At 31.2% G+C, this 251,839-nt stretch overlaps 9 protein-coding genes and 1 long non-coding RNA gene across 13 annotated transcripts; 5 read left to right on the top strand and 5 right to left on the bottom strand.

Annotated features, from left to right (window-relative positions):
* Positions 1–7,136: 7,136 nt before the first annotated feature.
* On the bottom strand, positions 7,137–8,189 carry LOC136978319 (uncharacterized). The gene has a single exon (XM_067274030.1). It carries the CDS (start codon positions 8,187–8,189, stop codon positions 7,137–7,139), a length of 1,053 nt encoding a protein of 350 aa, XP_067130131.1.
* Positions 8,190–8,614: 425 nt separating this feature from the next.
* Positions 8,615–9,667, top strand: LOC136978310 (uncharacterized). The gene has a single exon (XM_067274020.1). The coding sequence runs from the start codon at positions 8,615–8,617 to the stop codon at positions 9,665–9,667; it is 1,053 nt and encodes a 350-aa protein (XP_067130121.1).
* Positions 9,668–19,888: 10,221 nt separating this feature from the next.
* On the top strand, positions 19,889–25,392 carry LOC136978276 (uncharacterized). Its single transcript, XM_067273965.1, has 6 exons — positions 19,889–20,332; positions 21,697–21,743; positions 23,442–23,718; positions 24,502–24,529; positions 24,843–24,894; positions 24,963–25,392. Exons 2-6 carry the CDS (start codon positions 21,701–21,703, stop codon positions 25,178–25,180), a joined length of 618 nt encoding a protein of 205 aa, XP_067130066.1. The 5' UTR covers positions 19,889–20,332; positions 21,697–21,700; the 3' UTR covers positions 25,181–25,392.
* A 10,439-nt stretch (positions 25,393–35,831) lies between these two features.
* Positions 35,832–37,763, top strand: LOC136978287 (zinc finger MYM-type protein 1-like). Its single transcript, XM_067273991.1, has 3 exons — positions 35,832–35,951; positions 36,266–37,247; positions 37,579–37,763. The coding sequence occupies exons 1-3, from the start codon at positions 35,832–35,834 to the stop codon at positions 37,761–37,763; spliced, it is 1,287 nt and encodes a 428-aa protein (XP_067130092.1).
* Positions 37,764–56,318: 18,555 nt separating this feature from the next.
* LOC136978359 (two pore calcium channel protein 1-like) lies at positions 56,319–96,510 on the bottom strand. 2 transcript variants are annotated; one of them, XM_067274063.1, is made up of 19 exons: positions 96,367–96,510; positions 92,113–92,487; positions 89,078–89,160; positions 88,830–88,950; positions 88,464–88,715; positions 86,293–86,411; positions 84,737–84,838; positions 84,003–84,129; positions 81,943–82,144; positions 80,570–80,714; positions 74,633–74,797; positions 74,483–74,550; positions 72,086–72,167; positions 70,978–71,047; positions 70,680–70,899; positions 66,938–67,028; positions 61,438–61,551; positions 60,304–60,485; positions 56,319–57,219 (listed from the first exon to the last, which is right to left on the bottom strand). In XM_067274063.1, the coding sequence occupies exons 2-19, from the start codon at positions 92,404–92,406 to the stop codon at positions 57,098–57,100; spliced, it is 2,559 nt and encodes an 852-aa protein (XP_067130164.1). In that variant the 5' UTR covers positions 92,407–92,487; positions 96,367–96,510; the 3' UTR covers positions 56,319–57,097. The 2 variants fall into 2 exon arrangements, with proteins under 2 accessions (XP_067130164.1, XP_067130166.1); XM_067274065.1 differs by lacking the exon at positions 96,367–96,510 and adding an exon at positions 95,809–96,000.
* A 1,686-nt stretch (positions 96,511–98,196) lies between these two features.
* Positions 98,197–160,218, top strand: LOC136978336 (arginase-1-like). 2 transcript variants are annotated; one of them, XM_067274053.1, is made up of 11 exons: positions 98,197–98,318; positions 110,248–110,472; positions 115,673–115,745; positions 115,812–115,921; positions 120,802–120,976; positions 123,919–124,009; positions 127,328–127,384; positions 145,866–145,970; positions 152,198–152,274; positions 157,424–157,483; positions 158,847–158,956. In XM_067274053.1, the coding sequence occupies exons 2-11, from the start codon at positions 110,260–110,262 to the stop codon at positions 158,924–158,926; spliced, it is 1,041 nt and encodes a 346-aa protein (XP_067130154.1). In that variant the 5' UTR covers positions 98,197–98,318; positions 110,248–110,259; the 3' UTR covers positions 158,927–158,956. The 2 variants fall into 2 exon arrangements, with proteins under 2 accessions (XP_067130154.1, XP_067130147.1); XM_067274046.1 differs by lacking the exon at positions 158,847–158,956 and adding an exon at positions 159,755–160,218 and having other exon boundaries at positions 98,202–98,318.
* Positions 160,219–169,750: 9,532 nt separating this feature from the next.
* LOC136978392 (uncharacterized protein C14orf119) lies at positions 169,751–170,080 on the bottom strand. The gene has a single exon (XM_067274095.1). The coding sequence runs from the start codon at positions 170,078–170,080 to the stop codon at positions 169,751–169,753; it is 330 nt and encodes a 109-aa protein (XP_067130196.1).
* A 140-nt stretch (positions 170,081–170,220) lies between these two features.
* LOC136978352 (uncharacterized) lies at positions 170,221–176,083 on the bottom strand. Its single transcript, XR_010881207.1, has 2 exons — positions 176,025–176,083; positions 170,221–170,485 (listed from the first exon to the last, which is right to left on the bottom strand). It is a non-coding gene; the product is annotated as an uncharacterized lncRNA (long non-coding RNA).
* Positions 176,084–177,912: 1,829 nt separating this feature from the next.
* On the top strand, positions 177,913–218,254 carry PNPase (polyribonucleotide nucleotidyltransferase 1). 2 transcript variants are annotated; one of them, XM_067274082.1, is made up of 23 exons: positions 177,913–178,132; positions 181,406–181,544; positions 184,216–184,321; positions 186,519–186,568; positions 188,703–188,766; positions 188,949–189,110; positions 190,206–190,392; positions 197,113–197,164; positions 197,238–197,295; positions 200,985–201,081; positions 201,238–201,340; positions 204,001–204,071; positions 204,970–205,006; positions 205,542–205,698; positions 209,769–209,932; positions 210,003–210,074; positions 213,384–213,447; positions 213,809–213,892; positions 216,953–217,036; positions 217,096–217,202; positions 217,270–217,325; positions 217,394–217,472; positions 217,550–218,254. In XM_067274082.1, exons 1-23 carry the CDS (start codon positions 177,945–177,947, stop codon positions 217,742–217,744), a joined length of 2,376 nt encoding a protein of 791 aa, XP_067130183.1. In that variant the 5' UTR covers positions 177,913–177,944; the 3' UTR covers positions 217,745–218,254. The 2 variants fall into 2 exon arrangements, with proteins under 2 accessions (XP_067130183.1, XP_067130176.1); XM_067274075.1 differs by having other exon boundaries at positions 188,703–188,778.
* On the bottom strand, positions 217,835–249,040 carry mIF2 (mitochondrial translation initiation factor 2). The gene is made up of 17 exons (XM_067274091.1): positions 248,975–249,040; positions 245,476–245,665; positions 245,267–245,363; positions 245,055–245,117; positions 241,663–241,783; positions 241,424–241,584; positions 240,136–240,312; positions 237,908–237,957; positions 230,313–230,402; positions 230,100–230,224; positions 222,002–222,080; positions 220,507–220,632; positions 220,205–220,433; positions 219,980–220,120; positions 219,706–219,870; positions 218,097–218,240; positions 217,835–218,030 (listed from the first exon to the last, which is right to left on the bottom strand). The coding sequence occupies exons 1-17, from the start codon at positions 249,001–249,003 to the stop codon at positions 217,858–217,860; spliced, it is 2,160 nt and encodes a 719-aa protein (XP_067130192.1). The 5' UTR covers positions 249,004–249,040; the 3' UTR covers positions 217,835–217,857.
* Between the last annotated feature and the right edge of the window lie 2,799 nt (positions 249,041–251,839).

Here is a 251,839-nt window from a genome sequence, read left to right as displayed (position 1 = left end):
TGGCCGTCGGCCATGTTATTCGCGTATTTTATATGTTTTTAATATGTAATATAACTAGTGTTAGAAATTCCTTTGTTTCTTTTGTATTATCTATCCTCCTTCACTTTCCCCACCACTCCTTTTTACCCTTCGGGTGGGATTATCGTTTCCAAGAAAGAGTCAACGTAGAGAACAATAGAAGGGACGGCGCCGTGGGTCTCGAGGAACGAAAGGTGAATCATTTTTGGACTGGACTGTGGAGAGTGAAGAGGTGAAAAGGAAGCTCTCGACCGAGGCGGATAAGTGAGCAGCAAAGACAAAGGGAAGGATACGACGGGGGAGTGAGAGATTCACCGAGAACACGGGAAGATAAAAATAATCAAACAGGACTCAAGAGTGGTATCCCACCAAGTATTTCAATATTCAACTATTTTTTATCTACATGTATATATTGTTCCTCCCTGTAGTTATAAGTAGGATAAGTTTAGTTTAAGATCTGCACGCGTATAATTTTGTCGGGTTCCGCTTCGAGCGCGGTGTTTAGACTGTGAGAAAAAAAAAGGGCCTTTTTTTGTAAAGTTGGGATTCATAAAGAACCGGCTTCTGTTCTTTCTGACGAGAATAAAATCGGACATTCGTTAGAAGTAACGTGTGTCAATTATTATTTTGTGTCGGTCTGTTCGCGGAAACCGTTACACCTCGTCACGAAACATCACAATGGCGTCCGCGACAGGATCCCAACTGTAACAAAGGCATCTTATTATTGTTTCAAGTATCCACGTGACGTTTTATTGTTAATTTGTGTATAGCAAAATTGCAAATTGTATTGTAATGGCCACGAGTTGCCAAGTCGAGAGTTCTAATACCAATGATGGGGTTGGTTTCAGTCCGCCGTTAGTAGTTACGGGTTTTCTGGGCATGATCCCCATGTTCTCAGGATCACCGAATGATACCGTAAACGTAAAACAGTTTTTTCAAACTGTCGAAAATATAGCGCGCCTAGCCAGCTGGAATGACGAGGTAAAGGTAGCGGTGCTACAATCCAGGCTGAAAGGTGAGCCGCTGACCACTTTTATGTGCCTGTTGGAACAATACCCCGGTTCTTATAAGGATATAAAGCGCGATCTAATCAAGTGCTTTAGTAAAAGAGAGGCTGGCGACAGGGACATCGTCGACCAGCTCTTGAATCTTAGGCAAGGAAGTAGCGAATCTGTGACGGACTTCTCAGTACGAACAAGGACCTTGCTAGCAAGGGCGGTAAAGGATAATGAGAAGCTAAGTATGTTGCGCGATGATGTGATATTAGAGCGTTTTATCAAGGGTTTAAGGGGAGGCCTTAAAAGCAATGTGCTACGGAGAGCCCCGAAAACATTAGATGAGGCGTTTGAAATTGCCGAGACCGAGGAGTCAATAGAGGTCGAATGTAACGGTCGTTTCGACCGAAGGGGAGTTAGCATAGTGACGGAAGAGAGATCTGACACAGTGGTTGGGGGGTGCGATAGCATGGAATCACGAAAGGACAAAGGTGATAAGAGAATTATAGAATTGGAAAAGAAAGTCGATACGCTAGTCGAGGCAGTAAGCAGATTGTTAGATGAAAGAAAAAGGGAGAGTAGGGATACTTCTAATAAACGATGTTACGCATGCGATAATGTAGGGCATTTCGCCCGGGACTGCCCAAGCCGCAAGAACCCCCATTTAAACTGGTAAAGGAGCGTCAGAAAGGTCAGCATAACGTTCCTTACATAAAACTCAGTCTGACCAATAAGATAGTCAAGTCGCGGAATGGCCTTCCCATCGCTGAGGGGAAAATCGGGAATACTAAGCTATATTTCCTGGTCGATACCGGCGCGGAGAGATCAATAATAAGTTCGGCTGTGATAGAGGGCTTGTCGCGGAAGGACGTAAGGGGCGCAACAATAGAGGGCGAGAATGTAGGAATCAGGGGGATAAACGGCGCTGTTACCGAATCCGAGAAAGTCCTAAGGGTTAAGATAAGTTACAGCGACCAAGAATGTAATGCGACGGTAGCGTGCATGCACTTGCCCGACCATATTGATTACGACGGCATTTTAGGAATGGACGCTGTCAACAACGCATACAAGATCATTGATGGTGTGAGGATGGCTGTGAAAGGGATTGCCCCTAACCATAGCATAGATAAGGGGGAGTATAATGAATGCCTTAATGTCACTCCTGTAACAATTAAGGGTCTGGAGGGTTTGTGCCAAGAGGAGAAAAAATGGGTTTACGAAATATTTGAGAGACACCCGGGATGTTTCGCCGAGTCTATTGAGGAGCTAACGGGTATGATTGGGGTATCACACAAGCCAGAAATTGACCAAAGTAAACCGGTGAGTACACGCCAATACCGGATTCCGGAGTGTTATTTACCGAAATTAAAAGCATTAACGGAGTCTTATTTAAAAGCAGGGATCATCGAGGAGAGTTCGTCTGCGTGGAACTCGCCCATTCACATTGTAGAGAAAGATAATGGGGAAATCCGGATGACCCTGGATCTCCGACGGGTCAATGACCTCACTGAGACGCAAGAGTTCCCCATCGCTCGCGTAGATGAAATCCTGAGCAAATTTCACGGCAGTAAATTTTTCTCAGTATTAGATCTGAAATCCGGCTATTTCCAAATAAGCTTGGATGCATCTGTTAGGCATGTTTATGCTTTCTCCACTCCGTGGGGCAAATTCCAGATGTGCCGCCTCCCACAGGGAGCGAAAAATAGTGGCCGGTTCTTCCAAGCCGTGATGTCCAAGGTGTTGGCCCGTTTTGTAGGGATAAATTGTTATATTTTCCAGGATGATGTTGTACTATTTTCCAAGTCCCTCGATGACCATATAACTCTATTGGGTGAGGTCATAAGCACACTCGATAGGAGCAACCTAAAGTTGCATCCATCAAAAAGCCGCTTTATCGTAAGCGAGGTTAAGTATCTGGGGCATATTATAAGCCAGAGTGGGATACTCCCGGACGAGGACAATGTCAAGGCAATACGTGATGTGAAAGCCCCCCGTAATATAAAAGGCGTCCGGAGTTTCCTAGGTATGGTCGGTTTTTTTAGGTGCTTCATACCACGTTTCTCCGATTTGGCATTACCTTTAACCAATTTGACTAAAAAGAATAGGAAATTTTTATGGGATAAGAAGTGTCAGGAAAGTTTTGATGAATTTAAAACCATGTTATCAAAGCCCCCCCTCTTAAGACACCCCAACTTTGACGCCCCATTTCACCTATATACCGATGCATCGGATAAGTGTGTTGGTGCGGTACTGGGGCAAATGGAAAGCAGTGATTTCTACCCGGTGGGATACTTTAGCCGGAAGTTCAATGATACCGAAGAGAAGTACTCCACGATCGAGAAGGAGTGTTTGGCGATGGTTTTGTCCCTGCGCCACTTTAAACCTGTTGTGTTAGGATATCCGATTGTAATACACACTGATCATAAGCCACTTGTGTTTATGAGCAATATGAGAAATCATAATAGGAGATTAATGAGATGGTCGATGGAACTGGCAGATTACGATGTAAAGATCAATCACATAAAAGGAAAGCATAATGGGATAGCCGACGCGCTGTCGCGGCCAAGCTCAGGGATGGGAGAGGTGAGAAATGAAGTGTGTAATAGCGTCGTAGAAAATCAAGAACTTTGGCAGAAAGTGGTTGAATCTCAAGGGGAAGATGAATTCTTAAAAAAAATACGGGAAGGCCACAAACATCAAGGGAAAGGCGGATGGGTGCCTAGTGGAAGAGATGGATCTGAATTCCAGTTAGATGGTGATGTGGTCGTACACGTAAAGCCCGGAAAAATGGGGCTCAGGAGGTGGACTCGCATATGCGTAGGGAAGGACATGACCGACCAGGTGATATGGCTATTCCATAGTTCGCCGCTGTCTGGTCACCTAGGTGTGAAAAAAACGTGTGATCTTATTGACAGGTATTACTACATCAAAGACCTGAAAAGCCGCGTTAAGCGTATAATAAAAGGGTGCAAGACCTGCCAAAGGTACAATCTACACGGGGGTCGAGCGCCGTTTCAGGAAACGGAAACTGCAGAGTTTCCCTTCCAGAAGGTGGCTACTGACATAATTGGTCCTCTCCAAACATCTTACGGGGGGAATAAGTACATCCTTACGGTCGTCGATTTATATACTCGGTACGGGGAAGCAATGCCTGTCCCCAATCAATCAGCCCAGGTTGTTGCTGAGGCGATCTTTAATAACATCATTTGTAGGTATGGGTGCCCTGAGGTGATCGTCTCTGACAGGGGAGCGAACTTCACCTCCAGCACGTTCCAAAAGGTGTGCGACGAGCTCACGATTAAACATAATGTGACAACCGCATATAGACCGTGTTCCAATTCGGTGTGCGAACGATTTAACAAAACCATCTGTGGTATAATTGCAAAAATATCAGGAGGTAACAACCGTGATTGGGACAGATTCATCAACACGGGTCTATTTGCATATAATAATTCAACCCATTCCGCTACGGATGAGTCTCCTGCTTATCTATTATATGGTTTCGATCCTCGGTTCCCAAGTGCTTTTCCTGAAGAAAACCTAGAAAATCAACAAGGCCGAGAGCACGGCCCGAGGTTTATTGATAAGTTAAATGCAATAAGAGAAGCGGCATATGAACTGGGAAGGAATCGAAACTCGAGAAATAGGGGGCGGATAAATGAGGGGAGGAAACAAAGCGTGTGGAAGGAGGGTCAAAGAGTGTGGTTGATGCGTAAAGGAAAAAGGAAAGGCTTGGGGAAGTTTTCCCCCAAGTACCTGGGACCGTATAGGATCTCACGCGTCTTAGGACCCGTCACGGTGGAGTTGAGGAGCAACCGGCGGAAAGGGAAGTGGGTGGTGCACACCGATCGGATTAAGCCATGCTACTCCCCAATATATAGGGAGAGCAGAAAAGTATCCTCGCACCATCGCAAAGATGAGGAAGTACGGGAAGAAGCCGATGACTTAGAAAGCGGTGAACCGGAGGAATACATAAGGACTTGGATTCCCCGACGGAATATAGGGCCAGATCCGACTTCACTTCAATCGAGAAACGAGGAGAGGGAGGACACGGAAAGCGACCCCACTACCGTGAGAGACGCGGAACCTCAACACCGTTATAATTTAAGGAGAAATAAAGTAAACTACCGTAGGTTGCACTACGGGGTTTGATTCTTCGGGGGGGCGTATGTGGCCGTCGGCCATGTTATTCGCGTATTTTATATGTTTTTAATATGTAATATAACTAGTGTTAGAAATTCCTTTGTTTCTTTTGTATTATCTATCCTCCTTCACTTTCCCCACCACTCCTTTTTACCCTTCGGGTGGGATTATCGTTTCCAAGAAAGAGTCAACGTAGAGAACAATAGAAGGGACGGCGCCGTGGGTCTCGAGGAACGAAAGGTGAATCATTTTTTGGACTGGACTGTGGAGAGTGAAGAGGTGAAAAGGAAGCTCTCGACCGAGGCGGATAAGTGAGCAGCAAAGACAAAGGGAAGGATACGACGGGGGAGTGAGAGATTCACCGAGAACACGGGAAGATATAAAATAATCAAACAGGACTCAAGAGTGGTATCCCACCAAGTATTTCAATATTCAACTATTTTTTATCTACATGTATATATTGTTCCTCCCTGTAGTTATAAGTAGGATAAGTTTAGTTTTAAGATCTGCACGCGTATAATTTTGTCGGGTTCCGCTTCGAGCGCGGTTTTTTAGACTGAGAGAAAAAAAAAGGCCTTTTTTGTAAAGTTGGGATTCATAAAGAACCGGCTTCTGTTCTTTCTGACGAGAATAAAAACGTACATTCGTTAGAAGTAACGTGTATCAATTATTATTTTGTGTCGGTCTGTTCGCGGAAACTGTTACACCTCGTCACGAAACATCACAGTTCTATTTCTGTGGAAGCAAAAACTTAGATTTTTTAGGTTTAATTTGTTTCTTTAATGTAGTATTTTACAACCCTTGTGTTGCAAGAGTGTCTCGTGTGTTGCAAAAATATTAAATATTTTTTAGAATTTTGAGCTCTTTTTTTTTAAAATTTCATTGATCTTTTATCTTTTTACTGCCTGTCAGCTAAAGGGAGGAGGAGATATTCACTAAATTGTCGGTTGTTGCAAAATTTGCAGCATCAGCATACCCTACTCAAAAGTTTCATGCAGCTATGTGTATGCCAGCATACCAATTCTACAGTGTAAATGTTGTGGCTTATCAGCTTAAAGACTGATACTAGCTCTTTATACATTGATTCAAATAATCTTTTTATTTTTTTAGTATATTTGTGAAATTATGATTTTTTTTTTGTTTCATTTTTGTTGTCATAAGTTTAACTTCTGTATTTCAAAATTTTTAAAAATCAACTGCAATTTATTTTGGTTTGTCGCAGAATCGTATTAAATTCAAAGTGTATTGCTAACCTGAATAAGTTGGGAAACACTGCTTTAATGTAATATTCATCTCATTATTATTATAATGATTAGAGTTACCAACTTCTGAAGGGTTGATTGAGACATGACCATTCCTTGAGTAGAAATTCCAGAAAATAATCTTAAAAGCAAAACCAACACACAATATAACTATGAAATGTATATTCCTTATTAATGAAAAAGTACAAATTGACAATTTAATCTTCATTTAACTATAAACACTGGCTTAACCTATAAATATATATCCTTGAATGATTTAACATGATTTTCCTAACAAATGTAGAGAATAATTTTATAAACAAAAACATTTTATTATTTTACTTTAATATTAAACGATAGATTGCATTTATGAAACTAATAAATTCTCTGTTTCTTGATTTAATGGATCTATCTTTTGACACATACTAAATATAAAAACAAACACAAAATAAACTTCACTCGTGACTACTGGTACATATAAAGTCTAATCCAGCAACTTCAACCTTTAAATTTCCGGTACAAACGACGAAAATTAACAGAAAAAACTAACGTTTTCGAATCTCCATCGAGATCTTCTTCAGGTTCGTTAATGGAATGTCATGAGAATAGAACTCTTTTGAAGTTCAAAAATCGAACATCTCCAGCGTGCGATGACGATGCAAAACATAAGATTGATATAATAGACCTGAGTCTACTAACGTAACGTCGCAAAATATCAATGCAGGAAATAAAACCATGTCTACCATCGTGGATTGACCTCCGAGATGTATCGCCACGCGTACGATAAAACGTTGCTGTCTTTGTAATTAATGCATTTCCCCGATTTGGTAGCTCTGTAAATCTCCAGGGTCTCCAATGCCCTAATGTGGTCCGTTTTGAACGACTTCTTAATGAGGGTGGCGTTATCGAAGTCCGCTTTTACATCGGGGTCCGTGGCATACGTCGACAGGGCGGTGGTGTGCCTTTTTTTGGCAACGTCATTCTTATGTTCAGAAACCCTTTTTTGGAGGGATCTCTTGGTAGAACCAATATATACTAGGTCCCTTTGGAATCTGTGGTCTCTTAACGGGATACTATAAACGCCCGGTGCCCTTAAAATGCTCGGTTTGTCTTTGGCGTTTCTGAGAAGCGAATAGATAGATGGCGTTCTCGTGTACGCTAACTTGGGGCCCTTCCTTAGCGCTATTTCCCTGTACAAGGAATGGAGGTCTTTGTTGTATAGTACAACCGTGTGCTGGTCGGGGCTCGAGTTAGGATCACTTCGCCCTGCGGAGGTGTGATGCGCTGTGTTTATATTACAACACTTACGAGCTAAATTGCGGATAAGGCTACTTTTGTATCCATGGCTAGTGGCAATGTCTTCAATGTGTTTTAGCTCTGCGATCGTGTCTTCCCTTTTAGTATTATGGGTGAATGCCCTATTTACTAACGCCCTGAACGCCGCAATTTTATAAGGGTACGGATCCTCCGACCTAGCGGGTATGTACATAGGTAGGTAGCCGGGTTTGTAGTACACCCGCGTTTCAATATTGTTTATATCGAGCTGAATGGAGACGTCTAAAAAATGCACTCTGGTGTCCGATATTTGATCAAGCTTGAGCGTTAGACCAAACAGGTTGTTATTTACGATGTGCAAAAAATCATCGACCTTCGGCTCGCCCTTCCATATGATAATCACGTCATCCACGTACCTACGGTACAAAATAATGTCAGGTGTAAACATGGGAACGACATCCCTCTCTAATTGCCGTATAACCAACTCACATAGGTCGCCCGAAATTGGGCTCCCCATGGGTACCCCCCTTTTTTGTAGATATGTGGTATTGCTTTTGCGAAAACGCACAAGCCTACGCCGGCCCTCAGACCAATACTGGATAAAGCTAGAGCCCCCACTAGAATTCTAGAGAACAAATTACACCGCATATTGGCTGGACATCTAGAACAGTATGCTTTAACGGTGAAGAACTCCAGAGAGCTGGTCGACGCGTTGAAACATACACAGCTAACAGAGAGCGCTCACCTCACGGTGCTTGATTTTCAGGCTCTGTATCCATCCATCAAACTCCAGCCTTGCTTTTGCGCCCTCAGGGACGTCTTGCTGGCCAAATATAGTCTTCCGGCACACCGCAAGCATGTACTGGAACTCACACACCTAATGTGCTACAATTCGCTGTTTAGGTTCGGCAATACCACATATCTACAAAAAAGGGGGTACCCATGGGAAGCCCAATTTCGGGCGACCTATGTGAGTTGGTTATACGGCAATTAGAGAGGGATGTCGTTCCCGTGTTTACACCTGACATTATTTTGTACCGTAGGTACGTGGATGACGTGATTATCATATGGAAGGGCGAGCCGAAGGTCGATGATTTTTTGCACATCGTAAATAACAACCTGTTTGGTCTAACGCTCAAGCTTGATCAAATATCGGACACCAGAGTGCATTTTTTAGACGTCTCCATTCAGCTCGATATAAACAATATTGAAACGCGGGTGTACTACAAACCCGGCTACCTACCTATGTACATACCCGCTAGGTCGGAGGATCCGTACCCTTATAAAATTGCGGCGTTCAGGGCGTTAGTAAATAGGGCATTCACCCATAATACTAAAAGGGAAGACACGATCGCAGAGCTAAAACACATTGAAGACATTGCCACTAGCCATGGATACAAAAGTAGCCTTATCCGCAATTTAGCTCGTAAGTGTTGTAATATAAACACAGCGCATCACACCTCCGCAGGGCGAAGTGATCCTAACTCGAGCCCCGACCAGCACACGGTTGTACTATACAACAAAGACCTCCATTCCTTGTACAGGGAAATAGCGCTAAGGAAGGGCCCCAAGTTAGCATACACGAGAACGCCATCTATCTATTCGCTTCTCAGAAACGCCAAAGACAAACCGAGCATTTTAAGGGCACCGGGCGTTTATAGTATCCCGTTAAGAGACCACAGATTCCAAAGGGACCTAGTATATATTGGTTCTACCAAGAGATCCCTCCAAAAAAGGGTTTCTGAACATAAGAATGACGTTGCCAAAAAAAGGCACACCACCGCCCTGTCGACGTATGCCACGGACCCCGATGTAAAAGCGGACTTCGATAACGCCACCCTCATTAAGAAGTCGTTCAAAACGGACCACATTAGGGCATTGGAGACCCTGGAGATTTACAGAGCTACCAAATCGGGGAAATGCATTAATTACAAAGACAGCAACGTTTTATCGTACGCGTGGCGATACATCTCGGAGGTCAATCCACGATGGTAGACATGGTTTTATTTCCTGCATTGATATTTTGCGACGTTACGTTAGTAGACTCAGGTCTATTATATCAATCTTATGTTTTGCATCGTCATCGCACGCTGGAGATGTTCGATTTTTGAACTTCAAAAGAGTTCTATTCTCATGACATTCCATTAACGAACCTGAAGAAGATTTCGATGGAGATTCGAAAACGTTAGTTTTTTTCTGTTAATTTTCGTCGTTTGTACCGGAAATTTAAAGGTTGAAGTTGCTGGATTAAACACAAAATTTAGTGTCCGGTAATATATACTATATACATGAATATGAATAAATATGTAAATAAAAAATTATGCAACAATTCTTTATTTAAATCATAATACTCTATAGGGAACAAATTTTTAAACACAGAAGATAATTGACACTCAGCAGAGAAACCAACATTGTGTAATTTCAGTTGAAATAAAATTGATTTCTATTAGATCTACAAGGTCAATAACTATATTTTTAGATTAACTATAGATGAGACAATAATTTCTTATTAAGTTAAAAAAAAAAAATTTGACTAAATGAATTTAAAAATTTTAAATCACAAAAGACTTCAATAGTGACTAAATTATTTTTAAACTTAAATGTAATGATAATTGTCAAATAAAAAGAGTATTCAAAAGACAAATATTGAGAACTTTTTAACAGAATGCCTTGTATAGACTTTATTATTATAATGGCGTACATAATAGCATAAGTCTTAGTTTTAAAATTAATCTAATATTTAAAAATTTTAAATTTGAATAAAATAATTGAATTTAAACAAAATTGAGTTTCTTACTTTAAACATTTTCCTATAAAATTGAAAATTAATAATTTATTTAATATATTCCTCTTCTCCCCTTTAAATAATGCAATTATATGAAATACTTGATTTAAAGTTCAGATATTTTTTCTCTTCTCATTTCCTTAATAATTAAAGTATGTACTCTAAAATTATTATTTTTTTATTTTTAGAAATTAATTTTTGATTAATTGCATAAATAATTGTTGAAGTTAAATATATTTTTACATCTATAATTTATTTCATAAATCAATTAGGTAAATGAAACAAATAAACCTTAAGCTCGTATCGTATAAAATGAATTGATACTAATATATCTACAGTATGTATAAATTATCTTTAGGATCAATTCATTTCAACTTGTGTTAGGAAAATGAATTAATGCTTGAGCTACGAGACAATCTGAAAATTGGTTAGTGATTGGCCTTGCTTTTTATGTTTGCATCTGTAGTAAAAGAGGAGCTAAAGTAGTGATTATATTTAATTCTAGAGCAAAAAATTATTATTTATGTTTGTTCATTTATATATTATAATGATGTTTTTTTCTAAATTTCCATAAAAGACAGATAAAATCCTTATTATATAAAATAATTTGAGGAAAAACAAAATAAAGCCAAATCTCTCTTGAAAAATAAACTCAATAATACAGTTAGTTGTGTGATTATGATGATGTGATTGTGTAAGTATGTGTGAACCAGTATACATGTATATCTGCTGCTCTTTTAATGAATGTTTTTATTTGTTGATATTTAAAAACTTTAAAAACTGACTTTATTCAAGAAAATTGCTGTCTGAATTGGGAAATTAATAATGAAAATGTTGTATAGTTTGCTTTAATATTTACAGTTGATAAAAAGGAATTTTTGCATAATTGTAATATTATTGTACTTGATAATAATTAAATTTAATTTTAATTACAATAATAAAGATTTAGGGATTAACACTGATGTATTTATAAGATTTTAATTCTATAGAGTAGACTTTTTACCAAGGACCATTTATTTTCCAAATTTTCTATAATTAAATAATTTAAAATTGATAATTTTGTTAATATTTAATTTGTTAATCTTACATATAGTTCCAAATTCAAATAATTGCTATTTATTTATTTTTCAAATTATTCTGAAACTTGTAATTAATATAATTTGATAATATTGTGCTTCATTTAACTAATAATTTTATATATTTAATATTTACTTACATAATAGTTACAATAAATACTTCAATATGAGTAGAACTTATATATGAACATATACATATTTAACATTCTTGCATTCATTTCACTGATGGTTATTTATAACTGTAACATCATTTTACTTATTATTTTTGGTTTTGCATAGTTTTTATAGATTATGTGTAGTTAAATTAAATAGGGACATCAAATAGGTTGATCTCAGAAATTGTACAATATTTCAGAAACTGACATGTTATGTACTTTATTACAAAAAAAAATATATTGAAAATTGTGCTCTCTTTTGTAAAAGTCAATAAAAGCAAAGTTATTGACCTTATAGAACTGGTGTATAAAACCTGAAAAATATTTTCTGCTGTGTTTATCGAAATTTTCTATTCAAAAACTATTTACATTGTTGAGATAATTTACAAGTGAAATGTCTTTTTTTTTTCTTAATAAAATTATAATAATTGAGAACAAAAATACATTTTCACTAAATGGATTATCATCATTCAACAAGATGTAGAAGCTTGTTTTGATACATAGTTTATTTAAATGTATTAAAGTAATTGGGCTGCAATTTGAAAAAATTGTAGAACTATAAATTCCCACTGTTGTCCGTCTGTCTGTCCTTCCTTAATCTTGAGAATGGAGTTAGCTAGATGAAAGTCGAGACCAGATATTGAAAGATTAAGGGCAGGAAGCCCCAATTAATCACATACAAACTTCCGGTGCAAACCAGAAGTCGTGTTATTTTGATTCAAAAACTTTCTCCCAAAAGGAGTTAGATAGATGACCACCACGACTCTATTGCTAGCAGGAAAGGTATGATGTACAGGGGCCATGACACTACTAATTTGAAATGGAGAGCATATATTTTAAATTAAAAAATTATTTAAAATATCATTAAAAATTGCAGCCTGGCATTGTGACCATGTCACAATAAATAATTGCTTGTTCTTTGTATGATAAAATTATTTCAAATGAAGAAAATTTTGATACTGGTATATTTAAATTTTTAAAATTATTTTGAAACAAATTAGTGAAATTCTTAGAATCTATATTAAGTTAGAGTGAAATAATTTCAAATTATTCGAAATATTAAAAAAAAAAATTCTAAAAAGTATATAAAGTTTCAGTTGATAAATTTCATATATATGAAATTTTCCTCTAGTTCATTACACAATTTCAACATATTCAGTTCATGTATATATATATATATATATATATAATTAACTAAGAATAGTCTATAAGTTAATTAAGTAAATTGTTTATGATTTTCTTTTCATTATATCTCTAGAAATTAAAATGCAATTTTTTAAAATTATTAATTAAATTTTAATTTTAGCAAGTAGAATAATGTATTATTCAGAATCTAACAAGCTTGCATTAAGATAGCCATGTTTTTAAGTTACTGTATTTTGTTATAATAATAAAGTTTGAAATTGAGAATATATATATAAATTTTTAAGTTAAAAAAAAAACTGTTAAAAATATAAATGTTATGATAAAATAGTGTGTTAGCTATAAATTTAAAGAGGATTGCAATTAAATAATGAACCCCTGTCAAATTTAACACAGCAAGTCAGCAGTTGGTTACATTGTAATTTAGTAGAAGAATAAAATATATCTGTGCTTAAAACAGTTTTCAAAATGTCAGGATGATAAAATCAACCCAACAGTATTGAAAGTTAATCCATAATTCATGTAATATACTTTTCTAAATTGGGAATTACTAATATTCACTTCATTATGTGACTGTTACGTCAGTCTATTGATTGAAAAAGTAATCTGTTGGCAAATGATTCACCAGTTGAAATATGATTGTTTAGAAAGAAAATGGAAATATTCAATTTCATATTTTTAATTAAAATATTTTGATTAAAATACTTTAATAAGAAAACAGTTTATATAAATTTTTTTTTGGAAATTTTCTATAAAATTGATGTTTTAAAATAGCATATTAAATTGGTAATTTTATTTAAATGTATACAATTTTAACATTTTAATACAGTTTTTAAAAGCTAATTTTTATTAATTATAATTAATTAACTATTGCTTATATTCATTAAAAATGTGTGTAATTTTTTCTAATTTGTTTTATGTCTCAGATATCAGCAGTGCATAATTAATAATAATTAGCTAATATAGTAACATAATAATGAGTTAAATAGCTAATAAAGGTGCTAATAATTAGCATCTTTATATTTAGTTTCTCTCATATTGTAATCAAAGGTCTGTTGCTAATTTTAACTTAAAAAAGAAAAGACAAAAATTGCATTACAATAAATTAAAATATTTATGCTTATTAATAATAATAATAATTTCTTTAGTTGAATTTTTCTAAAATTTTTCAAAATTTTAAATGTAATAAGTTTATTAAATTCTGTACATTATTAAGTAATATACTCCATAATATATACAGTAAAACCTATCCAAAACGGAAACCTACCAAACCGAAAAAAAAAAATACTCAGTACACAGATTTTACTGTATATCTTTATGAACAGCTCAATATAAATTTATTCATACTTGTAACCAAGTATGTATTTTATTGCCGATTAAGACTCGAGCAAAATTGCTTAGGAATTATTTTGAAGAGTTGATCGATAAAGAAGCCGTCAAGGTTGACAAAACACACCGACTTACATTCATTCGATCTATATTGATTATTGATAATGAACTTGCCTTCTGTATTTACAAAATTCATCACCTTTTCTCTCTTTTATCTGCATAGATAACAGGAGAATAAATGAACGAACGCAATGCACACGATACAGTAAAACCCGCATAAACCGGAATCGTACCGAACCGAATATTTTTCCGGTTTGGCAGGTTTTCGTTATAAGCGGGTTTTTTAAAACAGATAATCGCTCCGTTCCAAAGGGATTTTTTCCGTTAGACAAGTTTTATTGTACTGTACATGAAAATCGTTGTTCATTTAATTTATAATTTCTCCTGTAGCATTTTTTACTTCATTGTTATAGGGTTAAGACCGAATATAATAGAAGGCAAACTTATTGAAATTATTGTAAAGATAACTAAGTTTCGCATGCATCATCATCATCATCATCATCATCATCATCATCATCACGTAGATTTATCGCAACAGAAGACGATCCGAAATACTTTATATTCAAATCGATCAACTTCACTCTCATCGCAAAGCAGTAAATGTCACATTAATTATTTAAAAGAAAATTTAAAAGAAAAAGCTTTTTTAAAATATTTATAACTAAAGACGTCTCACTTTTTAATTCGAAAAGATTTAATAAATAAATGTTAGAAAACTGAAAGATGTGTACAGTTAGGAAGCGACGAAAAACCTTTTAAGAAAAAAATTAAATTATATCTACCTGATTTATTTCATTAGTGTTTGTTCTTTTGTGAAAAGCTATTAGTAACATTTTTAAAAAAAAGAAAAATTCCTCCTTACAAAATTGAATTTTGTAAGGAGGAATTTTTTTTTTTTTTTTTTTCCTTAAATGAAGATATACAATGAAACCTGTGTAGACCGGACTCGCGCCATACCGAATATTTTTTATGATTTGGCAGGTTTACATTTTGAATAGATATGTTTGTAAACACACAATTTGCTGTGTTCTGAACAATTTTTCCCGTTTAGGCAGGTTTCCGTTTTGGACAGGTTTTACTGTACTATTAATAGTACAGTAAAACCTGTCCAAAACGGAAACCTGCCTAAACGAGAAAAATTCTTCGGAACGGAGCGATTTTCTATATTAAAAAAAAAAAACTGTTTAAAACGGAAACCTGCCAATCCAGAAAAATATTCGGTACCGTGCAGTTCCGGCTTGCGTAGGGTTACTGTATATCATTCTTATCAATTAACTAATTTAAACATAAACTGAGTTTTGTTGTTAAGACATAATATCAGAGTAGTCAATTTCGAATAATTTTAAATTATCAATTTAAAATACGTCATACTATTCAAACCAATCAGTTGTTAGTTAGGGTATATTATTTATATCGACCAATCAGAAATAAATAAAATTATTATTATTTTTTAAATTAATGAATTTTATATGAAACGGCAATTATTTGTAGTGAAATGGTCACAGTGTCGGGTTGCAGTTTTTAATCATATTTTAATTTATTTAATTTAAAATATATGCATTCCACTTCAAATTAGTAGTGGCTTGCCCCCGTACATCATACTTTTCCTTTGACAATAGAGTCGTGCCGGTCATCTATCTAACACCTTTAGGGGAAAATTTTCAAATTGAAATAACATGACTTCCGATTTGTATCGGAAGTTTGTGTATAGTTATAAATCGGGGCCTTTTGCCACTCAGGTTTACATATCTGGTCTCAGATTTCATCTCTCTAACTCCATTCTCGAGATTAAGGACAGACAGACGGACGAACGACAGTTGGAATTTATAGGTGTACAAATTTTTTCAATTATTAGGCATTAATTTATATTTAAAAAAATATATTGGCAAGTTTTAATAGTCTATATACAGCATATCGTTATTTCTCGATCTTAAATGGCTTTGGAATTTTTCCGAAAATATTGTCAAGTGTTTTTTTTTTTTAAATCGACGAGAGAGAGAGAAGATTGGTAAGGGGTTGTAAATGGAAGGCGTTTTAAGAGTGTTGTCTTTTCTGTTTTCTACTTTACTCGGGCCAGATGGACTGTTAGAGTATCTCTTCTCACGGGAGGATAGTTGTCGGCTTGACAAATGGAATACGACAAAAGGGGTACACGTCGAAGATGCATTCCGCTGGGGAGGAGATTAAAGCGACACACAAACATAAAAAAAAATATTATATACAGATAAAAGGAATGCTTTCATTTCAATCTCTCTAATCCCGATTCATTCCTTGAATAATTCAAACGAAATCGATTCAGTAGATTCACATTTATGATTTTATTTCTTTATTTTTATCTTAATTAAATCGACATTAAATATGTAATTTTTATAATTACAGAAAACCTGCACAAACTAGACGGTGCTAAATATATTTTCTGGTTTTGCAGGTTTCCGTTTTGAACAGGTTTTTTTTAAACATAGAAAATCGATCCGTTTCGAAGAAATTTTCCCGTTTAGATAGGTTTCTGTTGTATTCGGGTTCCGTTTTGAACAGGTTTTACTGTAATTTATCTAGCTTTTTTCTAGTACAGGTCCCGAACCGAAAGTTTCTACGATGAATATATTGAATCTATTTTTACATTTCATATGACTCAATACAGCTCCGAGGAAAAAGAAATTGAATATATATATATATAAATATATAAAATTGAAAACTCTCGCTTCTTGCAGCGAGAAACCGATTTTTGTAGAAGTAAAAATATCAAAATTCCTGTTTCAAAATAGAGTAAAGTATCGTTTACATCAAGTAATAGGACTTTGCCAATTCAGATAATCGATTTTCGATTTGAAAAGTTAAAAAAATAAATAAATGTTCTCAGGTTTTTAGATATAATGTACTGGTACTTAATCCATTTTATTTTATTTTCTAATTTATATATTTTGTTTTTAGCATATTAGGTTATATATTCAGTATAATTCCTGCGCAAGCCGGAATCGCATGATACAGAATAATTCCGGTTTGGCAGGTTTCCGTTTTGAACAGGTTTTACTGTTTTATGTTTTTACTAAATTGCAATTTAACTTAATTTTGTAGAAAAACTTTTACGTCTATTTAAAAAATTTCTTTCTATAAAAATCTAAAAATTTATCATTTCAATTAACTAAATCTGTAAGTAGATACGTGCCAAATATTAACTATTTCCCTATTTGTTATGTTTGTAACACGGTATTGAAAGTATTGGACTCGTGTCAAACTTGACCCTCCGGTTTTTGCAGATCATCTCGTTTTGAAATCTCCCGAACCCAAAAAGTCATAAAAGGGGGAGAAAACTTTCGTGTACATTGTGTGTATGTGTGTTAGCGTCTATATTGTTGAATATCTCAGGATGGAATAATGATTAAGAAACGAAATTTAGCATGGTAACTTGTATATAAGGGGCATTGTTGCTATTAAATTTTGGTGGTTAAAGGTCGAGTTGGTCGGACTTAATGAAGATTTTACTCGTTATTAGCATTTAATTTTTTTATATAAAACTCATTTCTACCCTCAAAATTAAGCTTTTTGACATTTTACAATAATTAATAATGTAAAAGTTATTTTTTAAAACAAAATGTCGTAACAGATGGCTCCAAGCACAATGTTAGTTTTCGTGATGATATATCTTAGTGTTTTTGCAACTCTGCTGGATTTTTTAATTTTAAATGTAAAAAAACAAAAAAATTAGAAGGTTATTATGATAAATAATATGTTTAAATGTATGAAACTGCTATCTTGTAATCTTCTGCAAATTGTTCTGTAAACTTCTTTGTTTAACGAACCAATAAATCGTAAGGTGTCTTGTTAGATGACCTTTCCTGTAATGAAGACGGATTATCAATACAAAATTTACTTTACAGAGTCAAAAATATAATTATGATAGAATTTGTTTACAATAGAAAAAAAAAATCTTATCCTTCAACATTTTTCTTTCGTAGTGAACTTTTCTTTTTAGCGACATCAATAAATTTTAACGCTTCTTGTTAAATGACCAGGTTGACCTTTTCACTAGATGCTTGATTGTGACGATGGGTTTTAATCTTAGTAACTAATGGGTCAAAAATGTAATATTTAAATGGATATTTTCATAAAAAACATGATTCGTTCAGGGAAAACCTATTTATAGAATAATGGAGATAAAGTTTGTTAATTTATTACATATACAGTAAAACCTGCTCAAAACGGAACCTAAATAAAAGAGAAACCTGCCTAAACGGGAAAAACTCTTCTGAACGGAGCGATTTTCTGTGTTAAAAAAAACCCAGTTTAGACGGAAAACTGCCAAACCCGAAAAATTATTCATCAGTACCGTGCGATTCCGGCTTGAGCAGGTTTTACTGTATAATTAATTATGTATTAATTTTATTAAAAATTAATATAATTAAAATCTTTTAGAGATTGCTTTATAATTTAATTCATTAATATATTTTTTTAGTATATCAGTATCTATAATTATCATACCAAAATTATGAGGTGTATATTTGTAAGAGAAGAATATGTATAAAAAATTTTTTGTTTAAACAGAGTAACTGACAATCACTTCGAAAATTGTGATGTAACAGTACTTTATGTAATAATCATTCACTCTTCAGAACAAAAGATTGGATTTGGCCAATTTCCAAATATTTTTCTGTCTTTTTTCCTTTTTTTTTTCTTTCACTTTTCCGGCTGTTATATATAACAGAAGGAAAGTCTGTCGATTGGTAAAAAAAAATGACCCCCAAGATTTTTACATTTTTGGACTCGGAGAAATGCAAAAAGAAAAAAGGGGGAGTTTCTCTGTGTGATGGATGCTAGTGGTTTGTTTGTTTGTGTGTAATAACCCCTGGTGTCTTTGTCGAAAATTTCTGAAATTTTGCAGTGAGGTTTTTGTGTATTAGGGGAATTGATGGTATTAAATTTTAGTGGTTAAAGGCCAGGGAATGTGGAGGTAGATGGGAATCGTATGTCATATCTCGAGTAATCTGGACATAATGAAGATATTATTCATTATTGGCATTTAAAGCTTTTTTTAAAAAATAAAGCTCATCTCTACCCTCAAAATTAAGCTTACTGTCATTTTATAAGAATTAATAATATAAAGTTTTTAAATAAAATCATCTTAACAGATGTGCCACACGCAATTTTAACTTTATTGCCGGAAAAGTTACGTAACTCAGCTGGGTATTTTTTTTCGTTTAACACGACCTCATACGTCTCATTTAAAAATTTTGTAGTATTTGTAAATTTTTATTGCTCCTCATATAAAATTTCAATAAAAGTATATATTTAATTAATATTTTTATTGTTGCATGCTTCTAAGTGAGCAAACCAATGGTATAATTCGTTTCGTACGAAACGAACTGTACCATTGGTTTGTTGTTAACTTAGAAACACCAATTATTAGATATGCCATAATTCAAACGAGAGAAATAAAAATTTATATTTTTATACACGAATAATATATTTTTAATATAAAAAAATTAAAAATAAAGGGGAAAAAGGATAGTTTTTAGACGACGAAATAAACTCTAAAATGGCGGTATTTATTTCATTGTTTTTATGGTTCAACGTACCCATCCGAGACGGAATAGTTCATTTGAACAAAACTCTTATTAAAGGAGAGGAAAAATATAAAATTAAGTGCCTTTTTAAATAAATAAAATACACTTTTTTTTTTGTTTTTAAATTTTCGAGCCTCTCGTTCTTAAAAAATCCTGCATTAAAGAGATTAAAATGTATAAGAAACGATCGATAGTACTTGAAAATTTTATTTACTTCGAGCCAAAAAAGATTGGAGGAGAAGAGAAGGGGAAAAGAAAGAAAAAACGAACGGCATTTGTGCCCTTCTCTCTAGAAATGCTCTTCCAATTTCTATCGCCAGAGTGAGCTGCGCAATGAGATCCTATGCCGAGTTGAGATGAGCGCTTTCCAAGCGGTTGTGTGCGAATGGACGTTCCTTCACATAACTTGAAACACTCTTAAGAGAATATTGCAACGAAACGTCCATTCGCACTCCAATTGTTAATGTCAAAATAATTTTCATTTATTTAAAAACAAAAAAAAAACAAAAAAATTCATCTCAAATTTTGATTGTACACATCGATATTTTAAGGTAAGTTATCTTTAAAGTAAGTAATTTATAATTGATTATATTTTACTTAATCTTTATTTATTTTTTATTTATTAATACTCTAGTTGAACCTAATTCGGTGACGAAACGTTGATTTGTTTTTTGGGGGAAGCACCACGCGTAAAATCATTAAAAGAGAAATTATTATTTACAATTATTTAATAAATGCTTACTTTTTAAAACAATTTTCTTTATTTTAAAAATTATTTTTTTTTTACTACAGAAAAAATAATTTAGTTCTTAATCACGCGACATGTTTTAAAATTCGATCTTTCTTGTCCGTGGTTAAAGAGAACGAAAAGAAGGGAGGAACATAAAACTTGCCTATCACAAGATGAATAATTTAAAAGGGATAGATTAAACTTAGATCCTTAACTCTAACGAGGTTTTCAAGTAAATTTTATAACTAGAAAAATTATTTCCTTTCTTTTCTTTCTCTCGCTCGCTACTTGCCGCTTTCGTTTTCATTAAAGATAATCATGGGCTGTCATCTGTCAAAGAGATTTGACAGATTGAAAATATTATATTCGAAAGAAGAAATATAGCTTCCAGTAATGAGAAAAGAGGGGAAAATGACATTAATGCCGAACTTCAATAAGAAAAAAAAAAATCTCTCCCGGCATTGTGTTTAATATCGACTTCATAATTAATAACTATCGATCGCCATCGACGTATTTTTCAACATTGTTATCGCTGAAAATGTTTTTGAGAAATTGCTTTTGTTAGTTAAATTTTAAAAAATACATAAAATTAGATGTATAATTTTTTAATGGAATCGATCCTCGTAATATATTTTAGTTAGATCGATTTTTATAAATTCCCTTGCCATTTTTCACTAATTAGTACAAAGCGTTACAAGCATTCCCTGATAGTTTAATCAATTGATTCGTTCCATTTTGGAAACATAATTAAGTTACTCATTGTGAAATATTACAGTAATTATAAAAATTTCGAATTGCCATGCAATTAATTCGAAAATAGTGAATTTAATGCTACTTGTAGTGATTTCCCCAACTTATGAGTCGCGACTCACTCGCGATCTTCGGGATTTTTATAATGATGCATTGACCTAGAATGCAAATAACTCGATAATGCAATTTAAAAAAAAAAAAGCAATTAATCATTTTCAAAACTTAAGAGGAATTTTAATAAAGAACCGCTTTTAAAACTTTGCTAATTTAGTTTTCGATTAGGGGGAGAAGTATTTAATTAACTTTATAGAAACTATAAAGTTAATTTGGTTAATTTCGTTGGTGTATCTGAAAATATTATTTTAAAAATTTATCAAATTTTTCTATTACAATAAAATTTACAATTTATCTAATAGAGAATTTCTTATTGCGTAGAGTAATGCCCATGCAAATGAAGAGTGGACCCATGCTTCATTATAAAAGTAAGTTATCTTCAGTGCATTAATCGATAGGACGAATAAACCGGTAAGAGAATAATGGAACCTTTTCTTGTTTCAATAACTTTCATGTAATAGAATTTTTTAAAGTAACGATTGTCTTCGTTCCATTGCAGACAGATTTCTTTACATAGGCATTATTTGAATTTGGTAGCCAAGGAGACAATGTTATTCACTTATTTGTTCTTTCCCATACAATATGATAATCACACGGGAATACACTAGAATGGAGATGGGTACATATTGACCATTATCATATCTTTTCAATATTATACACAGAACCTATTCAAAGTTCATTGAATATAATTCACGCGTTAGGAAATTTTAATTGATTTTTTAGATAAATCTTCCTAGATATTATTCAAAATACTTCATTTATCATTAAAAATTTACTTGTTTATTATTATTTATACGCACATTTTAATGTCGATTACATAAATCTGGATATATTCGAGGGGTTCCTTAGTTACTTTTAAAGTTTTTTTGAATCATATGAAGTACAATGGATTAATTTAATGGCTCTAAAATTAGAATTTTATCATTATAAGTCCAAAATATGATTTAAATTAAATAAGTGCTAACGAATATTTATAAAAATGTTCGTAGTGTTGTCCCAGCAGTAATTTGTTTTATTCAAAAATTGATTTCTGATGAAATAAAACAAAAAAAAATTTGTTTTCAATTTAAAAAGATACTTTATATATAATATAATAAATATATTAAATAGAAAAACCATCGAATAACAATAAAATAAAATGCAAAAAAGAAAAACTAATGGAATTGAATGCTACAAAGTAATTAAAAACTATATTTTTATTTTGAGAGAGATTTTTTTCAATAGAAGTCTCAACTTTGGAAACGAATTTCTAAATCATTTTAAATAAAGAAATGTAATTATTTTATTTTATTAAAATCTCTTGGCATTAGAGAAAAATGTAATTATATTGTTTGCAGTTTTTTGAATTTTTATAAGTAATTTCAAAAATTAGATTTTTTAAAATTATTTTAACAAAAGCATTAATGAATTTAATTTTTAAATTTTACAAAAGTACTGTTTTTTAAAAACATATAAAAAATAAATGAATAATATAAATGTTTACACTTTAGTTCAAAATATCAAAAATGAAATGCAGTATATAAATTCAAAAGTATTATTTATATGACAATTTATATGATTTACTATGTTTAGCAAAAAACATAATTCATGAAATAATCAAATTCATCTTAAAATAATAATAATTTACTCTCTTTTATGAACAGCGTTTAAATTTTATGTAAACATTTAAGTTTTGGTTAATTAAATTACAGATATATAATTTTCATAAAGTAAAATACAGGATTAGAGATAAATTCAGGAAACTTTAGAATTAAATTGATTTGTTTCTAGTATGTAAATATTTCAATAAACGTGTATCTTCGGCATACATTCTACTTTGATGGCAAGTTTTTTCTTGTGAAAAGAATCATCTTAAAGCTTATATAAGTTCTCCTTTGAGAGTTAAAAGAACAAACTTGAGCAGCTTACGTCCTACAAGATAATCCTCAGTCTATCGATCGAACGAAGACAATAACCCAAGTTGTTCATTGTGTTAGCGAGAGAATCGTCTTATTATCGTTCTCTGACTCTAAATAAGTTTTTTTTTGTGATTTGCTGTACTAAAACATAATCTTCTCTGTTGACAGAACGTATTTTTAAGAAAGATTGGAGGAGAGAATATGTCGTACTTTACGACAATAGCGCTCTCGTGTGGCTGAAAATTGAGAAAGATAAACTAGAACCCGAAGGATCTCTTATGCTGAAAGATGCTCCAGAACTCGTGGCTTGTGGTCCCTTTACTATCCAAGTCCCAAACAGACCAGAAATTCCCGAAGGTTATAAAGTATCCCAGTTGTTAGCTTTCGGATCTAGAAAGGACGAATCTGTACATTGGTTTCTTTGTAAAAATTCCGAAGACGTCCTGTAAGTAGTATTCAACTTTTAAATTATTCAACATATAATATCTCAATGGTTAGTTCGAATTGAAATCTTTATTCGACTCTTATCAAAATTGCTGAAATCAAAGTTACATAAAGAGAGACGATATCATTTATATCAAATACTCGATGTCTTTCAGATAATATATCAGTCTTATTCGTGTTTTACTTTATTAAAAATGAAAACTTACGTTTCAAAGGAGAAAAAACGATAGCAACATCATGTAATATTTAAAATGAATTTTAAAATTTCCTTGCTAGTAGCTTAAATGCATAATTAAAAATCGTTTTCTTTATATGTTCAAACAGTATAAGATGTGTATAAAATTTCATTTTTGCAACACAAATTATGCATGAAATTTATAAATCGTGTAACGTATTAGTTTGCGAATATAACGCGAAAAATTTCTTTTATTTAAGATAAGCGCTATTGCTTTTTATAATCAAAACAAGTTCAGAATTATGCAGAATTAAACAGCACCACAAAAGAGAAGAAATTTTATTTAAAGAGTGTATAGATTTTAGCGTAAAGTTTTCTCTTAAATAAATATTTATACGATCGATGAACTCGAGTAAACAATTCTCGATTCTCGCCTTTTGAATATCTCCAGTCAAAACTGTTTGAATAATTTCGAATAATTAAATCGACCGATCCTTTAGCCCGGATTTTAACGATTTATTCGAAAATATTCGTCGGATAATGTTTCTTTCTTCAAATATTCACGTCTTTATCCCGTATTCGTATTATGATAATTCCTTTTCTTTTCAGAGCGTGGATAACTGCCATCAATAACACAGTAAGTCGATTTATGGCAATTTGTTTTTCTATATTTAAGTCTGAATTTTATAATTGTCATCTTACATCCATTACTTATAAAAGTTTATAGTTAGGTATAAATTTTAAATTAAATATACACTGGTATCTCGTACTTCGAACGGATTCCCGAAACGAATTAAATTCGAAGTACGTGGCACCACTTTGAGTTACGCTGGTTAAAATATACGTGTATATTGAAGGAAAGTTTAAATTATAATTACTATTTATTAAAAAATCTGCAATACCAGATGGGTGGTTAATATAATTTTTCATTTAATTTCTCTTATTTTCAGCTTCCACCACCGCCTCCGCCTCTTATCGACGAAAAGAATAAAACTATTTCGCGTAAGTAATTAAAATTATATATATTATTCCTTTATATATAATATAAAATTCATTGGTTTTACACGCAGAAAGCGAGAAGTATAACGAAGAGGATGCATTTACTTGCGGCATGTTAACAGCAACAATATTAGGAACCGGTTGGGGATCGGGATGGGGTTGGGACGATCACGTGTCCGCATCGGATCACGTGTCCAGCATCTCGGATGGAATGCAAAGTGATGGATACGATGCGAATATATTCGATGGAGACGGATGCGATTTTGATGTTTGCGCTTTTGCTTTTTAAAGAAAAACAAAGTAGTTTGAGAGAATATTAATAGGTTTTTAGTCAATAAACTATTTGTATAGGAAAAAAACAGGGGGAAAATGTTTGGTAACGTCGTTCTTTTTGTAAAACAGATTTATGTTAGTTTTAGGAAAAACAAGAAACGTTGTTTTGTATCCGTTTTAGAAATTTGGAGAAAATTATACAATAAATTATTGAAATATATAAATATATACATATATAAAACTGTACGAGATGAGTATTTTAATTTTAAGAATTTATTATTAATATAAGGCGAATTTAATTATCTAAAATTGCCAGCGGGAAAAAAGTAATTTTGCAAATAAAAAGAAGAAAAAAGCAAACCATGCAAATAAATTTTTATCGATAAGAAGATGAATGTCAGCAAGATAGTTGTCAATATATTTCCACCAGTAAGGAAAAACATTTATATAAAAAACTTGTGACAAAATAATTTTAAAAACATTAAAACCATTCAGACATTTTTAAAATAACCGTTATTATTATTTCTGTTGTAGAATAAAACTAATTATAATTCACCGAAAAATTAAATTATTATATTTTTTTAAAAGTAAATATTTTAAATATATTTATGAAAAATTGTCTCTATATATGTAAAAGAAACTTTTATTTTTTTCATTCTTTCTTTAATTAACTTAAGAGTTTTAAAAAAATTAAGAAATGTGAAAAACCTTTTTATAAATACTGTATACAAAAATTATTTTTAATTAAATAATAGTTTTCAGCACAGATAATACACATCAAAATATTCAATATATTGAAACTGGATTAAAGAATTAAATTTGTAGTTCCGATTGATTCTGCTTTAAATCCAGTTCGTTTCATTAAATTTCCAACAACAAAACTTGATGAAACTTTATTGAATTATAATATAATCTTAAATTAAATCTATTAAATAACTTTTAGAACCGTCTTCTTTTAATTAACTCTAAGTCCGTTTCGAATTAATCCTTCATATAAGCTTATTTATGTAATTAACAAGAGATTAGCGAAATTAAAAATGATTTCGGTTTGAAAAGTTACAATAAAATCAATAACAATACAATTAATTTCAATGAAAGAACTCGTTTAAAAACATATCATTAGAATAGTTTTGAGTAAAATTTAAATTTAAGTTATTTTTGGCTAGTTAATCCCAAATAAGAATCGAATTAATCTGTAAGATGTTTAGTTTCACAACATGTAACTTAAGTGAACCTGCGGAGCCATTTCCTGGAGCATCTATCGATCGATGAAAGTCTCCACAGTTAACGCTTTTATCTTCTGAGATTTTCAATTATTCTCTTCACGAATATCGAATTTAGAAATTTAATTTTATTTGTTGTAAAATTCATCATTATTAATATTATTTGATCTATCCTTCGCCAAATGCTCATTATCTTAAGGATTCTCGCTAACTTTTCGAAGAAATGCTTAGGTTAATGAGCATTTGGCCCATAGAAAACATTATGAATGGGCACATTATTATCATAGAAAATGCTATGATGATAGTATTATATATGTTTTTTTTTTTTTTTTAATTTTCTTTCTTTACCTTGTTAAACTAGAACGTGAAATTTGTAATGTTTAGCAGTCTTCAGACATATCAGATTATAATTTGTTCAACAGTTATGAAACACGTGGTTAATAAAATAATCACTATCGATTTTTAGAGTGTAGATATTAAATTTTAATTTTCAATAAATAAAATTCATATTCCGAGCTTTATGAGGTAGGTCACGAACCTTATTAACAGAATCAATGATTTCTGATTTGACGATTACATTTGTTTGATTCACGCAAAAAGTAAATAAATTATTACAAAACAGTAAAAATGATTTACAACTACATTATATACAATTAAAATCGATTACTATTTTCAGCAGATGAATTAAAATTAAAGATGATGATGATGATGATAGAATTTATATTTTCTGTCGTTACTAAGGACATCTCGTGTTAAATCGATGAAAATAATGTTAAAGTACAAAATTATCAATTTGTTTACATGTAAATAAAATTTTCATCGAATTTATTATTAATTTTTTATAATATATTTATGAAAACAACAGACTAAATTTAATTCTGTACATGTTGAAGAACTTCAATTTTATGCGAGTAAAACAGTCCCTTTGGCTTTATTCATCTTGATTTGATCTAACATAAGAAATAGAAAAATTATTTCTAATTTTTTAGTCTATTTTGTTTCTAAAAACCAATCTTCCTAATTAAAATAATATATAATTTAAAGGAGTACGTGTGTAACTAATAAAAAAAAAATAATAACACTTTTCCTCATTATTATCCAGGTTAATGGAGTCTCTATTGTATATAAAGTTCTTACAGACGTGTTGAAACAAGACCCAACAAACATGTCGGAAACGATCGACTAATCAAATAGCTTCACGTTGTTTTAAGTTCATTTCGTCATTTGCATTAAAGATTTTTATGTAAATCATTGTTATTGCTTACAAGTATAACTACGAAGAAAAACTAATGTTTATTTAGGTTTACCAAATAAAAAATTACTAATGGAGGACAGACAAACTGTTCTGAAAAAGGAGGCCATTATGGGTATATCCGAATACAGGGAAGTCTTTTTTTTTCTAGAGTCAGTGGAGAAAATGTCTTCTATTTGGTATTCAAACGGAGGACACTGTTCAAATGAAGAAAAAATATATTTCTCTTTCAGACAATACATTACAAAATGTGTCTTTTTATCCATAAGTCCTTTCTCACGCACCTTTATTTTTAAAAATTGTAAATTATTTTTTAAATTGTGCTGCCACCGCTAGAGGGAAATATTGGACTATTTTACATTGTGAGGCGGACGAGAAGCCTCAAATAAAAGGTCGACTCCGCCGTGGAATTGTCTTATCCCTCAACTGCGTGAGAAAGGACTTATGGATAAAAAGACACATTTTGTAACGTATTGTCTGAAAGAGAAATATATTTTTTCTTCATTTGTACGTAATCGTCCTGGCTTATTTTTTTTAAAAAAAAGGAGGACACTGTTGTTTCGAGAATGTATGGAAACATTACCGTATATTGACGATAAGGAATTTTATTCGTCAGACCAGATAATAAATAACGAGTTCGATATAGAAGTTTTGAGTCGTTTGATATAAATAATTTCTCATATGCATCAGCATCAATCGGTCGGCATTTTTAAATGAAACATTTTACTCTTCTGGCTGTTATAAATACACGGGAAAGTATTGTAATCGTTTTAAATTTTTACTTTCCCTGCTGTTATAACATAATACAATAATGTCTCGTACTTCTAATTTAATTCATTCCAGGAAGCCGTTCGAAGTCCGATGCAATTTTTCTCATTAGAAATAATGGAAAACGAATTAACCCATTCCCGGACACTAAGCAATACCTACTTCGATAAAATTAAAACAGCAAATATACATAGTTTAAGGTAAAAATAAAACAGGTAAATGCCCTAATAATAAATTAAAACACGAAAACAATAAAAATTGCATAAACCTATATATATATATATATATATATATGAGAATGTTTGTTCGTTCCCTATACACTCCTAGGCCGTTCGATCATTTGTTACGAAACTCGGCAGTTACGTTCAAATACCTCTAACTTAGACAATGTTTTACATCCTACCCCCAAATTATCAATTGGATTTCTATATGTCGATTAATTTCTGTCTACATGCGATTGCTGGCTTTATACGTAGCGCCATCTATTGGAAAAATTTAAAATAATTAACTAAATATAATCCTTACAAAATAGGATATAATTTTTAAAAATATATTACGTGCCATTGCTACGACAGGTAGCACGTAGCACTGGCCTGCGTGTAGTAGTGTTTTGCCCCAGTATATCATACTTCTGTTAGCAGTCGTGCTGATTACGTATATAACTCTGTTCCGGGGAAAATCTTTGAATTGAAATAACATGACTTGCGGTTAAAATTGGAAATTTTTATATATATAGTTAATCTGGTCCTCCTGCTCTTAAGCTTTCCATATCTGGTCTCGACTTTCATCTATCAAACTCCGTTCTTGAGATTATCGAAGGGCAGACAACCAGATAAATGACAGTGGGAACTTATAGGTCTACAATTTTTTCAAATTGCAGCCCACTAAGTAACCCAGTGGATAAAACCGAGGTCAGTCCGTTCGCCCATGGTCAACGGACTGATCACGTGCATTTTCCGGGTTTTCTTCGCGTTAGTAATACACTGGCGGAAATTGAAAGTGTTACACCCACCCAGTAATGTCGAAGACATATGAAATTGGGGCAAAAGAATCTCTTTTTAAAGGCTATTGAATGATCAAAAATTAAATGAAGTACATACAGTGGTATGGAAATTATGGAGACATTTGTTGTGCAAAATTGCTATAGTGTTTAATTTATAAGTTGTGAACTGTGTTATGGAACATGACTTTTTTTGGTCCACAGGGTGTTGGTGACCAGTTATGCCATATCGACGAGTGAGAACTCCGTACACCCAAATGTCTGACTTTGAAAGAGGTCGGATAATCGGCATGTCGGAAATGGGGGCATCATATCGTGAAATCGCCCGAAGGACTGGCCGCAGTGCAATGTCAGTACAAAGAGTGGTCACAAGGTGGATGCAGGAAGAGTCCAGTACTCGTAGATCTGGCACAGGTCCACGCAGAAGGAGTCATGAAGGACGACGTTACGTGAAGACCGCCATATTGTGCGGATGGCAGTTGCTGACAGATGGGTGACGGCAGCACAGATCCGAGCAGTAGTTACTGCCAGAGTCACCCCACGGACAATTGTAAACCGATTGCTTAATGCTGGGCTGAGATCTTGGACCCCCATGCAATGTGTTCCCTTAACCAGATTTCATCGCCAACAACGGCTGACGTAGTGTACTGCTAGAAGTAATTGGACACATGAATGGCGTACAGTTGTGTTTAGTGATGAATCCCGATTCTGTTTAGGCCAATGTGATAGTCGGCGACATGTCCGCCGGCGTGCTGGAGAAAGAGCCCACCCTGCTGTGATTTCAGAGTGCCACTCAGGTCTAGCTCCTGGTGTCATAGTTTGGGGGGGGCAATCAGTTACGACAGCAAGACCGAGTTGGTGGTTGTTGAAGGCACAATGACCGCCCGCCAGTATGTGGACAGGGTGATCCATCTAGTAGTCATACCTTTCATGAACACCATCCAAAACGGTATCTTCCAACAAGATACCGTCCTCATGCTGCTGCCATCACAAGACAGGCCTTGCAAAGTGTCACAATCATGGATTGGCCAGCCCGGTCTCAAGACTTATCCTCTATAGAGCATGTATGGGATGCCATGGGTAGATGGATTACATCTCATAGCCATCCAGCGCGCACTGTACAACAACTGACTGCACAAGTTGTACAGGCATGGAGAGATATACCCCAACAAGACATTCAAGCACTTATTGATTCAATGCCTGCAAGGATCCAAGAGTGTATCCATGCTCAAGGTGGGCATACCACTTACTGAAACATGTAACAAACAGCAATAAAACTTTGCGTAATTCATTTCATTTTGTGTTCATTTCTTCTGGGTATGCCCCTGTACATGTTTACCAAGTTTCGCGAATTTCCACCAATTCCATCTGGGTGTAACACTTTCAATTTCCACCAATGTACTTAAATTGGGGCCAGCTTTACATAAATGTCTTTCCGGGATGCATCCCCCTCGGCAGATCGCTCACGTGTCGCGTTGCCGTAACCAAATAAACTAAACCAATTCTAATAATTATTCTATAAACGCTATATTTACGAGGAAGTATTTACAGTACTGTACGTAACTACGAGGAAACTTGGACATCCCGCCCCTCCCGATTTCATCTCCCGGTATTAACTCATAAACCCATTAGTCATTGACCATCCTTTCTTCCAAGAGAGTTCAACTACTACTTTTGGTCGAATTAACTTCAACCTCCTCCTTCCTATCGGACCCAGCAGTTTAGTGGCATTTGAATAGGAAAATTACATAATACATAATAAAGGTTACCAATCTGAAGAAAATATGATTTAAGTGCTTTCGAGGGTGCCGAGTTTAAATATTTAGTTGTGGGGAAGTACTCGATCTTTAGAGTATTCCCCGTACAGGAACAAAACAAAAAGAAACTTCAAAGAAATAAATCACACACTCTATGACTCCAACACAAGGAACTTAAAGTTTATTTTAGTCCTTCCAATCACTACTCTGTCCTTCCATTATAACAGACGCAAAAACAAAGGAAACAACACACACACAAAAAAAACAATCTCGCGACTCTATCCTCTACACGTCCTCACTCCCTTTCTTTCTTCCGAAAAAGTCCTTCTTCCCTTGAGCATGCGCGATCTCCCTCTCTTCCTCCTTGATCCGGGTTTTTCGGTTGTCATCGAGAATGCATATCCCTTCTTTTCCCTGTAGCCCACCCAAGGAGTTGGTTATGCAATAGAACACGTGATCTTCAGACCACAAATCTCTCCTTCGCCCATTAACTTTTACAACAACAAACGGGAAGCTTTTACACTATGAGGGCCCATTCCCTCCTTTACTACGTGAACCACTCAAGGGGCTGGTTACGAGCCGGTTACACAACAGAACACGTGGTCTTCAGACCACATATCTCCCCTCATCCCATTAACTTCTACAACAACAAACAGAAAACTTTTACATTATGAGGGGGAAATGTTGAGTTTACCAATATGCTACATTTTGTATCTTTACAAAGTTTAATATCTAGTTTTAGTCCCCACGACTCAATGCACGGAAGTCGATTTGGTGCCTTCTCAAGTTATACCCGTTACTCAAACTATCCTCAGTTTGAGGTATCCTGTCAACTTGATCCTTATGATTCTCACCATTTTCTGGTAGAACAGTTTCCCTTTGTCTATATATCCTGCGTTCGATTTTTCCTCCTCTTCGTTATCTTGTATCTCGTCAGCTGTGGCTGGCAATTTTCGGGGCGTACGGCCTCTCTTTTATCTAAGGTTAGCCAATTTACTCTCGGGACAAACATACCTCTTGAGCCGGTCAATGTGGACTGTTTGGTCATCTCCATGCTTACATCCCCTTATTCTTAAGTTCACTTCGTTTATCCTATCAACTATGCGAAAAGGCCCCAAATACTTTGCAGAGAATTTTCGTTTGGTAGGATCATGAAGAGGTCGTGCCAGCCATACTAATTCTCCTACTTCAAATTTTCGGAGAGAGCGGTGTCTATTCCAATATTCCCCTGTTCTATTGCGTGCAATATTCACGTGTTCTATTGCGTAACCAACTCCTTGGGTGGGCTACAGGGAAAAGAAGGGATACGTATTCTCGATGACAACCGAAAAACCCGGATCAAGGAGGAAGAGAGGGAGATCACGCATGCTCAAGGGAAGAAGAAGGACTTTTTCGGAAGAAAGAAAGGGAGTGAGGACGTGTAGAGGATAGAGTCGCGAGATTGTTTTTTTTTGGTGGGTGTTTGTGGTGTGTTGTTTCCTTTGTTTTTGCGTCTGTTATAATGGAAGGACAGAGTAGTGATTGGAAGGACTAAAATAAACTTTAAGTTCCTTGTGTTGGAGTCATAGAGTGTGTGATTTATTTCTTCGAAGTTTCTTTTTGTTTTGTTCCTGTACGGGGAATACTCTAAAGATCGAGTACTTCCCCACATAATTGGGTCCCACCTGTGGCTGAATTTACAGCGTTTCTATACGCGAACATGGCTGCTGGAAGGTGGGTATCCCAATTACGATTATCCCCATCTGATATGCGGGCGATAATTTCAACGATTGTTTTATTAAACCGTTCGATGAGGCCATTAGATGTGGAACGGTATGCGGTCGTCACTCTTCGTTTGACCTCTAATATTCGGCACACTTCCTCCATCGTACTAGATATCAAATTCGGTCCTCGATCCGATATTAGTACGGTCGGGCACCCGAATCGGCAGACGAAATTGCAAAAGAATGCCTCGGCGATTGTGTTTGCATCTTGGGAGGGGATGGCCACGGCTTCAGCATATCTTGAGAATAAATCAATGAATACAAGTATATAGCGATTTGATCGTTCCGTTACTGGGAGTGGTCCTATAAGATCAGCAGAGACTTCGACCATGGGGCGCGACGCTGTTTTGAAATCCTGGACGGAGGCTTTTCCTTTGTGACGATTATAACGCTGGCACATCTAGCACACACTAACGAATTCCTCTATCCTTTTCCACATCTTTGGAAAGTAGAAATAGCGTTTAACTGCAGCAAATGTTTTGGCGATTCCCATGTGACCGGCAAGGGGGTGACAATGATGTGTCGAAATAATTTGATTGACTGCACTTTCACCAACACATCTTCTAATCATTCGACAGTCATCATCTACTTGGTTAATTGTCACAAGTTCACTGTCGATAATATCGAAATTCTCTATAGGCATATCTACCGTGTCGTTTGGTCTCTCTATCCCAAGAATTTTACGTTTAATTGGGCCGAAAATTTTATCGGTGTCCTGAGACTCTATTATAAGTTTGTCAATCTCTTCCATAGGTCTAGACTGATTCGATGTCACATTATTTGTAATCACATCACTGTGTATCTTGAGAGAAAATCCGCAACCACGTTCTCTTTTCCTTTTACATGAGCCAAAGTTAGATCATATTCGCTCAACTCCATGGCCCATCGCATTAGGCGTCGGTTGTGATTCTGCATATGTTGTAGAAATACTAATGGCTTATGATCGGAATAAACAATCACCGGGCGTCCGAGTACAAGATATTGGGTTGTTCGGAAAGTAATTTCGTTTTTTCCATAGAAAAATAAACTCAATATTCTTATAATAAATAAATATTTTATTGAATTATATATTGACCATTTTGGTCAAATACCTGTTGTCATTGTTTCTGGTAGTAGCATGATTTCACATTCATAAAAGTTTTGATCGTTGTTTACAAAAAACTGATCCAAGAGATTTTTGACATTGTCATTTCAAGTAAATGTCTTACAGTTAAAAAAAATTTGTATAGACCGGAACAAGTAATAATCTGAGTGTGCCCGATCTGGCGAATATGGTTGGTGTGAAAACACATCCCATCTAAGCTATAACAGTTTCTGACGTGTTACCAAACTTGTGTGAAATTTGGCATTATCATGGTAAAACACTACACTTTGTTTGTTGATCAATTCTGGCCTTTTCTGTTTGACGATATTACTCAATTTTTACTCGATGGCAGTACACTTTCGAATCAATTGTTAAATTGTCTGATAAAAGCTCAAAAACAAATTTCTGTAAAATCCCACCATAGAGAGCATCTCCCGTTAATAACATGTGGAACCCATATATCGAGCTTTGAAACGCAACCAATTCGTTTTAAGTAATAATAAACGGTTCAATTTAACATATTTAATCTTAGTGATTTCACGTGTTGTTATACGGCAGATTGCTTCAATTGGTGTCTTTATTTTGTTTTCATTGGCTTCAAATGGCCATCCAGAAAGTGGTGTATCTTCGATATTAAAATTGCCAGAACGCAATTTTCTAAACCAGTTTTGGCACTGTCTTTCTCTCAACACATCTTCTCCAAACATGTTCCACAAGTTTTTTCTTGTTTGAACAACATTTTTGTTTTTTAGTTATAAAAAAGCAAAATATGCCGAAAATGATGCTTTCGCTTTTCCATATTTGATGGGTCACCGAAAAAAAAACAATTGTACAGAATCAAACAAAATTTTTTTACAAATAAGCCTTAAAATGTCAGCCGTCGAAGTATATAATGAAAATGTGTTTTAAAATAAAATTGGCTGGTAAAAATACATCGAATTCCTCTAGTAATAAAAAAACGAAATTATTTCCGAACAACCCAATATCTAAAATGACGTAATGCTAGGACGATGGCCAGACATTCTTTTTCCACAGTCGAATACATCTTCTCGTTTCCTTGCAGCTTCTTACTATAAAATCCTATTGGGCTGACATGTTCACTCTTCCCCACCCTCTGGTTCAACACTGCCCCTACGCATCCCTCGCTGGCATCGGTACTTAAAAGGAATTCGCTCTCAAAATCAGGATGTCCCAACGTCTGGGTGTTATCGCTTTGACGTTCTCGGGGTCAGGTTTGATTCCCTTTCCGTTTATGATGTGGCCTAAGTATCTTATCTCAGGAACACAAAATTTACACTTCTCTGGATTCAATTTTAGTTCTGCCTTATCTACGCCCTCCACAACTTTATGGATGAGTGATATGTTCGTCTAAGTCGCTAGAGAATAGGACAACGTCGTCTTGGAATACAAAGCACGAATGTCCTATGAAACGAGCCAAGACGCAATTCATCACACACTGGAAGTAACGACCACTGTCCGCCTGGGGCATTCGACACAGTTGATACTTCTCCCAGGGCGTGGAGAAAGCAAAACCCTCCCTTTTCTCCTTCTTGATGGGGATCTGAAAGTACCCCGAGCTCAAATCAAGGACTGAAAACACCTTACTTCCTCTGAATTGTGTCAGAATATCATCAAACCTCATCATAGGAAAGTCCTGACTAATGGTTACGTCATTTATCCGTCGTAGGTCCAACGTAAATCTAATGTCTCCATCGTCTTTGTTTACAATGTGTATGGGCCAGTTCCAAGGAGAATTACTCCCTTTTATGATTCCAGCCTCCAGGTAGGAGTTTATTTTCTCTTTCAACTTGGGAAGCATAATGTGGGATATCCTATATTGCCGGGTGTGTATCGGTCTAGACTCAGATAGCTCGATATCATGGCAAAATTTTGATGTTCCTGTTAAGTTTTCAAGCTTTGAGGAGAAGCAAGAAGAGAAGGTATGTATCAAGTTAAACATTTTACTTTGGTGGGGAGGAGGGATATGATCCACCTTTATTCCCTTTGGAACTGTACTTGTGGCCAAGGGCGTCGCCAGAGGGAGGGGGGCAGAGGGGCAGTTGCCCCTCCCTAGACATGCGAAAAAAATTATTTAAATGCTAAGTCATTTATTGCCCGATTTATAATTCCCGCGCGATGCGACCTGAAACGCACACCTATGCGTGTTTATGTTGAATGTAAAAACGATGCCATGCATTTGTAATAAATATAATTTTTTTAAATCATAAAGTGACATATCTTTTCTATAATAAAGTTATCTATTGGACTGCGTTATTTTCATGAGAAAAACAACAAAGTCCAAGAAGTGTTTGTTGGATTTGTTGAGCTAAAAGGTCTGGATGCGAAATCTATCGCACAAACCATTGATGAATTTTTGACAAAAGAAGAACTTATTCCAGTAAAATGCGTTGGATTAGGATTTGATGGTTGTTCGACAATGTCCGGAAAAGAAAGTGGTGTACAAGCAATCTTACGCAAAAAATACACTAAAGCTTTGTTCTTTCATTGTTCTTCGCACAAACTAAATCTAGTAATCAATGATCTCAATGCTCTGCCTGAAATTCGGAACACCATAGGAACCACGAAAGACATTATTTCATTTTTTCGGGAATCAATTTTGAGGAGGAAGTTAATACCTAATATTTCCACGCTCTGCGAAACAAGGTGGAGCGAGAAACATAAAACCATCAGAGTTTTTAAGGATAATTTTCATGTTATAATGGAGGCCTTAGAAACTTTATCGCGTGATGGAAACAGTGCGACTCGAAATCATGCATTCCAGCTCCGTGCCGCCGCTTCAAGAGTTTCGTTTATTCTGTGCCTTTTGTTGATAGCCAAATACTCGGTTTTGATGGAACCCGTGGTAAACGTACTCCAGTCTGTAACTTTGGACGCGATCAAGGCCTCGCAGCACATTAAGAACATTATGCAATTGCTTAAAAGACACCGCGATGATGCCGATAAAGTCACAGATGAAATTTTAAGGGATGCTTTTGTCATTGCAAAAACACTCGGACTGGAGGAGGACATGACATCAGTGCCGCGCATTTTTGGAAGACAAAGTTATCGAAGCAACCATCCAGCAAGAAGTCCTTCAGAATACTGGAAAAGGTCTTTAATAATACCATACCTGGACATTATTAATTCTCTTAAAGGACGATTTGTAAAAGAAAATACTCCATCATTCGCATTATCTAAATTACACCCGGCGCAAATGCAAACCATGTCCATGGAAAGTCTCACAAAACTTTCTCTCAATTTTACGATTTACCAAACATAAAATACGAAATTGAACTGTGGCAACAATTGTGGCAGGATAAACCCAATGTAACTGAGCTGGCCGTCGTGGATGTTCTAAAAGAAACGAAAACTTTCTTTCCCGAAACGAGTAAAGCGCTAAAAATTTTGATTACTCTACCCGTGCACAACGTGTACTGTAGTTTGCCCCGTCCCTCACCACCCGGTCGCCCCATTATGGGCCTGGCCGAACCCATAATGGGCCTACTAAAAGAGGCCCTCTTAATACCCACAGGGCGGAAAGAGTTTTAAAAAAAACGTGTACTGTAGAGCGATCCTTTAGCAGCCTGAGACGAATGAAAACCTGGCTAAGAAGTACCATGGTGGAAAGTCGCCTCAATGGTCTTGCAATGATGAGTGTCCATAGAAAGATCATCAATGAGAACATAAAGGATTTTAATAATAAAGTAGTAGAAAAATTCACAAAAAACCCAAGAAGATTATGTTTTAATTAAAATAATCTTCTTAAGCTTCTTAAAATTTATGAATCGTTTTTATTTTACCTACATACAATTCATATCCTCTATCAATTTATATCATCTTGCCCCCCTGGCCCATTGGCTGGCGACGCCCTTGCTTGTGGCATGACTCATCACTGTGAGCGTACACTCGGTACTTTTGTCTTCCTGCGCCCATGTGCTGATTTTATATAACAATTTGCATATCACTTCGCACTTTCGCAGGAAGTCGATTCCAAGAATGGCGTCATAATCAACAAACGTATTTGCTTTGACGCTCCCAAACTTCTGTTTTATGACCTTGTCACCACATGAGAGTTTCATACAAATTGCGAATTCACAAGTTACAGGCGGTCCACTTATCCCCTTCACCGATAGGGTTTCGTTGACTATCTCGCAATTATCTCCGTCTAGTAGCATCTTTACTGTGTCAAGATTTATTAACGACTTTTCCGACCCTGTATCGATGAGAAATCTGACCTTCGTTGTCCCAATTGCTCCTCCGCATACCGGTAAACCATTAGTGTTTTGTCTTATGCTCAGGGCCAGCTTACAAACATGGCTGAGCTTGCAAATCTGGCCGCTATTGTGTTATCGCTGCAATTCTGGCCGTCTGGGTGTTATCGCTTTGACGTTCTCAGGGTCAGGTTTGATTCCCTTTCCGTTTATGATGTGGCCTAAGTATCTTATCTCAGGGACATAAAATTTACACTTCTCTGGATTCAATTTTAGTTCTGCCTTATCTATGGCCTCCACAACTTTATGGATGAGTGATATGTTCGTAGAAGTTGCTAGAGAATAGGACAACGTCGTCTTGGAATACAAAGCCCTTGTTAGTTTAACTGTTGTTTTATTTTTGTCGGGCAGTTACGTGCAATATGCCCCGGGTAACCAGAAGCGTAACACACATATTCTGATGCTTCTCGGCTCTGTTCTTTTCTGTTAACGGTTGTCATTCGACTCATGTTCTCCGATAGTTCTTCCACCTGTCTTACAAGCTTCTGTACAGTTTCTCTCAAATTGCCTTCCTTGTGTTCACCTGCTCCCTTATTGCTAGTGACATCCTCCTCAATTTTTGCGGTGGTTTCTGCCATATTAACGTAACACGTGCTCTCTTTACGAAAAAACCTTTGCTCGACCTCATTAGCCTTCTCTGCCAGTTCGGCTGCTTCATCGAATGATACGGGTTGATGGTTCAGTACTTCACGACGTAAACGAATATCTAGGCCCCTAATAAATTGATCCAAAAGTAGTAGTCCTTTGTTAGGTTCAAGATGTGGATTAGCCTCGATCACTTGGTCAACCGCTTCGCATAGGCGAACACGGAACTCCCATAGATCTTCTTCTTTCCGTTGTCTAATACCTGTATACTGTCTTAAAGCCTCTCTGCCATTCTTCGCGCATTGTTGAAACTTTCTAATGATTCTTTCCTTATTTTATCATAGTCTTTTCCATACGTAGCCCGGGCCTCATTAAGAAAAGTTGGAGGTTTCCCTTTTAACCTAGCACTGGCTATTGTAAGGTAATCCGACTTTCTCCATGCGGCTAGCTTAGCAACGTTTTCAAATTGTAAGAAAAATTCTCTAATCGAAGTCATGTCTGATGGTGTCCCTGTGAATGTGGGGACCATTCCGAGGTATCCGGCAATTAATGGTGGACACATCGCCTACTGTTCTGCTGAACTAACCTGGGTTTCGGATTCTATTTTCGTTGATTGTGTTTTCACAACCTGAACTACTATAACTTGGTGTGAAAATGGAGTCTTGAGAGCAAATCCTATCGCGGACGCCAATTATGTGGGGAAGTACTCGATCCTTAGAGTATTCCCCGTACAGGAACAAAACAAAAAGAAACTTCAAATTAATAAATCACACACTCTATGACTCCAACGCAAGGAACTTAAAGTTTATTTTAGTCCTTCCAATCACTACTCTGTCCTTCCATTATAACAGACGCAAAAACAAAGGAAACAACACACACACACACACACACACACACAAAAAAAAAAACAATCTCGCGACTCTATCCTCTACACGTCCTCACTCCCTTTCTTTCTTCCGAAAAAGTCCTTCTTCTTCCCTTGAGCATGCGTGATCTCCCTCTCTTCCTCCTTGATCCGGGTTTTTCGGTTGTCATCAAGAATGCATATCCCTTCTTTTCCCCGTAGCCCACCCAAGGAGTTGGTTACGCAATAGAACACGTGATCCTCAGATCACATAGTCTATTTTTCGCGAAATTTGATTGGTTAGCAGATTATCGTTTGATATTCAGTTGTACAGTTTGTCAGTGCTAACATTAGAAAAAAATATATTTTAAATTTTTTGCGATATCGTATTTTCAATTGGTGTCTACTTGACCATTGAAATTGTGCCATTTCGAACCATCCAAGAAGTATCGCAATAAATATGACAATGGTAGGCTGAAATAACCAAACTTTTTATATGGTTTTCGTTTTAATGTTTGCTATATGAAGTTACATAAAATAACCTTAAGTATTTTATTTACATAAGGGTTTTATCGCACCGAGTGACCAATCTACGCGTTTTAAAAATGTGTCAGATTGGGCACTCGGTGCGATAAACCCTTACGTAAGATAACCTTTGTAGTTATATAAATCAGACACTATAATATAATACAACAGAAGGGTTAGAGGTTAATATGCACCTAGGTAGTCCAAGATGGCGGCGCTATGGCCGCGCTTCCGACTGTTCGTGCTCCCGACTGACCTCCCGGAGGGGAGCCGCCGGCAGGCCGCCGTGTGCTAAACGTCACTAGTTATTGATTCACGGTAGTTATTGAACAAAAGAAAAAAATGGAAACGTCTACTAAAAATATAGTTAATCTAACCTAACCTAACAGAAACGCCGCCATCTTGGACTACCTAGGTGCATATTAACCGGGTTAGAAGTTCGAAATAATCTTATTATTATGCTTGTGTCCACTTCGGACGTTCTTGTGAACTAGGACTTGTTATACTGAGGGAAGAGAAAAACACCATTTCCAATTAATATATATTTATTGTAACGTAATCTTGTTTACGTTACAATAAACTGAGGCAAGTTTGAAGACCAGGAGATCTATAGACTATGATGTAGTTAATGTGGATTGGGCAAAGTGTTTACTTTTATTTACAAAAAATGGGAATTCATCAAATTAATTTCATTTTAGAAATATTTTTGTATATTTACTTCCCATCCCCAAAATAGTACGTATTTCTAAAATATTCGTTATTCCTGGGGGTGAGTTAACCTCTCTTCATTGGGGATTCTTCTCTGTTTGCACTAAAAGAGGATCTTTTTTTCAGGCCCATTAAGAGTTTGGCCAGGCCCACAATGGGGTACTGGATAGCGAGGAATGAGGATCTGGGACAAATCATTCGTGAAAAATTCTTTGGGTTATCCACTAAGATTAGATCCTGGGTTTCCAGAACAGCAAAGCTGATGCCTTATAACTGCTTTATCCATCCAGCTGGCAAGTGAACCCCTCTGGAGCAGTGCTTCTCATAATATTGATATGCTGACCAATATTTTTTCCAATTTGCCAGGGACTTTGTTATTTTAATTCAGTGGCAAGGTGTCTGCATGTATCTTTATATTTTGATATGTATATACTGTAATGACAATGCAGTTATCAGTTATTATGTTTCTGTTCTTATTATGTTAAATTCCTAGAAATTCTGCAAATCAGCAGCAAATTGCTTGCAGATTGTGCTGGTCCATGGGCCACCACTTTTACCGCAACTTTCTAGAGCAGACAGTTCAAAACAGCAGAGTTGTATAGTCTGAGCTGCAGTTCAGACAATAAAACTGCTATCTTAATAAAGGGAAAATGATATATTATATCAATAATTCTTATCATGAAAAAGTTGGTCATGTGAGCTAAGAACTTACAGCATTAGCTATGATTTAGAATTTAGCTGTAATTAGGATGAGAAACTTTGATTTGTTTGGGTTTCTATTCAATAATAGTATTTTACTTATATCACAGAATGGAACAATTTGCTATTTTTTATTTTGTAGAGCAGTGATTCTCAAAGTTATCACTCTGCAGACTACCTGCAGCATGCTTGAAGACCACAGGTGGTCCATGAATCATAATTTGAGAACTACCATAGTAGAGGGTCCATTTTAGACAGGCTTTACCATACAAAGATTAATGTAAGTGATAACTAATCTCAATAATAGTCTAAGCTAGAACTTCTCCAGGATAAGATACTAGGCACATCTTATACACTTTTCCAGCACAGAAAATATAATAAAACAAACATTTTAAGCCTTTGTTAGGTTACAAAATGAAATTTAAATAGTGACAAAGACTGTTTTATAAACATTTTTGGTTTGCTTGATATTTAAAAAATAAATTTTCTGTGCTGGGAAAATGTATAAGGTGTACAGACCTAGTGTCTTCTGATAACTGATCTGTTAATCAATGCCCTGATTGAATAATATTTATAAAATTTTATTAATTTATTTACATTATACAATTAATTTAAAACTAAATTAAACTGAATCTGTATAAAAATTCAAATTTTTATCATTTTATTTATTGAAAATCAGAGTATTATACATTAAAATTCTTATCATTCACCAATAATGTTTAATAACAATACAATATAATTTAAAAATTCTGTACATAATTTTAAAATATTACACAGTGACATATTATTTAATATAAATATATTTAAACTTAAAAGTCATAAAACATTTTTCATAATTGCAATTTTTGGCATAAAGAGTATTTATAGCTGTTACTTTTACATAATTGAAATTTTTCAACATTCAATTATAACAAATTTTATATATAATGTATAATAATAATAGGATACATAATTTTTTAACAAAACCATTTCAGTTATAGTTAAATAAAATGAAGCTGAGAAAATAATTTCAAAATTATACATTAAATTTCTTACATGGAATGTATGAGTTGCATTAAATATATTGTATTGTAATATATAAATGGTACAAATAACTTTGGTAGTTAAATTCATATTATTTCACAAAAAGTGAGTCTGTATTAAAGCATATTATACAGCATTTCACTCGTAAGCAACAATTAGATATAGGCAAAAATCAATTCATTATTAAAAAGAATGGTAATATTAACAAACATTTTTAAGACTTATTGTAAAATTTCAATTGCTTTAATGTTAACAAAGGCATAAGGTAAGTTAGAGAAACAGTAAACAAAGCATTAGAAATGAAATTTGCCTTTTAAAAGAGTTTAAAAACAAAGTATTACTTTCAGAAGAAAATTCTCTTAGTGCCAAAAACATTAAAACAGTTGAATTTTTAGAAAATTTTAAAATAGGATAGTTTAGTTATAGTTAAATTACCTTTGATGTACATAAAATCAATTATTAAATTCTATATTTATGAGTTTTTCTCTGTAATATGTTACATTACAATTATAGATATTCAAAATTCAGAAAGAGAAAATTTGTTGTTTTTGCATTCAATAAAAGAAATCTCTTTCCTCTTAGTAATATCAGAAAATTTCAATAATTGTTTATATTTTAAACAATAACATAATTAATTTATTTATTTTATAAAAATTGTTTTATAAATTAAAATTCTCTATTATTTGTCATTTGAATTTTGTTAACTGAATATTTATCTTTTTTTGTTTGCAAACACTTCCTTCTATAATCTTGGATTTTTTGTATATTATATCTAAATTATAGAAACTTTGAATTATTATAGAATATATTTCCAATTAAACCAACTTAGCTTCACAATTTATTTCAAAAGCATTCACTAAATGCAAAATTTTTTGTATCTTTCATTATATAATGTTATAAATTAAACTGATTTTTTAATTATTATTGTCAATATTATCTTGGTGATAAAAAAATGTTTCATTTTTTGTAGTTATTAAAATTCAACAATTTTACATCATTGTAAATATAAACACATTTAGCAAAAATTCTCTGTTTTTGGTGTTACAGAGAACTTAGTCATTTATTATGACTGAATTCTCTCTAACTAATAAACCAAAGAGTATTTTTTACTTTATGTATGTGAAGAAAATCTGTTTTTTTTTACTCTGTGTCCTGAGAGCATTAAAAGGGCATTTTTCCCATACATGTGGCGGGTTTGATTAGGCCTACCATGGAACAGCCAGGTGGTGAAGGATGGGGCTTGACATATCTGGGATGGACTACGCATGGAAAATTCCAGGATTTCAGTCCCCCAAGCAGTAGGCTGATGCCTTAACTGCCTCAGCCGTCCAGATGAAGACCAATTCTATAGAACATAAATTAATGCTTTTGCAACTATTTGTACTTCTAAATATCAAATTCTTGGCAATCTAAAAGTGTATATAGTTTTAAAAATATCAATGTATGCACTATAGCAGGGGTGGCCAACAAGTCGATCGCGATCGACCGGTCGATCGCCATGCCAATTTTGGTCGATCGCTAGCGATGTCTTGACTTAATGTATTATATTTGTAACCGAACGCAACTGTATGCATGCAGTTATGACTCGACTCATAAGCAATGAGTGTACTTCGTACTGAAACAGTGTATAAACATAGTATGTATTTCACACTTTCCCCTCCCCACTTAGACTATGCCTATGACAACAAGTCGATCGCGACACATTTTTACGATAAAAAGTAGATCTTATGTGCACAAAAGTTGGCCACCCCTGCACTATAGTATTCACTTCAAAGTAATCATACACTTTGGCTTACAAATTACAGAGAATTATTTTAAGAATAAACAAAAAAAAACTTTTCTAGTATTTTATATCACTTTTTTTTCTGAAAATGTATTTATATTTTTAAAAGAAGAAATCTTATTGCAAAGTACATTGCATATGTACACTTTTTACCAAAGAATAACAGTCATAATCTTACAAAATTTTATTTTATTTTCCAATATTTTATGGATATAACCAATGTAACATTACGGTGCACTCTTGAAAATCTGAATTGATTATTATATAGGGTTGTTCATATAAACAGGTTTTATATGTAAAGAAAAGGAAGTAAAATAGGGCTACAGACAAATTTATTTATGGAAAATTAATGTTTATTGCACATTTTAACATGGATTATTTTTTAAAAACCATGGAAAAGGTTAAGATTTCTTTAAAAATAAAAAATAATAAAATTGGTTCAATTAGTTTGATTTGAATTGACAAGAGTGCATTGTATTATAACTTGGAATAATTAATTCAGATACAGGTTCACCTCAGATAATTGGGATTCTACTGTAAGTAAATACATTGGTTTTTTTTATTACTGTAATTCATAAAAGTTTAAGCGATAATATATATTACAATATGATTTCTATTGCCTTTCATCATTTAATCTCAATGCGAGATAAATCATTCATATTAAATTGTAACTACAATAATACACATTTGTATTCATAAAACTATTGTACTTATATTAGCTGTATAATAAATATTAAAATCATTGTTATATGTGATTAAATCCAAAATGCCCGTGGCTGTCTTATTTTATCAAAAATAGCATTGGTCCACATTAACTTGAATAGTTAGGATTCTACTGCAATAATAATCGCATATGAAATTTCTAGGTTATTGGAATTAATTTTCTCAGAATTAAATTGAAAATTTATTGACAATAAAGATATACCTATCTATATGTAAATTTGCAGATCATTAATTTAAAATATCCCAAATCTGTCTTGGAGATATTTGTTATTGTAGATATTGAGTTTAACTTTAAACTAATCCAAAAATATTTGTAAACAAAATTCTTTGCTTCTATATGAGAAGTTTATGAATGTTAAACATCACATTATTTATAATTTAAAATAATTCACTCTTATTTTTTAAAACTTTAAAAAATTTTATTACTGTTTTGAATTAGGATTTCATTTCACAAATCTAAAAATATTCTCTTCTCGATTTTATTTTTCTTTTCTATTGAAAATGTTATTAAATAAGTAATGAAAATATACAACATTTAAAACATTTTTAAACAACGGTCAGATAAAAATTTCTTTTATTTTGCAGCTAATAAATATTTTAAAGGCTTTTACTTCTCAATTCAACAAAATGTAGATTTTGATAATAAAGGTAAAAGCTTTGAAAATATTCTATATTTTAAAAATAAAGGAATGCAATTTGAATAATATTAGAAGTGATTCATGAGATAAAAACATGAAGTGTATTTATGCATCATAACATTTAAAAATACAGTTGAGTCCACTTAACAGAGCATCAGAAAATGGAGCAGTTTTCTTAAAGAGAGCACTCTTCCATGTTTCTGATTTTCTTTCCTACATTTTACATCAGTGAGACTCCTGTTCACAGAGCACTAGATAGCACTCACTTAAACAAATTACTGTAGTAAGTCTGAGCACTTTTAGAGCAGCAGTCTGCATAAGGGAGCACTATTCTAAAGAAATTTTATAAGCAGTTATCTAATTTTATAATACATTATCACCCAGAGTACATGATGACAGGACTCTCTACACTCATGGTCACCAATTATTTTTTATGCAGGTCCATTTCAAAAACTTGTCAAACCTCTAAGATCTGGAAAATTTTATCAGTGACTCAAGGTCTAAAATAAAAACAACCGCACACCGGAGTTTATGATATACAACGCTACTCAGAAAACCTATAATCGGTGCAAATTAAAATTTAACAGGAGGAAGGGCTCAGGAAGGGTCTGAATTTTAATTTGCACCAGTTGTAGGTTTTCTGAGTAGCATTGTATATCAAGGTCTAAAACTACACTAATTCAAAAGAGTGATTTTATTCTATTTTAGTACAGGAAATCCTCGTTAATTTGAACTCGGATAGTTCGAAATTTCATTAGTTCATAACCGTACTTTTTTCTCAGCCGGGGATATAGATATTTACATGTTAAGGAATTCAGTTAGTTTGAAATAGGGCTACTTCAAAATTAAAAGTGAAAATTCTGTCCAAACTGTGATATGCATATGTTAACTTGTTCATTTAGATTGAAGTGCCTCCATGCTATTAGAGAACAATAGACCAAGAACAACTCTAATCTGGTCAATATGGCTTTGCATTTACAGTAACACATTTTTGGGTGTCACCTTACTTATAGACTACCCTTTTTTCTCTTATTTCATAAAATATGGCTGGTATTCAGGATTGCAAGGTATTGCATATTAAAAAGATATAAAATGTATATGAACAAACAATACAGATTATATATACTGTACATTCTCATCTTTAGTAGTCAGGACAAGAAGTGATTAGAGACCAGATTTTGGAGGTCACACGACCTTACTTTAAGGTGGTAGTGTAGTTATTTGTTTTTATACTGCACATCCCATTAGAGAGCACTCAGAAATTTTGGAAGAAGGGCATTCCTATCTTTTCAGCTAGGCCACCTACTGGGAACACTTACTAGTAAGGTGACTAGTAAATATATTGTATTTACTGATTAGTCAATAGAACAATAAAATTGATGATATAAGAAAGAAAAGCCAATATGCAAGTACAGTAAAATTATATGATAATGAATTTTAATGTTTCAGAGTGTGATAAGTTACATAGAACTCCTAAGACATGAAAAAGTAAGGAGAATCAAAGACCATTAACAATCCTGGTTACTTTGGATAAGGGAGCATGACAGAGTGATTCCAAGGGTACTGCTCTCTTAAGTAGACTTGACTGTTTTTAACATTTAGTTTAAATAAATACACACATACATACGGGCTTATCACATGAGTGAAAGAGATTATAATCATTAAAGAATTTGTGAATTAATCTCTTTCATTCATGTGATGAACCTGTTTGTATGTGTGTCTATTTATTTAGACTAAGTGTTAAATAGTATTAAAGGCTAAAAGCAATTTATTATTCCATTGTATATAATAGTTAGGTTTGTTAATATTGTAATATGTAATATAATTTAAATAAAAACACATTCTCAGTTCTATAAATTGATATATTTTTAGACAATACAACTTATTCCTAAAATTAATTTGTGCACATTCATTCAAAAAAACAAAAAAAAAAAAAAAAGAAAATAATGATTCTTCAATTCATTAAAATATTTGACAAACTGAAATATAGAAGCTAATTTTAACTTCTCATTTAATGCATAATAGTTTCAAATTTTTTAATTGAATGAAAGATGAAGTAACAAATTTAAAAAAATTCCAATAAAATTTAAATTTGGCTTCTATATTTCTATCTGTCCAATTTAATATATATAAACAAACTTTTTTAACAGCTATCTATATTCATAATAGTCATTTACAAATAACATGTTACTAAATACATAAATGCAAACAATACAATTTAATAATGTAAATAAATATTAGATATTAAATAATAATAATAATAATTCAAGATTATATACAAATATATACTTCATTGAAATTATTACAATAAAATATTTTGCATAAAACTAAAATAAAGATTTTCCTTTTTGGTTTTTTTTTGTGATGATTATTGTAAGTACCCTTATTTTATGACAGAGAAGACTAGGATGCAAATTTCAATACATTCCTTTCATGCTAAATTTAAAAAAGTTATATTAATAATCATATTAACATTAATTCAATTTGTAATTGCTGATAAATTTTAAATAATCAACAAATGAATTTATCAGTAATTGTAATTTAATTAATAAAAAAAAATATTTCTTTGATTACTTTAATATAAATCAACAAATAAAAATTTAAATTTTAGATATTACATTAATGTTATGTATTTGTTATTGTAATCTAATTATTCTTATTAAAAAATTTTTTAAATGCACATTTAATATATTTAGGATCGTAGGCACAAAAAACCTTTCACACACTATTTCTAGCAGACAAATTAATGAGCACAAACGTTTATAGAGTGTGAAAGGTTTTTTGTGCCTACAATTTTAAATTAGTTCTAGCTTTGTGTGCAGAAATATATATTAGGATTTCTTGTTATTGTTCTAAGCCATTATCTTGCTAAATAATGGATGTAGGAAAAGTTTGAAAGTAATTTTACAAAAGAAATGGGAGATAAATTATTCTGGATATTTTACTTTTTAAAAATGTTATTCTTTAGTTCTCATTGAGGACCTAATGAATATGATATTACAATAATGCAGTGGTTCTCAACCTTTGAGGCTGCGGAACACTATTCATATACTTTTTATTATGCAGAACATAAGCATCAACGTATTCAGAAATTGTCAAGCAATTTCATATTTAATGTTCTCATGAAGCAATGAAGCCATAAACTAATAAACTTTATTGTATTGAATAAATAGTAAATTTCAGACTATCTATGAATAAAGTAATATGTTATAGTACATTAAAAGTTTTTATTGCAAATTTATTCCAAAAAAATTTTTTATGCAATGCAACACAACAGGCAAGTTTGCAAAACACAGATTGAGAACCAATGGAATAAAGCATTGAAAGCTGTAGAAAATCTCACAAGAAAATAATTGACATGAACAATAAACAATCTATGTGTGAAAATCTTATTACATCTTCACACAACTGAAAGTATGAAAGTATCCAGGCATGTTTTCAGCTGTATAGACCAATTTTGCTTAATTTCAGCTTTAAAAATTGTTATATATATATATATATATAACATGTGTGTGTGTGAAAGTCCACAGTTTAGGGTCAATAATTTATAGAATTAATTGTAAAATTTAGGTTTAAAATGAAAATAATATTCTGTTAAACTTCAACGAAATTTTATCAGAAGATGTGTCACCCGGAACTTCTTTTGAAGGGGAGATATAACAAACTTTCACTTCCCATATTTTATGTGTAAATTCTCTATAATTTGTAAAGAGAGATATAGAAACATAAAGCATTATGTTTAAAAGGTGTTGATACCAAATGGAAGGTAAAGTCAACCTGAAGACTTGTGAAGACTGTGAAGGGGGAAGAAATTCCGGTTCGACGGAAATCAACTTCCTTTTGTGGAGTCTTATCACAGACTCAACTGACAATTTTACCCTTCAAGATTGCCCCTGTGCTTCCTTTCACGTGAGAGAAATCCATCTGTTTGATTAGACATTGACAAAGAATATTAACGCAATTTGCGCCAAAATCTGCAAGTTTGCCAATTGCTTCCATCGAAGAGGAAGTAAACAAGGAGTTCTCCATAGGTTTTAGTTAGGAGTTTTGCCTATAGTTTGCGACGAGTTCACCTCTCAGAAGAAGAGAATATGTTAGAAGGCCACTGCATTGTTAGAAGAATTCAATAGAATCTGGAAGATATTCAAGGAATTGTATCCTACAAGTCAGCTCCCATATCAAGATGAATAATCAAGTCCACAACAAATTATAAACATTTAGAGCTCTATAATTAGAAGACATCGATACTCGAAGATTACAAGAATACTTCTGAGATATACTTTCAAGAATACTTCAATGTCTTGTTAGAAATTTGTAACTCTCTCTCCACTTGCGACTTAGATATAGTTGTAAGATAGAATTGACCTCCATATGCGAGTTAGGCATAACTGTAAGATAGATAGATTAGCCATTGATTTAGATGTAGTATATTTGATTGGGATTGTGTTATTTACATATACATCCTATTATAATAATCGTTTAATTTGTATAATTAGTATCTATCATATAATTAGATTTAAATAAATATATTCGTTTATTGTTAAATGCATGACTCATCCTTTCGATAGCACTCCCGTTCGATGTTCACTTGACACATTCAACTTTCCACGAATATTACGCATGGTGATCCACATAGAATAAAAGTGATCACCTGGTGTTAGGAATCCTGATGTTAGGAGACAAGATCTTGCAATCTTACATCTCCACTATTTTCATCACTTAATATAAGTCCCTCCAAAACACTCGTCATTCCAATTTGGAAGCCATACCTTAGATGACCGAAGACTTGTTTTACAACAAGTTAGCTGATTAAGTGGTAGAAAGTACTTTCCCAACTTCCTAAGCCTGGCTGACCTCACATATATATATATATATATTTCTGAAATAATGGAAATATTTATGCGTAGAGTAATAACAACAATAATGAAAAAATCAAATCAAATCTCAAAGCAAACAAATTTAAAAAATTAAGCTCCTTTTAAGAAGGCATTTCCTTTTTTGTAGAATAATTCTATTGTCTTAAAATTCACAAAAGTACTTAAATTATTTTGAAAATTAATTTTCTTTCTGTATATTGTTCCAAACTTTAAAATGTGTATATAATTTTTATAAAATCTATTATCTAGCAAAAATAAAATATAGAATGCATACATAATTTATTGTGTGTGGTTTTTATAAATAATTGTATATTGTAACTTTCAAATTCTTGTAAAAAAATCATTTTAAAAATTAAAAAATGTATTATTGTAATCCTTAAAATATTACTCTATTTTAAATCAAAGAAAAAAATTTCAATGCCAATGCTCTTAGAAAATATTACAAATCTTCATTTTTTAAAATTCTTTAAGTTTGTTATAATAAGAAATTAAAAAGAATTTTATTATTACAATAATTTTTAAAATGAAAGAAGAATATTAAATTAAAAATAAAAATACATAACTACAAAATTAATTTTAGTTAAAACTTTTATACTATAAAAAATGGAAACTTACTAATATCTAAATAAGTACTTTATAATTGTACATATAATTGTAGAATCGAATCAGAAAATAAATTTTGCAAGTTTACAGCTCTTTCAATAGCTTAATAAAGTGAATATAAATTTCTTTTCAGTTCTAATACTTTATCCAAATCATCAGTTAAAATTTTTAAATATTTTTTATTTATTAGGCTGCAATTTGAAAAAATTGTAGACCTATAAATTCCCACTGCCATATGTCTGTCTATCTTTCCTTAATCTCAAGAATGTAGTTAGATAGATGAAAGATGAGCCCAGATATGAAAACCCACAGGGCAGGGGGCCCTGATTAACTACATAAAAACTTCTGATGCAAACTGGAAGTCATGTCATTTCAATTCAAAAATTCCCCCCCTCCCGAAAGGTGTTAGATGACCGGCACAATTCTATTGTTAAAGGAAAAGTATGATGTTGGGGCAAGCCACTTCTAATTTGAGGTGGAGAGCATACATTTTAAATTAAATTAATTAAAAATTGCAGCCTGGCATTGTGACAATGTCACAATAAATAATTTCTTGTTAATATACAATAAATCAACTAACAATATAGATTCGTTACGAGTAATTTTTCTTCTAGATGATCATCATTAATTATTATTAGTTTTTAAAATTCAAAATGGATAAATAAACCGAATACTGAAAATAATTTTAAAATAATAAATTAAGAATTCAACGATTTTCGATGTTAGACCTTATTTTGAATGAACTGGTAATAAAATCAAGAAAGTTGACTATTTTAATAATATAATCTTAGAAAGGAAGAGATTACAATCAAACCATTTAATCCGCTTCTAAACACATTATATTTTTATAAATAATATATCAAGTTTTTAAAGTGAAACATTTGGTAAAATAATGAGTAAAACTTTCATTAAGTCTGACCCCACTCAAGATATGACATATTGACACTCCTCTATCTCCCCGCTTCTTGACCTTTAACTACCAAAATTTAATAGGATCAATGCCCTTATATAGAAATAAATGCAGTTTCAAAATTTTTGGTCCATCCAGTTCTGAGATATATTGCAGAATATATTTACATTTTAGATGTGTTTGAAATTATTATTATTATTATTTAGAGCAATTTTTCATCTTTTGATGTTATAATATTTACTTTGTAATATATATGAATTTTTTTTAAGTTCAAGTTTTTGTTATTAAAACATAATTTTATTTATAATGAGCCATACATTAATTACATGTACAATTTTTGAGCCACTTTTGACTTCCCTTCATTTTATATAATGATATATTTTTGGCAAACCTTCTTACTTTTAATCAGAGTCCTAGTTGTGGGGACTATGAGGTGGCTAAGCCTTCTAAACTTAGTCAGCAGTGCCTGTATGCAGTATGTAATATAATATACACTTTTGCTTTTATCATGTAAACTTAGGCTACTGTTACACTTAGACTATCTAACAGGCCAAGTGTTGGCTGGAAAAAAGGAAAAGTACCAGTCAGAATTTTTTCAGCTTGTCCCTGTAGCCCGCACGATTCATTCCTGGCTATGGGACTGCCTTTAATGATGTGTACAATAGTTCATGGATCCCTGACATTGAAGTGACTTTAAAAAATTCTGCAAATATTTTCTAACTGATAGTTTAGTCACATGACTATTGAGTAGGTTTTTAAAAACAAATTTGTATGCCACTAATACCACTAAAGTCTATGTAACAATACCTCAACCTCTTCCCTCCCCATACTCTACAATGATGTACAGTACTTTTTACAATTCCTCTCTCCATTAAACCGTACATGTAAGTAATGGACAGCTCCTAAAGTCTTATGGTAGCAAATTATAAATATACATACTCCTTTCAACTTATGTAATTTGAAGCAGCTTGCTATTTTACATAAATTATAATGCTGTCTTAAAGAAAAAGAAGTCAACAAAGACACACACATCTGAAACCAGAACAAATTACCTCAAAATAATTTGTTTTGTTACTTAAAATCTTAATGATAAAATCAGTAATGCAAAAATATACATACCTTAAAAATTTCAGTATACAAATGATGGTCTCATTGTCTTTTTTTTTTTTTTTTTCAACTATGCTTCATTAGAAAGGAGCTTTTGGATTACAAAAATGGCCAAATTAAAGCATTATAATTAACTGGAAATAATTACAAATTTAGAACAAAAGAATTAAACCACTTTGTTGGAGCAATTCAAAATTTTGTGACAAAACAATGTAACTATGTCTTAAAAAATGTGTAGGATGTCCTTGCAAGCTGTTGAAGAGACATGAATGATGGATCATTAGAACAGGATCAAATACAATGAAAACTGCAAATGAAGTGAAACAAGATCTTCAGCTGATCATGTTTAAACATACCTATCTATTAACTGTATATTCTTCCTAGATATGATTCCTTTTTATTAATTAAAAGAGAAGAACATAGTATATGCCAAAATTGACATCTGATGCCTAAATACAAGCCAGCTAGATTGAATTTCCACAAGAGAACACAAACAAAGACTGGAAAATGGTATCATTTAACTCCCTTCTTTCTTATGTTAAAGCTGTGGCATTAAAATAGTATAATTATAACAGATTTTTGTTTCAAGTAATATTCAGTGATGAGAAAAAGTTTAACTTGGATGAGGCTGATGGGTTTGCTAATTATTAGCACAACTTATGTAAAGAACCAGTGTTCTTTTCTAAATTAAATTTCTCTGAAGAAAGCCTGATGGTTTGGGGAGCATTCAGCTTTCAAGACAAGCTGAAATTGGTCTTTATATCATCCAAAATAGACAGTAATGAGTATCAACAAGTACTGCAAGACCATTTGATCCCATATTTGTGATATTTTAGAAAAAATAAGTTTACTTTTCAACATGACAATACGTCAATACAAGTTAGCACAAGCACATGTGTTTATATAATTGCTTACATAATTTATTTAGTAATTAGCCTTATACTAGCCCAATAGAATTTCGTCATTTGGTTAGTGTTTAGCCAAATGTGTTTAGTTAACTGAGAGATGCATTGAAGAAGATTAATTTAAGAAGTAGCCAGTTTGTTTTCCAGGTTGCAATCTTGAGGAAAATCTACAAGGAAATCTAATGAGAAAAGTCTACAAAATAACGGACAATATGATAGAGAAGAACTTCATAATGCAATAAAGCTAGCAATGGGCACATTCAGCAAACAAAAAAGTATGTACTGCTTTAGCTCAGCACTATAATGCAGCACTGTAAGGTTGGCTAGATGTATTTGGTTCTTTAACTGACAGATATCTTATTGATTCAGAAGCAAGATATTAAACATTTATATGTGGTATATGGTTGCATTTATAATTATCTTTTATTCTTCCATAATTATGGTTTATATTGAAGATTTGTTCATTAACTTTTAAATTTTCACTCATTTTTAAGCATGATAAAACTGAAAAATGTGCTGTTCTAAAGTACTCTAATGTAGCAGAATAAATATCCACTTGAACAATAGCAGACTGTTTCAAGATAGTGCTAACAGAGTGATGTCATTTAGACTAGTTCAGCCAGACCCTTCACTAAAGTGTTGCAGTGTTGTTGTTTGCACCCAATGGCACTTTGCAGAATCTTATAGAAAACATGTACAATCACATTTTTCAAATAATTAATCCAAATGGACTTTTTTGTAGTTATTAAATTTAATCAACATTTTGGTTTACAAAGAGAATTTTTATTTTGAGGCTATTTATGTTTTTGCATTAATTAGATTCTGGATTCACTTTTGTTCAAAATTAACCCTTTGTTACATTCTCTTTTACACTACACAATATTCAATAGTTATATATATTCATTTAGCAATAACAAATTGAATGCAGTATACATAAGTTCTTCAAATTTATGAAAATGGAGGGAAATGTATATTTATGTTTCATAGAGTAGTATTAGAGAAAATACTTTTAACTGAAATCATTTTGTAATTATGTGATTTAATCCATTATTCTTATAAATGATAATATATTCAGCATTTAATATTTTACATTTTCTCTTTAAACAATTACATTTATAAATATTTATTGTAGAATTTTGTTTATAACTATTTTAGATAAAATTATGTACCAGTTATCAAAAAATACCTTTTATTGAAAAAAGATTATGAAATAAAATTAATACTCTGATATAATTAAAATTTCATTTACTAAATCATATATTTGCATATTTTTCTTTCTGAGCATTATCAGTCAGAAAATTAGTTTTTGCTGTTATTCTTGCAAAACAAACTTAAATTCTATACATTAGGTAACTAAAATTTGACAATATAATTGTTAAATTGAAGAAACAGACCATATATCAATGTTCTCCCCAAACTAAATTTTAGCTGGTTGATCAACCAGTTAAATATCTCCTTTAAACCAATTAAAAATATAATAATTAGATTATAGATTAGTATACTAATGAGTGTTATAATTATGAGTATTTGTTTTATTGTCATTAACTGAGATTTGTAGGAAAATTTACAATAGCAGCCAGATAACACTGCAGGTCAGCCATCTAGATTTTTTCCTGAGAAGAACACCAATAGATTCTTTAACCAGACAAAATTATTTACAATTGTAAAATTCCTTGTAATTGATCTATGAATAAAACAGAAAAACTCTGAGAACTAATTTCAAATATATATATATATATATTTGAAATTAGTAAACATCTGATTTGCTAACAAATAAACACAAAGTATAAATTTTATGATCACCCATTAAAAGAAACCAAGACTCAAAAACACTGTTTAGTTTATGGTAAAACTAGTCGTTGATAAACTGAATGTAAGTGGATCGTCGATAACCGAAACACCGATTATAATAATAGGCATTTACTATGTTACTAATAGATATTTCACCTAAAAGGAAAAAATGTGTTGATTCCAATACAGAGCTAAACACATTTCTTTATCTGATTCTTGATTTCTTCACTTGGAAAGATATGTGGTTTAAGTTATATAATAAGATTTATACTTTATATGAATATTTTATGTAGAAAAGATAAACAATTCCAAAGCTACAGAATAAAACTATTTTACTGGAGTAAACAATATTACAGAACTAACACATCAACAGACATTTTTGAGTTCATAGCTCTGTAAGCTTATGGGACTACAACAGATCAAGCATTATCTAGCAAAAGCTTTGCTTTTGCAACATTCAAACTTTTCAAGTTGGTTCAGCCCGACGACAAGCTAGAGTTCAAAGTTCTTTCCGGCGTGTTAATTCTGTAATTTTTTTAATCCAATAAAGTACTTTTATTGTTTGTTATTCTCTAGAAAAGATATTTTTTTAAAATAATTATACAAATACAATCAAATGATAAATAATACTTCTGAATTCTTATTGGTTAAATTATGGCTAATTAATTAATTAATAACATATCAAATTATAAATCTGGCTATGTAGCCCAACAAGAATTCAGCTGTATTATTTGTTTATAATGTTTATCAGTTTGGTTTTATATGTAATTTTATACACAAGTATATTAACAAAAACAAATTTACTTTTGTTCGATGCTGTCTATCATTAGAAGTGTTATACATTTAGAAGTTAATAAAATCAAATGCATTTGATTTTCTTATATATCTGCAATGTATTGTAAAAACAAATGTTTATTCCACAAAATCAGTCATTTCAATTAGTTTATTAAAAAACAAAATTCAAAACATGAAGCAATTAATTTGCTCCAATTTATATACTTAATTATTAAAAAAAAAAAAACATTTGTAATGTAACAAACATTTAAAATATATTATATATTTATATGTGTATATATATATCTTTTATAATAAGACTAGAAAGTAATTTTTTGAACATCTGCAGAAATATCCATATCATCAATATCCTCTGGGCCAATGTCTTCAACATCTAATTCATTTTCAAACATTTTTTGTAACAAATTTTCAACATTTTTATCTGAAATATTAATAGATATTTATTTATATAATTCTTTCAACAATATGCTAAAATATTTCAATTTAAAAATTATACTCATTAAAATATTAATAAAAAATGAATTATTCAAAAACTTTGGTATAATTCATTTTTTATTAATATTTTAATGAGTATAATATAAGTTTGAGTTCAATTATAAAATTTTTACCCATATCTGAACAAGATATGTATACAAGTTTTTAACTGTATTATGATTATAAAACTATAGTATGAGGCAGTGCCATCTTTAGAACGTAACGGGCCCTGGGCCAGAAGAATGTTGGGGGGCCCCCCATGAAGAAACAGAATCAATACTAGATTACAGACCTAGGGATCGCTGGTGTAGCTAGCATGGGCGAGACTGGTTATGGATATCATGCTATCACCCTTTTAACCATATCCCAGAAGATCTGTTGACCTTTTTTTTCTTTCTTTTTCTTAGCCAGTGAGACTTTTCACCCTGTACTCAACACTTCACACTATGTGTTGGAGGAGTAATTTCAATCGTATTATTAATGGTTTCTTCATTTCAAGTAACCTATTTGTTTTCTTTGTAACTTTATTACTTTCGGATTCAGGGGCCCCGGGCTCCGTAGGCCTTCCCCTAAAGACGGCACTGGTATGAGGGAAACAAGGCATTAGAAATATAACAATCAGTTCATAATCAAATAAGTACAAACTTTATAAATTACTACTGTCTACATATGAACTATTATAATTTTAAATGGGAAAAATTAAACTTATTTCAAAAAATAACAGTCATTTAATGAAAATTCTAAAATTCATCAAAAAATAATCCATTTTTAATAAAATATGAGAGAGAATAGTTAATTTTGAAACAAAAAATTTGAATTGAAATAAAAATATTTTACATTTGTATGATACACTTATCTTCCAGTTCATGATTTTTCTTTAATGTACAATTTCTATTGCTAATAATTTATGCTATTTTTTTCATATTATGAATTACAGTATTTTTTCACAGATAAGATACTCTATAAAGTAATCAGATGATCACACAGTACATTATTCATTCTTTTAGTAGAAAATACAATGCTAAATAAGATATTCATTGTGTTGGTTTCCAGCTAGTTCATTTTCAAGTATTCTTAACATGCTTCTATTTCTTGGCTCATAGTATTGTGCAGCATTTGTATTTCATAATGGGATCAATAACAGTCCAAATCACTATATTGTTATATAGATCTTATCATTCAATGAGGGTCATTATTAGTGGTCCATGTATTAATATATTAATTTTTAAAGGTCTTTGAATGATATGTGTTAAATACTTGAACAACATATATTATTATTAATGACAAAAGATACACAGAACTTTATTGCTGCTGCAGTTATTTAAGCATTTGCTTGATTTTTGAGAATTTTTGAATAAAAATAATGTTTCTTGTATTTGCTTTGTCTGATTGTCATCTGCTAGTTTTTATTAATGGCCATCAACATGTTGTGATACCAGACTTATTAAACACAGAATAGGAAATATTGCCCAATTAGAAAATCAACATTTATTGATTTATATTATCTGGGGAATGCATTTCGGACCTTCTTGTCTCTTATCAGCCTCTATACAAGTTATACATTGTCAGTAATTGTACATCTTTTTACACAAATGAATAGATAAGAGGTGTTTAATAAATCTGGTTTCACAACAAATGTTGAGGGCCATTAATGAAACTAGCAAAAATAATGTTCTTTTGGGTCCAAGAATCAGAGTTTTTTCCTATTTGTAATAATGAAAAAGTTCTTTACACATTAAAACTTTTGTCTTAAAGACAACTTTCCTAAAAATAATCCATAAAGAGAAGGATGAGCACTACTTAACCTAGTTTTACAAAAAATGTAAAATTGTTTCATCCAAAACAATTTTACATTTTTACAGAAAAAAAATGCTAATTATTATAATAGCAGTTTATTTTCATTTAAACAAATTCTATTTTCATTTAAATTTCATTGATATTACATTTGCCTCTAGTAAAAATATCATTTAAAATCATGTGTTAATGGTATATGATTTCAAATGGTATGACATGATATGACTTTATTTCAGTCATCAGAACATTATATGACTTGATGTCAGTTAACACTATAATGTACAGTATACTTGACATCAAGTAACATAGCTTGTTCTCATCTGTTAAAACACTATGTTCATAATTTTTGAACTTTTGATATCATTTGATATCTGATATCACTTGACATTATATCCAGAGGCATTTCAAAATACATAAAAAATGTTTTATTGGACTGCAATTTTCAAAAACTGCAAACCTGTAAATTCCTACTGGAATTTAATTTATGGGTCTGCAATTTTTGTAAATTTGTCTGTCTGTCCTTCCTTAATCTTGAGAATGGAGTTAGATAGATGAATGTCAAGACCAGATAAGGGAAGCTTAGAAGCAGCAGGCACTGATTAACTATATACAAACTTCCTGTTTGGAATAGAAGTCATATTATTTCAATAAAAAATTTTCTCCTGAATGGAGTTAGCTACATGACTGGCATGACGCTATTGTTAACAGGAAAAGTATGATGTACAGGGGGCAAGACAGTATTAAAATTGAGAGCATTGTGATGAAAAATTGAGCCCAGCATTGCAAGAATGTCACAATAAATAACTGTTCATTGTTAATTAAAGATTTCCAATTTCAATAAAATTGTTCAACCTGTTTAATAATACACTTGGTGTCATTTGAAATCAATCAGAAACCATTTCATAAAAAGATAGTCATTTGAAACTGTCTAAAAATCATTTCAGACAGTTTCAAATGACACAAAATGGTATCACTTATAATTCAGGATCATTGAAATATAATTGTAAAAATATATTTCATAAAATTAATAGATTGATTTGTCACAAGCTAGATATGATATTATACTTTCATGCATTTATACTTAATTTAATAATCTAAAAACAAATTCAAACTTCTTCCACACCTTATATATATCTTTCTAATTTCAATTTTTAACCATTATTTCTAGGACTTCTTATAAAATTTATAAAAATATTTAACTTAAATATTCCATATTTATATTTAGAATTTTACTTACTTTTAGAAATTCGAAAACGTATCTCTGTTTCATGTGAAAGATCTGGTAGATTTGAAGGTGCTCTTTCTCTGGAATCCACTTCATCATCCTGATAATCATGATCACTATCTAACTGAAGATCTAAGTCAGCATTAGACACCAAAGTATCTTTATCAGTTTCATTTTGAACGTGAGTCTGCTTCCTGGAATATAATATTTTTAAAATTACAAATGTAAGGAAACTTGATATGTGCTTGAATTATTTCAAATAAATTGATGCAATTTTCATTATTTCTGTTTAATATTAAGACTTTCAAATAAAACCTATTATTATTATCTTTAAATGAATATTTAGAATATTAGTATAAATTCTAATGATGTTAATAATGATTACACAATTTTAAGCTCTGAAAAATTTTTCCAATGAGAAAATTATCTTTTATCATTTGTTGAGTATAAACAAAACCCGTATAGAGCAGAGACTTATCAAATGATCCTGCTGAGCTCTCTATCTAAGCTTTACGATACGATGCTAACAACAATAATACAATATCCAGACATATATATTAAGTTTTTGAGATCTTTTTTAAAGATTTTAGTAAACACCACCAGAAAACCTTCAAAATTAAACCAGCAAATATATTTTAATATAAATATGCTATGACAAGCGCTTTCAATCCTAATCGGGATCTGCTTCAGGTCAAAACGTTCGATAAAAAATTAGAATGCTAAAAGCTAAAGATTTTCTTGAATTGTCATATAACCAATATGGCTTCAGGAACTGGTTGAATGCTTTTACATGTTTTTATGCAAATATAATTATGGCACATCTTTTTTGAAAAATGCTGTAAAATTAACAATTATTTTTGAATAATTTCTTACTGTTTTTAATTATTTCAATTAATTTCAATTAAAAAAATAAAGAAAATTATTTTCTCACTTAAGTAAAATCCTTAAATAAATAATTTTAAAATAAAAAGAATATTTCAATAACTATAAATGTCACTAAATTTCATTTGATATTCTAAAAAGTTTATCCAAATAAAACATTAAATAAATTCTGAAAGAAAATCATAATATAAAATATATTTATAATAATTATTATGACAAGTTATCAGCTATATGTATTTTAATAATTTGATGTACTGTACATACCGGCCTAATCTTAATCCCATCTCTTCAATTTTCATTTCAATTGCACTTTCTAATTTACTTTTTGAAAATGAGTATTCCAATATGAAGGCTTCTAGCACAAAAGCTGTAAAAATGCTAAATAAAAAAGTAAGATTTATCTATCTAATAAAAATTTAACAATTAAACATAACAACAACCAACAACTGGACATATGTAAATTAAGCAAGAAAAAAAAATCCAGCAGGACAGTGTTAATGAACAACACTAGCAAATGTTTTCTCTTGTGTTAAAAGGTCATCATCAGGCTAATAAGGTAAGTACCAATCTTAAGAGGTTGGTGTTTGAACTATTTGTTTTATCAGGTTCATCCAAGTTTTTAAAGGTCATTAGCCTGATGATGATCACTTAACATGAGAGGAAATGTTTGCTAGTATTGTTTATTAACATTTTCCTGCTAAATTTTTAATTTTTTTTTTATGCTTAATTAAATATATTTTATAATGTTTATTTAGTTACAATTATGATTTACTTCTATCTTAATATCAATTACTGTATTTCCTTTGACTGCAAATTTTACCTAACACCCAGTTCAACATGATAAGTTCATTATTTATCATTTGTGGTGTACACATATCAATCCACATAAATTTCACATAATTTTGCTTACATTTAGTAGTATTTCTAAACTGTATTTCATTGTATTATTTATATTTTTATTCTAAATTTGATTAATAGAAAAGAAATACAAAAAAATTTATCAAAGTATACAGAAATTAATACTGATATGAAATAGTAATGATTGTGACAATGATTAATAAATATCCAGTATTATTGATATTACTAATATATATTTAGCTTAATAAATACACTCACTACCATAAAAATTAGCACACCAAGGAGTTGTCAGAATCAAACAAAACTGTACATGTGAGTGTAATGGTGATGTAATTAGGTGATTACAATCAAAATCCTTTTGATTGCGATGTAAAGGCATCTCTAGTGATACAGCATCCCTCTACAATAGATAAACTACAGATGGGATGCCTTTGCATACTTTTTTTTTTATAGGCCAAGGGGATACACTTGAACATCCTCTGCTGGCATTATGCAATGAGCCATCACACTATAACTCTAATCATTTCCATATTTGCTTGAGACTTATCTGCATGAACAAGTTTTGCAGCAATACAACAACTCCTTAGTGTGCTAATTTTAATGGCAATGAGTGTATTTAGTAAAAGGAAAAATCCATTTTTGTATAACATAAAGATGCTACAAATACATCAATAAATACAAAAGTAGTAAAATATCCTAAAGATAGTATGTAACAATTAGTGGCAGATCCAAGATTTTGAGTATATCAGTACTGTCAAAAGTAGATTCAGGGATATCAAAGCACGTGTTCCCTTGTCAAAGATTTTCAAAGAATGTTGCTCAATTACTTTAGAATTATCCTTACTTCTTTAATTTTTTTTACATAATTCTTTTTTTTATTAGCTTTTTAAAATTGTTAAATGGAAGATGGAAAATGGATAATTGATAAGATTGAATTAATATAATGATTATAAATTATGTAAATTACAGTTTGATTTATACTCACTTGTCAGTGTGATTCCAAAAGGCAGAATAGAAAAAGGTATGAAATCATTAATTTCTTATTTCCAATAAAAATTATCAAAATTACAGTTATTTTGAATTCACTGTAATTATCTTTAGTCTGTGCCCTACATTTTTCAACATATGTTTCTGAGAAATAGCAATTTAAAATTTGTTTTTTTTTTTCTGTTTGTATAAGACTACTTTCTGCCATTGAAATCACGTGATACACATTTATATTATTATATTTGTTTTTATTTTAAAGAAACAAAACTGATTGCTTTGATATAAAATGGGGGTGCTATACCCTGTAAGCATACCCTGATAACATTATATTATAAATGTAGAAACTTCTTCTGTTTTTCTGTTATGTTTTCAAAATATAATTTTCTATTTGTTATAATTTATTTAAAGATCCAATATTCCATTTGCATACACAATTATCTAGTCCTAAAATTTTAGTTTCTCCTAAAACCAAGAGACAAAGCAGGGGAAAAAAATAAAAAATTTTGGGATCTATATTTTCAAACAAAAAAAAGCATATGACTAATTACAAGAATATTTCAATAATATATTTCAATAAATGTATTGTAGAAAATTAAATTAATTTTGTCTTATAAACTTTTTACTTTATGTTGTTTTACTCTATATAAATGATTTAGCTAGCATATACAAGTAATGATGGTCTGGAACTGAATGAAGAATTTAATACATTTTAAGACTATACAATAATGAGTCTTTTGATGTCCTTTCTCATACCTCAGGAAAATAACAGTCTTACGGCAGAGTCAACCTTTTATTAGAGGATGCTCATCTGCCTCACTATGTAAAACATTACAGGACTTCCTTCCTGTGACAGCACAAATAAAAAATACAATAAAACATTTTGAGATTATACAATGAATCTTGTGATATCCTTTTGATTGTTATTTTCATGAGGTGCAAGAAAGGACATCAAAAGACTCATTATTATACAGGGTGTTTCAAAACTATATGACAGAAGTGTAAAGGCAGGTAGAGGGGACCTAAATAAGCAGATTTCGTAAATGAATGTGGGTGCGGAAATGCAGCAAGAGAATGTTGTCGAGTTCAGTGGATGAAAGCACTTCGCTGGCTTGAATCGTCATTCCCCACACAGATTTTGAGCAACATGCATCATTATACCAATACGGAGCTTGACGACATGCATTTCATGTATGGGACTGCACAAGGAAATGGAGCGGCTGCTCACTTCAGCAGGATCATCAGGAATCATCTGGATGCTGTCTACAGCAGCATTGGATAGGATGGGGTGGACCTGTTCCTTGGCCACCACACTCTCCAGATTGGATAGGATGGGGTGGACCTGTTCCAGACCACTGCACAGACCTATCTTGGATTTCTTCTTTTGGGGTCACATTAAGAGCATGATGTATGATAGTCCCATAACATCTGAAGAAGATCTGGTTGCCCGATTGTCTGTTGCTGCTGGAAATGTGCATGACATGCTTGACATTTTTACTAATGTACGCCAATCCATGCACTGCCACTGTGAATCTTGTATTGCTGTTGGTGGTCACTCTTTCGAGCAGTTATTGTAAACTTGTTGATAAATAAATTGTTGCTTTTCTTTGTCTTTACTTGTCTTTTCACTCACCTGTTGTTAATACTGCCTTACGTGCTAGCACTTCAATGCTGCATTTCCACACCCACATTCATTTACGAAATCTACTTATTTAGGTCCCCTCTACCTGCCTTTACATTTATGACATATAGTTTTGAAACACCCTGTATAGTCTTAAAATGTATTAATTTTACAATTATAGTCCTGAAAATTTTATCAAAAAATTTAATATTTTACATTATGCCTGAGATTCCCAACTTATTTTTATCACGAAACCTTTATCACTTTAATAAAAAAATGTTGGAACCCTGCAGATATCAATGAATTAAAGCATACTGGGTAGCCACTTTACACTGAAATCAAAAGTAAAACTATAAAACTACAATTAAAAATAAAATCAAAATTAATTAATAAAAATTGAAATCAAATTAATTGAAAATTAAGACATTTTTAAAAACCATTTAAAAGTTGTTTTGAAATTTTCAAACTGTAAATCAAATTTACATTATTTATGTACAGTACAATGGTGACAAAACATTTTGTTTTTTAATATATATGTGGTGTCTATAGATGGCTAGGCTGGGCATTAAGAAGCATATGCAGAATGCAGTTTAAGAAAGAATATGAAGAGCTTCTTATGACATATAATGATGTATATTTTAATACGATACAGAAAACATTACAAAACGAAGAACACTAAACAAATCATCTTGATACTAATTATTAAATGGATATTAATCATCTTGAAGCAGACACATTGTTCGTGCTACATCGTTGCTTCTTCTTTTTCTAACTCTAATGGTTCATCCTTTTTCCCGCTTGCACACGACATCGGACTCGACCAAGTCATATCAGTGTGGGGGATGGGCACCACATACATATACATATATATCCATATCAATATACATACAAACAATTGTATTTTTATTTATATGTTGAATCCTTTTTAAAGTTATGATTGTTTTTAATGATTTTATAGCTTTAGTTTGTCTTACTGTTTTTATGGTTTCTATTATCTTGTCAAACATTATATCATGATTTTGGTTTGTTCAGTTACCGATAAAATTGGTCCTCGCTGTTTATAAAATTATAAATAACCTTAGCCCGTGTATAGTCTCAGATCAATTCCTCATATCTTATCTTCATACAAGGACTTGATCTGAGACTAGAACAATTACACCTCACTTCCAAATCTGCATTGGCACATTCATACATCATTACACTCAATGGGTTTTATTGTGGAACCCCAAATTTTTATTGGCAAAACCTAAGATTCTGTAGAACACAAGTTGGGAACCCCTGCATTATGCTGATGGTATAGTCATTTTTTCCCTTCACTCCAATTGAAATACAGAGAATTTTAAATATTTTGTTACTATTGTTGGAATGATAATCTTAAAATTAACTCATCTAAAACTAAGGTGATGATTTTTAGGAATGGTTCAAAGTTAAAAAAGTCAGATAAATAGTATTGTAAGAACATTAAATTATCAATTGTAAACAACATAAAATATCTTGGTGTCTTCTTTAAGTATAATGGCTCATTTGAAAAATATTTAAGTTATTTGATGGAAAAGCAAATAGGTACATTTATAACCTTAAAGATGTTCTTATATATGAACATCATCTCAAAAACCCAATTCATTTGGCTATGTAATGTACTGTACATATGACTTTGTATATAATATCACTATAATTAATTAAATACTAAATAATACTCTATCTATCTCTTGACAAATTATTTAGTATTGAATTAATTACATAGCCATATTATAGCCTGATAATTTGGCAATTTATTTGGTTGTCCTTTCAAAATTAAAAAAAAATTATTTATATCAAATGTTTTCATTGTCTTAATCTTCATTATAGTAATCTGTCAATTCTTTTAAGTTCAGACTGAATACATGGTTTATAAAGTTTGGATCAAAAACACTAACATTAAATAAAGGATTGTTTTATTTTTGTAAAGAGAACATGTTCTTTCTATTTCATTTACTTGCTAAATATAAATAAATGAATTTAATAAAATGTTAATCAAAATTAATATGAGACATATATTATCAATCAGGATAACTTTTGCTTATTGATTCATAATTAGCTGGGAATATCTGTTCTCAAGATTTGTAAGTTCAGTGCAATGGTATCTCAAAAATTATCAGATTAATTCATGTAAAAAAAGACAGGAAAAACTTTTTGTTTTGCATGTGTAAAATATGGCTCCCTTGGTTTTGGAGAAACAACCCTTAAGACTAACAAACAAATAATAATTATATTTACTCTTAATAAGATAATAAAAGTGAAGAAACTAATTGCAATACTTACTTAAGTACAATTATGACACAAGTTAAATGGAATAAGAAGAAATATATTCGAGCAGCTTTACTGGTGACAATTACAAATCCACTCGTCAGAAGTTTATGAATTAAGGAATGATATGTTATGTTATTTAATTTCAAACTATATTTAATTATTTTATATTTGTATAAATTTATTTATATAATTCAATACTTTCACTTGATAAATTTTGTAAAATGGAATAGTTATTTAATATGAAAATTTGTTAAAAATTTATCAAAGAACTATTAAACAGAGAATTTCATTAAATTACATTGCTTTATGTAAAAACTGACTGTATATTTTCAAAAAATTAAAACATTAATTTTTTAGAAAATATTAGCTTGATTCATTGATTTAAATAAATATACTGTAGAGTATTTTAAATAAATAAATCAAGTTCATAAAATTACTATAACTACTATTATCAAAAAGTAATTTATCTCCTAATCACAAGGATATCATGGGATCAGTCAATGTATAAAAAATCATCAATTACACTATCCAACGTGATTTGTACCTCTGGAAAAATAAAGGTGGTTTCTTATCAATTCAAATACGTCTATTTCAAAAATCAGCAAGAAAATTTCACATTACATTACAGTTTTCAGATGTTGGAGCCACTATAATAGATAACTGTGCATTTACCAATGTAAAACCATGAATATTAGGAATTGATACCATAGGAAGCACTTCAATTAAGTAAAACAAGCAACTAAAACTTGTAACTGATACCCTGTGTTCCCTAAACCGAACATATTGTTTAAAGCGCTTTAAACTGGAACTGAGCTTTGTTGCTAGGTATTGGAACAGTTTGTTGAGATCCCTTCAACAGATATAACAAATCTTCATTTATACTACACTGCTATCAAATTATCAAAATGAAGGCAGCACACAACAAATATGAAATTTGCATGAAAGGTATAACATGTTGGGATATGCAAATGATTAGCATTTCAACACATGCTCGCAAAGCAGGTAGGAGTAAAGCCACCTACAATCTGTATAAAAGGAAAGATTGTAAAGCGAGTTTCTCATACTGAAATCTCATTCTCATGTTGGTTGCTTGTGTAAAGGTTTTGTTATGCCTTGTGTAAGGAGAAGGAATGCCTACCAGCACGTGTCAGAGTTTGATTGTGGTAAAATCATAGCCTACCAGGACTGCAGTTTATCATTCCATGCTATTGCTGCTTGTATTGGTCATAATCCGATGGACTGTCACAAAAATATGGAATCAATGGGTCCAGGAGGGGCATACAGAATGTCATGTGGGATCTCAGCAACCCCCTGTCACTAATTCCTGAGAGGACAAACATCTTGTCCACATGGCCTTGTGGGATCATACAGCCACGTCACATACTCTGAATCAAGAACTTAGGTTATTTTCAGAACAAGTGTCTGATGGACAATGTGACAACGTCTGCAGCTCAGCATGGCAACCATTGTTGCAGCTTCTCTTGATGCTGCAGCAGAGACAGGGGCACCTACAATGGTGTTTAGTTCACAGGGTGCCACCATGTGACCTTCATCCTCTGATCCCACTTTTGCTTTTGGACTCCAACAAGGAGAGTCATCTTTTTCCTCCATGCCAACCTTTTGGAGCTGACCACCTTAATGACTTTGAACTTGTACAACACCTCAATGTCCTTTGTAAATATTGCATAGTCAGTCAAAATAAATCAAATTATCGCCTAGATTAGTGCCTCACTTCATCTCGTTGACAGAACAAAGACACTGGATATCCTGACAAGATAGGGCAAATCCATGTCAATTTTGCCTTACGTCGACACATGCTGAGTACAGATATTAGTAACCCCACTAAAGGTGCATTCAACAACAAATATGGATGAGGGAGTGGGATCACATCATCTTTCCAGACAAAGTCAGTTCTGAGTATAGCAACATGATGGCCGTATCCATGTGTGGAGGCATTGAAGGGAATGATCATTGCTAGTTTGCATTTGTCATCATCATGTGGGTCCAGGACCTGGAGTGATGGTATGGGGTGCCATTGGATACACATCCCACTTACCTCTTGTTTGCATAATTGGTAATTTTGACAGCCACCATTACATTTCTGATGTGTTAAAGTCCATTGCCGTGTCCTATCTTCAAGGCCTCTGTCATGCTGCTTTTCAGCAGGACATGTTGCCCATGCTGTCCTGATGTTTCTGAATACAGAGGGTATTTGACTGTTGCCCTGGCCAGCACGTTCTCCAGATCTGTCACCAAATGAGAATGTCTAGTCAGTGGTTGCTGAGAAACTGGCAAGCCAACACTCACTAACCAGGACAATAGATGAACTCTGGCATAAAGTTGAAGCCACATGGACTGCTGTACCCATTCCTGCCATCCAAACTCTGTTCTACTTGATGCTCTGCCAGATTACAGCTGTTATTGCTGTGAGGGGCAGCTGCTCTGGATACTGATTTCTGCATGCTCTGTATCTCAAAATTACCTGTCAATTTAGTCATGTCTTCCTTCCATTATACTGTATGTGTAAAATAAATATGATTCTGCTATTTGCTTTCCTTCCTGATGTAGCATTTTTAATGACCAGCAGTATAGATAAATTAAATTTATCTCCATAATTTAATAATAATCTATAGTAATCCTAATCAGACTACAGTCATTTTTGCTATTTGAAATATCAGGTAAAGTCAGCCAAAATAAGAGTCTGCCTTCATTGATTTGTTAAATGATCAAAAAAATATTATATCTTATTTTATCCTATTTTCCTTTTACTATGTGTTATAAAACTTAGATATAAATAAATATTAATATGAATAAAAGTCACATATAGAAGAGCTGCTTTTGGTGCAAGGCTTTCGATATCCTGCAGGATAAAAATAGGGTCAGATTTCACATAAAAATATGGCTTTCATCCTGATATAGTTTCCAACATTCAAAATGGTGTAAGTAAAGAAACAAAACCACATTAGAATGATTTTCACAGGTTAATGTACCATATCAATATGCTATTCTTTGTGTGTATCATTATACAAAGATGCATCTATCTTCTGATCCTTGTGTGATAAGAAAATTTGAATATGATTTTTGAGATTGGGAGGTTTTTTCTATGGCAATCATCTATGTTAATGCCAGAAGTATAAAAAAAAATTTTGTTTAGTAGTGTTAGAATTGCAAGACTTATATTAAACTATAAAAGGGAACACTTTTAGTAAGTGTTCTTGAGTATGTCTATTTTTTTAATTTCATTATGCAAAATTCTGGACATAACAATGACAAAGGGTACAGAAAGTTGTCGTCATCCATCAGCCATTAATTGTTGATTACAGTATATAACTATGCAGTTCCTGTGTATGTGTTGTCTATTTTCAATACAGAAAGCTTATGCATCAATGAAGAATGCTTTTTTATACCTAACAATCAACGTAATATCTGGTCTGTTGTAATATTGTTTTATCAGTGAGAATTGTTATTGCAATATAGTTTGCTTGTATTTTTATTTTTTTTAATATATTTAGAATATATTTCTAGTACATGCTAGAAATTACCTGGAATAGAAACTCATATTTTATTGCTAATTATGTATACTAATTTTCAAAAATAATTCAATTTCTTTGTATTTTCTTACAATTTAATTTTACGTGTTATATTGTCTCACTTCGTTATTATTCTTAATTTCAAAAGATTGTATAAACTAAAATCTTTATAGAGTTAAATAATTTAATCAAATAACTTATAGTATTAAAGTTCAAAAGGATATTATGCCATTGATTAACAACCATAAGTTCAAATAAAATGACCATTGCATTAAAAATATTGTTGAAATTATTACTACAGTAACGACTATTATAAAATGCTGAACCATTGAGTTTTGGGTTTCCACAAAACATTTGGGACGGATCAGTTTCGTTATACCCATGATACGTAATTTTGTTCTGAAAAACTTCCATACCAATAATGGCAAAAGTATAAAACATCACCTAAAAAGTTTTAAATATAAGTTAATTTATATAATATAAATCTCAAAAACATTTTAAAAATAAATTTTAAAGACTTACACATAATACACCACCGTATGTCAAGATTGAAGGACCTAAGTTCATAATTGTTACTACAATGACTTGAAATCTGGCAAATACAATTTATGTTTGAATAATAAATAATAAAACAGCCTGCTTTTACAATTTAAAACTATATCTTTATTACTTTTATATTCATATTTATTAAATATTAATATCAACTTATTAACAATATTGAATATTTCATTTTTATGAACAAATTAGCAATAAGAGTTATTAACCTACTTCAGGGACTGGACAATGTGTAGATTATAAAAAAATGTTTTATTTAAAACAGTTTAGAATTAATAATAATTGTTAATTGTAATTTAAATAAATTTATTTCTTAACATATTAAATAAATATTAATGCATAAAGTTCAATTTTTACAACATTTATCTTTGAATTTTTTGAGGATATCAATAAAACAATTATACAATTTATATAATTCAGGTTTTTGAAGATTGTTTAAATTTTACTTAAAATCTTGAATACCTTGAACAATTTACATTTATCAGATTGTAAAGAACTAACTATCTTTTAATAGATGTAATATAGAAAAAAGTCTTTGAAATTACACTGACAATTATTAACTGAAAAATTAATATATATGTTTCTTATAAATGATGTACATTTATTTATTCTTAATTGAATTATTCTTTCAATATTAATCCTATTAATTCATGAAGATATTGAATATTATAAATTTGATATCAAAATGATTTAACACTACACTTTAAATAAAATATTAATTATTAGCTGCATTCAGATTACTTTTGGTCATAAATTTTGAATAGAAAATCAAACCATTAAAAAAGATTTTTTTTAAAAAAAAAAAAATCACTTATAACTACTTATTCACAACTTTCTAAAATACATTATTTAAATCAAATATCTAAATCTTATAAAAAGTGTATTAAAAAATTAGATAAAGATATTTAGTTTAAATTTTACTTAAAATACTTTTCCTCACATTTTATCCATATGGTCAGCTTTTAACACAAAATAAAATTAACATCACTACTATTGATAATTTATATAAATATTATAAATGGAATGAAAAACAGTATAAAATAACGATAATATATAATCTAAAATAAAAACACACCTGTTTATACCACCTATTATTTTAACAAGTCTGAGTACTCTTAAAACAAGAAGAATATCCAATGTTCTACTTTTATCATCACCTAAAAAAATATTCAACTTCAATCAATTTTTTATTATTTTTAAATAAAATTTGTTTAAATTCTAACTGTATTTTCATGTAATATAAACCATTTATCTCAATTAAGTTGATAAGTAAATAACAAAATAAATGTAGTTATTAATCTTTCTAATACTTTTGATATGTTCAAACATGTCAAATGTAATAGAGTGATTAAAAGTTGTTACTTTAGATCAGGCCTGGCCAACCCAAATTGTTTTACGGGCCACTTTGATCACGCGTAACATTACGGTGGGCCACAATTTAGGCAAACATGCTTTTAAAACAGTAAAACAAATACAAAATGAGCAAGATTTTATTGTTATACCAAGAGTTTGTACTCGCACTTGCGCATTATAACAATGACACAGGCAAATTTGCATTTATTTAATTGTTTTGGTATACACATAACGGCAAACAAAAGTTTTAATAAATATATAATATCACTTAGCGGGCCATACAATTTAACGTGACAGGCCACATGCGGCCTGAGGGCTGGCCAGGCCTGTTTTAGATGAATGAAATAAATACAAAACATTGCCTGTGGCAAAATTATATTTTTTATTTAATTAATAAGTTTGTTAATAAAATATTTTATTAACAAACTTATTAATTGAAAGAAATTTTTTCAGTCAAGATTTGACCATCTTCAGCTTAAAGTGGGAGCTCATCCCAGCTGTGCTTCACTGCTGATCTCAATTTCCTGCCATTTTCAGTGGACCTTAGCTACCCTGAACTACAAACAATTGTTGTGTATATTACATATTCTGGATTTTTGGATTCAAGACTCATCACAACCAAACCTTCCTTTCTTCAGGACATCCAAGTGATCATCGAACATCACAAATCCAAGTATTTATTGACCCATGTACGCAGTTGTAAACACTCTTTTTCATACAAATCACAATGGTGTGAAGTGAAGGAGAAATTACCATTAATTTTATCAGAAAAACTTTTGTGTTTCCCAGAGTCAACAGTCTGGTGTAGTTAATTAAACTACACCAGAAGTACTTCCTCCAGTAAGTAATCTTTAAACTATGAAACTGTCCTCTCTAAAAACTGATTAAATCATCCCTTTGAATTCCATTCTTGCAATACTGTTTGTCCATTCTTTTTGTTTTGGCTTACTGAAAACACTGGCTGATTTCTTTGTAAGTAAAAATGCCACACTTTACGCACCCATCAATACATTCAAGCAAGAGACTTTCCATTTTACTGTTTTATTTTTGCTAATAGATGCACAGAATAAATCAGCATGAAGCATAGAAGCTCATAGACAAAGTTCAAAGCTATGGTGGCTTGATGCAAAATGTGGTTCCCTGGGAAGGGAGCTTGGAGATGCCTCTTGCTGCTCAGGGATCATAATGCCTCTAAAATGGCTCTCTGCAAAACAAATGCTAAACAATATTTTTGTCTTATGCCTTTTTTCACAAAAGTGAAAATCCTATTTGGATTTCTTTTAGTTATTGATAACAGGTACTAATATACAAAGTGTATCTGAATGACATTTTAAAAATTTGGAGGATTGTAGAGGATGAAATTTTGAACGTTTTGATAAAAGGAACCCATAGCCGGAAATGTGATATAAAGTTTCTACCACGGTAGGAAGTGCTTGACCGCCCTTCACTTTGGTAGCTACCCTTCCGTCTATTGACGTCATGTTATTGTTCTTGATTCTTCCTCTGGGGTTATGTAAAGTCCCTTCTGTACGCAACACCTGTAGGAACAGTTCATTAGCTTATGGAGCACATCTTTACAGCATTTAATACCATCAGAGGGGAGCATGGCATCTTACAGAGAATCAGACAAAACATGGTTCGTCATTGCACATGATGTAACGAAGTTGGAGGTCGTCATATTGAACATTTACTCTAAAGTAGTGCAGCCACTGATTCGATGTACTGTACAGTTTGACTATACTCTACTGTTTTGTCAATAAAACTTGTCATAAATACTGTATTCTGCTGTTTCATTCAGCATACCGACCGCAAAGTGCAAAGTGCTGTAGAAACTTTATATCACATTTCCGGCTATTGGTTCCTTATATCAAAACGTTCAAAATTTCATCTTCTACAATCCCCCAAATTTTTAAAATGTCATTCTGATACACCCTGTAGATTTTTTTTATTTGAGTAAAATGGCATAAAGTGAACTACTGTAAAGCAGGGGATACTTTTATAGTTCTTATTGATTGTTACAAGCATCCTAAATGATGCAATTATACATTTAAAAGGTTAATTTAATCTTATCTAATTAAAAATAATAGTTATTGTGATATTAAATATATATAACACATACCAGTATCTCCTATAGCAGTTTCAACTGCAGTTGCAACAACTGCAGCACCAATTACAACAAAATCAAATCTAAAAATACAGTTTAATAAATTATTATTCATTGTAATATTTAATTAAGGAAATTAAAATGAAATAAGAAAAGAACTCTTACATATTCCATAATTTCCGAAAAAATTCTTTGACACCAAATGTGTATATTTTTGATATTATTTCAAACATAAAAAGAGCGAGAAAACACCATTCTGCTTCATTTATATCAGCAGCAATTAATCCAGCATTCAATAAAATAAAAATGTCAAATAAATATCTGAAATATCTGAAAAAATTTAAAATTACAATAATTAACTATCCTATCTAATATAGAAAAGCTAAATGTAACATTTACAATTAAAATATTAATGATGAAATTAGAATATTAATCAATAATAAATTTATTATTGTGTTTCATATATATTGGTAATTTGTTTATTTTTACAAATTTTCTCACTTCCAATTTCTGAGACAAAGAAAAATTATTTTCCTTTATTTCGTAAAAGCTTTCTTCCTGTTACCATATAGCTATCAACTAAAGTATTAAAAAATTTGCTTGTGAAAATCTTAAAACATTTAGAAAATAGAAAATCCTATTAACTAGAAATAAATAGATATAACTATATATATATACACACACATACATATATATATATATATATATATGTAACTTTAGTTAATATCTACATGGTAACAAGAAGGAAGCCTTTATGAAATGAAAGGAAAATAAAAGCATATATAGGAATAATATGATATATATTTTATATATGTATAAGCATTAAACATATACTAAATACTAAGTTATAAATATTCAGGAAACAACATATTAAAAATAATACAATAGAAAACAATTTTCTTTAAGATAAATTTCTTTCTGGATCATAGGTAATATATTAAACTAACAATGAAAACAAAGTAAAAATAACAATTTTTATGAATGAACAAAATATCTACTTTATTGAAGTACTAGAATTATATATAAATAATGTGCGATGCATTTTGAAACCCTAGTACTTTCAACTCATTTTCAGAACAGAAATATATTCTAAATATAAAGATTCAAACTTCAAAATATATTTTAATGAATAAAATTTTGAAGTTTGAATCATGGCTAGAGTTGCAAAGTGCATATTTATTTATTATAGAAGGTCCAATTAAAGGAAGTTTTATTCTTTCATAATACTAAATTAACTATATTCCCCACATAATCATTGATTTTATTGTATTTAGGTGTTTTATAAGACTAAGTAATTCAATAAATACCTTATAAATTGATGCTCAGTTTACGTTTTTAAAGATATATTAGTTTATAATCATCATCAAAGTTTATTCAAAAGTTTCATATTTAAAAATATAGCAATTATCATACTTCCTACATACAGTTCAGACTGCTTTATTCAGTGTTCTACTGATTTGAATATAATGCTGAAAGATTCATTTCTGTGTAAGTTTCAACTTTGAACAAAAAAATTCTCATACAAAAGTTTTACTACAGATGGAAAAATAATTTTCTGTGAGCCATGCTGAGAAAGTAAATGCATCAAACATACATACTTTTATTTATCTATCAATAGATGTTTAAAATTAAATTATTTAGTGGTATAAACCAGTAATCTGATGATTCGTTGCCTCATACAACTTTTATTAAAATCTTTTATGTATTTGCAGTAGATCCCCCTATAACACGGGTTCATATAATACGGATTCATATAACATGGCGAAAAATTTGCAATCGTGTTTGTATAACACGCTAAAAGAGACTCGTATAACACAGTAAAACGTCATCATCAACTTGTGTCACGACAGGATTGGTCGAATCTGGACCAATAACGGATATTGTACAAACTGTTGAGTTTAAACGAGCACTGGACCTACTAAAAACATTTATTATTCAACGGCCATAAAAATTATATTTATATTAATGATGTCTACAAAGTTCAGCGAATTTTTCACAGAAAAATAACTTATCAGAAAACATACGCCTGCCGTTCGATGAGCCACTCCGCGACAAAAACAAGCTTAGGCAATGGTGTCTTTGAACGATGTGCACTCGGTAAGTATTCCTACAATTTTTTGTTTATAGCATAGTTTATATGGATTATTCCCAAAAAAATTATACGTGATTTGGAAATGTTCGAGTCAAATTAGTCTAGAATCGATTAATTTTATGGAAGAAAACCTTTCAAACAGCCGTAGCCCCTAAACTGCACAAGTACCAGGCTGTGATTGGTTCATGTATTTAAGTGACTTGTACAACATGGATTCATATAACATGGAATTATCTACCGTGTTATAGGGGGGTCTACTGTATTTAAATTCTAACTTTGACTAAAAATATAGAATAGTGTGAGAACTTTCCAGAATTAGAAAATTTTGGCAGCATTTTTTTTACATGTATTATTTAATCTGTCAAAAGTTTTCAAGATTTTATACTAGATTTTACTATTTGTTTAAAATCAATCAGGTAAAATTCAAATTATACAGTCTCAAAATAATTATAAAATTGTTATTCTTATTAAAATTAGTGGGCTTACAGATACTTGGACTTACTTTAAATAAGTGTCAAACAACAACTAACAACACTAGTTATTCATTAATAATGTCTATTGTCTGAAATCCCTTATTATAATTCTCAAAAATACTAAAATCTTAAACTATCATCATCTAAAGCAGGGGTGTCCAACCTTTTTGTTTCTCTGGGCCACATTGGAAGAAGTCATGAAGTTTTGAGCCACAAATATATTATATATACTTGTGGCCCAATCCTTAAATATACAAGTATATTTAAGAAATGACATGTCTAGATTATAGTAATAAGTATTAAAACTTAATCACAAAAAAGGAAATTTTAAAAAATTACTTCTACAGACACTCAATTTTTACTTAGAAATAGATAAATTCATTTATTATAAAGGAGACAAACAAAAATTTATTTGAAAAACACAAATATTTGTTTTATTTGGGTCTCTAATTAATAAAAAATGACGAAACATCATTTTAAAATGCATTTTTATTCAAGTAATATATTTATAAATAATATGTAGCCCAAAGAGTATCCAATGCCCCAAATGATATTTTTTATGCCAAACTAAAAACAGGGTAGCCAAATCTTGCAACGCTGGAAGGAATATTAAATAAAGCTAGAGTTGGATTCAAAGAATTATTGAAAAGGATAGACCCAAATGTGGGGAAAGGAGAGAAAGGACAAAAGATAAAGAAGTGAGGAAGGTTGGAAAATTAAGGGTCAATATTCACATAACAGGTCTATCTAATCTTTCTCACTACTTTTTATCTTTTGTCCTTTCTCTCATTTCCCCACATTTGGGTCTATAATCCTTTGAGTCACAACTCCAGCTTTATTTAGAAATGTGTGAATGAGGAAGGAATACTAAGCATTTGAAAATATTTCCTTTCCACTGAAAAATAAAATAGGTATAAAGGTTTATGGTTTTGTGAAACTTCTTTTTTGAGTTTATGCAGTTGAAATAAATAAATAAAAGAATTAAAAAATTTGTCAGTTTTGTTTACATGTTTATTGGGCCAAATTGGCCTTGTGCTGCATGCGGTTCACAGGTTGGACACCCGATCTAAAAGAACATGGTAAAATGCATCTAAATAAAGTTTTTTTTTTTAAAAAGTATATCTTTGGAAGCAAACAAGCCCATTCATCAAACTAAAATAAAACTTCCCTTCATCCAACCAGAAAATTATTTTCTCTGTTTTTCATTATTATTAATTTAAATTATTTCCCCCCCCTTTTTTTGTTCCTTTTTCCTTTTTATTTGTTAATAAATATATTCCAGCAGTTAACTTTTCATATAAAACTTTCTCATAGGCAACATGTACCAGTACATTACATAATTATTCCAATTAAAGAAGCCCAGCAGAATAGTAGTTAATAAACAAAACCTAACTTGCCATTACAACCATCAAATTCTTGTGAATGTCAGTCTACTTAGATAATTTGGATTACAAATTGCTTTCATATCTAAATATGGGATAATGGAAATGCAAAGATTTATTTGTAGGAAATAGTAATAATCAAGTGTTTTCTTTTGAGAACATTTTTAAAAATAAGGAACAAAATAAACTATTTTTAAAGTTTTTTTAGATGTAATGGTTTGTGCTAGGGAACATGAGAATGAGAAATTAAATATGAAATATATGGCAAATCTACTCTGAGTATTTAAATTATTGCTGACTACAATTAAAAAAAAATTCTCTCTCTGGAACATACATTGCACTTTTTTCTATATATTTTAAAATTTTCACAATATATTTACATATAAATAAATATTTAATTTTTATATAATTGTTAAATTTATCAGGAGATAGGCATTAGGCACTATCTCTAGGAAAAAATTACTGAATATTTAATTATTAAAATAGTAGCCATATTATATCCCAATATAATCTGGCAGATCGTTTGACCTTAATCAAAAATCGAGTTAATAGATGTTTATATTTGTTTACATACATATTTCAAGGGTTTTTGTAACATATAAATTTGGGCTCTAATTATAATACTGTATTTATTAAATTTGGTGCTTCATTTTGAATATATTTTATTCTATATTAAAAATATTAAAAAAATAATTATAAAAATTTTATATCTCAATTATTTTTATCTTTTTTTTATATAATTTTTTATATAATAATTTTTATATAATATAATCCTTTTTATATTAAGTGGTTCTTAAAAATAAAGTCTTTATTTTTAAGAAGTAGAGTAAGGAGTTTGGTGACACTTCAAAGTCATACTTAATGCTTTTAGCTGGCCATGCTTGTTGCTATACAATCACAAGAAATATTTAATTCTTGAATATTGATTTACGGTGAATTCAAAAGATGACAGTTAAAACTGTGGTTACATAACGACAAAGAAAAAAACACCTTTATTGGCGCACTCTTAAATTGAATAAGTTATTTAATTTAAGGTGAGATCCAATAAAGTATTTTTTTGTTACTATTTAAAGAATTTGGAGTTGTTTTCATTACTAAATAAATAAATAAAAAGTTCATGTCCTTACTTTATAAGATTCATACAGTTATGATAAGAACAATAGAATAATTGAGTCTCTCTAAACAAAGATCTTGAAGATTTCATGAAACTTAATTTTTGGATATATTTAAGTGTACCCAAATATCTTGAACTCTTTCCTCAGATAATAACAACACTTTTTTGTTACACATAAATGTAATGGACCAAATGGACCACCATAAACTTAAAACATTTTGTAGGCATAGATGACTTGCATATTTTCCCATAAACTGTGGCCTTAAAGAAGAAAAGTTACAGAAAATTATAAAAGTTTTCACTATTAAAATTCTCTATTTCCTAGTGTAAGAAATTTCAGTTATTGCCAAATTTATTTTAAACAAACGCTATACTTGGCAATTGGTGATGCATGCTGTTAGTCAAACTAGTTCATGGTGTTGTCGAACTTCTTGCTCTACTTGTCATGAGTAAATATTTTATTAAAATTACCTGCATTTTGATAACCTTTTATACTTAATTTGATTTCTAAGAGGAAAAGAACTGAAACTTTTTATTTTCAATCATTAAAGTATATTCAAAGCTTGTCACTATCTTTACACATAACAAATCAAATCATTGCTTAATTTTTATTAAGCAGTGGTTTGTTTGTTTTATTTTTTGATTCATTTATTATTTATAGTACAAACCATTGTGTAATTCATTTATTTTATTTTCAATTATATTATACATTTTAAAATATATATTGCTGTCTAAATTAGATGATAAAATTCATACATTAAATTTCATAAAAAGTTAAATGTAATATGATAAAAGTATGAGCTGAATTTAATAATACATTATAATAAGATTTTTTGAAAAGTGCATTAAATTTTAAAATCTCTATGTTCATTATCTTATTTAGAGAACACATTGAAGAAACTAAACAAGTGTAAGATATAAAAATCTAATTTGTGGTGGTTTTGCTATTGAGATGTAAATTTAAATATTTTTACCTTATTTGAAAATCATATATCAAAATTACTTTAAAATTTTAATTATATTCAAATTTACAATACTTACTTATGAGAAACAGCAGTACGGAATAACTTTGAAGCTTTAGAGCGATAAAATTTTGGCATGACTTTATCAAATATTGTTTTTCTATCTTTAACTTCAGAAACAGCAACATTTAACAGATCAGCTAAGTGCAAAAAATCTGCTTTTCCTACAATTAAAAATATATGATATTTTATTGAAGTAAATTAAGCAAAAATTGAAGTTAAACATGTTATTAAATTTTAAAATGGTTGGACTAAATTTTAATACATCTTTAAAGGTTATAATAGATTAAAAAATTCTTTATAGAAATCATCTGATTAAATTTAATGTAAACTATCTTTAGACTAAAGACAATTTATTTTACATTTAATAATGTATCTTGAGATCTTATATCTTTTATTGTTTTATGTTTAAAATAATGTGAACCAAACTGAAAGGAATGTGTTATCACTGTTAGAAAGAGTAAGGCTATAGTTTTGTCATATAGTCTCTAACAGAAGTCAAATCAGAATTTATTATAAAAGCCAAAATAAATAAACAACAAAATTAAGTCAACAATTAAGTGCCCAATGCAGGATCAATTATTTCTGTTTATGCTAAATATCCAGTCATTAATGCTAATTATCTTAATTTTGATATTCATGTGCATTGGTATTAATTGATAGAGTAACTAGACAATCTAGAGGTATAATAAAATTTTATTGATTTTATGGTATTTTAAAAATTTGAAAAGGAAAGATGAATGCTGCAATGCAAAAATAAATTATTATTGAATAAGTCTTTTGATTTACAGTTGAATTAAAAATAGGGTTTGATCAACAATCAATCATTATGATTTTATGATTTAAAAATTAGAATAGGAAAAATCTTTTGAAACATGTAGATCGATATCTTTTAAAAGACCTGGTATGTTATAAATGTTTCCAGTTATAGAGTCTCTTTTGAAGAAGAAATAAAATACTTGTTTTGATTGAGAGAAAAACATAACAGTTTATTTTCTCTTTCAGTCAAATTTTTTAGATTTATTTACTATTAGAGGATTTGCTTCCAATCATTTTCAGAGATCCAACCATGATGCAACCATGGTGGCATAAAGGTAAAAAAATAAATCAGTAATTTTAAATTTCACTTAAGAAATGAGTAAAATGAACAAATGGAGACTGCTTACACCAACAATAAATTCTGCATTATATCATTATAAAAGAGAAATATGAATTTTCCACTAAAAAAGTTTGGACTTGTTTATTCTGTATCATATAACCAAAGACATACTCTATGTTACTAACACAATTATATTATTATCTGACATTAAAATAACAGGTTGGATATTTTGTATATTATAATTTTTTAATTATTTACAATATTAAAATGAAATTGAATTATTTTTTAAATACCTATTAGATTGTCATTATCACTGTCCAAAACAAACCAAAGAATGTTGACCAACATTGGACTTCGTTTTGGTGGAATTGTTTTTAATAATGCATTAAATCTTTTATAATCCAAAGCATATTTGTTTGCAATTTTTATCTTTAATATATCAAATGCTCTTGATAAACTCTGTCTTTTCATGTAGACAACTTTTTTAACTTCATTCTGAAAAATTACATAAATTACTAATAAATTATTACTTTTTTAAAATAATTGTGAGAAATATGTTATCGTAGTGTAATTATTAAATATATTTCAAGCTCAGTTGTAAAGGTTAGTTTCAACCTTTATATATATATATATATATATATATATATATATTATATAATTATTTTATAAATTTATTTATTTAATTTATTTATTTACTAGTCAATAGTTTAACTACTTGACTAGTAAATAAATAAATATTTATATTTACAGTTTAAATAAGTTAATAGTTTAATAATTAACAGAAGAATAAATTAGAATAAAAATAAATTTTTGAAAAATTTTAACATTATATTCTTTCACATTAAATTTTTTTGTTAATAAATTCTGAAAACAATGTGAACGTTACATATAAACATGAAAATATAACTTATTTTTCTAAAGAAATTTACAAGACAAAAATGTAAAAATGCTTTTTAAAATAATATTTCAAATAGACAAAATTGCTTAAATACTAAGATTTTTCAATAAATAATTTATATATTATAATTTATAGTATAAATGTTAACATATAATCCAAAGGAATACAGATTTGAATAAAAATGTTTGGTAATTATACAGGTTGTCCATAAAGTCCATGTACAATGTAAAAAATTTATAACTTTACTAGTATTTGTGATAGGAAAAAAATCTGTAAAAATATTAGAAAGTTTAATGTACAGTACCTAGTTTTAAGTAAAATTAGGATTGGAAGAGGTGGGCCATTTTTCTTGGCCTCCATGTTTAGCAGACTTGACTCCATTAGATTTTATTTTATGGAGATATGTGAAAATCTCATTATATGCAACCAAACCTTGATTGTTAGACAATTTGAAAGCTAAAATAACTAATGTGATTTCAGGCATTACTGTAAATCAATTGGCAAATGTTTTTAGAGAACTACAAAATCGTATTACCCTTTGTATTACTAATGATGGTGGACATGTGGAAACTTAATAAAATACAAGAAAACAATAAAAAGTACAGATTTTCTTATTTCCAATACATTCTACATAATTTCTCTATCACAAATACTAATAAAGTTCACACTGTAATATGGTTGCTGTCTATTGGTTCTTGTATTATAAATTTTTAAAATTGCACATGGACTTTATGGACACCCTGTATAGTTTCTTACCGTTATGTATTTTCTTTCTAATTTGTTTTTTAAACACACATATTTGATAGACATTTCCAAAACACATAGAATTATTTGATGATGACCCATATAAAAAGCACTATAAACAAAAACTGATAGGACTACTTATCAACTCTGCACCATTCAAGCTGCCATTTCTTAAGCTTGTTTTCATCATGGAGCAGCATCGTGGACAGAGGACGCATACAAAATGTGTCATGTGACTTGACTTTGATGTCAATTGGTCACATAATGTGACTACCTAGAAATGTCAGACACGTAACCTCTCTGACATATTTCCAGAGAATGTTTTAGATGTCAAAGAGTTCAAGAACTAGTTTGGTAGACGTTACATTTGTTACATTCTAGTAATACTGTAACATCCTGTAATAAAACTCGTTGACTTAAGATTTGATGATGATGATAATGATTTATTTTTCAGGTCTAACTTCATAGAAAACAAAGTAAATAAATTTTCAAATGTAGATTAGCAGTAAATCAAATGTAAATTAGCAGTAAATCAAAAAATTAATGCAAAACTTATTTATGTGTTTATAGATTATAAAAACATTAAAGAAAATAAATTCATACCATATAATTTATCATTTACTTAACAATGAATGTTTCAATATGTTATGCCATATGAAATTAAATATAATTATGTATAGTATCATTATGTAATTTTATGTAAAATTTTACCTTTAAATGTTTCCTATAATTATTATATACGACTGCCAGAAAGATATTCATAAATATGTATAAACAGATGACTAAATATGCAAGGAAGAAAAATGCAGAAAAATGATTCTCATCATAAGCTGGCATCCTGAAAATGAAAATTTAAAAATCAATTAGGCATAGCTACAAAATTTTTATAACGTGTTAATTCTTTAATTCATATTTTCTTATAATTCATTTATTTAAAAAGAATATAAATACATATTCACTTAAACTGAGTAAACAATGTTAAAATAAATACATAAAATCAGTGATATACTGTTATAGTGTGTCCCATTTATGGCACACTTATAGGATGGCCTGATTAAGATGATAAAACATTAGTGATGTAAATTGTTTAAGGGATATTTAAAGGGAAAAGTGTACGAGATCAATCCCAGAACTATACATAAACTGAAGGGAAGCTTTTGCAGAAGCACTGAAGCTATTGACATCAATATTTTCAGGTAGGTCAGTCTGAACATGATTGTGTGTATACAAAGGTACATAGATGCACAAAGACACCATTTTCAGCATCTTTATTTAAACTACAGAAGTTTACAAATGTTCAAATAAAATTTGTAATGAGTCCTTTGCCTAAATTCATTTGTATCATTTCCAATGAGTAGGGGCAATTTTATTTGGGACATTCTGTAGAATAAGCTATATTTAATTTTTTTTTTCAAATTATTATTCTTAACTTAAAATTTACTTACATTATATCTGGATTATTAGCAGTTGTTACGAGTACATATAGATCAAAAAATGTATCTAGATAATTCGTAAAATATGGACTTCCATCAGGAAATGTCAGATCTCTATCAAAAAGAAATTATTATTATTATTATTATTATTATTATTAACAATAACAATGTTAAATTAATTCTAATTAATGCTAAAAAAATACTATAATTGTCAGCAACTTAATGTAAAGATTATTAATTAATATTCATATTAATTACATACATAATAATATACATACCTAAACAAGATTATTAATTATTACACATATAATAATGTATCAAAAATATATATTTCAGAATTATCTTATAAACATAAAATATTTTTCCTATTCAATCAGATTCCTATCCTAATTTTAAAAATTTTTATATATTCAAAATAATGTTCTATTTTAGAACATTCAAGAACCTTCAAATGACTGCTAAATGCAATTGAAAAAGTATGTTTGTTATTAAATTTTTGTTAAATTTTGCTGGATTTTATTGATGTTGAATGTACTGCTTAACAAAAATATCCAGCAATGAGTTGCTTAACTTTCCCAGCAACATTTGGTATCACCATCTGTTATGATACTTTATTAAAAAACTTTTTATATTTTTAACTATTATAAAATGGCAAAAAGCTTAATTTTGAGGGGAGGTAGGGATGGGTTTTATAAAAAATTGGAAATGCTAATAATGAGTAAAATCCTCATTAAGTCTGACCCAACTGGAGATACACATGACCTCCACTATCTCCTCGCCCCTAGACCTTACATCACCAAAATTTAATAGCATCTATCCCCTAATAAACCTCCCTGCAAAATTCAGAAATTTTCAACAAAAAGAACAGGAGTTATTAAGCTTCAAAGAGGGCAAACAAAATTGTACCACAGGCGTACACACAAACATCCATGCACACAGAAAAATCCCCAAATTTTTTTGAATGTCTTGACATTTTAAGGTCCCAAGTCCAAAAATGGAAAAATCTTCGGGGGTCATTTCTTGACCATACTTTCCCTCTGTTATATATAACAGAACTGGGAAAGTAAAAGATAAATAACTGAAATGAAGTCAAGCATGACATTAGCTAATTAAACCCATTATTCAAATAAAAAAGGAGTCAATGAAGGAATAAGTATGTACTATTGCCCCTTATAAAATAACTAAAAAGTTTATTTCATTTCCAAAAAATCATTTGTCTTAAAATTTACAACAGTGTGCCTGCTGGAAGGTTAAAAAATGAATACATTTCTAATGATTATTATGAAAGGTTTATTAAACATAAATATTAGCATTAATAGTAACATTTAAAACATTCTTATAGTTCATAATTATAAAATATTTGAATTTTTCATTTTATAAAATAAACTTTGCATCTAATATAAAATTACTCTTCATTTATTACTAAATTTCAAATGTTATTGTTACTGTAATATAATCTCAATTTAAAATATCTGATTACATAAGTAAAACATTACATTCTACATTCCTAAAATTAAAGTATTATTCTAATAATAATAAAGCTTGATAAAATTCTTCATAATTATTACCTTTTTTTAAATAATTTCTGAGCCATAAGTGAAAATAATCCTATACTTAAAAAGAACAGGATCAAAACATTCAGAATATCGGGCAATGTCCTCCTAATATTCCGAAATGCTCTTCTCACCTAAAATAAATTTTAATAAAAATAAAATTTATTTGAAATCTTAATAAAATTTATTATCCTTATAATTTAACATAACTTTATGGATATTAAAAATATTAATTCTCTTTCTTAATTTGTTTAAAGATTTTCAAATTTACTCAGTAATTTCAACTTTCTTTTATTGAATATAAAATAATTTTAAAACTTCAATTTTTATTAAATTATCTATTACAGAGCTTTGCCATAAATGTAAATATTTAATGTAAATGGATTCAAAGCAGGCATAAATTAACAAATGAACACTTAAATTAAAAAGAAATTTCAAATCTATAATATCTAAATAGTATTTAATTAGCTAAAATGTAACTTGATAATAAATCCAGCTTCATTCTTTGATTAACTTATTTTTGCCTCACGCTTTAAATTTATTATTACAAATGAAAAATGATATATATATATATATACATATTTTTTTTTTTTTTTTAAATATTTTATAAGCATAAAATTGTGAGAAAATACTGAGCTAAATCAGTCATCAATTCATGTACAAGTAAAATAAAATGTAATAATTATTATTAGTTATTTAATAAAAACAATTATTAAATAGCTAAAAAAAATAAGAATTATCTCTTTTATTTAATTTAAGCAAATTAATTTTGATAATTCATAATTCATTTTGAACTTTTATGTTTACTTAAGAGAAATAAAGAATTGTTACTTATCAGTTCTTATCTTTACTTTTTTAATAATTGTTTATTATCTATTTACTTATCAGAAGCTAATATATATCTCTATAATAATCCAAATAATACTTGTCTGAATTTATCATTAATATTTGGGACTATTAATTTAACTAAAGCCAAAACGTCGCTGAACAAATCCAACAAGTAGATATTGGATTAAAATTGATAATTTGGGATTAATGATTACTTATATAAGCATCTGTAATTTTTTGTTAAGAGAAACACTGTATATAAAATAGCTTATTTTAAATTTCATTATAGCTTAAAACTATATCTAAATTATTATAGATACAGTACAAGACTATCTCACTTAGTGCAGGTCTCATCATCACTAACTGTTATTTTTGGTGCTGAACAAAGTTAGGACTCTTCGTGTGTATATTTTTAAAAGATCTTCTGGCATAATTTTTAACAATGATTCAAATGAAGAATACAACATTTACACAAAAGAACATTAGCAAACAATTCTATGCTAAGAGCTTCATGCAGCAAAGATGGAGAAGCAAATATTCTTTTCTTTTAACTAAAATTCTTTTTTAAGAGTAAAGCAGTAAATATTTAGATTTAATAGCATTTTCTTTTTCTAAAGTTCATATTTCCTGGGAGACTAAAACAATCTTTTTATTAGATAATCTTGTAATTTTTTTTTATGAACTTTACAACCAATTATTAAGTCATTTTTAATTATTTTCAGTGAGAAAATCATTTTTTAGCAAAGTATTATTTGTAATTGGCCCTGAATGATGCATTTTTTTTAAAAGTCTGGTGCTTTCTAATAATTTGCTTTATTGATTAAAAGATATAAAAATAATGTAAAAAACTTTTGATCCTTAAAAGTACTTAAATTAAATTTTAAGACTTCTAAAAAATATAAAAGTAAAATAAAAAGGCTTCATTTTTAAGAATATTAAGAATTGTAATACTGAGTTAGAAAAGCAGTTCATTAAAATGGTGTCTTCAATCACATTTTAATACAGAATAATACACTAGGTTACATAATAATGTTTTTTCTAAACTATGTATTAATTTGTATCTTAAGAAAATCATACAGCAGAATTCAACTATAAGAATTTTAATTTAGAAATTCCAAAATAATTCCAAAACTAAAGCATAAACCTTTAAAGTTTCATCAATTAATTCTTAACAAATTTTATTATAAAGCATAAGATTAAATATAATTTTTATATTCTAATAAAAAAAAAATTGGAGTCTGAATAAAAGATACTTAAATAAAGAAATTTATGCAATACAGATTTATTTTTTAAATATAAAATAAATCTTAGAAATATCTGATTTTTTAAATTCAACTAACTAAAATAAAAGACTTTACCTGTTTATTTTCACTGAAGTTAATTATAAAAATAGGACGAAGTGGTCTCGACCATCGAACCGAAATATCGGAATGTCCAGCATTCACTAGTACAGCATAACAGATCATATCTATACCTGTTAATAGTATTGCAGATAAAATAAGAAGATTCTTCTTATCACGCCAAAATTTCTCAAGAGGAAGAAATGAAGCTAAATGCAGAAGACGAAATACGTAAAATGAAAGACATGCTAACTCAAGTGCCATTGTAACCTGTAAATGGAAGAAAGAATTATTTTGTCATCTGTTGTTAAATAAACGTCAATATTTTTACTGCATTAATTTATAATTTCACAAATTTTTTTAAAAATTTAATGAGTTATCTACCCAATATGGAAGTTCCCAGCTTTTGAAAGCAGGTTTTTCAAATACAGCTACAAAATGATGTAATAAGATGAAAAAGTAAAGTAGGTATCTAAGACCACTATGATGATATATTATATACATTCTGAAAAATTTAGACAGATAAAAAAAAATACAGTAATTTAGAAATTGTTTTGTTTATAAAATTCTTATATAGATATGATTAATATTAAAATTTAAAAAATATTTTAAGTTTAAATAAAAGTATTTACCTCACACTTTTATCATTCATTTCAAAATCTGAATGACGACCATTTTTTGCATCAACAACTAAAGTTGAAGCTAGAATTAAATTCTAAAATAGAAAAAAAAAGTCTTTATTATTTGATCTAAAAAATTTTGTTAATGTTACCCTTGGTGCCAAGATGGCGGCTCGTCTCTGATTCCAGCAAGGAAACAGTGGGACGCATGTTCTAACCTAACCTAACCTATTCTAATAAATTACCATAATTATTAGCAACCAAATTATTAGAATAGGTTAGGTTAGGTTAGGTTAGAACGTGCGTCCCACTGTTTCCTTGCTGGAATCAGAGACAAGCCGCCATCTTGGCACCAAGGGTAACATTAACCAAAAATTCTTTATGAAAATATTCTAATTTAAACTACACTCAACTCTTATGAATTTATTTACAACAAAAATAAATAAATAAATAAATAAATATTTTTATCAAGTAAAGTTGTAATGTCTAATATGACTAATACTTCATTATATTCTTCTGCCACTTCCTAATCGAGACTATTGAAATACTGACGTATTAGTCATATTGAACATCACAACTTCATTTAATAAAAATTTGCTTAAGCCACCCCAAATATAAAGCAATTTTTATTCTTTTGTTTTATGATTTTTTTAAAATAAAAAATAGTTTTAAGAACCATCATTTTTCCAGAATAAGTGCATCTCAACTTGACGCAAACATGGTTTCTGTTACAGCTATTCTCTTAACATTTTACATATTTATCTAAAAAATGATTTTATTGAAGTAACAAAAATTTAATATATATGATTTTAATATTAATTTTAAAATTTCAAATTATAAAACATAACAAAATAACAAAACATAACAATAAACAAACATAATACACCTAATTTTTTAATGTTAAAATTTACATTAAAAAAAGCAATTCTGTAATTTTACTTTCAAATTATAAAAAAAAAAATATTACATTTCAAAATTCTCATTCAATAATTTATAAATCTTTAGAAACATAATTACTTTTTAAGCAATTATATTTCTAAAGTAAAGAATGTAAAGAGCAATTTCTGAGAATTACATTTGGAAATCAAAGGTTGAAAGTAGTAATAAAATTAATAGATTTATATTATTTTTCTTTTAGAAATACAAAGTTAGTAGTTATTTTAAAAATTAAATCATTTATTCAATGAAATCCAAACACCATAAAAAAAAACTTTACATGCAGTACAAAGTATTCAAAAATAAAACAGAGAAATATAACCAAGATTTAAACTTTTTATCAGTTATTAGAAAACTGGCCATTTGTTCACAACTAATACTGAAAATGTACTCTGTTATAAATTTGTGATTCAGAAATTCTCTAACTTTAAAAAATAGATTATCTGTAGATCTTATCATGTAAAAAAAGTACCGCATTTTACGGACTATAAGACGCTATGGACTATAAGACGCACCTTAATTTTTAAGCAATTTTTAAAAAAAATAGCTATAAGACGCACCTTAATTTTTAAGCAATTTTTTAAAAAAATACCTAAGATGCACCTTAATTTTGGAAGCAATTTTTCGAAGAAAAAAGTGCGTCTTACAGTCCATAAAATATGGTAATTATACTAAGTCTTTATTTAAGTGAGTTTATGATTATCTGCCATGAAAAATTCATTTAATAACATTTTTTAATATAAATAATTTTATTATTAAATTCAAACTGATTTTGTACCTGACCCATTTCATTTGCTAATTTTGTTTATTTTAATACTTTTCTATTATTATATAAACAAACAATATCTGTTTTGTAACATTGATTGAAAACAGATATAAACAAAGTAATGTTAACTCTATGTTGCAACCTAACACCTGAGAAAAATTTAAAACTAATGATTAGCATATTTACACAGACATCTGCAGAAAATTTCCCAGGAGAAGCAAAGCTTGGAGACAAATAATTACATAAATAAATTTTTATTTAATTATTTAGTTTTTTTGGGGGTTTTTTCCCACTAGTAGATATAGAATACAGTACTATATCAAAGTGTTCCATGGTTGAGGGTGTAAGGTTTCATAACTCAATCCTAAAAGGGATTGAGTTATAATTTCTGGAATATTTTACTCTATTCCCATGGTTCCCAATTAGTGGTACACGAAATTGCATAAAGGGGTACGCGTGGCAATCTAAAATTGGTTGATTTAAAATTTAAATGCATGAGATGAAACAATCAAAAAAATAATGGGTAGACCATCAAAAATTCGGCAATTTACAACATGATGTTGAATGCACAAATTCGTTTATTTATAACTAAAAATATTCTCGAAATTTCATCAAAAAAATGCATTTGTGACAATACCTAAATGAAATTCTTACACAAGAAACAAAAATTATACAATTAACACAATTTGTGTTCGCAAAATTAATTTTGAAAATTTTTGTCGCTGTTATTTCTCGCGTACAACAATGCAACTTCTCGCAGAGTATAATGAGACTTCACTGGGTTTAATAATCAGTTGCAACATCTCGCTTCTAAATCAGGCTAGAATCGATCTTTTTCTTGAAATAAAAAAAAAAATTATTGGGAGAAAAGAATTGATAGTGAAAAAGATGCTCACGATCAACAATAGCGATTATCGCAAGCGTGTTTTTTTCGCTGAATTTTTCCTACCCGAAAAGGGTACGCGAGTTTGAGCTCTTTCTTGAAGTGGTATGCAGGAAAAACTAATTGGAAACCACTGTTCTATTCCAAAGAGGGCAAGTATCATGTTTGTCGCCCTCTGTCTGTGGATGCCCAAGCATATTTAATTCCATAATAAAAAACACATATTTCAATGACATTTATTAATTTAAACTTAATTCAAATGTCAGTGAGTCTTTAATGAATTTAAAATTAAACTATATAGTGTTTCAAGTTAAATCAATATATGATATGAAAATTATGATAAGAAAATTTACTTTCAAAAATATTAGTCATATAAAAGTTAAAAGTTTATCTGATTTGTGAAGCACTTAATATGTAATATTTACAAATATATGATCATATTAAAGTTAATTTTATACTAACATTTTCTAAAATAGGTACATCTTCTGATTTATCATCAGCTTCTATTGATTTATCTCCAGTAAAGATGCAAACATTGTCTATGTTTTTTGAAAAAGACACTACCCGTTCCTTCACAATTTTTGGTAGATTATTCATATGATCAGATTTTTTGATAGTTGTAGGTATTTGATCTGAAACACCATCACCAGCTGGCAATGTTGAAGCTTCACTGCCAATTGAATGCAATTCAACACTTTCTTGCTCAACATGTGGTTTTTCATTAGATATTACTTCAGATGAAAATGCTTCTGCCATATTTTCACAAATTTTAATCCATACAAATCAGATAAATATACATTTCTTAAAATTACACATTTTTCATCTTCTTCATGATTCCTGAAATAATTTAAAAGTTGTTTTTAACATTTTATTTACATTATAAGAATTTTATATGTTATATTTATAACTTATTTACTTATCCATTTATTTTAGTTTACTTAAGCGCTATAGAACATACTTTTACAGTTATAATAACTTCCCAAACAGCAATTTCCATTAAAACACAACACAAATATCCATGTCTGAAATAGGATTTAAATCCTGATCTCACAAACAAGGATAACGTCTTAAACTGTGGAGCAAATATTTAAAAACTATAATTTGTAGGCTACTTTTAAATATACGAAAAATCCGATAAAACAACAACCTTTTTTTACATTCCAGCACTATTTTTAATTACATAATACTTCTGTCTTGCATTTCTGATAGCCTTATTAAGACAAAGACGTTTGAGTTTGGGTAACAACGCGTTACATCCTACAGGTAGCTTGATACGAAAAAGCAAAGAAATACAAGACGGAAGTTTAATTCGTTACTACACAGGCTTACACAACTAGAAGATGAACTCTATAAAGAAGACCAAATGCTCCTAAGAGAAGTCAATGCCAGGGTGGTTGCTCTATCGTACTCTGTTGAAAATAATTTAAAAAAAAAAGGTTGTTTTATCAGATAGAAATAATTCCAGTAAGCTTTTATTTGTTTATATACGAAAAATTACAGCTGTTAAATATACTTATTCAATTAGTAATTTAATAAAATATTTTTTACTAAATTTATCAAATATTTTGTGTAGATAAATTTTTTTATTAATTCAAATATTCAGATAATTTATGCATTCATAATTTTCCTATTGGTCAGTCAAAATTTCACTGTAAATAAATACACTAAAATTAAAACCTTGAGTTCATAGTCCAACAAATCATCAAACACAGTTTCAAAGAAGAGAAGAGATAAATACACTATAATTAATTTATCATGTTTAAATTATTTAAAGCTAAATATAACAAATTTGTCAAATTACTTTTACCTATGTCAGAAATTCTTCTGCTGTAGTGCAAATTTATTAAGTTAATTAACCATTTTAAAAACTGTTCAAAAGTTTTACTGAAACTAAATTAAATACAAAAATACTCATTTTTGAGAACATTAAAATTAATACTGGTACATTATCAATTTCAAAGATTTCCTGAAGATAAATGGATTAATTCAAAAATGTTTGAAGCATTTCTGGTAAAACATTCTGAATTCCAGAAGTTTTGAAAATGATTAATTTGTAGCAACAATTCAATAAATCATTCTTCTGTTCATTATAATGATTTAATTAATATGCTCTTGCACAAGGAATCAGTATAAGTTTATCATCAAAATTAAGTTTTAAAGTGTAATACAGTAGACCCCCGTATAACACGGTAGATACATTCCGTGTTGTACGAGTCACCAAGATTTTACAAATACATGAGCCGTTCACATTCCAAAGCAATTAACTTACTTCTTATATTTAAAATAACTTTCTTTAGTAATCAGGCTTAAGGCACTTCATGACAATTTTTATGGCCATTGAATAATAAATGTTTTTCTCCACAAGAAAACACAACTTTTCCACCTAAACTGAGCGTATATACGCATGCCGCTGGACAACAGTCATCCAATCAGTGTCAAGTAGGTCCGCTGCTCGTCCACTATTGGCCCAGATTCGACCAATCCTGTCAAGACACGAGTTGGCCATGACAATCTGTCTCATTCTTTTACCGTGTTATATGAACACAATCACAATTTTTCTGCAGTGTTATAGGGGGGTCTACTGTATTGTTATTTAATAACTGAAAATTAAATAGTATCATAATTACCATTATCAGCCTGCTAAATTACTTACTGATGAAACTTATGTTGTTTTATTTATTTATTTATTTATATACAAGTCTCCAGCTTTCAGAATTACCAGAAAACTGGCTATTTTTAATTTGAAAGGTTAGAGTAGAGCTATAGTTTGCCATGCAGTTGCTTTGTTTTGGTTTCTGTGATGTATGCACTGCATGATGCCAGTTCCAGTATGTCTGCTGGCATACAGTGTGCTAAATACAGTTTTGTTCTTTATTTTCCATTGTTTATTTTATATTTTAAAAATATATGTATATTTAGCCTGTTTCCACATAACTAGAAAATTCAGAAATCTGGACCACTTTCTGATACCAAGCTTGCTAGACATTTGGCCCGATACTGTATTTACCATATTAATTTTCTTGATGATTATCATAAAATGCAATAATTTAATAAAAAAATAAGAAAATGTATAAAAGTTTTCTTCTTAAAATGGATATAAGATACAATTACAAATATCTAAAAAAAAATTAAATTGTCCAATTTAATAATAAAAATTTGTATTAATTTATTTAATTATTAAAATTTATTTAAATTAGTTTAGCCCTCAATAATTTGTTTATATTTGTTAACTTAATAATTTATATTATTGAATGATATTAAAAATAATTAGACAATAAATATTTTTAATATAAATAACATACTTTTTAAGATTGGTTTATGGAGTAAAATAACTTAATAATTACAATGAAAAATTCTGCTATGTATTAAAATTATCAAATATTTTTCATTTTTAAACAGTCTTTTAAAAAACAATTAACTTATCAAAAAAATAGGGCAAATATTTAACATTTCAGGAGTATTTTGCACTTATCTATGTCAGGGTCAAATTCAAGATTTTATTAGTATAAAGTTTTATCATAAAGCATCATTAAATAAAAGATAAAGTAAATACTGTATACAAAATAAAAACTTAAATGTAAAAATTGTCACATGATAAATCATTTGTAAAATATCATTTACAAGAACTACTTTCGAATATTATGTTTATCGGTATAAAAAGAAATTTTTTTTATTACCAAAAAATATATCAAATATTAATACTGTATACAAATAAAAAATGTAACTAAATAATCTGCAATATTTACAAATTATTTATTAAAATTAAATGAATAAAATCTACAATCAAACTATATTCTTACTAAAGTTAATATTCTTTATTAATTATATGTTTAATACATATAAATTTACACATATTTACAGAATATATTAATTATTTACCATAGGCTCTCACTATACTACACTATAATAAAACCTATTGTAACTTAAATTTATTATAATAAATGATTTGTAACTTAATATATAATAACAATAACAATATTAGTAATTTAATAATAATAATAATCAGTTTTTAAGATACAAAACAAAGTGAATCAGAGATAATTTTTATCACTTTTCTATAGAGTTAGAATATAAACTAACACTATCATTTTTTATTTATTTTTTTTAATAAAAATCAATGCTGATATGATTGTTTCTAGCCTAAAATATTATCCTCACCTCTGAAACTTCCTCAAAGTACATTTTAAACTGAAGTAACTTAATATAAATATCCAAATTATTATAGCTGTCCGTGAATATTGATAAATAGAAAAATGTAAGTTTTATATTTAATTAATGAATACAAATATCAGATAACATTTCATTATCAACCGATACATCCTTTCAAGACATTTAATCAAACTACACAGAATTTTGATGCTAAAATGAATAAAAACCCGATTATAAAAAATTTCACGTCTTTTCACAGTTCAATTCATAATACAGGTAAGTGAACTTTTAGCCTTTAAAAAACGAAGCAAAGCTTTCTGAGTAATCTTATAAGCATTACAAATACTGTACATAAATATGCATATATTACAGAAACACGTGGTCAAAATGTCAAAATTAATCGATTTCAATAACGTAATAGACAACCACTTTTTGAATGTTTACTACTTCCTGACAGATTTAACAGAGCAATACAGTTCACATTAATCAATTATGTAGGAAAAGTCGATGCAAATAATTTCCGATCCATTAATCGCAGAGGAAGCGACGATATTGTAAATAACTTACCTTTATTATTAATCATAATTTAACGTTTTTACTGCGAATATATCAAAATGTTGTGACACCCGCCTCTCGATACCTGGTGGGAGGAGACTGCAAGAAACAAAAGCAACTCTGATTAGCGATTAAACTTGTGACGTGTATACCGACACGTCGTACGCTAAGGTTTTGGTTTCCTTACGCCAATTTTTTTCGTCGTATCGCATTTGTATACATACAAAATTTAACGTTTGTATAATCAATTGTGTGGCAAATATACGAATAAACTTTCAATTATTATAATTTCTATATTTTATTTTTTCAATTAATGCTTAGTAGTTCCTCCGTAACTCCTAGTGCTGTTGTAGTGTTTCTCGTGATCACCGTGCCTTATCGTGACGCGGAGTTCAATAACCTTTACGCCAACGCTCTTCGTAATTTTTTTCGAATAATTTTAATGATAATTGGAAGGATTAATTTCATTATAATATTTTAAATCGAATTAATTAAATGATGATAAATATTGTGCGCGCGCATTTTTTCTGAACGTTAGCGATTTTTTTAATTTTTTTATTATTATTACGATTTTCTTTTCAGTACTGTTATTTCCTGATTAGGCTTTTATTTATTAAATGTAACTGTTTATGAGCATTAATAGAATCTATATTGCACAATATCAGTAAGCCTATATTGTATGACAGCGTTAGCGAATTGGTTTTTTACATTATATTCTGTGTAAATCTTTGAAAAATGTACTTTGTGTAGTTAAAATATTTTAAGAATGTAAAGAAACGTGTTTTTCTTATCAAAATTAAATAATCTATATTAAAAACAATTCATTTTAATTTAAAAATAATAAATTTTTTCACGCGTAACAAAGGAATTTCAAGTTTTTTTTTTTTTTTTTCCTTTGCTATTTTAACGGCTCTATGACATCCGTTATACATCATAAATATTAAAATAAATTTACTGAATTTTTTCAAATACGAAATTTTAAATAAATTTAATTAACAATACTTTTTACGTTGCATTTCAGTTATTACATAATTAATTTCAAGGTAATTTTTTTATTTATCCAACCTACAGAACTAGTTTTTTTTTATAATTTCCAATTTATATAAGTTAAAGTCAATTAACATTGAAAAAATCAGTATTGATAATAAAATAAAACGAAATTAATATTTTATTATTGATAAATAGTATAAATGAAATTTTAAAAAAATGTTTTTACAATCGTCATCAATTTGAAAGAAAAGAATTTAAATTATTTATAATCTTAAGAGCTAAAATTCTACGGTAAATGTTTTAAATGTAGTAGTATTACACAGATCAATGCTACATTAAAAAAAAAAAAAAAATTAGTTGTAAGCCAAAAAGATGTAGTTATAAGCAAAATTTTGAATTTTTTTTCGGAAAAACATTCAAAAGTACAATTTTATTTATTGATATTGATCAGATTTTTATCAATTTTTGCACTTTAAAATGTATTAAATCTGTTTAAACCTCTGAACATTCTAAATTAACTTCAACAAGATGATAGTTTTACAATATATTTATAAGCTCATTATATAATTTATTCAAATTGTTGTCATTAAATAACGATGATATCATTAGAAATTCAATATAAAAAAAAATAATAAAATAAGGTTTTATATAAATAATTTTGTTTATAAACTTTACTAATACCACAGATTTTATAATAAAAATGTTTTGTGTTTATTTCGATACAGTTATTTATTTATTTAATATTTTTAAAATTAGATTTTACTAATTATCATTTTTACAAATATACATTGTATTTTAAAATATTTTATTATTATTATTATTATTATTATTAATTTATTTTTTTGTAGAAATATGTTTAACACTAGATGTCGTTTGAAATATCAAATTATGGATCGATTGTGTTTATCCCAATGGTTAAGAGGTGACCGGATCAGATGCGATCGAGTGATTTTCAAGAGCGAAGGGGATAAAAGGTAAACAATTATAAATGTCGGGATTTAAAATTTAAAAATTATTATCAAATCGATTATTATTTATATTAATTTACTTATAAAATTATAAAAATTTATTGAATTTATTTTTAGTACGATTATAAAGATATTTATGCAAATACCGCCTTTGATCGAACCACTGATCGATCGTTAATCAATCAATCGATTCTACAGATATATAGACTTACGGCAAAAAATTACGATTTAAAATTATTAAAATTGTTCATTTTAATTAAAAGAAAATTCTGGAATTTAAATGTTTATAGAAGTTCAAGGATGTTAGAAAAAAAATTTTTTTTAAGTCGTCGCTTTAAAAACTTGCTTTGCCGCTAAACTAATCACGTTGCTTTTTCATATGGTTAATACAATAACTTGTTCCTAAATTATTATTTTAATTATTAAATATTTTAAAATTTAATTTAAAAATAACTGGAAAAACTTAATATGGTTGGCAGATATTAAACAGCCATAAATTTTATTAATTTTGAAGTAAAATAATTTTTTTGATTAATGAACAGACTTATTTTCCATTTGTATAAATACCAAAATTCATGCAGAATCATGTAAACAAAATTCCTGGTAAAATCAGCAAATAAAAATGTGAATTAATACTACAATTAAACTTATATGTATTATTATATTCCCCTTCTATCAATGGTTTAATTCAATTAATTATAATGTTTAATGTATGTATATAATATACACACTTTAGAATTTTAAAAAAAATATTATTTTTAATCTTTTTATCATCAGCTTTTCAATTTTTATTTTAAATTTTAAAATATTTTGAAGTCTTTTTGACATTTTGAAATGTAATTGATACATTTAAAAAAATTATAAATTATAATGGCAAAGATTATTTTTTTGTATTTGGATAATTCCTGTTCAGGTCTTTGGATATCAATAATTTAATATCACAATAATTAGGTCAATTATATCTTTAAAATATAATTGAAAGATTTTTAAAAAAATTCAATAAAGTGATATTAATAATAGGATTTGATTTCAAAAGACTAACTTGTATTTCATTTTAAAAAATTGTTTAATATTGAATAATATAAATAAAATATTTTGATTAGTTTTTCACATGATTGATATTATTTAAAATGATAAAAAATTTCATACTATATATTGAAATCTATATTTTATTATTTGTAGAAGGTAAATTTTCATTGAAAAAATTTATGCTGGATAGTTCAATAATCAATAATTTGAGTTTAATTGTATATGAATGAAAAAAATATACTTTGTTTTCTTGGTTCTAATGCACTATCAATTCTAATGCTTATCCACTTTTTGAGATGTCAAAACTCCAAAAAAAGTTAGCTTGCAAATGTAATACATACCCTGTATCACTAAAAATGTTGGCAGCAGATCCTCAGAATCCTGTGGACAGTAATAAACTAATAAAGTAGTCCTAGAGAATATTTGACCACAAATATCCTTGGAGGCAATGATTGCACGCTTGAGGTTTAAAGTTCTTTGGTCACACCATTCGTGCTGACTCCCTGGAAAAACAGATCATGCTGGGAATGGTAGAGGAACGTAGGAAAAGGGGAAGGAGATGTACTAGGTGGATGGATAATAAATATCAAATGGATATCAAAGCAGATACCAGCCTGGAACTCAAATGCCTGAAAGATTGGGCACTACGCAGAACTTGCTGGAAGAAACTCATCTATGAAGTCACCAATAATCATACATGACTCAATGGTTAAAGAAGATCACTAAAAATGCATCTACAAAAAGTTAATGTATTTAAACAGTAAATAATAAATAAATAATAAATGTATTTTTGAAAAGTATTTTATTTTCATGATGTCCACATTTTCAAATGTATTCATTTTTGACTCCATTATCAGGTACAGAGGATCGTAGACCAATACAAAATTTCAGTCAAAATTATATATAATCAACATTTTGAGAATTCATATTGATATGCACAAGCATGAAATTTACCAGATACATAGTGTCATACTAAAATATCTGTATACATGTTCTTCAGCATAGTGGCTAACTCCCTGCTTAAACATTGCTTTATAGGCGATTTGTCTGTTCCGTATTGTTCACTCGGCTTGCTGTAGAATAATGATCACCAAACCATTCCAAAACCAAAGTTGAAGTAGTTGGAGAAATGTGTATTATGTCTACACTGATGATGTAATACATGCAAATTGCTGAATTGAGTGAGGAACAAATGATGCAAAGAAGGACGCATTAAGTTGTCTTTGTGCCCAATTCTAATGCACACCCCAATTTTCGAGACCAGAAAAATTCAAAAATGTTGTGCATTAGAATCAAGAAAATATGATGTTTGATATTTTATTAGTTTTTCAACTTTTATAAGAAAAATAAATTTTTAGAAAATCTGAATTGACAATTTTTCAATCTGGATTCTTCAATTATGAATTGCATTAGTTAAATAAGAAAATTTGAGAGAAAAGAATTAAAATTAGAGTTATATAAAATGCAACTGTGCAAACCTCGATGCTTCACCTCTTCTGGTTTTTATTCAAACTTCACAGTAAGATGAGTTAGTCTTTAACTAAGATCTGAAAAATATTAGATTTGAATGTTTTGTGGTTTCTGAGATAAAGAACAATGCAAATTCCTTGATATGATTACTCCATTCTTCTCCATTGCACAAATAGTCAACTTTGTCCTCCTATTACGCACCATTGAAACAACAGACATTTTCAAATTTGCTAATTTAGGACAACTTTTTGTTGTGGATTCAGCTGTTAGTCACATTTTCAGCCTAATGTAACTTTTCTGTAAGTTGGGAGTAAAAATCAGTTTTATATAACTGGATTCGTAGACGCATGTTAGTTTCATGGGGTCTAGGCAAATTTGAATTAGGGGTCTGTTGGCCGAGTATATGAAATAACAAGACCCTGAGAGTCGCTCGGCTTTGATAGAATTAAAAAAAAGAGGTTTATTAATTTCAGCGAACATAAATAATTTACAAAGAAACGATTACACACACTTACTAATTACTAATACAAATACATTTGGGACTGCGCGTAACAATGTCATCAATTAGTCCCCGCGTGCCGACAAGACAAAGAACTTATTCTAACTTATATCTAGCTTAACTAAGTACAGGGCCCTAGAGAAAGATAAGGTGGAAGAGAATTAAACAGAGATGATAAGACTGAAAATTGGTTCGAAGGGGTGACTGGCGGTAATAAATAAGAAAAAAAAAACCTCGGATCCGTTCCTTAATAACTTTCTTTGTTTCTGTTCGTCCCGTTTTTCTCTCTCTCCGAAAAATCTTCCTTCCTCTCGCTCCTGTCCTCCTATCTCCTCTGACGTAACCCCTCGACCCCTCGGTGTCACACCCTTTTTGTTTTTATTACCGTCCAGGCCACATGTGTCGACTAACTACCGCGTGGTTAAGTAAATAGAAAACGGAAGTAAAATTGTTACTACAGGAAGATAGTATAAGGAAAGTAAAGAAAAGAAAATAAATAAGGTTTAATAAAGCCACATACGTCCCCACCAAAAGACATATTAACAATTAACAGAAACATTAATATGGAGATACACAACCATTAATGGATGATGAACTACAGTTCATCTTCCAAAGTGAAGCCGGCGATAGTCCACTTTCTGCCCCCGTAAGTTATACGGGTGGGAGATATTACCCCTCTGTTCCAGCATGGTCTCATTACCCGAATCCTTGCGGTCTCCTTGATGCTGCTGGTTATGTTGATTATACCTATTGTAGCTCGCCCGTTGCGCAGTGGGTAGGTGAGGGATGTCTTCTTCCTCTTCAATCTCCTCGATCTCTCCGGATTGTGATCCTTCGTGTCCAATTGGGATGTTACGCTTCCGTCTAGGCTCACGGAAGTTTGAGAAGCACGGTTTTAGTCTGTCTATGTGTACAACAAGTTTTTCCTTTTTATTACAATTTTCGATTTCCGCGTTAACAGGCCCCAGGAGGCGAGAGACACGGAAAGGACCTAAATATTTTGGAGAAAACTTGCCTTGCTTCTTCCCTTTCCTTAACATCCAAACTTTCTGCCCTACCTCAAAGCTCCTCACCTTCCTCCCTGTGTTGATGCGGTTACGGTTAAGTTTGTTACGGTTGCGACTTAATTCGTATGCCGATTCACGGATGCATCGTAGCTTATCCATAAGGAAATCACGATACTCCCGAATACCCGGGTAGTCATTTGTCTGTTCAACAGGGAACGCATGAGGGAATTTAGGATCAAATCCGTAAAGAAGAAATGAAGGTGACTCACTAGTAGAGGAGTGTGTAGCATTATTATAAGCGAACACAGCAGTCTGTAAGAAGGTATCCCAATTGTTGTTGCTGCCGCCTGATATTCTGGCCAAAAGGTTACTGATGGATTTGTTCACACGTTCACAAACTGAGTTCGAACAAGGGCGATATGATGTCGTAACATTGTGCTTGACGGTAAGGATGTTGCACATTTCATTAAAGATGGAGGACGTAAAATTCGTGCCCCGGTCAGAGATGATGATCTCGGGACTGCCATATCTGCAGACTATCCTTTCGAAAAACACATTGGCTACAGAGGCCGCAGATTGGTCCCTTAAAGGGACGGCTTCTGTGTATCGAGTAAACATGTCAATTATGGTGAGAATATAACGATTACCCTTATGTGTTTGATTTAAAGGGCCAATTATGTCGATTGACACCTTTTGAAACGGATAATTAGCGACTTCCGTTTCTTGAAAGGGGGCTCTTCCTTGATGTAAGTTATGTTGTTGGCAAACTTTGCAGAACTTCACGAATCTATCGACGAGTTTTTTCATCTTCTTGAAGTAGTAGTAACGGTTGATCAGGTCACACGTTTTTTCTTTGCCGTAGTGTCCGGCTAATGGTGATTCATGGAATGCTTTAATTACGTCATTAATTGCTGTTTCCCCTACACAAACACGCCTCCATTGACGTATTCCAAACCGTCCCGGTCGTACGTGGACTAATACATCACCATCTACTTGATACTCAGGAAGTATGCCACTACTCGGGTAATCATTGTAAGAGGGTGGGAATTTAATTAAATGATTTCTCATTGGACCAAAAATTCTGTCCCCAATCTGGGACTTCTTTACCTTTTTCCACAACTCTTCACTGATGCAATTAATGACATCGCTGTTTGAGGGGGCTTCTTCTCTACTACCATGTGGTCGAGACAATAAATCAGCCACTGGGTTACTCTTCCCTTGAACATGCGTAATGACCAAATCAAAATTAGATAATTCTACGGCCCATCTCATGAGGCGGTTATTGTGATTTTTCATATTTTTCACAAAGGTTAAAGGTTTGTGGTCGGAAAGCACAGTGACCTTCTGACCAAGAATAAGATGTTTAAAGTGGCGGAGGGCTAAGATTATTGAGTAGCATTCCTTCTCGATAGTGGAATATTTTAGTTCGGGCCCACGGAACTTCCTACTAAAGTAGCCAATGGGAATGAGTTTCCCTTCGCTTTCCTGTTCTAAGACCGCACCAGCCCAGGTATCTGAAGCGTCCGAGTGCATGAAAAAAGGTATTTTAAAGTCGGGATGAGATAGCACAGGGGGTTTAGATAATAGTTCTTTAAATTTTTCGAAGCTTGATTGGCACTGGTCGTCCCATAAGAACTTTACATATTTTTTAGTCAGATATGTAAGAGGAAGAGCAATCTCGGCAAAGTTTGGGATAAAGTTGCGGAAGAATCCCACCATTCCGAGGAAACTCCTGACGTCTTTCACATTACGCGGGGGTTGGACTTCTTTAATCGCATCCACGTTGCAGGGATCAGGTCGTATCCCCTTACTATCGATGATGTGTCCCAGATACCGCACTTCTTTCACCATGAATTTCGATTTTTTTGGGTGCAATTTCAAGTTGGCTTTGTCTAATATAGAGATTACCTCCCTTAGGAGTTTCACGTGATCTTCAAAGGATTGGGAGAACAACACAATATCGTCTTGAAAGACGAAACAATTGATATCTATGAATCTCCCCAACAGCCTAGACATGGCGTATTGAAAATACCTCCCGCTATTCTTTCCACCTTGCGGGAGGCGGCACATCTGGAATTTTCCCCAAGGAGTAGAGAAAGCAAAGAAATGACGTGTTGATTCATGTATGGGTATCTGGAAATATCCAGACTTTAGGTCGATTACCGAGAAGAATTTGCTTCCCTGAAACTTCGTTAAGATCTCATCCACACGGGCTAGAGGGAACTCCTGGGACTGGGTTACTTCGTTAATTCTTCGTAGATCGAGAGTAACCCTTAACTCGCCGGACTCCTTCGGGACAATGTGAAGGGGGGAATTCCATTCAGAAGTACTCTCCTCGCAAATCCCCGCCTTCAGATATGAAACTATCATTTTCTTTAGTTCACTCAAATAACATTGCGGTATTCTATATTGTTTTGTATTAATTATTTGGTTACTTTTAATGATAGGTGTATGAAGAAATTCCTTAGTACCGGTCAAATCTTCTATTTTCCGTGCGAAACATCCGGGGTGTTCATTAAAGATACGCTCCACTTCCTTTTTTTCGTAGTCTTTCAAATGGGATAAATTAACCTCCATCGTATTATCGGATTCCTCCCTTCTGAATCCACAACACTGATAAAAGTCATCAATTTCGGTTCTATTCCAAGATGTTACATTCTCACCTGTTTCAATTAATACTTCCGGGAACCTGTTTAACACATCCATACCCAATACTCCTTCGTATTCGACTTCGGATGGCAAGTGCATGCAAGTCATTTGAACATTTTGAGTTCTCCCTCCTCTTTCGATCTTGATATTAGACTCCCATTCGCATTCGATAACCTCCCCACCGATTCCTCGTAGTCGTTTCCAACTCCTGTGAAGTGCACCGTTCGGTCCCCTACTCCATATCTCGCTCTGAGCGATCTTCAGGCTTAGCACGGACCTTTCCGCACCCGTATCGACCAGAAACTTGATACTGGTACCATAAGCATCACCAAGAATGAGGGGAAGGCCCTTTTTAGAGAAGAACACATTAGGGGCCAGGGTTAGCTCGATGCATGGGACGTGATACTGGCTATCATCACGCCCCGTAATTAGTTTAAATCATTTATATTCCGTTGAGGGCACTGGCGGGCCAGGTGGCGAGGATTCCCACAAATGTAACACCTTTTTAGGACAGATCGGTTCGGGCTATCCTTATTTTTATCTAGATTTCCACCCAGTCTTTCGACCAAACCATTAACAGTACTACATAACGACCCCACCATTTTTTCCAACCTTTCAAGTCTATCGTCTTCCTTTGTTTTCACAATATTCATCACACCATTCGGATCCTCATTAGCGGTTGGGTTCTTTATTTCAATGGTGTGTACAAATTTATTTTCTCTACTAACGTTACACTCGAGTTCGACCCGTTCTTCCCTCTCCGCTTCCTTAATTGCCTGATCTAAGGTCTGGGGTTCTCTCCTTAATACGTATCCCTTTAGCTGGGGCCTTAGGCCCTTTATAAATCTCTCTCTAATAATGTCATCCCTCAAGGCACCAATTTTTTCGTTATTGGAAGCGGCCTTCGACAACAGTGTATTCATGCGGATGACATAGTCACATACCGTCTCATCATGGTTCTGCTTAATACTTAAGAGTTGGTCGAGTGCATTCTTTTCCTTAAGTTCTCGCTTTTCGTAACATTGAATTAATTTTTGCCTAATTCCCTCAAAAGTACAAGGATCTTGGTCAGCCAAGCTGAAGAACGTCGATAATGGCCCCCCTTTTAACCGAGCTTGTAAGACAGCCAATTTCACTTCACTGTTCCACCCAGCCAGGCGAGATATATTATCTATGGTCTTGAAGAATTGGCGGACATTAACCAAATCACTGCCACTATTAGAAAAAATGGGAACCATTCCTAGAAACCCTGTGACTACAGGAGGGATCCCCTCACCCTCGCCTCCTGAGGATGTAGCAAGATTGTTCTGGTTACAATCATCCATAATTAATGATATAAAAATAATACAATTGATTACAAATTGTAGGGCCTTAAATCTACATGCACGATAATACAATGCTACGTTCTATACAATAAAAACCGTATCCCGTTACTAACAGAATCCTGTCGCGGACGCCATTGTTGGCCGAGTATATGAAATAACAAGACCCTGAGAGTCGCTCGGCTTTGATAGAATTAAAAAAAAGAGGTTTATTAATTTCAGCGAACATAAATAATTTACAAAGAAACGATTACACACACTTACTAATTACTAATACAAATACATTTGGGACTGCGCGTAACAATGTCATCAATTAGTCCCCGCGTGCCGACAAGACAAAGAACTTATTCTAACTTATATCTAGCTTAACTAAGTACAGGGCCCTAGAGAAAGATAAGGTGGAAGAGAATTAAACAGAGATGATAAGACTGAAAATTGGTTCGAAGGGGTGACTGGCGGTAATAAATAAGAAAAAAAAAACCTCGGATCCGTTCCTTAATAACTTTCTTTGTTTCTGTTCGTCCCGTTTTTCTTTCTCTCCGAAAAATCTTCCTTCCTCTCGCTCCTGTCCTCCTATCTCCTCTGACGTAACCCCTCGACCCCTCGGTGTCACACCCTTTTTGTTTTTATTACCGTCCAGGCCACATGTGTCGACTAACTACCGCGTGGTTCAGTAAATAGAAAACGGAAGTAAAATTGTTACTACAGGAAGATAGTATAAGGAAAGTAAAGAAAAGAAAATAAATAAGGTTTAATAAAGCCACAGGTCCCATGTAGTGTTGACTTCAGACATTTTTCTTTAGGAAATTTCTTATAAAAGATTGGTTTAGGGGCCCCTGTTGGTGGGGGCCCCCAGGCAATTGCCTTTTTGCCTTACAGATAATGCACAACTGACTTTGCCTGCATCTGATTATAGGCTAGTAAAGAACATGGAACACTTTTTTTCTGTGGATAGTGTTTACATTGTTATGATATATTTCTAAATAATATATTTATTTCTATGATTTAATTAATATTTATAAATCTGTGGACCTGCAGAATTTTGTATCCTTGATTGTTCCATGGATGTGTGGATTTTCAGGTTTTGCTAAGACCTAAAGCATGAAAACATCAGGTTTTTAAAACTGCAGAACTCAATGTAAAACATAAGTTTTACTCTCAATTTATGTTGTACACTTGTTCTCATGCTGTTGTAGTAAATGGCTACTTCATACAAAAGGAATGTGCAAAGAAAGCTGTATGGCTGTTAACATAATAGCTAAAGATCATTCAAAAGAGTTCCAAGACAAAGAAATGTATGAAAATGGAAGCTTCTTTTCTGCAAGTACTGTTGCAAAAGCACTAATTATATGAGATAGTGATCTTTTATTTTCTGTTTTCTATCTCAAATCCATGTGAAATCTATGTTTTATTGGAAATGAAAGAGTTAACTGGATATTCTGCAGAAAAGGTAAAGTAGGTAGGTATAATCTTTCCGACTTAGTGATGCTCAAGTAAAAATGCTTCAAAGGCTGATTTGTACCAATCTTGGGAGGCAAATATCTCAAAATTGGTCCATCTCAGATTTTATTCTTTTTGGGACAATTAAAAAGAGCATCTCTTCCTCTATCAGAATCCATTTCCAATCTTTGTCCCAGTCAGATGGTGTGGACCTGACATATCTGGGACAGATTGTCTATGAAAAATTCTTGGAGTTGCTTGCCAGATTTGATCTCAGAGCTGTGACATTTTAATTATTGCAACCATTTGATACTCAATCTTTAAGTTTTAAAGATAATTTCTTTATTTTTTATAAAATTATTTTTTGCAAAATGACACCCAAGCAGATGTTGATGCCCAAGCCAGTCCTGCTTACAGAAAAGAAATAATTAATAAACTGATCATCAAAAGCAAACTTATTGCACTGAAGAGGGTGTTAAAAGCTTTCAGTTTATTGGATTATATACCACACGCTATAATTTATATTAGGTTTGTACTTGTTATTTTCAATGCCTGCAAATTGAGCTGAATGAGATTTAAGCTTAAATTTAGAATTGATTTAGTGTGTTAAAAATAAAAGCAATGATATCTGATTTAATGGCTGATTTTGTAAACTCAACTCCAACCAACCTTGTTTCAGAATGATCAATTCAGTTCATATGTAATAGCTTTTGGGCTTGATGCTTATGAGTATATAAATGAATATAGAACTGTCAATATAAATAACTTCAACTAGATGTAAATACAATAAACCAGCAAAAATAAAAGAAATAAAACAAAAACAAACTTCCGTTTTTTTTTTAAAAAAAGGTTAAGTAATGATCATCCAGTTTGAAGCACAATGTTAAATATTATACATTAGACGTGCGTATTTTGCGACATATACAACTTTGCAGTTTTTTAAAAATAAAACAGAAATTTAATTCATTTATATCTATGTTGTTCTAACCTGAGGATGATCATTTAAAACAGAAATAAAACAAAAACAAACATTTTCTTATTTTATTTTTTCTGATTTATTGGTATTTATGTCTAGTTGAGGTTATTTATATTGATTTATACCAGTAGTTTCATAGAGATTATAGAACTGTTAAGCTGGAGCTTAAACTCGATTGTTACGTTAAATTGTTTAAAAGTCAAGGAATGTCAAGCAAAAATTGAATGATGTGTTTGTTTATGCTTGTGGACAGGACTGAACTGCATAAACTTTGTAAGCATCCAAAATCCCAGCTTAAGTCTATGGCAGAATTTACTCATGATATTCCTCATGGGTAGAATCTGATCAGGATTCAAAATAGCTTATGGCATTCACCAACCTGAACTTGATGTCCATACAAATTTGTCAAGATCGATTGAGCAGTTTTAGAGGAGTTTATTTAAATCCAATGACATTTGAATGAAAAGAAATTAGCATCACTTACTCAGCTTAATAAATGTAAGTTATTCCTGGTTAAAAATCAAAAGCTAGAACAATTGTTCTAGTTTAAAAATAATTATTCCACAAGTTCAAATTCAAAAATGATATGTTTTAAGTCAATATCTTTCCAAAAGTTAAAATCTCATAAACAAACGTAAACAGCCAACCCGAGATATTAAAGCAATAAACCAACCAAAGCCGAATTTTCGGGCTGGAATTGGCTATATACCAAAATATAATACCAAATTATCTCATAATCTATTATTAATAGAGCTGATTCCAGCCCGAAAATTCGGCTTTGGTTGGTTTGAGTTAAAATCTCATTTATGAAATTTAGAATATGATTGGACACTTCAAAATAGGAAAAATTTCAATATGTATGTACTTGTGTGTAGAAATAATAAAAAAATAAAAACAGAAAACTGTGATAATTGATACCATCAAATTGATATTATTTAAAAATTCAAAAATCACATTAACTGCCTTCTTAATTTGTTGGAAATATTTTATATTATTAATAGTTATTATAAAGTATATTTTTATATGCCAGAGGTGGGCAAGCAAGAGTTTGGTGGGAGCTGAAATGTAGGTTTTGCAAAATGCATGGGAGCTGTTGTGGTGGATAGTATGGTAAGGCAGGGAAGAATAGAGTGTCCGCATCCGGGTCGAGAACTTGTTTTAAAAAAATAGATTTGAAATGTCAATTTAATTTATTGCACCAACTAGGAAATATATATATGGAATATTTAGTAATTTAATTACATATTTTCACAAAATTGTGGAAATAAAATTGTAAAAATAATAATAAAATGCAGAAAATAACACTTCCAGCAAGAGCCGCACATAACTCAAAAAGAGCCACATTTGCCCATGTCTGTTATGTACTTTAAAAAATGTATGGTTATCAAATAAAGAACAAACAAATTTAGATCATTCTAAAAACATATATATATATTAATAAAATTATGATGATCAACATTATTTCACTTTCAGAAAAATTCTGCATATAACCTTTAAGTTTCATAATTCATAATTATTCATATTTCATGCTATATCTTTTCAGATTAATACAGAAATGGAAAAATGTTTTCTGAGAAAATATCCCAGTTCTATTATATATTCAATGTTTGCTCAAAGAAAATCAAATCAAATTTTATTCAAGAATTTTCAAAAAGTACAGAATTCATATAAAGTAAATTTCATCACATCAGACTGCAGGAGAGAAACTGGAAATGTAAAACATAAATTAAATATTGGAGTTATTGGAATGCCAATAGCAGAAGGGCAAGTAAGTTTTAAAAATAGGATTTAAAAATTTTTAAAAATAGTTTTTTAAAAATAGATTGGTGAGAGAATTTTAAAAATTTCAATAAGGAGACATCTTGATTGTTAAGTATTTCATACCATATAAAAGTTTTATGAAGACTAGAAATTATTTTTTAGTTTGGTTGCTAGTATTACACCATATTTTTTGAAACATTTTTATATTTTTCGTATATACCTTTTAATATAAGGGAATGACGTATATTTATTATCATCTTTTTTATTTTTAACTTTAAATCTGTTCTTTTTAAATTCCGTTATCCATTTTTTTAAATAATCTACTAGGATAATTGTTTAAATTGTTTATATTAAACAATTATCCCAGTAGATTATTAAAAATATGGATAACAGAATTTAAAAAGAACAGATTTAAAGTTAAAAATAAAAAAGATAATTGTGAGGAACCGGGGCTAATAGGCAAGTGAATTCCTATATACCGCTTAATTGGCAATGGATTGGCAAGATCTGCCTGCAGGGTCAGTGGATGGCGTGTTTCTTCTTTGTGTGTTTCCCTTGTTTTGGGATTGGCTTGTCAGGTCGAGTGGAGGGTGAGAGGGGTCGTCGAGAAATCGTGGACAATATTCGAGAAATAGACATCATTAACAACAAAAATTAAAATTTTAATGAGTAACTAAACGCTGACAAAAAGGTTACATGATTTTGGATACATATACAAATAATCAACGATGTATGTTGGACCAGGAGGGTATTTGGACTGCCCTCAATACTGATAACAGTTCACTGAATCCAAGAGAGAGTTTACAAAGTGTTGCAAAACATCCTACCTCTTTTCCCTTCTTCAGTGAGTTCAAGATCAAGCGGATACTGGAAATGTTGAGTTGAGAAAATGCACAAGATAAATTGGTTTCAGAGAGGCCCCAATTGCCTGGAAGTGGGGGTACGTTTGCCTTATATTCAGTTTGGGCCTGGGAAAATGATCGTGTAATCAAATGCTGTCAAAGACGAAGGTTTATTCTGCATGTGTTAGGTCAGAGGTGATCCAGGGAGACAAGGAGAAAGTGTTGAAACAAAACACAGAATGTAATCTTTGGTTCGTGCAATGTTAGATTCATCCTGTTTATGTGGGACCAAATGTTGACATTCTCATCCCTTTAACTGTTTTCATTACAATGTTTTCTTAATGATCGCGAGGGAGAATTAGGCTTAACATTTTCGTAAAATATAGCAAAATGAAACGATCTCACATAATAATAAATATACATCATTCCCTTATATTAAAAGTATATATGAAAAATATAAAAATGTTTTCAAAAAATATGGTGTAATACTAATTTAAATAATTTAGAACTGCTGGGGGAAAAAATGCTTTGGCATTTGGTTGGTGTCTAGTCTTATAATATATTGGGTTTAGCGATGTTGTTTATATGAAAAACTAGAAATTATTTATTCCAAAATAATTTTAAAAAATGATGGAATCAGACTTTTTTTCTATTCTTCTTACATAAATGTAAAATACATAAAAAAATTATATTTTTCTTTCACTTCTGACTTATGGATATTCTATAACTTCAAAAAGTTTTTAAAAACATTATATCAATAATGAATAAAAAAGATTAAAGTTAAAATGGAAAAAAAGAAATCAACTTTTAAAAACTTTTTGAAGTTATAGAATATCCATAAGTCAGAAGTGAAAGAAAAATATAATTTTTTCGTGTATTTTACATTTATGTAAGAAGAATAGTAGAAATTATTTAATGTATCAAATCTAAAAATATTTTTTTTAAATGAGAAAAGTAAAGGTTTATTTTTCTTATTAAGTAGTAAAACTATAGAAAAAGTAAACCAATGACCTTTTAGAAATTCCAGATTATTTTATGTTGTTTTTGCTTGTTTAATCATTTCTTCAAATAGCAATTACATAGAATATGTAAGTGTTTTAAATACGAGGTGCATACAAGTTCTAAGGTTTCCCATTTTTTTCTGACAAAATACTTATACAAACAAATTGAAACTTCTGTTACTTCTCAACATAATCTTCCTGCAGACATATACATTTTTCACAATGTTGACACCATGTCATTATGGCTGCTGTGAACCTTCTTTAAGGGTCTGTTTTGACCACTGGAAAATCATTGATGCTAGAGCAGCATGACTGGAAAATGTGTGACCACGAAAAGTGTCCTTCATTGTTTGGAAAAAGCCAAAAATCACTAGGAGCTTGAGAAACCACTTCAAAGTTGTTTTTATGAAGAAACTCCTGTGTTGACATTGCCAGATAAACTGGAGCATTGTCTTGATGGAAAAGCACAAGTGCTGCCTTTTCCGGCCGTTTTTCGTTCAATGCTGGAAGCAATTCATGATGACATCATAATTGTGCATGTGAAGCAACTTGCTCCACGCATGCAATCATGTTGCCAGACCATGGATATGGATGTTTCAGTTCATTGTCACACGATGTTTGCCCTTCTTTGAGCTGTCACATCTATAAACATATATTTTTCATATCCATGACACCATCACCGCATATGTCACTCAACTGGCAATAAATTTTGGTGGGTGTCACTCCACACAAGTGCAGAAAACAAATGATTACATGTTGTTCTTGTAATGAAAACATTGTCATTTTAAGTATCAAAAATGTCTTTCACTTGAACTGCGGCTGCTAGAGTTTCATGCACCGTGTGGTGCTACCCTCTCTGTTATGCGACCACAAACAGTGTTCGCTTCTTTTTAAAAAAAAAAAAAAAAACGCATGTTGCTACCTGTTCCCTTCCCCTAGAAAAAAATAGACCTTACAACTTGAATGCACCTCGTATTAAATACAAAATTCAATATTCTACAATTTTATAAACTTCTGTAAACCTGTTCTCAATGCTAATACACTTTTAAGTCAATTGTTGTCAGAATATATAATTTTTGTTTGATTAAATTTAAAAACTTCATTTCCTTTACACTTCAAAACTGTATTTTATAATTTCTTTGGCTCTCAAACACAAAAATGTGCTACTACTTAAACACTTGGCTTTTTCTCATCTTTATTCAGTTGATAAGAGTATTACTACACGTTTCGGGCTCACACTGCCCCTCATCAGCCAACTAAATATTAAAAAGGGTATACATAGAAACTTTTTAAATATAACAACATACAAAAAGGTTTTTTTTGAACAAAAATATATCTGAATATATAAATTCATTTGTGAGACATACTGTTAGATTTCCTACAGACTTGAAGATGTACATGTGTATAAAAGTAATGCAGTTTCTTATATCTGCCTAGATAAGTATTTACGCTCACTTTTACAAATTTATAATTTAACTTTATATTCCTTATATCTATAAGAAATTTATAGAATATAATATACAAACCTACCTTAAGTTTTACTATTACACTACTTTGATTAGTGAGATTCAGAATACACTACAAATGCACTTTACTTGACAATGAAATCAAAAGAGGCTTCACCAACCATATAAAATTTACGTACATCTGGTTTAGAGGCAGGTAATTAATACATAAGTACACAAACCATATACAAATATATCAAAAAGTACATTACCTGAGCAGTGGCGTAGCGAGGGGGGTGCAAGGGAGTGTATCATGCACCGGGTGCCACTCACGGTGTTCCCAAATGGTCTCCATGACAAACTATGTGTGTTTCTGGAGAGGGAGAGGGAGTGCCAATAAAGCGTCTGTCTCCGGGTGCCAGTTATGTTCGCTACACCACTGTACCTGAGAAGCAAGTTCTAAGTTACAATATATACAATTCCAATATTAAATCTTGCCTTTACATGGACATGATATATTTTACATATTTTTAAAAAGAACTTGTACAATAGAACTCAACTAAGGTCTGTTTGTCAAAATTACACATCAATACGTTACAGAAGTAAAATTTTTGTTACTGTTTTAACTACAGCGATGTGGTCTGACACAAATTTGCATATCTTTACGTTATGTGGTAGCCGATTAGACAATAACTAATTTTAATAACACGAACACAGTCAAACCAAATATAATTTATAGATTAATATTAAGATTGTTTTATAAAACATTTAACCAGTTTTCATTTATTTTTACACTCAAGTTTTTATTTCTACAGTTTTTGGTTTTCAAAATTTCAAAACTTTCTTTAAATTTTCTACTATGTGTTTTTTTCTTTATGTAAAATTACAGCATTGGTCTTATCTATATTACAATTATTCAATAAACAGTGATCATGAAATACGGAATTTAACCTGTGGTATTTTAAGTCTGCAATGTGTTCTTTCAACCTTATATTTAATTTATGCTTTGTTTCACCTATATAAATATTAGTATTACTGCAAGTACATGGAATTTAATAAACTATATCTCGCATTTCCTCCTTTGCTTGTTTAGTTTGTTTCATTACAACTTTTCTTCAATTAGAAATAAACATTTTATAAGGTTCTGTTTGACTAAGATTTGAGTTGATTAATTGCTTATCAAGGTAATTGTTAATATGTTAATAACTTTACTTATTAATTATTAAATGAAAAAAATTAATTTATAGAGATGTTTGTTATTTTTAGAAGGTAAGGTAGTTTATAAAGGAGTTTGAGTTTTGTAATATTAGCCAGTTATATTTTTGAAAGTCAAATATATTTATGAGGTTCAAAAATGTTTTAAGATGTAGTTCCAATCCTTTGAGTTCAATTTGAACTCAAAAGATATTTTTGTTGTCAATAATATCTGTTATTATTGACAACAAAAATATATTAGGGTGCTTCAAATGATAAGGAGAAAATGACTTACTGGCATATTGTAAAATAGTTTCTTTTTACACATTGCATACCATACTAGGATAATGATAAAATAAGACTCTCTACAACTAATAACCAGTGCAAAGTATGGCTAAGCAATAAAAAAAACAAACGTTTTCATAACCCCTTCTGGGTTCTTCCTCAGGTTTTCTTAATTCTAAATAAGCTGGATTTTTCAAATAGCAATAAGCCAAATAGCCATTTTCCTAAAGTAGCAATAGTTGGACTAAAGATTTTACTTTTTTGAGCTACTTTCAACAATGGAAAGATGGTAAAATAATATGCTTTTAAAGTTTCACTCCTTATAGAAAATTATTATTATATAATCTGAGCAACATTGATAAAGAATTAATTTTTTTTTTGTTTTATCACGTAATGAGATTAAAAAAAATCTAATTTATTTTTTCAATTTATTGATATAGAATAAAATGGGAGTGGAAGAAGGACCTACTGTTCTGAGAAAGTTTGGCTTAATTGATAAATTGAAATTGCTTGGTAAGCATATTTTTTAAATTATATAACAACATATAATGTATGTTTTGATTTCTGTCATTTTTTTAGGACATGATGTGAAAGACTATGGAAATGTTGAAGTAGACAGAAAAAATGTTGATGCTTTTATAAAAAATAAAACTGCAAATGCCGAATTTGTTGGCACTGCAAATAAAAGGGTATTGAATATTAATTTTATTAAATATTAAATAAAGTCTAACTGAGCAAATATTTTACAAAATAATAATGAAATTAAATATGACAGCTACAATTTGTGTTATATAGTTATGTTAAGAAACACATGGCAGTGAATAATTATTTCGTATCCATAAAGAATAAATTATAACATATTGATACGTCTTAATAAATTTTCTGTTGTATTCATTAATACCATGTCCTTCGATTTGTCTGCTCTTGTAAGCACTATATCATTTTCGTTCAGCCATTTTCTGTTTTCTCTTATATTTTTCCATATTTGGCTGCGAATTGCTCTTGCGTATTTGTTCTTTATTTTGAATGCTGTTTTCCATCTGAATTTCTTTCTTAAGTTCGCTTAGCCCTTCTATTGCTTGTTCTACATCAGGGATGATCTTTTCATAGGTGAGTTTAGGCTGTGGAATGTATTTTGGGCCAAATTTGCAGGTCTCATTGATGCACGAAGGTGGTGTAATGTTATCCCAGCATATTATTGAGGGAGTGGCCTTTGGTCTTATGCTGCTCTGTTGCTGCGTTTTATCCACTTCATTTTCTTCTTATAGTTTTTACGCATCCTTTCTGTCACTTCATTCGGTAAATTTATTACTCTGCTATTAACGTCTCCTGGTAAATTTGGATCTATTTCATATATCTCGTTTTCTAATTCTACTAGTTTTTTCAGCAAATAATATTTTCTGCGCCATGTAGTGCGAATAGCCTTTCTTAAGCATAATAATCTTAATATTGGGAGAAGCGAAGCGCATCCATATGGCAGGCATATTCTCCTAATGAATACAAATCTTCATAAGTCAATATGGCTTATGAAGATTTGTAAGAACAAAGCCAAATTGAACTTCTTAACAAAATGCAAAAATTGCAATGTAGTCCCTATTTCAATAGGGCGAATACACCTGCCATATGGATGCGCTTCGCTTCTCCCAATATTAAGATTATTATGCTTAAGAAAGGCTATTCGCACTACATGGCGCAGAAAATATTATTTGCTGAAAAAACTAGTAGAATTAGAAAACGAGATATATGAAATAGATCCAAATTTACCAGGAGACGTTAATAGCAGAGTAATAAATTTACCGAATGAAGTGACAGAAAGGATGCGTAAAAACTATAAGAAGAAAATGAAGTGGATAAAACGCAGCAACAGAGCAGCATAAGACCAAAGGCCACTCCCTCAATAATATGCTGGGATAACATTACACCACCTTCGTGCATCAATGAGACCTGCAAATTTGGCCCAAAATACATTCCACAGCCTAAACTCACCTATGAAAAGATCATCCCTGATGTAGAACAAGCAATAGAAGGGCTAAGCGAACTTAAGAAAGAAATTCAGATGGAAAACAGCATTCAAAATAAAGAACAAATACGCAAGAGCAATTCGCAGCCAAATATGGAAAAATATAAGAGAAAACAGAAAATGGCTGAACAAAAATGATATAGTGCTTACAAGAGCAGACAAATCGAAGGACATGGTATTAATGAAAAGAGCTACATATAATGAGCTATTAGTAAATTACATAAAGGAAACACAATGCAGGACTGCACAACAAAGAGCTCTAGAGTGGTTACAAGCAAGAGTCAAATGTTTTTCTAATATAACCCTAGCAAAAGAACTCGAAATGAAGAATATAGTGAATACACACACAACAGCTGTAAATGAACGGGTTAAATTTAGTAGTACCATCTCTTGCACAAACTAATAATAAACTGCGTCCCCAGTCAGCCCCATAATAGCCATCAATGGTTATGTCTTTGGCTTATATATACTGGAAGAGGAGATCGGAATGGAGGTCTGGGTAGCATAACTGGCAACACATCCGCACAATAAGCGGGAGTTGTGGGTTCGAATCCCACTTCAGCCGATTCTTTTCTTCCAGTTTATTCTAAATTAAAAATTTTATAATTATTAGTTTGTGCAAGAGATGGCGCTACTAAATTTAACTCGTTCATTTACGGCTGTTGTGTGTGTATTTACTTATATTATCAAGTTTCATTGATGTATATTTGAAGAATATAGTAGTTCCCTCCCCGTCAGTTCCATGACTATTTGAGTTTGCCAAGACACATAAACCGGAAAGAAGCATATGGCCAGTAGTTGATAAATGCTGCTCACCTATAATAATCCTAGAACGGATATTCAAAGGTTTCATTAACACACATATGCCTCCACATGAATACATTATTAAACAGTTGCTAGAATTGCTCCAGAAAATGAAAAATTTGAAATTGAAAGATAAAAGTTATATGACAGTACTAGATTTCAAAGCTTTATACCCCTCAATTAAACCTTAGCCACGTTTTTCCATCTGAGAGACGTTTTATTGAACAAAATCGGAAATATGACAAAGATAAGAAAGCAGATACTAGGCAGAACTGGCACATCTAGCTACATATTCATCAATATTCCATTTTAACGATATAACATACACTCAACATAAAGGAGTGGCAAGTCCTGTATCCTGGGCACTAAGTGAGATGGTACTAAGAACATTAGAGAATTTTCTATCTTAAAGAAATACGAAGTGCAGATGCTATTATATGCATGATATGTCGACGACGTCTTGATCATCTGGAAAGAAAAACCAGACATACAACAATTTCTCAGAGACATCAACAATAATAAGTATGGCCTAGAACTCAAGCTAGAACAACAGAACGATCAAAAGATACACTTCCTAGATATATTAATAGAAGTAGAGAAAGGAGGAGTAATCAATACTAAAGTTTACAGAAAGCTGACTTATATTCCATTGCTAATACCATGGACCTCCCATGACCTAGCAAGTTATAAACTGGCAGCTTTCAGGGCACTTATAAAAAAAAAAAAAAAAAGAGCGTACACACATTGCAGCAAAGTGCTGGACAGACATAAAGAATTAGAACACATCAAAAAGCTAGCATGGCATGTTGGAGTCAATCAAAATAAAATAAAGGCCTTAATCCAGTGGTTTCCGGAGGCGCGAGACTGTTGCAAGGGGGGCATGCAGCTGTTTCCAAAATACCATTTTCGAATACAAACCAAAAAAGTCGAATAGGTATCAAAAAAATGAATCAGCAAAATAGGTATACGTAATCCACAATCCTCGCCACGAATTTTTCGGGTACAAATGCTAAAACATCCATCCATACTCTTGTTGGAACGAGAACATCTTGCTTTTGCGTTTGGAGCCGAGCGCGCTTTGAGTATTTATGAAATTAGATTGTTAAAAAAAAAATTGTTGCGCCCCCCTTAATTTTTCTAAAGGGGGACGCAGGTACAAAAAGGTTGGAAACCACTGCCTTAATCAATAAAACGAGAAAAGATGATAATGAAGATAATGAAAGGGGAAGAGTAGAAGAATACACAGTAATGGAATACATGGCAGCACCTTTAACCAGCATTTACAAAGAAATAGGAGCAGCAACTAACAAAAAGATAGTCTTTAAAAGAAATCCAACAGTATACCAGATACTATGTACGGACAAGGAACCTATAGACCAGAGCCTTATTCCTGGAATTTACAGAATACCCATACAAGACGAGAGGCAGCAAAAAGAACTGTACTACATTGGAGCTATAAGGAGGTCATTAAAAGAAAGAATAAAAGAGCACAAAAGGAACATGCAGAACGAACAACCAGTCACTGCTTTAGCGACATATGTTATAGCAGACCCAACAGAGGTTTCAGTGAAATGGAAAAAAGCAGAAATAATACATAAGGTTCAGGACAGGAGACATATTAAATATACAAAAGCCTGGTATATTCACAACAGCAATCTAGCAGGACAGGCTATAAACTTCAGAGAATTATATAGAGTCTCCGCAGCATGGAGAGCAGATGCATTATGAACATATCAGCAAATGAAAAAACCATGGACAGATAAAAGATAGGCATTAGTCTATGCCTGTTATATCATCACTTATTTATTTATCTATTTCTTTATTATTATTAATTTTTTTATTTTTATTGTTGTGTGTATACCGTAGTTAATGTATGCATATACTTGTACATTATCAATATGTACTGTACATTCTATTTATCTATTTTTGGACTTGCGCAATAGGCATTGAGAAAACTTTTGAAATTAAAAATGTTCTATAATCGGTTTCATTCGTCATAAATCGAAAAACGGTTTGATCCTAATGAAGGTCAATTAATTGACCAAAAATGTTACATTACGTTAATAAAATAGACTTACCAACCTTTAATATGCAATGTAGTCATTGAATTAGTTTCAATTGAACAGTTGAAATTTTAATACTACACAAATATTTCCATAGCTATCTCCAGGTACTGTACATTACATTAAAACTACATTTTAACGTAATGTACAGTACATTAAAACGTAGTTTTAACATAATGTACAGTATATTTTACTTCATAACATATGTTACAAAGCAAAATTTTAGAATTTGACTAGATTCAAAATTATAAAATACAGAAAATTAACAAAAGTAATCCAAGCTCAATAAAATTAAAACAGTAAACAGTACAGTACATATAAAAAACAAGTTCTGGTATTAAATATAACCAATACATAAATTCAGAAATATATATTTAAATACATATTTGCCATGTGTTAAACTTAAGTATGTCTTTCTATAGTATATATAGTAAACATGTTTACTATATATGAGTCACGTATATATTTCAGTCATAAGATATTTCGAACCAGTGAATAGTGAAATCTGAATCAAATATGTTAAAACAGTTGTCATTAAATGTTCATTTATAAATTTCATGTAGGCATTTAATATTTTCATAATTATTTTAAAAAATCTTAAATATTCATGGGAGTTAATTACAGAAAATTAATTCTAAAAAATTTTTTAAAATTTTTGCTTATTATTTTTTAATATTTTTAGTTAGCTGAAAAAGTCAATAAAATTATACAGGATGGTAAGAAATGTCTTACTCTTGGAGGAGATCATAGCTTAGCTGTGGGAAGTATACTTGGACATCATCATTCCAAACCAAATATCAGTGTCTTATTTGTGGATGCACATGCAGATATAAATACACCAGAAACAAGTTATTCTGGTAAATTTTAAAAATTTAATTTTTATATCTATTTGTAATTTAATTTTGAAATGTTATTTAGTATGATTACACTTGTTTTTATAATTAAAATGAATATTTGAATATATTTTGAAATTATATTTTCAATTACACATAACCCTTTAATAGGCTTTGACAATCAATGGTCACCCCATAAACAAATAAGCATAACAGATATTCCTAAAATGTAAAAGATGAAAAACAATGACAATGACTATTTGCATGATGACAAAACACTTTTTTATGTAAATATTTTAAATTTAAACTTGAGAATTGAAGATAAGATTCTACATGTGTGGATTTAATGGCTCTATAAAAAAACAACTGCAGAGAAACACAATCTAAAATGTTGTAACAAAACAACAAGACTGATTTCTGGTAGGATAGAACAGTGTGGCTACAAGCCATATTGTATTATATATATATATATATATATAGTGGTCTGAAGATCACGTGTTCTATTGCGTAACCAACTCCTTGGGTGGGCTACAGGGTAAAGAAGGAATATGCATTCTCGATGACAACCGAAAAACCTGGATCAAGGAAGAAAGGCGGTGGATTGCGCATGCTCAAGGGAAGAAGAGAGACCTTTTTTTTCAGAAGAAAGAAAGAGGGTGAGGACGTGTAGACGACAGAGTTGCGAGATTGTTTTTTTTGTGTGTTATAGTGGAAAGACAGAGCAGTGATTGGAAGGACTAAAATAAACTTTAAGTTCCTTGCATTGGAGTCATAGAGTGTATGATTTATTTCTGTTTCTTTTTGCTTCGTTCCTGCACAGGGAATACTCGCAAGATAGAGTACTTCCTCACAATATTAATATAAGTTTAGTATAGTAGCCCTTTGTTCTCCTTCCTTCTAGAAGTTTCCTTCCTAACTCTTTTCCCTTGGGTGAGATGACCAGTTCCAGGTACTAATGTAAACAAAGGGGAGAGTAAGACCCTGAGGCAAAAAGGATGTGAGGCACGTCATTCTTTTTGGAGATCTGGAAGTGCACAGATGTTAATTTGAATACTCTTGAGTCGAGGTTAGCAATGACCGGAGATCATCTAATGTTAGTAGTCCGAGGAAGGAATCCTGTCCTATCATGGTGACAACAAGACAGTACAGAATTGAGGATTGTGAAGAGAAAGTAAGAAGAGAATTTGATATAGGAAAACCGAACTTATCAACCCTTGTGAAAAGTCTCAAGTGGCATCTCACCCACCAAATATACAAAACCAATCCTGGGTATTCTTATCTTAGCTAAAATTTACTCTTTACATCCTAATGACCTATCCTTTCTCTACTTTTAGTTGTAATTTAGTTTGTAGAATTAGTTTTAAGACTCATATATTACATGCGACAATGCCTTGGGTATGTCAGTTTAGAATGGTTAAGGTAGTGATCGTACTGTAACATTTGGTGCAGTTCTGTACAGCAATGCAACATTGGAATCCTTATTAAGAACTTGTATATGTACGTGAAATAAACTACTTGTCAAATTACCCGATTTTTCTTTGTCTGGTAATATGTTTTCTTTATTTGATCACGATTCCCGTGTACAAAATATCACAACAGTCTTTAATAAAGGAGAAAAAAGATAATTAAAGCAGTTAAAAAATAAAAGAATTTAATATTTTAATAGATTTTAATGTAAATCAGGAAATTTAAATCTGCCTTGAGTTGCTTCTGGTATGAAGGGAACTGATATAAGGTACAGAATTAGTTAAGTAAAAACTAAATTTGCATATATTCAATAGTGAGAATGCATCACTTCCTTAGGTTTATCTTAATTGACTAAAGAATTTACTTTAATCATTATTCTTTATCAGTTTAGAAGAATTTCTTGCAAAAATTATGTCAAAAACACCTCTACAGATGGAAAGTTTGGAAATAAAAAATCAATTTATTTAAAAGTAAGGTGTTTATTGAAGGTTATCCAAAGATCTGTTAAGAAGTCTACATAATTTATATAACTCTGTTAATATGCAAAGATGGGAGATCTGAATTCTTCAATAATAATCTGACAACAAATGTTTTTGTAATATTAATATTTGGATTAAGCTTCTTAATGTAACCTATCAATAGATATTTCTTTGTACTTTAAAATGATCTCTATACATGATTTTGAAGTATATTGTAATCTCTATTGGTTAACTAATAGTGATTACAATATACTAGCATACACTAAAGACACAGATGAAATACAAATCATGTCTTTCAGAATATAAGCTGTAATTAATAATAATACAGTTAGACAATACACTCTGAGTACTACATACAGATACAAAATATCTAATTTAATAAACATTGAATGAAGTAAGAAGGAATTATTTAGCCATTATATTATTTACAGATTAGTATCAAATTTGCCAGAGAGGATATTTAATAATGTATTAGGAATCATTAAATGAAAAGCCTGAAACAAATCCAAATAAACAATATAAGTATCTAATACCTCCAATTTCATGGTGCTAATAATGGAATAATTTGAAGTTAAAAGATCAATACTAGTAAAAAAAGTGTTAATGGTGTGAAGTTTCAAAGATATTGGATAGATTTGATTATAAAATCTTATTAGTTGTCTTTGTTTTTAAATTTTACATTTCAAATTTTAGGATTCTGTATTTGAATTCTTTTTTAAAAATGATTGTCTAAAGATTTTTATTTTTCATTTTTGATGCATATTATTTAACACTATCTTGCATTACACCAACTATTTTAGAATTCTATGTTTAATTAATTAAATTAACATTGAGCTAACAAAATATTCATATTTTTAAGATTATGATAAATGTATCAAGATTGTACCATAATCTTGATACATTTATTATAATCTACGGTTGTTGTGTCTTTTACACATATTAGAAGATAAGAATTTATTTTAAATGATATAGTTTTATAAGCAAAGCACTTATATTCTTACTTTTAATTTTAATTATTAGGTCATATTCATGGAATGCCTGTGGCATTTATCATCAAGGAAATGGAGAAATATATTGGCACATTCCCAGGATTTGATTGGATTAAATCTTGGTATCATTTTTAATGTTTTAAAAATTTTTTTTAAATATCTAAATACGTGACAAACAAATAACAAAAAATTTAAATCAATTTTATTTCAGTAATAAACCTAATCTCTTATAGCACATGTTAATAATAATTATTGTACAAAGCTATAAAAAAAATCAAATACTAGGGCCGAACAAAAACAAAATCCACTTGAGGATTCCTGTTCAATACAGGCAAAAATGTTAGCATTTCCCAATTCTTTTTGCTGGTTATTTGGTTTTATGTAGCTTTGTATTAAGTTTACCCAGTTTTTTTGAGTGGTTGTATAAATAATTATGTTTACTGTTTTTATCTGATATATAAACAATAGATTTTGAGATTTTATTTTTTTTGTCAGCTACTTCTAACAAAAGAATAATTTAAAATGTTAAAAACTTTTACCAGTTAGAAGTTTGAACTTCTTGTAGTGAAGTTCAAAACTCATATATATCCTATTTTATAATATATTCTACAATGTATTAAAAATAATTTATATATAACATGCATAAATTTATTGTGCCCAATTACAAATATCAATATCATTTTACATATTGAAATGACCCATAAAGACAAGAACAAATATGAAATGATATGAATAGAATTGCCAATAAAATATTTGAATCACGTTTAAAATATTTTTAAAATTTAACTGATTAATTTTCTATCATTCATATATTATTATTGTGTTGGGTTTAGTGGGAGTAATGTTCAAAATACCCCACTCAGTCGGTTTGACGAAAAACACAAATTTATATTTACAGTAAAATGTACAAAATAATCCAAATTAGAGTTACAATTAATTATGCACAAACACTAGTCTGAACAACAACAGATTATTCCCGTACAAATTCGTCGAAAGAACTCCTTACGAACAAACAGACTTGTAATTAACAAAACCTCCGAGTCAGGAACAAGTTCGTACACAAACACGTAACTTCCAACGAGAGAGTTAGTTAGCACTTCGATAACGACGATCTCCTTTTGATCCGATCCGATCCGATCACCCCGATACGATGCCAGCCGATCCCGATACGAACTTCGATCCGAGCTTAAATAGTCGACGGCGTTCGAACCCTGCTCCAATCAAATTTGAATGTTCCCGCAACGGCCGCCAACGGTCACTTCCCGCCGGCCAATCGTCCGATGGTCGACGATTTGAAACTTAACGGTTCTTCCCACGGAAGTTCCTAATGGTCGTTTCTACCGCCGATCCTAACGACTTTTCCGTTATGAAAGTTCGTTGTAACCAAACAGGTGGGAATCACGCGCCTTGGCGATTCCATACCTTACAGTGGGTTATACTCAGTTGTCACCGGTGGCTGTGTACTATGCTGGACCAGAGTCAAGGCATAGCAACCAAAACAAGACAAAAATTAAATAAGTGTGTGTTTGTATTCAGGAATTTCTTAACAATATGACGTGTATTCAGTATAGTGGCCTTCTGCAGTGTGATGTATGTGTTTCTATTCAATTGTAAATCATGTGATATGACAAAAATAAGCTCTATTAATGGCTCAAGCTATAAGTATGTGTTCTATCATGAATATGAACATGTATTTAATGGATTTTGGAATTATTGAAACAATAGATTTTTACTAAAAATGTCCAAAATAATTAAATGCCAAACAGATTTCTTCCATAAAAATAAAATAATTCTTTCTTCATTGGTACCACTGTGCAATGTTCAAATAACCTTGAATGGACATCCAGTAAATTGATACATAATTGGTGAAACTGATGCTACCACTTGGGCATAGAAGCTTTCTTATAAATACAAAGTGTGAATGAAGATTTTAAATTAAATGATACTTTTGTGGGTCACTGGACCAGATAATTATTTCAAATTTCATTCTACATGCATTTTGAATTATTTGAACTAAAATATATATGCATCATCCTATTCACTTGGTTGGAGACTAACATGACTTCAAATTATCCAATATTGAAATAACGAGGTTTTACTGTAACCAGATTCTGCTGTAATTATTTGGAGGTTGGCATATGAGAATCAGAATCAAGAAATGTATATGCTTTAATCATGTGAACTATAGACCAATTAAAACATGATGACGACTGTGGAGATCTGCGAAGATCCGTGGAGTTAAAAATTGCAGGTTGTGAGTGATTCGGATTACCACAAGGAGAGAGGAGCAAGACAGTCACTTAAAACTGATCTTTATGTACAAAATTATATATACAGATATACACATTATCCAATACACACTAGGATACACAGCACATGGCGGTTCACACAGAGTCCTTTGGCGAAGAGTAAATTAAAAAAAAAAATCCAAAATTCAACAAACGAAAAAATGTCTATTCAGTGATATTGCAAAGTGGGCAACTATCTCGCGTATACAAATTCTATCCTGTGTTTCACTATTTCTTTTACTGATGGAAACAGATTTCAAGATCACCAATCTCCGCCACAACAAACAAAGAAAAATTCACCAGTTACATATATAGCTCCCAAAGGATGACACACTCCTACCAGCTGAAAGTCTGGAACCAGAATGAATACATTGCCAGTCCTGCACACCATATACATCAACCCCACCACCAACACAGTGCTGCCATGCAAAAACTGCCCAAAAGTAAACAAAAATAAATTTTTTTTTACAATTATCAATTACAAATAAAATCACGCATGCATTAAAGGAGACGATAATTTACAATAATAACATTAAAGAAATCCAAAAGAAAACAATTTATTTTTATAAGACAACAATACAGGCCGACAATATATAAGGGATGACACACGACTCAATTTCACACTTTCCTATTCAAAGATTAATATGCATTTCAACCTATCCTTTTCAACTAAAAAGGACAATATGTCAAAATGTATCTGTACAAAATTATATGAATATTTGAATAAAAAAAAAGTGTGAAATTGGGTCATCCTTGTGTTTCAGCTGGTTTATGGTTTACTTGATTAAAGTGTATAGGCCTACATTTCTTGATTTTAATTGAAATTTATAATTTTGACATTGTTTCTCAGAATTAATTCACATGTTTTATTTACTAATATAATTTTTACTCAAAGATAAATGATGAATTTAACATTGTGAAATAATTCAAGACAAATGATTTTATATTAATATAAATTTTGATTCAAACACAGTAATTTTTTGTTAAAATTTAAGTTTTTAAAATATTAATTTTTTTTAAAAATATGTTACTTAAGAAATATTAGGTTTAATTTATAATTATTTATGAAGATTTTATTTAAAATTTATTAAGATTTCATTTAAATTATAAAAATTCAAATATTTATATCATCACAAACATCTTTATTTCTAGTATCAGCAAAAATAAATTTGTGTACATTGCATTAAGAGATGTAGATCCATTGGAAAGGTAAATATATATATATTTTTTTTTCCTACAAAAAATAGTGCTATATTATAGCATTAAAAAATATGTTATAAAAACATAAAGCAATTCAATAAAATAATAATGTTCATTATTACATCTAATTATTATTTATATTAATAATTAGATAATGATGAAGATAACTAAAATATTTTAGGTCCTGGCTATGTTGAAATACATAAGCCAACATGTACTTTATATGGGTTCCGAAGCTTATTATTTAACAATTTTATTCTGATATATATACCAGATAGATAAGAAGCTTATAATACTAGATACACACACTGTCAGACCACAATCTGTGTTAAAATTCTTTTTATAAAGCAAGTACTTTCAGTGATTCAAAATCGTCATCAGGTTAGCAAACATCTCAAATTTGGAACAGAAAGTCATCATATGCACTACAAAATTCTCAACATTTAAGGTTTACAACAGAATTCAAAGCTCACAATTACAAAAAAGAACAAAAATTTTAAACAAAAGGTGCAGTAGAACTCTCAAAACATTTTTATGGCCTGACTCCATAGTGTGTTATGACATGGGACAACTAGAATAGTGTGGCATCGGGTTGAAAAATTTTTAAAGTGCAATCCACAACTTAGGGAGCTCAAGTGTGGGTATATTGCACAGACACAAGTTAAAAGTGAGGTGTGCTTCCCAAATAAATAATACCCTATGATTGGCACAACACTTGAGGGTGGTTTGGGTTCACAAAGGGTTGAAATAGGATCTGACTTCTTTGGTCAGTGCTGTGGAACATCTATGTTTTGTGATATCCTTCTAGTGCTCTGCTAAATGACTCATCAGCATTCTGGCCATGGCACCAATTACCATATATTTTCCCTAGTTGTGGGTACAAAAGGGGTACAGCATAAACTCCAGATTTCTTGAGAAGGGAGAGAGATAAGAAACTTAAAGTGAGTTTGAATAAAAAAACTCTGGAACTATCAAGTCTTAGCCAGAAAGAAAAGCAGGCTTGGTGAAGGGTATTGCAGAGGTTTGTAAAGATATATGTAATTGATATATGAAAAACGTACTAATTATATCAATGACTTTCAGGCTTTACTTGACTGAGTCAGCTCACCTTAAAGCATTATATTTTCAAATTGGTAGAATTTAGAGGCGCTTATTTCAAAACCTGTTCGACTTATTGCATATTTTAGTTAAACAGCCCTATTTTCAGAACAGCTCCTGGTTTAAACTCCTGGCAGGGACTATTACAGATTATCATCTGACTAGTACAAAGATCAGAAGCCTATACTTCAGAGTCATATGACAGTCTTCAAGAATGTTTCTGCAATTCCCAACACCACCCTCTTGCTCATTTAAAGAAGGCCTGACTGATCATATAAGTCAGCAGTTGATGAATTACTACATTTTAGCAAAAAAAAGAACCTAATATTTATGTAAGCATAGTAAATAGCATTGCATAATGAATCAAAAAAAAACTAAGCTTGAAGTATATAAATTCTTCAAACCTGTTAACCGGAGTTGATCTATTTTAGAATTGCAAATGTTTTCACAGCCCCTCCTGGGCTCTTCTTCTAAGCCTGAAGGATAAGTCAGGAATTTATGAAATAGTTGTAATAGATCAAAAAACAAAATAATTACTTACTCTGCTAAAATCTGTTTAAGCAGTTTATAAAGATGATCTACAAAATTTATAGTAGGTAACTAATTAATAATAAGTCAGATATGACTTGGGATGACTACTACTCACAACAATGTAGTAGTAGTAGCAGTAGTTCCTCCAATGCTAGGTAGCTTACTGGGCAGCAATTATCTTCCACTGATTTCAATCATAGGCAAGGACTTCAGCTTCCTCCCAAGTCATATTGAGTATCTTCAAATTTTGAAGAAAACTTCTATGCCAAGTATTCCTGGGGCATCCTCATGGTCATTTGGCACCAGGGGAACTTATTTCATAGCTGTCTTAGGGATCCTATTGTTCTCCATATGAAAAATGTGGTCAGCCAGCGACCAGTTGGACTCTTCTACAGGTGACAATGTTATGAAGTTTGCACATCCCACTCCTTCGGAGAACCTCTTCATTGATGATATGATCTAAATATTGGATCTTTAGGATTCATCATAGGCATCTCTGTTGGAAAACAGCAAGCCTTCTATTGATGTTTCCCAATGTCTTTCAGGTCTGACTAGCATAAACAGCTATTGGAATCACAATGGAGGTGAACAGGCAGAAATTGATTTTCAGTGAGATGGATGGTGAGGACTAGATCTTGTTCATCTGCCAGAAGACTTATATTTCTTTTCGGAGATTAGTAAAAACTGGTTGGACTTGTGCAACTGGTTATGTAACAAAGAAACAAAGATTACACTGTCTTGACTCACAGAAGGTCAGTGCTGAAAAGGGGAGAGTGAAACGAGGTCACCATCTCTAACGGCTCCCTGAGGGTCAACAGCACCACCAACCTTTTATTATGTAATGGAAGAATGTTTAGAAAACATCACCGCAACACAACGCGTTGTACGTAACAATGTCGTATAGCATTTAACAATAATTTTGATCATTGATTCTAACAAAGACTGTCACTGCTTTTCTGATGTGGCACTTCACATCAATTTCTGCAGCACCATTTTGGGAAATAACACTACCTAAGTGAGTAAATCTCTCCACCTCTTCCAATTGTTGTGCTTTGACAATTACTCCCTATGTTTGGGCAGTGTTACATACATGCAAAATTTTCAAATTCATAACATTTATTCCGAGGTCAATTTTGTGTGCTTCCCGACCCAATGCAGCCATGACGTGCTGTAGTATTGTCTCACTTTCCTCTAATAGGATGACATCGTCAGCAAAAACCAAATCTCTAAGACGGTCCTAGTCAGACCAGTGGATGCCAGCCCCAATGCACGCACCAGACTCTTCTGCCTGCCACATGACATAATGAAGGGCAATGAGGAAGAGGAAAGGAGACTGGACACAACCCTGCTTGACTTCTGTTGTAATTTCAAATAAGTCTGTATGATCTTCTTTAGTCTTGACTCAACAACTCAAATGCAAGTATAAGGCCTCAAAAATGGTGACAAAGTTTGTCGGTATGCCATATAATTGCAAGATCCACCAGAGGGACTCGTGGTGAACACTGTCAAAAGCCTTCTTGAAATCAATGAAATTGATGGCCAATGGGTGTCAATACTCAATGCATTGTTCGATGATATTGTGATGGTAGAAGATCTACTTTCTGCACGATGTTCCGCAGTGAAACCCAGCTTGCTCCTCCCGCAAGCGCTGATTGACAACAATCCACAGGTGTCAAAGGAGGACCACATAAAATGCCTTTCCAGGCACAGAAAGGAGGATGATACCTCACCAGTTGGTACACTCGTAGATATCTCCTCTCTGGAATTTTGACTATAGCGCCCCTTCTTCAATCCTCTGGGACCACCCCACATAAAACTTTTAAAATAAATGGTTAAAATTTTAGGCTTCATTAGCTAATAACTGTTTGAGCCTGAATGCAAAAGAAGGATTTGGCGTCGGATTAGCAACCTGTCCCTGTAAAAATTATGAGTGCTATGGAAACAGCAAGAATAAACAGAAATTTTGATCAAATGAGTGGAACTTTGGCTCTGAGTAATATGACTGCATTAGAGGAAACTGAAAATGGTGTCTAATGTTGGAAACAATCTTTTCTGCCAAAAATATTACAAAAATTGGAACATGGAATGTGTGTACCCTATATCAGAGTGGAAGACTCGCTCAGCTGTTATGCACATTTGATGAAAACTGGTTGGACATCCTTGATGTCAGTGAGGTTAGATGGACGACAAACAGTCGAATCAGTAGTGATGCCAAGACCATTCTGTATCCAGGCCATGAAGAGAGGCACGAATGTGGAGTAGGTCTTATTCTGAGTAAACGAGCGATGAAAGTACTACTTGGATGGCCCTTCAGTGATTGGGTTATTACAGCTTGCTTTACCCATGGACATGCTAAAGCGACTGTGGTGCATGTTTATGCTCCAACTAACACAATAACATAAATAAATAAAAATTCCATTAAAACACAATAAAGGACAATAAAAAATTAAACATATATATGCACTCAAAATTAAGAAGTGTGAATAGTAAGATTAAAAGTGCAAAAAGCATAAAAGTTATGAAACTCATTGCTGAATTTTTTTTATAACTTTCCCAACCGTTATCAAATTTTATTTTAAAAGTAAGTTTTATATTATTAATTATAAAAAGGCAAAAGTCTTAATTTTGAGGGTTGTGATGAGTTTTATAAAGAATTATAAATGCTAATAACAAGTAAAATTTACATTAAGTCTGACCCCAATCAAGATATGGCACATGATCACCCTCTATCTATCCACTCCCTTGACCATAAACCACCAAAATTTAATAGCATCAATGCCTCTTGTATACAAGTTACTATGCCAAATTTTATTTCTTAATCTTTACCCCATCCTGAGATATTAAATGAAATAGATGCCAATATGCATATGCACACAGAATTTTTTACCTTTTTCTTTTATTTCTTTTTGGGTTTAGGGTCTTAAAATGTCAAGATATGCAGAAAAAAACTGAAGGGTCAAATTTGACATGATTCAAATAGTTTTTCATATTATTAAGGCATAACAGCTGGAAAAGTATAAATTAGAACTTTCAATTTAAACAATAAGCTAAATGATAATAGAGAGCTTTAATATGAGAGAAATCATAAAACAGGAGATCTGTGATTTGTCTGACTTTGGTGACTGTGCAGTAAAATAAGGACCTTTTGGAGATATCAAAGACAAAAATTACAAAGAGCAATGTGCATATTGTGAGTAACATGAATAGGAACTGTCAAGTTCAATTTGTCAGTATATAGGATGCCATGAAAATGTTTGGAGAATGATTAAATAAATATGATGAATATTTTGACTAAGCTAGGAGACCCAGTCTGGATCTGGCAGCCTCATTATCTATGATCCTTAAGTTAGAAAGTTTGTGTATACAAATTTAGAGCTTGTTGAGAGTATCTCTAACTTTTTGGTGAAAATATAGAACAGCAGTAGCCCAAACTGACAGGCATTAGACAACCAACTGAATTAATTTTTTGAAAAATAAAGCTCTAAAAAACAACAATCTGGTAAGTGGTGACAATGCCATAATAAACTTTGCTTGATTGCCAAACTTTCAACAATTTTTTTCTAGTATGTTTACTAAAAGTAAACAGTTAATCAAAATTAGTGCCTAAATCATTGATCTGATTAATGTAATTAATAGATTTGCCATTTAAATAAAAGGAAAAGGATACAAGGTTACAAAGAAGGAATAACATCATGACAGTGTTATCTAAGTTAATTCTTAAATTATAAGCTGTAAAAACACTACTAAGTAAGTTAATATTTATTTGTAAGATTGTGGGATTAAAGTTTTAAATCATTGGCATACAAAACTATAATAGTAGCCAAAATGAAACTGTGTAACAAATGAAAAAGTGACTACTCAGGACTAGACCTTGTGAAATTCCACACGAGGAGAAAAACTAAATGACTTTCAATTTTGTCCTAACAGTAAAGGACATAGTTATTCAGCTAATTAATAGTAAGAAGATGTATATCAAAGTAATCAGACAAGATATCAAGCAAATAAGAGGGTAGTTCAGAATCAAAAGTCTGTTGGAGGTCAAGATAAACAAGATAAGTGGATTTTTGTCTAGACAAAATAGCAAGGTTGAGGTCGAAGTTTCAATGCAAAAACGTGTAAGTCGGACATTTGGTGCTGCTTTCCTATAAGCCTAGAAGTTTGGCAATGGCATTGGAAAGTCAGTGGAATCATGCTTGACATTCCAAAGGCCATTGCCAAACTTCTAGGCTTACAGGAAAGCAGCACCAAATGTCCAACTTACACGTTTTCGCATTGAAAACTTAGGCCTCAACCTCACTAATGTCTAACATCAATTTTTATGAGAAAGTAGTAAAATCACAACACTGTTAGAGCATGCTCTAAATCAGCAGTTCATGGATTACTGATTGTCTGCAAGAAAATTTTGGTGGTCCATGGAGAAATTTGGACATTGTTCAACTCAAGGTTATGCAAAATGCTTGGTAACTTATTCTCATTTAGTGGGATTTTTTTATTTGAATCTATACCAAATATGAAATGACTGTTATCAATAAATAATAATGTCAATAGATCATTAAATAATTAACAATAAATAATGTTGTGAGTGCAACTGTTGTCCATCATAGAAAAAAGTCAAGAATCAAATATATCTTCCACAATCTTTAGGTTTCCAATACAAAATGAATATAGTCACTGAACTGACGTTTTCGATCTTTAACCAAGATGTTCATCAGGTTCTTTGTCATTTGCAAAAATGGAATGTTAAGAATATAGAACATTTTTTGAATACAAAAATTAATTTTCTCCAGTATGTAGTAACGATCAAAGATTTTGAAATAATTTACTAGACAAACCACATCATTATTATGAAAGACTTCTATCTTCCAAGGAATAATATATAACTACCAATGTGGATGCTCATCACAAGTGTAGCACCACACATAAGATATTATGTTACTATCTTTGAAATTAATACAATTCCCCAATTTGGTTGCTTTGTAAATCTCAAGGGTTTCCAAGGCCCTGATGTAGTCTATTTTGAATGATTTTTTTATGAGACTGGTGTTATTTAAGTTGGCTCTTACATTGGAGTCCATGGCATATGTTGACAGGGCGGTGGAAGATATATTTAATCTTATATGTAATGGTATTTATTAGTAAAAATTGAGTCAAGAATCCTTAAATTTATTTCAAACAAGCAGCGACAAATTTTACACTGATTTGTTATAATTAAACAAGTAAAGTTTGTATTAATAAAGTAAATGGAACTTCTATGATTATTATTCTATAGATGTTTTGTATTGTTTAAAAAAATTCATGATAGTGATCCATGGGATTCAGAATTGTGAATTTAGTGGTCCATGAGGTCAAAGGTTGGCAACTACTGCTCTAAATAATCAAACAAAAGTTAAATGAGACAAACTCAAACTGATACAATTAGACACTGAAGCGCTCAGAATATTAGATAAAATATATCAGGAAAGATTTACTCAACATCAAGGACATATAGATATTGATTGTTTATTAAATTAAAAGCACAAAAAGATCTGATTGGTCAGCACATCCATATGTGTATAAATATTCAAAAAATGAACAACTGGTTCAAAATAAATGGCAGAATATAATGTTTTTAAAGATTTAATTCTTGAAGGAGAAATTTTTGGAAAAAGTTTAACTGTTTCTGAATTTAATTCCTTATAATTGTAATTTTGAACATTCTGATGATAAGTATATCAAGCTCTCAAAAGTATTTAACATGAAACAACATAAGTTTAATTTTAATATTGTTAAAAGTGATTCTGTCAGGGAAGTTATTTTTATTGTAAATGGTCATTGCTACAATGAAGATTGTGTAGATGCTTAAAAACTGATAAGTTATTCAGTTAATAAATAGTAAGAGTATGTATATCAAAGTAAAATGCAGCTACAACTTGACAGAAGGAAATGTACTTGAACAATGAGAAGGTGATATGAAGTGGATGTGGGAGAAGTTAACATTGGTTATACTTCTAACTAATAAAATAATAAAATAAATTTTAAATATGACTGTAAAAAACTATGAAGACTATGCTACAATGATTAAATATATATAATGCAGTAGATCGTTAAGAATAAAAGTCAGAAGTAAATAGAACAGTAATGAAAATACATTGATAAACTAATATAAAATAAAGAAAAATAAAAATTACAGTACATAGACATAGTTTGTAATGAAAACTTTTTCCAAATGTGCTGCTGTAATTTTAGAAAAATCTGTTGTATTTATTTCATTTAAAATGTTGAATTTATATTTTTACTAGGTGACATGTTATTCCAAGTATTTTTCATTTCTGTAAAAATGATCACCTGCCATATACTTTTTATTTTACTATTATTTTTGTAACTTTAGATATGTCTTTAGTTTTCTTCCTTGTCATGACCTATCCCTTTGTCTTTGTGGTTGGCACTTGCGGGGAAATTTTGGCTCAAATTATACTCATCAACAGCAGAGAGAAGGAGAGAAAAGCCAGTGATTGGAGAAAAAACAGAGAAGGAGAAAGGAAATGGAAGGAGTGGAGAAAGAAGTGTAGAGAGAGATTTGGAATTATTCTTGAGGAATCTTAGGACTGTGTTAGAAAAGAAGTCAAGTAAGGGCAAAGGAAAGAGAAGGCTGTTTTGTCAATTTGAAAGAAATTAAGTAGCTTTAAATCTCTGTACAGGTAGCCCATCACTATTTGAAGAATATTTTTTCTTACTATTCTATTCTATCTACCGTTTTTTTTAATTTTTTCTTTTTTTTTTAAGCAAACATTAATTTTAAGAAGAAATTAACTCTCATCAGGTCATTAAGATTGTTGCATAACATTACTTGTCTGGTGTATTATTTGAGCAATTTTTGTCAAATATATTCTGTTATGATTATAAATGTATTCATTGGATTGTCTATTTCATATAAAATTGAGTAACATCTCACACACAATTACTAGTTTCAGAATATATTGATTCTAAGAGAGCATCAAAAAAAAAAGACAAATGCTAAACTGGTTAAAGGAATCAAAGCTTTTGTATTGGTTAAACATTTTTGAGGCTTCTCTGTCCCATCATACACCCTATAACATTCAAATAAGAACATTTGTAAATTTCCATTAAACATTTAAGAGGAAATTCAAATGTGCAAACAATTTTAAAAACAATGACATAATTTTTGTTTTGATTCAAAAACAGCCAAGTATAAAAACATCAGTTTTAAATGTAAAAGTCAACATTTATTAAAATAAAGAAAACAAGCATTAATACAATAATTATAATAGTAATAAAATAAAGAATAAAAATAAAGCAAAGCAAAATAAAATAACTACTGGGTTATTGTAAATAAAATGCACATAGTATTCTTAAAAATTAGACCCAAATTAAAAATCTGAAAAAGGGAAGAGCTGATAAAAGTAAGTATTTTCAAGGGAGAGTTAGGTAATGAGCAAAGTATATCAGGAAGAAATAGTCAACTTTAAGACTGTGATCAGAGATATGAAAGTAACCATACTCATGAATCCAATTCATTACTTTCTCTTCATTTGTTCAGCAGAGAAAGGACGGACATCGCTATAGTAAGTCTTTGCCTTATTGGACGTGAGATTACTCCCTATCAGAATGACCAATCTCCAGTTCTTGTCAACAGGGGGTTGCATGTAGGTTGGTTTAAAACTCTTTGGCCAGGACTGTTGATGCTTGTTCTTTCTTTAAATTCTTTTGCTCTCTTAATTTGGTTTGAAGAGTACAGCAAGTGCTATCCAGGTAAAAAATTATTATTATTCTTATTATTTGACTGGAATTTTGTATATTTCACTTCAACATTTTTTAAAAAAAGGCTCTATAATTTAAATGAAGTCATAAGTAATCATTGACACCTTTGTCTGTGAAATGCTTAAAGAGGATCCTAGTCCCATAGTATTGATATTAAAAGCTTGTGTCCTCAGGTGTGCTCTCTGTAATGTAGAAAATTTGATGCTTGATGATATTGAACAGGTTGTGGATAAGCTGGCAAGGAAGGCCAAAAGATTCTGCTATATCTATAATTCTTATACAACTGCTGACTTGCAAAACTGTATGAACACAGAAAAGCTCAATGCAAAAGAGAAAAAAAAGCTGCAATTTTGTACTTAAGTGTGTCATGAGAATGAAGGTGGGTGTAAGATTGTACAGCCGAAGGTTTTTTATACATGACAGTTCTGATGGAATCCTTTAATTCTTATGATAAAATCAAGATAATGCACTGAAGTTTCATGAACTGGTCAGTTTTCAGGGAGAGACCAATGTTCAGATTAATCTGTCAAACAAAATCTTTGTGCCTTATGGTCATTCCAAACTATAAGAAAGTCATCAATGTAACAAAATATTGCATTGATATATTTGCTAAAGACATTGACAGCCACAGCCTTGGCAAAAATCAAGCAGAGTTTAGCAAACTGTTCAGTAATGGGTGAACTGATAGACACTTCTTTCGATTGTGTATAAAAGTTAGTGCCGAACAGAGTATGAAGAATAAATGATGTATACATACTCCAAAGGTATTTGATTCCAGTCTTTCATCATCTCACTGTGAGAGTGTATAGATAATAACTTCCTGCTTTAAAGGAGGATACAGGTTTTTATAATCAAGCACTGTAAAAGATTACATCTCAATGCATCAATAGTTGCTGGTTCATATAATGTAGTTGCTGAACATGTTCAGCAACTACATTATATGAATCATCAATAACATAAGAGTTCCTTTGAAGTGAGACTTTTAACGAAAGATACCAATGTTTCTTTTATTTTTCAGTTAGTGAAAAGTGGTTTTTTTTTTTTTTTTTACAACTGACCTGATGCATATTTGGAAAGCCAAACAGTCATGGTAAACCTTATCTTGCCAGTATTCTGAAAAAGAGGCAAGATGGAAAGCCCGGAGAATTCTGAATGGCTTTAACTTTAGTCAACAGCATCAGGATAGGATTCTTAGAAAATTCTTTGCCTTCAATATCGTTTTAAATGATCAAAGCAGTAAAGAAGACATGTGTAGTGCTTCGCGACTATTTTTTTGTTGTTCCGGTTTTTCCCTTCACCCCCTCGTTTTTGCTCGTGGTGTCACCTTTCCTGTTTACCCCACGTTGGCAAGCCATATTGGCCAGTAGAGGTCGCGTGAGGAGGATATCCGGCCGGGACTGTATAAAAGGTCAGGATCCACGTGTAACAGTACTTTTTGGCTGTTGGTTGCGGTGTGTTAGCCACGTGTAGACAGAAGACCGAGGCGCCGAGTGAGAGAAGTAGGAGAGAGGAAAGAAGACGAGATCGAAAAGAAATCTGTTTGCATCCAACCGATTTCAACGTAACAGTGGAGAAGAAAGATAGCCAAGAGACCAACGACTGATAGAGGACTCATCCAAACAGATTAGTGTCTTTATTTGTTTCCTGTACGCGGTGTAAAATTGTCGCGAGTTATTTTAGTTTGTAAGTTCCCCTTGTCTCTTTGTTACGCGCTATCCGTTGCCCCATTTTTTGTTTCCTTTATTTTGTCGCGGACTTCCCCGATAATCCGAGAAAGGTGAGCGTATGTTATTATCAATATTGTATTAAAACAGTACTAAATTAAATGCCGAAAATTTGTTAAGCCGACTTGTTCATCGTTTTTTTTTTTTTTTTTTTGTCTATTCCTGCAGACATTACTCTACAGGGGGAATATAACATTGGCGTCCGCGACAGGATAGTTTGTGTAAAGTCGGCCCGGCTTGCTCACCCTTCCTCTATTCCGGGTGTAAGAAGAATTCACTCGTGCGGTGTAATTAAATTGTCGTTGGCCACCTCCCCTATTTGTGATGGAAACTAATGAGGTTAGTGGATCAACAGGAGAAATATGTAACGTCCCAATTGTTACCGGGTTCATGGGGATGATTCCGTGCTACTCCAACCTGCCCGGAGATATTTTGGATGTCCACAGGTTCTTCCAGACTGTGGAAAACGTGGCATCGTTAGCTAGTTGGGAGGAAACCGTCAAGGTGACAGTGGTCCAAGCTCGGCTTAAGGGGGAACCGCTATCGGTATTTTTCGATCTGAGGGACCAAGGGGTCACTCGTTATGAAGAAATTAAGGAGGGGCTCATAAAGTGCTTCGGCCGGAGGGATAGGGAGCAGGACCCCTTCGACCAAGTATTGAAAATGACGCAAAAAAGGGGAGAAAAGGTTTGCGAATACGGTATCCGCATCAAATCATTGTTTTCGCAAGCGGTAGCTCGAAATGGAAATTTTTCCACCCTGCGCGATAATGCGGTGAAAGATTGTTTCATGAAGGGACTAGCTTTCGACATTCGGAGACAAGTGATTCAGAGCCGGCCAGAAACATTGGACCAGGCCATTCAGAGAGCAGAAGAAGAGGAGGAAATTGAAGCAGCTTGCGGGAAGAGGGGGATCGCAAGCGAAGTGTGTACCAACTCAGAACAGGTACTCACTGACAGAGAGGATAAGGTTAATAGCCGAATAGCAAGCCTCGAAAATCAAGTTTGGGCGTTAAACGAGTCGGTCGCCTCTTTGGTCGAATGCGTTAAGGGAAGTGGGGAATTCGGGAGAAGAGAAAGACACGAGAGAAGGTGTTACTCGTGTGGTGAAAGGGGACACCTAGCAAGAAATTGTAAAAAGGACAAAAATTTAAACTGATGGTGGGCCATTTGGAGGGTCAGACAAATGGCCAGCACGTGAAGTTAGAGCTGACCTCAATTGTAAGGATATTGGAACGGGGCTTGCCTGTTGTTGAAGGGTCAATGTTGGGCTATAAAGTTGTATGCTTGGTCGACACGGGAGCAGAGAGGACGGTCATAAGGGATGATTTAGTTGACACAATTAAGAAGTCGAACGTAGGAGGGATCACGCAGAATGACTCACGCATCAAGGGAATGTCAGGGATCGTACTTAAGAGCGAGGAGGCAGTCGCCATCGAATGCAAGATGGGCAAGGAGTATGGGATGAGTGTGAAGGTTCCTAGCATAAGCTTCCCTATCGGAACGGAGTACGACTTGATTTTAGGTATGGATGTCATTAGAGAACACCCCGGGTTACTGTCTGCAATTATCTCGAGCATTAGGGCCGAGAGACTGAGGGGGGGAGACGATTTCTCTATCAACGTTAATAGGGAAGTGAGTTATAAAGTGGAGGCGTGGGGATTGGACCACTTAGATAATGGTGTTAGAGATAAAGTAGTAGGGATACTAAAGAAATACCCAGATGCCATTGCCGACGAGGTGGTCGAGCTATCCGGTACGAAGCGTTACGTGCATTCCATCGATCTAATCTCCGAACGTCCCATTAACGTTAGGCAGTATCGCATCCCGTACAACTATCTACCTGGCCTCAAGAAGCAGGTTGACGAATTTCTAAAGGCGGGGATATGCGAAGAGAGTTCGTCCGAGTGGAACTCCCCGATACACGTGGTCCCTAAGAATTCCGGGGAGATCCGGGTTACCCTAGACCTGAGGAAAGTGAACGAACTGACAAAAACACAAGTGTTTCCCATGGCCCGGATAGATGACATCTTGTCCCAGTTAAACGGTAATAAATATTTCTCGGTCCTTGACCTGAAAGCTGGTTACTTCCAGATCTCGTTAGACCCCAAGGTGAGGCATGTTTTTGCCTTTTCAACTCCTTGGGGAAAGTACCAGCTGTGTCGGATGCCACAAGGGGGGAAAAACAGTGGCAGGTACTTTCAGTATGTAATGACTAAGATTCTGGCAAGGTTCGTGGGAAACAGTTGTTTTGTATTCCAAGATGATATAGTTCTGTTTTCGGCTACCCTAGAAGACCACTTGGAATTAATAGATCGCATAATTAACACACTGCATAAAGAGGGGCTTAAGCTTAACCCAAGGAAGTGCCAGACACTAGCCGAGGAGGTGCGATACCTCGGCCACATAATTAATGTAGAGGGTGTACGCCCTGATCCGGGTAATATCGACTCTATCAGTATGGTGAAACCTCCCAAGAGTGTGAAAGGGGTGCGTAGCTTCCTCGGATTGGTGGGGTTCTTCCGTACCTTTATACCATCATTTGCTAAAATTGCAGAACCCCTAACACAGCTAACAAAAAAGGGGAAGAGGTTTGTGTGGGGTCCAGAATGTCAATGCGCATTCGAGAAATTGAAGGAAGCAATATCTAAACCTCCCATTTTGGCACATCCTAACTTTGAAGAATCCTTTTTCTTGCACACCGACGCGTCGGAGCGATCTGCGGCAGCGGTGCTTGAACAACGAAGGGAAGGTGGGCTGGTGCCGATTGGTTATTTTAGCAGAAGGTTCCAGGGAGCCGAGGTTAATTATTCGACCATAGAGAAGGAGTGCTTGGCGATAATACTAGCCCTAAGGCACTTTAGATTTTTAATTTTGGGGCAGAAGACCGTGATCCTATCCGACCACAAGCCTCTTGTCTTCCTTAGTAATATTCAGAACGGGAGCAAACGCTTAATTAGATGGGCGATGGAACTGACCGACTACGACGTTGAAGTGCAACATGTGAGTGGCGTGGATAATAAGGTAGCCGATTTTCTGTCGAGAAATGTTAATGAGATTTACCGCATGGACACGGGCCCCCCAAGCCACATAGCTCCCGATAAGTACGACATAAAAACATCACAAGATAAGGATGAATTCTTTGGTCCCATTAAAAGAGATTTGCTTAGAGCCCAAGCGAGTCAGGGCGTGAGCGGTGAGTCATCAAAATACATGGTTGTGGATGATTGTTTATATAAATTAGGTTACATTAGCACTCGTGATCAGCGAACGGACCAAGTGTGTGTGGGAGAGAGTATTGCCGCTGACTTAATTAAAGCTATACACACCAATGAAATGTTAGGGCACTGGGGCATGAAGAAAACAATGAGAAACATTGAGAGGCGCTATTATATATGTAATTTAAAGAGGAAAGTCGAGGAGGTAGTTAAAGCTTGCGAAAGGTGCCAGAAGCACAACGTACACAAGGGAAAGGCCCCGTTCCAAGGAAATGAGATCGCTAATGCACCCTTTCAGAAAATTGCGGTCGACATAGTAGGACCCATGAACACAACAAGCCAAGGGAACAGGTTCCTACTTGTCATGATCGACATATTTACAAGATTTGTTGAGACCTGTCCACTAAAAGACCAAACCGCGTGGTCAGTTAGTAACGCCATATTTGATAGGATAATTTGCCGCTATGGTGCACCCGAAGTAATAATATCCGACAGGGGAACGAATTTTCTATCTTCATTGTTTGCAGATTGTTGTAGGTGACTGGGGATTAAAAGAAATATCACCACGGCGTATAGGCCGTGTGCCAATGGGTTGTGCGAGAGAGTCAACAGGTCGCTAGTGGAGATGATAGCTAAGTCCACAGAGAGGGGGGGAGCTGATTGGGACGAGATGATATACCCTGCATGCTTTGCGTACAACAACTCCAACCACTCTGCCACTAATGAATCGCCTGCCTTCCTCCTGTACGGAATGGATCCCCGCATGCCTAACTTTGAGTACCCTGTAAGGGAGGAGACGACCGATGAGCGTAGAGCATTTCTGATTACGAAGCTTCGCACGTTGAGGGAAGGGGCAAGAATGCGCGCTGAACTGTTTAACAGGGGTAGAAGAGAATATAGTAATAAAGGCTGTAGCTTGGAGAGATTTGGGGTAGGGCAAAAGGTGTGGCTGAGAAAAGGGGGCATGAAGAAGAGTAAATTCTCCGAGAAGTACAAAGGACCATTCCGTATTATTAAAATCGTAAACCCTACGACATACTGCATAGAAGGGTGTAATTTTAAAGATAGAGAAACGGTCCATGTGGATCGATTAAAGATCTGCTATGGACACGTTGAATCGAGAAGGGGCAGTACGAGTAGGCCAAACAGGAACAAGAGGAAACTGCGAGAGCCTGAGACGGAAGAAGAGGAGGAAGTCCAGGGAAGTAGGTGGGTTAGGCCACCTGGGATCAGTAAAGGGAAAACACCTGGTATCAATAACATTCGGCCAGGCAAGGACGTTGAGGGAGAGGATGCGCACAGGGAACGGTACAACTTACGTCACCGGCAAATTGACTTCCGTCGTTTACACAACGGCAGTTGACGTCTTCCGAGGGGAGATATGTAGTGCTTCGCGACTATTTTTTTGTTGTTCCGGTTTTTCCCTTCACCCCCTCGTTTTTGCTCGTGGTGTCACCTTTCCTGTTTACCCCACGTTGGCAAGCCATATTGGCCAGTAGAGGTCGCGTGAGGAGGATATCCGGCCGGGACTGTATAAAAGGTCAGGATCCACGTGTAACAGTACTTTTTGGCTGTTGGTTGCGGTGTGTTAGCCACGTGTAGACAGAAGACCGAGGCGCCGAGTGAGAGAAGTAGGAGAGAGGAAAGAAGACGAGATCGAAAAGAAATCTGTTTGCATCCAACCGATTTCAACGTAACAGTGGAGAAGAAAGATAGCCAAGAGACCAACGACTGATAGAGGACTCATCCAAACAGATTAGTGTCTTTATTTGTTTCCTGTACGCGGTGTAAAATTGTCGCGAGTTATTTTAGTTTGTAAGTTCCCCTTGTCTCTTTGTTACGCGCTATCCGTTGCCCCATTTTTTGTTTCCTTTATTTTGTCGCGAACTTCCCCGATAATCCGAGAAAGGTGAGCGTATGTTATTATCGATATTGTATTAAAACAGTACTAAATTAAATGCCGAAAATTTGTTAAGCCGACTTGTTCATCGTTTTTTTTTTTTTTTTTGTCTATCCCTGCAGACATTACTCTACAGGGGGAATATAACACGACATGAAGACGAAACTCCAGAAAAAAAAATAGTCTTTTAATATTAATAAATACTGAAGTCCAAACAAAGTCTTTAATAATAAAAGTGATCTCATAGCTTTGTGATAATGTGTTCTTTGGATAATTGTTAGTATTTTCCCTTTGATAGTGTAATAAACAAATTATTTTCATCTTTTTTCTGACATTTTTAATTAAGACACTAACTGAATTGCTGCAGCTGGATTTGTTGGGCAGCTTCTTTCTTGGCAATTAGCCTTTTGGTAGCTTGTTGAACTTTATTACACAGCATCCAAACAGATCTTATCAAATTTTGAACATGTCCTTAGCAAATTTGCATTTATGACTTTTAGCAAACAATTCAAACACCTCTCATAGTAAAAAATTGTTTTCTGAACTTGAATTGTTTTTGAAAACATCCTCTATACATTATTAAGTGGTGCTTATAAATAGGTAGCTGATGCTTATAAATCCATTTAATCTTCTTCACATATCTAAATTGCTTTTTTTTCTGTCTTGATCAAGCAGTCCAATCTCAGTCCAGTTTATCCTGAGGGTCAGCATTGGTCTGCAATTGCTTCCAGTTTAAACTGCATCCATTTTCAGATAATAGACTCCTAACTACCCCATCCCTACTAAGAATGGAAGATGTCAAGAGGTACAGTAGTTAGGAATGGGTGTCAATGGTCATAGATTGTACAACATCCAAACATTATCTAAATAAATTTAGACAACTTTGTTACCAAGCTGATTCATTTGTGTGTCTTCTAATGATGCTCTTGGTTACAAGTGCTTGGAAAACTATTATTTAGAATGAGCTCAACAAAACAGATTTTTGTTATTTTAAAAATAAAGAAATAATTAGCATTAATAATTTTATAGTTTATGCTTTTAATGCAGCCACATTGAACTTTAGGATATGCCATAATTTTAATTAATTAATGTGAAAACAACTCCAACTTTTTAATGAAATAACAAAAAACAAACTCTTTGCTTCAGTTCACTTTTATTTACAAATTACTCTTTAGCACTTTTGGACAACCAAGTCCATTGTTAAGGGATGAACAAATAAATTTAGTTAGTTGCTGCCTCCTAAGTCTGCACTACAAGCAGATGTAACATCAACAATCTACAGTGTGAAGTAGTAGTCTTAGTAGGGATGAGGTATTTCGATCCTTACCAACAAAACTGCTTAGATCATTAATTCAATTATATGTCTCCTGACAATGGATTTGATTGTCTGAAAGTGCTAGAAAGTAATTTGTAAATAAGGGTGAACTCCAGCAAAGCGGTTAGGTTTGCAACATTAAATACTTTTAAATCAGAACAAGACAGAATTTATAACAAATAATTTTATGCCAAACATATTGTTTACTAATATGTATGTGGTACGATCCAAAAGTTCAGGGACTGCAGTAATCTATGACAACAAAAGCATGTATTTGAATTATTATGCATGTATTATTGTATGAAATGGATTCTACCAAACCACCTCTACGTGTTCAGGTTAATTTCACCCATGTCATGTGATTAAACCACAAGCGCTGCTTTTTTTTTTCCGGAGATAGTTACCTTTGTTCTGCGACATAATAAAATTGGAGTTTCAAGAACAACTTCCAACATTTCGACTTCGCCATGGTAGAATCACCGTACACCTTTCTTAGCAATTTTAAAATCTCTGTAGGTGTTTTACCTAAACGCTGACAAAATTTAATGTTGGAGGTTGTTCTTGAAACTCCACTTTTATTACTTCGCAGAACAAAGGTAACTATCTCCGGAAAAAAACAGCAGCGCTTGCGGTTTAATCACATGACATGGGTGAAATTAACCCGAACACGTAGAGGTGATTTGGTAGAATCCATTTCATACACTGTAACTTCAAATACATGCTTTTGTTGTCATAGATTACTGCAGTCCCCAAACTTTTGGATCGTACCACGTATATAAAATAATTTTAAATCAATGTTGTCAATATTTGATATTTTTAACATTTTATTATTTTAATTGCAACTTAATAAGTTTTTATGTAATGATTTTTAAATTGTGTTTTAAAAATATTTTAGTACTGTATAATGATTACAATAATGATTATTATTATTATTTTTTTTTTTATAGAGAATTTCTTCAAAATCTAAGCATAAAATACTACACTATGAGAGAAGTTGATAAATTAGGAATATACAATGTCATTCATATGGCTTTAGAAAATATTAATCCTCAGTATGTGTAAATATATTTTTAAATTTTTAAAATCATTAAATAATTGTTTTCCTGATTAAAATTAATAGGAATATCAAAATGAATACATATTTAGTGAATCAGTTAACTCATTGCATATTTCCAGAGTGATATTGATTTAACCATATTAAATAATACTTAATATTTATTAATTATTAAGAATAATATTTTATCAATTTTTAGACTGGTTTAATTATTTCTTATTTAAAATTTCCATGCTTGTAAAATTTAAAAATACAAAAGAAATTATATTTTATAATAAAATATTGGCAATGAATGAACATTTTTAAGAATAAAATATCCAAGAAATGTATTATTTTCTTGCTAATGTATTACAGATTTGGAATGACATTATGACAGATTTAAAGGCATTCATTTTAAGAAAATTGCAAAATAGATATTTGAAAAGTCAGATTTAAAAAAAAAGTAATAAGAATACATTGGATCCTGACAGGGTTGTCAAGAGCTTGTTAAAAAAATAAAAAAAAAGGACACCTTCGTGAGCTCCTTTTGTTTTCCCCCCTTCTTGAATAAGTGAAATATGCTGAGTGTTTCTTTGTTGATAAAAAGGAGTTTTAAAGATTTTATTTTCTGTTAATAAAAATAACATTTTGGCATGAAAATCATCCCATTGATCACATACTGTATAATAAAATAGAGAATACACTGAGATCTGTGTTATGTTTGTTTTCTTATCGCAAGCACTTTTGATGAATTTTTATGATGAGGAATGGTTGATGATGAGGAAGTTTTTTAGAAAGGGCAGCTAAGTAGCCTATAAAGAAAGGTCTGGCTGTCTGATCTGGTTCTGGAACACTAAAGGAAAATAAAAAAATGGTGATTGTCTAATTTTTGGGACGACTGTCTTTTAATTGTTATTAAAACTTTTGTCAAAATTGTTAAGAACACATAATAAATATTCAAATATGTTTGAAATTGAACTAGCAGTAAGCTCCATGATGTGCAAAGCAGTGCATGCATGGATCCAGGCTCACACTATACATATGCTGGAGGATGCTAATAGTTGCTTAATCACTTGTACAGCATGACCCATACACTGGGCAAGTCGAGAGTAGGAGTGTTGTATGCTCAAGAGCTGTAAAAATTGGAAATGCGTTTTCATATGGGAATCTCTTCTTACTACCACCTTGGATGCATGCAACACTCCTACTCTTGACCTGCCCAGTGTATGGATCATGCTGTACAAGCGATTAAGCAACTATTAGCATCCTCCAGCATACGTCTAGTGTGAGCCTGGATCCATGCATGCGCTGCTTTGCAAATCATGGAGCTTACTGCTTGTTCAATTTCGAACACATTTGAATATTTGTTACGTGTTCTTAATAGTTTTGACAAAAGTTTTAATTTGAATTTTAAGCATTCTGTTCTTCATTGATTATTTCTGTTTGTTTTTAGTAAATTTCCGTATTCGCCTGATGACAACAACTATAGGTTCGTCGAAAGTGCATGCGATAAGAAAATGTACATATAACACCGATCTGTGTTCTCGCCGTTTTATTAAAAATAACATTAAATTATAGGGATAGGAACCACTAAGGAAAAGTCCCAAAGTTTTCTCTAGGCCTGGGTAAAAACTCCCATCTCTCCACTCTTGATGGCAAGGCCAGATTACACTTTTGCTCTGTAGGCAAAGGCTAGAAATTTCTATAATGCTACTTTTTTGACATAGTGTTAGAAACTTTTACATTTAGGCTACCTTATACTTTAATTACAGACTATTAAATGAAAATGTACCAAATTTTGCTTAATTTTTTAAATATGAAAATGATACATTTTATTAAACTGGTACATTTTGTTTTAAGTTACACCATTCAGATTGGTGTATGTTTATAAGTAGTCAAAGCTATCTATCTGATGTAATTCAATTATCTGAATCAGCATTTTTATTTAGACAACTTAATAATTAATTATAAATATTGTAATATTTGGATCATTGGATGTGAGCAAAAAATTGCTATAGAGAACATCAGGTGATTGATTATACAGACTTTAATATTTGGAATTTTTTGTGACATTCTTATACTATGCTTGCCAATTTTGCAGCACTTCTAAATCTGCTGCTCTAAGTTCAGGCCTACTTTGCCTATTTAGAAATCTGGCTCTGCTCAATGGCCCCAGACCCTGTACACTAAATTTTAGTTTGAACTCAAGCGTCTATAGTACTTGGATTTTGCCTTGGTAAAATCAATTACTGTATTTAACATGTTTTACTAAAACAGTTCAACTAATCTTAAAGAAGCACACGTGAAACTTACTTTTAGGAACAAAAATTTTATATAACTAAAGATTTTAGAGTGCTTTCATGTTGCACATGGGTGTACTATTATTATACAGATATTCACTTTTTCAGTCAATTGTAGATATAGATAATCTCCATTAATCTTTAAAATTATTTTAATGAACTTACTGGTTTATATATTTAATTTATTTACATGCAGTTGTGTTTAATATGAATCAAACTTTAATTAAAATTAAATGAAATTTTTTGGATATGAAATCTTTTAAAATATGAATAATATTTCACTTCACTGAAATTTCAAATTGACTTCAATTTTTAAAAACAAGTTAGTTTATTTGCTTTTTCTCAGTTTCAATATTTCATAAAAATGAAATATTTTAATTCTTAAAATTACAGTGCATTTAAATTTATTTGGGTAATCTGCACTGTCATATACCTTACAGAAAATTTGTGAAACAGAAATAAAAATGCTACACAGCCCACTCCGTCTTGCAATCTCATGCCTTTGGAACATTTTGTGTTCTGAAGACCACATGTTCTGTTGCGTAACCGGCTCGTAACCAGTCACTTAGTAAAGGAGGGATGGGCCCTCATAGTGTAAAAGCTTACCGTTTGTTGTTGTAAAAGTTAATGGGAGAAGGAGAGATTTGTGGTCTGAAGATCACGTGTTCTATTGCGTAACCAACTCCTTGGGTGGGCTACTGGGAAAAGAAGGGATATGCATTCTCGATGACAACCGAAAAACCTGGATCAAGGAGGAAGAGAGGGAGATCGCGCATGCTCAAGGGAAGGATGACTTTTTCGGAAGAAAGAAAGGGAGTGAGGACGTGTAGACGACAGAGTTGCGAGATTGTGTTTTGTGTGTTGTTTCCTTTGTTTTAGTGTCTGTTATAGCTAAGGGACAGAGTAGTGATTGGAAGGACTAAAATAAACTTTAAGTTCCTTGCATTGAAGTCATAGAGTGTGTGATTTATTTCTTTGAAGTTTCTTTTTGTTTTGTTCTTGCACGGGGAATACTCTAAAGATTGAGTACTTCCCCACAATGTTTTAAAAGCATGATTACTTACTATGCAGTTTAGAAGGTACTATCAAGCATTAAAATGTTTTTCTTTTATTTCACTTCATTGTACTGTATTGTACATTGTACACATAATTATAAAATAAAAAAACAACATTGAGAGGAAACGTAATCTGTATCAAAGATACAAATGACAATTGACTTAATGACCAATTTTTTAAAAATCCTTTGTTACATTTATCAAATAATAAAATTTATAATGATAATTGTTCAAATAAGCTATTTAATTCTTGAATTTAATGTCCAATGACATTACTTTGAAACCTATTCACTTGTTTTTATTCACTGTAAAAAAATCTATGCTTATACTTATTCTAATGTTTGTTAGCAAAAGTAAAAGCAGAATGTAAAAATGATTTATTTTTGAACACACTCAACAAACCTTTATGTGCGGTAAAGTTTAAAATTTGTGAAACAAACGTTTTCAGACTCACTCGAGGTCTGCTTCTGGTTAAGTTGAGAAGAAATTCCAAACTTAGAACACCTTGTATGGCACCCCCAGTACCCAAAGGGCTCACGACAGAAATCAGAATCGGGACCCCGGAACCAGATGCACTATGGTTGAGTACAACCAATAACTTCATGCCTTGTATAAAGAAATTGCAGCCAGAACAGGCACCAAATTGGCCTACGAAAGGTCCCCCTCTATATATACGTTGTGCAATGCAAAAGACAAGTCTGACATTCTCAGGGCTCTGGGTGTGTACAGTGTCCCAGTGAAGGACAACAGGTTTAGATGAGACTTGGTGTACGTCAACTCCACCAAACCTCAGAGTGTCCATGAGCACAAATACAACATAGACCACGCAGGATACACCACTGCCCTATCCACCTATGCCACTGACCCAGAAGTTCACATGGACCTGTCCAATGCCAAGTTGATAAAAAGGGCCTTTCACACGGATCACATCAGGGCTCTCGAGGCCCCTTGAAATATACAAGGCCAGCCTGGCGAGTAGATATATCAACTTTAAGGACAGCAACACATTATCGTATGCCTGGTGCTATATATGTAAGAAACAAGAGGTTGCTGATGTTCCAAGTGTGTATTATTTACAGTTATACCAGTCCCACAATTAATAGACTTACATGGGACACCCTATGTATTTACACACAGATGGCACACTCTTGCAACTGATAAATACAGTTAATAACCATGTTCCAATTTTATTTTAAAATTTAACATTTGAAGTTGTTTGATACAAGGCATTCTAAGTTTGGAATTCCTTCTCAATTTAACCTGAAGCAGTCCTCAAGTGAGGTCGAAAATGTTCGTTTCACAAATTTTAAACATTACCAAACATAAAGGTTTGTCAAGTGTGTTCATTAACACCAGTAATTATGTTGGAAGATATTGTGATTTATTTTTACAAAGTAAATTTGATTCTCACTGCTGTTTTCACTTTGTGAAAATAGCACTCAATCATATACAAATGGCAGCTGATAACAATAAGTTTTTTATGCATATGCTTTTCAATAAATAAATAGAGAAAATATTTCAAAATTAATTATAATATTTATGAGAATATAATTAGAAAGTATATCCTTCTAGGAAGTTCTGTGTGTTTATATATTTTTTATTTCATTTTGAGGAATTTGACATTGTGACTTTGTGACTAGTGTTGAGGGTTTTTGCAGGGAAAAATTTAAACATGATAAAATGCATTTGAAGTTTGTAAAACAGAAAAGCTTATCAGAAAGGATATTGCTGCCAAAACAATATTCACTCTGCTTTCTGTCAGCAATTCACTTACTGTGTGAACTAAGATTAAAATTAAGACATTTAAATATGAAAAAAATTAAAATTATTTTATATTTGACTTTATTTTCATTATAAATAAAATATAGAATAATATATTAAATAATAAAGTAGAGAGACAGAAATTAAGCAATATCATACAAAATGCTTCCTTTTATGGTGAAGACTTGGATTTTAATGATTAGACCATTTAATGGAATGTGAAATTATGTTTTATTTAGCCTATCACTGTGTAGAAAATATTACGTGAAAATGTATTTTAATAGTTTTCTAACTCTAAAGTTATTTCATAATATTTCAAATTTTATATAAATATCACCTCAATTAATAAATTATAAAACTGATTTCTACACTGTTCAGTTTAAAAAATAAAGTAAATAAATTCAAAATTTTAGTGATACATTATTAGTTATGATTTTATTAGCAAAATGTTAGAATATTATTGTATGTAAACAAAACAGAAATATAGCTATCATTTTAAATAAATATAATTATTTTAATCATCAAAGTTCATTTTATAGCAGTGAAAAAAGCAATATGTTTATGGTTTATTAGTATAACAAATATTGCTCTGTGTATCTAAACTGTCAGTTTTCTGAATTATTATTATTACACAGATGGGAGATAAATTTCTGGTAATTATCAGCTTTCAAGATGCAGATTCATGTAGGAATATCTAGCGATATCAATTAAGGCATAGATTGAATGTACAGAAAATGAATGAGAGAGAATCAAAGACATATGAATATATGTTTCATTGATTTCAGGAAAAATGGCAAGTGAATGTGTCTGTGGTGTGAAAGAATTATTCACATTTTATAAAGATGCTTTTTAGTAGACTCGAGAAAAGTTCATCAGTTCATTCATAAGTGCAATTTAAAATCAGCATACAACCTACCCGAGTGCATAACCTTTACCTATTTTCAAGTTGTCTTTTAAACACACAACCTGCAGGTTATCTACATGAAATTGCAGTATTATAGAATTTTAATAATTTTAATTTTGGAGATTTCAACAATACTTCTAATTTCATAAATTATATAATTCATATTTTTTGTCAAATTTTATTTTATTATATTTTAAATAGATATATACTTGTTTTATATTTTCAGTGGTAATGTACCATTACATGTTAGTTTTGATATTGATGCTCTTGACAAAGCAATTGTGCCATGTACAGGGACACCAGGTATTATTAAATTTTCTAATTTGTACTTAACTGATGATTAGAAATTTTTCATAAAATTTTTCTTAATAATAATAATTTTGTCTGGCCTTAATCCCACTATCCAATAAGTTAAACAGTACTAAACTTAGATTCATCAGCAAACACAATGCATATTATCTCAACTTGTGTACATGGATGATGTAAAACTACATGTTCACACAAGTGAAATTGCCTATTAGGTGTTAGACACACTTACTCCATTGAAAATGAAAGAGTTTGGCCTACATAAATGCAAAACACTTCACACTAAAAAAAACTGATTTTGTACTTGGAAATGGAGAAATCATTGAATCTGTGGATGAAATCTGAGATATTTAGGATTCCAACAGGCCAAACTCACAGAACACATAAACAAAACAAAGATTAACAGAAGAATACAACAGTAGATTAAACTTAATACCAACAATACTGCTGAATGCAAAACATGCATTTAAAGCAATCAACACATATGTTGACTCAGTACTGACATATTCATTTGTAGTTCTAGTTCTGTATGCAGGGCTTAAAGTGACTCTCTTTTTTAGCTTTTTTTCATAGCTCCTCTCTTTTTTAGCTTTTTTTCATAGCTCCTCTCTTTTTTAGCTTTTTCTAAGAAAAACGCACTTTTTTAGCTTTTTTCACTTCCCATGTGAATTTTTTTTTTTGTAAATGCACTCAGGAGCGAAATAGCGACCAGCACGTCCCCGTATGCCTTATGGACCATGCGCAACATGATAAGGCACTGTCGTATACACATGTAGTGTACTACATTTATATAGACTAACAAAATGAGGAGCTTCCCAAAGCTTGATACTCTGCACATGCTGTAGGAATTTGCACGTGGGTTCTCCTTGCTTGTATCCTTGTGAAATACTGATCTCTGTGGCGCTTCGATATAACCATGCTGCATTAAGACATAAGTACACTTCTAGTTCGGCGTTAAGAGTGATTTTTATACAGCATTATTTTTAGCATTTGTATTTATTTAAGCACAGTGGACAAAAGAAAGAAATAGATTTTATTTAATACTAACAGTAGAAACTCATGTTTTAGCAATGGAAAATCGTATAGAATCCAATACTTTCTGAAGTAAGTTGCTAAGCAAATTTCTTCCCAACTGCCTGCTATTCTTTAGCTTAAACGATGACATTACTCGTTTTTGACTACCGTAGAAAAACCGAAAATAATAATTGTTGAGTGATAATAAATTTGATTTGTACTGTTGTTATTAAATAAAATGTTGTAGGACACTCATTTCAAAGCTTGTATCTTTCTAGCACTCTGTAAAATTAAAGATCGAGCGAATCTCGTGCCGGGAAATACAAGATTTTAAACTAATATCCTAAATATTAATAACTTCTGTAGAGACAATCTTTAGACAAAGACAAAAGTTTGGTTTTAAGTGGGTGCTTATATATTTGGCATGCACCATGGTTTTCTGCATTCTAATGGTGTCCTTCGTGTTCCATTTCGGCAGAAACTATAAAACTCGCCACGCACATGCGCATTCGAACAGCTGCGGTCAATCCGGCACCAAATTAAAAAATTAATTTGTAAATATTTAGCATCGAAAAACCGCTATTTTCACTTTAATCTAGCTTTTCAATATGCTTCTAGTCGAACTCAGTCAAAAAATTAATTTAATTATAATTTATTGAAGATTTTAATTTTTTAATATTAGAAAGTAATTAGCATAAATTACATGGTGTCATGTCTCATCTTTGCTCCCGTTCAAGTTTATTGTCCTATACACGCGCCAATGTTTGTTTTTACTTCTTCTGGGGTTTTATTTCAACCTCGACCATTTGGTTACGCAAAGTGGGGAGACGGGCGTCACGTGATCGTGTACCTGACTTTTTACAAGTTTCCTTACTTCGAAAGAAACTTATATTTTTTCTTGATTTTAATTATTATTAATTAACTTTTTTGGTGGATTCTTATATCTTTGTATTATCTAAAGTTGCAGATATAAATGCGTAAAACTTTATTTAAAAAATTGTTTTTCTTATATTTTAAAATTCAAAAATAAATTAAATATCGGAAATGCTAAACTATAAGTACAGTGTGTTTTACATTATCATTGCAAACAGATACAGCTAATTATTTTATAAACGTATTTATTATTTTAATTTTTATAAATTATTAAATTTGATGCAACGTGATCAATTAATTACTGTGGCTTGTTAACATGGGCGTAGCCAGGAAGGGGCATGGGTGGGCATGCCCCCCCCCAGTTAATCTGGTGCCCCTCCCCAGAAAATTACAGCCTCTACTAGGCCCCCATAACAAACTCTGGCTACACCAATGCACATTAATTAATATGGAGGCGCGACTCGATTCAATTACTTTTTCATTTCAGACGTTAGTGTTACATTATGTATAAAATTACATTAAAATATGTTTATTATAATTAATAAATCTATATAGGAATAATATCTGTGTCTAATAAAACAAAGCGATTATAAAAATAAAAAGCATGCGTTCCATCTCGATCTTTTGTAAGCGAAATTTTATGATTTTAATTTTTAAAAAATGAGATTTTTATTTATAATTTCTGTAATTTGATCTATAAGAGCAAAAAACTAAACTTATCAAATATCAACTCTCTGTAAATAATTTCATCATTTACTTATTAATGTCAGATTTGTTAAATTTCATGGGATTGTATTATTTTTCAACTTCAGGGTAGTAGAAAGTTTTGTATATTTTCTCCCGTGAAAGTAATAGACTCTGCCGGTTCCCCACTGTGAAGGACAACAAACTGCTAAATGTTTAATTACATTGTTTTCATAAACTCTCTTCTCTGTCAGTTGTGGGTCGAATGACTAACAAATTGTTTTATTGTATTCAGGGGAATAGATTTGGAGACTAGTATTACCAGTAATGAATGCTGTAATTTTATTTTTAATCATTTAAAAAATATTGATAAAATTACCAAATAAATGATTGGGTCACAATTACTAGTGGTATTGCTATATAACAGACATGGGCAAATGCGACTCCGAGAACCGCATGTGGCTCTTTTTGAGTTTTATGTGGCTCTTGCTGAAAGTGTTAATTTCTGCTTTTTATTATTATTTTTATAGTTTTATTTCCACAATTTTGTGAAAATATGTTTATTAAAAAATTCAATACTTGTTTTATATTATATAATAAAATCGAGGTACAGAACTGCGGCTCCCATGCATTTTGCAAAACCTACATTTTGCTCCCACTGAACTTTTGCTTGCCCACCCCTGCTATATAATGAACATGCAACCCACTGATTCTGCCAGAAGTTGTTTTTTTTTTTCTTCTTTAATTACATTTTTTTTATGAAGAAATCAAAAAATGTACCTTGAAATAAATGGCATTTGAAATTTGGCATATTATATGGAAACACATTCTGGTAGTTGTGTTACTATTCCATTTGCTTTGCTGTGTAATGGTGGGAATTCTGTACGGGGCACATGAAAACTTAATGCAGGCCTGTTCTGGCTTAATGCAGTCTTACTGGTCACTATTCTGGAGTATAAACTCAGCTTAACTATTTTCATATTTAATCTTATCAGTCCACTTAATAATCAATCTAATATCATATGCAATGTTATTGATACAAAATATGTGCGCGTTTGTGTTTTTTTTTAATAACGCCTGTTTTCATTCATTTTAACACTATTAGCTTTTTTAGCTTTTTTTCAGTGTGAACTCTCTTTTCTCACTTTTTTTTTATTGCCATGACTGCTTTAAGCCCTGTGTATGTGCAATGTATAACAACTCCAAAGTAACACATGAACAACATTAACAAAGCATAACAAACACCACAAGTTGTCCATAGAAAGGCTGACTCTTCCTCAAAGAGAGAGAGATGATAAGGCTGCACAGATATTTTAAACCTGCACTAAAATAAACACAGACACTTCAAGAGTTTTTCTATAGAAAACAATAAACATCACAACTATATAAAGCTGTAACTCTTGCAGAAAAAAAGTACACAAGTCAAAGACACCATCAGACAGTCTTGGGCTCAGACATAGCTCCAAGGTAAGCACCCTATTGATTTCAGCCAGGATCACATTGGCAGAACTGCATCAAATTGTTGGCTGACTCATGGATGCCTCTTTGGAGAGATAGCAGTCATAAATGCTTCTAAGATCAGGTTATAAATACAAAATATTACAGAAAGCACATATTAAAAGACAACACTACAAATGACACCTGTAAGAAATGCCACATCACATCAAATTGCAAATTTTTAACACACTACTGCACACAAGAACTATACTATGAATACACATCTCAGATGGTCATATAGAACAACACACAAAATAGTATATACTTTGACTATGCACTTACGGGACAGCCTACGGAGCTTTGACTGAATTTTATTATTCACAAGAATTGGATTCTTTATTGAGGATTGCACATTGTATAAAACATTTTCATTTAGTATTGAGGATGATCACCACCAATATAAAAGCAATTGAATTAACAAGCCAATAAACAAAGGTGTGACACCCAAAGTGTAAGAATTAAGGCACACATGTTGAAATATGACATAATACAATCGTTTATAGACCACAATACATACAGTAGAGTCCCATACAATGTGCAAATAAAGCAAGCAACAACCCTTGAATTTTGTCGATCAGAGGTATACGTTTTTTTTTTTTTTTTCAACTTATAGGCCAAGGTTTAAACTTTCATAAATCGTGTGATAATGCAGGTTTCGATAATGTGATTTCCTATAATGCATAACAAATCCCCCGCGTTGTACGGGACTCTACTGTATTTAATTTGTGGAACATATCTAGAATGTTTTTTCCATTCATTCTTGAAAATGGATTAAAGAATACAATTATTGATTCATTTTTCTGCAAGGGAGAGCAAAATGCTCTCTCTTGGGATAAATGTGATTGTTTAACTATTGAATCTTTCAGAACAAGTCTTTTAAATGTTAACAGTTCTTAATGTTATATAAATCATCATCTAATAATTTTATAAAATGTTTAATCTGATAATCTAAATTTTATTAAAATATCATGATATTAATAATTTTATTTGATCAAATATATTGTGATGTAGTTGCTAAATATATGTATATATTAAGCATTTATGTATATTAAATATTTTCATATTGATTTTTAAATAGTTTCTGGTGGATTAACTTTAAGAGAAGCTGTTGTGATTGCTGAGGAAGTAGCAAAAACAGGTATTTCAAACTATTTTAGGCAATAGAATTTTTCTTTTTTAAAAAATTGATATCTTAAATAAGTTATGAACCTTAGTAAAATATTTAAGATATGTCTTGAAATTGAGTAAAACTGGCATTATATTTAAATTCAAGGAAAAATTACATTGTTTAAGGAAACCAAAAAATTAGAATTTGAAAAATGTTTTTGGCTTACATGTTTGGAGCATCAGATAATGATATACAGTATATTACCAAAATTAAAAACACTCCTACAACAGACTAGAGTCAGTATTGCTAGATGTCACTTCTGACCCTCACATATTGCTGGTGTTACTGGGTGGTTGCAAATTCAGATTGTTTATTATTTTTTTGCTAACAATGATCATATAAAAGTTGAGCATAAGGATGTACTGTACATCCTTATGCTCAACTTTTATATGATCATTGAAAGATTTTATATGACATAGATATTAAACAAACCACAAAAATTAGTATAAATTAGGAGCAATAGCACTGCTGTAGTTGGTGTAATCCACAAAAAAAATAAGATAAAATATTCTGTGTGTATTGCTATATGTGTAATGCAGAAAATAGCCTTACTGAAATGTTGAAACAAGAATGGAAAAAAAAAAAAAAACTCATATAGTATTGCATTTAGTTATCAGTTTAGTAGTTATCATAAAGAGATGGATATTAAAATGATCCTAAAATTTGAATCAAGTTAATTCAATGTTATAGGCACCCTACACATTCATCTGTTAAAAGTTTTGTTCTTAAAATCTAAAATTTTAATATTTATTCACATTAAGCTACACAAAGTTGGAATTGCAAATCAAGTTAAAGTTATGTGGGAAAATACTCAATCTTTAGAGTATTCCCCGTGCAGGAACAAAACAAAAAGAAACTTCAAAGAAATAAATCGCACTCACTATGACTCCAATGCAAGGAACTTAGTTTATTTTAGTCCTTCCAATCACTTCTCTGTCCTTTCAGTATAACAGACACTAAAACAAAGGAAACAACACACAAAAAAAAACAAACTCGTGATTCTCTCGTCTACATGTCTTCTTTCTTTCTTCTGAAAAAGTCCCACTTCTTCTGTTGAGCATGCATGATCTCCCTCTCTCCCTCCTTGATCTGGGTTTTTCGGTTGTCATTGGGAATGCCCATTCCTCCTTTACTCTGTGACCCACCCAAGGGGCTGGGTTATGAGTTGGTTATGCAACAGACCACAGTTATCTATAAAAATATACTGCCACAGCACTATCACATTAGTAATACAGATTTGAAAACAAACACATAAATATGTATAAACTGTTTGATAAATCATCAATAAGTAAATCCTCTAAATTTAATTAATGTATATTTAATCATTTGTCAGTACTGGTTCTAGTCTTATCTGCAGAGCCAGCACAAAGAAAAGCAGGATCTGGTACAAAATTCTCTTGCAGGACCTTCTGAAAAAATCAAGTAGATTTTTATTTATTAGACATTTAGAAACAAAATTAACAACTGTTTAATTTATGTAAAAAATTAAATACAGGAACATGGCCGGCGTTATTCACATTTAATAAATATAAAATAGAAATACAACTTCACAAAGTTAGGACCTTGTCTTGTCTTTTACTTCCGCTGTTCACACCATCAGCAGTCCTTTAAAGTTCACAGTCTCTCGGAGACGACCGTGAGCCTCGGAGACGGCCATGTTCCTGTATTTAATTTTTTACTTAAAATGTGATAATTTACTGTGGCGATAACACCAGAGGACGCTTTTTTTACCTGTTTTACATTCTTTTACGGAGGCAGTAGCCTCAAAAGAAAGGTCGTCTCCGAGAGACTGTGAACTTTAAAGGACTGCTGATGGTGTGAACGGCGGAAGTAAAAGACAAGACAAGGTCCTAACTTTGTGAAGTCATATTTCTATTTTATATTTATTAAATGTTTAATTTATATTTATTAAGATAATAAAATAAGACAAATAAATATTCATTCGTTCCTATTTTGCCTTTTACTTTCTAAAGCCTATATCTATTTTAAATTACACAAGGTCCTGTGCCAATGCACCATTCACATTGCCTTTGGTCCAGCCCTGCTTATATGCACTTTGGTTGCAGACTAGAAGCATGTCAAAACTTCTTGCACAATGTATAAAAAAATATTGTAAATTTTGTACTTGTTTTCTCTTTGTACCAAGTAGTTGCAGTTTGATAGCATGTAAAGCCTGCACTGATTGGTGTTAACTAATTTCTATAATACAAAAATTTTCTAAATTTATTATTTATGTTACAGGAAATCTTTCTGCTTTAGATATAGTTGAAGTTAACCCAAAACTTGGAACACCACAGGATCTAGAAATGACAGTTAATGCAGCTATAGATATTGTATCAGCATTTTTTTATAAAGATCGAGTCGGTGATATGCTAACTGTATAAATATACACAACAAAAAAAATTAATATGAATAAAGTACAGTACATCAAGACAGGACTTACTAAATAATTAAAATAATTTTTAACTTGAAAAAGCAAGCCTGTCTGGACATACAAGATTCAGATAAAGATTATAATCTCTTTATATGGTAATCATTACAAGAAGTAAATCTGGATTTTAACAAATTGTAACAAAGAATCATTTCATGTTACCTATTTATTATACATTTTATATTGAATTTATGAAGTTCTTCAAAAGCTTTTATTTTATAGATGTATTATTTTAATATATTAAAATGTAATATTAATACTATATTCACATTTTAAAAAAATCTGTAAACAAATACAAAAATTTTTCATGATGTTATAAAGAAGAATTAAATTTAATGTTGTTTATAGCTAATGTTGTTTTACTTGAAAGAACAAAAAATTGTTTATTTGAAAATGAAGAGAATTAGAGGTAGCATCTAATGAATATAATCTAAGTATAATTTCATCTGTTTGAGACTGAATTCACTTTATGTATGATACATGAACATAATTTATATTTTCGATTATCATTCTAAGTATAAGCAAAATATTTATTATTTGAATATTTTACTTTAGTGTTAATAATTGATATCCTGGTTTTGAACACAGGTTGACCATCTAAAAAAATTTTTTGTTCTTTAACAGATTCAATCAAAAAAATTAAAAATGAACAAGTGCTTAATTGATATGCTTAGTGAAATAATATTTCCATTAATTCAAATAAAACATTTTTAAAAAAAATTAATTTGTAAAAAAATTTTGTTTTGAGTGAATATTGTTTGCGTTTATTTTTCAAAAACTGGTTGTACGTGATGAAAACACACAAATATACCCAAAACTAGTAAAATGAACAAAATTTTTCTTTTACTAGCTTCCTGTATATTTGTGTTTCATTGAATATTGTTCTGATGCAAATTCTCTACTTATTAATTTCACAACTTCAGCATGATTTTAAATAATTAAACCCTTGCTGTGGTTATCCCCTTGATGGTCTTGGAATAAACCTCTTAATGTCCACAGAGTGGAAAGATCAAAAAAGAAAATTTAAATGTTTAATGCATTTTACTTATTATTAATATTGTGTTAGGTTATGTAAGATATACTCGGTTAACACCGGTGGCTGTGTACTATGCCAGATCAAAGTCAAGGCATAGTAACCAAAACAAAAGTTAAAGAAGTGTATCACTGTGTGTGTGTGTGTCTGTATTCAGAAATTTCCTCACAATATGACATGTATTCAATATTGCGGCTTTCTGTAGTGTGATGTATATATTTCTATTCAATTGTAATGTGCCCAGGCTTTTGTGTAGTGTGTGTGGTATCAACCTGTAGAGGAGAGAACGACAGGTACAATAAGCACCCTATCCATCCTCCACAGATGCCTTATTTCTTGGTTGAGTTCTGTGTACTTGCTGACTTTTTCAGTGCATGTGTTTTGTACATTTTGAGTGTTTGGAATGGATATGTCTATAATGTATGTGATTTTATTGTGTTTGTCAATGAGTGTGATGTCTGGTCATTTGTGGTAATCTTTGATTATGGCTCTGTCATAGTACATTTTGTGCGTGTTGTTTTCCAATACTGTCTGTGGAATGTATTTGTAGTATGGTTCATGGATGTCTACTAATTTGTGTTTGTTTGCAAGCTCTTGATGTATTATATTTGGTACTTGATTATGTCCATGTAAATAATGTCTGTGCCAAGAGCTTGCAACCAGAAGTGTATAGTTTCTGGCATGATGTGACATTTTCTGCATGTGTCATTTGTGAGTGTTGTATCTTTGAATATGTGTTTTCTGTAGTTTTTAGTATTTATGACCTGATCCTGTATGGCGATCATGAATCCTTCCGTCTCCCCAAAAAGGCATCCCCGAGCTAACCAGCTGTTTGGCGCAGGTTTGTCGACAAAATCCTGGGCCAGGTCGTAAGGATGCCTGCCACAGAGTGCCTTTGAGCCTACGATTGCTTAATGGCGTCTATGCTGTTTATATGTTGTGTCATGTCCATATGAGGAAAGTGTAAATTTAGTGGTGTGTTATTTGAATCTGCTAGAGTTACTGCTTTATGTAACTGTGATGTTTCTTGTTTTTTGTAAAAAATGTGTCTGAATTTGTTTATAGTGAAAGTTTACTATATCAATCAGGCCAGGTCCACCATCTTTATGTGATTAATTTTAATAACAAATTATAAAACATTAGGATGATTTAACAAAAATGGAACTGGGTCCTGGATGTCTCATCATTTCAACAGGAAAATATTAATCCCATTTCTGAACATTTTAAATCTTCGGACTTAAAAATATTATTTCTACTATTAATGTTCGAATGCTGTAATAATACAGTATATGTCAATATGATTATATGTTGAGTTGAACTTCAAATAAGCATGCCCTTACTTTGCTTGGTTCTGAATATTCCATTATCTGAAACTGGAAGTATGCTGATCGTGATGGCAGTTTTTTTTTACTCTGCCCTGTAAGCACTAAGAAGGTCTTATCAAACTCATTACGGATTTGGCTGATTCATAATGGATAGCCAGATGGTGAGGGATAGACCCCAACATATCCAGGACGGACAATCCCCAAAAAATTCTTAAATGTTTGGACTTGCCAGGAGTTGATCCCAGTTCTTCAGTATGGTAAGCTGACACCTTAACCAGGACTGTGGAGCCAGTAGACCAAATCCCTGACTAACTCATAGAATTTTAGAAAGTCTAACTCCAACTCTTACCTCTAAATAATAATTTAAAATATACTCTATGTTAATCCAGAATGGCATTTCATCACTACCAAATGAATCGGTCATCAGGTATTTCTATCAGAACTGAAAGTACTTATCTTTTATTCACATAGATTTTCATTATACTATTATCTTCATCTTCAACTACACATTGACATACAAAATGTTTTCCATCTGTGGTTATAATGAAGTATTTAAAAACACTAGATTAAACTAGAATCTTCTTAGCAATTTTATATGAGTCTTTTGAAATAAAAATTACAATTAGTTAACGCAATGTATTTAAATATAAATTTCTGAAAAGAAAATCATCAGTAATTATTCATGTGCAAAGAAAGATCATGAAGTGGGAGAATCATCATAAAATAAGATCTAGTATTATAGAAGGCTCCTATAATGCAAGATAGGAAGTTAATGCTCCAATTAAGAGCATAATATAAAGTATATAATAAAAACAGGAGTTAGAGTTGGAAAAATGGACCAACTGTAATTCCTCAACAACAAATTTTATTCCAACTACAATTTCACAGTCCTGAACTGCCTTGGTCATCTGGTCAGCTCTGACTTCATATTGCTCGGAATTTTTGTGAGGGTTCCCTTTTACTCATTGCAGATCAAGGTGCAAATCTCGAGATGATCTTCAACATATTCACACACACACACATGCAGCTTGAAATAATTTTGGCAAATAGGCTTCAATAAAAATTATATTTATTACTAGTAGTATCCACCACACATTGGTGGCTCAAAATGTATCTATTATAAATGTATAACACTTCCTCTGCGGGGGAAGTTCAAAAAATTCCTTCTTAGTGTACATTCTCTATTAAAACGCAAAAAACCGCATCTAAAATAGTATAAAAGAAGCAGAGTTCTTCATTGTAAGCCTTAATCCTCTCTCTCTCAACCACGGGGGAATTTTGAAAAATCCCTTCTTAGTGTACATTCTCTTGAAGTAACCTTTTAAAACACAATCAAAAATGCAAAAAACTGCATCTAAAATAGTATAATAGAAGCTCAGTTCTTCATGGCAAGCCTTAATCGTGTCCCTCTGCCCCGCAGGGGGGAATTTCGACATCTGCATTATATAAAAACATGTATGTATTCGAATGCAATGTTGTGTCAAAATTTCAAAGCAATCGGTGAAGAACTTTCAGAGATTAGCTATTAGGAACAAACAAACAAACATGTACATTTTTATTTATATAGATTTATATATATATATTATTAGCCACAATATATATATTGAAGCTTTGGCCACAATAAGACAACTCAACACGACTCTGGTATATCTCTTAAGAAGTGAAATATTGGCTGAAGTTCACCATCATCTGTATGACTCAGGATACATCAAGTACTGCCACAAATCACGCAACTGGAAATCAGGATCGAACAAATGATGTCAATGACTATAACTGCTTTTACTGTTTTGTTAAGGGCTCACTTCTTGAGTGCTACAGTGGCAGTACTGCTTGCATAAAAGCCAACACCTAGATGGATCGCTTTGAGTGTCTTAACTGATAAGAAGAGTCAAGGCCCTAATTGCTTACCTTTTGGAGGACACACTGATTTGGTATTCTGAAGAGGTGACTAAGACACCAGGCATTAGTTGGCAACAGACCCACCACTTATTCATTGCCTGCTATGGCACAGCTATTGTACAACCAGCAGGTTGTACAAATAGAGGCACATTGCAGCTGAACAACAGTGAATGACTGGGTTAAACACAGTTCAGAGCTATGCACAAGACAAGATGCGTCTTCTCAGAGCTGCAAAGATTCTGACAAAGTCAGCACTACCATTATTCACAGCCAGTAACACTTCCATCCTTCAGAATGATGCTATATGCTGCCGATCCAACAATGTTTGATGACTGGTTTTGGATAGCACTAATTATTGAGAACTCATGGAGTTCAGGTGGTGCCAGCATGATTCAAGGTCAGATACAAACCATGCTAATGTTAGCCATAATGGGTCTTACAGAAATAAAAGCAAATCACCAACACCACTATCTGCATGCTGACATTGTCAATGCCTTAATATCATGGCTTAGAAGGGAACCATGGAAGGGCCCATTTTGATCTATTTACAGAGTGCATGGTCCTCAGATGGATCTACATCATCAAAGATGAAGAGCATTGACTCAACAGATGGTCAATAAAGTATCAACATATGATTTAACAGTTCACTATATACTGGATGTCACTAACCAGGCAGAAAATGCCCTATCTCTTAACCCAGTCATGCAGTTAACTGCCTTCAGAGACTGTTCATTTGAACTGCCATGATATGGCATCTGACAGCTGACATTTAAAAAGGATGGTCAGACATACATTAAAATTCAAGGCAAGGACAAAATAGTTGTCCCACCATCACTCAGGGAACAGCTCCTGAAAGATTTTCCATGATGGAAATGGATACCCAAGAGAAATGTGTACCAAAAATCTGGTTTCTGCACAATATTGGTGGCCAAACTGGTTCCTATTCATTTGACAATATGTTCATCTGTATCAAATAACAAGCATGCAAAACTGACCAGCTCTTGCACAACTGCAGCCAATTGAAACACCAGAGAAGCCAAATGACATCTGAGCAATAGATACAAGTTGTATTGGAGATTCAGCTAAACCTACATCAGTAAAATTCATTCAGGTCATTGATCATCACAGCCAATACCTACGAGCAAGAGCTACAAAATGCAGCACAGCTGAAGCAGCAATTAGTGCAGCTCATTCCATTCTCAGCTGCCATTGCACAGGCAAGACTACTGAGGTAACTCATTTCAGATAACAGCATCAATTTTCAATCTAAGAAAGTCCAGACATTTGCAAAAAACAGCATCCACATCACCTATATCTCCTGCTACCACCCACCAGAAAATAGCTTTTGTAAAGAACAAATGGAACAATAAATCAGAACATCACCTTACAACTAATAGCTAACCTGAAAATGCATTGGTCTTCTGTGCTAGATTTGGTCGTTGCCACTTATACTGCTGCACTGGAAGCTCTTCAGTTTGGTAAAATCTACCAAGAAGCACAACACTGACTGAAGCCCAGTTACAAGCAGTACTCTAGAGATAACCAAGATTACAGAGAGACAGGATTTGATGCCAAACACAACTCATCCCTGTTCACACAAATGATACCGTCTTGGTGCAAGTTCCAGATAATCATACCAACTGTCACAAGTTTAGCCCAAACATGGATGAACCATTTACCATCTTAGGTAAGGTAGGACTCAAGACATAACTGGCTGAAATGCATTCTAGACAAAAGGTTCGAAATAAAGTTCCCTATACTTCCGAATTGACTATGCATTCATCACTACTTACGCTGTATTATGACAGATCCAGGACTGCAGAGAGTACCAGGAGCAGCATCCCAAGTCAGCTGGCCATGATTCAGTTTGAACGGGGGAGACGAACTGCCAGCCTGGTGGCACCCCAATTGTTCAGAGAGACATCTGGATTCCTAGATCTCTAATGTTTAAAAAAAAAAAAAACAAAGTTTTCTGCCTTCACCAACGATGATTGTCCTCAGCTTGTGGTAAATCACTATCTTCAATTTTGGATTTCTTGACCCTTATTGGTTTGATGCCAATTCAATATATAGTGTGGAAAAATATGACAAATTTCTGAGGTGATAAATCAGGAAACAAAATTAGGGTGGTTCAAAACAAACATTGTTAAGTTAATTATTGTACATTACAAGACCCACAATGGTGAAGCAGAGATACTCTTATTCGAAGATATTGGGAATATTTCTGATTTTAGCTGCAACCTCAACATATAGTCTACTTTACACCAGTTCAGGATGAAGAGTTGCTTAAATCTTTAATGTAACTCCACAGAAAAAAGTCCAGTAGCATCAGGTTACAGGCCCATCTCTTCTAAATGCCAAAAATAGCAGTAAATTGATCACATATTTGTCTTGAGAAATAAGGAGCAGTTCCATGTTGAAACCACATCAGTCTTCGGACATTTAAGAGAACTTTCTCCAGAAAATCTGGCAATACTTCTTCTAAGAATGATAAAGATGAAGAGGTAACAAGTATGGCCCAATGAGGTAATCATGTATGATACATAGCCTAACACAAAAGATTATCAGTAGCAGCAGAAGGATTTGTGACCTAAGTATGGTTTAAAACAAATTTTTTAAATCAATCAGTCATCCCTAGAAATTTGTCTGTTGAAATTTTCCACACTGTGCATGTGCTATTACCACAAGTTACCACACTACACTTAGATATCTGATTACTACAAATACCACCAGTTTGATGGTCCTCTCCTCTTTGTTCCCTCATCCAAGACTTTCATTTATTGTCTACAATTTATTTTTCAACAGCTTGTTTTCTTCAGTGTGTATTTTCTGCTCTTGAAAAGACTTGCTTGTAAAATGAGTGGCATCTTGGTAGTATTAACACTAAGGAAAGAAGTTAATATGTAGTGCCAAATTTTAAAGAAAAAAAGCCTGAACATCCCATTCTCATTTACATTAATGGAGGCATTGGCTATACTGAACATCTCTGCATTTACATACCAAAGGAAAATAATAATAAACCAAAAATTAAAATCAGAAATGATAGCCAGGAGTTAGGAAAGTTCCACGATTCACAGATAACTTACTAAAGAATAAGCACCTGTAGGTCTATAATTGTAAAATTTGGAGACAAAATGTGGAGTGGGGTCCTGCAAACAAGCTCAAGGCCCAACAGGCTGTAATTGTTCTGCCAAACAATGTTTTCTTGGTAACATTTCCTATAAATTAAAGTATTTCTGTTGGAGATTGTTTAGGCTTGGAAATGATGTATTTACTGTACAAATTCTATACAGAATATTCCTACTTCTAAAACTTTTATATCTATATAAAATATTTTAGAGAGATATTCCATTAATTAATTCTGCTGTGTTACATATTAATTATATGCATAAAAATACTCATTTACATAAGTATAGTTTGAATAATCTTTTTGGAATTAAGAAAAAATAAAAGTATAAAGGGACTGAGATGGGAGAGCCAGCCCTCTTGACTGGCACTTTGAAGTTTGTGATTGATGCTGATAGTTCAAGTTAGCAAAAATGGACTGTCATTAGCTTTCTTATCCAACTGTATTAAAGCAATTTTGCTGGGCAATATGCCCAATGTTTTATTTCTTTAATTCTATCAGGATAGTGTTTTTTTTCTTAACAGAACTTTGTCAGAATTCTATCTATTTGGGTAAGCTAAAAACAATTTTTAATAATGAAATTATGTATTTTTTTTTTGTTTAATGATTTATTGCCCAATTTCCCTTCAAAAATACAAAATTCTCTAAAAAATTTTTCTTCCTGATTAGAAAAATTCTCATTCTGAAAACCCCAACAAATAAGACCACATGCTCAATACAAAATTATTCCATACTAAAAAAGTACAGTGTATCATTGGTTGAAATTTAGTAAATTGTGCATGTGCAAACCCAAACATGTCATTAACTGGAAACATTTTTTATACTTCAGAAGTTGAGATTTGTGCCCTATTTCACGCTAGAATTATTACATCTTGGAGATGACAGTCTTGCATTTGACATTATTCCTCTAGAGATAAGTGACTACAGTTCTGAATTTGTTTTTGTTTTTTTTTAGAATTAAACATCAAAAGGAATCAAGCATTCAGATCTAAATAATAATACAGTAGAGCGTCGATAAGTGGAACCAATTGGGGACTGGGGTCCTTCCAGTTAATGATTTGTTCCAGTTTCCGACTTTGTACGAAAAAATACATTAACCTGTCCGATGTTCAAATTTTTCTCCGTTGTGTATCGCTTCCTGTTGAATTTTTCTCCGTTGCGTGTCGCTTCGTGTTGAATTTTCGTCGATTTTAAGCCTAACGAAAATTTTTATAATAATCATCAAGGCTATCGTATCGTTAAAAATTATTTCTGCATTTTGTACAAACAAAATAAATATATTAAAGAATATAAAAAACATGAAAATTATACTTTAGAAGTAAATTTAGTATCAAAAACATTCGATTCAGCACGACACAGTCCGACTGAAAATCGTTCCACTTTCCGGCCATTCCACTTATCGACGCTCTACTGTAATTATAATAGTAAAACTGAATTTGCTCAATTGAGGGTTGCGAATAGTTTAAGAAATCCCAAACTAGACAATAACTCACACTCTGAAAGGCTATGGTAAATCTAAATTAGAACAATTAACTTGGACATTATTCTCTTACAATACTTGATACTGATATTTTCTTACAATACCTATCAGTTTCACAATTTGATGTCATTTTCTTACAATATCTAATGTTTAACATTATGCAAAAATGATATCTTTCAAATTGAAATATTGGGATGTGAATATGCTTGCTTACAAAGTAATTGCAATTTAAATAAATTCCTAGTTTTATTCAATTGCTCCCATATCACCTATATCTTACTGATACATGTTAATAAGTGAAATCAGAATTTTAAAAAAGCAAATATGATTGTTTTTATTGATAAATTTTGATTTATGATGTAATTTTTATATGATAGTAACTTTTAAAATGAAAAGTTAAAAAAATAAAGTTTTAAGGCTAATTTGTTGTTTTATGGTGCTGTATGTATAAATCATGCAAACTTGTATACATAACACATTTATTCAGTTTACACTTTAAGAATACAAATAGAACACACTGAAAAAATGTTTCTTACATCCACTGTAGGAAATTTTTAGAAATATTACAAAAGCTGTGTAAATAATTGTGTTTTTAATATTAGAAAAATGGAATGCTTATACAAAACATTTGGCCATCAATTTGATTTCTGTAAACCAAATTCTGGCATAGCTGCTTTGATATGTCTTGACTACGGCCAAGAAAAACCCACATTATTATTTTGTGACAATGTAAATAACAATCATCATCATTACTTGTTTAATTAAAAAATAATTAAAGTTCAACTTGAATCCCACAAGTGCAATGTAAATTCTGTAACAAAATTTGTCTAGCTGCCTAAAAAAATTCCTTGTGAGCATCACAATTTGAAAGGAATGCATACAAGTGAGCAACTGGATTATCGTCATTAATTAAACTATATCGTATATTTTAAATTAAAAAACTTATTCCGAAGAATCGAGCGAATCGTAAAAGTTTTCGATAAACTTCTCGTCTAATATTTTCAGATGAGATAAAAAATCACTTTTTTCCTCGTCGCTCCAATTGACGATCCATTCGTTGAACAATTTCATTCGGCACTGGAAGATGCTGGGCGGCCTGTCGCTGACGTTCATGGAATCGACCGAATTGGCCAGGGAATTGGCCGTGGCGGGCGCATACGCTTCAATTAAAACCTTCAGAAAATCATCTTTCTGCATCTCACTGTATTCTTGAAACCATTGCAATAAATATGCAAGTTGATCAGATTTATTAAGTGGCCACTTGTTAGGCATTTTTGATTTCTCTTGACTAGATAAACAATTGGAATACAAGTAAAACTAAACCAAGTTCAGAGTTGCTTCGTTAATTTTTTTGTAAAATGTGTCGACAAAATAGTAATCTTGTTCTTGTAATTTTCGTAAAAAATTATTTCTTTCTCTGTCGGACCACTGGTCGAACCAGACAGAAAATAATTTTAATTGGCACCTGAAAATATTTGGACAATTTTCACGCACGGACAGATAATCTAAACATTCTGTGAGAAAAGACACGTTATTGGGTAGTGCCTTTTCTAAAAGAAGTGCTAAAAATTTATCTTTCTCTTCACTGTCCCAAGAGGAAAACCAATGCAAAACAGTTCGAGCTTCAGTTTCGGTTACAGTCAATGTCATAAGGCCCAAAACGGCTATCAATCAACTCTGAAAAAAATATTTTAAAAAATAATTGTTTATTCAAGTCCATTAAACATTAGTACATTTCTTTAAATTTAATATATTAATACAAATTATTACAATCTGTAAAAATATTTATATCCAAATACAGTAAACTCTGCTTTTACGAATTAACCGAATCTTAGAAATTCGTCGAGACGACTTTCGTAAATTGAGATTATATTAAGATTATAATTTGAAGCAACATAATGCCAAAAAGAGATTTAGTTATAAATAAGATTATTATTAATTTATAATTACAACTTAAACTAGAAAAGCTATAAATGTTGAAAAAAAATATATAAATCATTAATTAATATTTTAATTACAATTTAGTTATCCTTGAAAGTAAAATTATATTTCATTATTTATTACAGTAGGGTTGAAAACTGGTTCTCAATCTGGACTTAACCCAGTTTTGATTATTACTTTTGGAACCAGAAACCAATGGGCATATTCAAAATCTTGGCATCAATCTAGTAGTATGCTGCCAAAAGTAACAAGACTGCTGGTGTTTGAGAGAACACAAATGCTGACTGCCGGGACACCAGGAAAGAAAAACCAAGTGGCGAATGACGGTGTGTTCAGCATTATGTTAGATCTATTTTTGAACTTATTTAATGAAAGCAATCCTAAGATTACACCTTAACTAAAAAAAATCTAGCAATGAGTTGCATAACTTTCCTGGCTGTAGATTTTTTTATTTAAAAAAACCTTTATATTATTAAGCAAAAAATAAAATTGTGTGTAGCACCATCTGTTATCAGATTTTGTTATAAAAGGTTTTTAAATTTTTAATTACTATAAAATAGCAAAAACCTTAATTTTGAGGGTAGGGATGAGTTTTACGAAAAAGTGTAAATATTAATAATGAATAAAATCTTCGTTAAATCCTATCTCTCTCCAGATACATACCCCCTCTATCTCCCCACCTTTCAACCTTTTATTGCCAAAATTTAATAGCATCAATCCCCCTCATATGCAAGCTACCATGCCAAATTTTGTTTCTTAACTTTTACCCCATCCTGAGATATTAAGCAAAGTAGATGCCAACACACATCCACAGAATTTTTTCCTTTTCCGAATTCAGGTCTCAAAACATGGAATTTGCAAAAAAACTCGAAGGGTCAAATTTGACACGATTCGAATACTTTTCCTTGTTATATATACCTAACAGCCGGAAAAGTAAAATTATTTGATTTTGAACTTAAATATACTAGTCTATTAAATATTCTATTAATGTACTAACCTAATCTTAATTTATTCAGGGTGTAGTCATCAACAAATAATTACTTATTACGAGTCTTGTGGCTTCATCTTTGCTGGCAGAGACCACAAGTTACCCAAGATTTTGAATATGCCCAATTGTCAAACCCAATACTACCAAGATAAAGTTAAGCACAATTTTTATTTTTCTTAAGTTATTCCAAAAAGAAAAAAATTGCGAAATATAAATTGATTACTATTTATTTCCTTTGAAATAAAAAATATACAACAGATATTCAAAAAGTTTACAAAAACAAAATTTAATATTCAGTCTCATAAAAGTTCCAAGTTAATTGTGAATTTAAATCCATCCTTTTTCATATTTCAACTTCTAAATAAAATTATTTTTCTATTAAAAAAGAGTGATGTTGCCTATTTAATTAATTACGCGGAGAGAAAATAGTTATTTCCTTCCGTTATCAGAACCGATTTTATCTGGGTTTCGGGTTGCGATTCTGTTCCGAAACCAGTTTTATAGTTTTCGGTTTTTTTTACAACCCTAGATTACAGCTAGTTGAATTTCTTTTCATTACCAAATATTGCTTTATAAAATTTTTACAAATGGAAAAAATTCCTGCTATTGGAAGTCAATATAATAAAAATATAGCACATCGTCGGCAATAAATTCATTGCTCATCAATAATAATCAATTTAATAAAAAAAATTCTATACAGTCTTATTTTCTGAACTGGAAAAAAAATTTAATTATTAGTAAAAATTAACAAAAAGTTGTATGTAAAAATATTCAAATAGATTTTGAAATTTTTAAATGATTATTGTTGGTGGTCTAAAAATGAATGATGATAAATTAAATTTTACTTGCTACCAGTTTGTTATTTTCTTCATTATAAGAATAATTTAATGAAAAATCATCACAGGAAAGCAAATTGAACAAAACGAAATATTTTTCTATTGTTAAAAATACTTAATATATTTATTCACAGATGGATGAATAAAATAATTGTTAAAGTTCAATGGAATATTAAAACATGGTACAATGGTTTTTTTAATGTGTTAAACATCACTTTTGAATTTCTAAATAAAAAATTCATTAATAAAATTTCTAGAGTAAATTTTTATGTAGGCTAGTTTTTAAACATGTTCTATTTATTAATTTTAATAAACTTAAAATGTAATAATTTAATATTTTCCAAAACATTATGTTCGACATAGCACAAATTAAATTAAAAATCATAAGTAAATTTGAATCATCAGATATCATTTTTAATTTATATTAAGGGGAAAAAGTGTACATTAAACAATGAAGACATTCACAAACACCAAGACCGGTTAAAATCCCAACGGACTACTCATAGGAACATTTTCGTCCATTTAAAATAGTTTATACGAGTAGTCTGTTGGGATTTTAACTGGTCTTGGTGTTTGTGAATGTTTTTATTACATTTAACTAGTTAGTGTGGTAGTGGATCTTATTAAACAATGATTGGTAAGTGTAGCAATCTTAAATATTTTTCCAAAATTAAATCACCAAATTAAAACAACAAAATGCTACTGCATCATATTCTGCACTCCTCTAATTACAGGAAAATTATTCCTGGTTTCATCCTCTTACATAACATCATATCAAATTCTATGACTAAATATCCTGTATATTGAGTATTTAAAGTTTTATAAAAAATTTTGTAATTTAAAATATTAACAGAATATATTTAGTATTGATATGTATAGTATGTATTTTATATATATATATATTATATCAATAATGACTGCATACTAGTCACCATACTTCTGATATACCACCCTTTAAACCAAACAAGTTTGACAACTACATACATGTCGGTGGACTTGTTTAGAATCCAGAAACAAAATGTTAACTACATATATACTATTGTCTTTTATAAATATACTTTTAATTGTTCAACCCAAATTCTTTAATTTTTTTTAGTTAAAAAAATTTACAAAATATTAAAACTATTAATTATTTGAAGGACAAAATACTCTGTATTTATATAAAAGTACTTAGTAATCAATTTTCAAACTAAAAATTCCAAACATTTGAAATATACAAATCAATTTTAAAGAAAGTTATACTAATGAAGTTCCTTTATGAAATCAAAAATCAACTAATTTATGTTTAAATTCAGCAATTCATCATCTAATAATTGTCAGAGGCCATTTAAGGAGAAAGTTATTTTAAAATTGAACAACACGCCAATAAACAGAATCATTTTATTCTTCAGCTAAAAAAATTATGAAAGTAAGATTTTTTGAATAAATTATCTATGTATAACTTCTGTTTTAAAGTATACAAGGAAAGGGATGATGATTAAGTATTAATAAAAGAAAAATATTTTTAATTAATAAACTATATTAATATAAAAACTTCAATACCTATGAAAACATATATTAAATACAATCATCATATTCTTGAAAGCACAAGAAAACTCCATAATTGTAAAAATGATTTGGTAACAAATTCAAGATAAACTTAGTGTTTTATTACAAAAAAATTAAAGCAATTATTTTGAAACTGTGGCTATTGTAGTAATTATTATTGCATTTTTCTTCTACAACATCAAATTCATTAGTACATAAGAATTTTAACACATTTCCAGAACGAACAAAGTAATCAATATCAAATGATTTTCTTGTTTAAACAAACTTTCATGAAGTAATTTAATGACCAAGCTGCAATATTACAAAAGTGTACTTACAATTTTAGAACTCAAATTCTATGCTACCATTTAATTTGCTCTTTACTCCAGAAATATTTACAAAAATTACAATGAAATATTTTAATTATAATTTAATGTGCTAATAAAATTAAACTACCATAATAAAAAAAAAGCTTGAAATACATTTCTTGAACAACCACCTTTAAAAAGATCAAACTTTTCTCAAACAGAATTAAAAAATATGCACGTTCTTTGAAGTTTTACCTTTCTAACCGGATCGATTAAAGTAAATCTCGGACCACAACCACTTTCAACTGATCACTTTGGGGATTCCCTATTGTCTTGTAAGAAACTAACGGATACCTGTGCAGTCAGGTAGGCAACCAATTCCGTTCTTAAAATTTTTCAATCCTCTATAAAAGACCAGAATCTCTTTGGTACAGAAAATGGTCTTAGGAAAGTTCACAGTCATTTTGGGGGCCTATATCTTGCAAAGGGTCACCCGTACAGCCATGGTTCATTAGACTTTTTTTTTGTTCCTATCAGTATGCTCTACAGTTCTGTTAAAGTCCCAACTGCGTCATTCGGATCTAGAATTGTGCCATTTCAACTTCAGTAAATTTCTAATGAAATATTTATAAAAATATTTTAGTGCTAAATGTATAATTTCATATTAAATTTTATCATAAAACCTTATTTACAATCAATAAGCTTTCCAATACGCAATAAGCTTATTTCGTAAATAAGCATTTGCTATTTACGAAATAACTCAGACATTTTCCAAATAAATATAGTTATTTAGGAAACCGACTTTCAACATTTTCGAACGGTTTTTCGAGGAAGTCGAAGACGTTCAGTCGCAAGTTCTCAAATATGTAGGTTAACAAGTACGAACACGATCGGGACTCTTTCGGAGACTCCGACTGCACGTCTGCAGAAGCAAAAACAGTCAAAGTAACTGATGGTCCACCCCACCCTTTGCAGAACGATACCCTAAAATGGGCCCGAGATTACAAAAACCCTGAAAAGTGGGATAAAAGCTTTTCTTCACAAATTTACGAATAAATTGTCAAACTAGTCGAAGTTTTTGTTTTCTGAAAATGTAGAGAAAGTATACGAGAGCAATAATTCTTTTCTGTTTACTCTATTATTAACTAATTTAGAATCTCTCATAGGAAAGCTAAGTCATGTTACGAATATCGAGAAAAACAATCTGGCTTTTACGAACTTAAAATATTTAATAAGTGAAACGATGTTTGACCATAAGCAGTGTTAATGAACCAGTTAAAAGGAATGGGGTCAGGGAAACAATACGTTAATGACGATATTCTATCATTAGATGATTATCATTCACTTCCTTATTACGAAAGCTTAAGAATGGAAGTAACTTTCCTGTCAAGCGGCAATTACTTCCTTTAAATAACAATATAATAATATATTCAAGATATTTAAGTATTTAGAAATATAACAGTCAAAATTATATTGTTAAATTTTATATTATAATCGGCCATCTGCTAAAGTAAAAGAATTAAGGTTAGCTCGACTTTACGCGATATTTCCATTTTATCTTTGAAAATTTTACATTTTTTCAGTCTTTTAGAAATATAAAAAGTTAATTTCGTTACCAAGAATAATATAAATCTAGTCTGCTCTCGACCGCCTCCTGCCTCGCTGCGAAATTGCCTTACACTTTCTACTGCGCAGTCGTCTTTTGGCCCTCTAACTACAGCGTTAACTTAAAATTGGAAGATGTTATATCAATAAAAATTTAATTAATATTTCTTTTATTGATACCTTTGTTATTTTTTACTTTTAAGCGTAGGGAAATAATAATCGAATATAGATTTTTATTTTCTTTCGTTATCCGTTTTGTGGGAAATATGATGGCTTTCTCCCTCTTACCAATTGTGGTTTTAGCTAGACTCACAATGGCGGCGGGCCGATGGTGAGAACGGGTCCGATAAATCCGGGACAGAGAGCGCGCGCGAAAAATTCCTGAGAGTTCGTGACTCGAACTCGAACCCGGGTCTCTAGAACACATTTATCGCTTCGACTATATCCGGTCGTCGTTAATTTACAAAAATGAAAAAACGATAAAAATATTTTACTAAAACTGCTATGAATAGAATGTCGTTAACTATAATAACATTAAGAATTGAATTGATGAGAAAAGGCAACATAATACATGGGCAACTTGCCAAGGGGTGTGCCTTCCGAGGACTTTTCTATGGGAAATTAGCCTCTATTTAGGTGTTAGACACATGAAGAAAACTCGCGCGACCGGCCCGTCGGAGAGGCTGGAACCCGCAACCAACTATCAATGGTTAATATACCAATATACTAAATATATATTGGTTTTAGCTACTTGGCCAAGGATGAACCCTGTAATGTTAAGATAGAAGACAAAAATAAAATTATTTTAAAAATATGATTTCATGACAATATTTTCAGGGAAAGATACTGGAAGCGGAGATGACGACGTATTAGCATTTTCTAGCGTGTTCCGAAGCCAATAAAAATTGATTTATTATCTTTTGAATTCAAAATTTCTATATAAAAGTCGTATCTAGCTGTAATGAAATAAGAAGTAAGTTTTTCTTCGACGTGGGGATATATGGTAAATATGCAAAGTAAAATACTAAACAGGGCAATCTATTAATTGTGTATACAGTTTTGAGCTACGATGGTGTATTTTTAGAAAACCCTGCCATCTTTACTTACGTGTACATTGCTCCACCCGATACAGACGGCCTTATGGAAAAGTGATTAAAATGCTCTGGGGACCCGAAATCTAGTCCGAACGAGTCAAAAAAAAAAAAAAAAAAAACTCGGACCACTTCAGAAAAATTCCTCGGAGAAAACTTCGGGGAATTTTTCTGGAATGGTCCGTCTGGACATATCCTGCTGTTCTATTATGGGCCTGGTTGACTTTGTAATAGTCTGGTTAATATAGGTCTTATTAGTGTCCACAGAGTGGAGTGGCAAAAAGTCTGAGATTCGTCTTTTTCAATTAGACAGAATGCTTTTATTTGAGTTACGTTTAAACGGAGGAAAATACATTAGTTAAAATTATATGTAACATATCATAAAATGAAAATAGCATATAAGTAGCCTTTACAAAATAATTTCGCACATCCTTTTTGTAATAATACGACTGAGGTTATAATCAAATACAGAGCTTATGTAAGAAATTTTAGTACAACGAAAAATGGAATATCTCGTTACACCGAACTCGACATGATGTATTCTGTGTATTCTAGTCAAAGCGAGTTTTATAACCGCTCGCTCGTCCGTCCGTCTGCACGAATTGGTCAGTGTTTACCAAAGTATCTATATATAAGAAAGAAAATCATACATACATCTACATTTACAAATATGATGTTAAGCATTTTTTAAACACGTAATTATTGAAATATGAATAAATATTGAAATATTGAAAAAAATAATTACATTATTATTTTTTTTTCAATATGGAATAATTTTATTATAAGCTGGCAACTTTAAAAAAACCATTTGGCAACAACACGTGGATACGCGGTGGTAAAATGGCAGTTCCTTCTTGTTGTTTGTCTTATTTCAGAACTCCGATTTTACAGAATAAACGGGTGAATATTACGCACATGTGTTCCAGAAAATGTAATTTCTTTCTGTTTAAGCATTTTAGACGATTTAAAAGCGATGTGCCGTTCACAAAAATTTCTCCGGGTGAAGTCAACGTAGAATTTAGTTCGGGGTACGATTATATGTATTTATGTAATTATTTAAATATGTACTTTACTTCGATTGATGTGAAATTTAGAGCATTGAGCTCTACATATACAAATATCGTTAGAATAAGTAAACGGGAATTTTAAATTACGTTATAACGATTTTAAACATTGTAAGTAAAGGGCACCGAATATATTGTTTAGAATTTTTGGTTAATGTTACCTTTGGTGCCAAGATGGTGGCTCGTCTCTGATTCCAGCAAGGAAACAGTGGGATGCACGTTCTAACCTAACCTAACCTATTCTAATAATATGGTTGCTAATAATTATGGTAATTTATTAGAATAGGTTAGGTTAGGTTAGAAAGTGCGTCCCACTGTTTTCTTGCTGGAATCAGAGACGAACCGCCATCTTGGCACCAAACCGAATTTTTTCTGATCACTAAGGGGGATATTTACGCAACTAAAATTAAGATGTTAAGTGATTTTGTCAAGTAAATTGTTTTTCGTTCGACGGAACCGTTACTAGACCAACCTATTTCCTATGTGAAAAAGAACTCCCAACGAATGAGAAAAATGGTGAGATGTGAACTCTGAACTAGGAATTTGCCGTCGCTCCTGGAGTTGTAGGTGGACCTTCCCTCTGTGGGTGTACGGTCCTTGGCTCTGACGGGGTCCCAATGCCTTGTCTGGAGGTATACCTAAAAAAAGTGTCGTTTGCAGAAAAACAAATAGTGTATTCTTGTATGCTTTTATTTTTGGTTAAGCTTGTGATTATGTAATATTTTTGCTTTCCAGAGCACCGATTATTTTACCGATTGGGCATCTTGGGAGTGTTGTCCGATTTCAGTGGACAGATGGCCAAGGAGAATTAAGTGCCGATTTTGATGGGAAGGATTTAGACCTGTGTTGAATTGGAAATTTTGCTTGGAAGTGTGGTCTGGATGTGCCTTATTACACTCTTTTATCTTCACTTACGTTTGAATGGTTTTGTGATTTTATAGGATGGTGGTGTCTGAACTGTTTTGGTGGTGGGCCAAATTGTGTGTAAGATGGGTAGATGGGCCACAAATGTGTATATTCTGTATTTAAAAATGTAGACCTATTTCTATTATTTGTGTGATGTGTTGACAGGATGGTCGAGAAGGGGAGCCGAGGTTTCTCCTCGGGCCCCGGAGAAAATTTACGGGCCTATCTTTATAAATTAATGCTATTTTTACTAACAAAAATAATACAACTTTTAAGACTGCTTTTTATTAATAAAGAAACATTCTATATATTTTATTTGTTCAAGAAAAAAGGGGGCAAAAGAGGCCCGCTCTATCTTAGGTCCGATATAAGCTCTCAATGGCCTTGTGTGTTGGATATGTTTGTGTGCCGGGGGTCGTAGTTTGGCATCACCAATATGAGCCGCAACATCGACAAATTGACTGGAATTGCAGAAAAAAGAAATAATTTGTATGCAAAAGCAATAACATGGACAGGAACAGATTTTTCAGACTGTCTGCCTAAAAAATGGATTGTTGGCAGCTCTGTATTGTAATGAAATAAAACATAAGGAATTTCAAAAACTGAAATATTGTAACATAAGTCAAAACAAGGAAATAATGCTATGTTGAGAGGAGTGTAATACACAATATGTGATGTGATATGCTCATTTTCTTTTACCTTCAATGGGCAATACTTTGTCCCATTGTATTTTGGTCATTTATTCTACTAATTGTTTAGTTAATATTCTGAAAAATATACTTATTGTTAAATATGTTGAGCTTAAGCATATATTTTATGGTGGTGCAATTTGAACATGATTTCTCAAAAAAAATGTTTGTTTTATGTGTGGTGGGGGCCTACTTTGTAAAGATGTAAGTAATTTTTTCAACTTATTTCTCCCATTCAGCAATATTATAGGTTTTTTTCCTCCCCTTTTCTGGATTTGTTGTTTCTTATTGATAGTTCATGTGAATCATTGTAGATGTTTCAGTGCATTTACTAATATTGTTGGTTTGTTTAGTGTACTGATACTTAGTGTAATTAATATTTTGGCAATACAGCAGTGAATTTGGTCACAAAATGCCCTTGTTGTTAGTTTATGCTACAAAAATACCTTTGTAGTGCAAGAGTTAATCAGGGGCAGATTCATGAAGGGCTACAGGGGCATAAGCCTGTCCCATTGACACAAAGAAAATTAAAATTTACAGTAGAACTTCTCAAACTCAAGCATCTGTAATTCAAATATTTCTTTAGCTTGAAAATGAAGCACTTGGTAGGTTGCAACGGAATAGCATAGGGATTTAACGTCTCTAAATTGAATTTTTTACTCAAATTTTCCCCAAATTGAAATTTTTGTGGCATCCAATGCTGATTTATGTTACTTTCAACTTCCCTGACTTGAATTTTGGTGTTTATTCTATCCAAAATGATGCTAATTATTGGATTTCTATGAAATTTTTAGTCAGTTAGTTGTATCTACTCTCCAAGATATTTTTAGACAATGTTCCAATCCATGTACATTTTATTTAATGCACATATTGTATTTTACATAATAGTTTATTTTTAATAAGAAGCTAAAATTAGCAATTTTTGCTGGATGTAATCAGTCACTTTTATAACCACTTAAAAAGGGGTTTTTGGACAAATAAACCGAAATGTTGTGTCCTTCGAGTCGGACGCTCACTCAGGTTCAAAATCCCTCTTCGGTAATAGGTACATTCTGTGACAGAGCCCACACCAATAATTCGGACTCAATGACATCAATCACAGTAATCCCTGTGATTGGCGAGAATTCCGATCTGAAATGCATATAAATAAAATATCTGAGAATTAATCGTTTCTGAGTAATTCTTGAACTCGGGTGAGCGTCTGATTTGAAGGACACAATATTTAAGTTTATTTGTCCAAAAACCCCTTTTAAGTGATTATGAAAGTGATAGTTCATTTTTATTGTTTTGACATATATTTGTTTTTCTGTAACTAATAAAAAAATTTCACTCGTTTCTGAAATTTTTTCTGGGATTCAACTCATGATGATAATTTAGTGTTTGAAGCTTTGACTCTGATAGAGATTTCTGAATTACTGATTTTTGATATTTGTCCTGTCTTATATGGAAAACTTTTCTTCATTTTATAAATTTTCAGTGTTCCTAATAATAATTCCAATTTATTTTTATATATTATTACAACTACAGTATTTAGGGTAAAGTAGTATTTAAAAAATATTTGCTATTATTATATATCCATTATATATTTTCAAAAATATAACAAAATATAAGATAAAATCTGTGTGTTTTATTGTTTAATTAGAATTCCACTAAGAATTAGTACGGGAAAACTCGCTCGATTCAGTGACGGTTGTGCCGTAGCTCAAGTTGGTGACACTTCAGTTATGGTGACAGCTGTGAGTAAAACTAAATCTACAGCAGCAACATTCTTACCATTAACAGTAAGTTTTATATGTTGAATTCTTATTTAAAACATTTGAAAAATTTTGCTTTTATAATTAGTAATATAATCTAAAAAGTCATTTTAGATTATATAACATTTAAAAAAATTAAATTTTGACTAATTTACTATAAAAATAAATATTTGCTGAACATGTCAGGTAATTATTGTCAAACTATAAATAAAAAGTAAACTGTTTTTAAGTATATACATTACATTCATATTGCAGGATATGAAAAGAAATATTATTAAACTGTGATGGCATGATGATTCAAGTGTAGGTAAATTAGGTTGATTGGTTGAATAAAAGAAAAGCCACCTTAGCACTTGTATAATTGAACAAAAAGGTTGTTGTAGAAATCACAGTGGATGCAAAGAACAGTTACTCATAGATTCAGTCATTCTATGGCGAGCACACAAACAACACAGAAACATACACACAGCATACATGACTACAGAAAAGCATTCGTCAGTATTCCATGCAGTTGTCTGCTACATATTCTACACATGTACAAAATACATCCATCACTCATTGCATTCTTCTAAAACACTATGCAGCACTGGAGAACAACATTACATCTCAGGATTCATAACAAACCAAATATTTATTAGGCGAGGAATTTTTCAAGGAGATTCCTTGAGTCCTCTCTAGTTCTGCCTAGCCTTAAACCCATTATCCAACATGTTAAACAACATGCAATATGGTTACAATATCAGACATGAAGAAACAATACAGTTTACACTGTCACATCTCATGTACATGGATGACATAAACTTTATGCATCCACACAAAAACAACTTTATCAACTCCTACATACACCAAGGACATACAAATGGAGTTTGGTCTAGACAAATGCAAAACACTTCACATAGAAAAAGAAGTCCTGAAGAAAGGAGATTTTGCACTTAGAAATGGAGACGTTATTGAATCCATGGAAGAGGGCGAGTTCTACAAGTATTTAGGATTCCAACAGGCCAAACTAACAGAACATACACAAATAATGCAAAGATTAATTAAAGATACCAAAGTAGGTTAAATGCTATTCTCAGAACACAGTTAAATGCAAAACACACAATTAAAGCAATAAACACATATGTCGTCCCAGTACTCACATATTCATTTGGAATTATACATTGGACTCACACAGATCTTGAACAATTCCAAAGGAAAACAAGAACTACACTTACTAAGCATAAACAATATCACCCAAAATTATCTGTAGAAAGATTTACTCTTCCTTGTAAAGAAGGTGGCAGTGACTTGGCACCTTCATGGCAGGCATGCCTAAGACCTAGCTCAGGACTAAAAACTATACAAAAAACATCTTGAAAGATACATCACTAACAAATGACTCTTGCAGAAAATGCCACATTCTACCAGAAACAATACAACATATAACTCCTGGTTGCAAGCTCTTAGCAGAAACAGATTATTTACATAGCCATAATTAAGTAGCAAATATAATACATGAAGAGCTTGCACACAAACAGATTATTAAACATACAGATACCCATACTAGAAATGTACGCCACAGACAGTATTAGAAAATGACACACAAAATATACTATGACAGAGCCATAATCACAGATAAAACAATTCATCACAATAGACCTGACATCACTCTCGTCGACAAATGCAGTAAGATCACTTATATAATAGACATCTCTGTTCCAAACACTCATAACAAAAATTGCCCACAATAAAAAAAATGAACAAGTACACTCCACTTGCTCAAGAAATAAGACAGATATGGAGGATGGATAAGGTATTTATTGTATCTGTTGTCCTCTCTTCTACTGATGTTATACCACGTACACTACACAAAAGTCTAGAAACATTAAACCTGAGTAAAAACATACACTTGGCACTACAGAAAGCTGCAATATTGAACACATGTCACATTGTTAGGAAGTTTATAGATGTTGACACACACATCAATAACAGTTTAATTGTTACACTTGTTTGGGTAGCTATGCTTTGACTTCAGTCTGGCATAGCACTTGACAGCAGTATCAGCTGAATATGACATTTACAGCATAATAATAATATATAATATATATTATATTAATAATAATATATATATTATTATTAATAAAATTTTTAAATTACAGTAGAGCGTCATTTATCCGAAAGCCGGTTAACCAAAAGCTTTCCAGTCGGACTGTGTCGTGCTGGATCGAACGTTTTTGACACTAGATTAACTTCTAAAGTATAATTTTTTTGTTTTTATATTTTTCAATATATTTATTTTGTTTGTACAGTACAAAATAAAGAAATAATTTTTAACGATACAATAGCCTCGATGATTATTATAAAAATTTTCGTTAGGCTTAAAATCAACGAAAATTCAACACGAAGCGACACGCAATGGAGAAAAATTTCAACATCGGATAGGTTAATGTATTTTTTCGTACATAATCGGTTATCCGAAATAATCAGTTATCCAAACAACCCCAGTCCCCAATTGATTTGGATAAACAACGCTCTACTGTATTATTTAATACAATTTTTTATGCGTAATAATATATATATTATTATTACACATAAAAAATTTAAAAATTATTCCTGCATAATTTATATAGAGTAATTAGATTTTTGTTATCATAAAGTTATAATTAATAATATAAAACAGTTTTCTGTTAATTAATGATAACTTTGAAATGTTATTTAGGTAGATTATCGACAGAAGACGGCAGCTGCTGGAAGAATTCCAACAAATTTTTTAAGACGAGAATTAGGACCAACTGAAAAAGAAATTTTAACTAGTAGAGCTATTGGTATGATAATGTGTTTTTAAAATTTTGCATTAGAACAATTAGTTTGAAGCTATAAAAAATATATATACATTTATTTTAAATATTTTAAAATTTGCAAATTATATTTTAGAAATTAACTTTACATTATTTTAACCCTTTTTTAATTAAAAGACAAAGAATTAAAATAAAAAAAAGATACAATATTCAGATAAAATGATTTATTTCATTTTATGTCTTTTTTGTGTGTATATATAGATAATATACAGTGTAAAAAAATAAGACATAACAGATAATACAATAAATTATGATTAATCCATAATTTATTTTAAGATTTTGTTTAAGGTTTTAAACAATTATTTATCAATATTAACATTTTATTAAGAATTAAAACAATATTTATTAAGTTAAATAAAATTTCATTAACATATATTAAGATTACAGTTTATCATATTTCCTGCCATATAAGATAATATGACAAATTTTTTGAAGCAAATTTTTGGAAATTTTGAAAAATGAATTTTATATGGCAGAAAATATAGAATTTCTTTAAATTTACTTCAATATGCATTATTTATTCTTTTTTATTTGTAACATAGAAAATAATGTTATTAATAATAGTTAATTTTTCAATGATATTTTTAAAATTGATACTGAAGTATGAAGTTGAAAGTAATATTTTAAAGGCAAGACTATAACTCTAGTAACAGTTTTAATAATTAAACTTTAATTTTTTGGCAATAAGAATTAATTTTTTGTATTGAAATGTATAGAAAATACTGTCTTTATATTCCTGGGGGAAAAAAAATAAAGTTACAAAAGCTAGAATTAGGATGATGATATGATTTTTTAGTATAGATCAGTGTTTCCCAAACTTTTTACATTAGCGAGACACTTTGAATTAAATAAGATTCCTGCGACACACCATAATTTTTAAAATAAAAATGATTATAATTTAAAATGAATTACAGTTGATTTTAAAAAATTTTGATAATACAGAAGTTAAACTTACTGAGACAAATTTTACAAACATGAAAATAAAAAGAGTATTTGAATTAATGTGTAAAGAGTTAGTAAGCTGGTAAGCTGTAATAGAGTTAGTATGCTGGCATATACATAGACGTGCACAACTTTTATGGGGAGTATGCTGGTGCTGTAAATTTTGTAACAGTTGGCATTTTAGTGAATACCTTCTTCTCCCTTTGGTTGGCCGGCAGTTAAAAGATAAAAGATAAATGAAATTAAAAAGAGCTTATTCAAAATTCTCAAAGATGCTTAATATATTCGTGACACATCTGAGGCACTCTTGCAGCTCATAGATTGGGAAACACTGGTATAGATACATCCAATTGTACCAAGATTTTTGGATGTATTTAGAAGTGTTCGTATATATACAATATAAAAATTCACTTTAAAAAGTATGTAGGAATTTAGAGTTAATAAGTATTCAGAATAGTTTCTTTTGAACTTTTTGATTTAAAATGCTTATTAAATTTTGTTTTTAAAAAAATAATTACATTATGCTCATAAGAAATACAGATACTTCTCTACTTATGAACAGGTTAGGTTCTCGAGGTTTTGTTGTAAGTTGAAAACTAACTTAGAAAGTATACTTGTACACAGAATAACCATTTATTATTAAAGTTTGATCCTTCAATGTACTAATATAATATGTTACGCTTGTTTACCTGCTTGCTACTGCTTAGTGGCAGGTGTTTCAAATGCAGTTATTTATACCCTAACACACTTAGTTTTATAATGTCCAATTTAGTTGTCGTGATAATTGAGTGACAATTCTTGCATTTATTTCCACTGCTAGATTTACTATTACATTTTGGATGCATTTTTGAAGCACTAATTGTAAAAGTTTATAAAAACTGCAAACAATAGCAAAAAATGCCATTACTCTAACTTTAATGCCCACTAGTGGAACAAAATCTCAGAATTCTCGCAGAAATGAAAAATGGATGATATGCAATAGAAATAAGTCCACATTAATTATTTATTAAAAATTTATTATTTTTTACTGGCCAAAGACCGACTTCAATACCGTCCTATGAGTGGCAAGAGAACTTTAGAATCCGTGCGAAATTTAAATTTTAGACATATGGTCAAATTGTTCATAAGTCTGAAAGTTTGTAGGTTGAATGTTCATAAGTAGGGAAGCTCCGTATTTTGTTATTCATTTTAAATTTAAAAATCAATTATATAAATTTTGCAGATAGATCCATAAGGCCTTTATTTCCAGAAGGTTACTTTTATGAAACACAGGTATGAATTTTATGTATATTTTTAAAATTTTGATTAAAATAACAATTAATTATTGAATTTTTGGAGCATATATATATATTTAAAAATGTGATAACTCAAAAATATTTGTTTATAATATATTTGAGTAGTTATAAGTAAGTTCATGACAAATTATGATAAAATAGAATAGAATTAATTAATAATATTTTATAAAAAATTTTAAAATTTAAATTATAATCTCTGAAATGTGTCTCAAATAAAAAAATTTATTATCAGTGAAAAAATTGCATTTTATGTAATGATTTATGAAGTAATATTGACAACATTTATTGCATAAACAAAATTTATCATTAATCTCTTGTTATAGGCTAATCATTGAATTATGCAGTGTGATTGTTGAATTAGATTAATAATTTTTGAAGTTTTTGTTTCAAATGATGATCAAATTTATTCTTTGATTCACAAACACAAGTCGTGTTTCCATTTCAACACTTGGCAGTATTCCGTCGTTATTTAGTTAATACGAGTTACAAGTGCGATAGCATGTTTTTTAACAATAACTGCCCCTCCTCAGTCAACTAAACATCAAGAGGTTATACATAAATTCTTTTTTATAATATAACTCAATATTGAAAAGTTATTCTAATGTATTAAGTTAATAATTCTTTTTGCGTGATTCACAAACACAAGTCGTGGAAACATGACTTGTGTTTGCGAATCAAAGAAAAAATTAAGAAAACGTGGTTTCGGAAGATTAAGATTAAATTTTTGTTATTATTTAAGACATTTTACTTTATTGTTTAATCAATATAGAACATTGTAAAAATAACATATCAATATGTAATACCATTATGGTGTGTACTGACTTTTGATATACGAAAAATTCTTAAGACTGTGAGGATTTTATAGCTCAGTTTTTATTGAAATGAAACTAGGCATAATGCCTGATGATAAAATATCAAGTATTATTCAGAAATAGTATGAAAAAAAATTATCTGATCTACATTCAAATGTAGAAAGAATATATCTGTAGTTTGGAAGAGTAAGGACCAATGTCATGGCATTTGCCTTTGAAAGTGCCTAAGTTTAAAATAATAAAATATCAACTCTATTAGATAAAAATGCTATAAAATGTAGACTATTAAAAAAGACAACATAATAACCTACATTGAAAGTAGACTGATGTTACCTAAAATTTCAGGATACCGTAAGGATATCGTAAGAATGCAAGTATCAGATTCAGACAATCAATGAAGCCAGTCAGATGCTGGAGTAATTTTCATAGAAGAAAAATTATTTGTATGAAATTTTAGCATTTTAAATTTATGTATTTTGTATTGATTCAAATGAATTTATTTTGAAAAAACTTTTAGATAATGTAAAGTTTTGAGAAATCTCAAAATGATTAAGTTTGATAGCTTGAAACAAAATAGTATTGAAAATTAAGTCATTTTAATTTTGATATATTTATTGAATGAATTATTTCTTTATTCATAGCAATACTAATATCAGTTTTATAAGAATAATAAAACATGCAGTTAATAAATTGACCTGTAACAAGATGAAATGCTTTTAGAAAGATTTAAAAAGTAATCTTTTAATCAAATTTTTTTTCAATGTAAGATTGTTACAAATGACTAAGCAATTACATCAAAAACTGTGCCAGCTTTCTTTAACAGTTAGCAGCCTTTTGCTATCATTTGTATTAATTTTCTGAAAAATTTATTTGACTACAAAATATGGACCTAACACATGGGAAAAATTGATCTGATTATTAACGTTATTGGTTGTAAGACATTCTATTGAAAATTTGTGTAAAACTGCAATTCGTTTTCTTCGTAGGAATCAATTTATGAAACTTAACTGTCTAGAAAAAGAAAGTGTAGAAGAATTTTAGGAAGATGTTAAATAGTAGACACAATATTTTAAGATATAATTACTGTTTCAACTGAAATAGTAACAAATAATACCATTCAGTTAAAGGAAAACATATCTGTGATTAATGATTTTAAATATAATATGAAGTAATTATGTTTAATATTTATTTTATCTTGTTAGAATTGTTATTTAGTGTTAAGAAAAATATTCAGAACAAATTTGTATAAAATTCATAAACTTGTTTATATGATAAAATTAGATTTTTATTTTTTTCTAGGTGACGTGCAATCTTCTAGCAGTCGATGGATGTAATGATCCTGATGTTGTTAGTATAAATGCAGGTAAAACTTTAAGTTAAATTAACAAAACTTTATCATCAATAAGCAGTTTATTTTAATGAATTTAAGAAATTATATTTATTTATTTATTGTGTTATTAGAAAGATGATATATAAATTGAATAATAAATAAAGAATATAATTTTTATGTAATTATATAAATTATAATAATTTAATATAATGTAGCTTCTGCTGCTTTGGCACTTTCTGACATTCCATGGAGTGGTCCCATTGGTGCTGTACGAGTTGGAATGATCAATGATGAAATTATAATCAATCCATCACGTAGAGAAATAACTGAAAGCACATTAAATCTTATAGTAACTGGAGCTGAACATAATCAAGTTGGTAAGAGAATTAGTAATTAAATTTTATTAAAATTTTATTATTACATATTAAAGTAATTTTGATATTTTAGGTTAATTAATTTTAAAAAACACCTACACATGCATTCATCTACACACACACACACACACACACACACACACACACATATACATACATACATACATACATACAGGGTGTATCAGTACAGCAGTTACAAACTTTCAGGAGAGATAGAGTACATCTAGATGATGGGAAATCACATAGCAATGCATGGTCGGAAGCGCTTTCCTGGTGTGGTAGTGAAGACACAAAACAAAGAAAGGAAGGATATGAACAGAGTGAGAAAACATGTTTATTATTCTTAGTACAGCAAAAATGCTGGGACATCTTTGGCTGGTGTATGCGATAGACGTCGCTACACCAGCCAAAGACGTCCCAGGATTAATGCTGATATCTGCTATTAAACATGTTTTGAAGAAGTGGGAGGATGTCAAAACAACAGTCTTAGAATGGTATCCAAACCAGGTTGAGGTTAGTAGGCTTAGGGATCTCTACAATTACAATGCTATTAATTACTTCTGAAAAATTCTGAAGACAACAGAAAAGCAATTGACATTGGACAGATTCTTTAACAACCACAAACAGGAAAAACATGACTAATAAAAATGCAAGACTGTGTATATATATATTTTTATTATTACCTATAAATAAATGTAGTAAGAAAGTATATATTTTTTATTTTTGGGGTCTCTAGAACGAATTAATTAAATTCACATAAAAACCTATTGTAAATTGATAATCGGTTAACGAACAATTTGGATAGCAAACAAAGTCTTGGAACGGATTATGTTCGTTAACTGATCACCCACTGTACTATATTTAAAGGTATTTTGTATCATGGTACCCCTTGTAATGAGGAATTTCTACATTATAAATAAAGTTTGTTTTCTAATTTCTAATTCATTTCCCATTGAACAAAATATTTTCCTCATTAAGGTTATAATGAATGAGAGTACAAGTTATATTGATTTTAACGTTATTATTTCCTAATGTATTTATTTTTAATACGTATAAAAAAGTTAACAAATTCTTTCATTTTGATAATTAAATTTTCAGTAATGTTGGAAGCTTCAGCTGAGAATATACTTCAACAGGATTTATTAAAAGCTATTAAACAAGGTGTAAAAGAAACTCAACATATTGTAAATGGTATATTACAACTTCAGAAAGAGTGTGGCAAAAGTAAAAGAGAAGTTGAGAATTATTTTGTTCCTTTGCCAGAACTCGTTGAGGCAACTAAATCGTATGTAATTTTAAATTTTAATTTTCTCAGTATGAGTTTTAACAATCATAAACATTTATATAGGTGTATATCTTGTAAATCTAATATGATATATGAATTCATTTATAGATGTGTGTAAAAAAATTTATTTTAGCACAATATTTTAATATTCCTAGAATTAATTTTTAAAGCATTTTACCAATATAATATAATTAATTAATTTCAAGAAATATAGCGTTTACTTCAGCATACTGATGAATAACTGAAAGAAATCTCTATAGAACAAAATAAATTTTTGAAAGTAAAACTTTAATTTTTCTGAGTAATTTAATGAGTTTTACAGATAACTATTGAATAAAGAAATATTAGATATTTAATTATTTAAATAATTAAAAGAACATTTTATGTTGATCATACTATTTTCCGCTTCATTTGTTCATTTCTGGTTATTACGAAACGTCTTTTCTCTTTAAGGATAATTTTGATGAAACTTTTTCCATTTTTTGGCAAAGATTTACAAATGGAATAAAAGTTAATGAAAGATTATTATGTTTGGTGTTTTTCTTCAAAAGTTTTTCTTCTTTTCGCATGGCTATGGCTATGATCCTGACAAAGTAGATATTTTAGATCAGGGGTTACCAAACTATGGCCTGCAGACTAGATCTGGCCCGCGAGGTCAGCTCATCTGGCATACTGCCACACTGCCACAAATGAGCTAAAATATAAAAATTTATATGGAAATATAGATTGTGGATGAACTTGCTATGTAGAAAAAATTAAAATAAGTTTCAGTAAAAATATCAAAATTGGTCTGATCCAACTTTGCATCTGACAGTAATATAATTTTTAGGAAAATCAGTGAAATAAAAAATTCGGCCACTTTTTGCGACTTTGGATATCAGAGCGCTTTTTGTGTAACGAAGTTTCTAAGAAAAGTGTTTACGAGCTTGCTGTAGTTATCATGTTTGTGTATTGATAAATAAATATGTTGGTTGTCTTTATTTTTTGTGTATTCATTGTACTGTATTGAACAAAATAGTTATGTGGCCTGCACTTGTCATTATCTCAGTTATCTGGCCCGTTGTGTTTTGGTGACCCCTGTTCTAGATTAATTTTGAATATAAATGATTATGATTACTAGATACAGTAGAATCCCAATTATCCAAAGTAATGTGAATCGACACTACCTCGGATAACCAAAACTCGGATAAAAACAGACGGCTACAGCCATTTTGGATTAAAAGTTAAAAATATAAAAGGTTTATGTTACATATCACTTTTAAGCCTCCTTTTATACCTTAGTAAATTTAATGATGTACAAGAATAACACTATTATACAGTTAATATGTACAGTATAATAGTTTTAAGAATAAAATTGTGTGTTACTGTATTATTAGTTATATTTTAATATTTTGTTTCACATTGGAGTCAAATGATAAAAAATTACAGAAACAAATCATTTTGTAATACAGGTTATCGTTTTAAACTTTCTTCTATGAATTATCATAGAAGAAAAGTAGTGTACTCACTCACAGGTTTACTTTGGATAATGCAGAACCTTAGTTAATTAGGGCTCAGATAATCAGGGTGCTGCTGTACTTTGAAACTAATTTATTTTAATTGTTTAATGTAAAAATTAATTATTAGTACATTAGATTTAGTAGTGGTCATTACATTTTATTGCATTGAAATTTGTACTAATTTCATAATGAATTTTAATTAAATTAGTTTGTTTTTGCAACGTAAATTTTAATATCTCATTCATCTTAGAGATTCATAGAAAAACATTAGCGAGGTTGAGGCCGAAGTTTTAAATGCGAAAACGTGTACGTTGGACGTTTGCCGCCACTTTCCTGTAAGCGTAGAAGTTTGACAATGGTGTTTGGAAAGTCAGTGGAATCATGCTTGACATTCCAAACGGCATTGTCAAACTTCTAGGCTTACAGGAAAGTGGCACCGAACGTCTGACGTACACATTTTTGTGTTTAAAACTTTGGCCTCAACCTTGCTATTATTTTTCATGAACTTGAATTTTTTCTGTGAAGTGTAATTCATTAAATCAGCAAAATAATTATATTACAGTAGAGCGTCGATAAGTGGAACGTCGGTAAGTGGAATGGCCGGAAAGTGGAATGATTTTCAGTCGGACTGTGTCGTGCTGAATCGAATGTTTTTGATACTAAATTTACTTCTAAAGTATAATTTTCATGTTTTTTATATTCTTTAATATATTTATTTTGTTTGTACAAAATGCAGAAATAATTTTTAACGATACGATAGCCTCGATGATTATTATAAAAATTTTCGTTAGGCTTAAAATCGACGAAAATTCAACACGAAGCGACACGCAACGGAGAAAAATTCAACAGGAAGCGATACGCAACGGAGAAAAATTTGAACATCGGACAGGTTAATGTATTTTTTTCGTACAAAGTCGGAAACTGGAACAAATCATTAACTGGAAGGACCCCAGTCGCCAATTGGTTCCACTTTTTGACGCTCTACTGTAATATAAAAAAAAAAAAACAATTTACCATTTTTATTTTTCCTACTGTTATATACCAGGTCAGTCCATAAGTTCATGCATATTTTTATCTACAAAAAAAGCAGCAAAAAATTTTAATTAAATTTTATTTCAATCTATAATGTATTCACCATTATTTTGTACAATTTCTTTCCATCTTGATGGTAGCTTTTTAATCCCGTCTTCGTAAAATGATTTCGGTTTTGAATCAAAATATTCAGAAATAGCCTTTTTTACATTGTTCTCATCCTCAAAAGTTTTCCCTTTTAAAAAATTCTGCAAACTGCAAAAAAGATGCTAATCACTGGGAGCAATATCTGGCAAATATGGTGGATGAGGTAAAATTTCTCAGTTGTAGCTTTCAAGTTTCTGTACAGTTATTTTTGCAGCGTGTGGTCTGGCATTGTTATGCTGCAAGAGAACCTGCTTTCTGTTCACTAACGACGGTCGATTTTTTTTTCAATTTTTCATTTAAATGCTCTAATTGCTCACAATACATTTGAGCTGTAATTGTTTGATTAGGTTCTAACAGCTCAAACACCTGACATATCCCACCAAACAGACAAAAGAATTTTTGTTGGATGCAACCCACCTTTTACAGTCGGTTTTGGCTGCTTGTCGCGATCCATCCATTGTCTTTTTCTCGTCACATTATTATAGAGGATCCATTTTTCGTCTCCAGTAACCAGCCTATCAAGAAAAGGTTCTAAAGCAATACGGGATAAAAGAGACATGCAAATGTTTACACGTTGTTGTCGGTTAGCTATTGACAGTTCATGTGGTATCCATTTTCCTAGCTTTGAAACTTTTCCGATTTGTTGTAGGTGTCTATGAACAGTTCCGTGGGATGAATTTAAACGTTCCACAATTTCATCAACTGTTAAAGATCGTTCTGCTTTAACTAGTGCAGAGAGAGCATCATCATTAAAGTCAACGGGTCTTCCAGTACGAGCCTTATCCTCCACACTAAAATCATTGTTTCTAAATCTTTCAAACCACTTCTGTGCAGTCCTTCCACTAATTATGATTTGATTATGTACAGTATTTATTTTTTTGGCTGCATTTGTAGCATTCTCACCACTTAAAAATAAAAAGTATAAAACATGTCTTTTATATTCGTCGGTTACTTCCATTTTAACGAAAATAAACAACTGAAATGTTCAGAATTCTGAACAGTATTATATGAATGAGATCCAATTTAACACTTCAGCTGTAAAAATTATCACATTAGACTGACATTTTTAACAGCAAAACAAGATTTTTCTCAAGGTCATAAAAATGTGCATGGACTTATGGACTGACCTGATATAATGGAGGAAGTATGGCAATCCATCAAAAAATGACTCCCCCCCCAAGATTTTTACATTTTTGGACTAAGGGCACCTTGAAATGTTGAAATATGCAATAAAATTAGGGCGTTTTTTCTGTATGTATAGGTGTTTGTGTGGGGCACAATTTTGTTTACCCTCTTTGAAGCATAACTCTAGTGCTTTTTGTCAAATATTTCTGAAATTTTGCAGGTAGGTTTGCTTATTCAGGAAATCAATACTATTAAATTTTGATAATTAAAGGTTGGGGATGGGAGATATAGGGGGCCGTGTGTATCTTGAGTAGGGTCGGACTTAATGACAATTTTACTCGTTATTAGCGTTTACAACTTTTTATAAAACCCCTCCCTGCCCTTAAAATTAAGCTTTTTGCCATTTTATAATAGTTAAAAATATATAATGTTTTTTTAATAAAATATGATAACAGATGCTGCCATCAAATGTTGCTAGGAAAGTTAAGCAACTCGTTGCTGGAATTTTTCTTATTTGTTTTAAATATTTGTTAGCATTTATGTAAATGCCATTCCATATTATACAATAAAAGATATTAATAAGTTAGAAAGAAAACTTATTTGTTGTTATAGTATTTATTTATTTTTTGATGAAAGATTTCAGAAAATATTTTCTGAACTATTTTATTTGCTGATTGCATTAGATATTGTTTAAACTACAGAATAACTGTCTGTAGAATAAATTATACTTGTTGCATAATTTATTCCTCAGATTTGATTCAGCAGATAGCTATCAGCCAATTAATCAGAAATTTTTCCTGCATGTGCAGTATTACCAAGAACAACTGTAAACAACTGATGTACAGCATTTGAATATATGTCTTTTATAATGGGAAATAAATTAATAATTCTAACGATTAAAGTAAAAACTCATGCTTTTTAAATTGAAATTGACTTTTGAAATTTACAGTCATTATGCAATATTATAGGATCTGATCTTTCAGAAGTATTCTGTCAATATTAGGAAAAAATTTAGTTAAATAATCTGAATAAAAATCATCTTGCATTAAAATTAAAACTAATATAAGTCATCTTGTTTCTTTTTTCTTTGTTTATCTTGTTTATCTACAGAACAAATTTTAACAGCCCAAAATTGGCTGGTTAACTTAGTTGGCAGTTTACCCCAAATGTAGGCACTTATGTAATGTGTCAAGGGTAATTCTGTAGATCAAGGAGCATTTAAACTTTAGAGTAAAACTATTGCAACTGGTCCTTAATACAGATAAGAAGTAAAAGATGAGCTATGTTGAAATTAGTGAGAAGAATAATTAACTATAATTTGCTTAAATCTATCTTCATCAAAATTTTTTTGATAGATGAATTCTATCAAACTATAGCTATGAATGTAGTTACAAAAATAAATTTTGATCATTTAATTTCTAAATCTTTACATTAGATGTACATATTAAATCTTGACATGAATTTATGCTCTGATCACTACATAGTTAAAATATCAGTTATTTAGATAATAGATAACATCATAACACTCACCAATACGTGAATTGTGAGCACTAAGTTTTGGCTCTATGGAGGACTTATCACACATTATTGTCATTGTCGGAATAATCACACAGAAATGGGTGAACATAGGTTTATCGTAATGATGGTATATAAAACACATTCAACTTGTTTATCGATAAAATTAAAAATAGAACTACAGATGTCGTAGATCAAAATTTTGAAATAAATGAAATTATCAAACTACTTTTGTTAAATAATTACCCCAAAACCACCTTATTAAAATGGTTACGTAAATTAGATAATAGAATACCAAACAAAGTCCAAAATGTTATTTTTCCAGCAAAATCCTATAAAGTTCTGTATGTCAAAAATGTTTTTGAAAAAATCAAAATAAATTTAAACAATTTAATATATGTACAGTAATATCTTTGTTTTTGTTGACTTCACTTATTGTCGGTTTTGGTTTTCTGTGAAAAATTTCTCTCTGTTTTCATCGGTTGTCTCAGATTTCATTGGCATACCCATGCGACCTCTCTGAAAACAAAGGACAACCCACACATTTCATGCTCAGTGTTGCATTGTTTCTCATTGTGTGAGCATTACCCCGTGCAGAAAGTTTCCAGAGCTGATTATTTTGGACGGATTATCGATGAAAACTGAGGTATCACTGTATTGTACCTGTCCACTCAAATACTATCCAAAAAAGGTTAATCAACAATAATACTATTATCAACAGTTCGGAGAAAAACAATGTGGCTTATAAGTTTTCTTGTAGTTGTAATCGCACGTTGGTGAAACCAAAAGAAAATTAAAAATACAATTTAAAGAACACGTCAATGCTATAAAATACAACCTAGAAACTTTGCTGTTGCTAAATATTGAGTATATCATAATTGCAATATTAATAAAGATTCATTAAAAATATTAAAAACTGGAAGAAATTCTACAAAATACAAATTATGTGAATATTTAGAAATGATCAAAATCCACGATAATGTAACCCATTTCTGTGTGATTACTCTGACGACAACAATAGCATGCGATATATCCTCCACAGAGCCAAAACTTAGTGCTCATAGATTCATATAGCAATATAAGGACAAAAAGCAAATCACCAAACTCACCAAATATCCAAACAACAAATTTTTATTAAAAACATTTATAAATGAATTCATATCCAGATCATACTTATTTACATTTGCATAAAAATAATTTTGCATGATTCATATGTTTTTTCGTAATAATTAATTTAAATAGCCTGTAAAATTGCTATTAGTTTCTTTTTTGTTTAATAAGTAGATTTTTTTTGCAATTACCATATATATTCAGTATTTTCTTAATATTTTAAATATATTTATTTATAAATTTCTTTTAAAACACTAATTAATTAATTATGTAAAACACATCTAATTTTTAGATTGTGTGAAATTCGTGTAAAAGAAATATTATCGGACTACTCACTCGATAAAGTAAGGGCAAAATTTGGATCATATTGTCTTTCTTTAAATTTTGGAGTTACAAAAAAATATTTATGATTTTTAGGTATCTAGAGATGTTGCCTTACTTGAAATTAGGCAAGAGGTGGTCGAAAAATTAAAAGGTAATACTTAATCATTTTTTTTTAGCCTCTACTAATTCTCTATAATTCTTGACAGTAACTTTAACCACCACATAACTCTTTTATATCAAATAATGAATAATTCAAAACTGGAAAAGACTATTCCATTGGTATAGTCTTATGTCTGTAATGAATAAAAGTATTAAAAAATGACAGTATATTTATGGAAGGAGAAAATTGAAATTATTGATTAGAAAGATTTCTAATATTCCTTTAAAAAAATATATACATTTTTTATATGCAAAAATTTATGAATTCCTTGTCTTAAAGAATGAAAACATCTTAAAAAATTGTATAAATGAAAGGAAAAAAATGTTTAATTATGATTTTTCTATATCAGAGGTTGGTATAAAAGTATTCCAATGTAGTCTCAGGATTGATGACCGGACGTATAATGTAATTCGGGCATCAGCATACCACTTTGTGTGGAATCTGGATTGAATCCAGGCGAGTAAGCCTGGGAATTTTTAGGAAGAGTGATGTGTCCCAGATATGTTGGCCTCTTTCCTTGCCATCTGGCCACCTCCTGTTGTGGGTTTGGCCGAATCTATGATGGATATAATTAAAATGGACCTCTTAGTACCCGTAGGGTGAAAAGAGTAAAAAAAAAGTTTAAATTTCAGAATTTGATTAGTTAAATGTTAATTTAGATATTCTACCAAGATACTTTTTGAATTATACAATACAGATTGTAATTATTCATATTTATATATAGATAATTTTAACAAGAAAAATATATTACATTGTTGAATTGCTTGAACTTCTTGTAATACCTTTTAAATTTCTATTTTGGAATATAAATTTAAGTAAATTATATATTTGCAACTATTTCAAGTACAGGGTGACTCAAAAGTCACAGAAATTTAAAAAAATTAATAACTCGCAAACTATTTACAGTAAGATGATGTGGTTTTTACAGGAATGCTTAGAAATAAGTGGGATTTTTTTTGTGTAATAAAAATTTTAGTACCAAAATAGTTACATTTCTTGCCATAGATGGCACTTGATAAGATTACATAATTTGTGTAGTTGTTACTAGAGCTTAAACTAAAGACGTTTTTATTTTTTTATTCTTATTTTAACAAATTTACAAATGCTTGAAGTTTCCTACAGACAGAACAAGGTTATTTATATGAGGAGGTTGGGTCCGTCTGACAACTTTTATTGATCATCTGGCCAAAAAAATATGGGACAAACACTGTAAATGAAATTTCTTATTCAGTTCTAATTGGTATTTTTGGGATATTTTGCTATGCAGAATGTACAACAAATTTGCCACAATTGCCAGTAGGTTTAATAATGTAATAATATAATAAATGATTAAAAAACTGTTTTTAAAAAGTAATTCAACTATTGTTTAATGATTAGCAATGTACCATAACTTCTTTGATGCATTTTTGATTATAATTATTTCCTCTTTTTACTGAATTTCAACTTTCAATTTTACAATGTTACCAAAAGAATTTTGGTAACATTGTAAATTAGAATATCTTTCATTTTATTAGTTTTTTATTTAAAAAATATTTTTTATATAGTTGTACACTACTCATCAAAAATTGAAGGGTAAATGTTTTTAGTTTTCTGCAAAGTCTAGAAAATGAAAAAATAAGTATAAATACAGTGCAATTTCAGTAATCTGGCTGTTTACTAGTTTGACACATCCAGTAATCCAACGATATATATGAATTCATATAATTTAGTTATCAGCAAGTTGTTTTTTCTTCACTGGATTTGAGCACTTTCCCATTAAACATAGCATGATATTGAGACCAAACTTCAACACGAGCTTGAATACAATACTATCAAAGATTCTTAGTTTTGTCATCTTAGGCTGCTTAAAAAAGATACAGTATCGTATAACACAATATCAGTCTTCCAAAATTTCCCATTAAGAAATACTGTTCCTCCTACTAAATTTAGTGGAAATCCAACAACTTGGCAATACTGATTACCTGTCAAGGCAATGCACTTGAATATTTTGATCAGTAATCCAACCTGTGTTTTGCTGCATCATCAACAGTTGATTCTGTGCAGTCAAATTTGTTTGTTATTGATAAACCAACAAACGCCTAAATAATCAGGCTAATATACGGCTATAATCAAATAATAAATACAAACGAATTTGGTATAGAGATAAGCATTAGGCGCCAGATGAGATGGCGCCTAATGCTTATCTCTATACCAAATTCGTTTGTATTTATTATTTGATTATAGCCGTATATTAGCCTGATTATTTAGGCGTTTGTTGGTTTATTAATACTGTTCCGCTTTCCAAGCCAAGCTCTTTGCCATCAACTCTGCCCTCCACTGGTGTGACAATAATCACAAAAGTCAAAAAATTAATATTGTTACTGATAGCCAGGCTGCCATTACCATCATTAAAAACAAGCACCCTCACGGACTGGTTACCGACATCTACCGAACTGCAATGGCATCCTCCAACAGCTACTCCTTAACCTGGACCCGTGCTCACCAGGGTAATCCTGGAAACGACAGGGCTGACATTCTTGCAAAATCTGCAGCTAAAGACACTACTATTTCTATCACCTACAATAAAATAAGCAAATCCACCCTTAAGAAATTACTCTGGAACAACCTTCTTCACGACTGGCAAAACACGTGGAATGCCTGGCATTCTATCACAAATAAATTCTTCCCCATCATCACTGATTTATTCAAATACAAGTGGATTAAAATTAATCATCATAGCACGCAGTTCTACACCAACCATGGAAACTTCTTTAACTACCTGAATAGATTCGCCCATCAATCAACCAACACCTGTCCTCTCTGTGACATACAGGATGGAGCCAACCATTATATTTTTGAGTGCCCTATGCTTGAAGCTGAAAGGTTACATTTAAAGACCATCATTAATTCTAGAGGCATTCAATGGCCATGCAATCTCAACGATCTGGTCAATGATCAGACCACCTACACCCACTTTGCCCAGCTGGTCTCCCAGTACCACAGCCTCGTCACTCATCGTTCCGCCACTTCTCTTCCCTGAACCACATCATTTGGTCGATGTCCCATCAGCTACACTCAGCTCCTGTTTTTCCTGCTATTGTAGGCATATTGTATATCATAACCATGTATAGAATATTAACATTTGTATAATATTTTTATTCCAATTTTATTTGTATAATATGTATCATATATTATTTTCTGTATTTTGCATTTGTAATTTTGCATTTTAAATTCTCTTTGTATATTATATTTTATACCTTCATTTTATATCCTTACTTGTTTTCTGTACTTTTAAAAAAAAAATTTTTTTGTATCTTCGTATTCTTATACTACATTTTGACATTTTGGATTTGTACTTTATATTTTGTATTTTATTTTGTATATGTATTCTTGATATGTTTTTGTACTCGCGTTGTTACCGGTTGTGCTTTCTGCGGTACCGGTGTTGTACTTTTCTGTGCAGCAAATAAAATTGAAATTGAATTGAAATTGGTTTATTAATATATCATCGGGCTTTGAGATGTATTATATTTATGTTTGTTATTGAATTCACCTTACTTTTAATAATGGTGGTGGTCTTAATTTATGCACATAATTTTACATTTATCTTTTTAATGTTATATAAGCAAGTGTGCAATTGTTTTAATAATAAAAATTTTAAATTTTAGAAGTATAATTTTCTTTAAATGTTCCAAATATAGAGAGTTATGCAGATAAAGACCTCCAAGAAATATCTAGAGCTGTTAATGCTGCTATTAAAGATATTTTTCGTAATCTCATATTTGAAAAGGAAAGAAGGTAATAATAAAAATTTAATTAATGAATAAAATTATTAATTATTATTATTATTTATTTAATGTTTTGAATAATTGAATTCCCACTAAATTGATTTCACTTCAATAAAACCAAATATAATTTATATGAGATCTTATGAATTATTTATTTATCATGAAGATGTGATGGCAGAGAACTGACTGACATCAGAGATATATCATGTTCAGTGGATTTATTTAGGCCTCTTCATGGCTCAGCTCTTTTCCAAAGAGGACAGACACAGGTTAGTTAATTAAAATTTCAAAATATAATTTTATGCAATCGCTGTGTTATATAAATTGAATACTCTTTCATTTGAAAAGGGCAATTAAGAACTATAAGCTTGTAAATGTAATGTATTTGATTCTAAGAAGAGGTGAATGCATAATTTTGGAGTGAATTTATTGAGCATGTTTAAATGACATGCTATAATTTAAATTTTAACTGGTTGGTTTAATTTTATCAAACTCCTGCAGTAAAATTGCATGTCTTATTTTAGAATAAAATAAACTGGGCTTTAATGTAAATTAGTATTGTTTAATTTCCGTTGGATGAATAAATATTTTTTACAAATAAGAGACAAGTCGCTCCAAAATTTATTAGACGATCACCATTTACTCTGATGTTCCAGAACAAAATTATAGACAGCTGGACCTTTTTTTTTAGGCTACGCAACTGCCTACTCTTTAAAAAGTTCCTTTAAAAAACACAGAAAAACCAATAAAGTTAAAAAATCTTTAAAATTGGTATGGTAATCTTACGACATCTTCTTTAAGTCATCCTTATCCTGTCAGGATTTTGGCTCCTTTTATCCACTGAGAATTAGCGCTGTTTAATGTAAGATTAAATGAGTAAATGGTGATCGTCTAATAAATTTTGGAGCAACTTGTCTCTTATTTGTAACAAAGTAAATTAGTATATTTTGGTATGAATACAAAAAATTACATTCTAGTCAGTATTCTATGTGTGTATATATATATATATATACAATGATGATGATAGTTGTTTCTTTAATATGGGTCATGAAAATAACTGAAGGTTATAGTTTCTTTAAACAATCGTAATCATAATTATTATTAATTAATAATTCTACATCACTATATTCCAAGCATTTTATGAAGTTAATATTAATCAGTTTCTACTAATTTTATAAAAAAAAACAATAAAATCAAAACTCCAGCAAAATTTGTGATAATTTAATGTAACAAACAAATGTTTTTGATAGCTTTAAGCTATCATCATCATGTTGAAAATATAAAAAGATTTGAATGAAGATTTTTAGATATTGAGAAAGTGCCAGGTGATTAAGTGTTGGCATAGTGATGTAGAATGGTGAGACTTAGTGGATGGTGTTACAGTCCTAGAAATTGATGGCAGTATTTTTCTTACAAACTTTGTATATCTTCACTAACTCAAGATGTTTGAGTGATAGGAGTTTTTTGTTTGGATTTAGAAGTTGGGCCTTATGCAGATGTGTTTAGATCTGCATCCAACCAGAAAGCTTCCATCACTTAAACACCTTGAGTTAGTGGAGATATACAAAGTTTGTAAGAAAAATATTGCCATCAATTTCAAGGACAGTAACACCATCCACCATGAGTGTAAATTCTTATTTGAGGTCCTTTTATAATTTTCTCCATTCTACATGATATACCAACACCCAATCAGATGATGCTTTCTCAATATTTAAAAATCAACATTCAAATTTTTTTATATTTCAAACATCACTCTTAACCTGATGATGATAACCTTAAAGCTATTATGTTAATGTTTGTTTGTTCTTCCATTAAATTATCACGAATTTTGCAGGAGTTTGGTTTTAATTATATAAATCAGTCATTGTGTTATGCATGTCATATTAATCTATCAAAGCATTACATGATGGTTAATTTGGTTACAGATTGTTTAGAAGCTTACAATAGGTGATCAGCAAAGTTTATTATGGTATTTGGACTTATAAAAGGCTAAATTATTTCTAATCTTATTATTTAAAAATTGAAAAAAAAAAAACTAATTCATCACTTCAAACTCCATTTTTAAATTATAACAATAATGATAATTGGTTGAGATACAGTTTGTAAAGGATTTTTTTTTTGCCTCATTTCTAGAAATTTGGTTACTGCATCATTAAGTAAATTGTATTACATAGTAAATATATTTCATGTAAATATATATGCAATTATATTTTATGTAAATATTGATGCTATCCATGCTTAAAAACTGTAAATAAATTTCTAAAGTCAAATAACTAACTCTTGAAATTATGTTATACTAGCAGATGAGCCTGGTGTTGTTCGGGCGAAAAATAACAACAACAAAGATAAAGATTATTAGATTATTTTGTACTTTAATCCTTCTACTATATTATATTATAGTATTTGATTTATATTTCCAAAGGTTATCTTACGTAAGAGTTTATCACACTGAATGACCAATCTAACATGATTTGTCATTTGGTGTGATAAACTCTTATGTAGGATAACCTTTATAGTTATATAGCCAATCTTATCCATTTTCGTTGGGTGCAAGGATTAAGTCTTCCCTCTTCCGAGGCTAATTAGAAAATTCTTAGATGGGTCTAAAAATATGTTCAATTTCCCACAAAAGCACAAAAAACTGTATCTAAAATAGTATAGTAGAAGCCAAATTCTTCAGGGTAATTCTTAACCCTCTCCCTCTCCTCCACGGGGGGGATTTCCAAACATTTTTTTCTAGTGCACATTCTCATGACATACCCTAATTACGTACCAAATTTCAACTTTGAACTCCTAACTGTTTGGACTCTACACTTATCATCATCATCATCATCATCATCATCATCAACCCATCTCGATTATATTATAACATTAACAACTATAGATCAGTAATAACAATTATAATGAATTTTTTAAAATGATATTACAGGTTTTATGTACAGTGGCATTTGATTCACTGGATTCTTCATTTAGAGCTGATCCTATGTCTGTAATAACAGGGTAAATTGACAATTTGTTTCTTTTTTAGTATAATATTTTAATAATAAAAATGTATAATTAATATTTATAATTAAATAATAATAAACAATAAAAATAATAAATATAATTAATAAAATTTTATAAAAATATTTTTAAACATTCCACTTAATGAAGACAATTGATATTATAAATAGTCTTTAATTATAATTTTCTCCATAATAATTTTATTCAAAAAATCCTAATCAGATGAATGGCTAAAATAAATTATTTGAAATATAGCACTATGAAAGTATATTTGCCACATGTTCTGAAATGTCATCAAACCAGATTTGGTTGCATTTGACTAGCATTGAAAAGGGGTATTTTTAATTGCTATCACCCAGGGTATCAATAGGAACAAGAGCTATAAAAAAATATGTAAAATATTATCAGTTAGACTGATAAGTCAGATTTAGAGATGATTCAGTATTGATTTCCAAATAATCATCTGTTTTCACATGGGAATGGATTAAAACTTATATCAAGCTCTCGTGTGATAATTCAGAAGCTTTGCTTTTCCTATTGCTAATCATCTTTACTCCTGACAATACACAAGAAAGATTCAAATGACTCAGATAAAATACTTTTTTAAGCACCAGAGGATGAGCATCCGGTAAAAAATGCGAATACACGATTCACAAAAATTATTGCAAAAACTCAAAGAATCCTTCGCTCGCGTGTATAGGACGACCTTGGTTTTTGAAGCAATGAAAAATGAATAAAAACCATATCTTATATGCGAGTAAATACGGTATATTTTATTTGGAATTATTTAACCGGTAATTTTTAGTAAAGTATTAATTTTTTTAAATATTAAAATTAATATAATATTTTTTTTTATTGATATTTCTTTTAAAATAATCTGTAATTATAATTTTAGAGGTTTGAAAGAGAAAAATTTTATGCTTCATTACGAGGTAAGAGACAAAAATTTCTAATTTTGTAAAATATAATTTTTAAATCTGTTGTAAAATAAGTGTTTTATCATTTTTATAATAAATGATTGATATTAAAGAATGCTATTAAAAACTTTTAAGAAATTATCAATAAGATTGTAATGTCAAATAAGATGACGACATTTTATATATTAAAGTTAGATTTTTCTTGTGTAAATGCAATTTAAAAGTTTATTAGTATAGAAATAGAATAGAAGAATAGAAAAATATATTTTTAAGCTCTTGTAATAACAAACAATAGATTACTCTAATATTTTATTTCAAAAATTTTTACAATAATAATAATATTATTATTAATAAATCTGCCAAATTATCAGGCTATTTTTAAGCTAAATTAATAATTAGTTTTTAATTATTAACTTGGTCTAAAAATAGTCCAATAATTTGGCAGATCATTTGGATTTAATTAATTAAATTGTGCTATGAGTTGTTATTAAATATCAATAAATAATAATTTGTAAAATTTTCAATATAATTTTTTGTTTTTAAATAATAGTTTCCTTCATATGCAACAAATGAAACTGGTAAACTTGGTCCGGCTGGTAGAAGAGAATTAGGACATGGTGCTTTAGCAGAAAAGGCAATTAGACCTGTTGTTCCTTCAGATTTTCCCTTTACTATAAGACTCACATCAGAAGTTTTAGAGTCCAATGGTAAGAATTTTGAACTGTAGATTTCTATCATATATTTTTTTAATTTTTACTCTATAAAATAGATATTTACAAGAACTTTTTACAGACACTTTGAAATTCACAAATCCTGGTGCTATCATAAAAACAGATCTTTGACACTACTTGTTAAGATAACCAACTACTATACGTTTTTTGTATAAAAAAAAAAAAACTCTGCTTTATTAAAGATATCTTCAGTTTTGTAAAGCTATCTTGATCCGATGAACATTTCAAGTTACAGAATTTAAAATAATTTAAAAATAAACAAATCAAATGAATTGAACGAAACGTCAATTTTGAACTTAAAGTTTGAAATTGGTATTTCATTCAGTTGGGTTTATTGGGTTGGATTTTACACTTTTCATAGGGGATAATTTCTGACCTCGTATATATTAGAATGGTATCATTAATAATTTTTATGATTTCATGAAGAGACTTTTTGCATTTATGTAAGTACTTTGAAAAACTATGTAATTTATAGAATTATTGTGATTTTTTGCAGTAATAACTAAACTAAAAATTAGCTGCTTTTTATCCAGTGTAAATAACAACTAATTTGCATCAAAAAGTTAACTACACATTATTATTTAAACAAAAGCTTCCAATAAAAAGTGAGAGTTATCTCCTGTGAAAACCACCCACAAGATCACATAATAATACTACAAAGCTTTTCTTAAAAATAAAATATGTTATTAAAAACATAAGATAAGCAAAAAATGAAACAGTTGCAGTTTTGTTTTTGGTATTTATAAAACTGGACGTCTACTGTTTAGAATATATATGAAATGTGCAAGGAAGTTTACTTCCTCTGGTGTATATGCCAGGCAACCTCTACCCGGCACATAGAATGTTGTCTTGATTTCACTTTATAACTTTTATAAATTTCATTTTTATTGATATTGACAAAAAAGAAGCTAATTAACAATTTGTTACTTATAGCTGTCCAATGCATATACAGTCGACTCCGCATAAGTCGACACCCCAAGGGGAAGTGGAAATGTGTCGAGTTATCCAATGTGACGACTAATGCGAAGTTTGAAAAAAAACCACAAAACTACAATTAATAAAATACAGTAGTGCTTTATACAGTAGTATAGGCTTACAACACATTGTGTCCTCCATTTACAATTATTCTGTAGATGAAAAACTGAAAAATTTGTTTAGTGTTTTGTTTTGAGCACTTAACTGTCTCGACTTTCTTTTTCAACGATCATGAATGCCTTGAAAACATCATCTTTGCAATTGTCAATTATTGGCAAGTAACGTCTAAGAATTCTTAATGCCTCTGGCACGAGAAAATGCAAAATTGGATTTCTGGTGTGACGTTGATGTAGATTGTATATTTTCTTTTTGTTTATCTGTTGTTATTTTATACATAAAAATACGTAAAATGTTAAGGCATTTTTATTAATATGTATATATATATTAATAATAATATATTATTAAATATATTAATTATATAATAATAAATAAATCAAGTCCCCCTCCTGAAAAAAAAAATGAGTTTGCACCACACATGCAGAGTGAATTCATTTTTTTAGGAGGAGATGACGACTTATCGGAGTGTGGGACAGCAAAAGTATGTCGACTTATCCAGTGGTGACGAGTTAAACGGTGTCGAGTAAACCGGAGTTTTTTAACATTAATGCCTATGTAAGTCGGCCGGGACCACAGAAAAGTGACTACTTAACCGATGGTGTCGACTTTGCTGACTTGACTATTTTTTTTTTGTATAAAACATAAACCTTGCGGTGTACACCTTTCTGATTAACTAGGGATGATTTAAATGCAATTTATTGAAATTACTAAGAAAAGAAGCAAAAATTAATTGATGCTGATTTCCGAATATTTGTAAATTTAAGGTCAGAAAAATTGTATTTCTGACTAAAGTCATAGTCATTTTGAAAAGAAAGAAATGTAATTGAATAATTTTTGTTATCAATCATTATGGAATTCCACATCTTATAGAAGTTGGAAAAACCATAAAATTATGTCTATTATAGAAAAGAAATTAATGCAATAAACATGAAGGAAAAAATTTCTCTCAGATTTTTGAGCTCATAAATAAGAAGTGAGATGTTCTTGTGAACGTCAGCTGTTTACACAGAATAATGGATAGTTTGCAAAGTGGTGAAACAACCAGCAAAATCTTTTGAATTTTTAGAAAAATTGCTGTATTTATATATGTAGTATGATCCAAAATTAAATACATAGTATGAGTCTTCTTGATTATACTGTATCTTTCTTAGATAAGTTTGAACTGTGCCCTACTATAGATTTGTTTAAGCCATACTGCCCAGCAACATCAGACATCTTCTGCTCACTCTCTACCTTTGCTATTATACTCTTCCCCTTTCGAAAATAAAAACCGATGCAAAACTTAACGAGTGCCCGCCCGACGGTCTCGTAAATAGTATAAAAGAATTGTTTCTGTCAGAAAAATAAAAGGCTAAAATTACAAGGGAGTATTTCAAAGTTCAAAGAATACTATCTGATCAGTATATATCGGGTTGAGCATCAATGTCGACTCTCCCGCGCTCTGAAAAGTTTCGAATTGTTACCTGAAGATAAGGGAAAAATCAATCGGTATTTGCTATTTTCATTGCTTCTTTTTATGTTTGTTCAGTGAAGTGTTTGTTATTCGATCATAAAAATCTTTTGCAAAAGTGTTCGTTATCCAATTTGTTCGTTAACCGATCACCCACTGTAATATAATCAGATCACTGCTATTATTGGTATGGAAGAGAGAAGCAAAAGGACACTGGAATAAGCCTGAAATTATAAAAGAATGTTGGTCAAATATTACACTAAGGGTTTTTTTTAGCAGATTCATGTATGTACACGGTATCAATAAGCTACAGAAGTCATAAATACATCATGCAAAAGAAATACATGAATGTCAGAAGCCAACATTAACCTATCCCATGTTGAAATTTTTCTCCATGGCGTGTGGCCGCCATGTTGAATTTTTGTCGCTGTTAATCCTAATGAAAATTTTACATTTTGAAAAAAATAATCGTGGCTATTGTATCGTCTGAAATTATTTTTTTATTTTTCACAAACAAAATAGATCTATTAATAAATATAAAAACAAAAAAAAAATTATATTTTGGAAGTTAGTTTTAATATAAAAGTTCTAACAACTAGCGACATTTAGTTCCAAAAACATACCAATACTGTAACAAGATATATCAAGTCAAACGCTCGAGGTCATAGGTCATGACCCCGAGAATTGTCGGGAATAACACAGGACAGGTTAAACTAGTTAAAGAAACAAGTTATGATTCATAAGATAATCAATGAAATATTTGTTAAAGATTTTCTGTATGTGTGTGCTTAAAAAATCCTTTATTAATAATATGTAAAATTTAATACTGATAAACAATTTTGTAAGGTATGGAAGTAATTGTTTTATTAAAAATATAATAAATTCAATCAACATGTTTGAAATGTCTATAAAAATTTTATATTATTTGGTTTAATGTGGCCACCTCATCAATTTTTAAAATGCAGAAATTAGAACTACTGTTAAAAAGCATTATAAGAATTTTAAGAAACTGAAGGCTTGTGAAGAGCTGAAAATGTTTTTGTTACCTTAAAGAAGCAACTATTTCATGCATAACAGTGCTAGGTTTTGTAAGATTTAAAGATGTATCTATATATATTTTTTTAAGATCAAGATTTGTAACTGTGATTATTTTAATTAAACTCGGTGACAAATAAACTGGATATATTCCAAGTAAATAAACACCAAAAAAGCAGATTCCAGCAGAAAAGGTAAAATTTACCATACAAAATGTTTTCTCCTGTGTTAAATGGGAGAAAACATTTTTGAACATCTTCAATCTGATGATGACCATTTAATAGAGCATAAAACATTTGCTACTGTAAGTTTTACCCTTTTTTTCTGTTGGAATCTAAATAAGCACAAAAAAAAAACACTTTTAAAAAATCTTTTTTGATATTAATAAATTAATACATAATTTTATTCAATATGTTTAGAATAATTTAATTTATTACAATATTTAACTAAATTATTTGTTTCGTTTTAGGATCGTCATCGATGGCGTCGGTGTGCGGAGGTAGTTTGGCATTGATGGATGCTGGAGTGCCCATTAGTTCCGCAGTTGCGGGAATAGCCGTGGGACTCGTTTCTAAAGTAAATCCAGAAAAACCTTACGAACTTACAGATTACAGAATTCTGACAGATATTTTGGTAAGATGATTAAAGTTTCGTTTCCACATATATTATTATAAATTGTTTAATAATATACTAAAAATAATAGGGAATAGAAGATTATATGGGTGATATGGATTTTAAAATTGCTGGTACAAAGAAAGGAGTCACGGCCTTACAGGTTAGAAAATTTAAACGATAGATGTTGTTGAATTTCTAATTATAATTAAATTTATTATTACAGAAAATTTAATTCTACTGTTTAAACTTTATTTAAATATGACTTTATTATTATTTCACACTTAAACAATGGAAAATTGTTTTGATGGTTTCTAATGAAAGAATTTTGAATGATTGTTCAAATACAAGTATTCAATAAGCTAATAAAAAATAATACAATAATAAAAATTTAAGTACTACTAACGTGAAGAAAACCTGGGAAACTTACTTGGCCAGCCTGTTGGCAGGGTGCAAACCCCACCAACTACTGGCATCCATTCGGCCACCGGTGGGTTGACTAGTCGGATAGTCCTGTTTTTCTTTTTCTAACTCTTTCTACCGAGAGGCCTTTTTTAACGAGTTCGTTACGGGTTTGGCCAGACCCGTGACAGGGCAGCTGGATGGTAAGAAACGGGTCTGATATGTTTGGATGGACTGTCTCCCAAGATTTTCCCGGAGATTTCAACCCGACCGGATTCGATCCTCGTCTTTAAAGCTGTAGGATCTTACCTGTATAGCCGTTACTAGGTGGATAGTCAAAGTGACAAGGATAAAGCTACTCAATTGTTATTTTGTTGGAGGTGTTTTGGAGATTATGTTAAGTTTATCTTCGAATATATTTATCCAAGAGAAAAGAACCTAAAAATTCCTATAAAATGTATTATAAAATCACAGTCCATAAGTGTTTTAAAATACAGCAATTCCTCACTTCATGTCATTAATAGGTTTTTTTAGAAACTGTGACATTAAATGAAGCCAATTTTACTAATAGGCTATATAATATATACAAGAAATAATTCAGTTTATGTTGTTCTAATTGGATTATTTTATAATGTAACTAAATTTTTTTGGAAGTACACAATGCTTACTACAAATATGAATCTTGTTTTATTGTTAAAATTGATTTTTACTTGCTCCTTTTTGTAAAGTTTATGTTTATTTATTCTAAAATATCTTTGGAATGATTGTGTTGAATTACTTTCTCTACTTTATTTAAGTTTAAATAATTGTGTGGTGCCACTGTTGTGAGATTTTATTGCAAATTAATAATATAAAAAGACAAAAACATTATTGTTTGGGTAGGGGTGAATTAAAAAAAAAAATGTAAATTCTAATGAATAAAATTTTTTATTAAGTCTTACTCTGCTCAAGATATGACACACAACTCTTCTCTATCTCCTCATCTGTTGACTTTCAACCACCAAAATCCAAAATTTAGTTACATCAATGCTCCATATATAGAAAAAAAACTGTCAAGTTTCAAAATTTTTGCTTCATCCAGTGCTGAGATATAATGCAAAATATATGCCCCCACATGCACACAATTTTGTAAGGGAGGTTTTTACATTTTTGAGCTTGTGGAATTCCAAAAACTGGAGAGGGTCAAAATTTTACTGGTTACCGTCTTTTTCTTGCATTATATTCTACAAGAAGCCTAAAAAGTTGGCTGGCAATAATAAACAAAAATATAATAAATTCAATCAACATGTTTGAAATGTCTATAAAAATTTTATATTATTTGGTTTAATGTGGCCACCTCATCAATTTTTAAAATGCAGAAATTAGAACTACTGTTAAAAAGCATTATAAGAATTTTAAGAAACTGAAGGCTTGTGAAGAGCTGAAAATGTTTTTGGTTACCTTTACAAAAATAGAAATTAAAACCTTAACTTTTTAAATATTTTTGGAAATGATAAATATTTGTATTCAAAAGCACAAGATATTAAAATAATATTTTTTATTGTTCAGTTGTTAAACATTTTCAGGACAATATACTTATGTAAAATATGGTAGAAATTATAGAATTAAAACAATAATTTCTGTTTACTATTCAAGTACATGAAATATGATCAAGTTTGGATATTTACTAATATCAAAAAGCTTTATCAGTCAATTTGTCCATATTCTTTGTTAAAATGCTAAATGGAATACAGAGGAGACAATTTTAATCTATTCTATACTTTCATAACTTTTGTATGTTATTGTATGGTTGCTGATGGGATGGAAATGTCGAGGAGTCGCAAAGAGTCATATCTGGGGGATTGGCACTGAGACAGACTCTACGGTTACAAGAAATCATTTATTTGACACGAAAGGAGCTTACAAGATTTCCGCAATCTTGAAAGTTCTAAGTCAGTGGTGGGCTTTGGGCCTTCCTCTCCTTTCTAAGATAGTCCCTAGTGAAGGAGTGTCCCAGTTTGCGAATGACAGTTCCCTCGACATCTTGATGACTCTGGGAAAATGTGGTCGATTTTCTGTGACAGGAAGATGTCGATCTGAGGATGGGTGATGGAGACGAAGATGGGCACGAGACACACACAACAACTTTTGGGAGAAGCTGCTGCATCCCACGTTTTTGTTAATTACAATCCTCAATTGCTCGGTCACTTCCTCGTTCTGACTTTCTACACGGTTGATCACTCATTACTAACTGTAACGAGATCTTAACTTAGATCGTGGGAGAGGGTAAAATCGAAGTTTAATTCAATCCCAACCAGAGATGGTCAATCTTAGGACTTACATTCTTCTATTGTTTAAAAGTTTGTGTCATGTTTCCATACAAAAATATTACTGCTAGCTTCTATTTTTCTTTTAAAAAAAATTATTTTAATGAAAATTTTAGTGAATCCACTTGTTCAATAATGTGAATTATTGAACAATTGGATAGAGTAAACTATTAATGATTTCTAATTACTAAAAACAGGTATTGAATATTTACCACAGGCATACAATGATCTGGAAGTTACTTTAAGTAGTGCCTATTGTAAATACAGTTCTGCAATGTACAGGGTGTTGTATAAGAACTGGCCCCATAGGAGTTTTGTGTTTGTTTATTCTTTAACATGTAACATTTCACCAAGTTATTTGCACCAGTATGGAGCCAAGGTCGACTGCAAAATTGCCAAAAAAGTTTAACAGGTTACATTTGGACTTTCCGCCAGTTGGTCGGACGTAGTCTTTTTAAACTCTCCGACAACTTTGCATCTACGTCAAAATAAGTTTAATTTGTTCTTTCATACTTGGCACTGTGCTTCACTTGTAAAATAATAATAATATAAAAAAAAATCATCAACAACTCCTGCGGGACCAGACTTAGGTATATAGAATTGTGTTTCCCATCTTAAAAAAATCAGATTATTTAGTTAATATTTTAAATAGTATAATAATGTCACGAGTAACAATTGACAAAGAAATTGACAACTTTGTTTTTATTAAAAATAAGTTTTAGTATTCATAAATATTATTGCAATAAATTTTCTTCTTTCATTAGGTAGATGTTAAATTATTGGGACTTCCTTTAAAAGTAGTAATGGAAGCAGTGAAACAAGGAAGTGGTAATGACTTTTTATATCTTCTTTGTAATTGCAACTATTTTAAAACAAATGTTTATACATAAATTGTTAAGATAATTCTTTTAAATCTGATATTTATGTAAAATCAAAAAATCTTATTTTTGCAAACATCATAAAGTTGCAACCAGAATTCATTATAGTCAATTCAGAACTGGCAAGGACCAGGAAATCCGGCCATCTAATTAATATAAAAAGAAAGATTTAATTCAAGAAAGAATGTATATTTACTAAATTATGATGCCAAATCTGACGACAATATAATTATCTTTGACTATTGAATCTAGTTTAAAAAATATACATTAAAAATTAAATTTTTTCAGAATAGATTTTTCTTTTCTTCTAGATGGAAAGTCAAAGATCTTGAGTATTATGAATCAAGTCATAAATAAACCAAGAGAAGAAAAAAGAGACAATTGGCCAGTATCAGGTAGTCTATTTCTCTTGAATTACTCAGTATATTTGACTGATTGCATTGTTATCATCATCATCAACCCATCTCGATTATATTATAAGATAAGTGCAGAGCCCAAATGGTTAGGAGTTGAAAGTTTAAACTTGGTACACAGTTAAAATACTTCGAGAATGTACACTAAGAAGGGATTTTTGGAAATTCCCTCCCCTATGCAGGGAGAGAGAGAGAGGGTTAAGGATTACCCTGAAGAATTGGCTTCTATTTTACATGTGGTTTTTGCATTTTTGCAGGAAACCAAACATATTTTTAGACCCATCTAAAAATTCTCTATTAGTCTGGGAAGAAGGGGGACCTAATTCTTGCATCTGTGAAAATGGGTAACGTCGGCTATAATGTAATATTATTAATCTTTGTTTGAGCAATGCCTGGCTCATCTGCTAGTACATTAATAACTCATTAATTTGTTTATAAATATGAATCCTGCTTGTTAAGGCTACCAAATATTTAAAATGATTTGGTAGCCTTAACAAGCAGTATTCATAAATATATTTAAATATGATTTTAAGTTATTATTATTAACAATATTAAAAATAGTAGATAATTTATTAATTAAAATATAATCAACATAATTTGAAAATAAGTGAATGAAAATAACTAATTTTTTACATGTCTTTGTTTTTAAAAGATCAATTTGTGAAATATATCAACATAATTGATTTTATTTGTTGTATCAATTAGTTATCTACAAGTTATTATCATAACCTATAACTAATATCATTTTGTTTAAAATATTTCTGAAAACATATGGATATTTGGTTAATCTATTCTAAAAAAAGTTCACGAGAACCTTACTTTATTTAAGGACTTCTTTCATCACACCAGTATAATAAGTCCTATTACTATAAGAGTGAATACATACGTGTGGCTGAACTATATCTTTTGCGATGGCTACTGCCAAAATGTATTTTTATCGGCCAATTACAATTTGGGTAGAAGTTTACCTAGGTGGTAGTCCCAATGGCTGCGATTCTAGAATCTTGACAACAGGCGTGATTTGAAATCTCATCTAGGTGGCACTTATTGTACTGACACATTACTATGCAAATTAGTGTCCAACTTCCCCCCCCAGAAGTAGTAGTAGTATGCAAATTTTTGAGTTCCAGATTAATTTTAACAGAAGGTACATGTAGTGGTTTTATAACAGTATTAATTTTATTCGAAAGTTTGTATTTTTTTGTTTGAAGTTAAATTGTAACAAACCTAGAAATTGTTAATATTCATTTAACAAAATAATGTCAAAGGGAGTGAAATTGTTCAAAGACTTTTGGTAAAAGTGTAATTCAAGAGTTTTCTTTCACATGTTAGAATTGAATTTGCTCATTTAGACGTTGATAAAAGAATGTCTTCAGATATTAAATTAGCTATCCAGCTTTGTCTGCAACACACAGATGATATTTGTACTAATTGCTCGTTTTGCCGGAAATTAATTTACAGAAAAGATCGTAATTCCATAGCATTCAGATGTAACCATTGTAAAATGAACAGTTCAGCATTCGATGGGACATTCAAAGGAAAATTCGGGAAGCTATCTTGATGGATATATTTTCTTTTATTTGGCATTTGTTATGTATTGAGTGTTTGTTAATGCCTACGGACAAACTAGTAGTACTTATGTAATTAGCCCAATCCACGGAAGTGCATTTACTAAGGCTTGTTATGATGATTTCTGTAAGTAATATGTCAGAATTGAAAATAGAGGGGTCCTGAAAAAATAGTTGAAATTGATGAAACTATAATTGCCAAAAGGAAAAATGAGAAAGGAAAAAATTGAAGGGTACTCATTGGGTAGTTGGAGGTGTTTGTTGTGAAGACAACACATGTTTTGTATGCAAAGTGAATGACAGAAGTGAACAAACTCTTAATTGGATAATTTCAAAATATGTAAATTCAAGAAGCACTGTACACACAGATGAGTGGACGGGGTATAATCACATTGACAATTTGGAAGGTATTGAAATTGTGCAAACTCTATAACTGGTGTGCATACTCAGAAAATTGAACGTCTGTGGTGTACTCTAAAAAATAGAAAAAATTTGCCAATATATTTTACTGAGGATTTATTGAATTCATACTTATATTCCTTTGTGTATAAAATGATGTTCAAATGGGAAAAAATGAAACTTGGAGAACATTTTGTGTTAGATATATCCTGGCTCAGGTAAAACCCCTATTTGGAAAGAACCAGACATTGTGCCTACTGCCCCTGAAACCAGCAAACAGAAGAAAGGAATACAAAAAAATAAGAAAAAGAAAGGTTCCAAAATAGAAGATAAATCATGTTCTCATGTGAAAAAAAAACCAGGAAAATGAAATAAAAGTATGGAAAAAGTGAGTAGCATATTTAATTTTTAAACAGATTTTAATTTAATAATTGAAATAAAATTAAACATGTATTGGTAAGTTCAATGGTCGCCATCTTGTTTGTGCACGCATATTCACAAACAAGGCAACCGGAAGCGCAGCCATTGGGACTACCTAGGTAAACTTCTACCACAATTTGTTTTGCAGTTGCATCAGAACATAGAATTGTGTGTTGTTTTAATGGCAGAAAGTTCAATAAGTTAAATTTATTATCAACACACATTCATTCAAAGGACAAAGCAAACAAATCTTACTCAAAATAGTATTTTTTCTCGAGAGATCACAATCAAGTATAAGTGTATTTTGCACACCGGTTTTTTCTTGATCCGAGAAAATATCTCTAATCCAAAATCTTTGATCGAATCTTCTTTATAGCAAGCCATACAAAATGAAATTTGTAAACACAAGGATAATGGCAGCGGCGGTATCGTTTGCCGTCTCAAATACCAAAATCTAAGTGGATTGCCGCCCGTGTGGTAAAGATGCATCCTCCCTAAGGAAGTCCAAGTAGACTATAATAATTTTAAATGTTGTTGTGTTTTACTTTCGTGTAGATTAATTGTTAATATCAATCGATGGATATGCAATTTTATCAGATATTAAAGTTTAAATTCACTTCTACAAAAGAATAAAAACAAATTTTTTCCTTTATAGAAAAGCTAGAAATTCCTGTTCATAAAAGATCAAAATTTATTGGTCATGGTGGATACAATTTAAAGAAACTGATATCAGAAACAGGTAAGACATTAACAAATAAAAAAAAATGAAACAACAGATTTTAAAATGATTATTTCCAGGCGTTCGTGTCACACAGATCGACGACACAAACTATGCTATTTTTGCTCCGAACCAACAAGCCATGGACGAAGGTCGCGAAATGATCGAGAAGTTCTTAGAAGAGGAGGTTTGTAGCAATTGAAGTTATAAAATAATTTACATGTTGCAACTTGAAAAAAAAAATTTTTTTGCAGAAGGAACCTACCTTAGAATTTGGAGCAATATATACAGCAAAAATAGTGGAAATCAGGTTTGCATAAAATATTTTATATAATAATTCAATTGCTTGCATGAAAGGATTAATTAAAATTAATATAGGGATTCTGGCGTAATGGTCACCCTATATTCTTCTATGACACCAACTCTTCTTCACAATTCTCAGCTAGATCAAAGAAAGGTAGAAACTATTAATTAATATAGTCTTAGAAACTCTTACTAATTTATTCAATCTGTATATAATGATTTAAATTTCAGATAAATCACCCAAGTGCCTTGGATTTGGAAGTAGGCCAAGAAATTAATGTGAAATATTTTGGAAGAGATCCAGTGAACGGTCAAATGAGACTCTCTCGAAAAGTTTTACAAGGACACATTTTGAGCAGCGTGGCGAAAAAATTAGACGAGCACAAGAACGTTTCTGTATATAATCTAAAATCTAATTCTCAATGAATATATTTATATATGAATTATTTTATATCGGAGTGTACGAGGATTAGAACGAATGATTATAAAAGCTTAAATGTTGAATGTACAGATAGAATAAAAACACTTTTATTCTATTATTAGAATCCAGGATCCCAATCAATTTTCTGTTCCACTTTTAATATTTCATAACAGATAAATGTATCGCCAGCCTGGAAACGAACGTCTGGATTTTCTAGTCGTATTCCACACTCTACGTCCTTCTTGATACTTTTGACTTCGTCTTTTTGATGCCTAAGGCTGCCAAGTTTTCCTAAAAATATTTTTAAAATTACATTTTTAAACTTAAAAGGAAATAATAACGAACTAAATTGCAAACCTTCATGTACAACTTCGGTTCCTCTTATAAGACGATAATTGGCTTCTTTCTTTAGGAGACCTTTATTGCATAAACATCCTGCCACGGGGACTTTCTTCCTTCCTACTAATGTTACCATAAATTCTTGCAAAACTGTGGCTTCTCCTAAATAATAAAAATCTTATAAAATTTTGTTTCTTTTTTCCTTTTAACCGAAGATAATTTTTCGAATTCCATAGTGTTTTCCGAACGATGTATTGCTAGTTGAATCACAGATTACTGCCAATGTTCATGTTGAATTCTGCACTCTAAAGAAAATTTCATTGTTTCAAACACAATATACATATCAGACAGACTGAAGCTATTAACATTGATGCATACTGGAATGTACAGCAACTGTTGCACATTGCACTCATCTGGCTGTCTCTATGGTTATATTATTAACACCATTTTTACTACTCATCTGTATTAAGCTGCCATCTTGTCAATTGTCAGACATTCCAGTAAAAGCTTATTAAACTATTCACCGGTGCATCGGTTATGGCCAAGACTAAGTCATACTGGAATATATCAGGTAACCGAATAAAAATGCTTGTATTTTTTTGTTTAAAATAATTTTATTCATTAAAATCTAACTTTCATATTCAATTACGTTCTCAAGAGGGAAGTTTGAAAAAACCATTTTTATAAATGATTTGAACGAATCCCAAAAATTCTTCTTTTGTGTTTGGCAGATTTTAAGGGGTATTGTTTGTCATGCGTTTTTGAGTGCTGGTCAAACCACAGATTTGTACAGTGAGCAGCTACAAAGAGTACATGACAAATTAAGACTAAGGGTCAAGTTACACACAACAGTGATGTGCCGGCACAGTGCAGTAAGCATCGATAAATATCGCACACAGCCAATCAGAGTTTCATCTACTACACGTGATCTGTATTCTGTCAATCATACAAGTGTCGTAGATGAAACTCTGATTGGCTGTGTGTGATATTTATCGATATTACTGCACCAAACGGTCACTGTTGTGTGTAACTCGACCCTAAAACAGCCACCTTTAGAAAACTGTTGAGATGTTATTGTTTTTCACAAGATAACACTCACCCACACACTGCAGAAATTACAAGAAACAAAGTAATGCTATCAGGATGGGAACTACTACCTCATCTTTACTATTCTGCCAACTTGTCTCCATCGGATTACCATATGCATGGAAAACAATTTACAAATCATGCAGCTACAAAAGAGGAAGTGACTACTATTTTTAGCATTAAAAATTGACTTTCAAAATGTCCTCCCATTGTGAAGGTGAATATTCTGATGTATTTTTTGTTTAAAATAATTTTATTCAAGCATTTTTATTTGTTTCAAAAATGACATTATTTATATGGATATCTGATTTAAAAAAAAAAAATAAGTTTATAAAATTTTATAATTATTACATTTTAATAAAAGATGTGATAATGGAATTGATGATAGGAAATTATTATTATATTAAATTATAAAAAGAAATTCAAACCCCCAAGACATAATAATGTTTACAGATCATAATTGTGACGGATGTATATGCATACGTACATGCAATATAACGGATAAAATATATTTTAAAAGAAAATATGTAATGTACTGTACCTAACACTTCTTCTTTATCCACAAGTGGTAAACGAGTGTTGATTTCCTCTTTTATGTCGTTGAAAAGATGGTAAATAACTTTAAATTCCTTTATTACGACATTTTCTTTTTTCTTCAGAGCATGGATTGAATTGGGAATTGTTACATTAAAGCCATAAATTATCCCTAAATATATAAATATTAAGAATTTTTTCAAATAAAATCATTTACAATTACTGAGGTAACTGCAATATTTATAATGTAGATAAGAATCAATAAAACTTAAACTAATTACCATTAAAAACTTTGGCAAGTTCTATGTCATTCTCGGTTACACTACCGACACCATAACTGATCAGATCCAAATAACACCTATCATTATCATTATATGTTTCTAATAGATCTAAAATAGCTTCTACTGATCCATCTACATCACCTAAAAATCAAATAATAATTTTAAACTCAGAACAGTGGTTAAGTAAACAGCAGACAAAATTTTAAATGTGCGACATTACATCACCTTTAATAATAACTGATAATTTCGGACCCTTATATGTTTCTTGGTATTCTTTCGGACGAATAACAGTCGGAATTCTACGAAACCGGCCTTCCTCTCGTCGTCGTTTTAGTTCAGATTTATATTTCTGTAAATGCTCTTCTAATTTTTGTTGAATCACCACCGCATCGCTCTTTTGTTTTTCCAGTGCATTTTGGTTTTCTCTCCATCTTAAAACTTCTCGTGCTCTTTGCTATTAAAATCATAACTTTAAAAATTTTGTGAAATGCAACAATTAAAATACCAAAATAAATCAATTGAATTACTTCAGATTCTATTTCCAGTATCTCATCGCCAGCATTTGGTAACTCTCTCCAGCCCATAATTTGTACTGGTGTTCCAGGTGGTGCTATTTGTACTGGTTTACTCCATTCGTCAAACATTGCCCTCACCTAAATCAATCTAATTTACATTATTTATGCTAATAAAAAATTATTTTGCTATCATATTTTGAATCATGAATAAAGTCATTTTTAAATCTCAATTCAAAACTGAGGAAATTACTTAAATTTTACAATTTTGTCACTTGCATAATTGCATGTATAGTCAATTTATTTAAGTTCCAAATTTTAAGGGAGTATTTATTAAAGCATTAGAATATTTTACTAGAGAAGAAAAAGTTATTTGCTTATAGAATTGTTCCAAAATCATATTTATGCTAACACTGGTTTTTAACAATTTTTTTCTTAATATTTTCATATAAATCTGAGATTTATTCTCTAAATATATTAATTAATAGACAGTAAAAAATATGAATAAAATCGACTTCTTTCCGATAACAGAAATGATAATTAAGTACACCGACCAAAACCTTGACAAAGTAAATCGGCTGTCGACAACATGGCACATTTCAGATGTGTCCTCTAGAGTCAGTCATACAAGCACAAATACATATACTTGTAATTTTATTTAATTTAATTTTGTGTTATTTTATGTACATATTTTTTAGTTATTACATGCATGTATAATCTTTATTTTGCATAATACATATTTCAAAACAATTATTTTATGTTTATTTATTACAACATAGTTTAACTTTTGAAGAAAAATTACAATGCACCCCTCTATGGTTTTTAAAATTTTTATTGTACCCTTAGTAACAAAAAGGTTGCCGACCCCTGCAGTAATAATTTAATGTAAATTGTCAAGGTTTTGATTGGTGTACTCACTAAAAAATAATGAAAATAAGTTTATAAAATTTTAAGTTATTTTGTTTTGTCTACATATTCAATAAATTATAATGCTTATTTATTCAACACAATGAAGTGTAATTTAACACTAGGCTTTCTTTACATTCTTTAATTCTGTTCTTTTACTGATACGCTTTTCGTGTCTACACCCCTCTTCTGTCAGCTACATTCAGTTATAAAATACAATGATTTACAATAACGTATCAAAAATAATAATTCAACAAGAAGCATACCTTTTGTTTTTTTTGAAGGTGTTATGCTTCTTGTTGAATTATTATTTTTGATACGTTATTGTAAATCATTGTATTTTATAACTGAATGTAGCTGACAGAAGAGGGGTGTAGACACGAAAAGCGTATCAGTAAAAAAACAGAAATAAAGAATGTAAAGAAAGCCCCTAGTGTCATGTATAAATTACACTTTATTGTGTTGAATAAATAAATAAGACGACAGACACGGTTTCATATTAAGAAGAAAATTATGATGTTGCTAAATATGACAATTCAAAACACAACATTTTAATAAATTATATTAATTCAAATGAATGGGTAATAAACCAAAACCAACTTACTTTGGCCCAAGCTGTTCCTGCAACAAGTATAGCCCCATTTCTTAACGTGCCTCTTTGAATAAGGGCAGTAGATAACTTTCTATAATTAATTTTAATAATAATCATTTCTAAAATAAATATATTTGAATGTAAAAAAAATCAGTTTAATACCTAACTACAATAAAACCTAAACTATTCTAATTAACTGTCATCCATTATTTCAAATATGTAGATATTTGAAGTGATTCGCTGTAGTTATTTCAACTTATTGTTGTTCATCTTCAATTTTCATCATCATTACATATTTTATAATGTAATTTAAAATTAATCAGCAAGCTTATTCCATATTAAATATTTTACAATTTGTAAACTACTGACTCCAATTGAAATTTTGTTAGTATTATAGAATCTTTTGTATAGGATAACACTAAAGATCAGAACACGTATTTGGAAACTGCCGTCAATTGATCAGTTTCAATAAATTGTTCATATTCCTTTTCTCTTACATAAATAGAAAAAACAGGCAAAGACCTTAAAACATTTTGCAAACAAATCAGTTCCTATCCACTTACATAATATATTTTAAAATGTGCATGTGAAAATAATTAAATATATTTCTACAAGATTGTACAGTACAGCACTGAATTATTTGTATTTATACAGGGTGGTTATAATTAAAGTTGCCCTACTCATACCTGTATAGAATCCGTTCTCGTTGACATATTTTGATGAAACTATGTATATACGTTATATGGACCATGGGAAAAAGGAAAATGCAAAATTAGTTCAAATTTCTACCACTAGGTGAAAATAGCACATGAAGAACAAGAAACACAAAATGGAAACATGCAAAAGGTTTTTATTCACAACATTTGTTCAATGTGCAATCCATTTGCATCAATCACATGTTCAAAGTGCCTTACAGCCTGTTCAATAGTAGCCCGATAGGTTTCTTGAGAAATTGCAGCAATGCGGTATGTTATGCTTGCTTTCAATTCAGGCAGAGTTCGTATGCCTCCTCTATAGACATGACCTTTCAGATATCCCTACAACCATACAGACTCTGCCTGAAAGCAAGCATAATACACCATATTGCTGCAATTTCTCAAGAAACCTATTGGGCTACTGTTGAACACGCTGTAAGGCACTTTGAACATGTGTGTAGGGTTTGGAATCGCTAGGCGAGCGATTTCCGCCCTGGTTTATTATAACGAACTTTCATAACCGAAAAGCCGTTAGAAACTTCCGTGGGAAGAACCGTTAAGTTTCAAATCGACGACAGGCGGACGATTGGCTGGCGGGAAGTGACCGTTGTCGGCTGTTGTGGAAACTTTCAAATTTGATTGGCGGACGATTCGAACATTGGGACTATTTAAGCCGTAGTTTCGGCGGGAATGGCAGCTCGTATCGTAAGTTCGTATCGGGAAGATCGGATCGGATTAGGATCGTCGTTATGAAAGTGCTAACTAACTCTCTCGTTGGACATTACGGAAATCTGGGGAAAGTAAACCCCAGTGGTTTAGTACGAACTTGTTCCTGACCCGGAGGTGGTGTTAATTACAAGTCTGTTTGTGGAGGTCGTAAGGAGTTTCTTTCGACGAACGTGTACGGGAATAGTCGGTTGTTGTGTGGACTAGTGTTTGTGCATATTTAATTGTGACTCTAATTTGTATTATTTTGTACATTTTGCTGTAAATATAAACTTTGTGTTTCGTTAAACCGACTGAGTGGTTATTTTGAACATTACTGGCGCAGTCTCGACAGGATATGGTGGATTATTTTGGATTACGTCGGATTATCCTGGATTAAACTCCAAAGAATCGGAAGAACTGAGCTACGACAGAGAAGCAGACGTATGTACAGAGCATCACCAGCAATTAGACCCAGGTAAATTATGTTTCTCGCTAGCACACAGAGATGCCTAGACGCGCGAAATCACGGCAGCTAGAGGCTAGAGAATGGGAGGACGACAAGCAGGGAACAACGCGTAGGACAAGCAGGTCGAGTCGTGAACTCGAAGCGCGTAGGTTACGGGCCGAGATCGCAAAAGCCAAGGCGAGAACAGCGGAAATAAAGGCGGCGAGCAAGAAGAGAATCGCGGAATTCGAAGCGAGAAGGGCAGAGATAGAGTTAGAACGATTTAAGTTACGGCTGGGGATCACCGGAAAATTAGACGATACGAAGCGGCAGGAACAGCAAACACGATCCAAAGGACTTAAAGTCGAGAGGAACCGCGACTTCGGGGATAGAATTAGGTTGTCGGGAAACAAGCCGCAGGGGGAAATGGATAGGCCAAGGGAAACTGATCGGCAGAAAAGAGGGTGTCCTGATAGGCGGGTAGACGACGAGGCCGAACGCATGCGACCCAAGGCAGCGGACCGCGTGGTGGTGGAGGTGAGAGCATCCAAACTCTCTTGCCCACCGGGGAGCGGGGAAGCAAAGGATCGGGTCAAGGCAATGCGGGGAGAAGGAAGGCCCACGTACGTAGCCGGATCAAGGACGGGAACCGCTGGGGTCAGGGTGGCCAAAGTCCCCATGCTAAGAGTAGAAAGTAGGCGCAACTCACAGGTAGACTGGGACATTAGGGAGTCTAGTGGAGTCGCGGCAAGACGAAAGGAGGCAGTTCATAATATCCAACCCGAAGTCGGGAGGTCGCTGAAGGGAACGTGAGATAGTAGGCGGCGGAAGTGGTCCCCCAGCTAAGGACGTTTCGGAAACGGAAGCATCGGGTTTAAGGGAGTCGTGGGTCCCTAAAGCGGTGACGGGAACGAAGGAGAAAAGCCAACTCGTTGGAGCCTTCGGTCACCGGGTTGATAAAGTAACGATCCCGGTAGAATTGGGGAAGAAAGGGCTCACAGGATCGCGGGAATCGGGGCAGGTGTCGCGGGCGGTAGCGGGCACGGTAAATCAGACCCCGGGCGTACCTGTAGCGGAAGAGGATCACCGAAAGGTGGCTGACCGGAACGAAGATACGCAGGGAAGGGGGGAAAAACCGGAACGTCTTTCGGAAACAGCGGACAGCGAAATTAGCGACAGTGAGGAAAACGGGTCGGGTCCACGGGACACCCAAGTCCAAGATAGGTCGCTCCCCCGACCGTTAGAAACCGCCGAGGGCGGGGAAGACGCGCCGGTCCCCAAAGACAGCGTAGGTCAGGATAGTGGTAGCAGCAAACCCATTAAACAGGCTGAAAAACTCCCAGAAAGGAGGGAAAGGATGTTGGGGCTAGCCCACAAGGCCCCGTGCCCCGCAGGAAGAACAATTAGGCGGTCAGAAGGTGACAAGTCGCATTCACTGTAAACGTCGGGAAACGGCAACGGGTATCCGACGGTACGGCCAGAGTTGGCACGAGTACCTGAGCAGTGCGTCGGTTCGCATTACGACGGCTCGCCTTACGATGCTCGCAGGGGCTGACGAACTGGGTGTCGGTGGTACGATCTTGGTCAGGAAGGCATACCGGGTCAACAAAATCGACGCGCTGGAAAAGGGAGAATGCAAGGGGGCCGCCGGAGAAGATTAGAGAACGGCAGAAAGCAGTTGGGCCAAAGGGACAAACTAGAAGTCTGCCGAACACAGACTAATACGGTCAGAATAGGATTTGGCTCGGGCACAAGCGTCGGAAAAACAGCGATGGCTCTGCCTATGTGTCAGGTGTACGATCGCGGCCGGGAACACAAACAAATCGAGGATTTTCCCCTACGTTCCCCGCTCTCGGCGTGGGACGCCCAGGCTAGCAGTTTTAAAGGATATTTGTCATGGATCGGACTAGGGAAATCGCATCAAGATACGCATAAGATCATAGTAAAAATGCGCGTGGACATCGAACTGATCGTGTCGTATCAGGTTCCGCAAGCATCTCTGTGCGTAGGTGCGAGTGAACATTCCCGGTTGTACCGGAAGTTAAGGGTCAGTCCGCACTAGAGGACATTTGTAAAATTGCTGTGTGTTGTTAAGGGATCAAACAGGCTTGAGCTAAGCGCAGTTTGATCCTTGGCCACGGAGGTGTAGGGTTTGGAATCGCTAGGCGAGCGATTTCCGCCCTGGTTTATTATAACGAACTTTCATAACCGAAAAGCCGTTAGAAACTTCCGTGGGAAGAACCGTTAAGTTTCAAATTGACGACAGGCGGACGATTGGCCGGCGAGAAGTGACCGTTGTCGGCTGTTGTGGAAACTTTCAAATTTGATTGGCGGACGATTCGAACGTTGGGACTATTTAAGCCGTAGTTTCGGCGGGAACGGCAGCTCGTATCGTAAGTTCGTATCGGGAAGATCGGATCAGATTAGGATCGTTGTTATCGAAGTGCTAACTAACTCTCTCGTTGGACATTACGGAAATCTGGGGAAAGTAAACCCCAGTGGTTTAGTACGAACTTGTTCCTGACCCGGAGGTGGTGTTAATTACAAGTCTGTTTGTGGAGGTCGTAAGGAGTTTCTTTCGACGAACGTGTTCGGGAATAGTCGGTTGTTGTGTGGACTAGTGTTTGTGCATATTTAATTGTGACTCTAATTTGTATTATTTTGTACATTTTGCTGTAAATATAAACTTTGTGTTTCGTTAAACCGACTGAGTGGTTATTTTGAACATTACTATGTGATTGATGCAAATAGATTGCACATTGAACAAATGTTGTGAATAAAAACCTTTTGCATATTTTCATTTTGTGTTTTTTGTTCTTCATGTAGTGGTAGAAATTTGAACTAATTATTTTTTTTTTTTTTTGCATTTTCCTTTTCCCCATGGTCCATATAACGTATATACCGAGTTTCATCAAAATACATCAAAGAAAACAGGCTCTATACAGGTCTGAGAGGGCAACTTTAATTATAACTACCCTGTACTTTAACTGCAGTGACTTTAAAATGTCAAATCAAAGTTCAATCAACTTTTGAAGTTAAAATTATTATTATTATTGTCAAAAAATGCTTGTAATGTTCTGTACATCCAAACTGAAGGATATGGCTAAATGTATCATACTAATCTTTTAAATTTGGAAAACACATTTAAAACAAACATTTTCAACCTTTTCAAGTCCTTCTTCAGGTAACAGTAAAAAAAAAAAAAAAAAAAAAAGGAACTATAACTTGAAAATAATTTCCACCCTGTTGAAATGTTTGTGTCTTTAAAGTTGATACAAATGGCCCTCCATTGGCATAGATAAATTTCCAGTTGTTCCAAGAATTTTAAACAGTTAATCTTGCATGTTGGACAAATTTTAGAGGCTTTGTCCTACTTAACATCAACCTTGGAGTCTGTAGCATAGGTGGATAATGCAGTGGTGTGTAGCTATTTCCTGATGTTGATCTTATGCTCACAAAGTCATGCTAAAAGGGAGCAGAACATTGCCCTTTTGTATTTTCTTAGCATGTTGAATCGTAAATCCCAAATGAGCATCTTATAAATTTCAAGAATTGTGTTCATCTTGCTCATCTTTCCTGTTATGCAAGAGTTGGTACATTGTGGGCTCCTTTTGTAGAGTAGATGTGCATTTTTATCTTTTACTATCACACAGTATATGGTGTTAAACAATGGGTCAAACTGAATGAGAGCAAGCCAAATGATTGCTGTATTGAATAGGGTTATTTTACTGCTACTATTAATACCTTACTACTTCAAATTTAAGCTGCATTTTTTATTCAAATTTTTAAGACTAAAACTTGGGTGTGGCTTAAATTCAAAGTGAATATTTTAACTTCTTATTTCTGCCGATCTCCTGCTCCTCAGCAATTGGGTCTTTGCTTTAAGCTCTACGCACGAACATAGTATTATGAACGTTGATAGCATAAACTGCTATCAACGAACGCTCCTGTTCACACTTTTCTGATTTAATCCAGTTGCTGTTTGATCACAGCTCTATAAAATCAAATTTAAAAAAATTTTTTACCCATACTCACTAATAATGGAAAAGCAGTTTACATATGCTGAATTCAAAAGAAAAGTTATATTGTGCGCCAAAAAAATTGGAAATTGCACAGCCAGTAAAGGATTTATGGTTGACAAAAAGAACGTGCATCATTGGAGAGCCTCAAAGGAAAAGTTATTTTTGTGTAAAAAGACAAAATCATTCTTGGGCCTAAAAAAAGGAAGATACCCTGCAATTGACATAAATCACATACATAAAATCATTTTTACTTATTATTATTTTTCCCAATTTTAAACTCCTACTGAGGCTTATATTTGAAGTAATATGGTAATTAAGTTCTGAGTAATTTGGTATTAAAGGTAGGCATTATGTACCATATTTATTAAATTAATAATTCCACAGTTTACTTTTCCCAACCATCAAGTGCCATGGCAGTGGTCATTATCTCTGTCTATGAATTGAAAGGTCTCCAGTTTGAACCTGTTCAATGGTGAATTAGTTTTTTTACGTTCACTTTCTCAAAGTTTTGAGAATGCATGTTAATTCGCTATCAATTGCATATTTCGAGAATGTTCCCTCATGCTATAAAACTGCAAGCTGTCAGGTTAAGGATAAGTTTTTTCTTGTAATGTGTGCTGCAGAGTTAGTACATTCTGTGGGTTAATAAACATCCCTTTGTGTTTACCAACAAATTGTTATCGTTGTTCACCTTTCATCAATGTGACAATATTTACTAAATAATTTAGAATATTCTTAGTACAAAGAGCATTTGCCTTATTATTAAAAACATTAGGCTTAGAAACATTTATAGCTGGATGATAGTAATAGTACCTTTTATTCTGTTCCTTGGTGTATTGGTCCTCTGATTACAGGTGAACAAGCCTGAACAAGCTGCTTTACTAGGGTGCAAGGATACCCATGATACTCAACAACAGTTTTAACATATACTATAACATTTCTTCTAGTTAATTTTTTGTTATATTTTTTCATATTTGAACCTCAGTCGTCCATCTGAAATTTTGTAATGATCTACTCCTCTTGTAATGTTAGATGTTCAAAATTTCAAGTGGTGTCCTTTTTTTTGAATGTTAATCTAAAGAAGGTTTTGAAGAGGTCAGACATATTTGTTTTATACATATATTTGTTGAAGTTGAAAGATTAATGTGATATATTTAGTCAAAAAATGCTTATGAAGAAATAACAACATAAAATTCTACATTTTTTCCTCACTAATTTAAATATAAGACAATTTAAGATTTTTAATCTCACTGTCTTTTACATAATTTGTTTTCTAACACATCATTTCTAGTAATTTTTATGGAATTTTTCATAACATTGCATGGAACAAACAGAAATAAATAATGAGGAAAGTTGCATAATATTAATATGACTGATATTTTTCATATATGAAAATTCTGTATTTTGGGTTGAAAAATTTTTGAATTCACTTGGCCAAAAAATAAAAATATATCAGTTTGAAATTATTATAATATAAAACTTTAAAACATATGTTTTATATTGTATTGTTTAATACGATTTGTAATTTATTAATTTGAAAAATATTGTTTAATGTGATGATGATTTAAAGAAAATTCTATATAATCATCATAGTAAATAATAATGTCCTAAAAATATAAATCTGCCTTTCATGATAAATAAAAATGTATTATAAGACTGTTAATCGTATTTTATATTATTAATTGAAAAGGTTAGTTCAAGAAGATATAAGTCCATGGATAAATGTTTGAGATACAGAAAAACATGCACTTATTTCACCCTTTTAAACTTTAATTGCTTATGATAGTTCATAATTGAGTGTGATGTATATTCCTAGAGTATGTATGTGCATGCATTTCCATATGTCCAGAGGATATATTCACTGATTACTCAAAACCAACCATTTGTGGACTTAGAACTTAGTTGAGAAATAGAGCAATAGTACAAAAATTTCCTTTTAATATTTTAAAGAAGTAAGCAAATCTAAACATTTTAAATAAACTTTCCTTTTATATTAAATAAGAAGGGACTGAAGTAGCAATTTAGAACATTCTATAACATTTTCTATTTAGATTAATTTGATGTTTATAGAATCTATGTTTTGCTGATGATTTTTTCTTAATTATATTTTCAATGTGATTCAATTTCAAAAGTTTATTCTTCTCTAACAGACTGACATTTCTAATTTAATAATAACATGGAATAGTTGAAGTTCATATAAATACCCATAACATTATTTTCATAGAAATTAAATTACCTACCCTCTATGTTGACTTGCTGTTGATTCAATGACAACACCTTCCACTAAGCCTTTTGGATCTCCTTTTATTTCCATTATTTCAGCTTGTATTAAAATAGCTTCAATCAATTGATCTAAATTAGTTCCCTTTGGATAAAAAAAATTTGTTTCCATGCTAAACTGTACTACATAAGGTCATCACTAATAAATATTACAATAAATAATTCCATAATACCTTGAGTGCAGAAATAGGAATAGCTTGTACATCACCTCCCATATCTTCTAATTGAACACCTTGAGTCAAAAGTCCAGTTTTGACATATTCCTAGATAATTTTAGATTTAATAGTTTGAATAAACTTTGGATAAATTAAATTTATCCACCAAATTACAACACATACAACTTATAATATGAAAGAATATAAAATATAATAATTATATTTATTTTACTTTAATGATATTAAAAATACTGTTAAAATAGAATCTAGTTTCACTACATGTTGCTAAAAATATGATTATTTACTTCAGTTGCTGCAATCAGATGTAAGGAGCTGTAGCTTAGAGTCATGCCAATAGTTTGGGACAATGGCATGACACCTAGCTAGAGATAATGTACTGATAAGTTCAATATTGGGGTCTAATCAAAGAATTAAAAAAAGGCCCAGTGAAAATGTTCAAGTGGAATCAAAGTTAACGTACTTCACATCAAATTCTTCAAAATAAAGACATGTCTGGGACCCCTTTCGATTGGTATCCATATGAATTAACTGTTCAGACTGTTGGATAAAATCTAGAGGAATGAAAAAGTAAGTTTTCATACTAAAGAGTTTCTTAAAAGAAAAACTCTGACTTCTGATGTTAAACTGATATATTTTGAAATGATGATTTAAAAAAAAATCACAAAAACACTGAGAGCTATTGACAAGAATCAATTCTGTCATTTTCAGGTATACATAATTCACATATCGAATGGCTTTTTTTGAAGACCAAGCAGTTGAGTTCAAACAGAATTACATTTGAATTTAAATACAAAATGCAAATGAGCTGTGGTTGTGTTTGAACAAAAATATATAGAATTGATAGAATTTAAACACAAAATTAAATGTTAAATTACAGAAAATTAAATATAGAACAACTGTAACAAAATATAAGTATCTGTGTAAACAAATTATACAATTATGAAAATGTGCATATTTATGGTATGTGGTAATTTATTAAAAATTTATTGTACTGTAGTACTGTATTATATTACTAATCTGCCAACTTTTGAAAAAAGCCATTCAATGTTTGAATTATGTATGATAAGAGAATTGATTCTTATCAAAAGTTCTCGTGTTTTTGAGACTAATTTAATTAATAAATGCTTTTTATGCTTTACAGTTTATTTAATCTTTTATAATTTTGGTCCTTTAAAATAAGATTCTAAACTTCAGAATTTCAATATAATAAATTATGAGAATAATGCAAAACAATTTATGCAGTGTTTTAAAATTTATAAGTTTTTGTTTTAAAGAATAAAAATACATATAACACTAAAACAAAAACTCACAAACCTTCAAGAATTCAAATAATATTTATTTAAATTTAGACATAACTGATAGAATAATGACCTGTGTGGATGAAAAGTTGATAAATCAAGTATATTAAATGCTTATCGAGTGAAAACATGCCAAAAAAATCAAAGACCAGCTAGTAAATCATCACAACCAATTGTGGTAAAATTAGTTAACCCTACTATAAAACAAAAAATCACAAATGTCATTAAAGAGAAAAAATTACAAATAACCACAAATAAGTGGTATTGTAAGTGAAGAATATAATATTTATGTTTGCAATCATTTAACACCCTACTACAGAAATTTATTTCATAGAACTAGAATGCTGAAGAAAGAAGGAAAAATTGCTAATACATGGATTAATAAAGGAAATATCTATATAAAGAAAGACATAGCCTCGTGTCCTATCCACACATTATTGCTAAGGCAAATTGACATTTTATTTTCTTAATGGAAATGCTCCTTAGACACAAGAAATTAACACACTTCAACAAAAAAGGACTATATGTATTCTACTGTAATGTTAGAGGATTAAATATTCAATAGTAAATATCTTAAAATTTTAAAAATATTGAATGACTACAGTTTTAACTTTGGCATATTAACAATTGCTGAAACATGGACAAATGAATATGTAAAAAGTTGAGAGACTTCCGAACCAACACTGAGGAATTGTAAAATACATTAATAAGAATCTGAATTAGGATGTAATATCTGAATTAACATTCACAGAAAACTACTTAGACATAATTACCTTAACAATTGATAAATAGTATAGTTCTGATAATAATGATCTAGCGATCTCCAGCAATTGACTACAAAGTCTTTTAGATATTCTCTGTTCAGTGATCTCTTATAAAAACAACAATAAATACAAAAAATATAAACTATTATAATAGGAGACTTTAACATTGATTTACTGAAAGACAATGTCGCCAGCACAAATGATTTAATAAACTTATGCCTTTTGGAAAATCTTACAATTCTGGCAGATTTAAAACAACCAACAAGATTTGATAGTAGTACTCACTCATTACTTGATCTGGGGTTAACTAACATATTAGGGGCAGTCAAATGAAAATGCAACAGATGGGGGAAAAAGTAAGTAAACTGTTTATTATTTCAAAAGTAATCACCATAACTGTTAATACATTTATCCCACTGTGAGAAAAGATAGTCAATGCCTTCATGGAATAATGTTTGCAGTTGCCTACGGAACCATGATTGTACCCAGGCATGCATCTCTTTGTCCGAAGCAAATCGATGGACGGCCACAAATGTCTTTCTTCAGGGCTCTAAAAATATGGAAATCGATGGGGAGAGATCGGGACTGTATGGAGGATGGATAAGGGTTTCCAGCGAAACTTCTGCAGTGTAGTCGAAACAACCTTGCAACATGTGGGTGGGCATTATCCCGCAAAGGAATGATGCCGTCCATCAACATTCCTGGGCGTTTGGACTTGATGGCATGCTTCAAGTTTCACTGGGAAGCCTTTACACATCTTCCATACAGTCCTGACCTCTCCCCATGCGAGTTTCATATTTTTGGATCCCTGAAGAAAGACATTCATGGCCGTCGATTTGCTTCGGATGAAGAGATGCACGCCTGGGTACAATCGTGGTTCTGTAGGCAACCGCAAACATTATTCCATGAAGGCATTGATCATCTTTTCTCACAGTGGAATAAATGTATTAACAGTTATGGTGATTACTTTTGAAATAATAAACAGTTTACTTACTTTTTTCCCCATCTGTCTCGTTTTCGTTTGACTGCCCCTAATATATGAGACTGAATTTTTAGTACATTAGGAATCAATATCTGACAATTTGCCTTTACTTGCTTTCATTCCTTGGAAAGACATAGATATTAAAGTTACCATAAAGCATAGGAAATAAATAAGTCTTCAATTAACTTACTGCATAATGCATTTCAATCCCAGTTTTATTTGAACAACTATTATGTAAGAGAATTTTTCATAGAACAAGTAAGAGATTTCTTACAATCTATGCTATCAATATTCATCAAAAAATACCTTTCAATATATGAATTCAAAAATAATAATAATCCAACAGGAAATTATTCCTATTGAAATTCTTAACAAAAGATACCCTATCTTTAATAAAACAGAAAAGATCACTGTTCAGAGAAATGAAAGAAAAGGAAGAAAAATACAGATTAATATAATAGAATACTATTGGAAACAAAAGATTTGATTAAAAAAATAAGGAACAAAATATGAATTGAAGGAAAGAATTATTACATTAATCTATTCTACAATATAAGTTCATTGGCCAAATTCTGGACAAATGTTAAATGATTACCTTCAAATATAGTAAAAATAGAAAGGGGACAAGAATATAAAATCACTGCTCTCAAATGGAAGATTACTGAATAATGATTACATGATCAGTAATGTATTTGCAGATTTTTATGATTCTATGAAGGGCTTTGCCCCATTTACTCAAAATCTCAATCACTCAACACCAACAACTACAACATATAGTTTATCAAGTTTTTTGTTTTGGAAGATAATACTTCTTCTGAAGTCTTTAATGTAATCATGAATCTGAAGGACAATGCCCCAGACATTGATAATATAGATAAAGAAATAACCAAGAATATAGCAGATATAATTGCAAACCTTTTGTGCTTCTTAATTAACAAATCTTGTGAGAAAGGAATCTTCCCAAACATATTAAATCATAACATAATTATGGGTACATTCGTTAAGTCGAACGAGTTAAATGCGTTAGTAACAAATCGTTCGAAAAGTAGTAGTCTCGCTCAGTGCGCATGCTCCGCGGTGATGACGTATCGAACGAAACTCTAACGAAGCTCAAGGAAAGAGTTAGTTTACTTCGTTAAGAAAATGGCACTCGACGATATCAATGTTTCTAGATCTACTCGAGTGTTTAAATTGTGAATTAAAAGGTGAAATGATTGAAATAACTGTCCATCCGAAGCAACGTAAGAAAAATATTTTGGATAAGGCTGCACTAGCAACATTCATATCTTCGATTTTAGAAACAGCCATTTAGTTATAACAAATCGTTCGAAAAGTCTAACGAAACAAGAATGACGACGACGTCATTCTCGTTTAACTTGTTTGACTTAACGAACGTACCCTATACCAATTTACAAAAATAAAGGTTTAAGAATAGTAATAGATAACTATTGTCTAATCATAATCATCCCAGTTCTGACAAAAATTATAGAAAACATCTTTTATAATAGATTTTGGAAGTATATAAACAAACTAAATGTTATTTGTCGATATCAATATGCTTATAAACAACACTTTTCTACAGAAGACACCTTGTTAAATGTCAAACAAACAGTTATTGCAAAACTGCATAGATTACTTGTGACATACTAGATATGTCTCAAGTAGTAATAACAGTATTCACAGACTTATCCAAAGCATTTGATAATGTAAATCTCCAAATTCTCAAAAGTAAATTATAAAATATTGGATTAACAGGCATTTCTCTATAATGGCTAATGACTGACTGTGAATTAATGTATCATCATTAGAAGGAATTTATAAAGATTGGTGGAGATTTTGCAAATTATAGTTGTCATCAGTATGGACGAGCGAATGGCCAAATTAGGCTATACTCCGCAGAAAGAAGTTATTTATTTATAATGGCTAATGACATATCTATCAAACAGAAAATACCACATATAGATAAATAATTCAATTTCAAAATATTTTGCACTTTTAAAGAAAGGAATTCCTCAAGGCTCAATATTAGGACCTCTACTCTTCTGTATATATATCGATGACTTCTTTTAAACCTTGCCAGAAGACAATATAATTATGTATGACAATGATATTGTAATAACATATTCAAATGAAAACTTTCAGGCCATCCAACATGAGTTAAATAACATGTTAGTCAAGTTAATAAATTATATGAATCAAACAACATGAATATAAATATCAACAAAAACAAAATACCTGTTTTGTAAATAGAAACAAAAAAAGTTAATCTCAAGCAGATGCACATAAAAATGAATGACATTAAAATAAAAAGAGTCGACAATATAAAGTACCTAATAATTATAATAGGCAATAAATTAAGATGGAATTTGCAAATAAATGAACTGGCCAAAACTTTAGCAAGATTTACAGGAATAATCAAGGAAATATAAGGTTATTTGAATATCATCTGATAAACCGTTTATACGAAACTTGCATTGAAACCAAGATAAAATTGCAATTACAACACGGAGTACTGCACCTGAATATTGCTTAAATAGACTTCAAATCTCACAAAACTTTAATCAGAGCAATACATAATTTAGATTTGAAACAGTTACTGCATACTATTATCAAGATAAAATAGAAAGGGTTAGATTGCTATATATGAAACAAACATTTTTAAATAGTTTTAAATTAATCAAACTCCAAAAAAAAAACTGTTTTCTTTGTGATATAATAATAAAGTACCAAAGACAAGATAGTTATAATGGCAGAAGAGTCAATGATTATCTACTCTCAGTTTCAAAACATAACAGGACAGATTGCTCCAATATACCAAATAATTACCGTATTTTACGGACTATAAGACGCACCTTAATTTTGGAGGCAATTTTTTGAAGAAAAAAGTGCGTCTTATAGTCCGTAAAATACGGTAAACTGTGGAATTCATCTAAAAAGGAAATTAAGAAATGAATAACTATAAGAATTTCAAAAAATGTATTAAAAATAATTCTATCAGCCAAATATTCACATAACATTAAATGATTGTATATTCAATAATTTGCATTAAAAAATGGAGGAAATACCTACAATCTACAGTCATATAATTGATATACTGTAATCATTTTTAACATATAACTGTTTTTGTGTTTACTTCTTTTTGTTTTCAATTGTTTTATTAACATTTTGTTTGTAATAACTGTCTTTTAGATACTTGAAAAGGACCTATGGCCATAGTATCTTAGTAAATAAAAAAAAAAAAAATTAAATAAATCAAATATTTCTGAGGATAACATCCTCTCTTAAAGAATTGAAAATTGTTAATGCTATATAATGAGTTATAGAATTGTTTCCTTTTCCAGAAAAAATCAGTTTGTTATTATTTGTCCTGATAATATCAATTAACAAAAAATTATATAATAGATTTTATAAGTTTTATATAATTGAATAATAGTAATACAGTGGAACCTCGCTTAACAAGCATAATTCATTCCAGAATGTTACTCGTAATGCGAAACACTCATTAAGTGAAATAGTTTTTCCCATATAAAGTAATGTAAAATATGATAATGCATTCCAGGCTGAAAAAATACTCAAATATTTTATGTATAACATTTATTCAAAGAAAATTATACAATATACATTGTTAAGGAGCATGAATCCTCATCATCTTTTCTTCTAGCATGGAATGAACCAACCTGAAATGTGAATTCGATTTGCAGAAAACAAAAAAAAAAATAAATAAATAAATAAATCACAGATATGTCTGATAAACACACCAAACGTTATGCTGAATTCTTGGGCTATGTAAAGGTTATAATTAAATAATAGAAATGAATTAATTTGACTACAGTTAGGCAGTTATGCTTCCGTCTCATATTAAATTTAATAATTATAAGTAATTAATTTTTAATTTAGACATTTTTGAAATTTAATTTGTAGTTGGTCATTAAATTTAATACAAGATGGCAGTATAACTGCCTACCTCTAGTCAAATTAATTAATTTCTAATATTTAATTATAGCCTTTACATAGCCCAAGAATTTGGCATATTGTTTGGTGTGTTTATTATATAACGGGCAATGGTTGCTGATGTTTATACGTAATATGTGTGAACACAAGTTTGGAAAAATGTTTGATCACAAGCAACACTAAGATGCCAGTGAAACGAGTGCTAAACACAGACTGATAGAGCATGTGCATGGGACTTTCCCTCACCTAGTCACTCATTATGCAAAACATTGCTCATTAAACAAGTCATTTTTTTACAATTTCTTTTGCTCGTTATCCAAGGTGCTCATTAAGTGAGATTTCACTGTATAGATATAATTAAATTACACTCAAAATTTATTTATTATTATAATTAAACTTGTTAGTAGATTAACATAAACCATTTATAATAAAAAAGTCCAAAAAATTCTAAAATATAAAAATTAAAACAATGTACAAATTTTCAATGAACTAGGTTTCAGTTTTTTTTCTTTTCTAATCTTCAGAATTATGAATTATTATAAATTTATTTATTTTAGCTTATAAAACTTTATATTTAATAATAAAAATAGTACTCACAATATTAATATTTGGCTTATCTATCTTATTTATGGCTACAATTATAGGAACTGAAATGAAATATATAGTTTATAAATGCTTATACTATGGAATAATACAAAATGCATCAAATAATATATATATACACTAATACCTCAAAATCTATAACTAAAATAATTTAAGTCTAAGTGATAGTATAGATTCAGAATATATTTGTTATTACAATAAAAAATTTAGCATAGTATCGCTGTATATTAATTGAACTTTATCAGTTTTGTAGAATTTTATTAGAATTAATTCATCTAAATATAATAATAGAGTTATGAAATTTTAGTTTTTATTAATGCATTAATTAAAATAAAATTAAGTGTCTTAAGTCATTTCACAAATCTATATTTAAAATATTTGTGTGATTAGATTATTATTTTAATATATCGGATATTAGATAAATAGCAACTAATTATTAATCAGGAACAATAACAAAGAACTCAGAAATAATTAAAAAAAAATATCATCTATTAAAAATGGAAAAAATATTCATTGAAAGAAAGAATATATAAAAAGAAAATAATAAAATTTTCAAGGAATTTATTAAATTTTTAAAATTGCTAACTTTTTCATGCTCATATTATAAGTTTAATGTGATTTATATATAAATATACACAAAGAATTGTTGGAGAAACAGACAAGTTTATTCATAAACAATTCCTCTCAATTTTTCAGACAGCATATTTTTGCAAAAATTAACCTAAAAGAAAATAAGAAACAGATTTGGAGAAACTTCAAATAAACTAAAATACTATTTTAAAAGTTGAATTTTTATTAGAGTTACATTTACAGGAATATTTCTAATTTTTCAATTTTTGAAAGAATAAATTGGTTAATTTATTTATTAAATAAATTTTTATATTTTTAATTTTTAATAAAATATAAACTCTAATGTTTACAAACTGAGGAAATGTAATTCTCAGTGAAATCTAAGCTTAAGTTCATTGGTGACTTGATATATTCTCCGATAAATTAAACTACCAATACTATTGTGTATTTTAATGGGACTATGACCTTTTTTTCTATCTAGATCATAATTTCTTTCTTTGCTTGCATACCTGGTTTATATTGTGAAATCTGGGATCTATTGGATTTTCTAAAGTATCCCCCCCCGAATGACTCATAAAACGAGCCTCGGAGTTCATGGGATTTTAATAACCCTTTCTCTAAAAAGTAAACGTTCTCACGCGGTAAAAACGTAAAGTTTACCGTTACTGACCAATACTATTAATTGTTTTAATCCTGATGACACTTTTAACATCTAAACAATCAGTCTCGTGACATAATTTCCCACCACAAAATTATAAAACCCGCTTCTTTCTCCCTCAGGGGGTCTCGGAACTTCTTTCCATGAGTGTACAACGTCGACCGTTTTCTTGTGTGCACTCTTTGGATAAATCGCCTCCACAGTTAGATTTCCATTTTTTTTGACATAGTGCCCTTATTCATTGGATGTTCTGGATATTCCGTCTTCTATAGAACCTAAAAAGAGGTATGCACTCGGTATTGTAAACTCTCTCTCTCTCCCCCTCCCTCGCTCTCGCGATTTCATGTTGTACTTGTTCCTTAGATTTATTCCAATAAATATTGTTTTGTTGTTGAAAATGGTGTCTTTACTTGACTGTCGGCCACACCTTATCATCGGTCCCACTGACCTCCTCCATTCGCGTAACGCGTAACCGCCATCCTTGACAAGTGAGCGGGTCCATGACCTGTCACTGGAAAGGGAGATAAGACGTCCTCTTACCCCCCGCGGATCTCACAATATATTAAAGTTTAATGTTTATGTCTTTGGTATTTATTTTTTATTAATAATTTCAGTATTCAGTACACAAATATAAAATTTATATATGTCACAATAAAAAAGTTTTATTGTAAAAAAAATTTATATAAAATTATAGTATGATGTTTAATATATTCTATTTTGCTTCATTTGCCTAAAATATCACTAATTTCTTTTTCAAAAATAGTTTTCTTTTTTTCATTATTATTAAAACAGCAAAAGAGACTTATCCAAAAGTAACAGCATTTTATTGTTTCAAAATCCTTAATGATATGAAGTGCTATGAACATTTTGTAATATACATCATGCAAATACTTTTGATATGATACTAAAGAGTATTTGTAATCTGCAGTCGTTCTGTTGTAAAAAGAAATGAAAGCCATTAAAACTAAAAAAAGAACAAATAGAATTTGTATACCTTCAGCTTCTTTTGCATATTTTATAGATTCAACTGTTTGTTCCATTACTCCATCATCAGCTGCTACTACCAAAACAACTATATCTGTTACATTTGCTCCTCTTGCTCTCATGGCTGAAAATGCTGCATGTCCTGGAGTGTCCAAAAATGTTATTTTTTCCTTATTTGGCAAGTTAACTAAAAATATGTTTTAAATTAATATTTAATGTCAATATTGAACAAATGATATGGAATATTACTGAATTTAAAATATGTTTTATTCAAATTATAATATCGTTGAATGAAAATTCATAATGGAGGAATAATTTTGGTTTTGTATATATATTATATATAATATGTAATTGTAATTCATACTGAAATTGAATTTTGATATAAATCATTATTTAAATAAAACTCTGAGAACTAACACAAATTACATATTATTAATTACTTAAAGCTAAAATCCTAATTATCATATTTAACAACAGCATAAAATAAATTTATTAGTTGTCTGGAAGAGATGCTAAGGATGCTGTTGAATTAAGTTTTCATAAATCTAAAATAACATACTGATAGAGTTGTCATTTGTTTGCTTTTTGTCTCTGCTTGTTTTTTTGTAAATTATATATATATATATATATAAACCTTCAGTTGTTCAATTTCAATGTACTACTGATTTTCATTTTTTCCACTCTTTCTGCTGTATGGGCTAAACACTTGGCAGGACATAAAAAATATCCAGTATGGATTCAACCAAATCCACAATTGGGGTAAGGGGTAATGGAGCTTGGCATATCTAGGTCAGGCTGACCATGAAAAATTCTTCAGGCTCTTGATCTGAACTTGAAGCATTCTGGGATAGAGCAACAGGCTAACGTCTACATTCTTGGTAAAGCCATCAATGCATTATTGTTGGCATATATTTTATATTTTTGGATAATTTTCAAATAGTGATTTTCAAAGCAATTTGAAATTAATAAATAAAAGTAATGTAAAAATATATTGAAATATATAAAAATATGCATTTATATACAGCAAATACAATTTTTTCTTCATACAATGAAATAACTTTCTAAACAACAACAGCAATATACATCAGTCATATACTTTTGTGAACTGTCATATATTATATGTTATATAATTTGGAGTGATATAATTTAAATTATCATATATTGTTATATGATAAACTTTCATAACTTATTTTAATAAATAAGAAAGTAAGAAAGCCATTTCTATCACATTATAATGATTATCAAATACTTTTTTAATGCAACAACAATCAATTTTTATAAATAACATTGCATTTTACCTGTAAAAGCTCCTATATGTTGTGTTATGCCACCAAATTCTTGTTCTACTACAGAAGTATGTCGTAGTGTATCCAAAAGTGTGGTTTTTCCATGATCAACATGACCCATAATAGTAACAACTGGAGTTCGTTTTACAAGACTTGCTGGTTCAGGAGGAGGTCTATTAAAGTAAATTATTTTAGATAAATTATAAAAAGTTATTTACATAACAATGAAATAAGAATAAATTAAATCAGACCTTCTTGTAGCATCTTTAAATTCATTAGTCCTTGAAGCATAAATGACAGGTGAACCAATTATTTTACATCGAAAACCAAGAATTTTGGCAAGTTTTTTAATAATACTTATGTCATCAAGAACTAAAGAAAAATAGAACATATTTTTAGTTATATTTACATTTTAAGAGAATAATTTCTTAATTATACAATAACTTTGCAATGAATAAATATCATTTAATAAAATGATTTGCTCTATTTGATAAAAATGTTTGATGTTTAGCATTAAGGACAAGTTATAAATCTTCAATAACTTGCAGAATCTTGAAAGCTAATACCAGATTCTGTTAATCTGGTATCGGCTTTCAAGATTCTGCAATTTGATAGCAATTTTAATCACCTCAGATTCAAATTAGATTTGAATTTGAATAATTTAAAAAATATTGAATTTTCATTACCGTAATATTTAATAGTAAGAATTTAATTTCATTATCAAATAAAACTGATGCTAATATTAGAACTATTTATTATTTGACTAATTATGCTGTGCAATTCAGAAAAAGTTTTCATAAAATAGTTTCTATAACAGTTTTAAAATTGATTTTTAATCAATTATTTTCATTTCTAAGAGAGTTCAATTTTATACATAAAGAATAATGTTAGTTAGCTTTATCACAATACCAAACTTTATTAATAAAGAATACTAGCTTTAGAATACTAAAGAATACTAATATTATTTGCTATATTCTCACAAATAAAAATGGATTTTTATTTTTATTATTATATCTGATTCTGTTTTTCTTTTATATTTATATTTATATATATAATTTTTCTGTTATTTTATTATTTTTCATTATTATTTTTGTATTCAAATTTACATATTCTATTTTCAGAACATCGTTGTTCCAACCTTCTGGTTTAACCTGAGGATGGCCTATGGAATAGGCTGAAAATGTTAGTTTGTTTTCAATAAATTATCTCGGCAGTGTAAAGTGTGTTTTGATAATCTAATAATTATTTGCTGAGTGCATTCTGTTAAATATACATTAGAGCTCCAATTATCTGAGTCCTGATTGATCAAGGTTCCATTATCTGAGTCCTGATTGATCAAGGTTCCATTATCTGAGTCCTGATTGATCAAGGTTCTAAGTGAATACACTACTTTTCTTATACTATAAATCATAAGAGAAAGTTTAAATGATAACATGTATTGCAAAATTATTGTTTCTGTTACCTTATATCATTTAATCAATGTGACATAAGCCTATTCATATTAAAATGTAACTACAATACTACAGAAATTATTCTTAAACTATTGTATCTATTAGCTATATGATGTTAAAGTTGTTGTTCTTTTATAAGATTAAATTCATTAAGTTATAAAAAGAAACTTAAAAGTGAGACCATCTTTCATATTTGTAATTTTTAATCCAAAATAGTCATGGCTGTCAGTTTTATTCAAATTTTTGGTTATCTAAGGTAATATCAGTCCACAATACCTCAGATAACCATGGTTCTACTGTATATCCAATTAAAAAATAAAAACACTTTTTAAAATTGGAGTGGAGACAAACTAAAAATTTTTTAATCAGATATACAGGGTGTCCACCATGAACCTGACACATTTGAAACTGTTGTAAAAAATCTACCACTCAGGAAGGACGTAATGTACATTTTATGATGTAAAACTCAAAAAGTTTTATTAAAAAAGTCAATGAACCTCTACATGAGCTCCTTTTGTTGCATGTAGAACATTGAGTCTATACTCCATTTCCTGCCAGGTTCTTTCAAGCATCTTGAACATGACAGCAGCAACAGCATCTTGAATGTGCACATGAAGATGTTGAAGGTCATGAATTTTGACACTGGTAAACCTTGTCCTTGACAAATCCCCAAAAGAAAAAGTCTAAGGGCGTAATATCCGACAATCGAGGAGGCCAAGAAGTGGCCTTGGCCTCCTCGATCGCCACTTCTTGACGATCCCTTCGTCAAGAAGTGTTGTTTCCATAACTTGAAAGTGTTCCTCAAGGATGGCTCCTTGCCAAATATGCGACAAAAGTTCCATTGCACTTGAATCACAGAATTTGTTTCAGTGTACCACCACACAGCTTTTGAGAAGCCATTTTGCATTTGACTACTGCCATACCACCTACAGTCACTTTGGTGATTTTTCAAAATTACCTATACAACTTCCACAGTTTCTCCACCTAATGGAATGCACGACATCTGATTACTGCCTTGCACTTCGATATGGCAGTCAAAACAAATATGTCAGGTTCATGGTGGACACCCTGTATATTTTTTCATGTTTTAAGAACATTTTTTAAATTTTTGGTAACCAAGTAACCTAATAGGAAAAGTTAATCATTATGGAATGTTTCCAGAACATGGAAGTGAATAAAATCATGACTGTTTTGGCAGACTTTGTCTTCAAATTTAATTACCGTATTTTACGGACTATAAGACGCACTTTAATTTTTAAGCAATTTTTTAAAAAAAAATACCTATAAGATGCTACGGACTATAAGACGCACCTGAATTTTGGAGGCAATTTTTCGAAGAAAAAAGTGCGTCTTATAGTCTGTAAAATACGGTAATTAACAGAAGTTTGTTAATCTGGCACCCATGATACTAGGATAGTGCTGGACTACCAATGTTTTTGTGTTTTTGCAAAGTTCAATAAGTTTTATGAAATCTGAACATTGTAGACATTGCTGTACATTTTGTACCAGTGCATGCTGCTGTATGCATTGGTACAATACAGCAATTCACATGCTGTTTAATAAGTCTGAAGATCATACAGTGCACTATATTGTGTTAAGATTGATTGAAAACTGTAAAATATGTTAATGAATATATTATTTCATAAAATAAACATTCACAATGATTCATTTGCATATACTGTAAAATTTATTTTTCAAACATGTACTGTATACATATGACTGTCAAAAGTTACACTTACTCAGAGTATGAGAAAGCTGTTTTTTAGGTGCTGTCCCTCACAACAGCCTGCGAGAGAAAAACGAAATACATCAGGCAGGCATGTTACTGAATACAAAACATGTATTCAGTAACAAGACAATGTAGACTACATTTAATTTACTGAATTACACTGCATAAGAGTTTCTACCTAGAGTTTTAATGCATCATATGTCCAAATGAATTCAGATCTCTGCAATACTAGCAAGCCAGATTATTATTGAACAATTCTGGATTATCAACTGCTTTTTAAAGAGTACTAAATTACTGGGTGCCAGTAAATGAACTTCAACTGTTTATCTGGATTATTTATTTACTAAATTATACAGGCAAAATATAAATATTAAACTCTTGAAAAAGGTATATGTGTGATTTTTGAAAGCATTTAAATATTACCTAATAAATTAATCATGATATAAAGAAAAGAAATTAATACCTGCATTATCTTCTGAATAATTTTCACAATTCTCAACAAATAACATTGCTTCATACACATCATCTGAAATATAATTTACTAAAGTTAAATTAAAAATGTAAGTATTAATATTCATTAATTGTGCATTAACAAGTTCTTTCATTAGATTTTATTAAAACAAACAAGTATATCATTCTTAATTTCAATAGTATAACAACAAAAATATCTCTTACCAATACTTCTATTTGCTTGTTTAGCTAAATGGGAAACAGTCATATTTTTCCAAACTTCGATAACTTCCTCTTTCTTTTTTGTTTTTGGAACATATTTCTATAATAGAGTGCATACTTTGAAATTAATTAATTCAAAAATTAATTATAGTTTAAAATAGATTTATATAAAATTTTTATTTTATAAAATAAGTATTTTTTTAATACAATACCTGAAATTTTTTACTTAAGTATGCTGATGTATGTACCAATCTTTTATTATATTTACATAAATTACAAGTTGATTTTTGATGAATATCACAATTTTTATAACTTTGATAATTGGAGTATAATAATCTCCTATTCAGCTTATATAGAAATTCATGTTTCCCAAATACCAACTCAGATTTTGAATGAAATTTCCTAAAATATAAAGAACAATATTCATTCGTTGATTTCTAACATCTATAAAAATTTAATATATTAATTTGTTACAGAAAAGTTATAAGCCATAAAGCAGAATTTAAATTTCAGGTGTATTCTTTTTTCTGTTCCATTAACAATGTGTAACTTTTTACTTTATTACTTTTATGCTGGACTATCCACTTAGCATGATTTTGAATCAATTCAATTGCTTTCGTCCCCACTCACGTGCATTAAAATCACCTTCAAGTACTTTGGCGACAGAGTACTGAGACAATGTATATTTTTGCGTTGCAATTCTGTCACAGCCAATCAGTATGCAACATCCATAATTCCAAGCATACACAACATCGTATTTTTACCTATCACCCTTAGCAATATATAGAGTGTAGTGTGGAAATTTTGAAAAGGTGCAAAAAATAGTATATATTAAATTTAAAAAATTAAATTGAAAAATATAAAAAAGTTCATTTTAAGTTGAAAGTTTTGCCACCATTTAAAAAAATTCTCAGAATTCATTGCAAATCACCTTCCATTTTGGGCAAATTGTGTAGTCACGTAGGGCAGCAATAACATTGCTCTACAAATTATCAGGTGATGATAATGCAATTGTGGTAAGTGAAAAGCCAGCATTATTACTCAAACACTACACTTCATTATTATTCTTAATATTAAATTTAATGAAGAACTTAAATCATAAATACAAAAAATACTTTATGCTGCAATTTTATTAATATAATTATCATCCAAGTTTAACTGAAACATAAAATAAAGATAAAAAAACATTTAAAATTACATACAGTGGAACCTCAGTATACGACCTTAATCCGTTCCTGATGTTTGGACTTATACTGAATAGGATGTATACCAAACCAACCTTTCCCATAAGAAGTAATGTAAAAATGATTAATCCGTTCTCATGTAAAAAAAAAAAACCCTCTTGATATGATATATTAATGGGGTTGTAAAATAATTTAAACACTATTTGAGCACATTAATAAAAAAATAAATTTTATTATAGATTTTTAAAGTTATTACAGTATATTGTATTATATTATTTAAATCATTAAATCAAAATCAAATCAAATCAAACACTCCTTAATACTAATAATCTGTTTAGAAATTGATTAAACCCCTTTCGCAACGTTAGCAGATTTAATAATGTCTTTATTTTTCACGATTGTCGATATTGTCATTCTCGGAATATGGTATGCAACACTTAAATCTCGAACACGCATGCCACCTTCATATTTCTCAACAATCTCTTTTTTCAGTTCCATTGTGATTCTAGTCAAGTTTTTAGTTTTCTGTTGCTTTTCATTTGCCTTTTTGCAATTCATGATTAATAAAAATAATAAAATTTTACTTACAAATTATAATCAGAAGAAATTTAACAAAGTTATAAACCGTGGTACCGTGAACATCTAGTCTGGTCTAAGTACACCGCTACTTGTTCATAGATGGCATCAGGGCCAGATTATCGAATAGGCAAAGTAGGCAAATGTCTAGGGCCCGTAATTCGGAGGGGCCCGGCTCCATTAGCCATTGCCTAAAAAAAAAAAAGAAAAAAAAGGTCAACAGCCATCTGTGCGTCAAAAGTAATCTCTCCCATGAGATATCTCGCACCATCTACATATATTCCTAGGGCCGTCTCTCATAGTAATACTGATGTATGGTTATGATTCATTTTCTAAATTTAAACTTATACGTCGCGCCATCGCATATTCGATGTAGCGTTCAAGTTGCTCAAGTGCGAAGTTATTACAATTCAATAGTGTTTTATAGAACAGTTAAAAAGGGTGACACCACGATAGCACCGGGTGTCACCCATGCTAGCTACGCTAATGTCACATTATATAAGATTTGTTTAGAAGCAACTTATTTAAATAGGGCCCCAATTTAAATTTTGTCTAGGGCCCGCTAGAGGCTTAATCCGGCGCTGGATGGCATGTATAATTGAATTAAGTCGTATACTGAGCAAAATTTGTTTCGTCCAAACAGGACGTATTCTAAAGCAGACATATACCGAGGTTCCACTGTATTTAGAAAAACAGAAATAGAGGAAAAACATTTTTTACTTTTATCCTATTCATTCTATATTTATTTCTGTATATCTCATAATCTATTTGACAAACAGAAAAAATGCTACAATATTTTGAACTGAAATAATATACTAGGCCCTATATATATATGAAAAACTATTAGGTCTTTGTCTATAAAAATTTAAAAATTTGAAGACATTGTTATCCATAATCAATACATAAACAGTAATGAACTTATAAAAGCCAAATTATAAATTTCAAAGACTATATTAATCAAATAATATCTTGATTTATATTTTAAAATGTCACACATTTGCCATTATTTCAAATTCTACGAGATCATCAAAACATTAATAACAGCAGTATCAAGTCAGTCCAAAAATAGAAAAACGTTGTATTCATTATTCATTATTAATTGGGTATTTTCTCATTGGCTGCATTCAGCAAACTCGACAGTTCTGGAGCTGTTGTGTATTTTTCTGCCGAATGCACTCTACATTAGCGTTCTTTCGGAATATGTTTGGTGTTTTGATGTCACATTTGGTAGCGTCTTTCACTTACGCTAACTATTGCTACCTGAAATTGACCAATGAAGTTTTTTGTTCCAACACTCGTCCGTCAGCAGATCCAGGCTGCTACGTGACAGCTACCGATTTGCTCAGTTACAACTGTTGAGTCTGCTGAACACAGTCATTCGTAATGTGGGGATGACTCATTTTGTCCATTGGACATTATCATGTTTCTAATTAATAAAAACAAAATTATTTGTTCTCATTATTTCGTTGTAACACAATTGGAACGATTTTATTACATATTTATTTAAATTAAAAGGCTTTTTTTCTTTTGTATATATATTTTTATGTCATTGAAATATACGTTACGTGAATTATGTGCAAAACACAGTTATCTATTCGCCCTAACTTATATTACTTTTTAGAGTTAAATTCTTCGCGATTGCAGCACGGTAAGATGTCAACTCTGAGAGAAACAAATTAAATTCCGGGACCATACAGATAATTCGAACCACGTGCCATTTCTCGTTCCTCATTTATGTCAGCTGACTCCATTACGAATCTATTACGATGGCCTTCAGCGGCAACCGAAAATGACAAGCGAACTCATGAAATAGCTCATAGTACGATGCGCGCCGCTGAAGCACCATCTCCATTATTTATTTATAGATGTTCTGAATTCATCCATAATAAAGGAAAACTTACTTATAAACATACAAGGATCTCTTAATTACAAAAATATAAAATAAAATTACCTAAACAATCGAAAAAGAATCATGTCCATCTCAAACAAAACACTATTCAACGGAAGCAGCCATCTTACGTCGACAAAACACTCTCTAGCGGCAAATAAATTTTTGAGACAATTCAGAAATTCCTTTGGTTAGCTACAAAAAAAATCTTGCGACAAGTTGCATAACTTTTCCGGCTGTGGTGAAATTTTATTATAAAAAAATTTTATATTATTAATTATTATAAAATGGCAAAATGCTTCATTTTGAGAGTAGGGACGTGTTTCATTAAAAAAAAAGTTGTAAATGCTTATAAACACGGTTACTAGATAACATAGTTGGGAAATTGTTATTTTTCTCATCAAAGCAGCTACAATATGCTACATAGATTGCGGCTGGATGGCCGAGCGGTCAAAATGGCAGCCTATGCTGGGGGACCCAGGATCGAATCCAAACGGGTCGAATAATCCCCAGGAATTTTTCGGAGTGGTCCATCCGGATATGACGGGCCCCGTCGCTCACTGCCTAGTCGCCGTATTGTGGGCCTGGCCGAACCCATAATGGGCTTCATAAAAAAAAGAGGCTCTCTTAGTACCCACAGGGCGGAAAGAGCTAAAAAAAAAAAAAATATGCTACACAGAGTGGCTGTGACTACAGCCTACAGAATAAACAGCCCAACTATTCGCTCTTATCTGGCGTGTCGTGTCTGGCGGCAATGTGTAGATTTTCTTCACAGAAACAAGCATCTAGCCTTCCGAATGAGCATTAGATCTAAATTATACCTCTAAGGAGAACAGCGCCAATGGCAGGAACTGGATTTGTGTCAGTTTCGGGTCATAGTTACAAATTACCAATGCTTTAGTCTTAATTTCTATTAATTAAAAATGAAAATAAGTTAAATTTTTAGATTACTTATAAATAGGTTGCCATAATTGCCAAGCATTGATACAGGACGTTTATTTAGGTGATAAATAAATAAAACATGAAAAAACTGGGTTAATAATAATTTATTTTACTCTGATAAAAAATCAATAAAGTTTAAGTAATCCAATAAAATGAACACGTAGAATAATAAAAAAGATGCGAGGCTAATCCTTTTTAGCCCACTCATATTTTAAAGTTGATTTTACTTTCTTAATTATATCATTTTTTTCTTTCACATAATTATAAATTTGGGGCAAATCATCTTAAAATTATAATGACAAATCAAAATTGCTTCAATTGTCTCCACTGGCAACGTGTATCTTTCGTCCCACCAGAATTGACATTAAAGAAAGAAATGTCTTGTTATTTATCTTCAAAATAAAATTTAAAAAAACTAAACAGGGTCATTTTGACTGGCACCATCTGTTAAGAGTTAAAACTTTTAACTCAGATGGTGCCACTTTTCCTTTTCTTTGCACATTTTTACGCAACGAGTTAGAATATTCTAGCTGGTCGCTTTTACACAACACAGATATCACGCCCCTTGACTAAAAGGAAAATGGCAAACGTGTATTCAATTTCTTCAAACATGTCGTCGCTACACCCGTCTATGTAGTATATTCTAGCTCGTTGGTTTATGTGGTGAGAATTCGACGAAGACGATTTGCTAGCCATTTCAAGGGGTGGAAAATGTGTCTATATTCTTGCATTTATGATCTAACCGACTAATAAAATTTAATACAGTGCAGTGGCGTGCCGTGACATCTGATGACAGGAAAGCTGTGTTTCTGTAAGAAGCCGACTTCCAGGGGCAATCAGTTAATTGCGCGTCAGTGATGGTCTAGGGTCCATTCGTATTCATTTGTTCGATAAGCCAGTAAAAACTGTAGACTTCTCTAAATGTATTTTTAATATCACAATTACATTCTGAACCGCTGGCCGCGATATAAGGGATAAAATTAAAAATAAATTATAAAAACTTACTCGATGAAATAAAATGTGCGGTGGATATACATACCTGGTACAATATATTGTTCAATTGTATTAATACACTTTTAAAGAAGATTATAATTAAATGTAATTTTCTAAAGAAACGTACATAAAAATAACATAAAATATTCTCTACTTTTTAAATCTTAAAACAATCCACTTAGTGAAATAGCTCTCTACGAGTGGTTAATGAATGGAATCAGAGACGTCCTGGTAGGTGTGCTGTGTGTGCATGCCAAATCCCGAGGGTGCCGATACCGGTCAATGTCAAATGCCTCTTTTGTCGCATCACTAATATACCCAAAAGACGCGACAGGGTTGTTGCAGATTTTAAACGTTTTTCACCATAGCTGTAAAAATCTAAATATGTTAAACTTAATACTAAGTAGATTGTCCGTCATTTGTTTTCTAACTAATTCGTTTTAGGACTAGTGCCTACGGAAATTTCCAAAATTTACAACATTTTAGTCACTCTCATTGAACTAAAAAAATTTCAAAATTTATTATCTAATACTACGAAGAAATCAGTGCCCACTGTACTCGGTTTTAGATTGGTTGGGCTAAGCTTTTGTTTAAGTAATATTCTAACTCTTTCGGCAGGGTTTTATTTATTTCCCCAATTCCCTAATCTCTTAATTATTTAATTACTTCTTAAGTAGAAATAAGTCGAAACCAGTTACTTTGTATTTGAATATTTAAGTCTTAAAAAAACAGTAAAAAGACAAATTTTTATAACAACAGATATATAAATCGTGAATTTAAAAAAAATAAACTCTAAAGCTTTTTTGTACCTTGCTCGTCTCAATCATTAAATTTGGTTGTAAATAATGCTGCCAAAGTAACAGATAATTTTTTAACATTATAGAAGTATTGTACACGCTTTTTCTGCATCCCCTGACAAATGAGACATACAAAATCGTAATGTCACTGGTTTAACATTAAGATCCGCAAGTAATATAAAACGAATAAACAAAT

The sequence above is a fragment of the Centruroides vittatus genome, unplaced genomic scaffold, assembly GCF_030686945.1.
Source record: "Centruroides vittatus isolate TY-2023 unplaced genomic scaffold, ASM3068694v2 contig_1146, whole genome shotgun sequence".
NCBI lineage: Eukaryota > Metazoa > Arthropoda > Arachnida > Scorpiones > Buthidae > Centruroides > Centruroides vittatus.
Note: the sequence above shows the minus strand (reverse complement) of the source record. Positions and strands in the feature narration are given on the sequence as shown.

Bases quoted from the DNA above. Each gene is read 5' to 3' on its own strand.
- mIF2 (XM_067274091.1), bottom strand. From the start codon at position 249,003: ATGGACATGATTCTTTTTCGATTGTTTAG. The intron at 237,958-240,135 runs GTATACAAATTC...ATTTCATTTCAG, and splicing joins ATATGCAAAAGAAGCTGAAG to TTCCTATAATTGTAGCCATA. The intron at 230,403-237,907 runs GTGAGTACTATT...AAAATTATCTAG, and splicing joins ATAAGCCAAATATTAATATT to GAATATGTCAAAACTGGACT.
- LOC136978319 (XM_067274030.1), bottom strand. From the start codon at position 8,189: ATGGGGAGCCCAATTTCGGGCGACCTATGTGAGTTGGTTATACGGCAA.
- LOC136978276 (XM_067273965.1), top strand. From the start codon at position 21,701: ATGCCCATGCAAATGAAGAGTGGACCCATGCTTCATTATAAAA. The intron at 23,719-24,501 runs GTAAGTAGTATT...TTTTCTTTTCAG, and splicing joins AAAAATTCCGAAGACGTCCT to AGCGTGGATAACTGCCATCA. The intron at 24,895-24,962 runs GTAAGTAATTAA...TTTTACACGCAG, and splicing joins AAAGAATAAAACTATTTCGC to AAAGCGAGAAGTATAACGAA.
- LOC136978287 (XM_067273991.1), top strand. From the start codon at position 35,832: ATGTGGGATATCCTATATTGCCGGGTGTGTATCGGTCTAGACTCAGAT. The intron at 35,952-36,265 runs GTATGTATCAAG...TCTATAATAAAG, and splicing joins AGGAGAAGCAAGAAGAGAAG to TTATCTATTGGACTGCGTTA. The intron at 37,248-37,578 runs GTCTCACAAAAC...CGTGTACTGTAG, and splicing joins GCAAACCATGTCCATGGAAA to AGCGATCCTTTAGCAGCCTG.
- LOC136978336 (XM_067274046.1), top strand. From the start codon at position 110,260: ATGGAAAAATGTTTTCTGAGAAAATATCCCAGTTCTATTATATATTCA. The intron at 115,746-115,811 runs GTAAGCATATTT...TCATTTTTTTAG, and splicing joins TGATAAATTGAAATTGCTTG to GACATGATGTGAAAGACTAT. The intron at 145,971-152,197 runs GTATGTGTAAAT...TTATATTTTCAG, and splicing joins TTAGAAAATATTAATCCTCA to TGGTAATGTACCATTACATG.
- LOC136978310 (XM_067274020.1), top strand. From the start codon at position 8,615: ATGGGAAGCCCAATTTCGGGCGACCTATGTGAGTTGGTTATACGGCAA.
- LOC136978392 (XM_067274095.1), bottom strand. From the start codon at position 170,080: ATGCCTAACAAGTGGCCACTTAATAAATCTGATCAACTTGCATATTTA.
- LOC136978359 (XM_067274063.1), bottom strand. From the start codon at position 92,406: ATGGCAGAAGCATTTTCATCTGAAGTAATATCTAATGAAAAACCACAT. The intron at 86,412-88,463 runs GTAAAGTCTTTT...AATTTATTTTAG, and splicing joins ACTTCAGTGAAAATAAACAG to GTGAGAAGAGCATTTCGGAA. The intron at 60,486-61,437 runs GTATGTACAGTA...ATTATATTCCAG, and splicing joins ATGGGATTAAGATTAGGCCG to GAAGCAGACTCACGTTCAAA.
- PNPase (XM_067274075.1), top strand. From the start codon at position 177,945: ATGGCAGTTCCTTCTTGTTGTTTGTCTTATTTCAGAACTCCGATTTTA. The intron at 197,165-197,237 runs GTAAGGGCAAAA...TATGATTTTTAG, and splicing joins CGGACTACTCACTCGATAAA to GTATCTAGAGATGTTGCCTT. The intron at 217,326-217,393 runs GTTTGCATAAAA...AAATTAATATAG, and splicing joins GCAAAAATAGTGGAAATCAG to GGATTCTGGCGTAATGGTCA.